Raw genomic sequence first — 288,358 nt, 5'->3', positions numbered from 1 at the left:
CTGCTGAAGCCAGAGTTTTGTAACGTTAAAGAGAAAGATGCAGTGCTAAAGTAAGTGGAAACTTCTACTTTTATTATATGAAATGTTTGGTATGTTATTATAAAGGCTGAATAAATAGGCTTTGTGATTTAGCTATAATAAATATTTAACGATCATTAACATGCTTTAGCATGCAGCCTTGCTCTCTCTCCTTGTCTCTTTAGTCTCCCTCCTCTACCTGGCTGCAGCTCACCTGAATTTAACCTGCAATCAGAGTGGAGGAGGGGTATTTAGAGGAGCAGGGAGAGTATGAGCCTGTTTTCGTCCTCCATTCCCTTCATGTCCTGTTTGCCTGGTCTCATTACTTTTGTCTGGGCTGCAGTTTGCTAGTAGTCCTGTTTTCTGTGTGGCTGACCCCTGCGGCCCATTTTTGTTTGAATTCATTTTCCATTGTTTGTATTTTTGGTTGGAGACTTTATTTAATCAAGGTTGGATTTTATTTCAACAGTAAGCTGGTTTAAGACATTTTCTGTCCTCTCTGTCTTTCAAAGAAGCTGAGGGAGTGTGCTAAGTTTGAATATTTATACATTTATTTCTGGTGTCCTGCCATCTTACCTAAAAATGTTCATTGACAGCTTTTTTTTCCATGAAAAAAACTAGACTAGGACTAACAAAAATAGCTCTGTGATGACTAAAACTGACAAAAACTAAGTTCAGTTTTCGTCAAGATGACTAAAACTAGACTAAAATGTAATGAAGTTTTCGACAGACATTCAAAATCTGTGATATTTCTCCACTGTGGGTAAATCTGTCAAAAACAATGCAGCTGTATCTATTCTGCCTCTCAGCTGTAGAAAGCAGGGACTCCAGGTCTGGCAGGGTGCAGAGAACACAGATTTAGGCAAGAAAATAAATGCTTGGACTAAAAGACTAAAATGTGAGGACTTTTTATGGACTAAAACTATGAAGGATGGAAATGACTAAAATGTGACTAAAACTAAAATGCATTTCATTTAGACTAAAACTAAGACTAAAATGAAGAATAACTGTCAAAATTAACACTGACTTGAAGTGAAATCACCTGAGCATGTCAGCATGTGCTACAACTCACTGTAGAGGTTACATACAGAGCTGGGGGGAAAAATCCCCTTCCTAATTTTATTATTCATAACACTAAAGTGTGTCGAATCATCCAACAAAGCAGCAAAGATAAGCAAAGTAAATTTGAAAGGCTGCTTTTGAATGTTGATTTTATTTGTTGAGGGAAAAAGCCATCTAAACCTAAAAAGTGATTTCCCCCACCTTGTTAAATCATGAATTATTTGTGATTAACCACATTTTTTTTGAAAAGCTGATTTCATCTTCACTAGCCACAGCTTGACCCAATTAGCCAAAACTCCCTTCAGTAGAACCCGTCTGACAGTGAAGCAGGCTAGAAGATCTCAAAAAGCAACACATCATGGCAGCATCGAAAGAAATTCAAGAATAGATGAGAAACAGAGACACTGACGTCTGCCTGGAAAGAGTTACAAAGATGTTTTTAGACTTTGGGACTCCAACCGCAGTGAGAGCCCTTACCCACAATTGGAGAGAACTGTGAACAGTGGTGAACCTTCCCATGAATGGCTGGCCTACCAAAATGACTCTGAGAGCATATCAACGACTCATCCAGGAGTTCAGAGAAGAACCCAGAACCACATCTGAAGACCTGCAGGCCTCACTGATTCAGTTAAGGTCAGAGTTCATGATTCAACCATAAGAAAGACACTGGGCAACAATGGCATCATGGGAGAGTTCCAAGACCAAAACCACTGCTGACCAAAAAGAACACAAAGGCTCGTCTCACATTTGTCTAAAATCATCCTGATTCCTAAGACTTCTGGGAAAATATTCTGTGATCAGATCAGACAGAAGTTAAACCTTCACAGAGAAGAATGGGCTCACATTCCTCCACAGTGAAGGACTCATTGGCAGGTATCATAAATGTTTCAGATGTTGCAGCTAAGGGGGTAACAACAAGGTATGAGGTTTACAGGAGATTGTTTTTCTCATAGGGCCAGGAAGGTTAAAGGTCAGCTCAAACTACAAGAGATTTTCGAATGTTTACGATGTCATCATGTCAGATTATGCAACAAAAATCTTGTCCTGTCGTGGTCGACCCTGGCCACGCTAGCAGAGTGATTTGAGCACTCGCCGTATGCTGACGTCACCAATGTCTCTGAGACTGAGGACGAGTTCAGAGGTCACCAGGGGGGCGGGTCAAAAGGTGTCAATCACTTCACAACAGAAGCGTTGTGTGATTATAGTAGTCTCTAACTTGAAAAAGGAGAAAACCAGAAACAGTTACGGATGACACTTATGGATGTATCAGGAGGAGGACAACGGCGACTGGCTCAGATAAAACTTCAGGTATGCATGTGATAGCATAAATAAAATAAAATAAAATGTACACATCAGTTCCCTGGAAGGAAAAAAAAAGGTCAGGACTCTTGTAAATGATGATGAGGAGCAGATGCTCTCCTGTTGGTGGATGTTAAGATTCATGTCACTGACGTGGGGTCAGGGTGTCAAACTAGATGACGATGTAAGAAAAACTCGGGCATGCTAGTCTTGTTGAATCTTGGCCGTGGGGCCCTTTGGATGTTGTTGATCATGTCACACTAGAAGAGCGTTTGTCCTTCCCAACACGTAAAATCGGACCTGAGATTTGACGATGAGCTGCGACGTTGCTGTCAGGCTAAAATCTGGCTGGACTCTTGTATCCTGAGCCGGCCTTTAGATGGCTTTTTCCTCTTAAAGGGACCCGCCATGATCAGACTAATTCACCTTATCGGATAGATTTGTATCATTCATATGTGTATTGACCAAAAAACTCACTGGATATCTGCATTTAGAGTAAATTTGAGCTTTTAAACCCACCAGGAGTCCGCCATGTTTTTGACGTCACTTGGCCACACCTTTAGCCCTGCGGCTTTGAACTAGGCTGCATGTTAGCCACATCTCCCACTGTCAAAACCCCGTCATTCTTCATAAGTTTGACCTCAATAACCCCCATCCAAGCAACTTGATTCAGTGTAGAGTGGAAGTGTGGCAGGAACAAACCAGTAGTACACTTTGGCACACTGGTGTGGAGACAGAAAGCTTCACTAGCAGTAGAAGTTTAGAGAACTATTTTATCAAACAAGCACATTTAAGCTTGTAGCCTTCATCTGGGTTATCAAGAAATACGTAAACATTTTCTACCAAAGTGGACATGCATATATGCTACAACAAGGGAAATATGGCTCTCTATTTATCATTTTCCTGTCTGTTATGGACCATAACTGCATGTGGCGTGCGGAAAAAGAGGCCGGACCTCATATCTCTAAATTCTCAGTGTCTGTATCAGACATGTGAGATGCAGCACAGAAGCAGGCAGTTTGAAAGCTCTGACTTTTTAACATGTAAAAAACTGAAACTCCAGGCATGTCACGGTCGAGACGCCCGTCATGCTTCCAGTCGGAAACAGGCTTCAGCTTACTCTGCCTTAACCGGCTGTTTCAGACTGGCAGCATGTGAGAGCTGCATCTCACACACTAAGTATTCTGGGATTTCAGGTCTTGTCTATTTTGCTCAGTGCAGTGTTAATTTTGTTGACTACTTATTTTTGTTATAGTTATTGTTAATAGCCTTTTTTCCCCTGACGAAAACTAGACAGTAACTAATAAAAACAAGTGCACATGGACAAAAACTAAAACTAAATTAACTGACATTTTAGTCAACAAATACAAACGAGATGAAAATGTTTGACAGAGACTTTATCCAATCAGACCTAATTTCATCATGTAGAAAGTAGGGGCAAGTTAGGCATATATCCAATCACAGCTACTTTGGCTGTGTGGAAAAATGGGATGAGATACGGGGGAGATCCAATCACAACTGCTTTTGCTGCGTGGTGGCAGGGTAAGTTGGGGAGAGATCCAATCAGTCGACTAAATTTACTGTCAATTTCATCGACTAAAATGTTGGGAAGTTTTGTCAACTAAAACTAGACTAAAACTAAAACAATTTAGATGACTAAATTATGACTAAAACTAAAAGATATTTTTGGCAAAAGACTATAACTAAAACTAAATTAAAAAGTGCCGTCAAAATTAACACTGGATCAGTGATTGGTCAAAACAGACCGGAAAATTCTAAAAAGAGCCATGTGGGCCTTTTAGAGCAAAACCGAACCTTACAAAGCAGATGGATACGGCCTCTTCTTTGTTTCTCGTGATGTAAACAACGCTAATCCACGCTAATGTCTTCCACCATAATTGCACCGGCCTCTTGTTGCTGCTTACATAGGTCTCGACTCTGCCGCACATGGAAGTACTGCCCCTCGACGCTGATTGGTCCTGTCAATTTCTAACTGGGCCCAAACGGTTCAGGCGGGAGCTTTGCAAGATGGATTTGCCAGTGAGAAACACGGAAACAGGTGTATCATCTGCTTTGCAAAGTTAGCACAGCTCCACTCTGCACTGAATCCAGTCACTTGTAGGGAGGTTTACTGAGGTAAAACTTAGGAGGAAGGACAGAGCTTTGACAGCAGGAAGACAAAACAAACATGCAGTAGATTCGTGCCTGGTATGAAAGCTGAGGCGGAGCGTGCTGGAACACATGCAGCAGCTGCAAGCAGCAAAACACGCCACATGGTCACTACCAGTGCCGACCAAAACATGGCGGCCTCCTGGTGAGTTTTAAAGCTCAAATTTACTCAAAAAGCAGATATCTAGTGAGTTTTTGTTGAATATACATAGGAAATTGTAAATATCTATCCAATTAGGTGAATCTGTCTGATCATGTCAGTTCCTTTTAATAAATGAAATAATTTAAAAACTGCATTTCATATTCATTCTGGATATCTTTGTCCTATATCAACATTTGTTTGGTTATTGAAAACATTTAAGTGTCACAGATAAGCAAAAAAAGAATGAAATCAGGAAGGAGGAAATACTTTTTATGAAGCACTGTATCGCTGCTGGCCTGGGAACACCTCAGAATCCTCAGGAGGATCTGGAAAGCACTCTGCTGAGTCTAGGGATGTCTGGTCAACTTGTTTAGTCAGCTGCCACCATGACCCGACCCCGGATGAAGACTGAGGGATGGACGGCCAGATCTGATGTTCTGAAGAGATTCAAAGGTTGGAGAAGTCTCTTTGGGCACAGAGATGTCAGATCTTACATCTGCAGACATATAACTGAAATGTTTTTACTTTTTCATTTAACAAAACTTCACTTGAGCTGATTTAGGCTGCATCGTGCTCAAAATACTTTGTCCCACTTTAGTAAATATATGGAATTCTGTGAATATTGGGTGTGAATATGCAGACGAAACCATCCCGCAGGAGACAAAGAGTATGTGGAAACAGCCATGGAGCATTTAAGACTTTTGTTTTCTTTGAGAAATGAGCAAAGCTGCAAAAAACAAAGTACACATTTCTTTTCATGCATCATATAAAATATTAGTTCTTCTTTTTTATGGTATTTACAGAATATATTACATATCATGTTTTGTACAGGGAAAGATCAATCCTTAGCACACATTCGCAAAAATATTTTCTGACCCATCATAGACCCTTTTTACATAAAACATCCAAAACAACAAACAAACAAACAAAGAAGCTTCTGGCTGCTTTGCCGAACATCCATGAAGCCTGAGAGCTCTTCATAAAATAACTCTGTGGATGGGGGGGGGGTTACACACGCACCTACACAAATATACTCACTAAACACACAGGCTTTTGGGGGGGCGGGGTTCCTATGTGACACCCTGTTTCCTCAGAGAAAAGGCTTAAACCTGGACCTGCAGCAGCCTGGTTCCGGCTCCTCTGCAGCTCACAAGTTTTTAGTGCAACCAGCAAAACATGGATGTGAGGGGATCAGGGGGCGGGGCTTCTGAGGTCTCTGTGCAGCTGTAAGTGAATGTATCCTCCCCTCAGACCCCTGTCACAAAGACACATGCTTTGTTTTGTCTTTAAATCATTTGTCTTTTACTGAGGCTGAGCAGCTGAGCGATCAGACAGACCATCCGTCCTGTGAGCAGCCAGCGTCTGCTTCTGCTGCTGATGTTGTTGTTGTTGTAGTTGTTGTTGCAGCTGTTGTTGCTGTAGTTGTTGTTGTTGTTGTTGTTGTTGTTGTTGTTGTTGTTGTTGCTGGCTCGTGGCTGTGAAGGTTCCCTGCTGCTGCAGAGAGACGGCCTGCAGGATCAGCTGAGTTGACTGATTCCCATGAAGAAGACGGGGAGCCTGAAGGGAAAAAACTACAAATTAGTTTGATTTCAGAAATAAAGGATCCGTGAAAGCAGCCCAGACTACACGATTTTTTTGGTCATTCACGACGGTACCATGTCAGACTATGCAACAAAAATCTTGTCCTGTCATGTCCTGTCTCGAGTGATCCCAAACACTCATCATATGCTGACGACACTACTGTCTCCACGACTGTGTGAGAGTTTACAGGTCGTTGGGGGGCGGGGTCAAAGAGAATCAATTACTCCAAACCAGAGGGCTCTGTGTGATTACTGTTTTCTTCATGTACAAGTAAAAGACGGCTACAAACAAACGATTATGGATTGGATTATGGATAACAGATATCCATAATCAACTCGCTGCTGTTCTTTGTTCTTCTTTTAACGAAGAATTGTTGTCAAGTTCTGATAAAACTGGCGCTGTAGCAGCATCCACGCTAATGTCTTCCGCCATAACTGCACCGGCCTCTTGTTGCTGCTTGTTTACGCCACGATTCCGCCGCACCCAAAAGTACTGCCCCTCAGCACTGATTGGTCCTGTCACTTTCTAATCAGGCCCAAACTGTTCAGACGGGAGCTTTGCATGATGAATTTGCCAGTGAGAAACATAGAAACAGGCGTATCCATCTGCTTTGCAGGGTTATGTGATAACATAAATAAAATTTTAAAAATGGGCACATTCGTTCCCTGGGAGGGAGAAAAGGTAGGGATTCTTGTAAATGATGACGCAAAGAGATAAGGAGCAAGTTCTGATAATGATTCATGTCATGATTCATGTTGATGTTAAATCAGGGTGTCAAACTAGATGTCGGCATAAGAAAAAATTCTGACATGCAAGTGTTGTTGTTTGGATTCCCCTCACATTATGTCATACTACAAGAGCTTTTGGCGTTCCCGATGCTCAGAATCAAGCCCGAGTTTTCACAATGAGCCACAACGCTGCAGTCGGGCCAAAATCTGGCTTAGGTGGTGTAGTCTGAGCTGGACTTAAGACATGTTCATCAGTAATGTGTATATCACAATGAGATGAAGGCCATAAAATGTAAACATAAACGCTTAACATTTTTGAACTGCATTTATCGTGTGCTCCACAGTAAAGCTTCAGTCACAGGGAAGCAGCTGAATACTACTGATTGTAGCAAGGCCACCCATAAAGGGGGAAAGAGGAGAGCTTTCTGGGACTCAGCTTTATGAGGGGACTGTAATGCCATGGCAGGACCTTTAAAAAGGTTGAGAAGCCAAAAGAAAAGGCAGACAAAAGAATTAGACAGGCCAATATTCACAGCAAACAGAGGCTGATATTTACTGGTGATAAGAGCAAAAAATTACAACCCATTTAGGCAGATATTTACAGTTGATTTAGGAACATATCTGCGGCTGATATGAACCAATATTTACAACTGATATATGCCAACATCTACAGCTAAAACATGCTGGTATTAGTATTATATGGGCCAATATTTAAAGGCAATATGGGCCTATATCAACTGCCACTATAAGCTAATATTTACAGTCATTATAGGCTGATATTTACTGCTTATATAATCAACATAATCAACATATAATTAAAGTAGATATTTACTTTAATATAGGCCAATATCTACAGCTAATCTAAGCTAATATTAACAGTTGATAAGCTGCTATCTAAAGGTGATATATAGCCAATATTTATAGCTACAATAAGCTGATATTTATCATCTATGCACTGCTAGCATAAGCCAGTATTTATAGCCGATAAAGGCTATTTATAGTTGAAATAGATAAATATCTTCAGCCTATATAAGCTAATTAATTACCAATGATACAGGCAGATATTTCCATTTCATTAGGTGTTCTATGGCATTGACCAATGGCTAACTGGGGAGTCTTTCAGTCATATAGGCATACATGCCCTGCTTTAGAGTTTATGTTAAACAACAAAGTCACTGTGCAGCTAGAGGACCTCAAATGTCCATCAATTTAAACCACCAAAACTCAAAGTAACTTCTAGTTGAGTAAATGTTCAATCAATCAATGTCTTATTTGTGGTTGCAGAGACTAAGACACTCTACAAAACAGAGGATTAGACCGTCCTCTTTCTAATATTACTCACAGAGATCCAACATTAATCCAACGTGACTAAACACTCGTCAGAACGACGAACCCACTCACTAGTACCTGGAGGAGCTGTTGTGTTTGCTGCGGCGTCAGAGGCGTCTGTCCTGTCTGCAGAGCTGTGACCTGTGACTGCATCTGCTCCTGCTGCTGCTGCTGCTGGGAAATCCTGATGGTCTGAGTCTGACCCTGCTGAGGAGCAAAGGCTGTCACCACCTGGCCCATAAACATGGTAGTGGGCACCATGACGGCCCCGCACGCCATCTGACCCGTCACCAGCTTCGTGAGCAGCTGAGGAGCAGTGGGAAACCTGCAGAGACACAAAGAACGCGGAGGAGAGATTTCATCTTTAGACGCATGTAATGATCTGAGCAAAGTGGCGTAACTATGACAACAAAATAAGTTTAATACAGACCTGATCTGAGCGCCCCGGTCCTGTGCAAACGTAGCCACAGCTGGAGTGTTGGGTGCAGGATTCTGAGGCAGACTGGTGGTGATCTGGACCACGTTAGTCGGGCTCTGCTGAGGAATCACCATGGTGTTGTAGAGAGATGCAGGAAGAGGATTCTGCTGAGGCTGCAGAGTGACGGATGACCGCTGAGACTGTAAACACAGAGGAAGAGATGAGATCCGGAGAACAGACTGAGGATTTTAAAAGAAAGTTGACCAAACTTTAGTCTCAAAATATCTCCAAAATGATTCACATCCCTAAAATCTGCACCACAAAGCTTTTCTAAACTATTCTAAACAAAACAAAGACTATCAAGACTATCAAGACTTTCAGACAACTCTTCAGTCATACTTTGAAACAAAAGCTGCAGCAGGCAGAGTAGCATCACATTTTAAACTAAACATTCTGGTCATGATAACATTATAAATACACATCCAACATGCTGAGAGCTAAGAATGGCACAAACATTTGAGCACGGCCGTCTTATTTTATAGGCTCTCTCATAGGAAAACCCTTAAAGCAGGGGTGTCAAACTCAAGGCCTGAGGGCCAAATCTGGCCCATGGAACAGTTAAATCGGGCCAGCAAGATGATCTCATATGTCTGTTCTAACTGGTCCATCAGTCTATGTATAAAAATGTGAACTTATCCTTGATGGTTTACGATATCCTTGTTAAGTCACAAAATCTGAAAAAGTAAGGAGTAAAATATTTAGATAAGAAGTCAGGAATGTGGGAAAAGAAATGTATTTGTGTTTTAATTTCACATTTTCAATTTAGCATCTCACAATTAGGACTCAAACTTAGGATTTTGAATCTTATTTCATACTTTGAGCATTTCAACTCATAATTTTGACTTCTCATATATTTTGAGCTTTAAGAGTCATAATTCTGATTTTTCCTATTCATATTTTGACCTTTTAAACCAATTATTTTTTATTTTATCTCCCATAGTGTGACCTTTTACTCTCACAATTTGAAATTTTGAATCATATTTTGACTTTTAATTTCATGATTACAAATTTTATTTCATATTTTGACCTTTTAAACTCATGATTTTGACTTTATTTATAATATATTTGTCTTTAAAAACAATGTTTTTCATTTTCATGTTTTGACCTTTTTGAACTAATAAATTTACTTTTCTCAGATTGTGACCCTTGAAACTTTTGTTTTTAACTTTTTAAATGTCAAAATCGTTTATCATCAGTGCTACGTTTTTATTAGCTCGCCAAGGAGGTCATGTGATCAGGTGGGTTTGTTCGTTTGTTTGTTAGCAACATAACTCAAAAAGTAATGGACGGATTTTCATGAAATTTTCAGGAAATGTCAGAAATGGCATAAGGAAGAGCTGATTAGATTTTGGGAGTGATCCGGATCACCGTCTGGATCCAGGAATTTTTTTAAAGGATTTTGTACTATTGGGAGATAGGGCTAATGGCAGAGGTCTGCGTTGTCACCACTTTACACCAGGAGCTGGAAGATATGAGTAACTTATCCAAAGTTTTGGACTTTATAGACTTTGAAAGACGCACGCCCAGTCGAGTCGACGAGTCGGAGCGTAACAGAAAGAAAGACAGCGAATTGTAGCGAGAATACTCACAATGCTGGAAGGAATAGAGGACTATCCACCCTCTGCCATGACTTTCAGTTGTCCGGTCAGACCATGGGTTTCTGCCATGACAGTCCACACGTAGCGAAGCCAATGCTTTGCCTCACCGTGTCTGAACCCCACCGGGAAGGGAGTAATCAGCGAATTCGATTTTAGGAGTCATCCGGATCACCGTCTAGATCCAGGAACATTTTTAAAGGATTCTTCACTATTGGGAGATAGGGCTGATGGTGAAGGTCTGCGCTCTCTGAGTGCTTTTCTAGTTTTATATTTTATTACTGGTGAAATGAGGTCGACACTTCCTGGTTAAAAAGGTGACCCTGTTAAGCCCTCAGGTTAGACCTGAATCCAGAATCCAGCCCCTGCTATGATTGAGTTTGACACCCCTGCCTTAAACTGTCTTCCTGTGTGATGATTTCCATTGTGTTCAGCAAAGCCCACAAACTTCAGTTTCTATGTAACCTCGTCTTTTTGTACCATCTGATTTCCCCATGTGGAGTTTTGTAATCCTGCTAGCTAACAGTCCACTAGTTTAGCTCTCAGCCTGTGGTAACAATGATAACCGTGAGGTACAGAGACAGCCCACTAGTTCATAAATATCTGGATGCTCACATTATTTGTAGATTACTGATGTGTGTCTAAAGGGCTGAAATTGATGTTAACCTGATGCATCTCTGCATCCCTAGTATTTAGTGTGTCCAACCTGGGAAAGTGCTGTGTTCTGATCCTGCATCAGTGTTTGCTGCTGGCTCTGGCTCTGGTTCTGGACTGTTTGTTGCTGCTGGATGCTGCTCTGCAGAGCTCCTGCAGAGACTACAGGGCCCTGCAGGTTGACCGTTGTCCCCTGCTGCACAGCGTTGACATTCAGACCTCCAGCTCCTTTCTGCAAGAACATCTGAAACACAAAGCACACACACTGACTCCCCATGGAGCTAAAACAGAGGAAGCTCCACTCACAAAGCACTGATATGGTTATGAGTCTGTATTTTCTCCTTATTCTGACCTGCAGACTCTGTCCCTGCACTCTGTGCAGCTCGTCCTGGATCTGTCGCAGCTCTTCCTGCTGTCTCTGGATGTTTGCTTCGATCTGTCTCGTCCTCTGCTCCAGTTGCTCCTTCAGATGCTGCATGGCTTCGATCTGACTGGAGAACTGCACCATGGACTGCAGAGCAAAGATACAGCAAGAGATTTAAGAACAGCTGATGAGCATTGGTACTGATTAGTACTGAATGATTGTTATAAAGTGGCAGCTGCAAGGATGTACATTAAAACCATATTTCCCTGTGGGCAGTTATTTACAGCTTTACCAATTATCAATTTTCCTTTACCTCTAAACCCCACATCTATGATAGGGTCTGTGTGGCTACTGTTTGCTCATGTAGGATAAAATAGTGACATTTAAACTGGGCTTTATAACCCGTAATTTCCAAATACACCAGCTGCGTCCCTGTCCACCAAACTTTGGTGTTAAAAGTGAGGTTTCAGTGGTGAGCAAGCGAGGTGGAAGCAGCGGGAACTGTTTTGAATCATCGGTCACCTTGGACACATATGAAATTTTGCATAAAATCGAACCTGTTATGAAAAAAACAGGAAATAAAACAACAGTTTCGGCATCAGTGTGCAGACACGATTTGAACACCATGAAACAGGCTCATTGTGCAAAGGCCTCTACATGACGACCTGTGTACTGAGACACCTGCAGGCTGCAGCAGCCTCTCTGTGCGCTGTCAGCATGGAGATCGACGCACTTTCATTAATCTACGATGTCAAGGTCAGTGAGACAGCCCACTTGCTACAAGATTTTTATTAGATTAAATAACCTCCTTGATAGTCCATGTGTGCAAAATGGAAAAGCTCTATGCATCTGTCTGCATGTGTGCGCTGAAATACAGGCTCATCCTCATCATTCCCGCCCGTAAAAATGACGGACAGCCTTCAAAATTCTCCGTCATCCTTCAAAAAAATCCGTCAATGACGGAGAATATTCGGTTAACACAACCTCTGCAAATGTAACCGATGATGTAGCATTGTGATATGTACGCTAATAACAGGAAGAAAGACCAGAAAGAGCAACTGCTGGAAATGATGTTTTGAGCGAACCCGTCACAGCCCTTGCGGTCCGTGTCGCCGTGTAGTTAGAATTTTTTGGAGGTGCGTGTCAGGCCATGCTGCGCTGACGCAGAGGGCTACACGTAGCTACGTCGTCGACGCGACACAGAAGCATAAATCAGGCTTGAGTTTCAAACTTCCAGAGCAGATAAAATAACGTCAGGAATTGTACTCCCGTCGTTTACAAAATAGACATGCTACCTGGTTGTGAGTCTGGACTTGCTGCTGCTGCTGCTGCTGTTGTTGCTGGAGTTGCTGTTGGTGTTGTTGTGTGACCATGGATGGAGTCGTGGTCTGTCCTGTGTTCTGGGAGCTCATCGACTGCTGAAAGAGGAAATAAAGACATCAAAAATCCAGCGTTTGGTACAGAGATTTCTCCTCCACCCCATCCCTGACCCTAACTTTGAAGAGCCCTTCACAAAGAAGAGTGAAGCCAGCAGTGATACTGGACACAGCTGATTCTTTAGTTAGTTCAACACAGCATTTTCACTATGGTGGCTTCCAAGGACTGGCATCAAAAGCCTCCTTTAGTAACCAAATGGCTGACATCACTCAGATTTTGTTCAAATGTTCTAAAGTCTCATCATTGCATCTACTCTAGTTGATGAGTTTAAGGATGTCTGAATTGTATGTGCTCATGGATCACTGCCAAACCCTGCTATTTTATTGCCCAATGTAACTTTATACAGATCTTACTTGTTAGAGATTTTATATCAGTAAAATGTCTAAAAACGCTGTTTCAGGGATGTCTGGAGGCTAAATGAAAACTTCCCTTTAATCCTAACAGAAACAGGACACTCAGTGGGAGAGCACAACAACAGAGGGGGTCATTCAGAAATGTGACACCAGACTCTGTCCTCTCTCTGACCTGGCTGCTGAGAGATGATCTACGCTGTGACGTCATGTCCATGGCAGAGACTGACTGGCGGCCTGGCGTGCTCCTATCACCCTGCAGCTTCACCTGAGATACTGAGAGAGAAAAAGACACCATGTTTTAGAATAAAAATGTCCTAATAGGAATAATAAACAGCCATCATTTAAAATTATGTTCTTACAGGCGGGGTCAGACACAGCGGTGTGCGAGGACTTGCGTGAGCTGCGAGATGAAGCAGACGGAGTTGGGCTGTTGTTAAAGCGCTCCAGCACTTCCTTCAGGCTGGTTGTGTTTTCCTGAGACTCAGATCCCGAATCCTGAGACTGCTGAGAGGAGAGGAGAGAAAGAGTGTTATCATAGTGGAGAACAGTGTTTACATTGATTACTGATCTATCGGCCAACCACTGGTCAAACAGAATGTTGGACAAAAGAAAGGCTGCCAACTATGGTTTTCTTTTTGAACCACATAATGCGTGAACTCTCTAGGCCTTTCCCAACACTGGCATTAGAACAACATAGAAGAACACACCAGCCTTCAAAACATCAGAAAACAGTTAACTGTTAGAAAGGCTGGGGGCAGAACACTCAAAATCATTTACATTTGTAAAGCATCTTGCAGCGACCCCTGGTGGGGTCCTGACCATAGACATAATATACGTAGACGCCGCACTGGCCACTGAGCCGTACAACAACACCGCTGTCATTTTGTCAGAGCAAGACACAGTCAATGAGGCGTCTACGTTTATTATGTCTATGGTCCTCACCCTCATTTTGGGAAACTCTGGATATGAAAACAGCAGTAGTAACATGCTATTGTGTTTCATTATGTGCTTCTAAAACACTTTAAAACCATCATCACTGATATTTTTCCTCATCCCCAGATGAAGAATGAGTGAAATTTGGGACCAGAGTTGGGGAGCGCAGATGGTCGAGTGGTTTAAGGCGCTACCCATGTAGGCGGGCAGCCCAGGTTCAAATCCGGCCTGTGGCCCTTTACCACATGTCTCCCCCCACTCTCTTCCCTGTTTCCGAGTCTATCCACTGTCCTTACTCAATCAAATAAAAGCATGAAAAAGGCTCAACAATAAATCTTAAAAAACTTTTTGGATGCAACTCATTTAACATGGTTAGAATACACACATACAGTGCCTATGAAAAGTATTTCCCCCTTACAGAAAACTTAATAAACATTTATTGAATATTAATGTGTGATGTAAACTAAATGACTGCATAAATATTCACCCTCTTCTAGTCAGTATTTAGTAGAGTCTCCTCTAGCTGCAGTCACAGCTCGGAGTCTGTGTGGATAGGTCTAGATAGGTTTCTCTGAATTGCTTGGAGTGTTCTTTTGTCATCGTGGAGTAATGGTAGCCAGGAATATGGATTAACCAGTGACTGGACCGTCCAGACACAAGTGTTTTTATACTACAGTCACTGAGACACATTCACAGCACTCAGGTGATTCCCATTTCACTGACTGTGAGACTAGTAGCACCGACTGACTGGACCTCTGTTGAGTTAGGTCACTTTAAAGGGGGTGAATATTTAAGCAGTCACTTATTTTACATTACATGTTTTTATTTAAATCTGTTTCACATTGACATTAAAGATGTTTCATTGTATTTTTTTGTCAGAAAAAGCCAAATCATATTGACCATGATTGATTTATAAAACAAAAAAGGTTAAACATCCAAGGGTGTGAACACCTTTCATAGACACTGCAAGACATGTAAGTTGACATCACTGGTCACACTGTGGGTTTGTTTGTCCAGTTAGACTGAGAGACTTTGAACAGACAGTCATAAACACCCATGTCTTTATTTATTTAGAACAGTGTAACACCAGTCCCTGTTTAGAAAATTCAGAACTTTTATGCTTAACTCACTGACCACTGGATTGGGCTCCATTTAAAAGATAAACTGGACACTTTTCAGCAATTTTCAGCTCTTAAATTGCCAGAGACCACCATTAATTTTGATGGATTTTCTTTCACCCAGAAAGTGGCAGGGCTGGCATCTTTGGGGGAAACTGCCCAGATGTCTGGATTTTAACGGCTTATTGCTGTGAGTGGTCTCAGAATGCCTTACAAGCAGCTGGCAGCGTTAACAAGGGAGGACACTTTTGACAGCTTTTCACCTTCATTATCCAAAATTCAAACATGCAACAAAAAGGTTGGTTTACTCTTGAGTAAATACACCTTATGGATTTCAGCTCTCATTGTACTTGAAGAACACTGACAACTTAATTTAAAACAAGAAGTAAGCAGCTAAGATGGTGGAGCCAGTTATCATGTCTCTATGCCATTCATTTCCAAATACAATGTCCATGCCACGACCCGCCAGCGAATCGTTCTGCGGAGCACATCACTCCCTCTCTAGTCTATCAGAGCAGTTACACAGCCCGCACTCCAGTCTGGCAGCAGCATGTCCCTGGAGCGCCACTCCATTCTGCTTTGTTCGTGATATGCTGCAGGTTTATTTTCAGTGCTGGCTGCTGCCAAAACGCATCAACTCCAGTCGATCAGAAAGCTCCAAACAGGAAGTCATAAGTGCAGAATATCCAGTTCTTTCAAAATGCAACACAATGCACGGACTCCCGATTGCAAATCATCACTGTATCAACATTACGTCTTATCCTGCAGCGAGAGTTCAGTGGGCCACAGAGCTACAACGGCGCCATTGACGAGTAAAGTTAACTTGTGAGGACATTTAGCCAAAGAATTTTACATAAAACCACAGATCCTTTAAACAAACATTAACCCTTTAACTTCCTAATGTACTCACCCAGTGGCAGGGCAATAATATCATGGACTTAAACTAATAAATTAACCCCAAAAGGTAAAATAATCCACTGTTGACACACTGTTCCTGTGTGAACTCGTGATCTCTGCCCGCTGATCAATGCTGCGCGCCATGGCGCAGCGCTCTAGACACACTTCCAGTGGGGGAAGTCACCTTAGGTCGGAGCAATCCTGCGGCGCTTCGGTGCGCAGCATAGTCATCCTATGTAGAAATTGCGGGTAAGATATGCCTACCAAACATGACTGATACGCTGCAGGTTTTTTTGCACTTCCACATGAGCTTCATTTTTGATCTATGGAGGCTGCCATCTGGTCAAAAGCATGACATCAGGCCATACAACCCCCACTCAGGTGAGGTAACTGGCCTAAAATCATCCAGTCTCACCTTGTCTGCTCTGATCTCAGGTGGTGAGTCCTCAATCCCGAGCTCTCTGCGTTGCTCTGCTCTAACTTCAGCATAACTGTGGAGCAAACACACTTACATATGTAAATAAAACACACTTTAAATGGTATGAAATACACATAAAAGTGTATGAAACACTGTGACAGAAGTAAAATGGTGTGTTTTTCCCTTCTGGTCCTGGTGCGTACCTGACCACTGTGTGGGTGCAGACGATGAACTCGGGTCTGGAGTTCCACTGATGATACGTGATGTAGTAATGAGTCTGGAGCCAAATCCACTGCTGCCCTTTGGTGAGGAATCGGTAGTAACAAGACTTTCCTTTTCCATACTGCATCACTGCGTCACACAGAGACCAGACAGATGATCACAAGCTCAGCTTAAAGACAAAAGTGTGGCTCAGCTTGGTATGACAGAGACGACTCACAGTGTTCGTGACATTTGGCCAGAGTCTCCAGGTCGTCTACGTGGTAATAATCGTACCCTGATGTACCAAGGACCTCGAATGGGAGGTAACCTATGATAGGGGGCGCTCTGGACAAACAGAGAAATATTTTATTATTTTAAACAATCAGTGAGAGATTGAGCACAGAACCGTGTAATAAAATCAAGGTTATCTTCTCCCTAAAGGGCTCAGAGAAACTCTAAGATCTCTGCTGAAGAAGAGGAGCTAAATAGAAGTCTTTTAAATATCACAAGGTCTGCTATCATTTGCTCCCATGTGATTTGTTTCCATCGATTCCAAAACCACAGCAGCACAAAGACTCGCCTGTAAAAGGTCACACATTAACCTCTGACTAGTCTCCATAGCCTCTGAGTGCTCTTATTTGTGTTCACACAACTAAAAGAAGATACAACAAGGTCAAACAGACACCAGCAGGATGTGTGTTGGTAAATCATAATCTCCGTTGTTTAAAATCAGCAGATATTTCTCCTGTTAACCAAGAAATCTTTAAACACATCTTCAGAGATGTAGTCCATGTAACATTAGAGTGGGGCAGACACCAGAGCTTTGTTTCATTTAAGGCAAATTAAACACGTGAGGTGTGAAAACGCCTTCACAATCCATCAAGAGGCAAAACAAGGAGAACACACACAGGCAAATCATATATATTAGATTATAGAGTCAGTTACAGAGTGAGACAGTACCTGTGGTCCAAGAAGAGAAACTTCCACTCCAAACTGTGTCTGGAGGTGAATTCCTCATTCGGCTCTTCAACTGTGCACATCTCCTGAGAGGGACAGAAGAAGAGTAAAACATTTAGAGCTGGGAACAGGTCTGTTAAAGGGTTAACTGATAATCATCCACATCGGCTTACTGTCAATTTCAAACACTGACATTAATCTGAAAGATCATTATGTAAGCTTTTAACTTCTGTTTTTAGTTTCTGTTAACGTCATTTTCAAAGCAAGAGTATACAGTCTCTAGCACCTTAGAACAGAGTTTCAGATTAGATAATACTGATCCTCAGAGGGAAAATCCTGGAGTTTCCCAACCATTTTTTCTTGGAGGCCCCCCCTGCCCAGGACCCAAGAGAGAAGAAAATGACACACCGCTGTCAAAAATCAACATAGATTTTAATTGTTTCACTGATAAACCCTTAAAAAAAGGCCTATGCACGCTGTTCTTATCAAAAGACATTTGTATAAACTGCTGAATAACTGCTTTATCGGGGTTTTAGTCAATATTTGCAAATCTATTTTTGGCAGCCTCAGGGCAGACAAAGCCTCGATCTTTTGGGGGGTGGCCCCGGATCACAGGTTGGGATCAATACTTGATACTAGAGGTACCATGTGTTTTAAACAATACAGCACAGCGGTTACGCTCTGAAGAATTTAGAAATACACAAACACCTCTGCCAAACATGAAGGAAGATTCAGTATTTTGTCTGACTGATGCTGAAGACGTGCCTCTATCTGACAGCTGCATGCCTCCTTCCACTCCACCCTCTCCCACAGCCGTTGTCCTCCCTAACTCTCTCACTCATGTTCAGCAAACTTCTGTTATTAAGTCAGATAACGTAAGAGTCTGTGAGAGACAGAGGGAGAGCAGAGGCAGCGATGTCTCCTGGTTCCAGGGCTTAATTTGTTCCCTCCGGAACAGGATCCGGCTACTCCCAGATCTGGACCGGCATTTATTTGATTGGATCCAGCACCTCATTTGTCCTTTAGTTGTTTTGATTGAATGTTGAAGTATTACATTTTAACACCTGTGTCTGTTATTGCTTTTAAATCACTTGGAAATCTCCTTGTATACAAAAAATGAATGTAAAACACGAGTAGAAAAAGGAAGAGAGTGAAAGATCGGATCAGGGCAGGCCATGCCCAGGTTATCCCTGAAGCGGGACTTTACACAGTTGCGAGCAAAATTTGATTTTCTTTTCTTTAGCTAGCAAGACGACAGAAAATTTCTCAAGGCAGTCAGATTTAAACCAATAAGTCAGACTCAGCCTGAACCAAAGAAGTCCAAAGTTTCTGTAACAGCGCTCTGGCGAAGATTTCTTTGCCTTGTTGGACCATCGCTTCAACATCAGTTCAACCCCATTCCAGACATGAGGACTTGCCAAAGAACAGCTCGCGACCCCAAGAGCAAAGACAGAAGAAGGAAAAAGTGTACACAGGGATCCATGGCTTTTTTTGGGGCTGTTTTGGCTGAATCAAAAGGAAGCACACGGTGTATTTTTACTTTCTGCTGTGCTGATTGTTTAGAGGAATTATGAGTGTAAAATTTCATAAATAATTATTTCAACTGTATAAGCTGTGTTGGGAAAGTTTAGTAATGTTTGTGCTGAGAAAGGCTAAATGAGCCATGTTGATTTTGCGCTGGAACAGGACAGATATGACTGACAGCTGCCACTCGGAGAGAGGGTGGGGGAGAGACGCGCCCCCCCCATCAATGCGAGATTGCACGCGCTTCTTTCCAACTGATTCTTTTACCATTTAGTAACTTAAATGGTGAAAGAATCAGCTGAAGAGGTTGTTTGCAGACATGTGATCTTATTAGTCTGTTTTTGCACAAGGCACTGTTTTTGTCTTGTATTACTTCAAACAGTGTCAAACTTTGGTATGTGTTTCCTGTTTAGAGAACCTTTCTAAAGTGTGGGCTGTAAATTAATAAAAGCTAACTGAACTAAGCAGTTTAGGGTGTCCAGAGGATCATTTCTGTTGCCGTGGTATCAAAAAGCAGTTTGATAAAATACACAGTTTGATTCAAAGTTAGAAGACAAACTATTTAAGCACTGATAGTCTCTTCAGGACAAGTCAAAATTTAAAAAATGCGTAAAATCTCGTCTCACAGTCCCAAATTTCGTCTCATCTTGTCCCATGAGATAATAGTCTTGACACACTCCTTCTATTTTCACTTTGATTGTATAGAGACCAAGCATAAGGTCTCATGACTTTTCTCTTTACTTTCAGTGCAATCATGTTCATGATATTAAGATTTGATGGGCAGCTTATGCATAGAAATAGTACAGACAGAGGACCGCTGAAGCCCTGTGACGTCGGTTCACCCAGGGCTATAAAACATGGCGGCCTCCTAATGATTTCATTATTTCAAAGTTTCTCAAAATGCAGATGTCATGTGAGTTTTTGTTCAATTTACAGTATATATCTGCATTAAGATGAACTTATCCTATCATGTAGGGTTCCTTTAAAGCATTTAAGGATTAACACAGAGCTTTCTCTGCATTTGTTCCTCTCTACTGTTAACGGATGAGCACATGAAAGCTTGCTGTCCTCATATACACATTCACTTCTCTGTCTTATACACCTGTTGGCTGGGCAGCATGCTACCTTTATTCAATAAACATTTCAGTAATATCCTTGTCTAAATGATGAAGCCTCAGCCTGTTACAAAGACTGAGCGTCTATCAGATGTATCAGTAGGAATTATAGATTAGTATTGATGATTAGCAGATACAAAACATGATCAAAACTCCCTTCACCCACAAACCCTGATTAATGAGGCAGAGAGGCAGTCAGGTAAACCGTGTGGTCGATTATTTCATGGATATTCTATATTCCTCCACAGACAGAAGCTGCAGATGTAGTAAACTTTGCTGATGTACTAGTGCATCTCAAAAAATTTGATTATCATGAAAAAGTTCAGTATTTTTTCTCTCTTTTCTGAAAGTGAAACCCATACATTATGTAGACTTGTTACACATAGAGTGAAATATTTCAAGCCTTTATTCCTTGAAATTTTGATCATTATGGCTTACAGATAAGAAAACCCAAAATTCTGTCTCTCAAAAAATTAGAATATTACATAAGATTAAAAAAATTGCATTGTTGGGTCTGGTGTCTCTCATCTTCCTCTTGACAACACCCCATAGATTCTCTATGGGGTTCAGGTCTGAATCAAGCACAGTAACACCATGGTCACTGAACCAGCTTTTGGTACCTTTGGCAGTGTGGGCAGGTGCCAAGTCCTGCTGGAAAATGAAATCAGCATCTCCTTAAAGCTTGTCAGCATAAGGAAGCATGAAGGTCTCTAAAATGTCCTGGTAGATGGCTGTGTTGACTGTGGACTTCAGAAAACACAGTGGACCAACACCAGCAGATGCCATGGCAGCCCAAATCATCACTGACTGTGGAAACTTCACACTGGACTTCAAGCAAAGTGGATTCTGTGCCTCTCCTCTCTTCCTCCAGACTCTGGGACCTTGATTTCCAAATGACATGCAAAATGTACTTTCATCTGAAAAGAGGACTTTGGACCACTGAGCAACAGTCCAGTTCTTTTTCTCCACAGCCCAGGTAAGCCGCTTCTGATGTTGTCTCTGGTTCAGGGGTGGCTTGGCATGAAGAATGCCACATTTGTAGCCCATGTCTATTTGTCTGTGCTTTAGTCTAGCCGCAGTCCACTCCTTTCAAATTCTTGAATGGATTTTGCTTGACAGTCCTCTCAAGGCTGTAGTTCTTCCTTACGCTGGTGTACCTTTTCCTACCACACTTTTTCCTTCCACTCAACTTTCTATGAATCTGCTTGGATACAGCACTCTGTGAACAACCAGCTTCTTTAGCAATGACCTTTTGTGGCTTACCCTCCTTGTGGAGGGTGTCAATGACTGTCTTCTGGACATCTGTCAAGTCTGCAGTCTTCTCCATGATTGAGAGACCATTTAAAGGCTCAGGAAATCTTTGCAGGTGTTTGGAGTTCTTTAGCTGGTTAACAGAATTAGGGTGTGACACCATGACTTCACAATATTGAACTTATTCACAATATTCTAATTTTCTGAGACACTGATATTTTGGGTTTCTTATGTGTAAGCCATAATCATCAACATTTCAAGAAATAAAGGCTTGAAATATTTCATTCTATGTGTAACAAGTCTACATAATAGATGGGTTTCACTTTCAGAAAAGAGAGACAAAAAATATTGAAATTTTTCATGACATTCTAATTTTTTGAGATGCACTAGTATAAAATCAGTTTTCCTTGGTAGCTTTGATGGCAATGTGATATTTGCATTGTGACGATGTTTAGGATGTCTTGGCTGACGAAGAATAATTGACAGGTCAGACAAATAGGCCAAAGTTCTTACGGTTGTTCTCCACACGTCCGTTTGTATTGACAAGGTTTGTTGGGAATCTGAGTTTGGGAGGCCACAAGAGGGAGCTATTGTTGAATATGATTACTTGGATGGTGGGGGTGGGGGGGTGGGGGGGGTGTTGGTGCTGGTGAGGGCGGTTGCTGAGAGGAGAAAGCCGTCTGTGAGTGATGTTAGTCATTGTTTGTTCATCTGTGGTCTGATGGTTGTGGTTGCTGCATTGGTTGGATCTTAAAAAGAATCCTGCATGATCAGACAAGTTCCACTTGTTGGATAGAGACTTGTATCTCTCATATGTATATTGAACTAAAAAACTCACTAGATATCTGCATTTTGAGTCAATTTAAGCCTCTAAACTCACAAGGAGGCCACCATGTTTTGGTTCGCACTGGCGCTGTGATGTCACATAGCCGTAGCTCTCCTCACTGTTCCTATGCAGTAACCTTTTTTCATAGTTTTGCTGCTTGCAGCTGTTGCTGCCATAACAGCTTTCATACCAGACATGAGTTGCTGCGTGTTGGTTTTGTCTCCCTGCTGTCAAAGCTCTGTCATTCCTCCAAGGTTTTTTTTTGTTTGTTTGTTTTTTTTTTGAAAGATTTATTCTTTTGGCCTTCTCGTGCCTTTTTTTAAGAGAGAGGAAGACAGTGGTTAAACTCAGAAACAGGGGAGAGAGTGGGGAGAGAGACATGCGGCAAAGGGCCACAGCCCGGGCCACCAGCCGGGCCACCCACGGTGTGCGTTTTAACCACTCAACCATCTGCGCGCCCATTCCTCCGAAGTTTTACCTCAACAAACCTCCCTACAAGTGACTGGATTCAGTGTTTACTGGAAGCGTACTGGTATCTTTTCAAAATAAAAGCATTATGTAAAAACAAAGGGAGTTTCTCCAAAGAAATGCTAAAGTGGGCTTTTACTTTGAAAAGCACAAACCACAAGTGTTTTCGTACTGTGTTTCTCTCTACGTGCAACATTTTGAACCATGTGGAAACAGAGAGCTTTATAAATAGTAGAAGTTTGGAGAACAACTTTATTAAACAGATGCTAGTGGCTTGTGGCTTTCACCTGGTTCACCAAGAAACAGATTTCAAACATATTCTACTCATGTGGACATAAATATTTGCTACAACAAGGTAAATATGGCTCTGTAGTCATCATTTTCCTGTCTAGATGAACGGATAACTGCTTGTGGTGCAAGGAAAAAATAGACAAGACTTCAAATCTTAAAATTCCCTGTGCTGGGATGTGCAGCGTCTCTGAGATGCAGCCCTCACGCTGGCTGCCAGTCTGAAACAGCGGTTACTGCAGAGGAACGGTGAGGAGGGCTGTGGCTAAGTGACGTCACAGTACCAGTGCGGACCAAAACATGGGGGTCTCCTGGTGAGTTTATAAACTCAGATTAACTCAAAATGCAGATATCTAGTGGGTTTTTTAGTTCAATATACATTTGAGAGATACAAATATCACCATAATAGTAGGGCCCTGGTATCAGAGCATGCCATGTTCACAGGCGGTTGCCCTTAAAACGACCAGCAGGTTCAAATCTTGCCTGTAGCCCTCGTTTCCACCGAGCTCCCTCCACTCTCTCTCACTGATCTTCAACACTTTTACTGACCTGCCCTCTCAAAATAAAGGCAAAAGGCATTGACAAAAGCATAAATAACTTCTATAATAAAAAAATAATAATTGTGATATTGAGGAAAAAAGTCTACGGTTACAAAATTAACAAAGAAAGTTTTGATTAACTGCGTCCTTTTCTGCTTGTACATTAGTAATTTTGACATGTTTTAAAAAAACAAAATAATCCATGAAAATGTTGAGCCAATCCTGAAAACCCCGCGTGTTTGTATGGGCAGATCTGAGTATTTTTTGAACTCATGGATTTGTACCATAGCTTTTGTTCACTGCCATTTGGGTCCAGCTTTTTTGGCCTCTCTTTGAAGCACTTTCAGTACAATTATCTTGTGAATTATTCCATGAAGCTGCTGAATCATTCTTTGAATTTGTTCTACTCCCACTTTCCAACAGAGTAAATAAAATCAACAGAAGCTTTTTAACTCAGCTGGGAGAGAGACTTCTGCTGGGAAGAGACAGCAGAGTGTTTTTAAATGAAGTAAAACGAGCCAACAGAGGCAGCAGGGAGCCGCTCATAATCAGCCAGAAAGCGTCTCTGAGTGAGGCGGCCGGGCAGCTCAGCTCCGTCCTATTTAAAACCTCCTTTAACAAACCCTGAAGCATCAGACTAAATGTGTGTCACCAGATAAAAGAAGAAGAGGAAGAGCAGATAATGACTGTCACCTTGATAAACTGAGGATTGGCGAGCCTCACAGTTGCTATGAGACACACTCTGTCCTCGAAGGCGGCGTGAAGGGACGACCGCTGGATCACCCCGTCAAATCCGTTATGGTTACAGTTAGGCACTGATGACAAATAAAAACAAGAACAGTTGGAGCTCACAGCAAGGGAAAGTCAACTCAAAGTTCAGATCATAAGGAGGATTAACTCACCATTATTCAGGGACTTAAAGTTTCCTATGAACTTCACATACTCATACACAGGAGGCTCTTTGGGGTCAATCGTCCCTCGCAGCATGTGGCAACAGAACTCAAGCTGGTTTTTAGCTAAAAAAAAAATCAAGAAGTAAAGAAGGAAGAAATGGCTCATAGGTCAATAAAATATTTAAGGAAATAAAAATAACAGCAACAGAAATACTTAAATAGGAATCATAAGAATCTCACTTTTCAGATACTCAGGCGTGAGCATCTCTCCCTCCAGGATATGAGACGACAGAGCTTTATAAACTTCTGAATGTTCTCCTTTGGGCAGGAAGTTTAACAGATTCTGATCCACCAGATCAGACTGAAAGACAGAAAAGATCTCAAATGAAGCTCTTCTTTCCCTGTAATACTGAACATACACATTTCTAATTATAAAGAGGCATTGACATGTTTAATCGGGAATATATTGTTTCAGTATTTTGGGGTTAAACCGCCTAGAGTCATCAGAAAGTTTTGGACAGTGTGGAGTAGTCAGACACCACGCACAAGTCCGCTTGAAGAGGTGGTCTCGGGCGTGGTTCATGTGGAGGATTTGAACCCAACAGGCCCAAGTACTCATCAGTTGTAAAGACAACTCTAAATGTCTTGTGTCTCTTCAAAAACTATCATATCCACACCATAAAAGTAGATATCAGGAAGAAAGAAGTTCCCTTTTAGCATCTTAAAAAATGAAAAACATCAGAAGTACACCGTGAGATGGACAGAGCATGGAGCATATTAAAGTTGAACCAAATGGTTGCCATGGTTGTCTCTTCTTCTTCCTTCTCCTTGGCAGATTTGCAAATCAACTACATGCATACTGCCACCTACTGTGTAGATCAATGCAATGCAACATCACTTCCCCCTTTCCAATGCCACTGCGCCCCCATCTGGGCCCTCAGATTGAACAGCAGTAAATTACAAAGTGTCGGTAACCACACTGTTTAAAGCCATTTTGTTGTGTCTTGTGCCTTAAACAGTTAAAAAGCAACATAACTCAAAAAGTCATGGACGGATTTTGATGACATTTTCAGAAAATGTCAGAAATGGCATGAGGAAGAACTGATTAAATTTTGGGAGTGATCTGGATCACCGTATTGATCCAGCAATTTTTTAAAGGATTCTGTACTATTGGGAGATAGGGCTAATAGCGGAGGTCTGTGCTCTCCGAGTGCTTTTCTAGTTTCATATTGTTATGATGCCTTTTTTTCATAAATGTCCTATATCATATGTTTATCTCACTGGCTATTCCATTTTGGCTCTCAATAACCAGACAGTTTACATATTTTAAGCTTTTAAATCCAAAAAGACCCGATCTTCCCATTGACTGCAATTCATTTTTAAGGAATTGTTTTCCCCCAGAAAGGGGCGGGGCCAGTATCGTTTAGGAAAGTACCTGTTTGGGTTGCTCTGGTCTATTGCAGGGTTCTCTACCTTTTAAGCCTGCAACCCCTAACATGAAGGTGCCAAAGACCAGGGACCCCCACTGTACCTGAAACTGGTTGAACACAGCCATACACAATCAAGAACAGTCGTGTGCAGACAAGGCTGTCCGTGAGTGGAAAAACTGAGCCCCCATGGAGGTCAGCAAGATCATGGTCCATTTTAAAGTTAATATGTGATATCCATATTTTATTTCATTTGTTTTAACCTGAATAATAACCACTCTTATTGAAGCAAGAAATGTATTTTTTATTCATTTGTGCAGTAGTATACAGCGTTTTGAAAAATGTAAATCCCTTTTCTAATAACAGAATTAAACTGGGTTGAAAATGCTAAAAATTGGTTAAAAATTGCAATAAATGGCAGAAAAGGTGGTGAAAGGGGATTAAAATGACAAAAAATTGTGTGACAAGGTAATGAAAACAGGTTTTTATGTGGCAAAATTAGTGTAAAGTGGTAAAATAGGTAAAAAGAGAGGCAAAAAATGGTGCAAATTGTGCAAAGTTGATCAAAGTGGCAAATATAATAGTGGCAAAACTGTGTGGAAAACGTGGTTTTAAAGTGGCACACATTAATACTTTTAGTACAAGAAGTGTGTAAAACAACAGTTTTAAAACAACAGTTTTACACACTTTTTAGCTTCAAAATGAGGAAACTGTGAGCCAGGACACAAGCAACAATGCTACTGTTCAAACACACATGGATTTACACTATCAGTTAGTCACAGCTAGGCTGGGCCCACTCTCTGGGTTTGTCTGGGGCCCAGCCAATTCTGTCTGCAGACCTACTTTTGACAGTTTTTCTAACAGCTCTTTGATTTCAGCCTAAATCTCTCTGAATGTCCATATTTTATTTTACATTAAACTAATTTTATGCATATATTTTCATAAAAATCCATAAAACATAAATTTTGAAGTCATTTCAGATATAATTTTAGGCATCTTGTGACCCTCCCTCAATGTCTCATGACTACCAACCCTAACATTGAAAACCACTGCTCCATTGGACCATGTACAGATTAGAACTGCTTGAGTATGGCAAAAATCATAATCACAATTATTTTTACTGATATTGAGTCATGATTTGTAATGACAAATTTGTAACAAACCTATCACTCAGACTATAGGGATTATGGCAATGGGCAAATTTGCCAAAATGTTAAAGTGTCCCTTTAAGAAACATACAGGTGTCAGAGAGAGAGGCAGAGAGCAGTGGATAAATAATCTCATGATTTAAATCACTGAAATAACATTTACAAATGGCCTTTCAATTTATGACTGAAATTTTGACTCGGACCTGAAGAAAGGCCCGTACAACTTTGCAAAGAGGCTTCCATAACGAAATAACTGCCCTGGAAACAACTTCAGAATAAAAGCACTGTTGTTTTTTCATAGAAAAGACTGATCACGCTTTTATTTTGAAATATATTCCAGAAGTTCACCATACGTGATTGTTAAAATGATTATTGAAAAATTAAAATTATCACTGAAAACCCTTATGGACCACCCAGCACTATAGCATACACTCTAGTGTACTGAGGGGAGGGGGGAGCAATCACACAAACAAGTGTGCCTAATGTGAAAATGCTCTATGATACTCACAGGTAAGTGTTCCAGCAGACACGTCACACTCTCTGAAGCATAGATTATATTTCCATCCGTCATAATAGCAAGAAAAAATCCATCCAGTGCCTAAGATTAAAAGAAAATATATTTGAACTTATTCATATTTTAGAGAATCAAAAACTAACTTTTTCTTCGTCAGTGTCTTTATCTCACCTCCAACATCAGCTGAGTGAACTCTTCATTACTAAGAAAAGGAGGTTTCCAGTCCTGTCGGATCTCCGTCGACTCAGACTGTGCAGCAATTTCTGAAAAACAAACATAAAACGTAATCACATGAAGAGTTTGACCTGCGGCTGAGCTGCCTGTCAGAAGTCCTCTCCACCTTTGTGTTTGTGCAGGAAGTCGATGCTCTTCTGTAAAATTGTTGACTTGTCCATCTTCCGGGTGTTTCCGGGCAGCATGGTGCCCAGCTCTTTGATGAGGCCATTGAACTGGTCTCTACGTTTCTTCTCCAACTTGTTCCGGGACACACTGTGGGGTCAGAAACAGTCACGTAAAATTATAAGAATGATGCTGCATCATCATGATTGGTTTGAAGCACAGCTGAACTTTTTGTATAGAGAGAAATTTCCTAAGAAATTAATGAGATTTGCAGGGTTTCTAATCATCATGATAAGTTTGTTTTATATATTTTGGGGTCTTCATGACATATATGGACAAAGAGCTTGGGAAATACTTCACTAAACAGCCCCTAAATTGAAGAACTCTGCTGCAATTCAAGAAATGTATTTACCCACTTGCCATGAGATATAACCTGACAGCAAAAACTAATCTACTATGTAGGAAGGAGATGATTCTAATAAAACTGGGCACAGAGCACAGGGATCTGACCGTTTTGCTTTGTCCTTGTCATCCTCCTCATTAAAGCCATCGTAGATACTGCTGTCATCCCTGCAGAGCAAACAGAAGAAGAGCCTGTCATTCTTCATGTCTGATCATCAAGGTGCACTTAAACCTTTCTGTTCTCTGCAAAAGTCCCATCAGTTAACCCTATTTTTTTCTCCTCTGATTCAGCTCTTCTTTCATTGTCCTGTGAAAAATAAACTCTTAATTTCTATAGCCATATAAGACAGACTATTTCAGTCTGATTTAAAGGATCTGTTGTCCCTCTAATGGCACATAACTAGATTTTTGTGTTTACCACATAAACTAATAAAAACAATGTTGACCTTAATGAAAGATTCTGAACAGAGCTCAACAGTGACCTCCCTTTTTTTAGCAGCTGTTTAACTCCTTCATTGACAATTCAGAGAATCTTCATATTTATAATCCTTAAAAAAAAGCCAACCAGCTACCTTATTACTCATGGCTGTAAAACTTTTGATAAAGCGCAAAATCAGCAAGGGCGAATAGAAAACAGCAAAGGTACAAGATAAGTAAATGATGTTTATTTCTAGTAGGAACTACACATCCCATAATCCATTGTGATCCCCTTCACTGCTGATAGCTTTTCTTCTTTTGTAACAGATTTATCGGGGCTTTTTGCCTTTATTTCGGTAGGAAGGGACCTGTGGTTCTCAAATGGTGTGGCGAGGTACACTGGTGTGCCTCGAGCGTAGCAATTTGTACAACCATACAGTGCCATGAAAAAGTATTCACCCCTTTGTGATTCCTGATGTTTTTGCATATTTATCACACTTAAATGTTTCTGACCATCAAACCAGTTGTAATATTTCACAAAGACAACCGAAGTAAATATAAAAAGCAGTGTCTGAATGGTTATTTCATTTTTTAAGGGGGGAGGTGGAATCCAAACCTATCTGTCCCTGTGTGAAAAAGTAATCACCCCCTGAACCTAATAACTGGTTGTTCCATCCTTGGCAGCAATAACTGAAATCAAGCGTTTGTGATAACTGCTGATGAGTTTTTCTCATCGCTGTGGAGAAATGTTGTCCCATTCTCCTTCACAGAATTGTTTTAACTAAGCCATATTGGAGGTTTTCCAGCATGAACTGCCCGTTTAAGGTCACACCACAGCATCTCAGTTAGATTTAAATCCAGACTTTGACTTGGCCACTCCAAAACCTTAGTTTTGTTTATTCTGAGCCATTCAGAGGTGGACTTGCTGGTATGTTTGGGGTCGTTGTCCTGCTGCATAACCCAAGAGAGCTTGATCTTGAGGTCATGAACTGATGGCCGGACGTTGGCCTTCAGGATTTTCTGATAGACAGCAGAATTCATGGTTCCATCAATCACAGCAAGTGGTCCAGGTCCTGAAGCAGCAAAGCAGCCCCAGACCATCACACTGACACCACCATGTTTGACTGTTGCCATGATATTCTTTTTATCAAATGCTGTTATTTTTACTCCAGATGTAACGGGCCGCACACCTTCCAGAAAGTTCAACTTTTGTCTCGTCAGTCCACAGAATATTTCTCCAAAAGATGTTTCTTGGCAAATGTGAGACGAGCCTTTGTGTTCGTTTTTGTCAGCAGTGGTTTTGGCCATGGAACTCTCCCATGATGCCATTGTTTCCCAGTGTCTTTCTGATGGTTGACTTATGACCTCTGACCTTAACTGAGGCCAGTGAGGCCTGCAGGTCTTTGGATGTGATTCTGGGTTCTTCTGTGACCTCCTGGATGAGACGCTGTTGCACTCTTGGAGTGATGTTGGTTGGCCGACCACTCCTGGGAAGGTTCACCACTGTTCCCAGTTTTCTCCATTTGTGGATAATGGCTCTGACCGTGGTTCGATGGAGTCCCAAAGCCTTGGAAATGGCTTTGTAACCTTTTCCAAACTGATAGATTTCAATCACTTTGTTTCTCATTTGTTCTTGAACTTCTTTGGATCGTGGCATGATGTGTTTCTTTCTGAGATCTTGTAGCCTACTTCACTTTGTCTGACAGCTTCTATTTAAGGGATTTCTTGACTCAAAAAATACTACAACTATGCATAACTTAGCAGTAAGTGAAGTCAGGACCACTTTGTCAAAACCTCATGATTTGCTGTCATAAATAGTTTTTCTTTGGTGGCAGTTGTAAATCTGCACCTATTGCTGTTATTTATATGTGGCTGTTCTGGGAAGGAGGAGCTGGGGTGGAGGAGGGTTGTAAAAAGTGTCTTGGAGAAAGAGCAGCAAAGCATAGCCAAGTTAGAGCAGTTTAAATATGGCAGCATGAGTGTGATTAGCCAATAGTGTGCTTAAAAGCAAATCAGCTGGCCGTCAGCTGACAAGGGCTTGCTTGAGATCAGCTGATCTCAATTATACAGTAGTGCTTATGTGGATTAACGCTATACGCTTGGTTTACTGGACTTGGTGTGCCTTGAAATTCCGCCTTGATCTTAGGTGTTTCTTGGGCAAAAAAAAGGTTGAAGAACACTGGACAAGACAACAGATAGTGTAGAACAGTGTTACACCCCACTCAACCAAAGAGCCAAACTGTTGAAAAGTACCTTCTAAAAAGCCACAATCTAAGTGGTAAAAAGTGGGTGAAAGTGGAGATACAAATAAGTTAAAGCTAGCAAAATAGGTTAAAAGCTGCAAATGGGTGAACAGGGGTAAAATAGGCAAAAAAAGTGGCAAAAAAACGGGTGAAAAGTGACAAAAAATGTGGAGAAAAAGTGGCAGAAATGGGTGAAATGTGACAAAAAAATGAATTACAGGTGGCATTAATAGTAAAAAAAATCAGCAAAAACATGGCAAAAAAATGAGTGACAAGTGACCAAAATTGGCAAAAAGCAGCAAAAAGGTGGGGGAGAATGAGGGAAAAATAACTAAAACTGGCAAAAAAAGCAGCAAAAAGGTGGAGGAAATGAGTGACAAATAACTAAAACAGGCAAAAGCGGCATAAAGGTGGGGGAGACTGAGCAAAAAATAACTAAAATTGGCAAAAAAAAGCAGCAAAAAGGTGGGGGAAATGAGTGAGAAATAACTAAAAGGGGCAAAAAGCAGCAAAAAGGTGGGGTAGAATGAGTGAAATATAACTAAAACTGGCAAAAAGCAGCAAAAAGGTGGGGGAGAATGAGTGAAAATGACTAAAATTGTCAAAAAGCAGCAAAGAAGTGAGGGAAAGGGAAAAAAGTGACATATAATGGCAAGAGGCACCTTAAAACAACTAAAATTGCAAAAGATGGAAAAAATGCAATTTGCGAAAAGCAGGATAAAAGAGGCAAAAAGGGTAAAAAAGGGCAAAAAAATTGCAAATAAGGGTAATGGAAATATACATCCAAAAAAAAAGGTTGACAAATAAGTTCGAGAATTAAAGCCTGGTGTGTAAGTGTGAGACACAAATTGCAATGGATAACTCTGAGCTCAAAGTTTCCCTCTTTTATGTTTTTATGTGAATAATGTTTCAAATTTAGACATAAAAGAGCCACAAATCATCACAAAAGAGCCATGCGTTGAGAATAACTGGTGTAAAAAATCAGGGAGAAGGAGAGGCAGGAAGCAGGAAAGGAGTCACAGGTTTGATTTGAATCTGCTGGCTTCCATACATGGGGTTCAACTTGACCTTTAGGTATTCTGTGCCTCTTGTTGATAGCTTTAAAACCCTTTCAAACAAACCTGGACCTTGATGAAGTCCACAGACGCTGTATGTATTTCCATTGTAATAGAAGGCTTATCCAATTAAAGACATCCCTGTGACACTCTAGGGTTGTGGGTAGTGTAGTTCTTTTTGCCAAAGATTATGAATAAAACATGTTTTTTCTTGAATCAAGGTTGATATCATGCAAACTTTTGTGTCTTACAAGAACAGATACCACCACTCCAGTGGATCTGTTAGTCTACCTAGGATGGCTCGGACATTATGGCTAATGATCAAATCTACCATGGAGAAAACAAACATAGTACTTGCTATTAGAAGCACACTGTAAAAAACTGTTTTTAGCCCTCAAAAATCTACTTGATGGCTATACTATTAAACAATCATTTGAAAGGAATGTTTAACTTCTCAAGTCATGAACAGGAAGTGTTTTTGATGCCCTAGAATGATAAAAACAAGGAAGCTCCTAGTGTTGGACTGACCGGTCGATGCTGGAGGTCATCTTGTTTCCTGTTCAGGATCGAAGTGTCGGAGACTCTGAGCGATCTTTTAACCGTGAGGTCGACATCTGTGAACCAACCTTTGAGGAAACATACATAATGAAGCGACAGCTTCCTCACAGTGATTCTGAACAGTCGGCACATTGATTAAACCTTACCTTACTGACAGTAGAGTCAGTGCTGTGAGAGGATGAGGAGGATGCTGCTGGATGAAGGTGGGTTCTGGGTGAACACGCTGCTGTGGCGGAGGTGTTGGAGCTGTGGGAGTCTGGGAGGAAAATCGTCCAGGTTCATGGATCAGAGGGCAGGAGGATGAGGAGGTGCTAGATAAGCCTGGTACTTCTTCTGCTTCAGGTGTGAGTGTGGCACACTGCAGCAACATCTGAGACTGCAGAGAAACAGAAGAACACACACGTTGTCATAAGGTTAAGTCCATCATCTCACTGTGCGTTTTTTTAAAGAGTGAGATTAGATCCATCCATTCTTCTTCCACTTATCCAGGGGTCGGGTCACAGTGGCGGCAGGCTAAAAGCTTATTTATTTTCTACATTTGAAACAGACGCAGACGGAACTTTCTTTCTGTCTGCACTCTGCCTTCATTTCATTCATATTTCTGCACATTCTCTCCAAACTTACAGATGAGGACCAAACATTGCAAAATCACTGGTAATCATAGGGGCAGTGCTGAGCAATGCAGCCAACAGAGCACTTTCCCTCTTGACACAAAAGAACAGCCAAACATCACCTGTCCATGTCAGTGTTGTTGAGGAGGTAAAATGTGTCCTCTCCTCTTCAAGTTTAATGCGTGAAGTAACAGCAACATGCAGCGAGCGTTCTCTGTCAGCCTGGCTGAGGCTTTAACACACACCATGATCTGCAATGGATCAGCTCGGTTTGACTTTGGCCCAGTGGTGCAGCGCCTTGTTGGCTGTGGGGTTAAGCAGCATTGCATCTGAAGCATCTGTGAAAAATGTAGCTCTGTACAACATCAGCACCACTGCTGGAGCTAAGAGAAATCAATAATAAACAGGTTATATCCAACAAGTTATTCACAATAAATTCACTGTAGTTATGTTGTTTGAGTGCTTTTATTGTGAAAGAACATATCAGGAAATAAGTGGTTGTCAGTAGCAGCTTGACAGTACTCAGTAGGAGAGAAATGAAACTTAAAACTACAGATGCAGTTACAAAGATGTGAACACAGAGAGACTTTTAAAGTTATGTTTCTGTGATCTTCTGCTCAGACATTAGTTCAGTACGTCATCAGAGGTTTGTTTTAGGAGGAGAATGTAGTAATACCTGCAATAAAATACCATTACCGTAAAGGGCAGGAAAAATACTGTGATGCGAATTTAAGGCTGTTTTGTCTAGCTTAACTAAAAACATTAAATTAAAAAACATAAAACATAAAAACTTTAAAGATCTGTACATTGTGTACACTCAACAGTCTTTACTTTTGGTACAAACACAATGCACACACTACCTCTTCAGGTAGTGGCTCCTAACCTTTTGTCCTTAGGCCCCTACTCATATCTAAAAAAAACCAACAGGTACTTTTTAAACCAACTGTCAGATTTAAAAAGTCATTCATTTGCAGGAAAAAATAACCTAGAAATTTTTTACTTTAAAAGTTGGAACCATGGCTTAGAACTTTTTTAATTAAAAAGTTGAAAATGCAACCATTGTTTTCAGTTTGGTTTCTTGTAATTTTTTGACATTACACTGTTCTAAATTTATGATATTAACCCTCTGAAATATTTTAGTTTCTTTTGTCAAAAGTCGTGACTTTTTAAACTTGAAAATTTTGAGTTTTCTTGACAATTTCCAACTTCTAAACTCTGACATTCTGAGTTTGCTTTCTTGTAAACGTACAACTTTATAATCTCAAAATATCATTTTTTTTTTCAAAAATTTTGATTTCTTTTGCATACAAATAAACAGATTATCTGTTTTTCCTCATATCTATGCCTTTTGATGTTGTCAACAAAATGTATGACGGTGTATTAGGGCCAACATAAACACCATCACATATTTTGTATGAGATCCCCCCTTGAGATCCTTGGTGCCCCTCTGGGGGAGCCCGGACCCCATGTTGGGAACCCCCGTCTTAACGTATCATATGAAGGCAGACAACCGTGCAATGTATGCCAACATGGCGGCCATTTTGGAGAGGGGTTGCTGCAGTTCAAAGTTAATGCAAGTCAATGATAACTCGCTGAACTGTGAAGCTAGCTGTTTTGTCAAAAATGTCAGGCATGTATTTGTGATCCATGATACTTGATCCACTTTTTAAAATGCAGGAACATGCCGAAGAAAACTAATCTCAAACTGCACTGTCAGACTAACAACAATTGGACCTTTTCTTACAGCATGCAAACATAGCCAGTAGAAGCCATTGCATTCCTCATATCACCTAAGAAACCTTATTCTTTTCATAGATTAACCTTTACAGTTAATCACATTAAAATAAAAGCCTGCTGGGTCCATATCTTAATATCTGACCCATTTATTTCATGAACAAATTTGGTCAGAAGCTGTGGGGGAGGTTTTTAACACTAACAGCCTGTTTGTCATGGTGAGAAAATCCCTTCATTATTACTCCTCAGTTAATGTCACAAATCCCGCTCTCTGTGTTGTTAATGAAGGATGATAATGCTGGATATCCTGTCATAAGGGATTCATTTCTCCAGATATCAAGAAAACAACTGAAATCTACTCATTTTCATGGAGAAATGCAGTCAATTAAAACACAGAGATGTATCGGACTAGTGCTGTGGTAAAGGACATGATGTGATTTCTCTTCATCACAATGAATATAAAGGAAAATCCCAGCCGGTATGTCAGGGAACTCTAATTCCAAAGTGATGCTGTTGTTAAAAGCTAAAAATAAACAAGGAGAGGAATTCATGCTGACCCACACAGAGAAAACAATGACAGAGAGAGGAGGAGGCTGCCTCATGACACACTGTTTATTCTCAGGTATTCAGTTTTCACTGACTGCTTGCTGCGTGACTCTTCTGACACCGATAAGCCTCAGAGAAAGGGCGTCTTATCTGAGATCTGTTTTGTCAACACAAGCAGTCAAACGCACTTCCAACAGAGCAGAGAGTCACAGCACAGAGATGAATCTACGCTGCATGGTCTGGAAACTGATACCTGATCTACAGACAAAGGTAGAGAGAGGTTCGAAGGATGCCGATGAGCTGAAGGGAAACTTAAAGCAGCGAGTCTGGTGTATCAGCAGTAACGGCGGCAGCAGGGAGCAGGCGTTGTGTAAGCGCTGAGAGCAGAGGTTGTATAACTGTGATGTCATTGCTGCTTCGCTGACCTGCTGCCCCATTGACCTACTTTCCTCCTCCTCCTCCGATCCGACTTAATCACAGCTCCACAGAAAACACCTCATGTTCTTACTAATAAAATATCTCTGCTTCTTCATATGAACAGGCTGACAAAATGAAACAAATGCAACATGAAAAATATCTTTTGTTCCCAAACCTTAACAGGAAGGAAAGCGGCAGTAGATGGGCAAAACTGCTTCATATTCAAGACCTACGTATCTGTATTTGGATATTCATGCAAACTCGCAGGTTTATTCAAATCTGCACACATCCAAGAGAGTACCTTTTAAATAGGGCTGGGCAGTATCTTAAGTTTTTAAGCTTTATCAGCAAAGCTTTGAAAACATAATGGATGGGACAAGATTATTGATTTTTACATGATGTTTCAGAACCAAACAGACACCATGCTAAATGCTGAGTAAACAGATTATTTACAGTAAGAAACACCACCATTAGCATGAATCTGTGAGACTGAACGATGACCTTCACTGCAGTCTTAACATGAATGATGCCATCCTGCTCGCTATCTTCAGACCATAACAACAAGTCACATGACTGACCTTAAGAGGCTGGCCTCACAGCATAAAGTGCATCTGGGGACGAGGCCTCTTTGTCTTTTCCTTTCTTGCCCGTAGTCCATCACATTGTTGTGCAGCTCCTCGTGTCCCTGAAGACTGTTAGCTGCTTTTTCATTAATTCTGTTAATGCTGGCTGAGTTTTTAAGTTTGGTGCCACTGTGGAGTCTACTCACGTTCTCCCGTTTGTTGCATGCAGGTACGATAACTGTGCCCACCTATTGACATCTCCCTCATAGCCTGTCGGCGTTTCAATGAGTACCCCAGAAGGGTTGACTTACTTTACAACTTGTAGTAGGACAAACTGCCCGAAATGCGTTGCCAGAGATGTTTCAGGGATTTTGAGTCATTTGCGCTGTAGATGGGTTAATTGGGTTAAAATTTTTAATCAGATTAATCATGATGATAGATAAATCCGCATTAACTCGTTAATTTTGACAGCCCTAATATCAATACACTGATATATTGCAATATTTTGCACCATACTGTATCGATATTTTAAAATACAGTATCAATATTATGTAAATTAATCATTTACTTTGCTGGTGCGTTAGTTTGTGGTTTAATTTCACCCCTTGACCACTAGTTGGAGGCAGGCAGCTGACTGTTTCCTCTTCTCCTCTGCGTAGACAACAAGATCAAGCTACACCTCCGGTCTGAGCGAGCTGGTTGCTCATGCCTGCCGCTGCAGTGCAGCTTCTGCTGCATTCATAGGGGATATGTGGACTTATTTTGGCTTCCAAAACATCAAAGACAGAACAAACTTAGACAGGAGTCAAGTTGTTTGTAAGATATGCCACGCCAGAATGTACTCAGACAACACGATGGACCTGAGCATCATAGCGATAGCTTAGCGGCTAACAGCGAACGCTGATGAAAGAAGCCTGCTGAAGCTACCGCTGGTTTTTACTCATGCAACCATAAATACCGTCAGTACTTAGTTTTATTTGTAAGGATCTGTACCGTGTAGTGAACGTTAGTAATGATGGCTTCCATAATACGATCAAAACACTGGCCCGTCACGTCATGTCCTCCTCACAACACAGTCCATCCGCCCTAAGCTGGACATGAGGCTCAGCTTGTGTCCCATAGTCTCCTGCCACAAGCACCTTGTCATTATGTAAAGACATACAAGCTGGCATACTGTGAAATATTAAATATTTGAGTACATTTACTCTATATTGATTTAGTTTTCCAGTTTTCTCATAAAAATCCTGAAAGCATTTTAATTCACTACAACACAGGGAAAAAACCCTAATCTTCAGATTGCATACAGGACCATATAATACACTACTTTTTTATATATATATATATATACTATACATATTATTTTAATACATTTTTGTTAATAGATTAATTCTGTTAAATTCCATACCAACTTAAAACTGCATAGTTGTTATATATATACACACACACAAATACATACAAATATATAAATATTGCAATATATCACCCTGCTCAGAGTATCCCAATATATCGATATCGTCACCCCTGTATCGGGATACGTATAAAATAACCAGATTCTTGCTAAGACACACCCCTAACTTGGTGGTTGGTGGACATTGTGTGGTGTTTTTCTGAGACACTGGTCCATCAAAAACCAGCACAGATTTGGGTGTAGAAAACATCTTACAACAAAGTCCATGATTGAAGTGTGATTTATGAAAGGTGGCCAATAACAGCGTACAACTAAGCAGGTGTTAATAAATGCTGCATCTGAAAACAATCTTCATACAAATTACACGGCCATGGATATTCTCAGTTCAGTCTGCCTCGGCTCTTAGGTTTACGACTTGGAGGCGTGTAAGGGCCGCACACCTTCCAGAAAATTCAACTTTTGTCTCGTCAGTCCACAGAATATTTCTCCAGAAGTCTTGGGGATCATCAGGATGTTTTTAGTCAAATGTGAGATGAGCCTTTGTGTTTGTTTTTGTCAGCAGTGGTTTTGGTCTTGGAACTCTCCCATGATGCCATTGTTGCCCAGTGTCTTTCTGATGGTTGAATCATGAACTCTGACCTTAACTGAGGCCAGTGAGGCCTGCAGGTCTTTGGATGTGGTTCTGGGTTCTTCTGTGACCTCCTGGATGAGTCGTCGTTGCACTCTTGGAGTCATTTTAGTTGGCCGACCACTCCTGGGAAGGTTCACCACTGTTAACTCACGATTCAACAAGGGGAGGGGGGGTTATTACTTTTTCACACAGGGCCAGACAGGTTTGGATTTTTTCTCCCTCAAAAAACAAAATCATCTTTTAGAAACTGGATTTTGTTTTTACTTGTGTTGTCTTTGTGAGATATCAAACCTGGTTTGATGATCCAAAACATTCAAGCGTGATAAATATGCAAAAAAAAAATTAGGAATCAGAAAGAAGGCAAATACTTTTTCATGGCGCTCCACCTATCAATATATCTCTATCTCTATCTCTATCTCTATCTATGAGTTATATTCTCAGCAGATCACTACTGTAAGAATAAAATGTGGGGGAAAAAAAGTCATGAACCGTGTGGAGGTTTTGGCTGGTACCATATCTCCAAACCATTTACGTCACATCTTTGATCGAAAGACTTCCCCAAAAGATCGACTGTAATAATGCTCATTCACCGTAAAAGTATTACTTCAGTCCCTCATTCCTTCTCTACAAATGCTCATTAAATAATGGGGACGTTATCCTTTTGAAAGACATGGTATAAAAGAGTATTGAACATTTTAACAACCTCAGTATCAGGAAATCTTACCAGTTCTTTTTCACCGTTTGACTGGGGTTTGTTGCTGTGATATAATGAAACAGGCTTCAATTTGGTTTGATTTTTACTAGAAACATATCAAAGTCTGCAATTCTGGCACTGTGGCAAAATCTTGTTCTGCATTTCCAGGAAAGCATTGACATACCACGTGTACTGCCCTTCAGCTAAAATAAACTGAATTATCCATCTCGTCCATGCATAATCCTAACTAATGACAATTCTCTCCACATTTTAAAATTGCTGAAAAAATTAACAAGAAGGTGTGAGCAAAGTTTCCCTCATACCTTAAATTTACAAGTTGTTAACCTGTTGCATTTCCATGCAGGCTGGAGCATGCCTACATGTCTGCATGCCTCTTCTATGCAGGAGAATTTAAAGTCATCAGATCAGTGGGTAAAAACTCCTGAAGCATCATATTGTTATTGCTCACACCGCATTGTTGAATGTCTGTAAAGTGCGTGTTAGTGTATGAGGGGGTGTGTGCTCAGATGTAGGGCAGCAGAGCTCTCAGGATATGAGTCACTCTGAAGTGAATCTATGGTGCTGCTTGTCACGCACACCGCCACACCCCAAACAGAGATGCCAGCACAGCAACAGTGCCAACGACAGGCAGCACCATGGCAACACGCCGCGGCGTGCAAAGAGAATACCATCTAACTGATTCTCCGTCCGTACTCAGAGAGTCTGGGCTGTGACAGATCGACTTGTGCTGCTCTGAAGGATCATCGTTCTCACATTACTGAGAGCATTTTTCTTCTTTGCTTCATGAGGAGGAAACAACCACAGGGACATGCCAGCTGTCCTTGTATATTTACACAGCACACCCTCCCTGTTTCAGACGACAAACAGAACCAAAACCTGATGCAAAAAGAGCGCTCCCTCATGATTCAGACCATCCAGACATTCAAATGAAGGCAAATTTAACCAAATCCAACATGGAAACGATGACCACCGATCCTCCAGGGACGCAGCTTGTGTTCTTTCTGCTCCAGCAGACCAAATAATATATCAGCATATCAGAGGGCTGATCTAATGAGACAAAAATCTACATGTTGATCTGACAGAGACTGAAGCTGCAGCCCTTCAGGAAGACCAGGTTGTTACAGCTTGATTTTCTCACGCACATTGAAATATCTGAATGCTTCCTCTTTTATGCTCAGTGGCTCCAAATCAAAATCTTCTGGACCTTTTTCTCTGATTAAGCACACAGATCATCCAGACAGTATTCACAGTGCTTCATTTTGTCCACATTTTTTATGTGACAGCCTCATTACAGAATGGATTCAATTCATGACCAAGGGAAAAAAGTTTGTTTGAAATTTTTGCAAATATATATTAAAAAATCACGTGCATAAGTATCCACAGCCTCTGCCATGTCGATCAAACTGAGCTCAGGTGTATCCTGTTTCCACTGATCATTCTTCAGATGTTTCTACACCTTGATCAGAGTCCACCTGCGGTAAATCAGTTGATTGGACATGATTTGCACACACCTGTCTATTGTCCTATAGTTGACAGAGCTAGTCAGAGAACAAGCCGAGCCATGAGGTAAAAGAAAAACAGTGTGTAGACCTCAGAGACAGGATAGTATGGAGGCACAGATCTGAGGGTCACAGAAACATTTCTGCAGCATTGAAGGTCCCAGTGAGCACAGCGGTCTCCATCATATCATAATAAAGACTTCCTCAGGAGATGACACATTCTGAAACAGTAGGTGGCGTGGCAGTATGCGGCCTAACAAGAAGCCCCAGAGAAGAAGACGCCTCTGCTGCACAGAGACCACAGCACAACTATCAACTGAATACAAAGTGGCAGTAGCTCCTGGCATTAGGACCAAGCTGGAAGCTAATGCTAACAGAGTGCCGACTTTGGAGACGTGAAACTGCAGAGAGTTTGTCAAAGACAGCCAGAAGCAATTTCAGGTAGAAAAACAGCAATAGTTTTAACATAACTAGTATGCCTGTGTCAGTTTGCACATCACATTGTCACTCCAACTGTCATTCACACACTACATTGACAAAAGTATTTGCTCACCTGCCTTGACTTACATATGAGCTTAAGTGGCATCCCATTCTTAATCCACAGGGTTTAATATGACGTCAGTCCACCCTTTGCAGCTATAACAGCTTCAACTCTTCTGGGAAGGCTTTCCACAAGGTTTAGGAGTGTGTTTATGGGAATTTTTGACCATTCTTCCACAAGCACATTTGTGAGGTCACACACTGATGTTGGACCAGAAGGCCTGGCTCTCAGTCTCCGCTCTAATTCATCCCAAAGGTGTTCTATGGGGTTGAGGTCAGGACTCTGTGCAGGCCAGTCAAGTTGATCCACTCCAAACTCTCTCCTCCATGTCTTTATGGACCTTGCTTTGTGCACTGGTGCACAGTCATGTTGGAACAGGAAGGGGCCATCCCCAAACTGTTCCCACAAAGTTGGGAGCATGGAATTGTCCAAAACCTCTTGGTATGCTGAAGCATTCAGAGTTCCTTTCACTGGAACTAAGGGGCCAAGCCCAGGTCCTGAAAAACAAGCCCACACCATAATGCCCCCTCCACCAAACTTTACACTTGGCACAATGCAGTCAGACAAGTACCGTTCTCCTGGCAACAGCCAAACCCAGACTCGACTATCAGATTGCCAGATGGAGAAGCACGATTGGTCACTCTAGAGAATTCATCTCCACTACTCTAGAGTCCAGTGGCGGCGTGCTTTACACCACTGCATCGCCCGCTTTGCATTGCATTTGGTGATGTATGGCTTGGATGCAGCTGCTCGGCCATGGAAACCCATTCCATGAAGCTCTCTACCACTGTTCTTGAGCTAATCTGAAGGCCACATGAAGTTTGGAGGTCTGTAGCGACTGACTCTGGCCTACCACTTTGTTATAATACCACTGACAGTTGACTGTGGAATATTTAGGAGCCAGGAAATTTCGCCACTGGACTTGTTGCACAGGTGGCATCCTATCACAGTACCACGCTGGAATTCACTGAGCTCCTAAGAGCGAGCCATTCTTTCACAAATGTTTGTAGAAACAGTCTGCATGCCTAGGTGATGATTTTATACACCTGTGGCCATGGAAGTGATTGGAACACCTGATTTCAATCATTTGGATGGGTGAGTAAATACTTTTGGCAATATAGTGTACCTCTCAGAAGACTTCTTGGGTGTACTGGTCTACATTTAATCTTGGATATTCCAAGCCACCAGTCAGAAACATCATCAGTGTGGCAAAGGCTCTTGTGTATCACTACTACTATTCCTAGTCCACTCCAATCCAAAATGCTGCAATGTCTCAGACTTTAACTGCAATAATGTTGTTGCATCTGAGGAAAATTCAATAAACTTTTCCTCTTGTACAGATCTGAAGTCATCAGCTGCTGCTGCTTAGCCTGGCCGCTAGGTAGATGGATGTGTTTCACCGGTCGTCGCCAAAACATCCTTCAGTTACAGTTCTGCGCGTCAGTAAACGATCATGTGGACTTTATATAAAGGAAGGATGACTTTCAAAATGTCTGCCTGTCTGTACACTTTGGAGAAAAGCGTTGAAGAACTACGGCAGCTCTTTAAATCTCACCTGTTGAGACGGCTGAGCTAAAGTTTAGCTAAGATGCTAATGCCAAACGTAGCACAACAGACCCGAACATAAACACTTTTCTAAGTTAAAACTCGGAGAAGTCTTCAGTTATCACAACAGCCCCTTTATTCACGGGGTTTACAACTGTAGCACGTTGTTAGGAGTGATTGATTTGGTGACATAATCAATACATCTGAGCCCACTGATATGATATTAAACAGAGAGGACTTCACTGAGCTGGAGATCAGCTGTTCTTCAGTGCATTGATTCAAGAATGAAAACAATCAGGAACAATCAGATACACAGAGAAAGGAAATAAAGTTTTTGTGAAATGTAGACTGAATACTCACATTAAGAGGAATTATGAAAGGAAAAAATGTATAGAAAGCTGTTTTAATTTGACTGTTTTCAATATTATTTTAACCCCTTGTTCTCCTGCACTAGCAGACACACAGAGCTGTCTATCCAAATCTCCTTGTGACTTTACGTTCATTTTAAATTGTGCTTCTTGGGAAAATTAGATATTTAGTTTGTACTGTTATTGGGATCAATAATGCTAAGGAAGTTGCAAGTACAGAAGGAAGAACATGTAGCAGTAAAAACTCATTTTTATATTTATCTCCCAATTTACTGTCAAAGTAAGACACCTGGGCACCTGGGTGTGCCTCTCTACTATATCCTGCTCTCAGCATTGCAGCTGCAATAGCCCTAACAACACCTGCACAGACAGCAGATGTTGAGAGGCTATTTTCTGCACTCAAGATTGTAAGATATGATTGAAACACTATCACAATTCATGTCTACACCAGAATATTGCAAAGTTTATAATGCATGAACTTTTTTTAAAAAAGATAAAAACACTCCTGCGCAACAGACATAAGGAGAGGCACCTGGATGTATGCTGTAAGGTGGCCATTGATGGTCCAAACCAGAAGTATTTGAATAAAAAGACTGCCTCAGGAGGTTCTACAAAATGAAACTAAGGAGAGCCAAATGTTCTGCCACTGGCTGTGCCTTGTGCAAGTAAATGGTGGTTAAGCTGCCATGTAACCAAACTAAAATGTTAAACAAAGTACATAAAAAATAAATGAATATGCTTTAAAATAATACTTGTCATTTTTTAAATTCATGTAATTACAACTCTGAAAAAAGACAGCTAGTAAAACACTTGTTTGAGCCAGTTGAAGGCATGGTACATGTGCACCTGTGAGCCCACGATCAGGTATCACCACCACTTCATTTTAAGCCAGGAAAAACCCTGGCATGGATAGGTATACCCTTATTGCCATGACAACCCTATCATCCACGTCACACTCTGACCCAGGAGAGTGTTGGATTTATGAACCCTTAAACGTCACAGGTGTCACAACACAGGCCCCAGCTTTTAGGAGATTAATAGAATGATTCTGCAAACATCTTAAAACTCTGAACAACACCAAATATTTGCACTGTTGACAGATTTTAGGAGCAAACAAGGAAGAGGAGGGTGTTGTTTCTTACTCAGTCCTCAGCTTCCTTAAAGAAGATTACAGGATTGGATGTTTCCTCATGTCTGGGATGGAATATGTGGCTGAGGATGTTTTTAATAACTGCTGTGATCTGAAAGAATTAAAAACAAAATAATCCTCCGTGCACCATCCTTCCTCCCAGACAGTCGTACCAACCAAACCGTTCTCTCCAAGCAGCCAGCTGGGTTTCCACTCAATGCTTTCACTTCCAGCAGCCCGTTCACACAAAAGCACTCATTGTTTGACATTTTTTCGACGCAGCTCTCAGACAGGAATGTTTGAGAGGCAAGCTGCAGCGGTTGGCTGGGGCTGCACGGCTGCTGCTGGTCTGCTGTCCAAGCAGAGCAGGAACGCAGCCAGGGGCCTCAGATTGAAGCCAAGTGGGTCAGCGGAGTTCAGAAGGACGGCTGGCAGGACCAGAGAAGCAATTAAGAGTGACTGTAGACCTCAGGCAGAGATCTAAATATGTGACTTACATGTGACAATCAAACTTAAGCTGGTATAGAAACCTAGCAGAGCAAAACCAAGGACTCAGAGTCAACATGCTGCAGGGTTTCCCGACAGTTACTTAGATCATGGCAATCCAGCATAGTCTAATTCTTACTTGCCCTATCAACGTTACATATCATAAAGCCGACATCCTGTCTGAACTGTACGTGCACGGGAGCCCTGCTGCACGCGGAGAGTGTGTACGGATGAATGCTCTGCACTGTGTGGTTGAACTTCAGACTCTGAGGCTCCAGAAGATGAAGCCTGCAGATGAAACACCTCTTCTGCACCATATGACCATGTAGGAACTGTCTATCTGTATGTATCTGCACAATCTAGCTGTGACTCTCTCATGCATTTGTGGGCTAGGGAGTGCGCTATCTTGATGTCTAAGTAAAAATTCTGGTAATATTCTCTTTTTTAGTGTCCAAACCACAGCTTTTAATGTTTGTCCAATGTGGAAAATAGACAAATCTGCTGCTGTGAGGGAAAATGTTCAAGTATGACAAAAGCTACAATAAACAGCAGTCTGACAAGTCCTTGGGTTTGCAGTTCAGCATCTCTGATGCGGTTGAAATTAGCCAAAAAACAGCTGACACTTTAAAGGCCCATTTATACTCCCTTTACATACGAAAATGTATACGTCCTTTTCAAATGATGTTACCGTCACTGCTCACATACTTCCACGTGTCCTTTACATTGGCATGGATGTTAACCCATACATCCACCAGGGGGGCAGCCCAGAGCCAAAAGTTTATGACAACAACAAACTCAAAAACAAACATGGCGACTGTGGAGGAGGTATTGATAATGTACCTCTTCCATACACGACAAAAACGGAGGCAGCGTTTCTAACCAACTTGCACAACTTTTCCTTAAAAAGTTCCACCGTTGTTATTTCTTCTTCGTGTCTCACTAGAGCTACGTATCGGGTAGTGACAGCAACACTGCCCCCACGGTTTCCGGTGGTACTGCTCCGTTTGGCCCGTATCCGTAAGCTTTATGGAAACCTGCAGAAATACGGATGAAATGAACGCGAAGCACACACAGAGGGCTCTGTCCGTATCCGTATCCGTATTTAACGTCGAGCATAAATGGGCCCAAAGCATTCTCCCCTTGTCTTCTCAAGCCAGTAGGCCCTGCAGATGCGCTTGAGAATGAGGCAGCTGATGTGATCCTCTCGGTAAGAGCCCTGAAACATCTTTTTACGCACTGAGGTAGACTCTGTGAAGATCTGCACAAAGAGAGTCTGATCAACTTTACTGCACTGCTAGCTTATTACATCCCAGTACGAGGACTGTTACTTTGATAAGGAGGTTAATCAAAGGGCATGAGGGCAGCTTTGCACGCAACTGATTGGCATAATCGGCCCTGTTGCTCCCACAATCCTGAGCTGGCTGAGCTAAAACGAGGCAGAGATGCTAATCACTGAAAGGAAAAATATGTATCCAACAAGAAGTAGACTCAGAGGTAGGGATGGGCAACAAATCTGCAATTTACTAAGAATCAGGCTATGAGGTTGGGCTGGGTAAAACATCATTTATTTATATCACTATATTTTTAAATGAGGCATAGAACTAAACAAGTTAATAACAATTTTATTATATGTTGAGGTCGATTTGAAAAAAGAAAGTAGTGATTTGTTTTAGGTTAAAGAGGCCATGATGCAGTTACTATTATTTCTAACTTAGCTTTAATGGTAAAATAAGTTTAAGTAAGACATTCTACTGTGGATTTCTATCCCCTCTAAACTGAAAAAAGGCTAGAATTAAACTGTTCAACAGAAAGTTAACTTTGGTCTCTGGCCTAAATAAGGAAGTTAACAATCACAAAAACTTAAGAAGTAACAACAGTTAATGAAGAAACATCGATATCAGCCAAATTTTAAAAAGCAGTATCGGCTCTGATTTTCACAATCGTGCAGCGCTAGTTTATTTGTAAAGCAACTAGATGCACAACACCATGGACTGTATGGGACAGAGTACATGGGCAGTGTTTCCCCTACCATTCTATTAGGGGGGCGCCCCCCGCCCCCCTTTAACGCTGTGTCACTTTGCAGTGTCTTTAAATGTATCACTGCAGTAATGTCTCATTTGAATGCCTGAAACCCTACAAAGACTTAAACTGAGGATATCTGTCCCTCATTTTATTTTATTTTAGGGAGTTTTGTGAGCACACAAAGTAGTTTCAGTTTGTTTTATTTTCTTCTGAAGCTTAGCTTTCATTTAGTGTCAGTTAACGAAAATTATTTTACTATTTAGTTTTAGCTATTTAGTTACTTCTAGTTAACTATTATAACCTTGGCAGGTGGTGATAGAACCTGGAGCAGAACCAGCTGAGAATAACTGATCTAGAGCACCAGTAAGAGCAACAGAGGACATAAAACCACATTTATAGAAGCGTGAGAAAATTCCTAAAATACGCCAGTGACCCTGGGAATAAAAAATTTCAGGAAAAACAGACTGCAGATCAAAAATAGAGCATCCCTGAAATACAAAAGCTGTAAAAATCCCAGACTGATTCATGTAGAAGTAAAGACCAGACTTAAGCTCCACTGCCTCAAAGAAGATCAGCCCCTGACGTCGTCCCCGTCTTACCTTCAGTCGGTGGTTAACGGTTAATGATGAAGCAGCTTCATGTGGTGACGCATCACTTTGCAGGAAACTCTGAAATCCTCACCTGGCAAACACAAAGAGGAAAACTGTGAGAGAAACCCACATCACTGAATCACAATTCAAACATCTGAGTCATCCAGAGCATCGGCAAACACTGCAGAGAATCGCTGTGAAAGCACACTTCCTCACACAGACTGTAGCAGCTCAGACCAAGTCTACATCCAGGAATCAGCTCCTGGAAGAGCTCTGATCTGGGGCTTCTGCTTTCTACTGCAATATTTCAACCTGGGTTATCCCTGAGGCACCTGATGCTTCTTATTGCTCTCAGTTTAAAGGTTTTTGATCAAACTGTCGATACAGGGAGTTGGTACTGTTCGGAAAAAAGATATTTTCAAAATCTGGCTGAAAACATTTTAAATTTATTCAGATTTTAACAGATATGTCAGCCAAAAGCACAGGGGAGACTAACATGACAACAGCAGAGTTAAATATTCAACAAACAATAAAAAGCATGCATACTGTTATAAATAAAATCAGTGCTTTTAAAGAGCCTGTGCATGTGTTTGTTGCTTCTCAAAAATCTCTATTTCTTGCAGACAGTCAGCCATCAGACTGGTAACCCATTTTCACAGGTTCAGGAGTTCAACATCAAACACGGTCCCTGTTCGCCTCCTCAGCTGCAGCGCTGCATCATCGCTGCATGAACAGAGAAAAACTCCACAGACATGACTCACTTTGCAAGTATCAGATCATTATTTTGTCTGTTTGGTGTTTTATAAAGTGTTTTAGGTCAGGAAAAGTGAAAACTGCTGACAGGAATCCTCTCAGAGAAAGGTCAGACCGACAGAACCACAGTGATTGTGGAGGAGGAGGAGGAGGAGGGATTTCTCTGCAGGATGCTCACTGAGGACATCTCTTCTGTTTTCAAGGTTTAACTTTTATCTCCCATGAATGTCTTTATGATGTTTTATGTCAGCATAAGCTTTTCAAAACTTTTAATTTTCATGTTTTCCTGGTAGTAAGCGTCATGGCTCATGAATTCACTTTTATGTTTTATCTGACTTCTAACCTGGGATGACTTCAGAGACTAAAGCTTCTCTTGTTAGATCCAACTATTGTCAACAAACACATAAAATACACAGAAAAGGGTCAAAGAGATGCAGAGGGTAAATGATCCCTTCATTACAGTGAACGTGCTGAGAGGAGGCGAGTTACACATCAACCTTTTTTGGGGTGAATATTAGACATTAAAGTTAAAATGTGCAGTGGCAGACAGAATTATACAGCAGATAAACAAAGCCATCTCAAAAACAGACCAAAAGAAAAGCAAGAGAATCATTTATATGACTTAAAAGGCCTTAAATATTACAGCCTAAACTACAGCTATGGGGTTAAAGGAGTGGTCCGAAGACTAGGGATGCACCGTAAATACGTTTAGGTTGTCACTGATACAGACTACAGATATGAGTAGGGCTGGGAAATTAATCCAAAAATAATCAAAACTGACTTTGGAGTCGAGACGTAAATGTGCCCTGTCAGCTATTTCCATGTTTCCTTGTAATTTTCTCCCTACTCCCTTAAAAACAAACTACTGGCTGTGCAGTCATGTGATAGGAGGCCATGTGTCACAAGGCATGTAGCCTGCCAGAAACCCAAAGAGGAAGTAGTAGTCACGACAAAGTCCAATCCAGTCTGCTAAAACTCAGACCTGGCTCAAAAGCCGACCAGCAGCAAAGTTACACAAAAAAATCATTTAGTTTGTTAGCAAGAAATATCACTTTTTTTTTCCATTTTTCTAGAAACGTGTGACTTAAAAAAACATTTCAGCTGATGTGTGTTTTGATTTCAATAAACAACCATAAAGTGTTAATCTGTGCATGTTCCTTTCAGTTATTTGTTTTATACAAACATTTACAGCACAAACAGAGTCAGGGTTGGGGGTTGGATAAACGTACATCAATAATAACTAGGGTTGAACGACTTGCAAAAATAATCTAATTGCGATTTTTTTCCCCCAAATATTGCCATTGTGTTTTAATATGCGATATTTCTTGGGTTAATCTTATTTATTTTTTGACAAATTCAAGCAATAGATAATTCCATAAATAAGACCATGTGTACTGAAAACAAAGAAATTATTTCTGAAGCAATTAATCCATAGTAGCATGAATCTGAATATGAAGGTGCTACAAGCTTTAAGCTATAAAGGAGGCAGCTGGGGTGGAGCAGGTGAGGCTGGCTACCAGCTGATCACAGCTGGGGTATGACTTTCGTGAAGTAACGCTAGGCTTCATCAGTTTTAGATAGAATGAGCTAACTATTTTTGCTCGTATTGCAAATGAGATGTCATCTGCTTTGTTTAAGGGCCGTATCATTTTTGCTTTCGCTTAACATCGATTATTTCTTGTAGTTCTGCTGTTCCTCTGCTGTTGCTAAACCATCCAGTCGAGCGCTGATTGATATCAGTTAGCTCTAACTTTGTTACAACGAACCTTGTGTTGTCGTCAGCCGAAGTACTCACCACCCCACAGCTGTTAGCGTCCTCCGGCTAACCTCTAGCCCCCTGTCTTAGCAAGTGTCCCACCGGATCTTCCATCAGGTTTTCCCAGCTAGACGCCTGTGAACCGTAATTCCTCTCGGATTAGCTGTTAGCTCGTAGCTGCCGATCAGCTGTTAGCGTCCTCCGGCTAACCTCTAGCCTCCTGGCTTAGCTAGTGACTCACCGGAGCTCTGACTGTGCTTTTCCCCTTCGAATCTTAAGCATTCTCTCTTGACCACCTGTGAATCTTCCATCAGGATTTCCCGGCTGGACCCCGGTTTAGCTGTTAGCTTGTAGCCGCCGATCAGCTGTTAGCCTCTGTGGGCTAGCAGCTAGCTAGCTAGCAGCAGCCTGCTCCCACTGCTTCCTCGCGCAGCCAACGTGGTGCTCCTCAAATACTCGCCCCAGCAGCTTCTCAACCTCATCTCTTTCTCCACTCCAACCTGTTTTACAGACATTAAATCCCTTGGCCTTCTGCGTCGTCCTCGTTATATCCACAGAGCACAGAAACATAAGTTTGTTTACTCCAGCCATGCCGTCCCCACAGTCCAGTCGGATCGGCGCCCTGTCCACTCTCGACGACATCATCACAACAAACCACACGTACAGCTCAGTAACCTGAGACCTCTCAGATGCACCAACGTCCCTCCCACTCCCCTCTGCTCATCATCTTCAAACATTTCCACAACATTTGTGCTGCAAAATGCCCGGTCCATAAACAAATAAAGCCCACCTCATCCATGACATCATCACAGACAGGAAAGTAGATTTCTTATGTCTGACTGAAACCTGGCAAAGCCCAAACGACTACTTCACACTAAATCAAGCAACCCCACCTGGCTATGTGTATATCCAAAAACCTCGCACCACTGGTCGCGGTGGGGGGCTGGCCGTGATATATAGAGAAGATTTCCAGGTTAAGGAGCTACCAGCACCCAGCACCTCAGCTCCCGAGTGTCTAATCATCTCTCTCACTGGATCAGCTCTGCTTCAGATCGTCCTCATCTACCGGCCTCCCAAAACAACGACCACCTTCCTGTCTGACCTGTCTGAGCTCCTCACCTCTGTCTGCTCCAGGTCTTCTTCCATACTTCTCCTTGGAGACTTCAATATCCACGTTGACTCCACCAGCTGCACACTCACCTCCGAATTTCTATCACTACTGGACTGCTTCAACATCACACAGCATGTCCAAGGACCCACCCACTCCAAGGGTCACACACTGGATCTTGTGTGCTCCACTGGTCTCACCCCATTCAGTCCACAATTGCCTGGACCTAGCCATCTCAGATCACCATGCTGTTTTCTTCTCTATCCCCAACCCCCTCCCCAGACAGCTTACGAAACGCAACATCACTTTCCGTAACCTCAAGTCAATAAGCATCCCAGCTCTCAAGAACATGTTAGCTACCAACCTGACCACTACACACCCTATAACCACAGTTGATGCCCTGGCGAATCACTACAATACAGCACTATCCCTCAGCCTGGATTCTCTCGCCCCTCTGAAGACTCGCTCAGTCTCCTTTACCCACCCAGCCCCCTGGTACACTGCTGAACTCCGCTCCATGAAGGCTTCTGGCCGACAGCTGGAGAGACTTTCTAAAAAATCTGGCCTCACCGTCCATCTGGAGGCCTATAAAGAGCATGTGCGCTCCTACAAAGAAGCTCTCTCCAGAGCAAAGTCCAGCTACTACTCATCCCTCATCAGTGACCAGCAAAACCATCCCCGGATGCTCTTCTCCACAATAAATCGCCTTCTCCGCCCCATTGACAACCTTCATTCCCCAGCCAACTTCGACCGCTGCACTAGGCACCTGCAGTTTTTCCAGGATAAAGTTGCCTCCATCCAGCAGCAACTTTCATCTGGACCTCCACCTCAGGATTTTACTTCACAGCAGGACACCGCTCCTCCGCCTCACTGCCATCTTTCCTGCTTCACACCCGTGGACACTCTCCAAGTGGCTGAATGGGTAAAGATGGCCAAGGCATCCACCTGCTCTCTCGACCCCATGCCCACACCACTGGTGAAAGCATCTCTGTCTGTTCTGTGCCCCATCATGGTAGACATCATCAACACCTCATTATCATCTGGAATTGTCCCCTCATCCTTCAAAACTGCCTCAGTAACCCCCATCATCAAGAAGCCTGGGTCAGACCCAGAGGACTTCTCCAACTATTGACCGATCTCCAACCTTCCCTTCATCAGCAAAATTCTCGAAAAAGCAGTTGCTGCCCAACTCCAGCAACACATGTCCAACCATGAGCTCCATGAACCTCTTCAATCAGGATTTCGCACTCACCACAGCACTGAGACCGCCCTTATCAAAATAACCAACGACCTCCTCACAGCTGCAGATTCTGGACACATCAGCCTCTTCATTCTCCTTGACCTAACCGCTGCCTTCAACACAATATCCCACACCATCCTCCTTGACCGCCTGTCTCACCATCTTGGCATCACTGGTACAGCTCTCTCCTGGTTTCACTCATATCTCTCACAAAGAAAACAGTTTGTTACTATCGGCACCTCTCACTCATCCCCCGCCCCAGTTAACCAGGGCGTGCCTCAATGCTCTGTTCTTGGACCTCTCCTTTTCACCATCGACATGCTTCCCCTTGGACAGATTATTTACAAACACGGTCTCAGCTTCCACTCTTATGCAGATGACACCCAACTCTATCTCAGCACCAAACCATCCACTCAGCTCCCTCCCCACTCCCTGGTAAACTGCCTCCACAACATCAAAGCCTGGATGACCTCTAACCAACTCAAACTCAACAGCAATCTGCACCAAATCTGCCTTCTATCATCTCAAGAACATCTCCAGACTCCGACCATCACTCCCTGATTCTGTTGCTGAAACACTCATCCATGCTTTCATAAGCTCCCGCCTGGACTACTGTAATGGAGTCCTGTCTGGAGTTCCCAGCAAAACCCTGGACAGGCTTCAGTACGTCCAAAACTCTGCAGCTAGAGTTCTCACCTGCACTAGACCCTGGCAACACATCACTCCGACCCTCATCTACCTCCACTGGCTCCCTATTAAGTCCCGTATCAACTACAAAGTCCTCCTCCTCACATACAAATCTCTCCATGCTCTGGCTCCCCAGTACCTTTCTGATCTCCTCCATCCATACACACCATCCCGCAACCTTCGATCTTAAGACACCGGCCTACTTTCCATGCCCAAAACCAAACTCTGAACCTATGGAGACAGAGCCTTCAGTGCTGCAGCTCCCACCCTCTGGAACACTCTTCCTGCAGACATTCGTAGTGCTCCATCTCTGGACATTTTCAAAAAATGTCTCAAGCACCACCTGTTTGCCACAGCCTAGTCTTCACTAAACCAGCCCTTACACTCATCTACCCATCACATAGTTTGTCCATGTCTATGTTTTCCTGTAAAGCATCCTTGGGTTTCTTGAAAGGGGCTATATAAATTCAAGATATTATTATTATTATTATTATTATTTTTATTATTAAGTCACTCATTTTGATTTAGAAAAACATACATAAAACACAAAAAGAACAATTTTTGTAAACCATTCTAAAAAAAAAAGTTTGTATAACATAATGCATAAAATCTTTGCCACTGCAAAAAAAGATTTATTCAACTGCTTTTTTTTTTTCTTTTTGGACAATTTTAAGTTAAAGAAATATTGCAACTTCTACGATTTGGAAATTGTAGCAGGCCATACTGCGATTTAATCTAATTTACAATTAATTGCCCAGCCCTAAACGACCAAGGTGAAAAGTGTAATTAATCATAATTTTAATTTTGCCATTGTCACCCAGCCCTGAATATGAGTACTTCATACCATGACTGTTCCTAAAATAATTGATTTATGTTTATATTTTAATTTCTTTAGCCCTACTCTTCACAGTTTGAGCGTTTTCCTTCTCCTCTACCTTTGTCCTACCTATTCAAGCTAAAATATAAAAAAAAAAACTGCAGACATGGCTCCGACTTTGACGACTTGTTCACAGAATGAGAACAATCATGTCAAAGTTTTTAAACAAGTCTTTATTTTGCTATTATACTAAATCAAACATTTGATTCAAACAATTCTTTATTAAACTAAATTAGACCAAATCAAATAATCAAATTCTTTACAAACCTGAATTAAACTGACTTAGACCAAATCACCTTCAATTATAAAAAACTACACCAAATTAAATCTGTACACTATGAAGTGTGTAAGTCAGTGAAGTCAGCAGTGATGTGCACATGTGGAGACAATAGCTGGGTTTCCATTACAGTTTTTCGCAAAATAAAAGCGATATTTCTTAAATTTCGATTAAGTTCAATTGCGCTTTGAATGCGTTTCCATTGAAGGGAGTTTTGGGCATAGGCCTCGCAATTCTCGTAAAATCTCATCTCGCGTAAATCCGCTGTAGGGAAGCTTGACGCTCAAAACCTGTTGCATGTTGGTATGGTTTTGGTTACATCTACAGCGGTTGCCTTGATAATTTTGAACAAAAGACGAAGAACACAGATGATAGTTCAGAGGTAAAGTCCGTATTTATGGTAAAAGCCATGAATAAGGGTAGAAGTATGATGTTCAGAAAAGTCTTGTCTCTTCTTCTCTACACGTGCAGCGCCATGTTGTCTCGGAGTGACTGGTCATGTGACACCCTACGTCACGTCCTGTGACTTGTAAATGCGGAAAAAGTGTTTCCATTACATTTTTGCGATGTATTTCTTTATCAAAACACCTGAAAAACCTCCTCATGAAAGCGTAAAAACTTTTTAGCGATACTTTAGGGTTTTTTCGAAATTCAGGTGTTTCCATTACCAGTTTTTTATTGCGCTATTTCGATTTTGCGCATTTCCAAGTGTAATGGAAACCCAGCTAATGTGTGTGTAAATGTAAGGGCAAACCTACCTACAGCTGAACCTAATCTAATATAACTAAACAACGGTGTGGTACACCTGTGTGGAGGCCAGGTCAGAGAGTGTGTGTGGCTGCAGGAGCTTCATTCACCTCTGAGCACAGGTGTGGGACATCATTAAGGAACTGCACCAACAGCCACAAGGTGAAAACACTCAGCCAACAACACCACACAGGAAGTCAGGGACATCACATGAGGCTAACATCATGCTTAAAACTGATACGGAGTAGAGCATCTGCCATGTCGAATAAGTACGAGTACAACTATTAGGCAACACTGGCCACTAGGGGTGTAACGGTCCACACTGATCACGGTTTGTTGGCAAGAATCAGGCAGTATGATACATATCGCAATATAGGGGTGGAGATACTGATATATTAGGGTATATTTGGATACTATGCTTGCTTGCTATCTATCTATCTATCTATCTATCTATCTATCTATCTATCCATTACTGCTCGTGGTCTTCCTCTACATCTATTTTAGAATTTACAATCTTATTGTTTGTTTTCAACTATTTCAACAAACCAGCTCAGTAATACAGTTCTGACCTCTTAAATGTCAACCCTGAGCTCTGATCAGCTTGTTGTCCCTAAAAGCAGATTAAAAACCTGAGGTGATGATGGGTGCGCAGATGGTCAAGTGGTTTAAGGTGGTACCCATATATGCGTGGCCCAGGTTCAAATCCGGCCTGTAGGCCTTTACTACCGCATTTCTCTCCCCACTCTCCTGCCTGTTTCCAAGTCCATCCACTGTCCTTCCTCTAACTAATAAAGGCATGAAGAGGCCCAAAAATAAATCTTAACAAAAAACCTGAGCATTTTCTGTGCAACACCTGATGGAAACTTCTCCCACCGTTCCTACTATTAAATCACATCTTAAAGTCTTGTTTTATCTCTGCCCTATAGTGTCTTTTATTTTCTTAATTCATGTGTTTTTAAGAGCATTCATTTGTTTTTAGGTTGTTTTTTTATGTTGTCAGTTCCTTTCATTAGTTTTATGGTTCTTTTTACTGTTTTTATTTCTGTTTTAGTCACTGTGCAGCACTTTGGTTAATGTTTTTCAAATGTGCTCCATAAATAAAGTAGATAGGATTGGATAAAACCTGTGTCCTCTTTATGCAAGCCTTTCCTTTAAAAATAAATAGCACATAGTCAGATCTATTCAGTTCTGTTCAGAGGCTTTACTGGTGTTGAAATGGTAACTTTCATTGCCAAAGCAATTCAAAATGAAAAGACAAATTTGCACATTAAAATTCACAAATTCCAATATTAGAATTTAGAATTTAGAGACTGATTGGTGACTGAATGGTTGACAGGTTCTGATGTATTTAGCAGCATCTCTACTGTCAGTTCTGAGCAGGGGTTCTCAACCTTTTCAGCCCGCAACCCCCAAAATACAGGTGCCAGAGACCAGGACCCCCACTGTACCTGAAGGTGGCTGAACAGCCAGGAACATTCTAGAGTAGTCCTGTGGAGACAAGGCCGTCTATAAGGGGGGAAATGGGAGAGCTTTCTGAGGCCCAGCCACACTGGGAGCCAGCAAAATCATGGTCCACTGTAAAGTTAAGCTGTGGTATATGCTTATCAAAGAAGCAAATATCTTTTAATTCATAAGTACAACTCTTAAAAATGTAAATCCTTTTGATAAAAAACAGAATTAAAATACATTAAAAATAGCTGAAATTGGTTAATAATAGAAAACAAAATAGTGGAAAAGGTGGTGAAATTGGATTTTAAGAATAGCAGAAATGGGTTAGAAATGCCAAAAAATAGATACAAGTGGCAAAAATAACCAAATAAATGGCAAAAATTGGTTAGAGTGGCAAAAACAGGCTTATTAAGTGGTAAAAGAGGATTAAAAAGAGGCTGAAATGGTGTTAAAGGGCCAAAAATAGGTGGAAATTTGGTTAAATGGGGTGAAAAATTGAAATAAAGTGGCAAAAAATGGTTAGCTGAGGCAGAAGTTGGAAGAAATGGGTTAAACTGGCAAAAATGGGCATATCAAATTGTGAAAAGTGGTAAAGAGGGGGTTAATAGTGGCAGGAATGGGACAACAGAGCCAACAATAGACGAAGAGAGTCAAGATTTGGTTTAGAAGTGGCAAAAACAGGCAGAAAAAAAGTGGTGGAAAGAGTTAAAACTGACAAAAATAGGTGTTAACTGGTTAAAATGTGGTTAATATATGTAAAATTGGTGTAAAGTGGCATCAGTGTAATTTAAAAAATAATCTTAGTTTTTAAAGGCATCTGGAGACCCCTCCTCAGTGTCTCGCGACCCCCATTGGGGTCCAGACTCCAATGTTGAGAGCTCCGGCTGTGGAGAATCAAAGTGAGGAGCTCTTTGTTTGATTACTGAATTGTTTCCTGATGTGTTCATGTTCACTGCAGTTCAGCAGGAGGTGTGTGTCTGTTTCTACCTGGTTCTGTGTACAGAGCTGGCAGTCTGTCCTCTCTAGGTATCCAGGTGTGTGTGTGTGTGTGTGTGTGTGTGTGTCTACCTGTCTCTATGTTCAGATCACTGAGTCTGTTCATGGTCAGTGTCTTCCTATGTCCAACAGTTGATGTAAAGGTCTTTTCCTCTCTCTGTAATCTGATTGGTCAGGATGTGTCAGGGCTGTCCTGAGGCCTGGTACTGTCAGGTGAGCTGAGCCTCAGGATCAGCCGGCTGAGGGGGCTCTTCTCCAGGGTCTCCTCTTAGTAAAGCAGTGCTTTTTGATGGATGGAGCCGGGCTCACTGATTTTTAGGTGTTTGTAAAATTTGATGGCTCTTTTCTGGATGGGGATTAAAAGTGAAAATTAGGCTAATTCTGCTCTGCAGCCATTGTTGGTGGTGTTTCTGTGAATACTCTTACAGATCTCTGTATGCAGGGTCTCTGTGGGGTGGCTGTCCCATCTGTCATCATTTACATTTGTAAGAGGAGCCCACACTTCACTACCATACAGGAATAATGGTTCCATTACTGGTTTAAAGATTAGGAGCCAGACTCTGACCATCCTGAGAGATACCTTACCAACCAAGGTGATAATAGTTGTGGATTTTTCATTAGTTTTTCATTTTTATTTCATTTTCTCTTTCCATGTTCAGTTTTAGTTTAGTTTGAATCAGTTTTGACTGCTGGTTTGTTAGTTTAGTTTAGTTTTATTTTGCAAAAATGCTTCGTTTTAGTGTAGTTTGAATCAGTTTTAGTGTTAGTTTTAGTTTTTTTCTGATAGATGTCGGGGCTGAGTAACCAGACACACCTGATGGATTAGTTTCACACGTCCATCTGGAAAACCTTCAATACGAAGCGTTTGGGAAAGGGCCGAGGATTTGAAAAAAACTCTGAGTGTGATTGGATGAATGATCTGTCTGTCCCATCCATAGACTGTAGGAAGAATTGGACATGACGTCAGTCATCTGCTTACAATAGGCGGACTCAAATGGCTCTTTAAGCCAATCCATTGAGGCTTCCATATTGAAATCGTGGTCTCAATCGAACTTTGGATCAATCTAACAGCCCGCCCACTAAGCGCGACTTCCTGTCAGCCTGCTAGCTAGCGGTTGTCAGAAACGTAGCCTCTGCCTGTCGAGCTATCTGTCAATCAAATGAGACGCGCCAATCAGCGTTCATCCTAATTATAATCTAAACGATTGTGGTACAAAACATTCACCCTCATACAGTAGGAGCACAATAAGACACTAGCTAATGAGACACGTTTGGTGCTTTGAACCAGGCTGTACACCAGTTTATTTCTACTGTCAAACCGTCTGTTTAACATGCGTCCAGACGGGACTTCCAGTGTTCCTGCAGGCAGCCTCAAGTGGACACTCGAGGTATTGCAATTTTTTGCACTTCTGCATTGGCTTCATTTTTCAGGACAAAGGTTGCCGCTTAGTCACATCTTAACGGGCCAATCAGGGCAACAAAACACGTGACGCAGCTGCGAGCGAGGTGTGCGTGCGCAGCTATCGAGGAATAACACGAAACATGGCGACTGTAGACATGTCAGCACATGACTTTTGTTGTTGTTGAAAAGAAAACAGCTCACTGCTGTCTTCTTTTCAAAAACAAATGCTGACAAGTTCTGATAAAACTGGCACTTTAGCAGCATCCACGCTGAGCTCTTCCTCCATAACTGCACCAGCTCCTGCTGCTGCTTGTTTACGTCACGACTCCGCCGCGCCTGAAAGTACTGCCCCTTGATGCTGATTGGTCCTGTCACTTTCTAACCGGGCCCAAACGGTTCAGACAGGAGCTTTGCAAGATGGACCCGCCAGTGAGAAACACAGAAACAGGCCTATCTGTCTGCTTTGCAAGGTTAGGGGCTGAGTGAACGTCGTACTTTTTAAAAAACATATTCAAACCGGCCACTCTTCACTTATAATTTTATTCACTTAAAGTTGATGTTTGAATAAAACTCCAGACATAAAACTACCACTGTGTGAAGTCTTATCCAATCAAATCAGGCCATTTTAACTTTCCCAGACTCTGGTGTCAGTGCCAGTCAGTCTGGTTGTGTCAAAGACTAAAACTAAGAATATTTTCTCTATTTTTATTTTATGTTAGTTTTTTAAGCTTACAATACAGCAGGGCTCATCAAGTACATCTGCACAAGGGCCAGATTTAGTCTCAACAGAAGCTCTGGGGGCCGGATTTTCAAATACACAAAAATTCAATGAACATTTTGGTCTGATTGAAATATTATTGCAGTAGTTTTTGTATTTTCCTTGAAACTACAGGACATTTTGAGTCATTACCAGTGAGATCTATCCCTATTATCTAGAATGCAGCAGGCCACAAGGAGACAGACCTGACAACAGGATTGGCTAGACCCCTGAAAATCACAGAGAATGGGCCCTCCATAATTGTCATTTAGCACCAATATTAACCCATTTTGACACTTTTAACCCTTTTTGATACTTTTGGCCTTTTTAACTCATTTGTGCCACATTTTAAACCCTTTTAAACCATGTTTCCTGCATGTTTTATCCCCTTTGTGCCACTCTTCTATCCATTTTTACCACTTGTTAACCCCTTTTATTACATTTTTTGCAACAATTTTTGCAACTTTAAAAGCATTTTTTCCACTTTTAACCCATTGTTGATACTTTTTGCCCCTTTTTGCTTCATTAACCCAATTTTTGAAAGACTTTAACCCCCTTTAAACCACTTGTTCTGCATGTTTTATGCCCTTTATGCCACTCTAGTATCAATTTTTGCCACTTTTCTTCTATTTTTGCCACTTTTTAACTTTTTTTAATGTTTTGTCATTTGTAACCAAATTTTGATACCTTTTGCCCCTTTTTCCTCCTTAACCATTTTTTGACATTTTAACCTCTTTTCAAAACTTTTTTTTCTGCCAATTTTTGCAACACTTCTGCCAACCTTAACCCTGTTTTAAAGATGGACTCATTTTGGCAGTAAATTTCTGTAAAAACAGATCAGATGTTCAGCCATTCTAAAACTATTTCAATGTTAATTGTTTGTGGGATGGATTTAACAGCTGCAGACATTTAAAACAAAAGGATATTTTTAAAATCTTCTTTTCCTCCTTTTCTGAATTTAGTGATCTTTTGGGGGCCGGACAGGAAGCTTTGGGGGGCCTGATGTGGGCCCCGGGCCGCCTGTTGATGATCAGTGCTGTACAGTTTTAGTTAGTTTTGGTGTTTTTGGTAAAGCTTCGTTTTGGTTTAGTTTCAGTTAAGTAAAATGATTTTTAAATTTCAGTTTTAGTTATTTAGTCTGTTTTAGTTGACTATAATATCCTTGTTGGCAACAACAAAAATAACCTTCTGAGCATCCAAAACAGGTCAGTCTGATTCTTTTTTTATTTCCAGCCTACAAATTAGAAAGATTAGACACACACAGCAAAATGACTAAGTTTATCCTAAAGAAAGTATGTCTGAAATCAAATATTTCCTCTGAATTTTCACTGTCTGGTAGACATGTCTGCAGTGATTCTCCGTTTAAGTGAATCACAAGCTTTTCAAAATCCAAATTCTGTCTGCTTCAGTGAGCTATGGAGAAAGTGACGTTTTAGCATTTAAGTCAAATAAATATCAAACATCTTAACAGCTATATTCAACTATATAGTAGCGGGGTGGACACTGCCTCACACCCTCCACATTTTAATGACAACTGAAGCGTTTAGTTGTTATCGATTAATCGCCGCAGTGCCGATGATGAACTGTTACCTGCTGCGTTAACAGGTGTGATCCATCAGATCAGACACTCCGCCTGAAACGGTGAACGCAGCTGGACTAGACTTCTGTTAACCGCGTTTAAACGCTGACAGATGCTGTACGACCGGGCTTTCGTGTATTCAGGGTAGAATAGGGGAGACACGCACGCTGCCAGATGACATCCGGCCTGATAACGCAGAGATAAACCCGGGAACAGCTCACATACATCCGCCTCTCTGCTGCTGTGAAGCCGGCCGGCACAGCGGGCACTGATTCCTACAAAGCTAACGTCACCTAGCTTAATGCTAACATCAGTTACAGACACAAAACAACACATTTACAGTTTGGCACACTTACTGCGACACATGACACATATTGTGGAGGGTCCTTTATCCGATACTAGTAAGACCACCGCGATTTTCTTCTGTATTAAGACTTTATCAGGTAAAATAACGGGAATTCAACTCGCCCGCAACAGCGTTCTGTATGTGTGTCAGCCCCCACTCTAGCTGTGGCTAGCTAGCAAACGACCGTCGCGATGGGAAATCCGGCTCTTTTCAGTGATTGGATCTTTTGGCTCCGCAGCATGAACCGACTCTTTTGCTTCTCAACCTTCATTCTCTGGTGGATTTTATACTTCAGGAATAACTATCATTATTTTTGACACAAGCTTGGTATTTGTGAATGAATCTGCTGCAAATGGCAGTAATGCTTCATTCTGTATTTTTAAATGACACCCAATGATTCCATTAAAATGATAAGCATGTCATGCATTTCTCAAGGCAGACAGAATATGTCAAATTAAAACTATAAAAAATAGGGATTTCTCTAACTTAGAAAGCTGTTAGAAGTATCTGAGGTAGTGACGTCCTCTGCTGAAATATTAAGTTATTTTAGATAGACATTTCAGTGGTGTGTATCTTTACTGACCTTACTTTCTTATTTGACACAATAAGTTAAAAACAACTACCATACATAGTTTGTATATTAATGTAAAGTTGGATGAAGTGTAATACACAAGAATTTTGCAAACTGTAAAAAAAAAACAAAACTTGAATTACTATGGAACAAAAAAAAAGAAATAAATAAAAAACTTTAAAAATTGGATGTTTTTTGCAGTCCTGCAAATTTCAAGCAACTTCTAATCCTCACTACAAATTCCTAAAACAAATATAAGTCCAAATGATCGGCTATTAAAATCAAAAAATATCCACAATCTGATCTTCTTTATAATTTTGGGGTGGGGGAGAAGAAAGCAAGTAATTGTTATTTCTACATTATAGTTCATTAAAATAATGTCATATTAAAGATGAACATCATTTATACGAATCCCTTTGAGTTGGTTTAAATCATCATAATCAGTCCCAATTTTATTATTGACAAGTCTTCTGTGCTCACTACAGTTAGCTATGGAGTTCCTCAAGGTTCTGTTCTTGGACCAATTCTTTACCCTTTGCATCCTCTGGGTAACAAATTGAGGAACCCTTCTGGAGATTTCCATTGCTATGCAGACGATACTCCACTGTACATATCAGTGAGGCCAGATGACAGCAGTCAGTGATGTAAACTAAAGCATGACCTCTGTTTTCAAAAGGTGCTATACAAATAAAGTTATTATTATTATCATGAGTTAAAGGACAGGTCAACAGGAGATATCCTAATTACCTTAATATAAAAACAGGATTAATAAAGTACCTATCTAGCTACAGTACTGTGCAGGAGTTTTAGGCATGTAGAGCGCTAACGGTAATACGCCCAGCAACCACCAACAGTTTTCAGGTGCTTAGAACATACACACGACAACCAGGAGGCTGTGGCAACCCTCCAACTGCCCTAACAGCACCCTAGGCCAGTGGTTCTTAAATGCTGTGGCAAGGTACACTAGTGTGCCTTGAGGCAGGTGCCTTGGAAATTTCTATTTTATGCCACTTGTAGCCTATTTTTGCCATCGTTTTGACACTTTCAACATGTTTTTGCAAATCTAAACCCATTTAAGCCACATTTTAAAACCTTTTTGCTATTGTTCTGACATTTTTTGCCAATTTTTCACCACTTTTAACCCCTAATTGCCACTTTTAACCCATTTGTGACAAATTTTTTGCCATTTTTTTCCACTTTTGCTATTGTTTTGTCTTTTCTTGCCAATTTTTCATCACTTTTAACCCCTTATTGACACTTTTTGTGCCACTTTTAGCCCATTTGTGCCACATTTTTGCCATTTTTTTCCACTTTATTGAGTTGACATTTTTGGCCAATTTTTCATCATTTTTAACTCCTTATTGCCAGTTTTTGTGCCACTTCAAACAAATTTGTGCCACATTTTTGCCAATTTTTCCACTCTTTCTATTGATCTGCCATTTTTGCTACTTTTTGTGCCACTTTTAACCATTTGTGACACATTTTTTGCCATTTTTTTCCACTTTTGCTATTGATTTGTCATTTGTTGCCTATTTTTTCATCACTTTGAACCCCTTATTGACACTTTTTGTACCACTTTTAACCCATTGTGCCACATTTTTGCCATTTTTTTCCACTTTTGCTATTGTTTTGTCTTTTGTTGCGCATTTGTTCATCACTTTGAACCTCTTTTTGCCATTTTTAACTCATTTGTGCCATATTTTTGCAAATTTTTCCACTTTTGCCATTGTTTTGTCTTTTCTTGCCAATTTTTCATCACTTTTAACCCCTTATAGACACTTATTGTGCCACTTTTAGCCCATTTGTGCCACATTTTTGCCATTTTTTTCCACTTTTGCTATTGTTTTGTCTTTTGTTGCCCATTTGTTCATCACTTTGAACCTCTTTTTGCCACTTTTAACCCATCTGTGCCACATTTTTACCATTTTTTTTTCCACTTTGTTATTGATTTGACATTTTTGACCAATTTTTCATTACTTTTAACCCCTAATTGCCAGTTTTGTGCCACTTTAAACAAATCTGTGCCACTTTTTGTGCCACTTTTAACCCATTTGTGCCACATTTTTGCCATTTTTTTCCACTTTCGCTATTGAGTTGACATTTTTGGCCAATTTTTCATCATTTTTAACTCCTTATTGCCAGTTTTTGTGCCACTTCAAACAAATTTGTGCCACATTTTTGCCAATTTTTCCACTTTTTCTATTGATTTGCCATTTTTGCCACTTTTTGTGCCACTTTTAACCCATTTGTGACACATTTTTTGCCATTTTTTTTCCACTTTTGCTATTGATTTGTCATTTGTTGCCTATTTTTTCATCACTTTGAACCCCTTATTGACACTTTTTGTACCACTTTTAACCCATTGTGCCACATTTTTGCCATTTTTTTCCACTTTTGCTATTGTTTTGTCTTTTGTTGCCCATTTGTTCATCACTTTGAACCCCTAATTGCCACTTTTAACCCATTTGTGACACATTTTTTGCCATTTTTTTCCACTTTTGCCATTGTTTTGTCTTTTCTTGCCAATTTTTCATCACTTTTAACCCCTTATTGACACTTTTTGTGCCACTTTTAGCCCATTTGTGCCACATTTTTGCCATTTTTTTCCACTTTCGCTATTGAGTTGACATTTTTGGCCAATTTTTCATCATTTTTAACTCCTTATTGCCAGTTTTTGTGTCACTTCAAACAAATTTGAGCCACATTTTTGCCAATTTTTCCACTTTTTCTATTGATATGCCATTTTTGCTACTTTTTGTGCCACTTTTAACCATTTGTGACACATTTTTTGCCATTTTTTTCCACTTTTGCTATTGATTTGTCATTTGTTGCCTATTTTTTCATCACTTTGAACCCCTTATTGACACTTTTTGTACCACTTTTAACCCATTGTGCCACATTTTTGCCATTTTTTTCCACTTTTGCTATTGTTTTGTCTTTTGTTGCGCATTTGTTCATCACTTTGAACCTCTTTTTGCCATTTTTAACTCATTTGTGCCATATTTTTGCAAATTTTTCCACTTTTGCCATTGTTTTGTCTTTTCTTGCCAATTTTTCATCACTTTTAACCCCTTATAGACACTTATTGTGCCACTTTTAACCCATTTGTGCCACATTTTTGCCATTTTTTTCCACTTTTGCTATTGTTTTGTCTTTTGTTGCCCATTTGTTCATCACTTTGAACCTCTTTTTGCCACTTTTAACCCATCTGTGCCACATTTTTACCATTTTTTTTCCACTTTGTTATTGATTTGACATTTTTGACCAATTTTTCATTACTTTTAACCCCTAATTGCCAGTTTTGTGCCACTTTAAACAAATCTGTGCCACTTTTTGTGCCACTTTTAACCCATTTGTGCCACATTTTTGCCATTTTTTTCCACTTTCGCTATTGAGTTGACATTTTTGGCCAATTTTTCATCATTTTTAACTCCTTATTGCCAGTTTTTGTGCCACTTCAAACAAATTTGTGCCACATTTTTGCCAATTTTTCCACTTTTTCTATTGATATGCCATTTTTGCTACTTTTTGTGCCACTTTTAACCATTTGTGACACATTTTTTGCCATTTTTTTCCACTTTTGCTATTGATTTGTCATTTGTTGCCTATTTTTTCATCACTTTGAACCCCTTATTGACACTTTTTGTACCACTTTTAACCCATTGTGCCACATTTTTGCCATTTTTTTCCACTTTTGCTATTGTTTTGTCTTTTGTTGCCCATTTGTTCATCACTTTGAACCTCTTTTTGCCATTTTTAACTCATTTGTGCCATATTTTTGCAAATTTTTCCACTTTTGCCATTGTTTTGTCTTTTCTTGCCAATTTTTCATCACTTTTAACCCCTTATAGACACTTATTGTGCCACTTTTAGCCCATTTGTGCCACATTTTTGCCATTTTTTTCCACTTTTGCTATTGTTTTGTCTTTTGTTGCCCATTTGTTCATCACTTTGAACCTCTTTTTGCCACTTTTAACCCATCTGTGCCACATTTTTACCATTTTTTTTCCACTTTGTTATTGATTTGACATTTTTGACCAATTTTACATTACTTTTAACCCCTAATTGCCAGTTTTGTGCCACTTTAAACAAATCTGTGCCACTTTTTGTGCCACTTTTAACCCATTTGTGCCACATTTTTGCCATTTTTTTCCACTTTTGCTATTGAGTTGACATTTTTGGCCAATTTTTCATCATTTTTAACTCCTTATTGCCAGTTTTTGTGCCACTTCAAACAAATTTGTGCCACATTTTTGCCAATTTTTCCACTTTTTCTATTGATTTGCCATTTTTGCCACTTTTTGTGCCACTTTTAACCCATTTGTGACACATTTTTTGCCATTTTTTTCCACTTTTGCTATTGATTTGTCATTTGTTGCCATTTTTTCATCACTTTTAACCCCTTTTTGCCACTTTTTTCCCCAATTTTTGCCCACTTTTGCAATTGTTTGGTCTTTGTTGTCCAAACTTGCCCCATTTAAAAAAACAATCATTTTAGCCTATTTTTTGTTTGCACTTTTTGCCCATGTCTGGCCACTTGTTGCCCACTTTTCCACATCAACATATTTGTTGTCTCTTTTTCACAATTATTCAGTTCTCCTCAACTAGAGTTGTCTCCGTATCTTCTACTTCATTTTCCATCATCCTGATGTCTCTGCACATTATGACCTAGCTATGAAGTTCACATTACTTTCCTAATCATTTAGTTGAGTGTCTCCTTCTACATTGTTAACGATAAAAAGATCATTCTGTTTTAATGGTAAAGCATTTTTAAGAGGGCTATATCGTACCAAAGCATAAATAAAAACAGATTTGTGTTGCTTTGATTAGAATGTTTATTATTTGGTTTAAATATATTAGTTATCACAGTTTGACATGACAATGGATCATGGTTTTGCTGACCTCCATGATCCCTCGGCTGGCTGGGCGCCAGGTCCCCATCATCCCCCCTAATGGGCAGTCTTGAATATCATTACTGGAAGAGTCTATTTTGTATCGGTATGAACATGGTGTGCCTTGGGCAAAAAAAGTTTGAAAACCACTGCCTTAGGCTATGTTTAAGTGCCACATCTACCCATAACTCCACCCTAAAGCTGTGGTTTTTTCTTTGGTTTTCATCAGATTATATTCCCGTGCCTTTGGTAATGTACAAAGACATCCAGAGCATGACCTGGGTTGTGTCAATCCTCCTTCCAGCCCAGTCGCCATTACATGCCTTACTTAAGCCTCAAATTTCAGCCCAAACATGCCCAAATCTTCTACACAGTACTGTATCTATCAATCTAAAAAACAATCAAACCAAACTGAGTGAAGTGTCTCAAAAAAGCACAGAATTAAAAGGGATGTGTGGGGAAAAAAATTATATAAAAACATAAAGGTCCATATGCATCACATGCAATGTGAAATCATCACCATTTTGAACTCAAGGTTTATGTCTGGTAAAAATATTATTCCTTTCCACTGTAAAATTGCTAAAAATTACTTTGCTCTGTGCTCACATTGCATTGTTGTTTTAGCTCTGTAAATAGTATAACAAAGTGAATAGCTTAGACACTCCCTCTTCTTAGAGTGTCTTAAGATGGAACTGGTTCTTAAACGGGAATCATACAAAAATGAAGTTTGAGGGATTAAATTGAGTCGGTTCCTTGTGCCGATTCGTTTACGAACAGCTCATCTCTCGCTAACATGCAGCAGCATTAGATAAGAATGTGGGTCAACGGGACTCCGGCCAGTCTGTCACCGAAGCAGCTCCAGAGGAGCCGTCTGTGTCTGTAGCTCTACATGAGACTGGAGCTGACAGACAGACAGCTGCAGGTAAAACAGACAAACAGGTAGGAAACCGAGACAGAGGAAACACTTACCGAGAGCAGACTCCTCTTACGGTCGCTGCTGCTCATAGAGGCAGACTGGAGTCCCCCACCCCCCCCCGAACTCCACATGACTTCAGTCTGATGGAGAAATGTCTGATTGATCACTGATTCAATTGAAATACCTGGATCGATCCGTCACACGCAGGTAAAGGTGATATGGAGTCTAGGGTCGAGTGGGGACGGTGGGAGAGAAACTTGATATTAAATACAGTTCATTCATGAAGTATCCAGACCACAGATGAGCACAAGTCATCTTTTTCAAGTCTAAGTCAAGTCTCAAGTCTCCGTTGTTATAATGAGCATTCTGTGATCTGTTTCTGATGTCCAGTCTGCTGAGATCTGTACATGGTTCTATCTTAGGAGTTTAGCCTGTGCTGTTACCATCATCATCGTCAGGGTGGGCTAGTAATGGCCTGTGGCTGGCTGTGGTGTGTTTATGCGTATGCTTACACATGATCAGGGCTTGACATTAACTTGTTTGCACACCATCCACTGCAGCTAATGGCTACGAGCCACTCTGTTTCCACTAGCCACAGTTCTGTTGTTAGGAAATTATGTGTTATATGTCATATGTACCTCAGGTATAAGATGAAGCACATGTTCTCTCTTATTCCCTCATCAACACGATCACTTTAAGCTCTCCCTTTAATAAAGCTCTCCTCTGTGTAAATATGAGACACTACAGAGATGTGCAGGGTCAAAGGGCACAGATATTTAGGGCACTTCTCTTCATAAAAAATGTTTTTTAAAAAGTGAACAATATTAGCCCACTGACTTAACCAATCACCAATTTATTTCAAAGCCCTCACATTCACAAAGTTGATGAATCATCAACATATTTGTAAAAAAATAAGTCAACACTGACAACACAAAGATAATGTCTTCTTGAGTTTTCACTGGGTTTATCACAAAAGTTACCAAGAACAAAAGAATCCATGACACCATGGTCATGATTTCTATGCTACAAGTCTCCAATAAATACTAAGGATCACTGACTGTAGCTGCTAGTCTCCCATAAATACTAAGAATCACTGACTGTAGCTGCTAGTCTCCCATAAATACTAAGAATCACTGACTGTAGCTGCTAGTCTCCCATAAATACTAAGAATCACTGACTGTAGCTGCTAGTCTCCAATAAATACTAAGGATCACTGACTGTGGCTGCTAGTCTCCCATAAATACTAAGAATCACTGACTGTAGCTGCTAGTCTCTGATAAATACTAAGAATCACTGACTGTAGCTACTAGTCTCCGATAAATATTTAGAATAACTGACTGTAGCTGCAAGTCTCCTATAAATACTAAGAATCACTGACTGTAGCTGCTAGTCTCCCATAAATACTAAGAATCACTGACTGTAGCTGCTAGTCTCCAATAAATACTAAGAATCACTGACTGTAGCTGCTAGTCTCCAATAAATACTAAGAATCACTGACTGTAGCTGCTAGTCTCCCATAAATACTAAGAATCACTGACTGTAGCTGCTAGTCTCCGATAAATATTTAGAATAACTGACTGTAGCTGCTAGTCTCCCATAAATACTAAGAATCACTGACTGTAGCTGCTAGTCTCCGATAAATAATAAGAATCACTGACTGTAGCTGCTAGTCTCCGATAAATATTTAGAATAACTGACTGTAGCTACTAGTCTCCTATAAATGTTTAATATAACTGACTGTAGCTACTAGTCTCAGATAAATATTAAGAATAACTGACTGTAGCTGTTAGTCTCCGATAAATGTTTAGAATAACTGACTGTAGCTACTAGTCTCCTATAAATATTAAGAATAACTGACTGTAGCTACTAGTCTCCTATAATTATTTAGAATAACTGACTGTAGCTACTAGTCTCCTATAATTATTTAGAATAACTGACTGTAGCTACTAGTCTCCTATAAATAGAATAACTGACTGTAGCTACTTGTCTCCTATAAATATTTAGAATAACTGACTGTAGCTACTAGTCTCCTATAAATATTTAGAATAACTGACTGTAGCTACTAGTCTCCTATAAGTATTTAGAATAACTGACTGTAGCTACTAGTGTCCGATAAATATTTAGAATAACTAGATAGATAGATAGATAGATAGATAGCTATATCTATATTTATATCTATATCTATCTATCTATCTATCTATCTATCTATCCATCTATATATATATATATATATATATATATATATATATATATATATATATATATATTATGGGCCAATGTTAAGAAAATGTGAGAGAAATATGATATATAAAGTGTTGATTATTTATTAGATAGACTGTTTTTTTCTGCCTATTGTGGCCATTTTTGTGATATATGAACCCACATTTACCCCACCAGTACCTCACTTAGCCTACTGATGATGTTGTGTCCACCTAAAAAACTAATAAGTTTGCAAATCTGCAAAGGAAGCAAAGAGAACAGCTTATTGTATTTACTTTTTACTCACAAATCCTAAGAATCGATGTTTGCATCTCTAAATGAGGAAAAAGCCCCATACAGCTTTATCCATGTTTGACCTTTTTCACCTTTTGAACTTTGTATTTTTCTGTTAAAGTTTTATTCCCGCTGATATCAGAGCCAACCAATCAGCTGAGGAATGTCAACAACAAGCCTGTACCTTTAGGACTGATCTTCTCTCACCTGTAAAGGTGAGGTACACTTTCAAAGGGTAATGAAAACATTTCTAACCATCTGATCAGGGATAAACCATGACCATGTTTGATTTCACTCATGACCAATCTATCACTGAAACCTCGGACGATGAGGACATCTGCTGTTCAGATGAGATTATGCATTGTGTCTCTCAGAGCAGAGACACACTCTCACTCACCAACACACACACACACACACACACACACACATTAACACACACACCCATGTGTGCGTCTGTCCAACACTCTTATCAGAAAAAAGACCAGAAAACAATGAAGTAATCTATTTCTCTAAATTACAGCAAACGTGTTTAAAATATGGTCGTCCTTAAAGAGGAAGAGAAATAGTCAGATTTTACTGATGCAGCTCTTTAGATTTCAGTCTGTTTCAAACAGCTTTTAAAGTACTTTCAAATAATCTAAATGCTTTTATTTATATCATTCTAACTGTAGCAATGAGTGCATAGTGTAGTAAAATAAAGATGTGGTAGAATATTCAGAAGAAAGGGTTGATGTGAAGAGCATTAAAATGTAGAGTTGGAGTCAGAGTTAGATAAATGTGTAAGCATTGATAGTCTATTCAGTCCAAGAGTAATTAGTTTAAACATTTCTGAACAGACCTGAGTGCCTCACAGTTGTGACTTTCAGCCATATAAAGGACAGATTTTAAACTCATGTATTTAAGTGAGGTCCACAACTACTGCACCTATTTCTTTAATTGTTATAATTGTGATTAATCGCATGCTTTATTATCTCTTTCAACAAACTTTGGTTAAGGCACACCAACGTCTCCTTAAACATATTTGTGGTAGTTTAAGCCGTCGCTTTTTATCCCCATCGTCACCTCCATCAGCGGCTGCTTTGGTTCATTCATTTCTCTCAGTTCACTTTATTCTGATCATTTCTTTTTTGTACGGTGTCCTTGGGTGTTCTGAAAGGCGCCTATAAATAAAATGCATTATTATTATTATTATTAATTTGTCAAAATACCGACATATCTATATGCAATTATAACTCATTTAAAATAGTTCATATGAAAGATTAAGTTAGAAAGTCATGAAAATCAGAGATAAGACACTTCAGATGAGTGAAAAAAATAAAGAAAAGAGAAAAAAAAATGCTTTTAAAAAAATATTACTGACGACCTATATATACATATATATATATATATATATATATATATATATATATATATATATATATACACATATACATATATACAAAATCTTAACAAATTTATTAGACCACCCTAACCCTAACCAAAGTAAGGTTTATGCCACAGCTGTCCTAAATTAACAGCATTAGTAAGTACCAAAATCATTTTTGATGTTTCTGCAATGGTTAATACACCAATATGTAGAAGCTCTTTAATCCAAATGATATTTTTAATGCTAAAATAGAATTATTATTGTTATCTATGAATTTTCGAATTTACTGATTTACAAAAAAAAGGAAAAAAAAATAGTAAAACACATTAATATGATTAATATGTCAAATGATAGTTATTTACTGTCATTCCTGAACAGAAAAATGAGTTTTAGTGGTTGAATGTTATGCTTAGTTAATATCTGACTTCTCAGAGAAGCCCAGTGAGCCGACTCAAATTTGGGTATAAAAAAGTGAATTCAGTTTGAAATTCCTCATTCCTGTTTAAAACAGTGAAACGTTTTAAACAAACGTAGAGAGATGACTGAAGATGAAAGAAACTGTATTTAAACCCTTCAAGATGGTGGATGATCTCTGAGACAAACAGGGAATGATATAAAGTGGTCTCAGTGTGGTCAGACTGGTACAGAAGGGAGCACTGCTGATCTTCAGGCAGAGATGGATGCTTCTAGATCAGAGTCTGAGGAAGTCTCCAGAACAGCCGTAAGCAGACGACCGACAGAGCAAGAAGAAGACTGATGCCTGCAAACATCCAGAAGCTCCTCAGATTTACCAGGGAGCACAAACACTGGACTGGAAGAAGGAACTCTGGACAGACCGGTCCCAGTTTGAACTCCTCAGTCGGCATCGTCATGATTGTGTCTGCAGAAAAGCTGGAAACGGCGTGGGCAAATGAGTGAAAAACCACAGTATCATGAACAAGAACGTCGACCACAACACCGTAGAGCAGGGGTCATCAGGTTACACAAGGGCCAAATTCAGTCTCAGCAGAAACTCTGGGGCCGGACTTTTAAAAAGACACAAATAAGATCAATATTTTGGTCTGATTAACATATTACTGTGCAGCAGGCCACAAGAAGACAGGCCTGCCCACATAGCACCAGTATTTACTCTTTTTTGCCACTTTTAACCCCTGTTTGCCACTTTATCCGTCCATTTTTGCAACATTTCTACCAACATCAACTCTATGTATTTTTAACTAATAATGGCTGGCAGATAAATTTCTATAAAGAACAATCAAGTGTTAAGTCATTCTGAAACTATTTCCATATTAATAATTTTTGTGATGGATTTAACAAGCCAAAAACATCTTCTTTTCCTCCTTTTATGAATGTCATGACCTTCTGGGGGCCGGACAGAAAGCTTTGGGGGGGCCTTATGTGGACCCCGGGCCGCCAGTTGATGATCATTGTCCTTGGAATCCCTCCTGGACTGAATTTGATTGGTTGGTAGTTTATATAAGACAATGGACCCAGGCAGGCCTCAAAGCTGACAGCAGGGCCTACATTCAGTTACAGGGACCTGAATCTGATTTTTGTGCTCATATGTGACTCCTGTCTGATTTTTCTCTGACAGCGTGAACAGCACTAGTCACACAGAACCGGACCTTTCTCAATCAGATTCAGGAATATTTCATAAGTGGTTCTAAATCAGACATGTACAGGATCTTTTGGATCAGACTGGACCAGTCAAAGTCTGGATTTGAGTCCTATTGAACAAATTTGAAATTTAGTAGATGCAAAGATTGTTTTTTCAAGTTTCAAACAAGTTTTTGACAGATTTCTGAAACATTTATGTTTCTCGTTTTTATGAAAGGTGGTCTAATAAACGTGTTGGGCCCTGTTCTTAGGGGAGCACATGTTTATGTCAGGTATTTCTTATATTTCTTAGAGGTTTACAAGCCTGTTAAATTGTTGTGTTTGTACAGATTGATGAGTATTCATGGGGGTCCAGCCTCGCTGTGGGCAGGAGGTCAGCTGGCACGGAGAGTTCTGGAGCATCTTCACACCTTCTGATTATTTTGAATGTTTATTAGGAGAAGACAAATTGTCTTACCGTGTCAAGCTAACCCTTAGCAGTGGCCCGGGTTTCCAGACATCTTCATTTAGTTCCTGGAGGAACCCAGCGTCTATACCACGGGTGTCAAACTCAAGGCCCGGGGGCCAAATGCGGCCCAAGGTGCAGTTTTACCCGGCCTGCAAGATCATTTCATGTTTTAACAAGAAGTGGCTCACCCGAATAAGGTCTGCAGATTTCCTCCAGCATAGAAATGTAAATTTAACCTTGAAGATAAAAAAACCCTGGTTAACTCATAAATATCTGAAAAAGTAGAGAGTAGAAATAGTCTGGAATAAGGGGAAGAAATTACTTTGTGTTTTCATTTTATATTTTCATTTTGCATCTCAAGATTATAACCTAAACTTGAACTTTTATTTCATATTTTGACCTTTTCAATTCATAATTTTGACCTTTTCTCTCATACTGTGACCTTTTAAACTCCTAAATTTGACTTTTAATCCCATATTTTCACTTTTTAAACTCCTGATCGAGAATTTTATCTCCTATTTTGACCTTTTAGAGTCACAATTTTGAATTTTACCTTCTTTTTTGACCTTTAAACTCATGATTTTAAGTCTCTATCTCATAAAGTTGCCTTTTAAAAACTTATTTTGGATTTTTAATTTTGTATTTTGACCATAAGGACTTATAAAGTTGACTTTTTATTTCAGATTTTGAGCCTTTAACTCCTTTATTTTATTTATTTAGCATTTATTTGACGTGGACACAGAAACATTGATGTTGTGATATTTAACCATTTTGACTTTTTTAAAATCCTTTATCATCACTGTTTAATTTCCCCTATAATTCATTACCTGTGAAAACATGGTTGACAGTTTTGGGTTAAATCTTGACCCTGTTAGGCCCTCAGGGTAGACCTAAATTCAGATCTCGGCCCCTGCTGTGATTGAGTTCGACACCCCTGGTCTAAACTGAAGACAAAACCTGAGGTAGATGTGGGTGATCTTAAACAGGTCAGGTATACTGCAGAGAACTGACCCTTTATTGCTGGATCTGTATTAACTTTGTGCTCCGTTTTACTGATTGCTTAATTCCTGTTAATAAGGATCATAACTAGAAGTACTGCTGCTGCTCATATGTTTGTATTTATAACTGTGAATGTTGACTTTTTGCTTAACAGAGCGTCTTTAAAGAAAAAAAAGACTTCCTAGTTGGCTGTATGTTGCAGTGAGTGTCACGGTGTCACATCTTTCTATCCTGTAGACGCCCCTGATCGTGTGCAACAAATCAAACATACAGGAAAACGTTACAGCTGGTTTAATGCAAATGACACACAAAATAAATCATGGACAAATGAACCAAGTTAGAACCATGTTTCATACATTCAGCTTTCACTGTACAGCAGAGGCAGACGTCTGTGAGGCGGATCAGTTGGTCGAGGAGATGCGGATCAGGTCTCGGGGTCTCAGTGTGTGCTTTCTGTACACTCAGACTGGACTCTGCACAAAAGACACAAAATTAGAGGATTAATGCAAGAACACACCAGCGTGATCCCGTATGAGCGTGCTGTCAGCGGCGTATTATTCTCCAGTCCTCACTGTCATCCATGTCATCAGGATAACGACTGACTTCAGCAGCTAGTAGGGATTGTGGGAAAATGACTGACGTGGAGAGAGTGAGATGGGGCGATATGATGCAGTCCTCTTTCACAGAAGTTTCTTTTAACTCTCTACTAAAGTGCAACAGCTCCTCTTCTAGGTTTTTCAGACTATTATAACACTAAAAAGTTAAAGTGGTGCAACAGAACCCCTTTTGATCATTTTAAATAATAATAATAATCTTTATTTATAGATTTTTAAAGGGGACATTTTAAGACAGCTTTGGTCTCAGAGGTCCCCAAAACATGCCTGTGAAGTTTGTTTCTGAAAAAAACACTCCATTAACTCAGTGGTTCTCAACCTTTTCAGCTCACAACCCCCCAAATAAAGGTGCCAGAGACCATGGACCCCCACTGTACCTGAAGATGGCCGTCCATTAGGGGGGATAAAGGGGGGAGCTTTCTGAGGCCCAGTCAAACTGGGGTCAGCAAAATCATGGTCCACTGTAAAGTTAAGCTGTGGTGTTTAATATTTAACCTGAATAAAAACCACTCTTATCAAAGAAACACTTCTTAACGCATTTGTGTAGTAAGTATCCTTCTTAAAAATGTAAATCCTTCTGTTAAAAACAGAATTAAAACATGTTAAAAATAGCTAAAATGGGTTGATGACAGGAAAAAATGGTGAGAAAGGTGGTGAAATTGGATTTAAAAAAGTAGCAGAATAGTTTAGAATGCCAGAATTTTGATAAAAGTGTCAAAAAATTAAAAAAATGGCAAAAATTGGTTAAAGTGGCATATTAAGGGGATTAAAAATGGTTTAAATTTGGTTAAATGGCAAAAATAGGTGGAAATGTGGTGAAATGGGATGGAAATTGATATAAACTGGCAAAAAGGAGTTAGCTGAGGCAGAAATAGGCAGAAATGGGCATATCAAATCATAAAATGTGGCATAAAACATGGTAAAGAGGAGATAATAGTGGCATTAATGGGTTAACAGAGCAACAATAGGCAGAGAGTGGTAAGATTTGGTTTAGAAGTGGCACAAATAGGCAGAAAAAAGTAGTAGAAAGGGTTTAAAACTGACAAAAAATGGGTGTGTAGTGGGAAAAATGTGTTAATGTTGCTGAAATTGGTGTAAATTGGCAATAGTGTAATTAAAAAATATATTCTTAGTCTTTTTACGGCATGTGGACACCCTATCTCAGTGTCTCACGACCCCAACGTTGAGAACTACTGCATTAACAAATGTTTGCATGTCTAAAAACCTCTGTTACAGTTGTTCCTGTCTGTAGCTGTCTGACTCCGCCCCTGACTCCGCCCCTCTCAGGAAATGGATGTGGCTCTCCAACCTGGAGGCGAGGCGAACTCCCCACATGACATCATGAGGGGAAAATCCGAGGACTGCTTGTTTCAGAGCACATTTTCTGAAAGCTGCAGAAAGGGCGGGGGGAGAATTGCCTGAAAAGTGATTTTTCATAATATGCCCCCTTTAACATCTCTAATCTCCAGTTTCTCTTTCTTTTCCTCCAGGGGCTCACAGTCCAAACTATATGCTATATGCAGAGCACCTCCTCATGCCCTTCATTAAAGTCTTTAACAAAATTCTTTGAGTCTAAAATAAAACGTTTATTTACAGGAGCACTGGGAGGGATTTATAGTTGCAGCATCGTTTTCATACCTCTCCTCAGGTAAACCATCAGGACAGCTGATCAAATGTAGTTTCTCTTTTGCTCTACCTCAGGTAAAATGAGAAATAATACTCCAGAACTATTATCATGTGGGATCTGGGACTATGAAGCAGTGTTCCATGTGATTTTAAACAGATAGGGCTGGGATGTTACAGAGGTACGCTTCATCCAGCCACAGACTACTTCAGCGCCTAAAATAACCAACAAGCACAGATCTGTCATTACTGAAAAAGTCCATTTTGTATCCATATAAATATGGTGTGCCTTGAGATTTTGGCTTAACTTTAGGTGTGCCTTGGGCAAAAAAAGTTTGAAAGCTGCTCTTGACCATGGAGTCTCTCACATGCCTTTAGGTGAACTCTAGTCCAGACTGAATCTGAGTTTTCTTCAACAGCGTCTTTGTCACTCTCCCATAAAGCTCTGACTGGTGAAGAACCTGGCCAACAGTTGTTGTCTGCAGAGTCTCTCCATCTCAGCTGCTGAAGCTTGGAACTCCTTCAGAGTAGTCATAGGTGTCATGGTGTCCTCTCTCACTAGTCTCCTTCTTGCACGCTCACTCAGTTTGTGAGGACGTCCTGATCTAGGCAGATTTACACATGTGACATATTCCTTCATTTCTTCATGATGGATTTAACTGAACTCTGGGGGATGTTCAGAGACATGGAAATTCCTATGAGTTGCCTGGAGTGTACTTTTGTCTTTATGGTGTAATGGTAGCCAGGAATACTAATTAACAAGTGACTGGACCTTCCAGACACAGGAGTCTTCATACTAGAATCATAGAGACACATTCACTGAACTCAGGGATCTCCATTTCCCTAATCGAGAGATTACTAGCACCAACTGTCTGACCTCTGTTGGATTAGGGGTTTAGGGCATTCAGTGACTTCCCTTTAGTCCCTGCATCCATACTCCACATTAACATGGCTTCTCCCTCCTCTTACTCAAACAACAGCTCATACATCACTGCTGTGGCTCTCTCATGGCTTGGTGTCCCTACAGCAGGGGTTCTCAACCTCTTTAGCCCGCAACCCCCAAAATAAAGGTGCCAGAGACCGGGGACCTCCGCTGTACCTGAAGGTGGTTGAACGACCATGAACATTCAAGAATAGTCATGTGGAGACAAGGCTGCCATAAGGAGGGACAAAGGGGAAGGTTTCTGCTCATGGAGGTCAGCAAAATCATGATCCACTGTGAAGCTAAGCTGTGAAAGCCATATTTATATGTGACCTGAATAATAAGCACTCTTATCAAAGAAACCAATATCTTTATTTATTCATTTGTGTAGTGAATCATCTTCCTTAAATGTAAATAACTTTGTTAAAAACATGATAAAATAGTGTTAAAATGGCTAAAATTGGTTAATAATGGCAAATGGTGAAAAAGGTGGTGAAAAATAGATTTTTAAAGAACATAAATGGGTTAAAAGTTGAAAAAAATGAAAATAAGTTAAAGTGGCAAAAACAGGCACAAAAAAGTAGTAAAAGGGATTAAAAAGTGCCTGAAATGGCTTTAAGGCGCAAAAATTGGTGGAAATTAGGTGGAATGGGATGAAAAACTGATATAAACTGCAAACATGGGTTAACTGTGGTTAAAATGGGCAAAAAGGGGTGTAAAAAGTGGTTGATAACGGCAATAGTGAGTCAACAGAGGCAAGGATAGGCAGAAAGTGGCAAGAAATGGTTCAGAGGAGGCAAAAAAGGCAGAAAAAAGTAATAGAAAGGCAAAAATGTGCAAAATTGGTTGTAAAAAGTGATGAAAAAGGGTTAACATTTGGTAAAATTGGTGTCAAGTGGTAACAGCATAATTTTAAAAATATTGGTAGTTTTTTAAAGGCATCTGGCGACCCCCTCGCAGTGTCTCATGACCCTCAAGGGGGTCCCAACCCCAAGGTTGGGAACCACTGCCCTACATGACATGCTCGGTGAACTGACGCCATAAATGGAGGTATATTTTCATCAAACGCTGCCTTTAAAAGAAGAGCAAAGAAGAGCGTTACCTTTGAGTTACTTATCTTCTAAGGATCGTCTTCCGTTTCGTGGCTGTGAATGAAGCAGAATTTCACTAAACATTAGTCCTGTAAGGTTGTATTGTTTCTATTCTGTCTTGATTTAAAGCTGCCATACCCGATAGAGGAAGTAACCTCTGCTCTGGATTCCTCCTGGGCCCTGAAGCTCGGCCTGCAGAGACACAAAAACAAAAAGACTTTGGTTTGATGGGAGAAACATTTACGTCTTATTTGACATTTCCTCCGTGTCTCTCCATCTCTCCTCTGACAGCCCTCGCTCAAACATCTACGTCTGAATTTTTCCAAAACAAACAGCCACAATTCCTCTGTGTCCACTCGCTGAATGTCAGCCGCTTGATAGAAACGAGGGATACGCTCACCTGTCAGCTGCACTAATTTTAGACCGTAATTACTCGCAGCCCGAGAAAGAACAACTAATGTGGACTGAGCTCATCCACGGAGCGAGGAGAGCTGACCGAGCTGAATTACTCACATCAAAGAGGAAAACAGACAATCAGATGGAAAACGCACCTTTTAGTTTCAACATTTGATACAAACATACACAAAAACGTTTCTTCTGTGCATTCTGCAGATGCACAATTTCTGTCCATCCTGTGGTAGTTGTGGCTTTAAGTTCCCCTCATTTTCCCTCAGAAAGTGTAAAAACATCTAAAATCACATTCACAGCTGCACAGCTGCAGCAGTCATCTGCATTTTTAGCTACACAAAGCATCTTATTTTGATAGGGCCAGAGCACCAGAGGGTGCGAGGACCCTGATGAAATTGCTTTGGTTCTTCTTCTTATTTTTCCGACCCTTCAAGACTCATTTTGAGGGCCTTGACATGCCCAGAACTCCCCAAATTTCACAGCTTAATGCATCCTGGTGAAAAATGTTGTATTCTGGTAGTTTGTGACCCCATGGAGGCCACTAGAACTGGTAATCAGGAGCCCCGCCCATAGGTTTGAGCAGCATGCATGAAAATTGGTATACATTTGTATCATTACAAGGTGGACAAAAAATCCTCTTGGTACCATCCTCTAAAATGAACAGGAAGTGAGATCAGAGCAGGTTTATGTCCAAATTTGGCTTTTTTGGGGTCAATTTACAGGTAGTTCATCTGGACCAGAAACCCTGAAACTACTAATCTTATTGACTAAATTTTGATTTTTCCTCAGATTAGACAAGTTGGACATCCCAGGCTGTGCTCTGCAGGAGTTTTCATCAAAGGTCATACAAGTTATTGGACACATAATTTAGACCACCATTCTTGGCACTGTGCTCATGTTAATCTTTATGGAACTATCACTGCCCCCCTGCACACATTGATATACAATAGTTATCATTTTGTCACAGCACCCCCTGGTGGCAACAGGAAATGACTTGTTTTAGATTGTCTGCATGGTTGGTCAGATCTTCCTCAAAGTTGTTGTGGAACAGTCCTAACAGTTTGGGCATTGTGCCAGTCCAGGGCTCATGGGCCTCTTACCTTGAACACCATGAAACAGGAAGTAGTTTTTCAGGGGCTTAATGGCATCATACAATCACCAAATCTCACACATGATGCTTGTGAGTTACTCTGACTGACCATATGATTTTGACTTGGGGGCGTGGCCTAATGGCTCATACCGAGCATGGGTTTGCATTTTCCACACCTACACTGACAGGTGACTGTGGATCTCTCCTGCTCAAAACTTCCAAATGTTTCTCTGCTCTCTCTTTCAGCCTGCTGACTCTCCGTATACGTTCATCTTCGGTGTACTCCGGTTCACACAAATATCCTCTTGTATCCACAGTAAGCGGCACATCATCGCTATTCAAGTCGAAATCGCTCATATTACCTTTGTTTTAGCTTGGTGTGGTGTTATTATCCTGTAGAGGCTGCAGACCCACACAGCTGATCAGAGGATATCAAAGCGTGGCAGAAGGAAGCTGCATCGTAAACTAGTGACTGCCACAGAGGAGATTTTTAGAGGAATTAATCACTTTGTATGTTTTCGACACAGCCTACAGGTGAGCCAACAAATTTTTTGGCCCATTTTCACATAAAACTCCTTAAACTACGTGGATAAAATGTTCCCATCTACAGCCACTATGCCGCGGATCTCTCTGAGCTTGTAATAACCACAGGATCAACTTACATAGAAATCACTGGAGGTTAATGCCACTACTATAGCCAAGCACCTCAAACCACCCAACTCCAAAAACCCCTGAAATATCCCTTTAATGTCAGCGCAGTATGAACGTCTATCAACATTTTACCCCTGACAGTGGAGCTTCATCATCGCAATGCTGCAAAAATTCACCGTGACAACGCCTAGTAATTCTTTTAAAGGATACGGAGATAAACTGTTAAGTAGGAATGTGAATTCCTCTTTTCAAGACGATTCAATCAGAAACACAATTCACAGGCTAAAATTAAATTACCGTAAATCCTCAAATAAAGACCGGGGCCTTTATTTACAAAACTGATGAATTCACCAGGCCTTTATAAGAAGGAGGTTCTTTATTTAGAGCCAGGCCTTTATTTTTAAAACTCTCTGGGCTCTATTTTCGTAGACCAGGCACAGGCGCTGCGCACCTGCCCTGCGCCGCACCTACGCCGCGCCGACGGGGTGTGTCCAGGGCATTTTGCAATTTTCGTGCACGGCGCAGTCCGGCACAGCGCGTCGCACCCATGCCTCCGTCCCTCCCACCGGCGCAAGTGGCAAGGAGGGAGGAGAGAAGGCGTGAGTGGGTTTAACACAGCCGAGTGTAACCTTCACCAATCAAATGAACGCCTCTCCTTGCCTTTAAATGCGCTGCGGGCAAGGCGCAGTGCCAATTTCACCTCACCACCACCATGGACGAAGACAGCAGCAGCAGCTCCAGGCGGCCAAACTTCTCCCAGGAGGAAACTGATGTGCTGGTCCGGGAGGTCCAAGCTCGCAGTACCAGAATATATGGTAATGCTAACAGACCTCCACGGGATGATGATGCAAAAACTGCCTGGGAGGAAGTTACTAATATTGTCAATCAAGTTTGCCCAGATATTCTGAGAACCGCTGCCCAATGTAAAAAACGGTTCAATGATGTAAGGAGAAAGCCAAAAAAAAAGCTGTCAGAGCAAAGAAGGCACACAGTGGCCACCAGGCTGTGCATCAGAGGCCACGATGCGCATCACCGTGTGGACCACCTCGCGAGACAGATGTAATCTGTTCCTGTGTCATGAATAGGAGTACAAAATTAAGTGACAATTACATTAAACACAACAGCAGGCTAATCCAGGCATCATGCTTGTGATTCACCTGCATTCCTGCTCTGTCATCGCCAAATAGGAGAACCTTTGGTGATATATTCTCTCCCGGTATCTCCTCCTCATCCTCCTTGCAATAATGTACTCCATCTTTTTAGATCACGTTAAGAATAAAGATTAGAACAGAGAAATATGGGCAATCACAGGTAAATCCTTAAGACACCGACTGACTTATATTTATTCAGCGAGCGTCTCTCTCTTTTTTCTTTTCTTTTGAATTTCATGAGATGAGAGAAGCTGAAAATATACTCCGTATCGGATGTCGTGGCTGTTTGTGGTTGGCTGAGAGATGTGAACTTGCTAGTTTTTATCACTCCCAACTGCCATCAGGTTGAGTTTCAATTACGCGTGACAAACATCTTTGATCTGACATCAGATGTGACGGGACGATTTATATAGATACAAATGTATATGCTGGTTTAGACGGTTACATTAAATAGTGGTTGCTGTGATTGTTTATTGCATTGAAATGTGCCTGACACTCTGGAAACCTGCCTGTGAGGTTTTGGTGACGTGTGCGCACTGCGCGCCTGTCAGCCAAATTACCACTACACCGGGCGCGCTTCGCCTGCACCGCCAATAGACCAGGTTGGAGCTGGCAGGCTTTCAGCGCACCTTCCGCACAGTGTTTTGGCACGAAATTGTCACTGCGCCATGCTGAATCTGTCGACACCTCCCCCTGGTGCACCGCCACACCCATCTCGGCGCAGCCCGGTCTATCAAATTGCCAAATTGGCTGCGCACAGTGGTAAGCCGGACAAAATTACCACTGCGCGGGGTGCGCCACGCTCCGCCACCCTGCACTGCGCCACGAAATTAGAGCCCTCTGTCTGAGCCATGTTAACAGCTCATATTTTCATCTATAGCAAACAACACTGATAATGAAACTTCAGCAGTTGGACATATGAATATATTTTAACCTCTCTCTCTCCCTCTCTCTTTACTTTTTTAGGGCTCTATGAAATCCATTTTATTTTTTGCCAAATTCAGTTTTTTCCATTTTATTTTTTTGGAATTCTGTTTTTTTAACCTTCCCACTAATTTACCATAAAAAGAGTGTCCTTTATGTAAATAAATAAAATCTTCTCTTGTTAAATAGAAATAACCTTAAATTTACTGAAAAAGGACCACAACTGGCCCAGAAGCCTTTGTTTGGATAACCCTGATATAAACTAATCATAACCAGTGTCAGATATTTCCAACATTTTAAGACACATCCACGTGTATAATCACATCCTAAATGATGTTTATAATGTAGAAAAATCCTTCTGTTCTCTCAAACACAGAGTGATAGTAACTTAATAAGAAAGTAACATTAAAGTTAAATGGTTAAAAATAAACCTGTTACCTAAACTTTCTTTACTCTCTCAGTCTGTAACAGTGCATGCATTGTGTTTTACTCCTGACTGTAACGGTTCTCTCCTCATCTCTCTCCTCCTCGCTGACTGCTACGTTAATACAGACACGTGTTGGCTCGTTAAGCAACCAAAGGGAACTACAGAATCTACGGGAGGAATTATTAAGATAACTGTTACTCGAATTTAACATCATTTAGACTACAGGACTTCATAAAATCTCAAGTCAGTCCGAATCAAGTTTGAAGCCTCCGAGGGGTGAGCAGGTCCTCAAGTTGTAAATTCATCTGTGTGTCTCGCGCTCAGACACACCCTCTCTCTCCGTGACTCTGGTGTGGTGAGGTAAAACAACTCGAAGCACGGATGAGTTTGCTGAGGGTGTAACATTATGTTGCCAGTACTGTCCCGCGTTGAGTTACGTGATGTTTGCCAGTGTTTCGTGCAACTGCTTTGACACGCTGTTATTGTTAAGGAGGAGGCGGGGTGAGTAACATCGGTCATTAAAAGGGGCCCGGCCGCAGATTTGAATCCTAGTCTATATTTGAGGATTTACGGTAGCTGAAGTTTCAAGAAGACAAATTGGTCTAGTCTAGTCCAGTTCAATTCAATGCCAAATGATTATGAAATCACTTTAACTTTTTTTGCTTTATTAAACTGATTTTTAAGAATAGGAGGAAAAAGATTAAGTCCACATGACTTTATTCCTGATGAAGAGAACTGTAAGAAGTCTGTTGCACCACGTTAAACACCTCGGTACTGAGCCAGCAGCTACCGCTGACGTGTTACCCTCTGAGCTAGAGGGCGCTAACAAACTGTGATAGCACGCAGCAGCTAACAGCTAACACGTCTATCAGAGTCGGGCAATCCACCAATTCATGTCCCATTTTTACAGATCCAGCTAGTGTTGTACTCAACCACACCATCCGAGACAGAGTGCACAGAGACCAAGACACGACCAAGACTTTTTGGGATCGAGACCAAGTCAAGACCGAAACAGTAAAAATCCTGAGAATCACATGCCTATCACTGAGGAGTTCACGCTTCCTGGAATGACATACAGGAACACAAACACCGGCACACAGTTAATGCGCACACACACAATCTGTACTGTGCCTGGGTACGTTTGAGCCTAAGGGCCAGATCTACTAAGATCCCAATTTGCGTGTACTGATTTACGTGTGCAATCTAGAATTTTGCATTTTGGGTTGGACCGCGGTTTGCGGGTGATTTACTAAGAGTGAATGCACAAAAGACAAGAGGTGCAAACGTGTTGGAGACACTCCTATTTAAATGAGGATTTTGCGTGTTTCATGGTTTGCAGCATGAGAGCCGAACACGCAAAATGAAATTCAACCTTACAGAATTAGAGGAGTTGATGGATGAAGCCAAACACTTTAATGAGCTACAGCAAAGAAGCCCTCGGGGAGTCGGAGAGAAGAAAAAGAGTTTTCCCTGTTAGATTATGCTTCCTGGATTTGGGTGTTTTGGGTGTTTTTGCTCTGTGGATTTATTGTGGGGGGGTTTTCTGAGGAGACTGGTGGATAATAAACTTTTGCCTTTATGTTTACATGAGTCATAGCGTTTTAAAAAGACTTAAAAGACACTTAAAAGTGCTTGAAATAGGACGAGGTTGCTGTTTTCATTAGATTTGGACTTTAAGTTTATTATGAAATTATAAAGACTGAGATAAAATCTTTGATTTTGTTGTGACTCACTTTTCATTTAAATTTACGCACGACGTGTGCTTATGTTTTGGGGAGGTGATAATTAAATGGGAAGCGCTTTAAACTCTTTATGTTCTCTTGAGAGATTTATTGATTATATTTGTTCAGAATTGTTGTTTATTGCATTTTGATATATTCTTTACTTTAAAAGCTTTTTTATTTTCCTTTAAAGCTCCCCTTGTGTGTGTTTGATGCCAGCTTGAGAAAAGTTAAATGTTAGAACTTCACACAGAACATCAGAAAAACGGGATTGGGAGATCCCAGCTGTAATAGCTACCGTACACTGAATGACCCAGATCCAAAAAAAAGTAAACTTGCAAGGAGTTTTGCCATTGCAGGTATTGCGTGACTCCTTCTCGTGGTTGGCTCCAAATCTGCTCTGAGTTCCTCCTTCAGCTCCAAAATGGCAAGGCTGGATAGGCGATATGTTTTAATGACTGTTTCCTCATTCATTCCAAAAATGTTAACACGAGGGTGAAAAATGTGTTCTCTGCATCTTCTTTCATCGTTTCATGTCTCCTTCTTGCCACAATAACTGCAGCCATATATGCGCAATTGACCTATGGCTAAATCCCGCCCTCAAACGCGATGAGCCAATCACAGTGCGAATAGCCACTCCATATACTTGGACATCGGCTGCCTGGACTTCCATTGAAATGAATAGGAGAAAGTCAGTTTTCATCCAGTTTTATGAGGTTTTTTTTAGATTTTAAGTTTAAAAATGGTTAAACGGTGTTCATGGGGTACATGCGACTCCAACACAAGGTATCCTGAGAGGCTGGGTGACAGACTGTATTTTTACCCTTTCCTGAGCCGCATCTAAGCCGAGAAACGTGTCTTCTTTGGATAAAAGTTTTGCAGTAGACCACAACATCAACTCAACGTGGATAAAATTAACAACATCTGTTCTAAGGTAAGCCAACATCGTATCTGAGGCTACATATCGTCACTTTGCTGGTAAATATAAAGTTATCTTTAACATCTCTAACGCTAGCTAAAGTTAGCCTAATGTTAGCTCCTAGCTGCGTTGTTCGTTGTGTCACGTTGTTTGTTGGGAGTTCATTGGCCTATTTTATTCTAGTTTTTATTCTTTGGTGATCGTACATCATTGTTAGCTGTTGTCCAAAGGGCTCTAGTTAAACTAATGTTAACTTTTGGAGCTTAGCTTTGTTAACTTTTCTGTAATAGCCGAGATAACAAAGGCTGGCAACATTATGCTGAATGAGTCAGTGTAAATACTGTAGCACCAAACTAACGGAGAGACACTCTGGGTAAAGATGGTAAAAAGGCTGTTACATTTTTCTCATATTTTGACCAAAAACCTTATTTTCAGTGGCTCTTTGATGCTGATCCTCTATCTTGTGTTCTGAGGTTGTGATGGCAATGAGATGCAGTTTATCACGTATGCACTTGGACCTGTAAATTTGGGCTTGTAACTGAAGCTTTTTATCGACCTTCTCGACAATAAAATGATTAATATATCCCTCCAGTGCGTAGTTCAGACCCTTTTGGTGACTTCTAGATGATATGTGATCTTTCTGTCTCCAGAAATCATCAGTGGCCTCCTGTGAAATGCCTCCTACTGTGACAACTGCAGTAGCGTCTGTCAGGGAATGTTCATTGATTGTCCGAGTGAGTGGAGGGGGCGTGGCTTAGCCATAGGTCAGTTACGCATACGACAGTTGCACAAACAGTTTGCTCCTCCCTTCAAGACATGTTAAATATAGACGCAGTTTCTACGAGCAAAATTGCTGTCAGGTTTGATAAATCGCTTTGCGTGGGCTAAAATAATATATTTACATTTTCTCCTCCCAGGACATGCACAATTGCGTGTAAACGCCCCATATTGCATATTCATTGCGGTGGATGTACTAACTGGATGCAGCCGCGCTATTTTGTACCTTTGAAAGACGCAACCCTTTGCACGCACTGTTAGTAAATGTTTGTACATTTCTTTGCATGTGCAATGAGTTTGCACATGTTTTTATATACGCAAACCTTTTGTAGATCTGGCCCTAAAAGTCCAGTACATTTGACCAGCATGGGTACACACTACACGGATTAAAGAGCATTCTCTCTTTAATTCTATTTTTATTATTTTAACAGATAAAAACAAGGTGTTTGCAGCTCTTTCAAAGCACAACATGCAAAAATCTGAAATTTTACCAAATTTGTTCAACTAACTTCTTTTTAAAAATAAATCCTTGTATGTATTTAAAAGCCACTGACAAGTCTGGAATTATTTTAAATATCTGAAAATGAGATGTTTATCTACACCCCAGCCTCCGCCTTTATAGCTTAAAGCTTCTCCTCCCCCACCCCAGCCTCCTTTATAGCTTAAAGCTTTACCTCCTCCACCCCAGCCTCCTCCTTTATAGCTTAAAGCTTCACCTCCTCCCCCAGCCTCCTCCTTTATAGCTTAAAGCTTCACCTCCTCCACCCCAGCCTCCTCTTTTATAGCTTGAAGTTTATTGCACCCTCATATTCAGATTCATGCTACTATGAATGAATTGCTTCTGAATAATTTCATTGTTTGTGATGCAAATTGCAATAATTGCATCTACTCACATGGCGGCATCTAGCTAATCACTCCCTGGAAAGGCAAAGCAGCTGCTTGACTAACCTAGGGAGCGTCTCTGGAGCGGAGCTTTCGCCGCCAAGTAAAACTGTAGTAGATCAGATTAAGACGTTCCTGACTAAATTTAGGATGTAATATGTAATGATTTATTGCTTGAATTTGTTGAAAAGTACATGAGATGAGGAACATAATAATACGGTCATGGACGAAAATATTGGCACCCCTGGAATTTTTCCAGAAAATACACCATTTCTCCCAGAAATTGTTGCAATTACAAATGTTTTTGGTATACATGTGTTTATTACCTTTATGTGCATTGGAACAACACAAAAAGTCTGAAGAAAAAAGACAAAATTGACATAATTTTACAAAAAAATCAAAAAATGGGCTGGACAAAATGATTGACACCCTTTTTAAACTGTGGGTAAATCATTTTATTTCAAGCATGTGATGCTCATTTAAACTCACCTGTGGCAGTAACAGGTGCTGGCAATCTAGAAATCACACCTGAAGCCAGTAAGAATGTCTAAAAGTTGACTCAACCTTTGTGTTGTGTGTCTGTGTGTGTCACACCAAGCATGGAGAAGAGAAAGAAGAGCCCAGAATTGTCTGAGGACTTAAAAATATGAGCAATCTCAAGGTTTCATGACCATTTCCAGAGATCTTGAAATTCCTTCGTCCACTGTGTGTAATATAATCAAGAAGTTTATAACCCATGGCACCGTGGCTAATCTCCCTGGACATGGATGGAAGAGAAAAATTGACAAAAGAATGCAATGCAGGATAGTTGGAATGGTGGATAAACATCCTCAGTCAACTTCCACACATATTCAGGCTGTCCTGCAGACTCAGGGTGTAAAAGTGTCAGCTGGGACCATACATGGTCATCTGAATGAGATGAAGTGCTATGGCAGGAGACCGAGGAGAACCCCACTGCTGACAAAGAGACATAAAAAAAACCAGACTGGAGTTTGCAAAAATGTACCTGAGTAAGCCTCAGTCCTTCTGGGAGAACATTTTGTGGACAGATGAGACTAAGGCAGAGCTTTTTGGAAAAGCACGTCATTCTACAGTTTACAGAAAACAGAATGAGGTCTACAAAGAAAAGAACACAGTACCTACAGTCAAACATGGTGGAGGTTCAAGAATGTTTTGGGGTTGTTTTGCTGCCTCTGGCACTGGGTGCCTTGACTGTGTGCAAGGAATCATGAAATCTGGAGACTATCAAAAAATTTTGGGCCACAATGTAGGGCCTAGTGTCAGAAAGCTGGGTCTGTGTCAGAGGTCATGGGTGTTCCAGCAGGACAGTGACCCCAAACATACCTCAGAAAGCACCAAGAAATGGTTGGAGACAAAGCTGGAAGCTTTGGAAGCTGTTCTGAAGTGGCCAGCACTGAGTCTGGATTTAAATCCCATTAAACACCTATCTGTTTTGTATGGTGTATAAATAACCTATAAATAAAATGTATTATTATTATTATTATCAAGAAATCTCAAAACTGCTGTTGCAAGAAGCACCCTTCAAATCTGAGAGACCTGGAGCAGTTTGGAAAAGAAGAGTGGTCCAAAATTCCAGTTGAGAGGTGTAAGAAGCTTGTTGACGGTTATAGGAAGTGATTGTTTCAGTTATTTTTTTCCGAGGTTGTGCAACCAAATATTAAATTGAGAGTGCCACTAATTTTGTCCAGCCCATTTTTTGAGTTTTGTGTAAAATTATGTCAATTTTGTCTTTTTTCTTCAGATTTTTTGTGTTGTTCCAATGCACATAAAGGCAACAAGCACATGTATACCAAAAACATTTGTTGATTGCAACAATTTCTGGGAGAAATGATGTATTTTCTGGAAGATTTCAGGGGTGCCAATATTTTCGTCAAGGACTGTAATTGCATATCAAATTGCAATTGCAATATTTGGGGGTGGGGGGTTGCAATTAGATTAATTTTGCAAATCATTCAGCTCTAGTCCACACAAAGCTTTGAGGAGCTTTACAGCTTTGTACCTGAATGTCCAAAATAGATGTTAAAGCAAGGTATGCATGAATAAATAACAGGAACATTCAGTCATAAAGACCTCTACTCCTCCCAGACATGGATACAGGACTATATATGCAAGACAGAGAAATGCTCTTTCTGCAGCTTCAGCACTGACATTAAAGGAAAACATTCTACTTCATTCATGCTGCAATGACAGAGAGGAAATCAACGTTATATTTCACATGAAACATGATCACTTTTGACAGTCCACGCACCTCTGAGGATAACTGGTGCTGAGAATAAAGGAAAACATGCAGAATAATAATACTGCACCATAATTCTGGTTTATAGCACACACTGAGGGCAGACATAAAGATTTCTGACATCTGCAAAGTTCTCTGTGTCATATTTATGTGGATTTAAATGTTGAATATGTGTGGCTTCTCTTCTTTTCTGTAAATGCATCAGTGATTGTTGCTGTCCCAGTGATCAGATCCATTTTAATACAGAAGCAGAAAATAAACATCGGGTGTTAAAAGAATGAGATTAACCAGGCAGCAGTAAAACGGGAGAGTTATAAATATGAATAAGAAAAGATCATACAAACACTAAGGATAAAAATATGCATAGAAAATAATTTAACAGAAAAGAAAACTGTTTTTAAGGCAACTTCAATGAAACTGAGTTATTAGACTGCTGAAATCTTGAATATTAAAGTAAATTTCATGTGCTGGTCATAAAATTATACATAACACATAACCATGGCATGATGATGTTCAGTCCTGCTTATAAATCAGAAATATATAAACTCCTCAGTAGGATGCTCTGGTGTTTTTATAACAGCTAAAGGCAGGATTATAAGAGATTTTTACCCTACTTCTTTTGTTTCTTCAAACATTTTTTGTTGTTTTGTATTTAAAAATATCAGTACAGTTGCTAACCTTTTTTTATGAGAGCATAAGACTTAAAATAAAAGTCTGTCCCAGTCTAAGGCCCAGTCCTTTTCATTAACCTGCTATTTGCTCATGTTTCCATGAGCAAATGCACTGCAAGGACAGCTGATGAGACACAGGAAATACGGGAGACGAGCACAAAACAGGTCCAGGACTGAGCTAAAACCTCCCCCAGTCTTCACATGCTTGACCCTTAGGGTGGCTAGATTTATTTGAAATCTTAGCTGGGAAAATTCAGAATAAAAGCGCTCTGTACAAATGAGGTGCAGATGTTAAATAGGGCTTTAAAGCAGCTGGAAGTGCATTTATACTTCATCCTCTCTGTGGCATACTCCACTACTGTGGTACAGTGTTCATTTTGGCAGCTATTTTTAATTTTAGTCTTAGTTTTAGTCTTTAAATGAAATGCATTTTAGTTTTAGTCACATTTTAGTCATTTCTATCTGTTAAGTTTTAGTCTAGTTTTAGTCTAGTTTTAGTTCAGAAACAGTCCTCACATTTTAGTCTTTACCTTTAGTCCAAGCATTTATTTTCTTACCTAAATCTGGTACCAAATCATGGTAGTGTGTTCTCTGCACCCTGCTAAACCTGGAGTCCCTACTTTCTACAGCTGAGAGACAAAATAGATACAGCTGCATTGTTTTTTGACAGATTTACCCACAGTGGAGAAATATCACAGATTTTGGATGTCCGACGAAAACTACATTACATTTTAGTCTAGTTTTAGTCATCTTGAGGAAAACAACTTAGTTTTTGTCAGTTTTAGTCATCACAGATCTATTTTTTATTAGTTTTAGTCTATTTTTTGTCATGGAAAAAAAGGCTGTCGGTGAATAGTTTTAGTCGACAAAATTAACACTGGTGTGGTATTGTACATATCTGCTAAGACAAGGTAAATTTGGCTCTTTAATGATCGTTTTTTAATCTACAAGACACACAGACACCTAGATTTTGGTGCATGAGACAGCCAGGTAGTCTGACAGCCATGACATGTCACCGAACTGAGCTTTCTTTCTCTACTCTGTTTTCATTTGATCCCTTTTTTGAACGTTTTTTAAAGGCCACAATTTTTTTAAGGTTTTTTTGTGCCTTTATTAGATAGAGGAGGATAGTGGATAGAGTCGAAAACAGGGACGAGAGCAGGGGAGAGACATGCCTCAGGCTGGGTTCGAACCCAGGCTGTCCGCTTGTGGGGCACGCCTTAACCACTCGGCCACCTGCGCCCAAGGCCACATATTTTAAAGACATGTTTATATTGGTCTCAGAGGTCCCTAAAACATGCCTGTGAAGTTTGTTGCTGAAAAAAACACTCCAGTATTGGATTTTTGCATGTCTAAAACCCTCTCTATATCAGCCCTGCTCAGAACAAGCTGTTTCTGTGTCTGTGACTTTAAATGTTACTGAACCGTCTGACTCCGCCCCTGACTCCACCCCTCTTAGAAAATGGATATGGCTCTCCTGATCTTCCCCTCAGTTGGCAGCTGAGAATAAGATCAGAGGAGGAGGGCGGGACTTTCTTCCAAGTGGGGAGGGTCAACCGAACCTGGGGGCGGGGCTAACTCCCTACATGACATCACGAGGGGGAAATCTTAGAATGCCTTTTTTCAGCACACATTTTCTGAAAGGTGGTGAAAGAGAGGGGGGTGTTTCTGGTACTTGAGAGGATTGTGGACAGGCCAGGGGCACATGTTTTTGTTGGAAAAGTCTGAACAAATGATTTTTGCATATGTCCGCTTTAAACTGTCTTAGAGCAGAGAGAGCCCACATACATGTATTCATATGAGGACATCTCCCTGTAGTACTTTTATTTTGAAGGGTACAGTGGACACACAATTGATGAAGCACACTCACCAATTAGAAGCAAAGGAGCCACTGAAGCCCCACCCACAACTGAAACGGGCTATTGGCTGGTCAAATTAGCTGAAATCTTGTTTCTGGTCTTCCCTCCAAAGACCATTAAAAAACAAAAATGTTATGTTTGTGTTTCACTTTAAACGTACCTCAGTGGGTGGAGGATGGATGGAGCAAAAATTAAGAGTTGTGGTCAATGAGAGACAGCGACCTCTAGTGGAATCATATTTTAACCTAACAGACGCGTTTCTGTTGTGGGCAGTGACACACTGATCTCTTTCCGTAGAGATAAAAACGTGTCCTCATGTCTGCAGACTTTTAAGAAGATGAAGACTTGAAACACAACAACGCCAACGGCCACACATCAACAAACACAGAGGAAACAGCCATGACAAGCCTCCACAGCTCTCGATGAACTATTAAATATGAAATAAGCCGTACTCACCCTTTTACTACTTTCTCTCACTTTGAGCTCCTGAGAGGGAAACAAAACAGAACTGTGACTCAAACTTTTCACTGATCAGTGTCAAATCCAACAATGACCCCTAGTTAACATCTAAATCTCAAACCCACCTTTGACTTCTGGATGAGCATCAGCACGCAGAGCTCTCCCAGCACATCAGACGGCTGCAGAGAGGAGCCGCCGTTAGAATAAACGATAAATAAAGAAGCTTCAGACGAACAGAGGCGACATCACTCACCCACATCTTCAGGTCTGCAGAGAGGTAGGACGAGCACACGGCGTCTATCTGTGGGGGAACACGCTGAGGATGAGACGACTCACTCAGACAAAAGGAAGAGGAAGAAGAAGAGGAGCATACCTGGCTGAGGAACTGCCTCTGAGTTCTTGTGGTTTGATAAAGTTCTGCTGGAGCACCTTCAGGTTCAGACAACACAGAAACACAAAAATGACCATTTTAACACTTTCTGATGTTATATTCCTGTTGCTCTGCTTCCTCATGACTGCAGCTGATGTTCATCAGCAGAGTAAAAGCTCTGCTGCCGCTATCGCCCTGCATCTGGATGCTACATAACTGCCCGAGAGACTTCTGCTGATTGAAATGGTTCCAGTATAAAAACACTTGATCCATTCTTGTAAGTACCATCCAGAACGGATGAACATCATCAGCACCACTTTGAATTTTAAAACTCATGAACTTATTTTGTCCCAACAGCAGGAAGCAGGGCTGCCACAGCACCAGAATTTGAAACTTTAATATGGTAGATAAAATTAGTGCTGCACGATTAATCTAATCACAACTGCAATCTGGAAGTCAGGCTGTGTAGCTGCATAATCTCATAAAAAGCTGCAATCATTTGTTTACTAAGTAGTTCTGAAAAGGTTTACAAAAATGGCTCCAGAAAGGCCTTAAACTCAGAATAGTGCTACTCTTGCACTTTGTAGAAGTGCTTTGATTTATAAAAGAGGAAAAAAAGAGTTTTTTTCAAAGCAGTGCTGTAGAAACGTCAGGTTTTGATGGTCATGGAGGCCTAAAGGGGGTGAAAGTGACCCCATCCCTCATCCCAGACAAAAAGGCGGAGCTAAGGTTTCAAACCTCCTAAAAAACAGCAACAACACGCTGACTAGTAATATCATCCACACCCCTAATTATACAAATCCTTCTTTAAACCAAAACTATTAAAGAAAATCAGCCCCATCAGTCGAGAGTGCTGTGAAAAAGTATTTGGCCCCTTTCTGATTCCTGATTTTTCTGCATATTTACAATCATCAGACCAATTTCAATATCTCACAAAGACAACCCCAGTAAATACAAAATGTAGTTTCTAACTGATGATTTTATTTTTTTAAGGGGCTAAAAAAAATCCAAACCTATCTGTCCCTGTGTGAAAAAGTAATTGCCCCCCCTGAACCTAATAACTGGTTGTTCCATCCTCGGCAGCAATAAGTGAAATCAAGCGTTTGTGAGAACTGCTGATGAGTCTTTCTCATCGCTGTGGAGGAATGTTGTCCCACTCTTCTTCACAGAATTGTTTTAACTCAGCCACATTGGAGCTTTTCCAGCATGAACTGCCTGTTTAAGGTCACACCACAGCATCTCAACTGGATTTAAGTCTGGACCCTGACTTGGCCACTCCAAAACCTTAGTTTTGTTTATTCTGAGCCATTCAGAGGTGGACTTGCTGGTATGTTTGGGGTCGTTGTCCTGCTGCATAACCCAAGAGAGCTTGATCTTGAGGTCATGAACTGATGGCCGGACGTTGGCCTTCAGGATTTTCTGATAGACAGCAGAATTCATGGTTCCATCAATCACAGCAAGTGGTCCAGGTCCTGAAGCAGCAAAGCAGCCCCAGACCATCACACTGACACCACCATGTTTGACTGTTGGCATGATGTTCTTTTTATCAAATGCTGTTATTTTTACTCCAGATGTAACGGGACGCACACCTTCCAGAAAGTTCCACTTTTGTCTCGTCAGTCCACAGAATATTTCTCCAAAAGTCTTGGGGATCATCAGGATGTTTGGCAAATGTGAGACGAGCCTTTGTGTTCTTTTTGGTCAGCAGTGGTTTTGGCCTTGGAACTCTCTCATGATGCCATTGTTGCCCAGTGTCTTTCTGATGGTTTAGTCATGAACTCTGACCTTAACTGAGGCCAGTGAGGCCTGCAGGTCTTTGGATGTAGTTCTGGGTTCTTCTTGGACCTCCTGAATGAGTCGATGTTGCACTCTTGGAGTCATTTTGGTTGGCCGACCACTCCTGGGAAGGTTCACCACTGTTCCCAGTTTTCTCCATTTGTGGATAATGGCTCTGACCGTGGTTTGCTGGAGTCCCAAAGCCTTGGAAATGTCTTTATAACCTTTTCCAGACTGATAGATTTCAGTCACTTCGTTTCTCATTTGTTCTTGAATTTCTTTGGATCGTGGCATGATGTGTTTCTTTCTGAGATCTTGTAGCCTACTTCACTTTGTCTGACAGCTTCTATTTAAGGGATTTCTTCATTCAACAAATCTGGCGGTAATCAGGCCTGGGTGTGGCCAGTGAAACTGAACTCAGCTTTTCAAGAACTGTGGTTAATCACTGTTAATTCATGATTTAACAAGGGGGGCAATTACTTTTTCACACAGGGCCAGATAGGTTTGGATTTTTTTTTTACCTTAAATAAATAAAATCATCATTTAGAAACTGCATTTTCTATTTACTTGGGTTGTCTTTGTGAAATATCAAAATTAGTTTGATGATCTGAAACATTTCAGTGTGATAAATGTGCACAAAAAACAAGGAATCAGAAAGGGAACAAATCATTTTTCAGGGCACTGTACATCCACAAAGCTATGAACTATTCTGACCCAAATGGTTGTGAATCAGGCTGTCAGCACTCTTATTTCTGCTGCCCCTTCAGTCCCAGCTGTTCCTGCAGCATTGAATTTGCACATCTACTAGTTATTTTACGGTAATGGAGCTCAGAGCCTGTGGAGATTGTTGTCAGACAGACTCAGAGTTCAGTTTTCAGTTGAACCAGCTCTCCAAAAGCTTTGACTACTTAACGGTATACTCCCCATTGTCTCTGCATGCTGGATTATGACTAAAGGGAGAAAAGCTGTTAAAAAGTGGCACCAACCCCATCAGTCTAATAAGTGTTATGCTTTCCTGCAGGATGGACCAGTGACGCTGCTGCACAACAAATGGGGTAATCTTTGATCCCATTAAGGCTCATGCAGTGTGGCTGCATGCACGGCTCAGCATTTTACACTGGTAAATGTTTGCATTGGTATACAGCATGCAGCCATGCTGATGAATAAAAGGTGATAAAAGTGTGTCTTACAAACCGCTTTAAGAGTGAGCATTGCAGTACTAAAAATTCTGACAGTCTTAAGGAAAAGTGATGGACGGTCTACACCAGCGTTACTCGACCCTGCTCAGCCAAAGAGCCCAATTGTTGAAAAATACCTTTGCAAGAGCCACAATCTGGGTGGTGAAAAGTGGCAAAACAGCATCAAGTAGCAATTAAAAATGTTAAAGGGGAAAAAATGGTCAAAAAGTGGAAAAAAAGTGGCAAAAAATTGGAGAAAAGAGACTAAAATGGGCAAAAAGCAGTCAAGACTGGCAAAATAGGACAAAAAATAAGTAAACAGGTGGTATTCAATGGCAAAAGGTAGCTTAAATGGGCAAGAAATAGTGAAAAGGGCCAAAAATGACAAAAAAGTGGCTAAAAAAGGAGGCAAAAATTTGGGGAAAAAAGAAAAAAGTGGTATTTAATGGCAAACGGTAGTTTATTTGGACGAAAAATCACAACAAAAGGTAAAAAATTGCTACAATTGGATAAAAGTGGAAAAAATGGGGGAAAAGTGGTAAAAAGAAGTTGCCAAATGCCCAAAAAGGAGTATTTAATGGCAAAAGGTAGCCTAAATTGACAAAAAGTGGCGAAAAAATGGTGAAGAGGGGCACAATAGGGGGAAAAGTAGCAAAAAGAAGAGGGGAAAATTTGGGGAAAAAAGAGAAAAGTGGTATTTAATGACAAATGGTAGTTTATTTGGACGAAAAGTCACAACAAAAGGTAAAAAGTTGCTAAAATTGGATAAAAGTTGAAAAAATGGGGAAAAGTGGCAAAAAGAAGAGGGGAAAATCTGGGAAAAAGAAAAAAGTGGTATTTAATGGCAAACGGTAGTTTATTTGGATGAAAAGTGGCAACAAATGGTAAAAAATGGCAAAAATTGGATAAAAGTTGAAAAAATGGGGAAAAGTGGCAAAAAGAAGTTGCAAAATGCCCAAAAAGGAGCATTTAATAGCAAAAGGAAGTTTAAATGGGTAAAAAAGTGACAAAATTTGTGAAAATGGCAAAAAAAAAAAACTGTTTCCCCTTTTTAAGGTTTTCTTGGGGAATAATATTTAAAAGTGTCAAAAAGAACTGGCAAAAATGGGCAAAAATGGGAAAAAGGGTATTTAATGGCAAAAGGTAGCCTAAATTGGGAGCGCAGATGGTCGAGTGGTTTAAGGCGCTACCCATGTATGCGGGCGGCCCCGGTTCGAATCCTGCCTGTGGCCCTTTACCGCATGTCTCTCCCCACTCCCCCTGTTTCCGAGTCTATCTACTGTCCTTCCTCTATCAAATAAAGGCATGAACAGGCCCAAAAATAAATCTTAAAAAAAAAAAAGGTAGCCTAAATTGACAAAAAAGTGGCAAAAAAAGGTGAGAAAAGGGCACAATAGGGTGGCAAAAAGAAGAGGGAAAAATTTGGGAAAAAAGGAAAAAGTGGTATTTCATGGCAAATGGTAGTTTATAGGATGAAAAGTGGCAACAAATGGTCACAAAGATGGGCAAAAAAGTAGGGAAAAAGGTTTTTTTTTATGGCAAAGGTAGCTCAATTGGGTGAAACGTGACACAAAATGGTGAAAAAGAGCAAAAATGAGATAAATGTGGCAAAAACGGGACAATTATGTCTGGCAATTAAAGCCTTGTGTGTAAGTCTGGGAAACAAACAGATAAATGTGATTAACTTCTGAGGTCAAAGTTTCTTTTTTAAGGTTTTCTGGGGGAATAATGTTTCAAATGAAGACATAAAAGAGCCACAAATCATCACAAGAGCCACACGTTGAGTATCACTGGTCTACACACTAAACCTGCACAGTATGAGAAATAAAAAATGCACTGACTGAAAAGCATTGCATTTGTTTTTGCAGAGTGTGCAGTTTAAAATGTTATATATTAGCTTCAACTCACAGATTTTAAATGTATGTTAAATGTTTTTTAATGTTTAAAGCAAAGCCACATGTGCAACACATTCCTCCTGAATCTAAAATCAGTCTTTAATAAATCATTAGATTTGCACATATTAATATGACACACAGAGAGGGAGACTGACCCTGATCATTCTGCATGAAAAGGGTTAAAATTTGATCCATCTAAAAGGTAAAATGTACACACACTGAGCAAGACAGTGTCTAGTTTACACATAAAAATATTTATTTATGGTGATAACGTCAGATTTTTTATTTTTATTTTGTATCTGGATGGTTAATCATTTAAAATGATAGTTTTAGTTTCCACTGATGATGAAGATTAATAATCAGGATGAAACCATCATTGATAAACATAATTTATTTATTTTTACATATTTGTCCACTTCTTTTTTCATATATTTATTCTCTTCTTTTAATGTTTTTATATTGATTTTTTCAAAGTCTTCAAAACATGAAGGTGTTCCAGTTGAACTAAACAGATCAATAACTACAAATGATTCAGAAATTCTGAAATCTGTGAATAATCCTGTTTAATAATCAAAGTTCAAAGTTCAAAATATGCTTCAATGGCATGAATGGTTGACATCTTTGTTGCAGAGTTAATCAAAACAAATAATGATGGCAATCACAATAATAATACTGATAATAGTAGAATACTAAAAAACACAGAGTTACTGACTATTATAAAACGTATTAGTATCTTTAATGTGGTGACATTCAGAAACGAAACCTGCAGCTGGGTGTAGGCTACATGTAGAGATTCTCCTGCTAGGGTCTCATTAGTTCTTCATGTGATCCTGCTGCTGTGGCTCAGAAAGTTCTTTCTTACATCTTCAGTTTTTCCTGATTCACAGTCTTTATTGTTCATTGTTCATTGTTAAAACTCTCCTTTGTTTGGGGTTTGATCATCATCATCATCATCATCATCTAAATATCTATCCCAGCAATCACGATGACACCATGGCTGAGCAGCCCTAGTTTAAGCTCATAGATGAAATCAGTGGTAATTGCTCTGCACATGCAGCTGATGTCAGCGTGGACGTTTGCAGCACGGCGGCTGATTCTGTCACTTTGACTTCCTGTCAGTCAGAGAGACTGTGATCGATGTGACTCCAGGTCAGTCTTAGAACATCCATCAGAGTCAGCAGTGAACTGATGTTCACAGGAAATCTCAGGCTTTTACAAACAATGACAACAATGACGTCTAGGACTGAGCACATTTCAGCAGGGTTATAAAGTTTCTGGAACATGACGGTGACTGTCAGAGTAAACTTTTCTGTTTGGACACAAACTGTGCACATGCTCATCAAAACTCCTGTTAATCTCGCTGCATCCTATAGAACATTTATCTATCATGTATATATCTATAGATGTAACTATAATAATGATCTAGCTACACTCATGTTGTAGATGCTTTTCTTATGTTTCATCAGTGTTTGTATTCTGTTGTGTCCTTAACTCACAAACAGTCAAACAGTCTGTGAAGTTCTTGAACATTTCATTTGTTTTCTTTTAAACCATCGGAGGTCGAAACTGCTCTTCTTTCAATAAACCTGATTGGTGACAAAAAACAAACACATTTATTTTTATCATTATTAAGTTTCTGGGGGGCCATCTCATAATTTCACTTATTGATCTTGTAAATTACACTTTACTGATGATTCACAGTTTGATATTTTAGTTAGACATCAATGTATCAAACGAGCAGGTATCAATGCATTATCAAAGACACTATCAATAAACTGATAATATTTAAAACACAGGTATATCAACACTATTGTTTATTTTTACTTCATATTTAAAAATTATTATCTCATAATTTTGACTTGTTTAATTCCATTAAATTCTATTAAGTCTATAATGTTTATTATTCCATATTTTCACTGCTGCAGAGTATTTCTGTTATATTTACTACTCCATATCTTCACTGCTGCAGAGTATTTCTGTTATATTTACTACTCCATATCTTCACTGCTGCAGAGTATTTCTGTTATATTTACTACTCCATATCTTCACTGCTGCAGAGTATTTCTGTTATATTTATTATTCTATATCTTCACTGCTGCAGAGTATTTCTGTTATATTTACTACTCCATATCTTCACTGCTGCAGAGTATTTCTGTTATATTTATTATTCTATATCTTCACTGCTGCAGAGTATTTCTGTTATATTTACTACTCCATATCTTCACTGCTGCAGAGTATTTCTGTTTTATTTACTACTCCATATCTTCACTGCTGCAGAGTATTTCTGTTATATTTACTACTCCATATCTTCACTGCTGCAGAGTATTTCTGTTTTATTTACTACTCCATATCTTCACTGCTGCAGAGTATTTCTGTTATATTTACTACTCCATATCTTCACTGCTGCAGAGTATTTCTGTTATATTTACTACTCCATATCTTCAGTGCTGCAGAGTATTTCTGTTATATTTACTACTCCATATCTTCACTGCTGCAGAGTATTTCTGTTATATTTATTATTCTATATCTTCACTGCTGCAGAGTATTTCTGTTATATTTACTACTCCATATCTTCACTGCTGCAGAGTATTTCTGTTTTATTTACTACTCCATATCTTCACTGCTGCAGAGTATTTCTGTTATATTTACTACTCCATATCTTCACTGCTGCCGAGTATTTCTGTTTTATTTATTATTCAATATCTTCACTGCTGCAGAGTATTTCTGTTATATTTACTACTCCATATCTTCACTGCTGCAGAGTATTTCTGCTATATTTACTACTCCATATCTTCACTGCTGCAGAGTATTTCTGTTTTATTTATTATTCAATATCTTCACTGCTGCAGAGTATTTCTGTTATATTTACTACTCCATATCTTCACTGCTGCAGAGTATTTCTGCTATATTTACTACTCCATATCTTCACTGCTGCAGAGTATTTCTGTTTTATTTATTATTCAATATCTTCACTGCTGCAGAGTATTTCTGTTATATTTATTATTCTATATCTTCACTGCTGCAGAGTATTTCTGTTATATTTACTACTCCATATCTTCACTGCTGCAGAGTATTTCTGTTATATTTATTATTCTATATCTTCACTGCTGCAGAGTATTTCTGTTATATTTACCACTCCATATCTTCACTGCTGTTTTAATGTCTGAATCCCTCCATCTTCAACTCATTAAAACCTGAAAACACAAATTAAAGCCAGAAAACTCTCATTTTTTGGAACTGAAATGTTTATTTCATTTTCTACTGAAATCCGAAAAATCCACATTTCCTTGAAATTTAACACATACAGTGCTTAATGAATTATAAGACCATCCTAACCCTGACCAAAGTAAGGTTTATGCCACAGCTGCCCTAAATTAACAGTATTGATAATTACCAAAATTATTTTTGATGTTTCTGCAATGGTTAATACACCAATATGTAGAAGCTCTTTAACCCAAATGATATTTTTAATGCTAAAATAGAATTATTATTTTTATCCATTAATTCTCAGATTTACTGATTTACAAAAAAACTGAAAAAATAGTAAAGCACATTAATATTTCTTGATTAATATGTCAAATTATAATTATTTACTTGCATTCCTGAACAGAAAAATGAGTTTTAGTGTTTGAATGTTATGCTTGATTCATTTCTGACTTCTCAGAGAAGCCCAGTGAGCCGGCTCAAATTTGGGTGAATTCAGTTTGAAATTCCTCATTCCTGTTCAAAATGGTAAAACATGGAGAGCTCACTGAAAATGAAAGAGTCCGCATTAAAGCACTTCATGATGCTGGATGGTCTCTGAGACAGATATGACAGGTGGTCTAATAAATTTGTTAAGCGCTGAACATATTTTTTGTATCTCATTTGGTACATTAGGAGTTTTTGTTAACTGATAATCCACCTGAGGACATTTTTATCATTTATCAGATTGTATTCATAAGTTTTTTTAGAAATTTATTGATCATATTGATCAGACAGCGGTATCATAGAATTATGTATCAAATATGATACAGCAGGCTTTAAGGGGTTAAATCGAGCATCAGCGTGAGAGAATGCTGATTTAAGTGACTCTGAAAGCCCGTTGCTGGTCTGAGGTTTTATATAAATCAATCAGAATTTCAATATTTCAATAATGAAAAATAAAACAGTTTTTATATTTAATGCAGAGATCAGACTTCTATGAAAATGAAACTCACATCTATTGGTGTCAATTTTGTTTTCTTTTTTCAGTACCAATCATTTTTGTTTCTATTCTCTGATCGCTCTAAAGCACTCTAGGTTTCCTTTTTTTCTTTAACAGCACTGATAAAATCTTCATTTTTTTCTGTGTTCAGAACAATAAAACTGATTCAAACATGATCAAACTAAATAAACTGAATTTCCTGGAATTCTATTATTATAAGTGTCATATTAAGTCAGATAATTGTGAGTAATACCAGCTGATAAAGAGCAAAAATGTCACATTTATTATGCATGAGCTTTAAATTCTACCACCCAACAAAAATTCATATTCAGACTGTTAAATAAAAGTAGAGTGCAAAGTCAGAATTCATTTTTAATCATTAGAATGATTTTAATTTGTTTATGTTTTACTTATTGATAGTTGCTAAAAGCCCTCTTAGTTGAGTTTTCTCAGATTAAAGTCTAAATGAAGTGATATTTTAAAATTATTTACTCTGTTTAGATTGATCAGATATTATTTACAGTAAAAAAATAAAATAAAATAAAAATAATCTAATTTACTAAACAAAATTAAATAAAAATCCAACTTTTTTTTACTTTTTAACTTTTTTTTTTTCTTTACATTTTTTTAAACACATAATGTGCGTACTTATTTATATTAAATATTACATACATGAAGACAGACATCTGTTTTAGGAGCAAGTTTAAAGTTTCGTTTCGGATTTTTTCAGTGACAAGCTAACTTTTATGTCTACATGCCACTATAACGCAGCTGTCCTGCACTTCTGATTTAATATTTCCGTCATTTTCTTGTTCTTTTATTCGCATACACTCGCCCTGGAGCTGTAAAGCAGCAGTGTGAACGGTAAAGCCAGCATGCAGGGGTCTGACCTGTGCAGACGGGGATGCAGAGGATGAGCAGGGCTGTGAGGGTGACGCTGGCCGGGCTCAGGGCGCTCATGGCTCCGCTTCTTCTGCTGCTGCTGCCGCTGCTCTGAGTCTGCGCACTGCTGGAGGCTGCGCGAGGCAAAACGTGGATCTGAGCGTGTACCTGAAAAGTCCTCATCCTTCCTCTTCTGTTTCTACAACTTCTTTTTCTTCTGTTTGTTGACTTCCTGCTCTCTGACACTCTCGCTCCCGGTCACACTCATATGAAGTAGCCTGGATGAACACGCTCCCTCCCTCGCGAGCGGACTGCGTCACTGGGGGTCTGCCGTGCGCGTGAGAAGTTAATGGAAGTGATGCACAGGTTGGGTGGAGCACCGAGGTGGGATGGAATGACTTTATATCGAAGTAAAAGTCAGGGTAGTGAGGATAAATCAACGCACCAGTGACGTGATGGATTTAAGGCACGTGACTTTGAAAGAATCCTGTTAGATTTCAGTGAATTTTAGAAGCTCAGCAGCATTTTAAGTCTGATTTATACTGCAGCTGTACAGCTCCTCAGAATACTGAAACATACACACGCATCAAAATACATTAGAATATCATCAAGAAGGTGATTTATTTCAGTAATTCCATTCAAAAAGTGAAACTCATGGACCATGGAGCAGTGTTACTCAACCCTAACCTTGGAAAGCAGATGGATACGCCCATTTCCTTGTTTCTCACTGGCGAATCCATCTTGTAAAGCTCCCATCTGAACCGCTTGGACCCGGTTAGAAAGTGACGGGACATATCAGCGACGAGGGGCAGTACTGTCAGGCCAAGTGGCAACCTCCATCCTGAAACATGAAGCCAATGCAGAAGTGCAAAAAATTGCAATACCGCGAGTGTCCACTCGAGGCTGCCTGCAGGAACACTGGAAGTCCCATCTGGACGCATGTTAAACAGACGGTTTTGACAGTAGAAATAAACTGGTGTACAGCCTGGTTCAAAACACCAAACGTGTCTCATTAGCTAGTGTCTTATTGTGCTCCCACTGTACGGGGGTGAATCTTTTTGTACCACAATCGTTTGGATTATATTTAGGATGTACACTGATTGGCGGGTCTCATTTGATTGACAGATAGCTCGACAGGCAGAGACTCCGTTTCTGTCAACCAGAATGCTAGCTAGCAGGCTGACAGGAAGTCGCGCTTAGTGGGCGGGCTGTTAGGTTGATCCAAAGTTCAGTTGAGACCGTGATTTCAATATGGAAGCCTCCACGGATTGGCTTCAAGAGCCGTTTGAGTCCGCCTATTGTAAGCAGATGACTGACGTCACATTGGGTTTGTCCAATTCTTTCTACAGTCTATGTTTCAGGTGCAGCAGAGTCGTGACGTAAACAAGCAGCAGCAAGAGCTGGTGCAGTTATGGAGGAAGAGATTAGCGTGGATGCTGCTAAAGCGCCAGTTTTATCAGAACTTGACGACATTTCTTCGTTAAAAGAAGAACAAAGAAAAGCAGTGAGTTGTTTTCTTTTCAAAAAATGACAAAAGTCAAGTACTTACATGTCTGTAGTCACCATGTTGTGCGTTATTCCTCACTAGCTGCGCACGCGCAGCTCAATAGCTGCTACGTCACGTGTTTTGTTGCTCTGATTGGCCCGTGGAGATGTGACAGACAGAACATTCATCCAATCACACTCTGAGATTTTTCAAAGCCTCTGCCTTTTCTCAAACATTTCCTGTTGAAGCTTTCCCACAAACACATCCATCTGGCGTGTCAGGTTAACTCAACCCTGCTCAACCAAAGAGCCAAATTGTTGAAAAAGACCTCTGCAAGAGCCTCAATCTAAGTGGTGAAAATCACAAAAAATGGCTTGAAGTAGCAATTAAAATAATTCTAAGGTGGCAAAAATAGTCATAAGCAGCAAAAATGCGTGAAAGAGGCAAAAATGGGGGGAAAATTGGAAAAATGGTCAGAAAGTAGTAAAAATGGGTGAGAAGTGACAAAAAAATGGATTAAAGGTGGCATGAAATGGTCAAAAAGTGGCAAAAAATGAGCAAAAAGTGACTAAAATGGGAAAAGAGCAGTCAAGAGAGGCAAAAAGTGTCAAAAATAGGAAACAAGTGGTATTAAACGGCAGTAGCCGACTCGCCTCTGGCAGCATGGCAGCGACATCGGCGTCCAGCCAACCAGCCAGTCTCCTGTCACATATTCTGTCTGCGCTCAGTGATACGGGAATTTGGATCGTAAATCGATTAATCAAAAATAAAATAATGTTACGTGATCGCTGTGCTTGTTAGTCTGAAAACTCACGTTTTTCATCTACTTGTATTTCCTTATGTGGCTGGCTTGCCTCTATTAAAATGGCGGCGACACACACAAAGAAAACAACGAAGACTTTCAGTATCAGAAGACGAGATATGGCGGCGCTCATCCGACTTCCCGTATAGGGTGGAGGCCCTCGGCTGCATCCAGGTCCCTCTCAAAAATTCAGCCCCCCTTACAGTGAGAGCATATGAAGACATTAGCTAAGGAGACACGTTTGGCTTTTTGAATCAGTTTATTTTGGTGTATAAAACGGCTTTTAATCATGAGTTGTGAACGTGACTTCTGGTGTCCCTGCAGCCAGCACACTCGTCGTATTGCCAGACACAAACACATACTAATGAAAAACCTGGGATAGAACTCCTCTGTCCCTGGCTATTGCTGGTGTGGAGCGTAAAAGTCGTCTGAAACTGTCCTTATGTCTGGAGACTGATTTTTTAAAAATCTGTTTAGACTTGAAATTGTCTGCTGTGACGCCTTAAACAGGTTTAGTGTAGAAACAGTGGAAAGCTAGCGAGGATAACACGTAAAGAAGTTTCAGTGGAGTTTGGAAATACTTCCACACGGCCCTCTCTCCTCCATGGCGCTCTGTTGTTTTGGTTAAATACGCCGTATTTCAGAGTAAGGTTATAATTTAGTGTAATTTTCTGTCTTCAGCAGGTCAATTTTTCTACAACTTGGTATGAGAGAAGCAGCCACTCTTTTTTATGCTGTTGTTATCTTGAAAGGCCATTTGAGCACACACTCTCACCTCCTATATGGTGTTTACCTTGTCTTTTAGTGCTACCTGTAATCATCCTCAGGTAATATGGCTCTGCTCATGTTGTTACTGTAAGTCAGCATGAGGGCAGCAGCCTTAAAGGAACACGCCTCTATTATAAACACACTGAATTTCTTTACATGCAGATAAAACCATGTCCTGATGTGATTCTGAACTCTGAATAGTAAAATACACTTAAACCAGCTCTGAGAGAGCAGATCCACCCAAACAATAGACAAAAAGAGGGCAAAGCATTCATCCCTCTATCTGCATGGCTCTTCCTGTTTGGAGTCATCGGGGGGGACACCTATCCCAGCAGGCACTGGGCAAGAGGCAGAGTTCACCCTGAACTCATGCGGAGGATTTATTTACCTTCTACTGCCTTTTTAAACCTTTTGTTGTCTCGACAAACTCACTTTTGTCCTGCTGGTTTAAAAATACATTTCTATATATTTAATCTTGTTTTTAAACTAAAAGGACATGCTAGAAGATTCACGGTACTATCAGCTTTGTATTTGTTACCTTTACAGGTGAGAAATTCTCTGTTTGCCCCACTGTAGCCATCACTGGCACTGAACTAAGACCCCGTCCACATGGAGACGATAATATATATATTGAAATTAACATAAAACCAAAAGTAAGGAAATGTGTGTTCGGTACATTATTTCTTTGTTGTAACAGTGCTTCTTGGTAATAAATCTTATACTGTTAGAAAGCCTGTTTATTTCCCTTTTAAGTGATGCCACATTTGTAAGGAACATGCATTTGTGGGATGAGCAGCAGTGCTGAGTATGTGGGTTGTGCCCATGAAAAATGTGCCAAATCTTCTCTGCCAATGCCAAACAGCTGATTCTGCCATTGACTCTTGTTTGGTGTTTGGTGGATTGGATGATTGAAGTTTGAAGAAACAAGACATATTGACAATTTAACTATTTATTCATTGAACAAACAGGAGCCTCAGTAGCGTGTGGAAGAACCAAACACAGCCACAACAGCCTGGCTCCTCCTCCTCAAGCTGGTCACCAGCCTGGCTCCTCCTCCTCATGCTGGTCACCAGCCTGGTCACACACTGCTGTGGGATGGCATCCCATTCTTCAACCAGCATTTGTCGCAAGTCAGCCAACGTGGTTGTGTTGGTCACTCTGGCACCAACAGCACGCCCAAGCTGATCCCACAAGAGTTCACTGGGGTTAAGGTCAGGACTGCTGCAGGACATCCCATCTTCTCCACTCCCAGATCCTGGAGGTAGTCTCTGATAAAGTGCGAGTGTTGTCATCTTGGAGGATAGAGTTCTTGCTGACAGGGTGAGAAAACAGTATTCTTGGGGTGTCGTCTTCTTGGGACGCCTACTTGGCGGCCTGTCTAAGACATTGCCCGTTATATGGAACTTGGGGCCAATCCCATTACTAGCCTTAGCCCTACCCCTTCGTCTACCCCTTCCTCTTGCCCCTTGAAACAGAGTGGTAAGGGGTAGGGGTGAAAACATTCCCCTAAGAAACCAGACGCCACTTGATTGCAGTGTAGCCACTAGGTGGCGCCAAGGTAATGTTTAGACCTGTGAGCTACATATATTGTCAATTCTAGATAATGCAAGTGAGTAGGAGAAGAAGACAAAACTGGCTGTATGTGTTTCCTTTCCTGCTATACGGAGACATTAAAAAGTAAAGGTTAACAGACCCACGTATCTTTCATGTTTAAAGAAAAACATAACATGTAGTTCATCATCACACATTGCTGATAAACAGCTGCTTCATCGGAGGTGACTATAAAGCTTCGACCATCTCGTTCATGCTGCGTTGATCTTATCCACTTATTTATACAAATAACAGCCCTCGTTACATGTGTGGACACCAAAAATACAATAAACTTCAATCCTCGGTGGCTAAAGATTGAATATATAAGAGCATAAAATTGTTCTTTTCTATAATCATTTTGCTGAAAATATTTTTTCATTTATGTGCCTCGTAGTCTGTTGGGCCATTTCGCAATTGAATGCAGTGCATGGAGGGGAAATTCATCATACCCCTTGGTTCAAGTGTGGTCCTGAAAAATCTTCGTTTCAAGGGCTATATAGCCCTTGGCCCTTAGCCCTACCCCTCGATTCAAAAGAGAATTGGGACACCACTTCACCTGACGTGAACGCGCAAAACCAAGGGGTAGGGCTAAGATAAGGGCTAAGGGGTAGAAATGGGATTCACCCTTGGCCTTCAGTTTGGAGATGGTACTAGGGGTCACTCCAAACAATGCAGCAACTTGGTTTTGCTGAATACCAGCTTGAAGTTGCCCATTCGATGGGCCCTATCCAGATCAGTCAAACGTGGCATGCCGATTCTTGGAGCAGACATCTACTGACCACTGTAGCAGGGCCCACGCTCACAGGTGCTGCCAATCAGGCACCTGATTGGCAGCACCTGTGGGTGCCAGAAGCTCAAAACAAGAGTCAGTAGCAACAGCAAAATAAGCTGATTGGCACTGGCAGAGAGGATTTGGCACATTTTTCATGGGCGCAATCCACATACTCAGCTCTGCTGCTCATCCCACAAATGCATGATCCTGACAAATGTGACATCATTTAAAAGGGTAATAAACAGGCTTTCCAACGGTATAAGATTTATTACCAAGAAGCACTGTTACAACAAAGAAACGATCTACCAATTCCTTACTCTTAATGCTAAGTTTATATACATTCATATATACATACATACCCATGCACTGGGACAAGAACAACTTTGTGAACCCTTCAAAATATCTAGTTTCTTCTTAAACTGGTCAGAAAATGTGATTTGACTTGCATATAAGTCACAAGTTTAGACAAACACAATGTGCTTAACCTGATACCACACCAACAATTATAATGTTTAAAGTCTTTATAGCCATGAAACATTCACAGTGCTACTGGAAAAAGTAAGTTACCCTTGGATTTATTTGAACCTCCTTTGGCAGCAGTAACTGCACCCAAGTGTCTCTGGTAGCTGCTGATCAGACCTGCACAACATTCAGGAGGAATTCTGGACCATTCCTCCTTACAGAGCTGCTTCACCTCTCTGTTGGATTCGAGTCTGGATTCTGACTGGGCCACTCCAAAAGGTGGATTTCTTTTTTCAATCCACGCTTAGAAGATTTACTTAGATGTTTAGATCATTGGCCTGCTGCATCACCCAACTTCTCCTGAGCTTCAGCTAGCAGATAGCAACCCTGACGTTATCCTGCAGGTTACCCTGAATTTCCCTCTGTGTTAATAAAGTATCCATCCATCTATCTTAATAATCTTTGCAATTCGTTTTCCCTTCCATGATGGTGAGCAGCCCAGATCCTAAGATAGCAAAGCAGCCCCAGATCATAATGCTCCCTCCACCGTACTTCACAGTGGGGATGATCTTCTCATGCTGGTATGTGTTACCAGCCTTTGAAAAAAAAACTCGTGGATGATTGGATGACCATTCTGTCTGTCACATCTTTACGGGCCAATCAGAGCAACAAAACACGTGACGAAGCTGCTATAGAGGAGTAAACTCCACATAGAACTGCATAACATGAACCATGGCGACTGCAGACATGTCAGTGAAAACAACTCACTGCTGTTCTTTGCTCTTCTTTTAACGAAGAACTGTCGTCAAGTTCTGACAAAACTGATGGTTTAGCAGCATCCACGCTAATGCCTTCAAACAAAGTTACATCGGCCTCTTGTTGCTGCTTGTTCACATCACGACTCTGCCACTGCTCCAGAAAGTACTGCCCCCTGTCGCTGATTGGTCCTGTCACTTTCTAACCAGGCCCAAACTGTTCAGACAGGAGCTTTGCGAGATGGATTCACCAGTGAGAAACAAGGAAAGGGCGTATCCATCTGTTTTGCAAGGTTAGAGTTTCAAGGTGCTCCCTGACAAACTTCAGGTGTTCAGGGATGTTTCTTTGGAGAGCAGCTTCCTCTCTGGTGTCTGTCCTGTTCAGCGTTTAGTGTGTGGTAGACTCATGAACAGGGATGTTGATTGTTCTGGTGATTCCTTTAAGCCTTGTTACTCTAGGGTTCTCTCTGAGCATGTGTTGCCCTGAGAGTCCACCTGGCTGGGCGTCCTCTGCTAGGGAGAGTAGCTACGGTACTGTAATGTCTCTATATGTGGACTGTTGGTCTACCTGTGGACAGGTGAATAGCTAAAGTCTTTGAGATGGCTTTGGAACACCTTACAGTCTTATGCAGTTCAACAACCCTTTTCTAAGGTCTTCTGAGTTCACCTCAGCAGATGCTTCTAGTAATAACAAACTAAAAAAGTTTTAATGTTTTTCTAAGTCACAGTAGCTCTACACCTGGCTCAAGTCTCGTTTAAAAGATTGGACAGGTGTGTGAAGTCCTGACTCTAAATGGCTCTATTGGAGTCATTAGCCTAAAGCCTGTTCCAGACTGGAACAGGCACCACGACTGTGACACTGCTTGATTTTCAGTTTTATCTTGATGGTGTCTGCTACGCTCGGCTCAGGCCCAAGGAATCGAGGTCTCGCCTGTGTTTTCCATGCATAGTTAGGGACCATAATCGACAGGAAATATTTACTTGTTGTAGCACACATTAACGCCCACTTTGGTAGATTATGTTTGAGATGTGTTTCTTGACGACCCTGGAGACCCTGTTTAATGATGCTGTCAGTGAAGCTTTCTGTTTTCAGTAGAATATGTCACACAAAAGATAAACACATTCAGGTTTGTGCTTTTCAAATAAAAGCCTGGTTTAGCATTCTTTAGAGCAGGGGTTCTCAATGTTGGGGTCAGGACCCCATTGGGGGTCGCGAGACACTGAGAGTGGGTCTCCAGATGCCTAAAAAAAAAAAAAGAATATTTTTAATTTACACTATTGCCAATTCATACCAATTTTGTTACATTTTAATCCGTTTTCATAAATTTTTCCTATCAATTTTGTCAATTTCAAAACAGTTTTGCTGCTTAGAAACCCATTTTTGTGCATTTTAAACTCTTTCCACCATCTTTTTCTGCCTGTTTTTGCCACTTCTTACAATACAATAACTTTATTTATTCCCGAAGGGAAATTCATTTGTCTGGAGTCTCATCTGTTTATGGTAGAATTATAGTCTTATTGCTGATGGTATGAAAGATTGTCTATATCTCTCCGTCCTGCAGCGAAGAGAGGAGCCGTCCACCACCGTTGTTTCTGTGGTCATTTAGGGAGATATGAAGTGGATGATCCATGTTCCCAGAGTGGCCTCCACCTTCTTCATTGTGCGTCTCTCCACCTCATCCTCCAATGAGTTCAGCTTGATTCCAACCACAGAGCCAGCTTTTTTCACCAGCTTGTTCAGACGCCTTGCATCCTCGCATCTTTTTTTTTTTTTTTTAAAGATTTATTTTTGGGCCTTTTCATGCCTTTATTTGATAGAGGAAGGACAGTGGATAGATTCAGAAACAGGGAAGAGAGTGGGGAGAGACATGCGGTAAAGGGCCACAGGCAGGATTCAAACCCGGGCTGGGGTAGTGCCTTAAACCACTCGACCATCTGCGCTCCTGAAAACTTTTATTCTGAATAGTTCCCATCATACTTCCAATATTTACAGAATCAGTGGGGTTTACTGGGGTAGATCATCTCGTCATTTTTCTTAAAGAAGAAATCTCTGCTCTCACCTGTTTGGACTCAGAGATAGTCATCGTAAAGGGTCATCACAGCTGATCAGATCCCATTCATAACAGAAATAATGGGATTATTTCACACAGATCTGGTTACCAGACTGCTGTGATTCACAGTGTTTGTTCTTAAGGTTGAATTGACTTGTATTTTCTCTGATTTTAATGATTTTTTTAGGACCCTTATCTGTTCAATGCCGGTGTCTTGTTGCTCACTGTGGGATGGAAAATGTTATTTCACGCTTGAGCCTCACTGAAATCATCAGAGGTGAATAGAAACAAAATGATGAGGAGTTTTATCTGCAGAGAGTTTGTGTGTTTTCAGGAAATCTACAGGACTGCATGTAGTGGTTGAAAAATTAAGTGTTTGAAGATCTGAGTCCCCTATTGCCCATGTCTCCTCTGAAGTCATTCTTGTTTTCTTTCTTCATTTGAGAAAATAAGTGCAGCAGATTGTAAAGAAAAGTTTCTAGTTGATGAGAACGCAGCCCTCCCCTCTGGAAGCCTGCTGATATCTGATGTGGTTGTTTAAGTGGTGATGGAGCGTTTGTTGGTCATTTAGATTCCACTAGCAAGTCATCACACTCATCCCCGCCCTGTTCATCCTCCCACACTCTTCTTTCTGCTCTCTTTTATCTCCTGAGTGTAACAGGAGGACTTTGTGTTTCACTGTTGCATCTTTGTTGTAGTATTTGTTCAAACAGTGGCCTTACTCAGTATGAATGCATGAATAGATCCATATGTATGCACAGTAAATCTTTTTATTTTTGTAAAAAGCTTTACTGGCACTAATTTATGCTCTCTGAACACTCAGCCAGCAGTTGATGTGATCAGTGAAAATTTGAAACGTGTACCTCAGAGTTTTCAAACCCTTTTTCCCCCCACTCGCCCCCACCCCACCCACCCACATGTACCCAGGAAAAGCGGAGCCACCCTAGGTTAAGAGAGAGAAAAAGTGACACATTGCTGTCAAAAATCAAGATAAAAAAAAAAAATCAAGACATAGATTTGAATTGTTTCACTGATAAAACCCTAAAAAGGCCTATCCATAGGTGTAGCACGGGGGGGAGGGGGGGGCTGATTACCCAGAACCACAGTAGGTGGGGCCCTTGGAAGCCTGAAATGAAAAGAGTATTTTGATTTATTTTTTACTAGAAGCCATTCTTTGATGCTTTTTGCACATTTATGTCACTTTAACTCATTTTTTGCCTCTTCGGGACCATTTTTGCCACCGTTAACTCATTTTTTGTTCATTTCCCACCCATTGTTGCCACTTCCTGCCTTTTTTGCCATTTTTCTCCAAGTGTTTGCCACGTTTAGCCCATTTTTGCCACTTTTATCCTGTCTTCTGCAATTAAATGCCACTTTTTTCCTGTTTTTCTGACCTTTTTTCTTATTTTTGCCCAGTTAAGTCACTTTTCACTCATTTTTTGCCACTTTTTTGTTCCTTGGGATCCATTTTTGCCACTGTTAACTCATTTTTTTTGGTCACTTCCCACCCATTGTTGCCACTTCCTGCCCTTTTTTGCCATTTTTTTCCAAGTGTTTGCCGCTTTAACCCATTTTTGCCACTTCTTTTTTTCACTTCTTGCACATTTTTTACACTTTCATCCTGCCTTCTGCAATTAAATGCTGCTTTTTGCCCTTTTTTCCCACCTTTTTTTGGATTTTTGCCCAGTTTAGTCACTTTTCACTTATTTTTTGCCACGTTTTTATTACTTAGGGACCATTTTTACCACCATTAACACTTTTTTTGGTCACTTCCCACCCATTTTGGCCACTTTTTCTTCCAGTGTTTGCTGCTATTTGACAATTTTTGCTACCTTTTAATTTATTTTAATTGCCACTTCTCACCACTTAGATTGTGGCTCTTGTAAAGACTGAAATCTGCATAAAATAGAATAAAATATAATACTGCTCCTCTTTTAAAAATGTCCAAATGGTTTAGAACAACGCTGTGAAATATTGCAAGTAAATATAATTTAACCATAGTAGAAATGTTGCTCACAAATGGGGAAATTATGTTTAAAAAAAATACCAAAAATGCATAGACATTTGTAAAAAAGACTCAACATTTGTTGCTTGTATCACCGGTTAAGCAGGACCCTGTGTAAATTTTTTCTGGGGGCCAAAAATCCCACGCTACGCCCCTAGGCCTAGCCATGCTTTTCTGATCAAATTACCTTTGTATAAAATACTTAATAACTGCTTTATCATGGTTTTAGTCGATATTAGTAAATCTATTTGGCAGCCTCAGAGCAGACAAAGCCCCCACCCAAGATCTTTGGTGCCCTCTGGGGGTCCTGGACCCCGGGTTGGAAATGAATGGTCTGCCTGGACTTTACCTCACAGCTGGTTTAATTAAACATTCAGTGTTTGAGTCTGAAATGTCAGTTCACCAAAAGGCACGTGGGAGACTCCATGGTCAAGAGGGAGAAAGGTTTTTGCTCTGATGAGACCAAGATGGAGCTTTATGGCTATCAGACAAGACGCCAAACGCTGACGTCACCACAAACACACCATCCCCACTGTGGAGCACAGTGGTGGCAGCATCATGCTGTGGGGATGCCTCTCAGCTGTTGGCCCCAGAAGGCCTGCAAAGGTTCGAGGGTAAATTAGGCTTATGGACTTTGAAAGGGCTTTCCACGCCTGATCCCCATGCAACCTGACAGAGCATATCACAATTGTGTTAAGAAGAATGGAGAAAAATTGCAGAGTCCAGAAGTTTGAGCCTGACTAAAGGTTTTACGCACTGGGTCCGTTATTTTCTGATGCGTTTTTTTTTTTTTCTGATCCATTATCCAAAAAAATGTCACACGCTCTGACCTTTTACACTGAACCCAATGCATTTTTGAAAAAAATGTAGAATGTGGCAAACTGTTTCGTACTGCGGGCCTGTGGCTCTGTCACTTCTTTAAAATCATGCTGGATCCATCCTGACAGAGAGCTTCATGCTGATGCATTACAGCGCTGAGCCAAGTTGGAGAGATGGAGAGCAACTTTTGTTATGACCTGTGAGTAGGCCACAAACTTCTGCCTGTATCTGTTAGATTTCATGGCTGATCTCCAAATAATACACCCCAAACTACAGTGTTTAAAGGGAGGTTTCTGTGCGAGAGAGGGAAAGAGAGAGGGAGGGGTTTGGCAGGGGTGAGCGAGTGAGAAAGAATAAAGCAACAGGCACAGATCTGAAGCATTCACCCATCTCTCTGTTATATTTCCATGGTTGATATCCACGTAATGAATGAGCAAACTTTGGTGTTTACAGGGAGGTTTTGGTGCGAGAAAGAGAGGTGAGAGAGAGGAGGGGTTTGGCCGGGGGTGAGCAAGCGAGGAGGAAGCAGCGGGTACTGTTTTGAATCATCAATCTCCCATTTAAATGACTTGGACTGATGCGAAATTTCCTATAAAATAAAGCCTATTCTGAAAAAAAAAAGACAGAAGTCAGTGTGCAAACGTGATTAGAACAACATGAGCCCGACTTTCTTTATTAACGTGCGAAAAATTCGGACAAAAAATGGTGTGCCAAGGCCTTTAGACCTATCCAGACAGACTCAGTGCTGTGATTACAGCAAAGGTGCATCTACTAAATTCTGACGTGAATATTTATGCAGTCATTCATTTTACTCTACATGTTTTTCTAATTGACAGTACTTTGTAGAAATCTGTTTTTACTTTGTCATTTAAGATGTTTTTTTGTGTGTGTGTGTCAAAAAAAAACACATTATTGACAGTGATCAATTTCTAAACTCAGTAAAAGAGTCAAATTTCCATGGGGTGAATACTTCAATAGCTATGACCATGGTAGCTCTGAGTATGGATGCCGTTGCAGCATAGTGGCAGTTTGATCAAAACTGGAAAACGTATTTTATAACCTTGCATAGCAGATGGACTCACCCATTTCCATGCTTCTCACTGGCAAATCCATCTTTCAAAGCACCCATCTGAACAGTTTGGGCCCTGTAAGAAAGAGACAGGACCAATCAGAAGTAAGAGGAAGTACTTTTGGGTGCGGCGGAGATGTGACATAAGCAAGCAGCAGCGAAGAGGCCGGTGCAATTATGGCAGAAGAGATTAGCGTGGATGCTGCTAAAGCACCAGTTTTATCAGAACTTGACATTTCTTCGTTAAAAGAAGAACAAAGAACAGCAGTGAGTTGTTTTCTTTGCGGAAATGATGTTTTTGCCCTCTGATTGGCCTGTATCGAATGTCACAGGGAGAATATTCGAGTCACCTTCTGAGAAATGTTTTTAAAGTTCTGCCCTTCCCACACACTTTGTATGAGACTTTCTCAGATAAATGGGAAATGTACTCATGCCAGGGATAGATGAAACAGTCTACCTGGCATGCCAGGTAAGTTTTCACCCTGTCTTCATTTCTTTTTTTTTTTTCTTTTTTTTTTTTTTTTTTTTTTTTTGCATTTCTGATGTTGTGGGAATACTTCAGTGAAATCTAACTTAAAATCTTCCACAGTCATATTTCATACATTTCCCTGTGTGTGTTCTGTGTTTGACATGAAAGGAGAGAAGTTTAAAGAGTCAGCTGGAGTTCAGCCTATAAAAGAATATGAAACTAAGGACAGCCAGTGCACACTCGCAGATCTTCAAGGGAATGAAAGCTGATTGGTTTGATTCATGCCTCTCCCTAATCACGCCCACAATAATCTAGCCACTTAATCCAACCTCTGTGCTCCGTGCTTTTCGTTTGGATTTTGCTGTGCACATCCAGAGTCTCTGTGCATTATGCACCATAGATAATGTGCTTTACGGCATCATCACTCATGGCCAGACGGGGTCTCATGTCTAGGTTTTGAGGACATGCACAGCTGGAACACAGGAGACATGTGTCAGCCATCATACGTCCATGTAAGTGAATTAAACTACAAGAATCTCCGGCCGATCATGACTCCTCAATTCACGACAAGTGACCAGTGAGGCTGTGAGTGCATAAGTGAGCTATGGTATCCCTGAGAGTCAGAGCTCAGGGAAATAAAAACCCTTATTTTATATCTGCAAACTGTTGGATCGCCTCAGTTGTAACTGATTATTTTTATTTTTCAGCTGACTTAGAGCATACAGTAGCAATTAACATTTTCAACCCCCATTGCAGATCTTTTTATTTTTGTGTGTGAAATGTGGGATGATAAAGTTCAACCTTTATATTTTATTAAAATACTACAGCAATGTGAGGTGTCTTAGGGAGGACTGAGACAGACAGAGAGCTAGAATATGCCCTGAGTTTAAAGTATTAATATAGGACAGCCATGGCTGCAGACAGGAAGAGACCAACTCACTTCAACAATCCAGTTTTTTACGTGCAGCCCCCCCCCGTGGTAGCGAAACTCTGTTCGTTGTCATCTCCGTAACTACCTGATGTGTTTCTGTCCTCCTGAGGAGTCCTGAAAGGCTGTGACCTTTGCAGAGTTTTCTCTGATGCGATGAAGTAGACTGCAGTAATCTGCTGCTTTAATTGGTTTGTTTGAGAAAACCCACAGGTATTAATGGAAGGTTACTGTCTGCAATTCTCAAAACCAGACCTCGACTCCATGCACAAGGTCACATATTTTACCATTAAAGGCAACTTTATATCGGTCTCAGAGGTCTCCAAAACATGCCTGTGAAGTTTGTCCAGTATTGATTTTCACATGTCTCAAACTCTCTGTTTCAGCCCTGCTCAGAATGAGCTGTTTCTGTGTCTGTGGCTTTAAATGTTACTGAGCTGTCTGACTCCGCCCCTCCCAGGAAATGGATGTGGGAGGGAGGGCCAACCAAACCTGGGGGCGGGGCATACTCCCCACATGACATCATGAGGGGAAAATCTGAGAACAGCTTGTTTCAGCACACAATTTCTGAAAGGTTGAGAAAGAGACGACGCTTTCACTGGACGCCTAAAGACTCCCTTTATCAAAACAGATGGAAACACATTCTCTATCAGTCATTTATTCCAAATATAGAGGTGCCGTTACAATGAGAAAAAAATGCAATGGCTAAAACACTTGAGCAGATTTTCCCAGCATGCCCTTGGCCATCATACTTTTGGTCTGAAAGTTTAAAGAAATGGTTAAAATGTGTTCTGATGTCTGTTCTGCAGTAATCACTACATGTTTAGCTCATGCTCCTGATGTCAGGGTCGCTTTAGTGGTCCACACTTTGGCACCATGAGTGAAGTTACCCACTCAGTGAACTTCTGCCTGTGGACATGGCTCTGACTTCCACATGACAGGTATACTAAACTTAGTTTAGAGTTCTGTCTGTTTTACAGCGAGCTGCTCAGGTTTACCACAACACCACAGCTATGAAGTTATAAGGAGATATTTACCCAAGTCATTTAAGTATACAGTAGTTAATATTAGGAACCATGTACACCAAATATTGGTTAGAATGTACTCAATTACATTGTTAAATTGTTACCCCATTTTTGAGTAGATTCAATAGTTTGTTTTTTATAGTGCAATTGTAAAGTGGATCTCTCTGTACCTGGACTGTGCTCTATCTGGACAGAAAAATGTAGACAGACATTCCCCAAATCCCTTTAGACAGCAGACTAAATGTCATCAGAAAAAAACAATCAACTCTTCCCTTCCTACAGAGTGATATAACTCAGCATGGTGTGTTAACATTAATACTGAGGAACATGAGGAATCAAGAACCTGCTTAATAAGTGGAACCATACTGTGTGACTTATAAAAACCACATCAAATATCAGAAATCTTCTCTTATCAGGGTTCATCTACATTACTCGAGCTGAAAGGGCAGATGATGTTTCATTATCATTATATTCCATCATTACATTGAGTTTCATTTCCATCCCAGCCCATTCACAGCTTCCTAGGAAGGCGTATCCTTGATAAATAGATTAATGTAAGCATACTGGAAACTTCCTCTGCCCTCTCTGTGATGGACATGAAGACTTCAGAGCTTCACAACGATGGATTTAACCTCACTTTTCTCTAACCTGATGTCAGGAACCTTCAATATGAAGCATTTGTGAAAGTGCAGAGGCTTTGAAAAAAACTCGGAGTGTGACTGGATGAATGTTCTGTCTGTCACATCTTTACGGGCTAATCAGAAGTGCGCAGGCGACTGAGGTGTGCGTGCTCAGCTACCGAGGAATAACGCGAACCATGCGACTGTAGACATGCCATTACAAGACTGTTGTGGTTTTTGAAAAGAAAACTACTCAGTGCTGTTCTTTGTTCTTCTTTTAACCAAGAAATGTCGTCAAGTTCTGATAAAACTGGCGCTTTAGCAGCATCCACGCTGATGTTGTCCGCCATAATTACCCTGGCCTCTTGTTGCTGCTTGCTTACATCACGACTCCGCCGCACCCCAAAGTACTGCCCCTCATCGCTGATTGGTCCTGTCACTTTCTAACTGGGCCCACAAGGTTCAGATGGGAGCTTTGCAAGATGGATTCGCCAGTGAAAAACAAGGGAACGGGTGTATCCATCTGCTCTGCAAGGTTAGCCTTTGTCCGCATGGAGACAATATATTTCTGTTTCGTTTTGAAAAGGTTTCATGTGAACATGAGATCCTTACGCTGTAGTATATATGGCATACCTGTAAGTGGCGCTGTAACGCTTTCATGGAAATGCACCAAAAAGAGAGAAGATTGAGAAACACGGAAACAGGCGTATCGGTCTGCTTTGCAAGGTTAACTTTCCTCATGTTTGCTGTAAAATCAGTTTATAATGCTTCCTCTAAGGCAGTGTTACTCAACCCTGCTCACCAAAGAGCCTAACTGTTGAAAAATACCTTTGCAAGAGCCACAATCAAAGTGGTGAAAAAATGAGTTAAAGTGGCAATAAAAAAAGTTAAAGCTGGTTTAAAAAAAGGTAAAAAGTAAAAAACAGGGCTGGGCAGTTATCAAAAATTAGATTAATTCGCAATACGACCTGCTGCAATTTTAAAAAGGTGCAGTATTTCTTTAACCTCATATTTGTGTAAAATAGCAGTTTTAGACTTTTTTTGCAGCAGCGATGTTATGCATGCTATATCATGCAATCATTCAGGTGCCTTTCTTTTTTTTTTTTTTTTAGAGTAGTCTACAAAAATCCTATCTTCTTCATTTTTTTACTTTTTTCTGATTTAAATATAAGAATGACAAAAATCTGTTCAATGCAACAATTCATACAGTCATGGATGAAAATATTGGCACCCCTGGAATTTTTCCAGAAAATACATCATTTCTCCCAGAAATTGTTGCAATCAACAAATGTTTTTGGTATACATGTGTTTATTGCCTTTATGTGCATTGGAACAATACAAAAAATCATAAGAAAAAGGACAAAATTGATATAATTTTACACAAAACTCAAAAAATGGGCCGGACAAAATTATTGGCACCCTCAACTTAATATTTGGTTGCACAACCTCGGAAAAAAATAACTGAAACCAATCACTTCCTATAACCATCAAAAAGCTTCTTACACCTCTCAACTGGAATTTTGGACCACTCTTCTTTTGCAAACTGCTCCAGGTCTCTCAGATTTGAAGGGTGCTTCTTGCAACAGCAGTTTTGAGATCTCTTCATAGGTGTTTAATGGGATTTAGATCCGGACTCATTGCTTGCCACTTCAGAACTCTCCAGAACTTTGTCTCCAACCATTTCTTGGTGCTTTCTGAGGTATGTTTGGGGTCACTGTCCTGCTGGAACACCCATGACCTCTGACACAAACCCAGCTTTCTGACACTAGGCCCTACATTGCGGCCCAAAATTTTTTGATAGTCTCCAGATTTCATGATTCCTTGCAGACAGTCGAGGCACCCAGTGCCAGAGGCAGCAAAACAACCCCAAAACATCCTTGAAGCTCCACCATGTTTGACTGTAGGTACTGTGTTCTTTTCTTTGTAGACCTCATTCTGTTTTCTGTAAACTGTAGAATGACGTGCTTCTCCAAAAAGCTCTACCTTAGTCTCATTTGTCCACAAAATGTTCTCCCAGAAGGATTGAGGCTTACTCAGGTACATTTTTGCAAACTCCAGTATGGCTTTTTTTATGTCTCTTTGTCAGCAGTGGGGTTCTCCTCGGTCTCCTGCCATAGCACTTCATCTCATTCAGATGACCACGTATGGTCCCAGCTGACATTTTTACACCCTGAGTCTGCAGGACAGCCTGAATTTGTGTGGAAGTTGACTGAGGATGTTTATCCACCATTCCAACTATCCTGCGTTGCATTAATTTGTCAATTTTTCTCTTCCATCCACGTCCAGGGAGATTAGCCACAGCTCCATGGTTATAAACTTCTTGATTATATTACGCACAGTGGACAAAGGAATTTCAAGATCTCTGGAGATGGTTTTGTAACCTTGAGATTGTTCCTATTTTTCCACAGTTTTGCTTCTTCAGTCCTCAGACAATTCTGGGCTCTTCTTTCTCTTCTCCATGCTTGGTGTGACACACACAGGAACACAACACAAAGGTTGAGTCACTTTTAGACATTCTTACTGGCTTCAGGTGTGATTTCTAGATTGCCAGCACCTGTTACTGCCACAAGTGAGTTTAAATGAGCATCACATGCTGGAAATAAAATGATTTACCCACAGTTTAAATAGGGTGCCAATCATTTTGTCCAGCCCATTTTCTGAGTTTTGCATAAAATTATGTCAATTTTATCCTTTTTCTTAATTTTTTTTTGTTATTCCAATGCACATGAAGGAAATAAACATATGTATACCAAAAACATTTGTAATTGCAACCATTTCTGGAAGAATGGTGTATTTTCTGGAAAAATTCTAGGGGTGCCAATATTTTCGTCCATGACTGTATCCACATAGCAATACGAGTCAAAATCATCAGAATTAGACAAGAGTACCTTGCTGCAGACAAGATGGCCGACATACATCCAATCCATACTGGAAATCTCAACCAGAAGTCCGTACGTCTAAGGTTAGGCTTAGGCATTGAAACCCGAGTGGTTAGGTTCAGGGTAAGGCAGTGGGGAAGGAGATATATTTGAGATCCAGCACCAAGGCTTAGGCTTGGGTGCAGAAAGACTGACAAACACTGGCAGCTGAGTCCAACACAAAGAAGAAACTTCCGCTCGGGACTTCTGGCATGGATTGGATGTATAGCGATGCCCATGTCGGCCATCTTGACTGCAGCTGGGTCCCTCTTGAATTAGACGCTTTTAAAGAATTGATCAATTGTAGTTTTGGGATAAAAGAAAGTTAAGGAATAATCACATACCAAATCGCAGTTGCAATATTGGGGAAAAACCGCAATTTGATTATTTCCCAAAATCGTTCAGCCCCTGGGAAACGTCACAAAAACTGAGAGAAAAAAAGGCAGAAATGGGTGAGAAGTGACAAGAATTGTGTTACAGGTGGCAAAATGGTCATGAAATGGCAAATAAGATGGCAAAAAAATGAGTAAAGTGTTTAAAATGGGCAAAAAGCAGCAAAAAGGTAGGAAAAATGGGCAAAAATGACATTTATGGGAAATAATCAAAAGCAAATTGCAAAAAGCAGGATAAAAGAGGCAAAAAGAAGGGGCAAAAGTGATTGAAAGTGACAAAAATTGCAAATAAGGGAAATGGAGACAGTAGCTGCATTTCCATTACCATTAGAAATGCGCAAAATCTAAATAACGCAATAAAAGGTGGTCATGGAAACACCTGAGTTTCGACAAACCTCTTAAGTGTTGCTCAGGTTTTTACACTCTCATGAGGAGGTTTTACAGACATTACAATTTAGAAATATATATCACAAAAGCATAATGGAAACTCTTTTTCCACATTTAGAAGTCACAGGATATAACGTACGGTGTCACATTATCAGTCACTCTGAGACAACATGGCGCGGCACGTGTAGACTGAAGCGGAGATGAAACTTTTCTTAACATCATACTTAACAACTAACTTTGGAAAGCAGATGGATACGCCCGTTCCCTTGTTTCTCACTGGCGAATCCATCATGCAAAGCTCCGGTCTGAACAGTTTGGGCCTGGTTAGAAAGTGACAGGACCAATCAGCGATGAGGGCCTGTACTTTCAGGGGCTGCAGAGTCGTGACGTAAACAAGCAGCAGCAAGAGCTGGTGCAGATATGGAGGAAGAGATTGGCGTGGATGCTGCTAAAGCGCCAGTTTTATCAGAACTTGAAGACATTTCTTGGTTAAAAGAAAGCAAAGAACAGCAGTGAGTTGTTTTCTTTACAAAAGCGAGAAAAGTCGAGTACTGACATGACTGTAGTCGCCATGTTTCACGTTATTCCTCACTAGCTTCACACGCGCAGCTCGATAGCTGCTACGTCACGTCTTTTTCTCAAACGTTTCTTATTGAAGCTTTCCCAGATGGACGTGTGAAACAAATCCATCTGGTGTGTCAGGTTAACTTACAACCTTATTCATGGCTTTTGCCCTACAAACGTACTTTTCCTCAGAACAATCATCCGTTGCCTTCGTCTTTTCTTCAAAATTATCAGGACAACCGCTGTAGATGTGATCATAACCGTACAGGCCACAGGTTTTGAGCGTCCAGCTTCCTACGAGAGACGAGATTTTTCGTGAATTACGAGGCTCATGCCCGCAACGCTCATCAATGGAAACACTTTCAAAGCGACAATGTACTTTGACAAAATTTTAGAAATATCGCTTTTTTATGCAAAAAACTGTAAGGAAACCCAGCTAGAGAGGTTTTTTAATGATGACAGTCACATATAAACATCCAGGGCATTAAAACTGTCCTTTAAAAGCAAAACCAACATAATATCACCACAGATACTCAGAGGAGGATCAGCAGACATTTGAGTTTGTGGATGTTTAATTTTCATTTATATATTTTATTCAACAAGCAGCCCAAAACATCCAGAACCACGCTAGAAATGAAATGGGTTAGAAACTGAAGATGCGTCAGGGTCATGTTATGTATAAAGAGGGCTTTGAAAAGGAACTATAGAAAGTATTTAATGTCAGATTTTCTGTGCATACCCTGATGAATATTTCCCTTCACATTCGTTCATACTGGTCCTCTGTAGTTATTTCATCCCTCTCTCTCTTCTCTAACCTGACTCTGACCCTCTCAAACACCAGCAGAGCACTATCAGCTGGCACAAACACACTCTATAAATTACATGATTACTTTAAAACAAAATGGCACCTGTGATCAACCCTCCTAACAAGCAGAGAGCTTCACATGCTCTGTAATAGCAGCTCTCATGCTTGCTTCAGTTTGGAGGAGCAGTGTGTTCTTCTGTGGTCATCTGGCAGAGATTAACGAAGGACTCACCTGGAGATGAGGTTACCTGAGAGCGGCCAAAGTTTTCAAACACCTACTCACCCCCCTCTCTCTCTCCCAGCAGCGTTTAGTGGTCAGGAGCTCTTATTATGTTCTCCTTCCTACAAACAACATGACAGGGAATACCAGAAGGACTCTCGAGTCAAAATATGCATGAAAATGGTTCTCTAAACTTTAAACTACACTCTGGTTGGCTGAAGAGTGTCCAATCATAGCTCTGGAGTATTCCTGGCCAAACTTCTCCATCTGCTGCATAAAACATGGACAACAACACAGCTCTGTGACGCTGAAATAAGTGGAGCTCCCCCTGCTGACTGGCTGCAGTATAGCCATAAGCTCCGCCTCCTGCTTCAGGCAGGGACCAGACTAAAAATTACCATAGCATAGCTAAATAAATGTTTCTGAAAGAAAATCTGTTCCTAGCATGCCAGTAATGTGAGTTCATTTTGGGGAAGATCAGTATCTCTGTTGATAAATGATTCCTTGATTCCATTGTTTCCTGTTGATGTATCCTAACACGCAATTTCCATGAACACCATCTGCCCTGCACTGGGTGGCGCCGCAGTTTTGCTCCGACCAAAGGGGAGAGACCTCGCCCACTGGGAGCATGTCTAGAGCTCTGCACCGTTGCGTACAGTCCTGATCAGCGGGCAGAGATCACAGAACTGTGGGTTCATGCAGGAATAGTACATCAACAGCAGATTATTTTACCTTTTTTGGGGTTAATTTATCATCCTTTCTGGTAGAAGTCCATAATATTATTGATAACGCCATGGATGAGTGCATTAGGAAGTTAAAAGTTTGCTTGAAGGATCTGGGGTTTTATGTCAATTCAAATGCCCTCAAAAGTTAACTTTTCCTCATCAATGGCACCGTCATAGCTCTGTGACCTCCTGACCTTTGCTCTCGCTGCAGGATGACGTAGTGTTGATAAAGTCATGATTTACAATCGGTGCTTTGTGTTGTATTTTGAAAGTACCTGATACTCTACACCAGTGCTGCATTTTGTTTCCCACAGTTTTACATTAGGCTTTAATTGTCAAACTTAATCAACCATCTTGTTAACCGTTAATTTTTTTTGTCTGTATATTTCCATTGCCCTTGTTTGCAATTTTTTGCACTTTTATAACCCTTTTTGCCCCTTTATCCTGCTTTTCGCAAACTGCATATTTTCCCTTGTTTGCTGCTTTTTGCCAATTTAAGGTGCCTCTTGCGATTACATAACATTTTTTTCCCATTCCCCCACCATCTTTTTGCTGTTTTTCACCAATTTTAGTCACTTTTCACTCATTCTCCCCCACCTTTTTGCTACTTTTTGCCAATTTTAGTCACTTTTCACTCATTTTCCTCGAACTTTTGCTACTTTTTGCCAATTTTAGTCACTTTTCACTCATTTTTTGCTGATTTTTTCTTACCATTATTGCCACTTTTTCTCCACATTTTTTGGCACCTTTTCACCCAGTTTTTGCCATATCTGCCTATTTTACCCCTGTTCACCCACTTTGGCCCACTTTTGCAGCTTTTTCATCTATTTTGCCAGCTTTCATTTTTTTATTGCCACTCTCACCCACTTCTCACCACTTAGACTGTGGCTCTTGCAAAGGCATTTTTCAACAGTTTGGCTCTTTGGTTGAGCAGGGTTGAGTAACACTGCTCTACACTTTTGACTTCCTGTTTGGAGCTTTCTAAACGACTGAAAGTGACGTGGTTTGGCAGCAGTCGATGCTGAAATAGACCTGCAGTGTATGCTTCAGCATGGGTTTGCATCATTATGGGTGGAGTCTGCAGGTATATCCAGTGGCTGTCAGCTGGGTTGCAACAGTAGCAAAGAGGCCGTTTAGTTGGACCACATTTTCTATTAAAACAAGAACTAAGAATCACAGCAAAAGTCTTGACAGAGATGTTTTTCTGGCTTTGACATGAATTTCATTCTCTGAGGAGCTCTGGCATTAACAACTACAGCAGCGGTAGCCTGTCAGCTCAGGAGAAGCGTATGCATTTAACCTCATTTTGTCTCATCGCTCTGATGCTCCATCATGATTGTGACAGACAGAATTTTCCTCCAATCACCGTCAGAGAGTTTTTCAAAAAAAGTCCTGCTCATCCCAAACGCTTTCCATGGGAGCTTCCCCTGATTAATGTGAAATATATCCATGCAGTAGATAAATAAAAGTCTGGTGTGTAAGGTTAGCAAGAGCCCACAGACTGCTTGACCAAACACCAGGTCACATGGACAAAGGAGTCCTGCAGAGGTTTTTCGCTTTGCAAAGAGAAGAGGAAGGCCTTCATCCCACTCGTTGTTAGACTCAACAGTATTTGAGCAACATGGATCTAAGTGTCGAATGGAGTGGTCCCCAACTACAACTACAGGCCTAGTGTCACCTCCTGTATGAGTGTGTGCCCATGCAAGTGTGAGCAATGCATCTTACTATTGTGAAAGCAGACCTGGGGGGAGGTGTAAGAAATCACACACACTGTATGAAACCTTAGATGTGACAGAAACATGTCCTGATGCTCAGCCATAGCTCTGACTCAGTCAGTTCCTGGAGAAGTGACTTTTTTCTTTCTTTGTGGGGGACTTCAGGTATTCATCAGACCCTCAGGTGTTACAAACAAACAAAGCTACAACCTGGTAAATCTGAAATTCTGGTTACAAAGCACAAAAACACCCTATAATGGTCATGATGTTTTCTTTTAGCCCGTTATTGTGGAATAAACTGAAAAATCTCCCTCAGGTGTCCATTATTGAGCTTAGATGGACTTCACCAAAGCAACCATCTGGACTGCAAGTTCTCCATAAAAGCCTTCCAGCCAGGTTACGTAATGAAGCACCTGTAGAAAGAAATCCTGGTCATGTGTTTTTGCATCCAGGTTTGTTTTCTGTGTTTACGATATAACAAATATGGATCTCCAACCATCCTTCTTCAAGCGTTTTAAAGGGCTGCTCTAAATGTCATCCAGATAGCAACTCAAATGTTTGTGATTCCAAACAGAGAGAGAAAATGCTATGAGCCTTTAATCACCACCCTGAATGTCAAATGTAGATCACACAGATGTAATCGCTCCCCCCCGACGCTGCACTGCTGACGTGAAAAGCCCTTTGTTTGTAAGTCACATCTGCATGTCATCGGCACGGCGTGTCAGCGGGGATCCCTGCTGACAGGTCGCTCGCCACGAACACTTCCCACCTGCAGGGGGCAGCGCAATAAATTTAAGTTCATGTCCTTGTCAAACAAAACAATACTTGAACCAACTGTGGCCTGAGAGATTAGGACACAGCAGACAGATGGATACTGGAAAACCTCCCATAAACAGTGTTTGGAAAAGGGCGGAGCCTTTGAAAAACCTCAGAGGATGATTGGATGAACGTTCTGTCTGTCACATCTTTAGCAACAAAACACGTGACGATCAAACTCATGCCGAATCCGGTCAGTAGAAGGGCAAAAACATCGTTTAAGCAAAGAAAACAACTCACTGCTGATCTTTGCTCTTCTTTTAACAAAGAAATGTTGTCAAGCTTTAGCAGCGTCCGCGCTGATGTCTTCTGCCATAATTGCACCGGCCTCCTCTCGCTTACGTCACAACTCCACCACACCGAGTACTGCCTCTTACTCCTGATTGGTGCTGTCCTTTCTTAAAGGGCCCAGTCTGTTCAGATGGGAGCTTTGCAGCATGGATTTGCCAGTGAGAACTACAGAAATGGGCGACTCCATCTGCTTTGCTAGGTTAATGTGGTTAAAGCAATCAAGGCAAAATAAAGGTGTAACAATAGCAAACTTTTTTCTTTAGGTTTTAGGTTGTTAACAAAGTTAGTCAGGTAATTTAAAAAGGTAAAAAGTAATTAACTACTATTACTATAATAATATATATATAATATATATATATATAATATATATATTTATATATATAAATATATATTATATATATAAATGTATATATATAATATAATATAATTTATTATATAATAATAATATATATAATATATATTATCATTATTATTATTACTTAATTATTTATTAATTAATATTACTAATTAATTAATAAAGTAATTAACAGTGTTAATAGGAAATAAGTGGGAAAAAATGCAAAACTAGGGCTAAAAACTCAACATGAGGTCAACAAAAGCTTCAACCTAAGAACTCAAAACTAAACAGAGCTGACCATCACTGACACCAGAGGGGTTTAATACACAATGAACTAGTCCAACACAAGCATAAGTCACATGTGACTTATTTAACCAGAAACCAACAATGATCAACCATCAATAAACTAGTTACAATAAATGATGACTCTTAAATGAGAGAAAGTCCAGAAGCAAAAGAAAGGAATATAGAAAATCATGAGTCAAGGACTGAATCTCAGCCTCCTCCCTAAACCCTGAGCTCTTCTGGACTTCACTGACTAATCCTGGAAGGTGATTGAGGCTGCAAGGGTGTGAACTGGTATAAAAGGGAATGGGACAACCCTTTGCTTTTTATTGACAGTCAGCATCTTGCAGTGATAAAAACAAAGATAAAAACAAGTGAGCCTCACCTATACACCTGCTCCTTCAGTGGATAAAGGTTGTTTTATATAATATACTTGCAGAAAAAAAAATCGGTGCAAGGCTGATTGCACCTTCCATGTTTTTTGTTCACCATTTCACTTTTTTCACTGCGCTTCTACACCACATTCCAAATTATTATGCAAATTGGATTTTACTTTCATAAACATTCAATTTTTTGATTTTCAGTTAAACTCATGGATGGTACTGTGTCTCAGAGCTCTTTGGAGCTCTTTGATTTGAAATCAATCTCAGACACCTGTGATCATTAGTTTGCCAGATGAGCCTGATTAAAGTAAAACTACGTAAGAAGGACGTTCCACATTATTAAGCAGGCCACAGGTTTCAGCAATATGGGAAAGAAAAAGGATCTCTGCTGCTGAAAAGCCTCAGGTAGTGCAATGCCTTGGACATGGAATGAAATCATTAGATATTCAGGAAAACTTAAGCGTGATCATCGTACTGTGAAGACATTTGCGTCTGATTTAGAGCACAGACGGGTTCGTGCAGATAAAGACATAATGAGGAAGGTTTCTGATGGACAAATACATCAGATTAAGAGAGCAGCTGCTAAAATGCCATTACAAAGCAGCAAACAGGTATTTGAAGCTGCTGGTGCCTCTGGAGTCCCACCAACCTCAAGGTGTAGGATCCTCCAGAGGCTTGCAGTCGTGTATAAACCTACTATTCAGCCCCCCTAACCAATGCTCACAAGCAGAAATGGTTGCAGTGGGCCCAGAAATACATGAAGACTCATTTTCAAACAGTCTTTGTTACTGATGAGTGCCATGCAACCCTGGATGGTACAGATGAAGGAGTAGTGGATGGTTGGTGGATGGTCACCATGTCCCAACAAGGCTGTGACGTCAGCAAGGAGGGGGCGGAGTCATGTTCTGGGCTGGATTCATGAGGAAAGAGCTGGTAGGCCCCTTTAGGGTCCCTGAAGGTGTGAAAATGACCTCGGCAAAGTATCTAGAGTTTCTGACTGACCACCTTCTTCCATGGTACAAAAAGAAGAACTGTGCTTTCTGTAGCAAAATTATCTTCATGCATGACAATGCACCATCTCATGCTGCAAAGAATCCCTCTGTGTCATTGGCTGCTATGGGCATAAAAGGAGAGAAACTCATGGTGTGGCCTCCATCCTCCCCTGACCTCAACCCTACTGAGAACCTTTGGAGCATCCTCAAGCTAAAGATCTATGAGGGTGGGAGGCAGTTCACATCAAAACAGCAGCTCTGGGAGGATATTCTGACATCCTGCAAAGAAATTCAAGCAGAAACTCTCCAAAAACTCACAAGTTCAATGGATGCAAGAATAGTGAAGGTGATATCAAAGAAGGGCTCCTATGTTAACATGGAACTTGGTCTGTTCAGATGTTTTTGATTGAAATAGCTTTGATTTCAGTAAATGTGACCTCTTAATGCTGCAGATTCACCAAACGACCATTTTCAGTTCTTTACAGCCTCTAAAATGTTTTAAAACTCTGTTGTGCGTAATAATGTGGAACAGCGCATTTCGAGATTTTTTTTTTTTTTTAATAATGGTTATCATTATGAAGTTTGTTCAAAAACATTTGAATCATGCTCTAATGGCTGATGACTTGTAAAATACTCTGACTGTCATTTGCATTAATATTTAGGAAGATAAGAGAAAAATGTCAAGTGCATAATAATGTGGAAAGCGGTGTAGATGAAATGTGACAAAAAAAAGCATTTGTGTATACCCCTGAATTCTTCGCCATGTGGACGGGACCTGAGACTGAGCCGGAGCCCCCCCACCCCCACCCCGTCTCCACTGCTGGCAGCTTCCACTTCCTGTGGGCGGGGCTTCAACAGCCATCTTGAGGAGCCAGCATGCCCTCTATCCAGTGATCTCAAAAGTTAACAAAGAAAAGTTTTACTGAAAATTAGACAAAGTAGAATCAATGCATGTGACAGGACGTTCACTAAATTATGTGCAGCCAAATTAGAAAACAACAGTCAACACTGCAGTAAAGTGAGATTTACTCCGACTACAGTAAATGTTTAATCAAAGGGGAAACAACAATGACTATGATCAGTTCCTACATATTTCGGCCTTCAGAGTCAGATGAATATGTTTTGGTGTTGAGTTCAGGTTCGTGTTTTTTATTTCAGTCTGTTTCTCCGTCATGGCCGCTGTTTTACCGTCACATTTCAGTCATTCTCTCCTGAAAGTAAACCACTGCAGTTAAACAAACCTCACCGTTGTGCTTTGAGTTTTCATGTTAACGTCAGCGCCGTCTACACACCTTTGACATTCACAAAATATACAGTCAGAGAGAGCGAGGAGAGCGGGCAGAGAGCGGGTGAATCATGACTACAGGAGAGCAACAACATGAGATAAAAACACCAGAAACATAATGGAGCCGTGTGGGAGTGGGTTAATTTTATAACGTGTGTTTCATGTATAGTCTATCTTACACATGCTGGGATTAAAGAAAAAAAAACAAAACAAAACAACGTTCCTCTTTTTAGGTAGAGGAGATGACGCACACAGAAGTACTCATTTAAGATGATATAACATGTTATAGTAACTGTGAAAACACAAGCATAGAGATGTCTTTATTAACAGACTAACATTTATTTCACACAAGTTTATTTAGTTCTTCATGCCGTACATCCTCCCAGCTCAAAACTATACCTTGTTGGAGGAGGTTGTCTACAAAAACACCAAAAATTCCCATCCTATGAAAAAATGAGACAAGAACTGATGAAACAGCCATAATTCAGAATTGACAGTCAATTTCAGACAGCATTTAAAAACGTGTTAAAACTCTTAAGTCAAATACAGATTTACAGAATGCTGAAGTTTTGCCCTGAAATGTCTACATGATCTAAAATACTTCTGTGTTCTGTCTTTTAGATAAGTTCCTACATTGCCTCAGAGATTAATGCTGCTCTGTTGCTGTGGTTTATGTTTTGTGTGATGGACCAGCATTACTCTGACAGTAGTTTAGAGTTTAACTGCCCACGCTCACTCTTGAGGCAGCTCTGGATCAGGAGGTAGTTGGTTAACAAACAGACGGACTGTCCAGATTCTGTCATTACACAGTAAATTCTGAGTGTTAAAGAAGCACTCAAAGGTTCTGTGTCTGAACGTCTGTGATCCCACCCCAGATTGGTGTTAAACTCAGGGCCTTAACCCTTCCCCTTTATCTACCCCCTCCTCTTGCTCCTTGAAACAGAGTAGTAAGGGGTAGGGGTGAAAAACTTTCCTTAAGAAATGAGATGACTGCTGTTTATCATCACATGTACATACATATACATACATACATATATATATACATATATACATATATATAGAGAGAGAGAGAGTGTCACTGTTTATTTGACTGAGATGGTAACAACTGCTTTCTATGCCTTTTTTAAGGTTTATTTTGGGCATTTTTTTCCCTTTATTCGATAGAGGAGGACAGTGGATAGAGTCAGAGGCAGGGATGAGAGCGGGGGAGAGATGTGCGGTGGGGGGCCTCAGGCTGGATTCGAACCCGGGCCGTCCGCATACATGGGGCGGGCCTTAACCACTTGGCCACCTGCGCCCCTTTTTTAAGCCATTTTGATGGGAGTTCCATTTATGGGACATCACGAATCTTAAGAACCACCATGAATCATGAGCTCAGTCAGTCTGTGAGCCGCCCTCAGTCTGAGAGGAGAAGCAGCGTTAGTGAGGTGTGGCTTCAGGTGGCACAAGGCCTGAGAGACAGAAACATGGTGATATCAGCTGGAAGAAACAGCATTTTTCATGACAGTCTTCAGAGAGAAAAATATTTTACCTCAGAATTTTGGCCCAGATTAAAACATGTAAGTCACGATGTCTGTCTGTTTTTCATAATAATGTAAAGTTTTAAATATTCAAAGGACCAAGTACTTACTATATATTATATCCCATATATTTTAAATCTAAAACATAATTATTATTTATCTTAGAACATAAAATGGACACATGACAAATATTTTAGTCCAAACTGGGCTCACATTTTTGTTTTTAATCAGGATTTAAAGGGGAGAAAAGGCTGAAAGAACAATGTGCTCAAGTAAAGTACAATTTCTTTGAATAAAATGTACCTAAGTGATATTACTGGTCTAAATCTAAATCTCCTCAAGTAAACTTAAAAATGTATTCATTTAAAGCGTATGTGAGTTTAAAGCATTGATGAGTTATAAATAGTTTGACCTCCGCCAAGGAGGTTATGTGATCGGGAGGGTTAGTTAGTTTGTTAGTTTGTTAGAAATGTAACTCAAAAAGTTTTGGATGGATTTTGATGAAACTTTTAGGAAATGTCAGAAATGGCATAAGGAAGAACTAATTAGATTTTGGCACTGATCCGGATCACCGTCTGGATGCAGGAATTTTTTAAAGGATTCTGTACTATTGGGAGATAGGGCTAATGGCGGAGGTCTGCGCTCTCTGAGTGCTTTTCTATTTATTATTTGATTTTGTATTTGTAGATATGGAATGCCATTGCATTGGACAGATGTAATGATATCAGTGCTCACACTGATCTCCATACATTGAGGACTAATTATTTGGGTATTTGGTTTCTTGTGACTTGCTTCACACCATTTAAATTGGATGGGGATTTTTCTATCGAACAATTCTGTCTTGTTTTGCTTTTTTAAAGCCACCGTAGTTTTGTCCTTTACACTAGAAGTATTCCTTGAGTCGCATGCTGACGGAGAAGATGAAGACATAATCTCATATACTGTTTGTATTCTGAGATATTTCCACTGTGCTCGTACAGCATGCGTCACAAACGGCAGTAAGGCCTGACTTTAACAGCTGATGACAGCTCATAACACATCACAGCAGCTGGGAAATGTGCGTCTGTCTCTGCACACCGACTCCAGACAGAGTTGTGTTTTTTCCTCGGGGCGTTGTGTGCAGATCAGCCGTTAATCTCCTGCTTTTTCCTCTGTTGCACACTGACTCACTGAGCTGACATTCACATTAATCTCCTCTATGGGCTGCTGCCTCTTTTCACTGTTACTACAAAGAAGAAAACACCCAAAAGGAAAGTATGGGAAATATCATATCTATTAAATGGGTTAACAATGCCACCTGCTGTCCTGACAACTGTAAAGGCTCTAAACATGGTGGTTTAGTTCAATCTCAGCGGCACACAATGAAGAAAAAAACACTAATTTAAAACTCTGAACAACATCTCGTAAAATAAAGGGAGATTTTATTTTGTGTATTTATGTCTTTAGTAGTTAAATACAATGATCCGCCTTCATAAAAATATGTTTCTCTGATTTTTAATCATTGCTCATCTTTTAATAGTCTTTCTCTAAAGATCCCAGGTCTGATGCATTTGGTAGCCTGTGAAGCAAACACAAAAAGCTGATGTAATTTGATTTAATAGGACATTTTAGATGTTTCTGATAAGAATTACATTTGAGTGTATTACATAAACTGGTAACCTTGCAAAGCAGATGGATACGCCCGTTTCCTTGTTTTTCACTGCCGAATCCATCCGGCACGTCAGCTTAATAAACTGGTAAATAATGTTAAAAATTGGTAGGAGTGAATTTAAAATGAGCACAGAGTCATTTCTAATCAACATTTACTGTGAAGATTAACACTCATGAGGAGCAGATTAATAACCCAGATTAACGCTGTCACATCTAAGTAACACTAGAAGTGTTGTTTTCTTCATAGAATTAAACCTGATTAACAATCGGAGGAGGATTAGGGCAACTGCAAAAAAGAAAATTTGAGATGCAAATTCTTTTGTACTTGTAAGAAAAAATTCAAAATTCTGAGATTAAAGTCAGAATTCGGGGATTAAGGTCAGGATTTTCAGATTAAAGTCAGAATTCGGAGATTAAAGTTAGAATTCTGAGATTAAAGTCAGAATTCGGAGATTAAAGTTAGAATTCTGAGATTAAAGTCAGAATTCTGAGATTAAAGTCAGAATTTGGAGATTAAAGTTAGAATTCTGAGATTAAAGTCAGAATTCGGAGATTAAAGTCAGGATTTTCAGATTAAAGTAAGAATTCGGAGATTAAAGTTAGAATTCTGAGATTAAAGTCAGAATTCTGAGATTAAAGTCAGAATTCGGAGATTAAAGTCAGAGTTCTGAGATTAAAGTTAGAATTCTGAGATTAAAGTCAGAATTTGGAGATTAAAGTCAGGATTTTCAGATTAAAGTAAGAATTCGGAGATTAAAGAACTAAAGTTAAATTCTGAGACTGCTGTAGCTCGTTAGCCAATCAAGAGCTCCTCTCCTGGAGATGAACTCTCAGACACCCGTCTGAACCGTTTGGGCCCGGTTAGAAAGTGACAGGACCAATCAGCAACAAGGGACAGTACTTTCAGGCGTGGCGGAGTCATGATGTAAACAAGCAGCAATAAGAGACCGGTGCAATTATGGGGGAAGAGATTAGCGTGGATGCTGCTAAAGTGCCAGTTTTAACAGAACTTGAGGACATTTCTTGGTTAAAAGAAGAACAAAGAACAGCACTGAGTTATTTTCTTTTCAAAAATGACAAAAGTGGTGTACTGACATGTCTACAGTCGCCATGTTTCACATTATTCTTCCTTTCCCAAATGCTTAGTATTGAAGGTTTTCCAGGTGGATTTGTTGCACACATCCATCTGGTGTGTCAGGTTAAATTCTTGCCACTTCAGCTTAATGTTGCCTCTGCTGACCCATTATTGCTACTATCAACCCCTTTTAACCTCTTTTACACCCAATTTTTCCCATTTTAATCCCATTTAACTATTTGATATGCCAATTTTTGCAAGTTTAACCGATTTCTGCCAGTATCTGCCTATTTTTTCTTTCTCAATTAATCCATTTTAGAGCAGTTTCGGACACATTTTAACTGATTTTTACCACTATTTATGCCCATTTTTGCCACTTAAACACATTTTTGACTTTTTTCTACATTTTTATCTAATTTTTGCCATTTCTAAACTAATGTACTATTTTTTGCCATTATTAATCCATTGTAGCAATTTTCAAACCATTTCAAATATGAAATACGGATATCACAGCTTAACTTTACAATGGACCATGGTTTTGCTGACCTCCATGGGCGCCCAGTTTGGCTGTGCGCCAGATAGTTTCCCATTTCTCCCCCTTTATGGACGGCCTTGTCTGCACATGGCTACTCCAAATTGTTCACTGCTGAAAAGGCTGAGAACTTCTGGCCGACAGGACTTTGTACTTTCTACAGGACTCCTCCTGCAAGACACTCCAGAGAGGCAGCAATGTGCCGCGAGGCATCTACTCTACCGGAAAAGTAGAAGAAGAAAAGGAAGCGGATGTAGAAGGTGCTGAGGGCTGGTGGATTCAATAAACAAGGTAGGAGCCTTTATTTAAAAAAACATTAGTCTGTCAAATTTCCCGCATCAAGAAACTTAACGAAGTTAATTTACACTTGATTGCTTCATTTCTTTGGCTGATGTCATCGACATCTTTGTTAAACCCGTGCAGCTAGCGTCGCTGATGCTAACAGTCTCGTCTGTCAAACAGAGAATCTTTAGCCTGGAAGCTAACAGACAGAGAGGACGTCGGAGCTGTGGTTTGGGATGGGCGCAGTTCTCCTTTATCGCTTTGAAACGCTTGTTATAAAGTCTAGTAATATGATTTTAACACTTAACTGCTCTAACGTGTTGTGACAAGCGCTACATGCCACTCTGTGGTCATTTTGTCGTTCAGTTCCGGTCAACATCCTCTGTTAGCCTGCTGGCTAACGTTACTGACCGTTAGTGCAGTCTGGAGGGATGTTGGTCTGTATGTTAGTGACACTGCACGTTTATTGATACGACTCAAAAAAATAATATATTTAACTTCCATTTACTCTGGGTTCATAACTACGAGGGAATATTAGGGCCACACAAAGAGATTTCTTGTTTTTAATATATTACGAGAATAAAGTCATAATATTACGAGAAATAACTCGTAATATTATGACTTTACCCTCGTAATATTATGACCTTATTCTCGTAATGCCTAAAAAATAAATAATTCTTTTAATTTTTTTCTCTTCGTGTGGCCCTAATACTCGGTCGTACATAACACACAAGGTGAATTATTCAAGACTGTTTTTATCTTTTCTTACTGCGTACAGCTCATGAACATGAAGAGATTACTATGTAAGATTAGAATAATATTTTAAAATACCACTTGAAGGATTTATAATACAGAAAGTCCTCCAGACTCTGGGACCTTGATTTCCCACATAAAATCAACATTAGCTTTTCATCTGAAAACAGGACTTTGGACCACTGGGCTTCGGTCCAGTGAGAAGCTTATAACGTTATGTGGTTCAGCATTGGCTCCACACTAGGACCACGACACTTGCAGTCCATTCCTTAAACATGTCTTTGTGGCTCTTAATCCACTGACTCCAGCCTCAGTCTTCTCCTTGTGAAGCTCCCCTTAGTTCTTGAATCTGCTTTGTTTGACAATCCTCAGTGTCAGTGATTGTCTCCTGGACAGCCATCATGTCAACAGTCTTCCCCATGACTGTGGTTGTGTGTAGTGAAACGTCGGCCCAGACAGGACAAGTTTTAGTCACATAGTCTGACATGGTGCCGTCGTGGATGCTCAAACAAATGTGTAGACTGAGCTGACCTTTAAAGAGTGACCCCGACTGCTCATTGTATATTGAAGTCGTCAATGTCTCTGCAACTGTGTGTGAGTTGTCTCTGAGAACTTGGGAAGGGTCAGACACTCTACCGCAGAAGCGCTCTGTGGGATTATGGGCAATAGTTATGGATGTATGAAGAGAGGGATGCTATGGACAGGCTCTCCTTCAGTTTAATCTATCGATTATTTGGGTGTGAATAACCTATTTTTTAAGGAAATGAATGGGATGAATTTTGCCAGTACATTTACAAGGTTTAACATTTATATTTTTTTTATTTTTCTCTTTAACACAAATATGCATGACATGTATGCAAAACACTGAATGTGTCGACAGCTTAGCAGACATCTAAGGCGTGTAAGGATTTGGGCTCCCACAAAAAAAAAAAAATGTCCTCCAAGTTGTCTCGTTCTGAAAAAATAGACACAAAGAGCATACTGGATTAAAGTTAAATGCTCCCCTGTTGGCAGATGTCAGGATTCATGTCGCTGACATCAGGTCAGGGTGTCAAACTAGACAACGATGTCAGAAAGTTCCTGGCATGCTAGTGTTGTTGAGTCGTGGTCGTGGGATGTCTTGGTTCTTTAATAATGTCACACTACAAGACCATTTTTGTGCACAATGAGCTGCAAAACTGGCTGAATTCATGCAGTTTGAGCTGGGTGACTGACGCTCTGACGCCACACAACCTGTGAATTCACACAATCCCAGAGACAGTGGTGAGGTCAGAGGTTACTGCATTTTTACACAGCATTTTATTCCCCATAGTTCAGTCGATATCTCTGTAACTCATGTTTGAACTATTTATTTATTAATCAGAGCAATTTTAGGTAGAAATTGTTTAACTTTCCCCTAATGACTGCATTGACCTCCAAAATCCCTGTCGGTTTGACCCTATAAGAAACTACCAGAGATTAGGACTTTAGTTTTTTTGCACTAGTGGCAAAACAGATAACAGTGTTGTTTGTTTTTTGGTGGGTTCACATCAGACTTTATAATTCTGGCATCATGGCAACCTTATAAGGTGAAACTCTACACTCAGTTTGTAGATTATCTAGGCCACAGGTGTCAAACTCGAGGCCTGGGGCCCAAATGCGGCCTGCAGTGCAGTTTTACCCGGCCTGCAAGATCATATCTTAATTAGAATTGGCCTGCTGCTATGAGGTCTGTAGATTTCCTCCAGTATAAAAATGTAAATTTAGCCTTGGAGATTTAAAAAAAGATCCTTGTTAAGTTAAAAAATCTGAACAGGTAGAGAGTAGAAATTATTAAATAAGACTTCAGGAATGAGGGAAAGAAATCAATTTGTGTTTTCATTTCGTATTTTAATTTTGCATCCCAAGATTATGTGTGGAAATTAGGATTTTAAATTTTTTTTCATATTTTGACCTTTTATATTCATAATTTTGACCTTTTTTCTCATATTGTGACCATTTTAGATTCACAAATTCTCATTTTAAATCAAATCTTGACCTTTTAAACTCCTAACTTTAACTCTTATCCCAATATTTTCACTCTTTAATCTCCTGATCAAAGATTTTATCTCAAATTTGGACCTTTTAAAGTCACAATTTTGAATTTTATCTTCTATTTTCACTTTTTAAACTCTTGATTTTGTAATTTATCTCATAAATTTACTTTTTAAAAACCTTGTTTTGACGTTTAATTTTGTATTTTGACCTTTAGGACTTATAAAGTTACTTTTTATCTAAGATTTTGAGCCTTTAAACTCATTGATCTGTCTTTTTGTTTAGCATTTATTTGACATGGACACACAGCAGCATTGATGCTGTGATATTTAATCATTTTGACTTTTTTTTTTTTTTTTAGAAATCTTAATCATTTATCATCACTGTTTAATTTCCCCAAAAATTCACTATCTGTGAAAACACGGCTGACAGTTTTCAGTTAAATCTTGACCCTGTTGGGCCCTCAGGTTAGACCTAAATTCACATTTCAGCCCCTGCTGTGACTGAGTTTGGCGCCCCTGATCTTGGCCTACTTCAGTGGCCCTTGTCCAGTGCCTGACTCATGAGGATTTAATGCTGGCTTATGGCTGTTAAATTGAACATGTAAAAATGTATGCACATGTCTCATGATCTTTATAATAAATCCTGTTTTGTTCTATATGACAGCATCCATCATGACAGCCATCAAGCACGCCCTCCAGAGGGACATCTTCACTCCCAATGACGAGCGTCTCCTCGGCATCGTTAACGTCTGTAAGGCAGGAAAGAAGAAAAAGAACTGCTTTCTGTGTGCGACAGGTAAGCATGATTCAAGTCTGCAACCAGCTGCAGAGGAAAGGGAATAATAAAAGATAAATGTTAGTAAAATTCTTTCTTTTGTCTTCTAGTCACTACGGAGAGGCCTGTCCAGGTAAAAGTGGTGAAAGTGAAGAAATCAGACAAAGGCGACTTTTATAAAAGACAGTTGACGTGGGAGCTCCGAGATTTGACTGAAGTTGACGCCAAAGATGCAAGCAAGGTCAGAGAAAAACCCCGCTGCAATCTGACTGACTCGGTGTGAATGTTCTCTTTAATTCAGAGCTGATGTTTTCTGCTCGGCTTTAGGAGAATCCTGAGTTTGACCTTCACTTTGAGAAGGTGTACCGCTGGGTAGCCAGCAGCACTGCAGAGAAAAATTCCTTCATCTCGTGTATCTGGAAGCTAAACCAGCGCTACCTGAGGAAGAAGGTGGAGTTTGTGAATGTCAGTGCTCAGCTGCTGGAAGGTTAGAGAGATATTTTTGACTTTGTGAACCTCTCTATGAGTGCACGCCCCTGTCCATGATTTTTATTATGTTTGTTCAAAGGTCTGTCTCTCTCTCTCTGTCTTTATGTCTCTGTCTTGCTTTATCTGATGTGTATGTCGGTTAAGTTTGAGGTAGGGCTGGGCGATATAGAAATGATAATTTAATTTTTTTTTCAATGCATTGTGGTCTTTGGACTTTGGACAAGGGACCGTAGCTCAGTTGGTGGAGTCATTGTGGGTCTGATCTGCTGCTCTGACAGTAAAATGTTGATGTGTTTTTGGATAAGGCACTTCACCCCAGATTTGTCCCACTGCTGTGTTGGCATTGCATGGTTATGTCTGGATTTGATGAATGAAATCTTCTCTACATAGGAGTTAATGGGTGTGAATGGGTCAGTGTGACCAGCAGTGTGAAGCCATTTTGAGTAGTCAGATGGCTAGGAGAGTGCTAAACAAGCTCAAGTCAATTTACCATTTAAAAATTTGTTGTAGTAGAAATGCCCAGTATTGTTGTCACGTCTGTTTAAGCAAATACCGTGGACGAATTCTGATCCTGTGTCGGAGCTTGGTCCGCATTGCCAGAAATAGTCTGACTCGTTTCCAGTGCATGTTGGACTCCACCAGGGCTGCCCTTTATCACTGATTCTGTTCATAACTTTTATGAACAGAATTTCTAGGCGCAACCAGGGTGTTGGGGGGGTCCTGTTTGGTGGCCTCAGGATTGGGTTTCTGCTTTTTGTGGATGATGTGGTTCTGTTGGCTTCATCGGGCTGCGACCTTCAGCTCTCACTGGAACGGTTTGCAACTGAGTGTGAAGCGGCTGGGATGAGAATCAGCACCTCCAAACCTGAGGCCATGGTCCTCAGTCAGAAAAGGGTGGAATGCCATCTTCAGGTTGGGAATGAGATCCTGCCCCAAGTGGAGGAGTTCAAGTATCTCTGGTTCTTGTTCACGAGTGAGGGAAGAATGGAGCGAGAGATCTACAGGCAGATTGGTGCGGCGTTGGCAGTGATGCGGTCTCTGAGGTCGTGGTGAAGAAAGAGCTGAGTTGAAAGGCGAAACTCTCGATTTACCGGTCGACCTACGTTCCTACCATCACCTATGGTCATGAGCTGTGGGTAGCGACCGAAAGAACAAGATCGTGGATACAGGTGGCCAAAATGAGTTTCCTCTGCAGGGTGTCTGGGCTCTCCCTTAGAGATAAGGTGAGAAGCTCGGCCATCCATGAGGAACTTGAAGTAGAGCCGTTGCCCCTCTGCGTCCGGAGGAGCCAGATGAGGTGACTTGGGCATCTGGTCTGGATGCCTCCTGGATGCCTCCCTGGTGAGGTGTTCCAGGGAGGTCCCACCGAGAGGAGGCCCTGGGGAAGACCCAGGACATGCTGGAGAGACTATGTCTCTCGGCTGGCCGACTTCCGGAAGAAGATGGACGGATGGACGGACGGACGGATGGACGGATGGACGGATGGATGGACAGATGGACTTCTTATGATGTATCAGGAACTTGAAGGGTTGCCTGATTACGTAGGGCAGGATTTCACCACTACCCCTTCTACTGTAACTCTGTTAAAAGGAACAAGGGAGCTATCAACACCAAGGGGTATGGATAAACATTAGAAATAGGACTAGGGCTTTACCCTAGCCGTGGCTTTTTCCTGCAGTTTATAACTTTATAAACACATTTAACTAAGTTTTATGCTAAATATAAAGTTTTTGATGGAAACTGTATGTGTTGTGAGAGAGCTGCTTCTATTGCCCAGTCCTGTTTTGAATCCCTGCTGGATTTTGTTTATTTAATTTATCAAAAAGCATGTTTTAAAGAGAGTCTTTAGCCTCTTCTTTGTACCTTGGCTTGTGGCTTTCTGTGTTAAATTCTTCTTTATTCTCACTTTTCTCTCTTAAACTTTCTCTGGCCAGAACTTCCTAAAGCGGAAGGTTGGTAGGACTTAACTTCCCTCTCCTCATCCTTCGCTCCATTTTTGTCTCAAACCATCCTCCTTATAAGACACTCTCACCTCCTCTTAGCACCTTCTGTTTGAAATATTTCACACTAAATATGTGCTGGCATGATTTATTTATCTCAACAATCATAACACACATTTAGCTCATGTTTTTGTTTCACTTTTAGCTTTCATAATTGTTCATTTCACCTCTTTTATAGGATTCATTGATTGCACCTGCTAATTCATTAATCTAATTTGACAGAGACTGTATCCCAGATTGTTATAATTTTCAAGAAAAAAGTGCAACTGTTAGAGAAGTTCTTAAAGAACATCAGGGTGATCAGAGATATTCAGATTGCAGGGATATTCCTTTCATCAGTGACAATGAGTAACTATCTGTAGACTTTGGTTTATTTTTTTTAATGCTTAAGTCTTGCAGTAATTTATTTCTTTAACCTACATCTCATCGTGACGTTTGTATTTTGTCAGTAGTTGTTTGTATTTAGCCCAATGTGTTGTTAGACATCAGTACGTCTCACATTTCATCTCTCGTATTCGACAAACGTTTCTGTCTCTGTTTGTGGGATCAGAGTCGGTGCCGAGCGGTGAGAGTCAGAATGTTGCCGGGGGCGACGAGGACGCTCTGGACGACTACCAGGAGCTGAGCACCAGGGAGGAGCAGGACATCGAGAGCATGATGGAGATGTGCGAGTACGCCATCTCCAATGCCGAGGCCTTTGCCGAACAGCTTTCCAGGGAGCTGCAGGTCCTGGATGGGGTGAGTGAGGCATCTTGAAGTGATCAAGGTCATCTGATATTGTTTTTCAGGGCCAATAATACCAGTTATCAGTGAGACTGAAGACCAGTATGTAGAACCAGAAAAATCTCCACACAAAATGTTTTCTTTTTGTTTAAACCATCGACCAATTCTTCCAATTTATCTTGAAATATTTCTCCATTTAATGATGGTGTTCTGTTAACATACAGTGCTTAACAAATGTATTAGACCACCTGTCATATTTGTCTCAGAGACCATCCAGCATCATGAAGTGCTTTAATGCGGACTCTTTCATCCTCAGTCAGCTCTCCACATTTTACCATTTTGAACAGGAATGAGGGATTTCGAACTGAATTCACCTTTTTATTCCCAAATTTGAGCAAACTCACTGGGCTTCTCTGAGAAGTCAGAAATGAATCAAGCATAACATTCAACCACTAAAACTCATTTTTCTGTTCAGGAATGAAACTAAATAACTATAATTTGACATATTAATCAAGTAATATTAATGTGCTTTACTATTTTTTCAGTTTTTTTGTAAATCAGCAAATTTGAAAATTCATGGATAACAATAATAATTCTATTTTAGCATTAAAAATATCATTTGGGTTAAAGAGCTTCTACATATTGGTGTATTAACCATTGCAGAAAGATAAAAAGTGATTTTGGTAATTACCAGTGCTGTTAATTCAGGGCAGCTGTGGCATAAACCTTACTTTGGGTGGTGGTCTAATAAATGTGTTAAACACTGTAAGTAACAACAATATTCTTTCCTCAGTGTTAAATCTCAGCAGCAGCACTGGCAGCCATCTTGAAACTCAGAAAGTTTTCCTAGAAAGTTGAAAAGTAGAAAAATAAAGAATTTCCTGGTAAATTAAAGAGAATCTGAATGTCTTGGAATGAGTGTAGGCCCCCAACCCCAAAAACATCATAGAAAGTATGCACACCATTCTCGCTCCAAGTGGGGAATGAGTTTGGATGCCCTCCTATCTGAAGTGCACTGTCAGGAATATTGGTGAACAAAAAAACTAGTTTGATGTCAGTATTTTCATGCTGCCAAACAGAGATAGGCTCAGTGATGAGGCTGCCAAACTTAGGTTTTTCTGGTTTAACCCACAAAGCTCACAGCTATTTTTTCACCATCATGTCTCATCTGGACTTTCTGTCTTTAAAAGCTTGTAAAACATCAACCTTGTGGTGCACAGTCAAGCCCTAAACATCGTCTTATTTTTTTCAGGACGATCTTGGCTCTAAGAGTATATCTAATACGGTAATGTCACTTGAATTAAAAAAAAAAAAAACTATAGGACTTTAAAGACAAAAGAAAAAAAAAATCAGAATTCAAACCTCAAAGATTTTTATTGATAACACACAGTTAACTCACTGAGTGCCAGCCCTTTTATAAAATAGAAGGGGCTTGTGCCAGCGTTTTTGGCTATTTTGAGTCATTTTTCAAGACCCACAGAATATTTTGTACTATGACTCTGAAGACACCGAATAGCTCAAATGAAAGAAGAATCTCTCTATTTAATCATGGAAAAAAACTGTTTGTTTGTAGTTTGTTCTGTTGTTGATTTATCTGAAGTTGAATAGAGGCTAGTTTCACCAAAAAGAACACTTTTTTTCTAGATAGCTGAGAAAAATGCATTTTTGTGAAAGAGAGTCTGCCAAGCAAAACAGTGATTTGGATGTTATAATTTTGCCTTCAATAACATAAAAGACATCTGAAAATTGCATTACAAATGTTATTTTATTGTAAAATAAATAGCAGTGCTTCCAGTCACTGTCATGCCATTCACACTCTGGAACTGGACAGCCTCCACGGGATCCCCCTATACACCCACGTCCTCTCCTGCTTGTTGCTGTATGCATCCAGCTGGCGAGAGGCTGCCTTATTTCTCTGACGCATGGGGGAGAACCTTGCGGCATTCTTCAGCCTCTTGGCTGGCATAGACAGATGAATTAAAGCGCTGATCCCTGGATTCGCTGTTGTTAAGTTCAGTGTCGGTTTCAGTGAGTAAGCGATTTCTCAGGCAAAAGTTTCAAGTTTCTTCTAGCGTCTAAGTTAGAACTTTTAGCTTAGATTACCTCCGTAACAATCACTGTGCACTTTGACCTCAGGGTCTCCACCTCTGACATTTGATCCACCGTCACTTCCGACTGTACTTTTTTAAATGACGTAAATATATGTCAATGGCACTCAATGAGTTAACATTGGTGAGTAAGCATTTTCTTTGCACAGACTTGTTTTTCCATCTCTATGGGACAGAACTTTGAAAAAATGAACATTCTGTGACTAACGGTTTTAAAATATCTACATAAATACGAAAAAAAAAGTCCATGCTTTTTTTTTTTTTTTTTTTTTGCGGTTAGATTCATTTGTGCCATTCCTGAAAGCAGTAGAGACGCAACAGCTTGTCACTGGTCGAGTGTTAACAAACACTCAAACATAGTGTTACCCACTGAAGAAAGCCTAAGTAAATGATCGAAAATGGATTGAAAATGGATAAAAAACACTTATTATTGGATCTAACGCTGGGATTTGATCATTAAAAACCCTGAAAAGTCACCAAAGTTCTGGGCTCGCTACAGCAGCTTCCTTTAAGGGCTACAGAGACATTGATGGTAGCAAAAAACAGCAAAACGGTGAGCTTTCAGAGGAAAAAAGAGTGTCAATGACTTATGGTTCAAAAGTTACCAAGCAATTTACAAAGAGGTGAGCCTACGGCACAGATCCGTGCCACTTGAGCTCTTAAATGAGGGTTAAGAGAAATACTGGAATATGTTAAGTCTAAGATGGACAGTGTTTTGCACAATTGACTATAGGGCTGGACAGTTAATTGCAAATTAGATTAAATCGCAATATGGCCTGCTGCAATTTTCAAATCGTAGAAGGCGCAATTTTTTTTAGCATGAAATTTGTTTCAAAATACCAGTTTAAAACTTTTTTTGCAGCAGGGACATTATGCATTATATTTCATGCAGTCATTCTAGTGGCAAATTTTGAGAATACTGTACAAAAAATATATTTTCTTCATTTTGTATGTTTTTCTCATTAAATACTAGGATTTTATAAAAATTATCATTCCCTTGAATACAACAGTTCATATCCAATTTGGAAAATAAGTAAAAATCATCACAATTAAATATTTTTTCAAAATTGTTCAGCGCCAGTTTTATCTTAAATCGTGTTGGCTATAGTATAGAATGAATTATTTATTCTTTTTTTTTGGAAAATACATGAAAGGAGGAACTTAAGAAATAATTGCATATCAAATCGCAATCGCAATATCGGGTAAAAAAAATCGCAATTAGATTATTTTCCCCAATCGTTCAGCCCTAATCGACTACCAACAAACTAAAGTAGATGGATCGAGCCATTTAGAGAGATCGCACAAAACAAAAGGCCAATAGTACTGCTGAAGGTTCAGGACATCTAGTCTGCCTTCCCTTTTTGAGAATTTAATTCTTGCTTTCTTTTCCCCTACATAAATTCAGAGACTGCAGTGTATAGTTTTTCCAGTTGCCACTGAGTGAAGGCAGGGGAGCGTTTAGCAGAAATAATGTATTTGTGGGAAAACATTTGTTTTAATTACAGAGAAAATGGAAAGAAAGAGGGCAACTATTCCACCTTTGTTGGTTGTTCTTAATCTCTCCAAACATTTAAGTTCTGAATGATTGGAGTGTTTGATGGGGTACTGGGCAGTCTGTCAGGGGAATTAAAAGGCAGCAATGCTGATTTTTCTCAGTTGATTTTATATCCAGAGATCTGACTTTGATTATGAGAAATGTGCAATAGGTGGAGAAGAGACAGAAAAGTATTTTTAATAAAGCACAAAATGTCATCAGCATATAGAGAAATGTGATGCCCAGTGTCACTAAACGCCGAACCAGAGTCAGATTCCTTATTGCGTGAGCATGCTTGGCCAATAAAGCCGATTCTGACGTACCGTTGTGCATTTACTAGTTTTCATCGCTGTTTCCTTCACAGGCCAACATCCAGTCCATCATGGCATCTGAGAAGCAGGTTAATATCCTGATGCAGCTACTGGATGAGGCTCTGTCAGAGGTCGACACCATCGAGGGGAAGCTGAGCAGCTACGAGGAGATGCTGCAGAGCGTCAAGGAGCAGATGGACCAGATCTCTCAGAGCAACCGCCTGATCCAGATCAGCAACACCAACAACGGCAAACTGCTCGACGAAATCCAGTTTTTAGTGGTGAGGATGGTATTTCTGTTCTGTGTAGCTTTGGTTAGACCGTCAGCTTCACTTCAGCGCATTAAGCCAGTGATTCTTCCCTGGTGGCTCGGGACCTGAAAATGTGGGCCTTTTAAAAAGAAACATTTTTGGCATGTTTGATATTTTGGCCACTTCACAGTGAGAGTAGAAACGTGAGCAAAATAAACAACTTTGGGGGATTTTTTTCCTTCGTAAATGTTAGAAAACATTCTTAATTACCATGATGAAGGCTAGAATGACTTTCTGATGCCCCCACAGCCATGCTGTGATAAAAGAAATAAACGAGCAGGAAAATATTCCTACTCGCAGACCTGTGGCTGACACGGATGGTGATGCTGTTTGTGTGTGTGGGATAGAGCGAGAGAGAGAAAGAGAGGATATGACTGGCAACACTTCACCCTCAGTGTATGAGACTTTTTAAAAAGGAAACTTGGCGGATTTCTGTCACATTCTGCCACGACTGTCTTTGGGTCGGCTTGAAATCACACAGTGTATGCCCGGCTTTACCCTAGAAAAGTCAAGTCAGATCCATCTGTTTTTCCTCCATCATGGCTGTTGGCAAAGCTGACATCAGAAGTCCCTTTCTAGATTTTGATTGGCTGATTTTGATGGAGAAGTAACAATGACAAGTACTGCGCTTTTCCAAAGTTTGAACCATTTTCAGCTGTGAGAGACTGCAACAAAATCCTGCTAACAGTAAGCGCTGAAAACGCTGGACGTTGGTTTATGAGTGCTGCCAACTGTGGGCACAAGCACTGAAGCTCTAACTGATGTTTGCTTTGACGGCTGTTTCCCTCATTCAGAACTACATGGATCTGTCAAAGGGACACATCAGAGCCCTGCAGGAGGGAGACCTGATGTCTCCTAAAGGAATCGAAGCATGCATCAACGCCTCTGAAGCGCTTCTGCAGTGCATGAACGTGGCTCTCAGACCGGGTCAGTTCACACATTTAACCACTGTTATATGTTTCTCACCGTGCTTACATTCAAGTTTTCTGCTGTGTGTAAATATGATTAATATTTATTTCTTCTTTAAGAGGACATTATGAATGATAAGTGTTTTATTCCTGCAGGCCATGAAAAGCTGATGGCTGTGACGCAGCAGCAGCTCCTGTTCGCAGAGCTTCGAGACACCTTCGCCCGCCGCCTTACAAACCACCTCAACAATGTGTTTGTCCACCAGGTAACATGCTCTCTGTTATTAGCTCAGAGCTGTAATCATTAAGAGTTAGACAAAGCTGTAATGAATCTTGGATATAAGAAAGTTTAACTCCTTGAATTAAATTACAGAAGCTGTGTTTGACCTCCATACTGCGCATCATTTTAACAGATGGGGATGTCTAAATGCTGTCATCACGTTTTAAAATCATTTCAGTTTTCCTTTTTAGTGATAGAAATCATGACCAAATTAATGATGGATGTTCATTAAACAGTCCATGCTAAAAGTTGATCTTTGTGTTTGTTGTTGGCAAATTAGAGGCTGTATATGTTTTTAACATTCATATTCAAATGGAGCTTCTCTCAGCTTTGACTCAGGAACACAAAACAAAGAGGAGGGAGCTCAGATTTATTTGCATATTTTAGAGTACAGCCTTCTGCTGTCCTCTTACTTTGCTTTCATGCCTCTTCTGTGTTAGGCAGCTGCAGTCTGTCCTGGTTTTTCCCCCTCACTCTCCCACCGTCACAGACTTCCTGTTTATATATGTCTCTCTTCCTGCTGTCTTTGTGTCGTTTCCTCCTCGTTGTGTCCCTCCTTTTCTTGACTCTGTCTGTGTTGCTGACTTTGAATCATCCCACTCTGCTCTCTGTCTCTGTGTCAGTTCAACCACTTCAGTCACTTCAAAATGACCATCCCTCAGTTCTATAGGTCCTCCTGTCTGTCACTTCCAGTGAGTACCCTCACAGCACCCCACGACCCCCCCCCCGCTAATGTTTGACCTCTCATACCAACTTGCATCTCAACTCCTCCAGAGTGCATGAGTAACTAACATCGTAACTTCTGATCTCCAAGCTGCAGAAGCACCACTCATCTTCCTCCATCAACCTTCTGCACTCAGCTCAGCTCAGGGCTGTTTGTGGGGGGAAACTTGGCTTTAATCTCACACCATTAAATCCAGTGCTTGTCTGCTCTGCGTGCATGTATCACAGCACCAACGTTAGATACTGAATAAGACAGAGAAAAGAGAAAAGACATTTATTCTCTTCTGTGTGTAGAATTTAGTTGAAACGTGTGGTTACGGTGAAAATATTCTTCTGATAATTTAATGAGGTCATGTATTCTGTCTGCAGATGTGTCTGAAGGTGAGGTAAATATTGTGTTTGTTTGTGTCATTTTACAAAGATAAAACTTTATGTTAGAAATGGTGATACTGAAGGCCTTTGCACACCAAATGTGTTATTTTTGGGGTGGTTTATCTGAATGGTATTAGTTTTTCTGAAAGCAATGTCAATTCTGTCAGTGATACTGTGGCATTTCTTTGTTTTGATCATAGTCAATTTTCCTAAAGTTAAAGATTGTTTCAAGCATGTAGTATTTTTTATTAACATAGCAAGTTAGCATTGGTTTTACTTAGTGGATTAATTCAATGAATTAATCTTCATCTGAAATTTCCTCCTGCATGCACAGATCACTGTTATTAGTCATGATAACTGAAGCTTTTAATTTAATTTACAATCATAAATGAAGATCTGCACAACAATCCACTGCAGGGTTCTGTGAGTTTATGTTATTCTGAAATGAAATATAATCAATAATCAAAGTGCTGCTTTGTGTGAAGCCACAGTACATAGGTCAGCAACTACATCTGTTTTTTCCTAAACAGGCACATTAGGGGCCGAACTTTCAAAATAACTAAAGACATTTTTAAATGGTCTAATTAACATGTTTATGTATATACATTTTTATTTTATTGCAAATGTATGCAATTTTTAGGCTCCAACAATATCAGTCGCTACATCGCAGCCAGCCGCGAGGGGGTGACTGACTACACTATATTGCCAAAAGTATTCACTCCCCCATCCAAATAATGTAAACCAGGTGTTCCAATCACTTCCATGTCCACAGGTGTATAAAATCAAGCACCTAGGCATGCAGACTGTTTCTACAAACATTTGTGAAAGAATGGCACGCTCTCAGGAGCTCAGTGAATTCCAGCGTGGTACTGTGATAGGATGCCACCTGTGCAACAAGTCCAGTGGTGAAATTTTCTCGCTCCTAAATATTCCACAGTCAACTGTCAGTGGTATTATAACAAAGTGGAAGCCATTGGGAACGACAGCAACTCAGCCACCAAGTGGTAGGTCATGTAAAATAACAGAGCGGGGTCAGCGGATGTTGAGGCCTATAGAGCGCAGAGGTGGCCAACTTTCTGCAGAATCAGTGGCTACAGACCTCCAAACTTCATGTGGCCTTCAGATTAGCTCAAGCACAGTGGTAGAGAGCTTCATGAAATGGGTTTTCATGGCCGAGCAGCTGCATCCAAGCCATACATCACCAAGTGCAATGCAAAGCGTCAGATGCAGTGGTGTAAAGCACGCCACCACTGGACTCTAGAGCAGTGGAGACACATTCTCTGGAGTGACGAATCGTGCTTCTCCATCTGGCAATCTGATGGTCGAGTCTGGGTTTGGCTGTTGCCAGGAGAACAGTACTTGTCTGACTGCATTGTGCCAAGTGTTAAGTTTGGTGGAGGGGGGATTATGGTGTGGGCTTGTTTTTCAGGAGCTGGGCTTGGCCCTCTAGTTCCAGTCAAAGGAACTCTGGATGCTTAAGCATACCAAGAGATTTTGGACAATTCCATGCTCCCAACTTTGTGGGAACAGTTTGGGGATGGCCCCTTCCTGTTCCAACATGACTGTGCACCAGTGCACAAAGCAAGGTCCATAAAGACATGGAGGAGAGAGTTTGGTGTGGATAAACTTGACTGGCCTGCACAGAGTCCCGACCTCAACCCCATAGAACACCCTTGGGATGAATTAGAGCGGAGACTGAGAGCCAGGCCTTCTGGTCCAACATCAGTGTGTGACCTCACAAATGTGCTTGTGGAAGAATGGTCAAACATTCCCATAAACACACTCCTGAACCTTGTGGAAAGCCTTCCCAGAAGAGTTGAAGCTGTTATAGCTGTAAAGGGTGGACTGCCGTCATATTAAACTCATAGATTAAGAATGGGATGTCACTTAAGTTCATATGCGAGTTAAGGCAGGTGAGAGAATACTTTTGGCAATATAGTGTATCTTCAGTTTATGTGAGAATAGTGTAAATTGCATGAAGACTTCTGTGGTATGATTCTTTAAACAATGTACACACTGGTAGGACATTTGTAAAATCACACTGCCCATGATTTGAATACACAGGTGTGTTAAAATTAGCTTCTGAATCATCCTTTATGCTGTGCCATTTATTTGCATCACCCTTGGTGTGTAAAGGCCTGAACTCTTATTGAATCTAATCCTAAATTTCTCATCTTGTTCTGTCTCCCAGGGCCACGATCAGAGCTCCACACTGTCCCAGCACACGGCTGAGCTGACCCTGCCCAAACACAATCCTCTTCACAGAGATCTGCTGCGCTACGCCAAGCTCATGGAGTGGTTGAAGAACACTCACAGGGAGAAGTACGAGGGCCTGTCCAGGGTCAGTCACCTTTAAGTGAAACAGGAAAATAACCTGCAGCCATTTCCACACAGTAATCCGAAACAGTCTGCACTAATGCTGGCTGATTAATAGTGTAAAAAATTCTTTAGGTTGTTTTGCATTGTTCCATGACAGCCTTCTCAAAACCAGAGTGGCTCTATATGACTGAGGTGTTTTTAAAATCTGTGTTTGCCTGTCTAGCATCTTTCGCTCACTCACTTTTCAAAGTAACCAGAATATGTGCTGTTGCTCCTGGTGCTACTTGCTCACATTAAAGTGAGAGCTATATTGGTGCAGGAGGTTAAGCACAGGCTGTGCTGTTATAGAACGGAGGGTGAACTTCATTTTCCACATGACAAAAATCTACAGCACAGTTCCTCAACAGTTACTTCATAAGGACCAAATTGTGTCAGGAAAGCCAAAAAATGTGCAAGTTTTATGCTTCCTCCACTACACAAATAAGTTGTAGTATATGTTGTTGCTTTTGTTACAATTATTTTGTTAACTGTGGTAAGTAGAAAGAGGTAGCATAGTAATTCTTCAATCAATCAATCAATCTTTGTTTGATTAGCGCCAGGTCAGAATCAGAATCCAAATCAGCTTTATTGGTCAAGTATGCGTACACAACAAGGAATTTGACTCGGTTAGCATTGCTTTCAGCACTGAATAAAAAACCAAATAAATCTAAAAATGTATTAGACATTTAAGTTTTAAGACATTTAAGTTTTAAAATATGCAAGCTCTTGTTGGGTATTTTTCTAGTATATACAGCATTGTTACTCAACCCTGCTCAACCAAAGAGCCAAATTGTTGAAAAATACATTTGCAAGAGCCACAATCTAAGTGGTGAAAAGTGTCAATTTAAATGAAATGTGAAATGTGGCAAAAATGGTCAAAAAGCGGCCAACACTGGGAGAAAGTGTCAAAAATGGGTGGGAAATGACCAAATAATGAGTTAAAAGTAGCAAAAATGTTGCAAATAAAAAGTAAAAAGTGACCAAAATGGGCAAAAATCAGAAAAAAAGGGTGGGAAAATGGGTGTAAAGTGGCATTTAATTGCAAAAGACGGCTTAAATGGGCCAGACGTGGCAAAAAAAATGCAAAAAGGAGGATAAAAGTGTCATAAAGGGGAGATAAGTGACAAAAAGAAAGGGCAAAAATGGGCCTAAAGCAGCAAACATTGGGAAGAAAGTGGCAAAAAGGGCGGAAAGTGGTAAAAAATGGGTGAAAAGTGGCAAAAAAAATGAGTTACAGGTGATAAAAATGGTCCAAAAGTGGCAAAAACTTAGAGAAAAATGAATGAAAAGTGACTTAAATGGCCAAAAAAATTCAATAAAGGTGCGAAAAAGTGGGCAAAAAGCATAGCAGAATAGGAAATTAGAGGCATTTAATTGCAAAAGCCAGCTTAAATGGGTGAAAAGTGGCCTAAAAGGTGAAGAAAAGGTGCAAAAGATTGCAAACAGCAGGATAAAAGTGTCAAAAATGGGCCAAAAGCAGTACAAATGAAAATTAAGTAGCATGAATTACAAATAAGGGCAGTGGAAATATGCAGAGGTTGACAATGAAAGCCTACTGTGTAAGTGTGGGAAACAAACTGATTCATGTTATTTGCAATGGATTTTTTTAAGGAAAATCTTTCCTTTTTAAGGTTTCATGGGGAAAAATATTTTAAATTAAGACATAAAAGAGCCACAAATCATCACAAATGAGCCACTCGTTGAGTATCACCGGTCTACAGGTAGTTGGTAAATGGACTTGACCTAGTATAGTCCTTTTCTAGTCGTCTGACTACTCACAGTGCTTTCACACTGAGCTCACACCTATCCATTCACCCCACATTCACACACTGATGGCAGTCACAAGTCTGTGCGACTGCAAGATCCTTGGTCAAGACATTTAAACCTAATTTACTGGTGGCATGTAAATGGATATGGATGCGTATGAATGGGATTAGCTAGTACTGATGGCCAATTCTCCATAGCACCCCTGCCATCAGTGTGTGAATGTGGAGTGAAAGGGTGTGAATGGGTAGGTGTGGCCTGTGGTGTAAAAGCGCTTCGAGTACTCAGATGACTTGAAAACTGCTATACCAGCTCAAGTGCATGCATCATTTACCGTTAATGCAGTATTTTTTGCAAGAATTTATAATCTAGCCAGGCCATACTTTCTTATAGGACTCGACAATTAATCACAAATTAGATTAAATCGCAATTTGGCATGCTGAAATTTTCAAATCGCAGACAGTGCAATATTTCTTTAACCTGAAAAGTGTCAAAAAAACAGTTCGATACAATCTTTTTTCTTTTTTAAGCTTTACACATAATTCAAACATTCAATTGTCTTTTTTCTTTTTTTTTTTGACAAAAATCCTACTTTTCTTGCTCATGTATAAATTTTCTTAATCAAAATGAGAAAAATATGAGAACCTCCTTTAATATCAATTTATATCAAATTGGCTATACGAGCCAAAATTGCAATAAGATATGTTTCTAAATTATTTTCACAGATCATTCAGCCCTACTTTCTTAGTCTCCATTTGAGTTTTACCTGTTGGTTGAAGGCTTGAAGGCACACTGAGGAAGCTGAAGCTAGCCTATTAGCTTCAGAGATAAATTAGTGCCACTTTTGTGAAGGAAAACCCTTTTTCTTTTGCTTTTATTTTGGATTCAGGAGGGACATGTCGCAAATAGGTACTGTGTTAAACAAAGGGATCAGCAGACTGACTGAGAGACCACAGGTTATAGAAAATAGACGTCTTTATTAAAAGGATTTACTTGATTAATCGTCCTGCACTACCCACTTACTGCTGACTTTGACTCTTAGGTAGAAATGGGATTAGTGCTATCTTGTCGTTTAGGTCAAATCAGGTAAAATGTAAAAATACTGCATGCTGCCTTTAATATTCCATTCTCACCCTTGGCATCTTACCAAATATCGTGATCTTTTTCAGACCTATGTCGACTACATGAGCAGATTGTATGAGCGAGAAATCAAAGACTTCTTTGAGGTCGCTAAGATAAAGATGGCGGGAACAACAAAGGAGGCCAAGGGAAAGTTTGGTAAGAGTGGTTATTAACAGAGCTGTTAGAGGCAGGATGCATGCCTGTCTTCTGTTCTTAGTGTCAGTATGGTGATAGGGGATTTTCACACTTATTTTAAGCCAGTGTTAATGTTTGTAAAAGTTTCTCACTCTGATCCTCAACTATGTTTGCTCATCCTGCCTGTTGTTTTACCTTTTGATGATGACTTTTCCTCTTTTGCACATGAACTTTATTGTTTTGTATTTAACTCTTTAGAATATTTAAACTTTAAACATGACTCTTGGTTTAGAAACCTCTGCTTTCTGCACTGTTAGCTTTTCCTGCTGAAAACAAACCAAATTTGTTTTCTGAAGGTTTGTCTGAGCATACCTCCAACACTGCAGTGCACGCTAGCATAACTGTGGCTCTGAAATGGGGCTGGGCAATATGCACTGTAATTTATATCTTGGTTTATATTTGCTGAATGGTGATACGTTACACATATCATCATAGGATTATAAACTTTGGAATGATTCTGTCAAAATTCAAATCATACTGAAACCTTTTTGATACCGCAGCAACAAAAACCAAAGCCGTAGACGCCCAAAAGTGAGCAATCTTTAATTTTCTTATCAACTAGACTGACTGACTGATGGTTAATGACCTTGCCAATGGGTGTAGCTGCATGTATCACCATTCAGCGGTATGATTTTTGGCCCATGAAGCCCAGCCCTAACTAGGAGCACACCCCAGACACTGCAGTGCACGTCAGCATAAATGTAGCTCTGTATGTCTAACATCTAGCCTCACCCCTGTCCTCATGCTGCATGTTTTAAGCCTAACTGTCTCTGTCTTTGATGCCTGCCTTTCTAACTGGCTGCAGCCACGCTTCCTCGGAAAGAGAGTGCACTCAAACAGGAAACAGAAAGTAAGTATGACAATTTGACAGAGCTCTTCCTCCGTCAATTACCCTCTCTGCTTTTTACCACTGTGCCTCACACAGCTGCACTAAAAGGAATCCCTGCAATCTCAATACATAACTCTTTACGTTTGACAACCATTACCTCGTCATGAAGCGTGCTGGTTGGTGCTGAATCTTCCCACAGCAGCTGAAGGCATCATCACATAATCTGTTAAAAAAGCTAACTGTTTAAATGGACATTATTTTGATGATTCTGTACCTAATTTTTTGTAATGATGTTGCACAACCCTGCACGTAGTCTCTGTCTTTCTGTAAACCTGTGAGTCTGAATCCTGCTGTATTTGTCGTCAGGCCTTCACGGCAGTTCTGGGAAGCTCACAGGCTCCACCTCGAGTCTGAATAAGCTGACTGTGCAGGGCTCAAACAGCCGGCGCTCCCAGTCCTCCTCTCTGCTCGACATGGGCAACATGTCCGCCTCCGACCTGGACGTGGCCGACAGAACGAAGTTTGACAAGGTGACACAGGCAGAAATTTAATCCAGATATAAGATGTGGATGTTAAGGTACAAGATTGTCTTTATTATCCCTGTGAAGAGTATGACCCAATAGAAATTGAAATACAACAAATAAAAAATTGTAAGAATTAACAGACACACAATTGGTCATTTAAAAAGCCAGGGACGACAAGATCTTTAGTGTCTTTATCCTGCATGCCGACAGCTGAATTTGCAGCTGAGACTTAACCTAAGAAAACAAAGGATGACTGCAGTAAACCAGATCTGACTGGATGTTCTTTAAGGTCCTAAAGCCTGGCACACACTCAAAGTTTTCTAAAATATTAACCATTTTTTTAATGCAAGAGACGCCACACATGGCTACAAATAATGAAAGATTTACCAGGTTTGTTCTTGCAGTGTGTGGTGTGCAATGAGATGACAAACACCACACACCAGCAGATTCATTCACCAACAATCAGAGTCTCTACTCTTAAAACCTGAAACCTTGTATGGTCAAACCTGATATAAGAACAAATAGGTAAATGTGGCTAGCTGTTGGTACCTACTACATCCATTGTGGTAGCAATTTGGGGTAAGCCTTCTCTCTTGTCAGTTTAACTGTGGATTGATCGACCAGATGCTGTAGAAACAAATCAACAAGATAATCTTCATCTGTGACGTCCATCTGGTTTTATGCTTCACTTTTGCTATCATCACCATGGCTGTGTTTGATGTGCTTCCTCCTCCCATGAGCCTGATTGGATTAGGGTTTCTACTTTTTTGGGCTTTTGCCTTTAATGGATAGGACAGACAAAGAGAGACAGGAAGTGTGGGGAAAGAGAATGTGGCAAACATGTGCCGAGACTGTGAACTGAACCTGCGACCAGCGTGTTGAGGATTATAGCCTCAGCATTTAGCACCTGCTGTACCAACTTAGCTAATCCGGCGTCAGACAGCAAGATTTCTGATAGTAAATATCAAACATGTTAGATATTTACAATGTTGTTTCAGAGAAGCTCAAATCGTCTTCTGAGCAGATCTGGGAGGGACACATCACACCTAAGAAAATCTGTTGAGATAATCCTTGGACCCAGTTCAAACCAAAGATTGGCGATGAGGTGAGCTGAAACTCTCAGCTGCTTGTGAGGAGCTGCTCTGCAACATTCTTAAAGCCGATCAGTTCACACCGCTGAATTTTTATTTATTTGGTGATATATTTACCTCCGCCAAGGAGGTTATGTGATCGGCAGGGTTTGTTTGTTAGTTTGTTTGTCAGCAACATAACTCAAAAAGTTATGAACAGATTTTGATGGAATTTTCAGGAAATGTCAGCAATCGCATAAGGAAGAACTGATTAGATTTTGGAAGTGGTCTGGGTCCAGGAATTTTTGAAAGGGTTCTTTACTATTGGGAGATGGGGCTAATGGCGGAGGTCTGCGCTCTCCGAGTGCTTTTCTAGTTCTGCAAAATAAATCTGCTCTTTGAGAGGGAAAGTACTGCCCATTCATTGTTTTTGATGTGTTTTAATCCTCATGATAATGTGTAACATTTATAGTATATACAGGTGCATGACAGTGAATCATCACTAAATCCCAGCGTCAGCGTCGTAGGGTGACAGATTCATGGCCTGTTTAAAACAAAATTGCTTGCTAGTCTTGTTATAACAAGGATATCTTCTGAGAACAATTATTTAAATTTGTTTATCCGGGAAAGTAGTGTTGTGCTCAAGACCACAGTATCCAAGACCAAGACAAGACCAGGACTTTAGGTCATCAAGACCAAGTTTAGCCCGAGACAAGACCAAGACCATAAAAATCCATTTTAAAAAACCCTGACATGGTTTAACAGTAAAACAGCACTTTCTGTTTACTTTTAGTTTTCTTTTAAATAAATTTTGACAAATAAAAACAAGGTGTTTGCAACTCTTCCAAAGACAACATGCAAAAATCTCAAATTTTACAAATTTGTTCAACTAACTTGTAAAAAATAAATCATTGTATGGATTTAAAAGCCACTGACAAGTCCGGAATTGTTTTTAATATTTAAAAATGAGATGTTTATCTAGATGTGTCAGGTGAATGAGGCCTAAACTAAGTGTGCAGAGGTATTTCTGACTAGAGTTTTTGCAGGTTTAGCTATTTGTTGTTTTAGCGAGTGCTTCTCCTTATTATCACATTAATGAAGTCGAAGAATAGCAGATCAGTGCTGGTCTCGACCAGTCATGATGGAAAATCCCGAGTCCGGCCAGTCCGAGTAAAAATGCTCTTGAGTCTGAGACAAGACCAAGACATTCAAAATGTGGTCTGGAGACCAAGACCACTCTCGAGTACTACAACACTACAGGAAACCTTCACTGACATCAAGAATCTCATTGACAAGAGGGTTCTGGCCATGATGGCCAGTAGCACAGAAGTAATTTCCCACGGGAAAATTTTGCTCTTACGGCCCCGAATTTCTCATGGATAAGCTCATGTAGCACTGCAGGTCCTGCTTACATGCACAGCTGGAAGAGACAAAGAGGGTTTATGGTCTGAAGAAAAAGACCCATGTAGTCATTTCCGAAATTTACCACATAAATATAAATATTCTACTTTGAGCCAGTAATCATTGGCATTTCAAGCCTTTCAAAACAAGATTTCCATTCCACATTTATCTGTTTAAAACATCCTGCAACCTGCTGACTGTGACAGGAAACGTCATCATCGAGCTGCAACCGTTATCAGCCATGTTCCAAAACAAACTTGTCATGTTGAACATCTTTGGTCTTGTTTTAGAGTGACCCAGTAATCTGGCCTTTGCAGACTTTGGTTGGAAAGGGTGGAATCAGGCTGAATATACGCTTGTACACTGCCTGGCCAAAAAAAAATTTCCCCACCAAAAAAAGGTCACACGCTAATATTTCGTTGGACTGCCTTTAGCTTTGATTACAGCACGCATTTGGTGTGGCATTGTTTCAGTAAGCTTCTGCAATGTCACAAGAATTATTTCCATCCAGTGTTGCATTAATTTTAATATTGATGATGGGAGAGTCTGACCACTGCGCAAAGCTTTCTCCAGCACATCCCAAAGATTCTCAATGGGGTTAAGGTCTGGACTCTGTGGTGGCCAATCCATGTGTGGAAATGATGTCTCATGCTCCCTGAACCACTCTTTCACAATTTGAGCCTGATGAATCCTGGCGTTGTCATCTTGGAATATGCCCATGTCTGACCAACTGCAGCAACCCCTGATCATAGCACTGCCCCCACAGGCTTGTACAGTAGGCACTAGGCATGATGGGTGCATTACTTCACCTGCCCCTCTTCTTACCCTGATGCGCCCATCACTCTGGAACAGGGTCAGTCTGGACTCATCAGACCACATGACCTTCTTCCATTCCTCCAGAGTCCAATCTTTATGCTCCCTAGCAAACTGAAGCCTTTTTTTTCTGGTTAGCCTTACTGATTAGTGGTTTTCTTAAGGCTACACATTTGTTCAGTCCCAGTCCCTTGAGTTCCCTTCGCATTGTGCGTGTGGAAATGCTCTTTCTTTCACTATTAAACATTCCCCTGAGTTCTACTGTTGTTTTTCTTTGATTCGATTTGGCCAAATGTTTAAGTGATTGCCGATCACGATCATTCAGGATTGTTTTCCGACCACATTTCTTCCTGGAAGACGATGGTTCCCCACTGTCCTTCCAGTTCTTAATAATGCGTTGGACATTTCTTAACCCAATTTTAGTAGTTTCTGCAATCTCCTTAGATGTTTTCTCTGCTTGCCAGTGATTTGACCGTTCTTAAACAGACTAACATCTTTTTCACGTCCACAGGATGTGTCTTTCGACATGGTTGTTTCAGAAATGAGAAGTTACTCATTGCATCAGCTGGGGTTAAATAACTTGTTGCCAGCTGAAAGATAATCGCCCATGCAGTAATTATCCAATAGGAGGCTGGTACTGCAACTTTTTTTTTGGCCAGGCAGTGTATAATGTACCAGGCTTAACTTTGGACTTTTGTGTCCAGTCATTTAGAGTCAAACCTATTTTTCCACACACTATAACTATATCCTGCAGTCAATAGCAGTTTGGTATAGTTTATAAAAATCATACAAAAAAATGAAGCCATTAAAAAAGGTAGGCAGACTCCTCACTGTCTAAAGGTCACACACACATCAACAATGTCTTGCTCTCATTGGTGAAAGCTTTGGGCTGGAAATACGACTGACTGCTAGTGTTCTTGAAATATTTGGTGTTTTTTGTTAACAGTGATTATTAAGATAAAAGAGAATGTATTATTTTAAGATTATAGATTAAGAAAATGTTAATAACCATCCCTATTGAGTGGAGTAAAGTGTATAATTGTTTTTAATAGGAACTTGCTGTAAGCCTTGGCCAAGATAATGTCATTTTCTGGCTGAATTTATGTATTTTTCTTTGCATCAACTGATCAAACATTATTTTCTTTGCAGATATTTGAGCAGGTCCTCAGTGAGTTGGAGCCGCTGTGTCTTGCAGAACAAGACTTCATCAGCAAGTTCTTCAAACTACAGCAGCACCCGATGGTTATGCCACCTCTCGCTCAGGTAAACCTGCGATCAGGTACAGGAAACAGCATCAGAAGAGTAGTTTAGGCCATCTCATTCTCCCTTATGCTAGCGTGTTTACTTGTGTAGTGATGTCTAAAATAAGAAAATGTAGCTTGATTTAAAGTGTGATTTACTGAAGCAATAACAGACACTCTGACGTTTTTAGTGGCTGCATCATTCAGACGTACGTCAACAGACGTTTGTTTTTGTCATGTTTTATGTCTCCTCTCTTGTCAGCCTGAAACTGAAGAATTAGATGGAGGCACGCCGTCAAGAGTTGCCCCGCAGGCGGAGCACAGACACTCTATGTCATCAGAGTGAGTGTCACATCATCAGCTGCCACTTCTGCTGCTGATATAACCCGTCTTCACTGCCCAAAATCATTCTTCATATCATGTCATCACTGTTATTTTCTGTCTCTTTTGCTCCCGTGTGACTTTAGAAAAGACCTGGTGCGTTTGATGATGAATAAGATCTTTCAGAGCATCGAGACTGAACTCAACAGCCTTATCGCTCTGGGGGACAAGATCGACAGCTTCAACTCTCTGTACATGCTGGTGAAGATGAGTCACCACGTGTGGACAGAGTGATGGACGGTCTACACCAGCGTTACTCGACCCTGCTCAGCCATGGGAAATGTGCTGGTCACCGTCAAGAGAAACTTTGACAAATGCATTGTGAGTACAGAGAAGTCCTGTAAGCAGAAAATTATCCCTGTTTGAACTCATGGAGCAGTATCAGAGCAGATCAGGGCCTTTATTTATTGGCTGTATTTGGCTAGAATGAGCTCCATCATATCCTTTTTTACCTTGGCTGTCACACAGTTTCATTAAATCATAAAGTTTTAATACCTACTAGCTAAAGCTGTTGTCAGCAGCTTACATGTATAAACTCTTGGAAATTGAGAGAGATTTTAGGCGGCCTGTACTAGAAACTGGCATTTTTTTCTGTAGTCCTACGGGTCACCAGATTTCTGCGAGATTCCACCCTGACAGAAATAGATTTCTCTAATAACCATGTGATTTGGACTCAAGAACGTTAACAGGAGCTAGAATCAGGACAATGATAGACCAGATTTACATGCATAAACTTAGTTTAGGTTACTTTAGGAAAGGTTAGATCAGGTTACGGTTGGGTTGGGTTTGTGTGGTTTGGGGTCCGGGTCAGGCTGATTTGGTTTACTATGGTTTGATTTGGGGTTTTCTGTGTTGGGCTGGTTTGGTTTGGTTTAGTAAAGTTTAGAGTAGTTTTTAGTATTGTGTTGGTTTGGTTTAGTTTGTGTTGGGTTGGGTTTGTGTGGTTTGGGGTTGGGTTGGTTTGGTTTACTATGGTTTGTGTTGGCTTTGTTGAGTTGGTCCGTGTTTAGCTGGTTTGTTGTACTTTGGTTTGATTAGTTTGTTTGGGTTGGCTTGTGTCGAGCGGTTGTTGTTTTTTTTTGTTTAGCCTAGTTAACATCAGTCTAATTTGTTTGCTTATGTATTAGAGAGAAATTAAACAAAGGTGAATAAAAATAAATTACATGAACAGGTGAGATTCAAACCCACTCTGGGCTTGTCTCAAACATCACCTAAATAGATCAACAAAAATAGACTTTAACAAACAAATATCTTTATCAGTTTAAATCTTCACCTGGTTAAAAATGAAAGCAAAGATTGAAAAAAAGAAAAACCAGCATATACTTTACGACATAGCAATCAGAAGAAAGTCTGAACTATATGAACATTTCTGACTAAAGAGTTTCACTTTATATCCAGACAAAGACTAAAAGTTTGTGAGTTAGTCCTGATTTCACTATCAAACTCCACATTATTGTCCTGAGTCTTGGCCTCCAGGTGTGTGATACATTGGTATGTGAAGGTTATTTTTCTCTTTTCTGTAGTTACAAAATCACTTCCCCTCGCTACTGCACAACTGCTGTAATGCACGTGTGCGTTTATGTGTGTGAGAAGAGTGAGGAAATGTGAGCTACAGCACAAATGATCCAACATTTCTCATTTTGAGGAGACATGTCCCACCAGTTTGTCTGCAGTCAACCGGGCAGAGCCCCTGGGGAGCAGCAGAGGAAGTTAAAGAGAAGGGCTAGATTTAAATTTTTCTCAGTTTTCCACAAATATGACTGACCCATAAAATCGGTTTTCTCTCCAGACCTAAAGTCATGTCACCTGTGTTGTACATGAATGTTAAGCAGTAAATTTTATGCCGTTTGTTTCTGTCTAACAGTCAGGTCAGATCCGACAGATGGAGGAAGTGAAGATTTCTAAGAAAAGCAAAGTTGGTATCCTGCCTTTTGTCACCAACTTTGAAGAGTTTGCTGAACTCGCTGAAACTCGAGTGGTTTAAGGCGCTACCCATGTATGCGGGCGGCCCCGGTTCGAAAAAGCTTATGTCAAACTCATCAGAGCTGTCTTTATGAACGGTGAGACTGCTGGTGGACCAAATGTTTGTGTCTTATTTCATGTGCTGCCGGGGGACAAAACTCTGAATGTTGTCTGTGGTTACAGTGGAGAAAGTTGCCAGCGAGAGTCAGAAGACACCGAGGGATGTTGTGATGATGGAGAACTTCCACCACATCTATTCCACTCTGTTCCGTCTGAAGATCTCCTGCCTGGATGCAGAAAGACGAGAGGCCAAACACAAATACACGGAGCACCTGCAGTCCTACGTCATCAACTCTCTGGGACAGCCTCTAGAAAAACTCAATGTAAGTCAGGCCTATGTATGCCAAGTCCACATGAAGGTGGGTATCTATGAAAAGGGAGGTTTTCTCACTCTGTGAGAGCATTTTCAGTGAAATGCCATTTTGCATTTGTATGCTTGGCTTAAATTTATTTTATGTTACCTACATTCATATTGATGTTCTCTGCTGACTCGAGAAACTAAAGGTAGCTGTAACCTTCGTTCTCATGAATACATTTTACATGAAATTCCTCAAACTCTTCTGTCTTTGGTAAAAGAGATTTTAATGTTTATACTCTGTCATCATTGTCTGAGCATTCAGGCTACCTCATCCTAAAGCGTTGTATTACTATAGGAGATTCTAAAACCAGAATTAAGGGTATTTTGACCAGAGTATGTACTTGTTTTACTGCTGAACGCTGCTGATTCACTGACTGATCTAACCTTTATTTGTTATGGTCTGCGGTTTGTCAGATGTTTGACACTTTGTCCTTTTGTTATGGCCAGGACTCTACTGTAAAAGAGATTTTTGTGTCTCAGTGGGAATACTCTTGATTCAACAAAGGTTAAATAAATAAAATAGATAAACCCTTCTTCAGCACCTGACCGCTTTAACCTGTTTCCTCTCCTCTGCAGCATTTCTTTGAGGGAGTGGAGGCTCGTGTAGCTCAGGGTGTTCGTGAGGAGGAGGTGAGCTACCAGCTGGCCTTTAACAAACAGGAGCTGCGAAAGGTCATCAAAGAATATCCTGGGAAAGAGGTGAAGAAGGGACTGGACAACCTGTACAAGAAGGTGGATAAACACCTGTGTGAAGAGGAAAGTCTCCTACAGGTAAGAGAGAATTACAGAGCAGCAGTGACGTTGCATAACCTTTGTACTGTCTAAGGCCAGAGATGACTGGCTGTTTAACCTTGGGTTTGTGGTTGCCCATAGATGTGTCACACATGAGTGTATTTGTAAATGTGTTTGACTGCAGGTGGCGTGCCATACCTAAAGATACCTTAAATTTAAATCTCCTATACTGAAGATGCAGTAGTTAAACATTCAATAGTACAAATGTGCCCTCATTTTAAACATGAGAGACTATTTGCTGAAGATGTTTTAATGTCTTCATCAGAGTCAAAACATTTGTCTCTGATAAAGACTCTGCACTTTTAAACTTTAATTCTCTGCACCTGATTAAACTCAGAACTCAGGCCGTAGGCGGCCATCTGATGTGTGGGATGTGAACTACAAAGATGGGAACACTCAAGGAAGTTACTATGATTTCAAGACTGAGATAACAACTCAATTAATACTTTCATTTATAATCAATAGTGTCATCAGATCAGCTCAGACAGATGACTGGAGAACAGAAAGCACTGTCAGCGTTTTGCTTCTACAACATTTTCCTCTGTGCACAAACTTAAAGGTCACATATTATGCAAAATACACCTTTCAGGCTTTTCTCACAAAAATATGTGTCCCTGGACTGTCCCCCAAGAATCAGACCCCCCACCCCCCTTAGATTTCCCCCTCATGATGTCATTTGGCTTAAAAAAAAAAAGGTAGCCTAAATTGACAAAAAGTGGCAAAAAAGGTGAGAACCCCACATGGAAGAAAGTTCTGCCCTCTTCTCCTGATCTTCCTCTCAGCTGGGGATCAGGAGAGCCACATCCATTAAGCTACATCCATTTTCTGAGAGGGGTGTGGTCAGGGGCGGAGTCAGACTGCTCATTAACATTTAAAGCCACAGACACAAAAACAGCTCGTTCTGAGCAGGGCTGAAATAGAGGGGTTTAAGACATGCAAATATCCAATACTGGAGTGTTTTTTCAGCAACAAACTTCACAGGCATGTTTTGGGGACCTCTGAGACCATATAAACATGTCTTAAAGGGGTCAAATATGTGACTTTTAACAGTCCTGAGGTTACAGTTTAGCTAGTGACGACCATGGTATGTTGTGACCTACAGTCGTCCCAACAGCTGCTGAAGCTCAAAAGATGTCTCTGTGTTTAATTCTTCATTAGTATGTCAATATATAGTTGTCAGATATGTATGAAAAAATGTAATTAACTGAATGAGCACTCATCTAAAGTCACAGTTTCTATTTAGTTAGGTTTCTATGCGACCTGTGTTACGGGCTAGTCAGAAACTAAAGCCCTAACATCTGATGTATTAAAGGAAAAAGGAAAGAAAACAGGACTGGTTTTCAGTATGGAAACACAAGCTGGGTAAAGTGGTAATTGCTCTGCACATGCAGCTGATGTCAGCGTGGACGCTTTGCAGCACGGCGGCTGATTCTGTCACTTTGACTTCCTGTCCTTTCTTTAAGTTCAGTTTTAGTTCGTTTGGGTAACAACTCAAAAACAATGACTAGTTTCATTCAAGTCCGTGGGAATTGGTTTGCTGTAGAGTCCGAGTTGGCGTCTTCTTCTCTCAGTAGCAGCGTTCCCCACCACCTGAGTCCTGTGATGTCATTTAAAGGTGACAAATTCACAGCTTCGCACACACTGCTGTCATGGTGCACTGAAGACTGTTGGACATCCAACACAGCTTAACCCAATGTTTATTTCCCACATGAAAACCAGTACGAAACAATTTACAAAGAGAAAGGAAAGGAAAGGAAGAAGGACTCCATCTATCACGCTTTTTCCTGACAACTGTAAAATCAGAATTAATCAGTCTTGTTTGACAGAAATGTGCGATGAAATTAACACGATGAAAATATTTATTAAAATAATACTTCAAATATTTTAAAAATACTAAATACTATCTTATTCTGCTGTGTTTATTAAAACAAACCAGGAATAAAACATAAAATAGAGTTAGTTTAAGACTCTTTCACCATTGCTTTCAATATAAAAGCCAGATTAAAGGTTAATCCCATTTCTACCCCTTACTCCTTATCTTAGCTCTTCTTCTTGGTTTTGCACATTCACGTCAGATGAAGGGGTGTCCCAGTTCTCTTTCAAATCCAGGGCTAGGGCTACATAGCTCTTCAAATGAAGATTTTTCAGGACCATACAGGAAACCAAGGGGTATGATGAATTTCCCACCATGCACTGCATTCACTTGTGAAATGGCACAACAGACAATAAAGGAGGTGCATAAATGTGAATATTTTCAGCATTTATGATTGATTATAGGAAACATACCAGTTGTGTTTTCTCACAACTACTGCAATGGGAGTTTTAGTATTTTCAGTATGTACACGTGTAAATCAGGGCTATTAACTGTATAAATATATGGAGATCAACAGGGAGCTCCATAGTATGAAAGATATGATCGAAGCTTTATTGTCCCCTCTGATGATGCAGCTGTTTATCAGCAGTGTGTGATGATGAGCAGCAATCAGGTGGCATCTCATTTCTGAAGGTTTTCATATTAAAGCTAGAAATTTCCACTTCAGAAGGACGAGCCACAAGGAAAAGAGGGATTTATTGTATTTTAACCTGTAGATGTTCAGCGATGTAATGGTCCTCACCTCCTTTTTAAACAGTCCTGCTGCCTGCTTGTCTCTACCAGGTGGTGTGGCACTCCATGCAGGACGAGTTCATCCGCCAGTACAAGCACTTTGAAGACCTGATCGGCAGATGCTACCCCGGATCAGGAATCACCATGGAGTTCACCATCCAGGACATGTTGGAGTATTTCTCCAGCATCGCTCAGTCTCATTAGTCTCACTGCTCTGCACTTTGAATCTCTGCTGCCTCACACTGGCAGAAAATACACTAACTACGCTCTCATGCACTCCCCTGGAAAATCTGGACAGTTAACATTTCCTCTTTGTGTGTTTTTAAGAAAGTGATGCAGATTTACCTGCATCATGTTTGTGCCTGCCCCCTAAGATTCAACTCTCTGCTCTGAATTTTGATTTATTATATTTTTATTTCTTCATGCTATTTGTACATAATAAATCCACAGTTGCTGACCCACTCAAAGCTCAGTCAAATCTTTTCTTTTTCTTTTTTACACATTTGAATTTTAATCTTTATTCTGGGCCTGGAGGTGTAAGAGTTATCTTGTGGGATGACGTTTATCAGATTGTACTTAATCTAGAAATCAGGTTGTTTAAAAGACAGGAAGGATTATGTAATCAGCCAAGGTAAGGTAACTGAATCATGGTTGTTGTAAAATCAAACTTTGGAGTAGGCCTACTCACATTTCTGTAAATGAGGAGCTTTTTATGTATTTCTACTTAGAGTATGTTTTAAAATCGTCAATTTTACTTTTACTTAAGTATATTTTGGAATTTGCCAATATGTCTTGTTTCTTCAAACTTTAATCATCCAATCCACCAAACACCAAACAAGAGTCAATGGCAGAATAAGATGTTTGGCATTGGCAGAGAGGTTTGGCAAAATTTTCATGGGTGCAACCCACATACTCAGCTCTGCTGCTCATCCCACAAATGCATGTTCCTTACAAATGTGGCATCATTTAAAAGGGAAATAAACCAGCTTAAGATTTATTTCCAAGAAGCATTGTTACAATAAAGTAAATAATCTACTGAACACACATTTCCTTACTTTTGTGCTAAGTTTAGAAACCCCGCACAGAAAGGACCAGGAAGCAAACCAGGGACCTTCTGGCTGTGAGGCAACAGCACTAACCCCTGTGCCTCTGGCAGCTCCAGTCTAAATCCACCTTAAAACCAGTCCATATTTTTAGACCATACATCTTAATGTTTCTACTGAAATCACAACCAGGATGGCAAGTATGATAACTGTCACCATTTATTAAACCATCAGCACAATCAACAGTGAGTCAGGCTCGCTGCACATTCTCAAAATCTGTGACAACATTCAAGACCTTTTTATGGCTCAAAGACATTTTAACAGAACTTTAGCACCGCAGAGCAAATGGCACTCATCATACAAAAAATATGTTCTTAATGCCAAAGGAAGACAAGACAATGGGTCTGAAGTGGCAGAAAATGATTAGAATAATATCCTTAGTGCACTGGGCAAGAAGTGCATGCTTTACTTACCAACTTAAATCAACATATGACTCATTAGTTGTCTGCACACAAACAAAAGGCTGTCTCTGTGGTGGGGAGACTGTTTCAAACATCTCTAGAGTTTTCTTTAAACAGGCACAGAATATATTTGTCCAAAAGAAGGGGACAGTTTAAACTTTAGATATTAAAATGTCCAGGCAACTGGGCATATATCATGTTGAGGAAGTCACTTTGAGTAGACGCCGTTATGTCAATGAGAAACTTTTACAGTCCAGTAGGCGGCGGTAATGCAACACTCTGAATCCCAACCGCCATCGCACTGAAAAGAAGAAGAAGAAGAAGAACCTTCCTCAGTGTCCATGGTGACGAATACGCACTGGAGATCATCGGCGCTCTTTTCAAACCTCTTTACCGCGGAAACGACTTAACCTCGGCTTTTTATTAACCCATATTAACAGAGAACCAACGATGAGGCCAAAATGAATCTCTAGTGACAGATATCGGCTTTAAGAGAATATTTATGCCGGTGAGGATGCGCAAAGTTAACGTTTGTGATGCTAACATTAGCTAGCTGTCAGACTAGCAGGATCCTATAAAGCAAGGTAAGTGAAAGCTAACTGGGATTTAATGCTACCAGCTTACTCCACTATTTTGTCAAACGGGGTCCAGTATCCTGCTAATGCTAAGTGATACATGTAGGAAGCTTATCATGACATGTAGTCCTAACATGTTTATTCGCTCTTTGGCTAGCAGGAAGTTAGCCATATGCAATATAAGCCAGATTAGCAACATTTACGTGCATTTTGCCCACATGCTACCCTAATATCTGAAGTTTCAAACATATATTACTCCAAAGGGTTCTCACAATACCATACTTTGAAATATTAAAACAATACGAGTGAAAAATCTAATCTCATCATCAGTTGTCACAAAATGTAAGTCTTAGACGGACAGTTATGGACAGTTTCTTGTTTTTAATCCCCAAAAGTAAAGTAAACTCCTGGAAACTGTTTAGCTTCACGTTGCAAAGCTTTTTCTGCAATATTGACAATGTGGTGGAGTTTGTAATTAATCTCTGACCTTTTCTGTCCTCAGAAACTGATGTTTTTAAAGTAGATTTCATTTATTTTATACAGTAGCCCTTAGATTCTGAGTAAATACAGGATACTTGTGTCCTACAAAGAGAACCAGCGCTCAGTGAAGAAATCCCTAATCCATGTCTGACTGCCTCCACAAGTCAAGCGTGCAGACTGATGGGTGTTAAACCAGCACTTCTCCAAGGTTGTCAAGTGGAGCCCTCCTTTGACAGTTTCGTCCACTCCACACCTCCAGAGGGCTGAACAGTGATCTGCAGCGTCTCAGCAGGGTTATAAAGTTTCTGGAACATGACGGTGACTGTCAGAGTAAACTTTTCTGTTTGGACACAAACTGTGCACATGCTCATCAAAACTCCTGTTAATCTCGCTGCATCCTATAGAACATTTATCTATCATGTACGCCAACACAGAGGCATCTCTTTCTTACCTACCCTCACACAGAGCCAACTAGCATTGCCACCTTCAGCAGTCCCAGGCTTAGCGAGACAGTGAGGGACACTGACTGGGGCTAACACTCACCCCAGCCAGAGTAGGCTGATGCTCTGCATCCCTATCATTCCTGAAACAACATATCAAATATTAATTATATTTTTGGGATTTTAACTCTTTAAAGGCCTGTACTTTTACATAACTCCACTGTTTTTTACCAAAACAAAAAAAACCTTCCATAAAATATATTTCAAGGAGCATAAGCTTATTATTATTATTATTATTATTATTATTATTAGGCCCTGTGATGGGTAAATGATTGGCAACAACATTGATTTTGATGCATTGTGTTTTTTGTTTGCAGTGTCAGTTTAAAAAAAAAAAACACACTTGTGATCCTAACGGCAAAAATGGCCAGCTCTCTAAAATCAGCTGTAAATATATTATATATACAGTGCTTAACAAATTTATTAGCCCATCCTAACCCTAACCAAAGTAAGGTTTATGCCACAGCTGCCCTAAATTAACAGCATTGGTAATTACCAAAATCATTTTTTATGTTTCTGCAATGGTTAATACACCAATATGTAGAATCTCTTTACCTCAAATGATATTTTTAATGCTGAAATATAATTAATATTGGTATCCATGAATTTTCAAATTTACTGATTTACGTAAAAATTAAATCAATAGTAAATCACATTAATATTTCTTGATTAATATGTCAAATTATAGTTATTTACGGTCATTCCTGAACAGAAAAATGAGTTTTAGTGGTTGAATGTTATGCCTGATTCATTTCTGACTTCTCAGAGAAGCCCAGTGAGCCGGCTCAAACTTGGGTGAATTCAGTTTGAAATTCCTCATTCCTGTTCAAAATGGTAAAACGTGGAGAGCTGACTGAAAATGAAAGAGTCCGCACTGAAGCACTTCATGATGCTGGATGGTCTCTGAGACAGGTATGACAGGTAGTCTAATACATTTGTTAAGCACTGTATATATTTTTTCCCCACTTTAAATGTGTCAGTCTTTTAAAACTACTTCATCCTGAAATGAACACATTAAATATTTATAATATTTTGGGGAATTTAACCCTTTTGAAGCCAGTATGTTTACACAACTCAACTGTTTTTAATAGAGCACATCACAAAAACCCATCTAAAACACACATACACACTTTTTTTGTTTTACACACAACATTATTCAACAGCGACATGCATATGTCAGGAGAACGGCACCCTTGCAGATAACCGCAGAAAGTGTGAAATATTGTGGCATTCTTTAAATCTGAAATAGTAGCATCTGGTGGAAAAATATAAAAATTCAAAACTGAAATGTTAACATAAAGGAAAGCATTAGTCTATGTTAAGATAAAATGGCGTTCTCAGTGGGAAATGTTTTGTTGTTAGGAACCAATGTGTCGGTTTTTGTGCAGCTTAGGCTAATTCAAGGAAACGATTATTCTCCGGCAAATTTGAGCTTTATTCATTCCACACAGCCAAAGTGACTTAAATGTAAAATACTGAATGGCAAAAGTGTCCCCAGTACCTCTCAAAGGTTAAAAATGTTAAACATGATGTATCTAAAATATGAAAGTGTCAAAAATGTACAACCCTGGTGTCTTATGTCTGTGTTGGTAACATTTTAGTGTTACAGCAGAGCCATGACCAGCAGTGCAGAGAGGAAGTTTGTCAACCTGAGGAAGCGTCTGGACCAGCTGGGCTACAAACAGACGCTGGGGATCGAGTCTCTGCCACTGGTGGAGAAACTCTTCAGGTGAGACCTTCCTACCTCAGCATACACCTGCCTAAAACAGCAGATGAGCTATTGGTTCATAGGAGATTATTTCAAGGTCATTCCAGGGCACATCCACAGTCAGTATTCATCAAATGTCAAAATGTGGCTAGAATTGGCTGATTTAATAAAGATCTCTCTTTAAAAAGCCCAAATTCCCATCATTAATAAGTGTTTTTTAATGTTTTACAGTGACCTGGTTCACACCACTGAAAGCCTGCGTAATGCTAAACTATCAGCAGGGAAAACAGAGAAAGAGAGCAGAAACTTTGATGCTCTCCTGGAGCCGTACAGAGCGGAGAATGCTCGAGTTATCAGAGAGAACAACGAACTGCACCTCACACTCATGAACCTGAAGGAAGACAAGGACCAAGTCATCAGAGGTAAAATTTGACTCAAACAAACCTCTACCCTCTACTTTAGAGGGCTCAAACTGCCCCAACATCCCCACCCCAGAGATGAAACTACAGCAGTTTTGATTAAATACATTTGAGCAGCTGAATGATTGTTTTAATTTGGACATCTTCTGTTAATCAGATAGTAAAATAGATCTGTCATTAGGTGATGAATAAAGCCTGCAGCTGGTATAAAAATAACAACAGAGACACTGAAGAAATCTTTAAAAATACCAGATACTTTATTGTAGGGCAGTTAACAGAAAAGTCATACATTTCTGAGGGATGTAATCTATCACGGAGAACTTACTGTTCTACCCAAACACCAAGTAAAACACTCTTCTCTACTCTACTAACCTCTTAAACCATGATCATGACAGCCACATTTATCATTACACTGCTAGGTGCTTTGTACGAGATTTAAGGTGTTGCCTAACTGTACAAATTCACTCAATCCTGTCTTGTTTTAGAGCTCAAGACCCACATCAGAAAACTGGACCATGAGACGTCAGATTTGAAGTTTTTAAATAATCAGTATGTGCACAAAGTCCGCTGCTTGGAGAAGGACAGCAAAGCTAAATCTGAGCGCATCCAACAGTTGCAGGAGAAGAACATGCAGGCAGTGGTGCAGACACCAGGTAACATGGAAGTCTGAGCTACGATCTGACTTTTCTTTTAGCTGTAACGTAGCTTTGTGTTTGTTTCATAATCAAGACGGATCAGATCTTTAACTGAAACAAAAACAGTAACTATCATTTAATTCTGCTGTATTTTCCTACTTTCTTTCCCAGGTGGAAAGAAGCGCAGCATCCCGTTCAGACGTCAGAGGATGCAGATCGATGAACTCATACCTTCACCCTCCACTTCAGCGTATCCCGTCTCTCAGCCAGATGATCCGTATATCGCCGACCTGCTGCTGGTGGCAGATGGAAGGTCTGCTGACTGCTGAGATGTAGTTTTATTGCATGTGGTGATTGTATATGCCTTCCTCCTTCCATTATTGATTTGTCTGTGTTTGCAGAATTAATGAACTACAGGAAGACGCCATCAAGCTCAGACTAGACCTGGAAAATGCCCAAGAACAGATCAAACACTCAAATACTCAGGTAAGAGATGCATTAGCAGCAGAAGGTTTTCATTGTGACATGGCTGATGCTTATATAGAGCTAATAGGTTTTTGTTATCAGCCTCATCATTCAGTCCATTACGCTTCACAGAGCGGATTACTGGCCATGATGTCATATCAAGGTAGACTGACCACAAGCTAACTAACCATGAAACAATGATTTCTGGTAGGTTCATATGTTATCCACTTCATTTTAAGGAAAACATGGTTTGTAATCTCAGGCAGCAGCACTACATTACCCATAATCCTGATGTGTCACAGCAACATCGCTGATTGGTTAGGCCTGCCTTTACCCGTTACTAGTGAATTTAACAATCTTTTTTGATATATATAAACGATCGATGATCATACAGTAGACACGCACGTATATCATTAATCTTAATTACCTTACGTACCTTTTTACCTTAACTTAAGTCAGTGGTTCCCAAACTTTTTTTGTTGGGCCCCTTTTCTCAGATGAAAATATTTTCGGCCCCCACTACCCCTCACCACACATGTCAACATGTAAAACATGTAAATGTATGACAAACTCACCGGCATTCACAACTTTACCACAACATAAAAAAGAAAAAGTTTGAGTTTTAATATTCTGACTCTATGAAGATGAACAGGTCACTGAAAATACAAACTAAACAAACATCTTTAAGATTTATAATTCCTGCAGTCATTTCAGTGACTACTGTGGGCTTTTTTGGTGCTACAGATCTCTTGAGTCTTTGATGCAGCTGTGGACAGCCAATCTCTGGCCGTTTTCAATGTCCAGCTTTGATTGTTTTTTGTCTTAGTTACCGCAACAGCAAAAAAAAAAAATGACTGTCCTACTCAGGTAGGCTGTGCAAGATGAAAGAGTGTGGCCAAGTCTCTCAATCACATTGTTGAATCTGAGGTGACATCAATGAACGGCTCTGATTCTGCAGTGCTGAAGTCATCAGCTTTTGTTGCTTAGCCCTGCCTTGCTGCGCCCCGCCATCATGGAGGGGGGCATTTGGGAACCACTGACTTAAGTGAAGGAGATGAATCAGTACTTCTTTTCCAGAGTATTTTCTCACACAAGTATCCATACTTCTACAGAGGTACAGAATGTGAGGGCTTTCCCCCCTCTGGTGGCGGTATGGTTCTCTTCTTCTGAGCAGGTTTGAGGTTTTAAGCAGTTTTCGATGAATCAAAGAGACTGACAGGGTCGAAGGAGATTGACAAGACAACTTTTACATACAGCACAAGAAGCAATCAATAGGAAGATACATAATCAACACCCAACATTTGCATGTCTATGCTGTTCCCTGGGTGATCTGGCAGGAAGACTAGACTAGCGAGGGGTAGTGAAGAATGATCAGAGGAAGCTCATCTGCCTAGAACATTTGTTTTCTTGTAAAATCATGAGATGATACCAGGGTTTATTGAATGAGACAAAGTTCCACTACCATGCGGTCAGAGGTCTGTAGGACTGAATCATTTGAGATATTTATCACCTCTACGCCAGATTAACCTGTGGTAAAATCACTATTTTTGTGATGTGTAGGGATCATAGCCAATGGATGCAGACATTTTCTGATGATGACTGCATCATGCAGGTCCATCTAGAGCTGTAACAGACTTACTTTCCCCCATTTAAATTTATTTCTAACTGCTGCTCTTCACTTCCTGCCTTCCATTTGACTTCCATGCATAGTTTGGATCCTGCCACTGCAAACATCCTCTAAGATGTTACTTTTCTGTGTTTAAGGTGGAGGAGAGGGACAAAGAGATCGATATGTATCAAACGAGCAGGTATCAATGCATTATCAAAGACACTATCAATAATGATGTCATTTCAATCGAAGCGCAAAATATCAGCAATGAGAAACTGATTGACCATCTCAACCTCCAGGTAAGCAAGCATTCCTACAGGATATTAACCCTGACTTATATAAACCATGGTCTTTGTGAATACTCGATTCTGATTGGCTACGGAAATTCCATTGGTGTCCATTAACTTCTGATATATGGATACCTTTCAAACTTAACAAGTAGGTAGTTCCAGTCAAAAAACTTTCCAAATTAAGGTGAAGGCTCTGCTGCGTGTCGGACGATTCAGGCCTCCATGTCGTCCATTAATCCCTCATAATTGGACACCTCGTCAGACGTTAAACCTTACATCTAATCTATCTATTTTCTGTTTTTACATTTCTGGAACAGGAGTTGCTCAAAGATTTCTGTTACTTTTTAAACCTCTGTTGTCTTTTTAATGTTTTTGCACCCAACTAGATCAGAAGTTTGTGTTGAGTTCTGTTTCTCTTGCAGAAAAGTAATCTGCATGCCTGCTGTCCTCCTGTTATTTCACTGGCTGTCTGCTGTGTTTCTCAGATTGAATATCTGCAGGAGGCCAACAGAAGTCTGGAGCAGAAGGTGGATGGGCTGCAGCAGAAGAAGAAGGACACCTCAGATGAGATGGCCAATCTGTCTCTGAAGAACCTGGAGCTGTGTGAGGAGCTGACGCAGATCGATGACCTCGCGAAGCGGCTGGAGATGGACAAGGAGCGAGTGCTGGAGACAGCTGACATGGAGCTGCAGGAAGCTAAAGTAAGAACACAGTGAAGAAGAAGAAGCAAAAAAGAATATCGCTTACCAATGTAGATCACACCTGATCATCATGTTTCAGTCATAATACATTTGTAAAAGTCTGTCATGATTAGAGATGTGATGATATACTCATCAAGGGTCGATCAATTTTGAATAAATATCTAACTGTGATTATTTGGAATCATGGTAAATTCAAGTAGAATTGTTGTATTAAGGAGAATGATCATATTTATGACATTCTTAAAACATACAAAATCAAAAAAGGTCATTTTTGTGTCAATTATGAATATAAAATATAGACAGAGATTAACATTAATGAATGCTTTTTATCATGAATAAAATTGATATACTTATGGGATTAACCAGCAGATCCTTAGACATGTCTTAAAATTGACCATCCGGTGTGAATATTTTTCCTTCTGGTGGTGTATTAATCTGTCTGAATATGCTGTAGAATCTCTAATTTATCAGCAGTTTATTAGGGAATAAGATGAGAATGAATGAGAGTTGCTATAACCCAGATTCTCTGAATGAATATCAACAGAAGGAAATCGTACGACAGCAGAAAATCATTGAAGAGCTGGAGGACATTATCACAAAAACAAGAAGGGTATGTAACAGTAATGTCCTTTATTGTTTTAAATATTGTTGTTGACATTTATCAGAAACCACCATACCTGCTTTATGTTGAGTGAAAGAGCACATACTATGCAAAAATCACTTTTTCAGACTTTTCTAACAAAAGAATGTGCCCCTAGCCTGTCTACAATCCCCTCAAGTACCAGAAAAATCCATTCCCTCCCCCCCTCTTTCTCCACCTTCCAGAAAATACGTGCTAAACATGCCATTCTCAGATATTCCCCTCATGATGTCATGTGGGGTTTATTTTACTTCATATTTAAAAATTATTATCTACTTGTTTAATTCCATTAAATTCTATTAAGTCTATTCTCAGCTGCCACCTGAGAGGAGGATCAGAAGAGTCACATCCATCAAGCCACATCTGTTTCCTGAGAGGGGCGGGGTCATGGGCGGAGTCAGACAGCTCAGTAACATTTAAAGCCACAGACACAGAAACGGCTTGTTCTGAGCAGGGCTGAAACAGAGGTTTTTAGACATGCAAGAGTCCAATGCTTGAGTGTTTTTTCAGCAACAAACTTCACAGGCTTGTTTTAGGAACCTCTGAGACCAGTATAAACTCTTCTTTAAAGGGTTAAATATGTGACCTTTAAATAATGTTATTGAAATGATTAAATTCAGAAGCAATCTGAGGGCGACTTTGAAAAGGACCGTCTCAGAGATGAGCTGTCGGAGCTCAAGGTGCAGAATGAGAAGATGGAGGGACTTGTGAATTTCCTGGAGGAGGAGAAAATCAGACTGCGGGACAAAATGGAGAAAATGATGGCAGCTGGTAGGAAGCAGTCTGGTTCTGTTTAAGGCTAGTCTTATCACAGACTTTCTAGTGCTGACACTGATGATTTACCAACTTGTGTCCTAGACAAAGACCTGGTTCTGGAGTTAGAAGCCATGAGGACCAAATATGGTGTCTGTGGGAGGGAGCGCTCTCCGTCTCGTCTGGATGGGTTTGTTAAAAGTCTAGAGGAGGAGAGGGATTATTATCGCCTGGAGGCTGAACACTACAAGAGGGTTAGAGGAGCTGCTGGTCTGGATCTAAGCCCCAGTCGTAGTCCAGGCAGGGGCAGGAGTCCATTGTCCAGAAGGACGAGGGTAAGAAAAGACAGAAAGAGCATGATTTCAGATTGATGTTCAGGTCATTATTCATAAGAAGGTGCTGGCCTTGAATTTTCAGGGTGGTGCCGCAGAGTCCGATCTCGTGTGTGTGCTGAAGGAGAGAGACGAGCTGAAAGCTGCTCTACTCAACTTTGAGAAACACATGGAGGAGATCCAGAACAGTGTGAAGGTCCTCAGCACGGAGAGAGACCACTTTAAAAAACTTTTTAAGCAGGTTAGTCAGAGAAATACTCATCTACCTGTAAGGATGTTAAATGTGTGATTCTTTCACATTTTATGTGTTTTAAAACAGCACTATCTCTGATACTTGAATGATTGATAGTTGAACTTTAAAATCCAGGTATTGTGCCTGATCTGCAGCTGAAAAATATTTGTTATACCTAGTTGTGGACATGATACTTTGTTCTTTCAGACCCAAGACGAGCTGAAGATGGCCCGTAGCTCCGATCTGTCAGCCAACTTGTTGAACCTGAAGGAGGAAATCAAACTGTCAGAAATTAAAATCCAGCAGGTGATGGTGGAGAGAGACGAACTGATGGAGAGACTGAAGGTTAGTCCACCTCAGAATCAGAGTCATTTCATTTTCACATACCAGGACCTTGACTTGGTGTTTGGTGCAAAGACAGATAACACAGAGGAGAATAAAGCATTAAGAGGCTTATAAAATAAGATAGAATATAAAATATACAGGTGGTTGACTTAAATCAATGCTTCCCAACCTTTTTGGTCATTCCCCACTTTGAACAAGGGGGAATTTTCAAGTCCCACCTGACTCGATCAATCATCGTCAATCATTAGTTGGGCACTTTACTTCCAGGTTAGATTTTTCTCCCGGTTGCCTATCTAATGCTGTTTAATAGTTTATTGTTCTTTTAATTTCAGCTACAGGTAGGCTATTGTGTGTGGGCGTTTTGTTTCGAGTGAATGATCTTTATTGTCAAGAAAGAAAGGCGCCCCACCTGTCATGTCTCCATTCCCCTCCAGTGGGGGCACGCCCCTCACTTTGAGAAGCACTGACTTAAATAGAAGATAATAGAAGATACATATATACATGGTAGCAAAATAAAGATATATACATTAACAATATAAACATCACAAATGTATGTAAAAAGGTGCAAGAAAGCAGAAAGTGTACAGGTGTGCAGATTTACTGATGAATAGCTTATAGTGCAGTGTTTCTTTAAAAGATTATAACACACACTGTGCAGTTATATATAGTGGAGATGAAGTTGTGTGAGCATTAAAGTAACACATAAGTCTGCATAAACATTCATTATTCTCTCTGCTGGTTCTGGGGTTCGGCAGGGGTCTGTAGGGGGAGGGAGAGGGCCGGTGTACTGTTCATTACACTGACAGCAGAGGGGAAGAAACTGTTCTTGCCATTGGAGGTTTTGTTCTTCCCTACCAGAGGGAAAATCTTCTGAAAGTCCATGTCCAGGGTGAGTGAGAGGGGTCACCTCGGGGCTCTGGTTGTGTACAAGTCACAGAGAGATGGTAGATTGCAGCCAGTCACCCTCTCTGCAGTAGATGATTCGCTGCAGCCTGTTCCTGTCCCTCGCTGTGGCTGCGGTGTACCGGACTGTGACGGATGAAATGAGGCTAGACTCAATGATGGTGGTGTAGAAGTGCACCATCGTCTGTGGCAGGTTGAATTTCTTCAGCTTCTTCAGGAAGTACATCCTCTGTTAGGCTTTTTTTTTTTTCAGCTCCCACTTGAGGTCCTGGGTGATGAGGGTCCCCAGGAAGTGGAAAGAGTCCACAGTGGAAACTGGGCAGTCCCAGAGGGTTATATGGGGACATACTGTCAAGACTGTTGTGGTCTTATCAGTGGATCAAAATCAGAAGTAGAGAATATAATTAGTATCCCTAATGGGTAATTATACCTTGTATTTTTTCTTAAAACCTTAATACACACTGTTCTTCTGTTAGGTTTTATCTGCAGAGCAAAAATACCCTGTTCTCTGTTGATAAAGCCATCCTTACGAAAACTATACAAAAACACAAATTTCTTTGGATTTTATTCATTCATTTCTTTTCTTTTGCAACTCTTTTTTTTCTTGTATTCTCCTTTTGAATGTAAATGAGAAGAAAAATGACATTCGAATTCATGAATTATCTTGGCTGGTCACTTTTTTTAAAATCAGCAGATCTAATGATAGGCTGATGATTATTAAAGACCTCTTAAACTATTTTGCCGTGCTGTTTTAATTGCAGCTCAAAAGTCACATTTGTAAAATAACTTCATGTATTTTTCCAGGATGCTCAGACTTCAGCTCTCAGAGAGAGACAGGCCGAAGAAAGAAGGATCCTGGACCTGGAGAATGCCGTTAAGAGTGTAAGCCAGATTAAACATTTTAATCAGCATTTTCCCTTTAAAGCATGTCTGAAATTTCTTCACCTAGGAGATGTTTATTTCCACACTGGCATCCTCCATGTGCCTGTTTGGCCCTTAATGGTTGCTGTATTTTACTAATCATCATCAGCCTTTGTTTAAATCTCAAGGATCATTGAGGTTTCAAAGAGTTTAAAAGAGTAGAATTACAATTATTAGCACAGATAATAAAGGTTTTACTCAGAGAAACAGACACAAACTGAAGTGAAATAATTTGAAATAATTGAATCAGATTGTCTCAGGGAAACGAGAGTTTCAGTTTGTGTTGTAAAAGATTCCACATATTTGGACTTTCACAAATCAGAGTAAAGCGGTGGGACATGAAGCATTAGACAGTCAGTAGAGCGAGTTCAGGAAGGTCCACTTGATCAGTTTAACATAGATGTTGTTTAAGATGGTGTGTGTCCAATAACTGATTTATAAATAAAGAGATACAGGTGTATATCACACCTTTGTGCCAGAGAAGAACAACCACCTTTGTTTCACAAAATACAGTGATGAACGTTAAAAAAAAATCTCCTGTTAAAAATCCAAGAGCAGAGTGGCAAACTGAGTCCAAAGATTTAAGAGTGGAAGACAACATCATCTTATGACACAGAGACTGCCTTTGTAATACTTTTTCTACAGAAAAAGTATCTATAGAAAATGCAGTTTCTAAATGCTGATTTTATTTATTAAGGGGAAAAATCCAAACCTATCTGGCCCTGTGTGAAAAAGTAATTGCCCCCCTTGTTAAATCATGAGTTAACAGTGATTAACCACAGTTCTTGAAAAGCTGAGTTCAGTTTCACTGGCCACACCCAGGCCTGATTACCGCCAGATTTGTTGAATGAAGAAATCCCTTAAATAGAAGCTGTCAGACAAAGTGAAGTAGGCTACAAGATCTCAGAAAGACACGCATCATGCCACCATCCAAAGAAATTCAAGAACAAATGAGAAACAAAGTGACTGAAATCTATCAGTCTGGAAAAGTTAACAAAGACATTTCCAAGGCTTTGGGATTCCAGCGAGCCACGGTCAGAGCCATTATCCACAAATGGAGAAAACTGGGAACAGTGATGAACCTTCCCAGGAGTGGTCGGCCAGCCAAAATGACTCTAAGAGTGAAACATCGACTCATCCAGGAGGTCCCAAAAGAACCCAGAACCACATCCAAAGACCTGCAGGCCTCACTGGCCTCAGTTAAGGTCAGAGTTCATGACTCAACCATCAGAAAGACACTGGGCAACAACGGCATCATGGGAGAATTCCAAGGCCAAAACCACTGCTGACTAAAAAAGAACACAAAGGCTCATCTCACATTTGCCAAGAAACATCCTGATGATCCCCAAGACTTTTGGAGAAATATTCTGTGGACTGACGAGACAAAAGTTGAACTTTCTGGAAGGTGTGCGGCCCGTTACATCTGGAGTAAAAATAACAGCATTTGATAAAAACAACATCATGGCAACAGTCAAACATGGTGGTGGCAGTGTGATGGTCTGGGGCTGCTTCGCTGCTTCAGGACCTGGACCACTTGCTGTGATTGATGGAACCATGAATTCTGCTGTCTATCAGAAAATCCTGAAGGCCAACGTCCGGCCATCAGTTCATGACCTCAAGATCAAGCTCTCTTGGGTTATACAGCAGGACAACGACCCCAAACATACCAGCAAGTCTTAAAGTCTTTAAAGACTTCAATCCAATTGAGATGCTGTGGTGTGACCTTAAACAGGCAGTTCATGCTGGAAAACCCTCCAATATGGCTGAATTAAAACAATTCTGTGAAGAAGAGTGGGACAACATTCCTCCACAGCGATGAGAAAGACTCATCAGCAGTTCTCACAAATGCTTGATTTCAGTTATTGCTGCCAAGAGTGGAACAACCAGTTATTAGGTTCAGGGGGGCAATTACTTTTTCACACAGGGACAGATAGGTTTGGATTTTTTACCCCTTAATAAATAAAATCATCATTTAAAAACTGCATTTTGTATTTACCTGAGTTGTATTTGTGGAATATTAAAATTGGTTTGATGATCAGAAACATTCAAATGTGATAAATATGCAAAAAATTAAGGAATCAGAAAGGGGGCAAATGTTTTTTCACAGCAACTACTAACTAGGTAATCAATATGGCATTTAAATGTTTCATATAGATATTAATTGATATACTGTTGCTCTTTCAGATTTAGTCATCACTTCTCTTGTGTTCTGTTGCACAGTTGGAGCAGGAGAGGCTGGAGCTTTGCTCTCAGGTGTGTCTGCTGAAGGAAAACAGGGAGGCAGCAGAGGAGGAGCTGAGGGTCCAGTCTGCTGCTCTCATCCAGAGCGCTGAGGGGATAACACAGCAGAGGGTCGAGTCCAACGCTCTGAGGTGTGTGCTGAAAAATCTCATTTAGTTTGCTACACACAAGATGGTTTTTAAATGTTAGTGGATTTTGAAAATGTAAGGCCACAGACAAAGGGGCAGTTTCAGTTGATTTTTATTTATTAAACAAAAGTTATGTAGTTATAGCCTCTCTTGCACGGCTGAGTCTGTCTGTAAAAATCACCTCCATACTCTTCCACTGAGGTGTGTTAAACTTTCAGTGAAACAGTGCAGTAAATAAAATCATAATCTTAAAGATAAATGTTTATAAAGTAAAGCTGTTTCCATGATAGATTCCATCTCCTCTCTGTAGTTCTTGTTTTCAGACACCTCTTTTTCCTGCTAACAGAGTGAGGTGTCTCTGATCCGCTGGGATTGTATTTGCTGTTAGTGGAAAAAGGAGAAGCCACCAGGGCAATCTTCAGGCACACTCGCTAGAGTCAAGGATATGGTTAAAAAGCCTTTAATGTTTCAGGGCATATCTAATAAAACAATAAAATCACAAGGAAAGCCAACCAGTTTCGACCACACAGGGTCTTCATCAGGGCGTGAACAAGACATTGACACAGGTGAGATTCATTTGAAAGAATCATGTGATCTGAAGGCTGAATCCACACCAGCTTGAAGGTACACTGCTAAAGAAATAAATCTCATGTCATTTTTCAAGAGCACCTGGCTTTAATCTGGAGTTTACCACACAACGAGAGCACATCTCTCTTTTTTGTTGTGTTTGCTGTTGTTGTGTTAAAGAGCTGTTGCATGAATCTCTGTGTGTCTTCAGGCTGCTTCAGGAGCAGATGGAGAAGGCACTGTCTGACTCACAGCACCGTCTGTCTGTGAAGATGAACGAACTCCACGCTGCTCATGAGCAGATCGACCAACTGGAGAAGACGATAGGTGAATATTCCTGGGACTGCTTCCTTGGATGTTGGGTCGTTTGCTTTTCCTTTTTGTTCCTTTTTTGTTTGATGTTTGTTGTGTCTGACAGACAAGCTGAGTCAGCACGGCTCGAAGCACAAAGAGGAGGTGTCAGCTCTGCAGAAATCCATCGCTGCCCTGGACAGAGAGAAAGATGCTCTGCAGGATGAGGTGGATCAAAAGACTGAAAAACTGGTTGTTCTCCAGGAGGAGTTATTGAAGAAGGTAACACAAATCCTTCTAGATATTACAAGCTCATAAAAGTAAAGACCTATTTACACTGCCTGGCCAAAAAAAAAGTCGCCACCTGGATTTAACTAAGCAAATAGGTATGAGCCTCCTATTGGATAATTTCTGCATGGGCGATTATCTTTCAGCTGGCAACAAGTTATTTAACCCCAGCTGATGCAATGAGTAACTTCTCATTTCTTAAACAATGGATTTTTTCTTCCCTGATGGCACGGGCATTTTCCAGGATGACAATGCAAGGATTCATCAGGCTCAAATTGTGAAAGAGTGGTTCAGGGAGCCTGAGACATCATTTTCACACATGGATTGGCCACCACAGAGTCCAGACCTTAACCCCATTGAGAAGCTTTGGGATGTGCTGGAGAAGGCTTTGCACAGTGGTCAGACTCTCCCATCATCAATATTAAAATTAATGATATGAAATTAAATAACACTGGATGGATATAAATCTTGTGACATTGCAGAAGCTTATTGAAACAATGCCACAGCAAATGCGTGCTGTAATCAAAGCAAAAGGCAGTCCAACTAAATATTAGAGTGTGTGACCTTTTTTTTGGTGGTGACTTTTTTTTTGGCCAGGCAGTGTACGTTCAATCATTACGTGCTATCCCTTATCCTCCTGAGACCTGAGCCTTTGTTTGGAGAGCATTTTTAGTTTCAGCGACTTATTTTTTATTAGTAGAATTGGAAAAGGTCACGGAGCAGGTTGCCTAGTCATTTGGGGCGCTCCTCATGTGCGTGGGCAGCATGGGTTCGAGTCCGGCCTAGGGCCTTTTGCCACATGTCTCACCCCGACTCATGACCCTGTTTACGACTCTGCCCACTGTTCTCCTCTATCTAATAAAAGCACAAAAAATGCCCAAAATATAAATCTTAAAAAAAAAAAAAAGAAAGAAAAATAATCTGAAAAGGTCAAAAAAAGAGCCTTGTTACTGAAGAGGAATTTCTTGGAAGCTTCCTTTCCAAAACCCAAACAAATTCCATTAAAAAAACTTAAATTTCTTTGAACATTCTTGAACATATTTTTGAAGTAGCAAATAAAACGTACCCAAAAATGTCTTTAGATAGTCCTTAAATCTTTCATTAAAACTTCAGCATAAAGCCTTAACATTAAAAAAAACAACCCCAAAAATTCCATGCAAATTCCTGAAAAATTTAATGCAAATTCCCCAAATATAAAAGCAAATTCTCCCTTAAAACTTCTTGGCAAATTCCAGAAATTAACAAAAGCATTTTCCAAATTTCATGAAAATGGTGGAAACACCAAAACACCCTGAATTTGTCCTGAGAATTTCAAAGGACAATCCCTACCCCCAAATTTCCGGTCCAATTCCCTAATATTTGGTAATACATTTTCCATATTCACATGGAAAATGTAGAAGAAAATAAAGGGGAAAAAAACTGATATGAATTGAAAGCAATGATACTCTCCAGCAAATACAAAAATATCCTCTAAATTTCCATAAAAATACCTGATAACTTCCAAGCAGATCCCCTAAGATTTCCAAACAGCAAATTGTCCCAAAATTTAAAACAAATATCTTAAACCTGAATGGACATTCTGGACAGTTATCTCATTGATTCTGGTGCCAGAAATGGTTACAGTAATGTAGGGAGGCCAAATGTAATGTCCTTATATGTGGACACAGAGTCTTAGGAGGATATACACTGATTAAAATGGATTTTATTGGTCCATATTTAAAACAGTATCAAAGAACATAAAAATCTGAAAACTGGAACGACCTCCTGTGTTTACAGTATTTTCCTCTGAAAGGAATGTACCTACTTGCGTATAAGGACCCTTGGTATTAGCTTTTTAATGTCACTGAGCTCACAGCACTCCAAGTGAAAAATAGTTGAACTTTAAGATCAGTGCCTCACTTGTCAGTGCCACGTCTCCCTCAGTGGCCAATCAAAATTGAATAGGGGCGGGGCTTCTGATATCAGCTTTTCAACAGTAGTGTTAGAGGAGAAATATATCTGTCCTGTCTTTGAGGTCAAAGTTTCCAGGTCTTCAGTAGCTGCTGATGTTGGGACAAGATCTCTTTGTATTGTTTTCATTTTTTCTTGCTGACATTTCTATGAATAAAAGAAAACATTCTGCACACAAAGTTATTTAAGAAGACCTTACAGGAACTGCTGAGGAGAGCAGAAGTTCACTTTTGCAACCAAGCAACTAGGACTGAAAAAAATCTCATTTTGTGCTATTTTTTATTTCTGTAGTGAAAATAGCTTTTTTATATAAAATAGGAACTCACCAAACAAATGCACAGCAGGTAAAATGTCCTTTTTTTAGTGCTGTTACTCAGATAAAAAAATAATCAAGTTAATCACATCACTACCCTGTAATTAATCATGATTAATCACGGCATTGTTTTAAAATAATTTAAGTATATTTGTATATGTTAAGATTTTAAAAGGTTAGTTAGTCAGGTGTTTTTATTCTTTTAATTCTATGTACAGCTCATTGAAAGTGCTGATCAGAGTCCTTATTGATACCACTATCCATACCTTCTATTGTTTGGTGGAAAGACAAAATAAGGGCAAATAAATTTAAACTCCAAGTGTTCTTAGCTGAGTAGTGCTTGAGTTAAAAAGTTATGATTCAGTCTGTCACATCTATTGTCTATCCCTCAAATATAAACACATATTCACACTGTATTTATTGAAGTTTCTCATCAAAAATGAAATCTTCCCATTTTTATGTGACAGTTGAACACATCATAGCATACAGAATACAGTCATCTAATTTACTGAGGTTACCTGAACGCATCATATTTTACGTCTTTAGCTCATAAAGTTCGCTAACTAACTTTAATTTTGCCAATTCAAGCGTGGATTTCTACACTGGTTTAATATTGTTAACAAACAGGACTGTCTCAAAGTTTTGGAGACCTTTTCAGTGTTTATCTGAGCAGCTGAAGAAGAAAACTGTCCTGAAGCAGCTGAACAGAGTGGTATGACCATGGCTTGATCCCATGTTGTTGTTAGCGTCTTTGCTAACATTAGCAAAGATGTGCTTTGAACTCGATGTAAAGACAGTTCATTACTGCAGCATGTTCCCACAGTTTTGGTTTTATCTTAACTAACATCTTCAGCTTTTTAAAAAGAAAATGCCTTTAAGCAGACCTGGGTCTGTCTCCTCTCTCATCACTGCTGGCTGTGTCTGACCCTCTTACCTCTTCAGCCCCAGGCACGTAAACATCCACGCTGGAGGACTACGGGAGCAAGCTGTGGTCAAACTTAGTCATATGATTAAATTGCATTCTTATTCATTTTTAATGCGTTATGGTTTCAAGTTTTATCACAAGCATTAAAGGTAACAGCCCAAGTTTTTTGTTGCTCACAAAGGACTCATGAAGCTTCATTACAGGAGAAGACCGTTGAGGATGTGAGAATCACAGTCACAAACATGGACAATGCACTGGCGTGAGTATCATGCTGAAACTTCGTTAATGGTTTTGTTATGACAAAATATGAAGATGAAAAAATTTTGACTGATCTTATCAGTGTGTGATCTCCACAGCCAGCTACAGGGGGCACTAAACAGCCGAGAGAGGGAGATCAGCAGCCTGAGAAGGCAGCTGGAAGCCAGTGACGAGGAGCTGAATGGACTCAGGAGGGACAAAGATGTTACCATCAGAGAGAACAGGAGGCTGCAGGACGACCTGGCTACGATGACCAGAGAGAACCAAGTATGTCACAAAACAAAGAGGCGACTTCCTCAGTGTCTTCAGCAGCTCATGATGTTTTTTTTTTTGTGTTCAGGCCATTCGCGTGGAGATGGAGGAGGTTCTGCATGAGAAGGACGAGCTGAAGTTGAGGGTCCACTCATACATCTCAGAGGTATCCCGAATAGAAAACTTGATGGCCACAAAGGTAGGAGAAAAGACTTCACCTCACTGAGATCTGATGTTAGTATCTGTTTTTGGACCTTGTTTGATTCGTCTTGTTGACCCCAGGAGCAGGAGAACAGCGACCTGCTGGAGCGCTTCAGGATAGCTCACTCCGAGGTGGAGCAGCGGGAGCAGAAGCTGCAGCAGGCTGAGGGTCAGAATAACTCCATCCGCCTGGAGCTGCTTTCTTCAGACACAGAGCGTCGACGCCTCCGTGAAACCGTCGGACAGCAGGAGAAAGAAATCCAGCAGGTGATACGAGGGACAGAACACGCAGCTGATGCACCAATTTACTGAAATATACTATAAATTTACCCGGCCCCTTTTACTTACCCTTTTACAGCACGTTTTGACATATAAAGGCAACCATGGGATTTTATTTTAAACTACACATCCTTTCTTGAAAGCACAAACCTTTGATATTTAAATTCATCCACCCATGGTAGAAGCAAAAATAAAAATTCACATGATAAAATCAAAATGAACAGCAAAACAAACTGTTACACTCAGTTCTTATATAGCACTCATTTATTTTATTTACACTTTACACAGCATCCCAACTGTTTTAAAGTTGCAGCTATGATCTTCTTTCTGATGGCTGTATTTTTTAAACCCTAGCATACTCAGGCTCTGCAGGCATATGAGATTCAGGTGTCGTCGCTGGTTCGTGGGATGTCTCGACTGGAGGATGAGCTGCACAAAGCTCAGAAGGAGAAGACGTCTCTAGTCTCAGATCTGGCTTCTGTCAGAGAGCTCTGTGTCAAACTGGACTCTGGGAAAGAGCTTGCCTCACGTCAGCTCACCTCCAAGAGCATGGATCTGGAGAGGGTGAGGACTAAACACAGCTTTAACTTTCCTTTAAGTGAATTTTCCTGGCCTTGTGCCCTCCTGTCATATCGTCAGGGCCCTCTAGGGATCATAGCTGCAGTATGCAGATGACTGGTAGTTGTGATCCGTCTGTGGATGCGTGTTTCTCCTGTAAATAAATCTGAATCCTCTGCAGGTGACAGGAGAGCTGGAGGACGTCCGTTCAGAGGCTGAGCTGCTGAAGAAACAGCTGGCCAGCGAGCGTCTGACTGTCAATAACCTGGAGATGCTCCTCTCCACCAATCGCCATAAAGAGTTTCAAAACCATCTGACCGCCAGTGAGAGGGAGTCAGAGCTGAAGGTCCTTCGTGATAGGCTGACCCTGGCTGACAGCAAAACGTACGCAAATCCATCCAGCTTCATTTCAGTAAAATGCCTTTTCTTTTACAGAATTAGAATTTGTTTTCATGTGTACACTCAGTGCAGAACACAGCAAGGAGGTGTCTCAGCTCCGAGGTAAAGTCTCTCAGCTGCAGACGGAGATGGACGTCCTGAAGAGACAGCTGACTTCTGAACGCTTCGAACGGTGAGAGAGATATGTTTGGTTTAACAGTGACAGTGACTTTTCACTTTTCACCTCAGAACAGAGAAACCAAACCTCTTTATTCAAAGAGGACCTGAAAAATAACTCATCTGTTAGGCAGACACTTCACTTCCTGACCTTACCTGATACTTGCATGTCATTCGGATCACATGGCTGCAAACAACCTGAAGAACTGCTTTTGCTCTTGAATACACCGCGTTCCATATTAATAGTGGGGATGATGGGTAAGCATCCACACTATTGATGATGCAAATGGTGTTTTTCTCAGATTTTCCTAAATAGTTGATGCAGCTGACAGTCAGTATAATTATCAAGTCATCGACTGTTACATAATTCACTTTTGGTGAGCAAAACTCCCAATGATAACTTTTATGTTCAAAAGTAAAAATACTCAAAATGCACTGTTCCACATTATTAAGCACAACAGAGTTTTAAAACATTTTATAGGTTGTAAAGAACTGAAAATGGTCATTTGTTGAATTTGCAGCTTTAGGAGGTCATATTTACTGAAATCAAAGCTATTTCAATCACAAACATCTTAACAGGCCAAGTTCCATGTTAACATAGGAGCCCTTCTTTGATATCACCTTCACTATTCTTGCATCCATTGAACTTGTGAGTTTTTGGAGAGTTTCTGCTTGAATTTCTTTGCAGGATGTCAGAATATCCTCCCAGAGCTGCTGTTTTGATGTGAACTGCCTCCCACCCTCATAGATCCTTAGCTTGAGGATGCTCCAAAGGTTCTCAGTAGGGTTGAGGTCAGGGGAGGATGGGGGCCACACCATGAGTTTCTCTCCTTTTATGCCCATAGCAGCCAATGACACAGAGGGATTCTTTGCAGCATGAGATGGAGCATTGTTATGCATATAGATAATTTTGCTACAGAGGACAGTTTTTCTTCTTGTACCATGGAAGAAAGTGGTCAGTCAGAAACTCTCTATACTTTGCTGAGGTCATTTTTCACACCTTCAGGGACTCTAAAGGGGCCTATCAGCTCTCTCCCCATGTTTCTGGCCCAGAACATGACTCCGCCCCTCCTTTAACATCACAGCCTTGTTGGGACATGGTGGCCATCCACCAACCATCCACTACTCCATCCATCTGGACCATCCAGGGTTGCACGGCACTCATCAGTAAACAAGACTGTTTGAAAATGAGTCTTCATGTATTTCTGTATCCACTGCAACCGTTTCTGCTTGTGAGCATTGGTTAGGGGGGGCTGAATAGTAGGTTTATACACGACTGCAAGCCTCTGGAGGATCCTACACCTTGAAGTTGGTGGGACTCCAGAGGCACCAGCAGCTTCAAATACCTGTTTGCTGCTTTGTTATGACATTTAGCAGCTGCTCTCTTAATCTGATGAATTTGTCTGGCAGAAACCTTCCTCAGTATGTCTTTATTTACCCGAACCCGTCTGTGCTCTGAATCAGCCACAAGTGTCTTCACAGTACGATGATCACGCTTAAGTTTTCCTGAATATCTAATGTTTTCATTCCTTGTCCAAGGCATTGCTCTATTTGAGGCTTTCCAGCAGCAGAGATCCTTTTTCTTTCCCGTATTGTTGAAACCTGCGGCCTGCTGAATAATGTGGAACGTCCTTCTTAAGTAGTTTTACTTTAAACACGATACCATCCATGAGTTTAACTGAAAAACAAGAAATTAGATTTTTAAAATCCATTCTCCGTAGTAATCTTGTATGTGGTGTAAGCCTTCACAGGCTTTAACCTAATGCCTTTTTTATGACCTTATTCCCTGCTGGAGGCAGAAACTGATCTAATTGTCTTTATGTCCTCAGTGAGCGGGCCATCCAGGAGATGCGCAGACAGGGTCTGTCCTTCTCGTCCCTGCAGAGCTCGCTGCCTCTCAACAGCTCAGGCTCCAGTAGTCCTCATCATCAGACGTCTCCTGAACGCTCCATCCTCCGAACTCTCAACAGATCGTCTGACAAATCTGCAGACAGGTTGCAACCGTAATTTTTGTTTTTGCATTAAGCCTTTGGATTATAAAATAACAAATCTTTATTGTTTATCAGAGTGGTAAAAGCGTTCTCTTTCTCTCTACAGGAGCGTGAGCTTCAAAGATTAACAACCAGAGAGACAAAGTGAGGGTGCTGATGAGTGAGTCAGAAACCAGTAGCAGCCTTTTCTTCCTGTCTGGACATGAACTGTGACAACTCTCCTGAACTTCAGTGTTAACAATCCTGAACTTTCCTCTGTGCCACTTCATCTACCAGCATGAATCACGTCTGGACTTTAACTAACGCTAATAAGAGCATTAACAGCCAAACAAACAGTCTTCTTCTAGTTTGTTATTTATAAAATATCCTCTCCTTCACTATGTTAACAGTGATTAATGACATTAGAATGAACTCTCATCAGGAGGAGTTTCTGAAGTGAACTTTGACCTCAAACATGTAGAAAATGAAGTATGTGTTCATTCCTGTGGACATAATGTTTTATATTCATGTTTTTAATGTTTAAATTATTAAATTATTCACAGAATAAAGCCTCAACAGAAACAAGAGTCAAATCCATCTCAGAATGAAACTTGTTTTATTACAAAGTCAAAGAAAGACTGGAAGGAGCAATGTGGAATAAAACAAGCAGCCTGTTCAGACCTTTAAAAACAATGCGTGTGTTTTAGCCTGCTAAAAACTGACATGAACCTTTTACCTTCCACAACATGCAGACAACAAAACAAACAATATAAAAGTCTTCCAACCTCATTCAGACCTCGTTTTTGAGACAGAATTCTGTTTTTACTTGAACAGTGCACGACAGGAACTCTTTGAAATGAGAGACTCTAGCAACTGTTTAAGTCTTAATATACCAACATTTAATCTGAGTGTAAGCTAGTAAGGATTGTGGGAGGTAATTCTCCATTAAATCAGTGATTCTCAACCTTGTGGTGCTGACCTCTGTGGGGAGAACGGGATCATTTATGAAGTCAGTAATGACTGTGAGAAAAGATAAGACATTTGAGGTTATTTTTACATTACAGCACCTGCACCAGTGATGCCGTTAGTCTTTTATGAAGCAGTTTTTGTGCTGGCTCTATCCTGGATGCATAATGGTTTGTACACATGCCCTCATGGCACTGGGACGGCCTGTTCCTGCACAGAGGCTGTACATGTGCTTCCAGCTCAGTCTTTTTAAGTTCTACCCAAAATAAAGTCAAAGATTGATGGGTACAAGCCTCTCGTTATTTGCAGAAGGGTTGTCGAGATACCAGATTTTCAAAATTCCATGATTCAGGCAACAAATCAAACGCTGATACTTTTTCTATATAACAGCAACAAAAACAGAAGTCGTTCAAAAAACACAAAAAGGACAATTTTTGTAAACCATTATAAAAAATTGACACTTCAATGTTTGCATAATGTGCATAAAATCTCTGCCGCTGCAAAAATATGATTTATTAAACTGCTATTTTGACACATTTCAAGTGAAAGAAATATTGCAGCAGGTCATATTGTGATTTAATGTAATTTGCGATTAATTGCCCAGCGCTAATTCTTTCCAAAAACTTTTCAACAACGTATGTTTAGTTAATTGAATATGTTGCAGTTTGGAGCATGATTGGATCAAAACACCTGATATAAAGAAGAAAAGGGACAAAACTGAAACATTTTAAACCATCTTTGCCCATCGTTGCATGTCAATTTTGGCCAATTTTCTAGAGAACTTGTGAAATTACTTCATTATCATAGGAAAAGTAGCAAGACAAGGAGATAAAGCAGGGTAAAATAAAAGGTTTCGATGCATGTCCAATAAGGACTTCAGGACCTCTTGCCGCCATTTTTTTTTTTTTTTTAGCCACCTAGTCGTGACCCACTGAAAACTGCTCCATGACCCACTTTTGGGTCCCGAACCACCCCAACTTCATGAAGCATGATGTAGCGTTCTTACTTTTGCCACTACTGATCCTCAGAGCAGTTAATCACAAATAAGATTAAATCCCAATATGGCCCTCTGCAATTTTCAAATTGCAGAAAATGCAATATTTCTTTAACCTGAAAATACTTGTTTTAATTTTTTTCTCTTCTTTGCAGCAAAGATGTTATGTGTTACATATGCAATCACTTAAGTGCCATTTTTTATAGTCTGTAAAATATCAAATTTTCTTAATTTTTGTACATTTTCTTATTGAATATGAGTATGAGTTATTTTTTCTAAATTGTTCAGCCCTTCTTTAATCTAATATTGTGTTGGTTTTCATATAGAATGATTTAATGCTTGTGTTTGTTGAAAAACACATAAGACAGAAGTGTCAAACTCAATCACAGCAGGGGCCGGATTCTGAATCTAGGTCTAACCTGAGGGCCGAACAGGGTCAAGATTTAACCAGAAACTGTCATCATCATATCATCAGCAGTGAATTATGGAAAAAAAAACCTAAGCACTGATGAGATTAAGAAAGTCTAAATGATAAGTTTAAAGGCTCAAAATCTGTGATAAAAAGTCAAACTTAAAAGATCAAAAGGTCAGAACATAAAATTAGAAGTCAAAAAAGTTTTTGTAGGCAGTCACATGAGACAAATTCAAAATCATGAGTTTTAACTGTCCAAATATGAGATAAAATTCAAAATAATACATTTAAACTTCAAAATATGAGATTAAAAAAGTCAAAATCATGAGTAGATAAAATTTAAAATAATACGTTTTAAAGGTCAAATTATGAGATAAAATTGAAAATCAGATCTTAAGGATATTTTAAATTATTGAGGTTAAGTTTACATTTTTACACTGAACAAATCTGCAGACCTCATACTTGTGGGCCAGTTATAATAAAAATATTAATGGTCCTTTGGGCCAGGTATAACTGTACCACAGGACGGATTTGCCCCTAAGGCCTTGAGTTTGACACCCCTGACATAAGATGAGAAACTTATGAAATAATCACCTATCAAATCACAATTGCAATATATAGGGAAAAAAATTGCAATTAGATTGTTTTTCCTAAATCATTCAGCCCTACAGATCATTAAAAGAATGAATCATTTAAAACATGGTATCAAACAGGTTGACAACCTTCATCTGCAAAGTAAATGTTTGCTTGCAGTGAGCGACTTTACAGCTGCTTCTGGGTAAAAAAAAATCCTCTTCCTTTTTTGACAGAAATGGTCCCTCTCTGTAAGTCACAGGGATCCTTATATAATGTCAGACGGGCGTATCAGTGACAGAAAAAAAACTTCAGACGTACTTTGACAGGCCTCACTCACCCCCAGATTATCTATTTACCCATAAAACACATAAACTTTTCACCAATAAGTCATCTAGGCTCCAAATCAAGTGCAAAGTAAGGCCTAGCTTTAAAAATACTGGACTTTGCCTTGATGTAACATTTCTGCAGATACTGCAATAAGACTTGTTCATGTGGCTGAAATGAAATACTTCGAAGTATTGTAACACTTACATCCCCTCTGAAATGTTGAAATCTTCCTTATTCCTAAAAATAAGCGCCCAGTGTGCTGCTGCATGGTGTGGAGCTCAAACTTAAGTATAAGAAAACTTTGATGGATCATTTATACGACAGTAACCAACGTTCCTTTGACTTTCAGTACATCTCTGTGAATGACATGATTATCTTTCTTTGTCTGCAGCTCATTTCTACAGAAGCATCCTGCATTCACATGAAAAATCTGCTTCATTTCACTGAATTAACAAACCTATTCTAGGGTTGTTCTGATTCCCATACCAGTATTGGAAATACATAACCTGGCACACCAGATGGATTCTTTTTATCCATTTTAATTGAGTTATAATCATTTATTACCACTAGCTTAAATGCTAACCGCCATATTGTTTACTTTTTGTGAGGGTCTGTAAGCCAATGGCAGACTGTTCTGTAATCACATGATGCTGCCTGAATAGAGCATAAAGGAGAGAGAGCCTGTGATGCAGCCCCCTGTATTATTATTATTATTTTAATATTTAGCAGTAAAACTCAATTATCAGCAGAAAAACAACTTTAGGCTCACAGAGATGCTGTACATTATGATTCTATTTGTTGAGTCATGTTCTGAGTCAAATATAGGTCTAAAATAATTTACTAGTCTGCACAGTCTGTCCAGAAAGTTCACACTGGTATCAGAATCCGTATCAGGACATCCCTCGCCTCTGGAATTTAGAGGTACAATAAAGAGATTTTATGCACTGAAACGTCTACATCAATGAAAAGTTGAGTAAAACTATGTTAGTGATGCATGGTCTAACTTTTTTAAAGAAAAACAGAGCAGATTTTTATTATCATGTGAATGCAGCAGGCTTCTGTGCTTTTCATGCTTTAGTGGTTTATAGTATTCCTCTCGTTCAATAATCAGCCATTTCAGAGAATTATCAAACATCTTAAGTGAAAAAATATGTAACTGCTATAAAAGCACAGCTTGTCCCCTACAATAAAAATAGTAGAAATGATTCTCTCTATAAAAAATAATCTCCAAATTCTAAAAGACTGCACGCTCAGTGCCGACAGTGTTGAGTGGTCGTGTTGGGGAGGGGATAGGTGAAGAGGGAAAAGTCTAGAATGTACTTCGGCAGCAGTTCCCTCAGCAGCTTCTGAGGTAAGCTGCACAGGTAGTAGTGTAACGTCTCCGTGGTGACCGGTTTGTACCACGTTTGTCTCTCTGGGAAGTGAACAGAAGGGGGCGCTCCAATTCTCTGTAACACAAACTCTGCATCAGTTTCGAGGCGTTCGTAGGAGCCGATAAAGTCGTAGGAAACGGCGCAGGGTTGGCAGAGGTTGTACACGGGCATCCAGTGCTCGTTCATTCGCTCCACGTCCTCGTCCAGAAGGTAGCGGACGAACTCTGCAAATGTCACGTCATCTCCGGTTACAGAGCTATCTTTTAAGTGTCCTTTTCTGTACCGCTTTATGATCTCCACGCCGTACTTCCTCTGGTACGACTCGATCTCTCCAAACTTGTTCCTGTACGCGGAGAGCAGCCGCTCCATTGGCTCACGCACAAACATAAACTTGAAGTAGTGTTTGAGGCGGTAGCGGATCTCCTCGGGTTTCAGAGCAGACAGGAACAAAAGGTCGCTGCGGTGGTCCATCTTGATGTTGACGTTAACGTTCTCCAGAGCGCCGCTCAGGACCTTCAGCACCCTCTTCCAGTTGGAGCACGCCACTTTGGGGACGTAGCAGTACAGGAAGCGGTACTCATCATTAACGAGGATGTGCTGCAGCAACGTCTTCCTCTGCAGCGGGCTCAGCGTCCAGATACTGTGAGGCATGTTCTTCTGGCTGCACACGGTCCTGATGGTCCGGTTCCTGATCTCCTGGATTATCTACGTGGGAACAAAAAACATCAACTTTAAAGGTGTGTGTTTGCAGCCCGATATTAGTAATTATAATTCCTAGGGTTATCACACTCTTTTTTTGCAGTCATGTGATCTGATCCATGCTCTTTAAAAGGGTGAAACATCCTTAGAACATCCCTGTTAAAACAGTCTTTGTCTGGACAGAAAGGCCAAATCATGTGAACGGTTCTATCTCAAAGTATCAGATCAGGATTGGTGAGAAGAAAACATCCTGACTGATAAATGCAGACCAGCTTTCTGGAAAGGAAAAAAATATATATTTTTGTTTGCTAAAAAGAGAAGACAGTTTGCTTCCAGAGTTTGCACTTTAGCCAGGGATGAATTATATTATCAGTATGATACCTATATCGGCCGATATTAGCTTAAAAAGTTTATTATCAGTATTAGCAGATATTAACATTTGTGCCGATATTTACAACCCATATTCTGGCTATAAAAGTCAGCAAATATTGGCAGTATGAAAAAACAAGTCCACAAGCCTGAAGATTTAACTAGACCTGAGTGGTTTCACATTAGAGACCTGAACCTGGACCTACACCTAGCCCTAGAGTCTGGTTTGTTTGACCAGTGTGAACACAAGTCTGGTCAAGGAGGTGGTCAAGACCAGTGGTTCTCAACTGGTCAGGCATCAGGACCCACCACGTCCTCCTTAAGAAAAATCACGACCCCCCCAGATATTAGTCAGTTTTTCTCCTGCAGCTGTGTCGCGTGCTGACGTGACGTCAGTACAACCCCCTATTGTTGTGTGTTGCTCCACATTTTTGGTACTGATAGGTAAGATTGGTACCCCTATGGAAGGGTGCCCAAAATTGGGACAGTATGGGTCGTTTTTTTGGGACCCTTCCCAACTTTTGCTTTATGGAAATGCAAAAAAAATGAGTGTCGTTCCACACCAAACTGAGCCGGAGTTCTTGGTGGAAACGGCCTAAATGTTCGAACCACTGGTCTAGGGCATCTCTTCTTGTTAGCCAATAGTCTTAAATGTCTCCTGGCTCTTCAAAAACCTTCACACCTGAGCAACTCCGCTCATTTCATCCTGTTAGCTGCACAGTGGATGCAAGAGAAATCAAACTCTTACAGTTTGAACCAACCTCTCCTAAAGTAAAGGTTATGAAGGTGACCAGAGCAGCTCTCTCATTCAAAAGTCTTAAAGAAATCCACCTTTCCCTCTGATTAATCTAACGTTTTCATAAATCTACTGTCACACTTCTTAACTAAGAAAACGAGAGCACACCAGCCTGTTTTCCCCTGCTCTCTCTCTCTCCTTCTCTCTTTCTCTCAGGATTGATTTTTAGGTTCTTTTCTTGTTTACAAGCTTCTTCACGCTCTGGGACCAGCCTTCATCACTTATTCTTGTTGTCTTGTTATGTAATCCTTCACAGCCTCTGAGATTCTCTGCAGTGAGGTTTCTAAATAAAACACCTCGTACATAAAAAAAAAACACAGGACCTTTTTTAAATCAGTGCATCAAAACAACATGGTTCCCGAATAAAGATATAGAGAAGAAAACTCTATCTCAGCAGAAAAGGACAAGCGTCCGTACATTTTTTTTTTACTGTTTTCTGAACTTTTTTGCATGTGCTAGTCCCTGTTACAGGTAACAATGTTTACACCTCTGCAGCCTTGTAACTGTATTCATTTTGACCTATTTAAGCAAAACACTGATATTCATTATGTTTCATATTACACCAGCCTTACTTATGCTACATTATTTACACTTATTGAAATGAAATTCTATCTCGCTGATTCAACTCTCCTCATAAATGAAGATAGTCTCTTCACATAATGTAGGTATTACATTGATTTCTAAATGCTAAGAGTACATGTGCCTTATGAGCTTCTATTTTGGTGTATTTTTCTAGCAAATGTAGAGAAGACCCACCCATGCAGCCAAACCTGAACATTTTTCTGAGGACATGATGGGAGTTCAGAGGAGAAGCTTCGAGGTGGCATGGTAGCGTATCCTCCCTGAATATTCTAAACTAACAGACTCTGTGTATTGTAAGGCATGCAGACATTTCAGCCTTCCAACTAGTACATACACTGTCTTTGACTCTCCATCTGCTTACAGACACTGGAAAAAAGCAACTACCAAAGAGGGATGCTTTGCAATCCATGCAAGGTCTGACCAACATGCGCAGGCGATGGTTGCACGGAGGGACTACCAGAAAGCTGTGGCAGCTAATGCAACACTTGATAATGTCATAAACAGAAACATAACAGGAAGGTTTCAGAAAATCGAGAATATTCAAACAAAGGGGAGGTGCTGCTGCGATGACTCTGCAGCCTCAGATAAGAAAGGGAACTTCCTGGGTATGTCTGAGACAACCGCGAACCATTGAACAGTCAAAAAGAGGCTGCCTTGTTTTCATGATGTAAAGTACACAAGTGAAATCGTTCAGAATGAGCTTTTGGAGCGTCCTGCAGACAGGGTTAGAGCAGAGATTACTCAAGAAGTCAAAAGCCTTTAGCATCATGGCAGATGGAATGAAAGATAAAAAAGACAACACATTTCCCTGGTCTGTTTGCACTATTTCATTGAGCCATCTAGGAAAACTTTCTTCATTTTGAGTCTGCAGAGAGACTCGCTGAAGAAACAATCCACATACTACAGAAACAGCCTCATTGGACAAGCATACAGCGGTGCTGCTGTTAGGAGCGGTATGCATTCAGGTGTGCAGGCAAGAATCAAAGACGAAGGAATATAAGCTTTTTGCATCTGTTGTAATGCTCACTTTTTATATCTGGTCTGGATACAGTCGAAGCTGTCCCAGAGACAGAGGTTTTCCTGCTCTCTAGAAAAACTTTGTGTTCACTTCAGGATCACTTTTCATCCAAAATGGCTGGTAGTGCAGGAGGATGTATGGAGGGGCTCCAAAGAGCTCCAGCATGCATGCAGATTTATTCCTCTGCACAACATCACCGATCGATTACCTGCCCTCAATCGTGTACTGACAGAAATAGCCCAACAAGGAAAAGTGAGAGAAGTCTGCAGACACAAGTAGACGTCAGATTCATGGTGCACCTTGACACAGTCTGTAAAGTGTTTGGAGAAACAGGGCTTCTCCCTGATATGCCACAGTCCTCATCACTGGACTATCAAAAGCATTAGTGCAGACACTGACTGACTTCACTCTGAGTCATTTTGATCACTTGTAGGATGAGGTATAAAATATTTCTGAGCAGTGTGACGTTGATCTTGAGCCAGCAGCAAAACGGCAAAAAAGCTAACCTCTTCACCCGGTGAGCACTCGTACCGACATCTGTTGGTCAGAGAGAGGTGGAGCCAGACAAAGACAGGTGTGGAACAGCCTTTTCATTGATCACACACTCAGAGAGCTTGGCAGACGCCACATCATGAATAGTATCCAGGCTCTAAACCCCAACAGTGATACATTTCTTCTTCATTTGCTCGATTGTATGATTCAGACTTTGATGACTTTGGACATGAACTTCATCAGTTCAGCCGAATTTTAGAAAGGAAGGTACAGGGAGGAACGCAGAGACCGTCAAATACAGGACAGCTGATGCAGTTCAGCCTTACAGCTCTTCAGATGATGTAAAAGCAGCTGCTATCCCTGGGAGCACTGCTTCTTGTGAGTTTTTCTACACTAAAACAGGTAAAACCTTTCCTCAGGTCCACTATTACCCATGAAGCATTGAGAAGTCTGGCTGTAAGTATGGAGTCCAGGAGGGCAACGGCTTTAAATCTCAATTTTTTGTTGATGAATTTGCCAGATATCACAGAAGAACGCAGGATTGAGTTGAGTAAATTAAAAACAAAACCCAAAATGAAAAGTAGTCGAAAGAAAAATCCCACAGTATAGCTTTGATTTCATAACTGCACAACTGGCCTGAGCCTGGCCCCCCAACATATTTATACAATTTAGACCAAGGGTGTCAAACTCAAGGCCCAGGGGCCAAATCCGGCCTGTGGATCAGTTAAATCCAGCCCACAAAATGATCTCATATTTCTGTTCTAACTGTCCCATCAGTCTGAGGTCTGCAGATGCAGAAAATTTAAAATTTTGAATCATGTTTTGACTTTTAATTTCATGATTACAATTTTTTTCATATTTTGACATTTTAAACTCATGATTTTGACTTTCTTTCTAATATATTTGCCATTAAAAACACTATTTTTCAATTTCATGTTTGACCTTTTTGAACCAATAAATTTACTTTTCTCAGATTGTGAGCCTTTACACTTATCTTTTTAACTTTTTAAACGTCAAAATCATTCATTATCAGTGCTGAGTTTTTATTTAATAACTGGTGAGATGAGGTTGACAGTTTGTGGTGAAAAAAGTGACCCTGTTAGGCCCTCAGGTTAGACCTGGATCCAGAACCCGGCCCCTGCTGTGATTGAGTTTGACACCCCTGATTTAGACTGTAGTTGGAGCTTGTAGTTGAAATAGATTCATTTATTTCCTGAGTGTCTTTATTATGAGTAGAAGTAGTTTTTATTGAACCTTTGTCACTCAAGCATAACAGTGTTTAAGGATTAAAGATGAGATTAAAGATGTAATGTGGATATTAGCACGTTATTGTAGATCAGTATAGTAGTAACGACACTGTGGACATCCCCAGTGAAGGTGAATAAATTAGATTCAGAAGCCTTAGATCGTATTAAGCTCCGTGCTGGAGCGTTGAACTGCAGTATAATGTCGCTGGATAGCCTTCAGGCCTTTTAAAGATGAATAAACAAACTCCGACCCTCTGAGGGAAACAGACGCAGCTGAAGTTTTCAGGAAGTCTGTTTAGGTTGGTGGTCTTAGTCTGAAAAACATTCATAACCTCCACACAAAGCTGATAATCTCACGGTTTTTAACACAGATTTATAATATTGTGAAATAAACATAGTCACGGGTTATATCCTGACCTAATTCTGCCCACTTCGTTAAAGCCACCGAGCAGAACCTGTGGTACTACTTTACCTGGGAGTCCACGTCCGCAGCGGCCGGGCTGAGCCTCCCGTCCGGCCGATTGAGCTCCAGCCTCCGGCCGTTGCTACCCTTCGGTGGGGGGGTCTCCACGCCGTTCAGCAGTCCTTTCTCGATCATCAACAGCAGGCCTCCGGACGCCACGATTACCAGGAACGTCAGCAGAGACGGTAACACGGCGGAGCTGCGGCGGACCGAGCCCGAGTTTACGGTGGTTCTGAAGTTTATAACCGAGCTGCTGCGTCCTCCTCCCGGCCTCTTGAAGCCGAAGTCCTGCCTGCGAGGAAGCATCCTGGATGTCCCTCTGGTCTCTGTTTATAATCTTTAAAAACTTTAAAACTCATTAACGGGGGGAAACCAGCCACACGGTACCTACCACGTACCCATAGTTAACTTCTAGAGTGCAAAAATGTTCAAACGAAGAAGCGGAAACTACTATTTGGACCACCAAAATAAAAGCTTTTGGAGGAGGATGTTGGACGGTGAGTTATGACACGCTACATTTTAATATATAAAAACAGTATACTTTAAATGTTTATTTACATAAACAATGTGTTTTAGAAAGCGAGCAAAGGATGCATTCATTATTTTTAAGATCTTCAGTATAAAACATACCAGAGTAATATAAAATCTTATTTTTTGGAAGATAGTTGTGAAGGAGATAAATCTATCAAAGATTGCAGGAAAACTTCTGCAAAGTGTTTAAATTGCAGACACATTTGTGTCTGCAAGAGCTTGCCTGCAATTTTTGGTAGTTGACAAAAAGAAATTCCTTAATGTTGTAATTAAATTTCTGTTGCTGTGCATTTGAACAGATTTGAGTATCATCTGATTGTAACTTAATTTCCTAGCTGCTCTCTAGTCTTCTATTACGGGTTTTTGAGATTTGCAAATCATTGCATTCTGTTCAGTGTTTATTTTGTCGACTAAACTGACTAAAAATATTCGTCGACAGACTTTTTTAAATGACAAAATCTAGACTAAGACTAACAAAATAGATCTGTGATGACTAAAACTAAAACTGACTAAAAGTACGTCTAGTTTTCGTCAAGATGACGAAAACTAGACTGAAATGTAGAGTAGTTGTTGAACATTTAAAATCTGTGATATTTCTCCACTGTGGGTAAATCTGTCCAAAAACAATGCCTCTGTATCTATTCTTCCTCTCAGCAGTAGAAAGCAGGGACCCCAGGTTAGGTAGGGTGCAGAGAACACGCTACCATGATTTGGTACCAGATTTAGGCAAGAAAATAAATGCTTGGACTAAAAGTAAAGACTAAAATGAGAGGACTAAAACTAAAAAGGATAGAAATGACTCAAATGAGACATTTTAGACATTTTGACTGAAGACTAAGACTCAAATTAAAAATAGCTGCTAAAATTAAAGGGGCATATTATGCAAAAATCACTTTTTAGGCTTTTCTAACTTAAATGTGTGCCCCTGGCCTGTCCACAATCCCCTCAAGTACCAGAACATTTTTTTTTAGTGTTGGGGTTGTAAATCTACAGCTATTGTGCTTTGACTTTCATCCACTTTGTCAGCTCTTGGTTTCAAACATTTATGAAGCTTTTACACACAGAGGCAACTTTTAAGAGCATTTATACTCAGGCTACACCTTCTTAACCATGGAAAGCAGATGGATACCCCATTTCTGTGTTTCTCGCTGGTGAATCCATCTGGGAAAGCTCCCATCTGAACCGTTTGGGCCCGGTTAGAAAGTGACAGGACCAATCAGTGGTGAAGGGCAGTGCTATTGGGTGAGTCGTGATGTAAGCAAGCGCCAACAAGAGGCCGGTGCCGTTATGGAGGAAGAAATTAGCGTGGATGCTGCTAAAGCGTCAGTTTTATCAGAACGTGACATCTCCTCGTTGAAAGAACAGCAGTGAGATGTTTTCTTTTCAAAAACGACAAAAGTCGAGTACTGACATGTCTACAGTCGCCATGGTTCGTGTTATGCAATTCCCTTTGGAGTTCATTCCTCGATAGCGGCTACGTCACGTGTTTTGTTACTCTGATTGGCCCGTAAAGATGTGACAGACAGAACGTTCATCCAATCACCCAAGTTTTGTTTTTTCAAAGGCTCTGCCCATCCCAAACACTGTCTATGGAAGCTTGGCATGTCAGGTTAGCATCTTCTCACACGAAAAAAAAAATGTCAAAAATCTCTTTTTTTCAAACTCCCTATCTCCATCCTCATTGGTCAGCTGTATTCCCAAATCAGAGGAAGTGTTGAAAGGTGACTTTCTGTCCTCAAACGTTGACAACATTCAGGTTAAACTTTTCTAGATGAATTTCCAACCAGCGTAGGAGAATGTCTGATAAGATAAACACTGAATTTAAGCAACCGTCAAGCACAGTTTAGTGGTAATGTTGAGCTCATCTGATTCCTTCCAGTGTGAGGAAAGATAATTTAGTTTCAACCTAATCTACCCATTCATCCTGCTCACATCACCTTTTAGTCCTATAAAGCTATTAACAATGCAATAACTGCATGCTATCACGCCTTAATCATATTTCTTTTTCCTCTCAGGAGGCTGTTATCTGATCTCTCTGTTTGCAGGATGCTCATCACTTTAAACCAGAGCATGAGCTCCAAACCACATCAGCCTTTACTGAGCTTATTTTCACACATGCACTCCTAAGAAAACAAAGAACATCTCAGTTGTTCTTAAATGTGTCCTCTGAGAAGGCTGACCTTTTAGAAGAAGAACCACACTGATGCTGTGAAGAAAGCAGCCAACACTAGCATGGCAGTGCTTGCCATTATGATGCTACAATGCTACAGTAGCATTGTAGCATCATAATCTTATTGTTGCCGGATTTTAAAAAAGTTTTGACCTGAGTGACAGCAGGCTCCAGCATTCTCTCTGCTGGTGTAGAGATTAAGACTTTTTGGACCCATCTTTATTTATCATAGCTTGTGGAGACAAAGGCAGACACCAGCACGGCGACTGATACGCTTAGAACCTACACTGTTCAACTTCCAGGTCAAAGCCCGGCATGGAGGCCATGGAGCATGCTCAAAACACCTCATCCAGTTAGGGTCTGATGGAGGTTTATCAGAAAATCCATCTTAGCGAGGAAATTTGATCTAGTATGATTTCAGAGTAACAGAGGCACAGATGGGTCTTCTGGTCTACAAAGGGAAAAAGGTCCTCCCATGGGATGATTTCTTTTCATCCAACAACACACAGTTTTTGTGCAGCAGTGTTGCTCTTTTAGTACAGTTTTTGCTGAATCAAGTTTGCACATCTACTAGCTATAGTATGGTAGTGGAGCTCTCAGCCCTCCTCCACCTGTTACTTACTGTCATTAATGTTGCGTTCGATTGTACTCGGAATTTGGAAAAATCCGGGGCGGAAATTCCGACTTCCGAGATAAATGCGTTTCATTGCATAAGCTCAGAAAACATGACTGGCCACAGTAAGCTGATGTTTGTTTGGATGTTTCTAGAGGATCAAAAATTACTGTTGGGAAAATATATTAGCTACTTGAGGGAGAAAGAGAATAAGAAACGTCATATGCTGTGAGTATGACTTGAACGCACCAGCGAGGGGAATCCTGCATGCATCATTGAACTTATACGGGCATCAAAGCGAGCTGTGCAGAGGCCCAGTAGTAACACAAATGCTAAATTAGACGACACATAAAAGTAAAAGTTGAGGAGAAAGTGACTCTGTTTACCTCTCACAGTGTGCGACGCCATTTTGCTATGTCATTCTGACCGACTCGGGCTGCTTGGATCCTACCCGAATTCCCGAGTAGGGGTCCTGAGCTCAAGGGCCAGTCTATTGCACTTTTCCGATTAAGAGGTCAGATTTATCTGACAACAATCGAACGCAGCAAAACTGAGGAGTGTCTCCAGTCAAACCAGCAATCTACACGCTTTATTTATGACAGCATTCTTCCTGTTCTTTTTAATGACTTAACAAGGGGGAAAAAAGGTTAAAAAGTGACGCCCTGCCCCGCCAGTCTGGTCTGTGTCATAATGGATTCCAGCATGTTCTGAGCAGTGAGGTGACTGCTTGCAGTACTCGGTGAATGCGGTGAATTTTCTGTTGATCTGGGTCTTCAGCAGTGTTTGGCAGAGACTGCTGCACTGATGGCATAGCTAGCTCAGCATGTTATAATGGTAAATAAGCTGAAGCCAACTTTTAAGATTGTGTTTGTACAGCAGATTTTACTGTCTATACGTTTTTAATGTCCAGTTTTTAAGTTGGGCAAACACAAACATTTCCCAGCTTGTGTCAGTGGTTTTCAAACTTTTTTTGCACAAGGCACAGTGAAAACCAAGCCAAGCCTCAGAGTCTCAAATTCCTTTCATGGTATCCTGACAGCTGTGAGTGATGGAGTGTAATGCAGCTCAACCACAAAAGGTTTTCCCCCGTCACCCTGTTCTTATTTTCCTCTGTCGCTCACATTGAGATGGACAAGTAACAGAGGAAGAGGTCACACAGAGGATGACAAGGCACCAGGAGTGTCCTACCAGAGGATAATCTGAATTTTCTTTGACTATTCTCACTTACTAAACTTGCTAGCTTGTTTTAAAAGTGGAGAATGTGATGCATGAATACTCTCCATATCCATTTATGAAATGTTCTGGTCTGACTTGTGCTAACATGGAGACAGAACTCTGTGGCTCACAGCCGTTGGAGTCTAGTCAGTACAAGATACCACACCTCCATGTTTTTACATGGGACAAAATGGTCCATATACAAGGCAGAGAATCACATATTTAACAGATGGGCAGCGAGCATGCAATGTAGCATGATGCAATGCAATGTCTGACGCCTGCATGCAGTTACATTATGAGTTACAGTATCTCCAGTTGCTTTATAGTTTTAGTAATAATGTCTAGTTATACAAATCCCGAAGATTTACCCAGACTTGCCTTAAAGCACAGCAGTGACACCATGAGAGAACCACTGCTGTGTGTGACTCAAGTGTTTGGTCAGTTTCTCCTTGGATGTTAAGTTCATTCCTAAAAACATTTAAAAATGATCCTGATTGGGGTTCAAGCCTTCAGTTTGGTTCACATTAAGTCTGTTTGTAATGCTCTTACCTCCTAAAAACATGTTAACCTGCAGACCAGCAGTCTCTAATCTTAGCAGCAGCCGCTGCAGAGCTACATGGTTTCATGCTAACAGCATATTCAGAGTTTGTAAAGCCTATTAACCTGGAGCTGAAGAAATGGCACCCTGAAATATAATTCCAGCTCTTACTGGAACAGTAATCTCTCAATCTTGGCATGTGTTAAAGGAACTACTTCATGTTTTCATGCTCATGGTACTGGATATTAAGGGGTTAAAAGCATTAATGTTAGTGCAGGCAATGACTCAGTAGCTTAAAATGTCACCTCAGTATGATCTGAATTAAAACACAGCTAAATTTAAAATAATTTTATTGGAATGATTCCAACATGTTCTGCATTAATGAGCTTACTATTTACTCTGTGATTTCTGAGGGAACTGATGCACTTTTAATCCACTCTGCTTCCTTCTTATATGTGACCAATGAAGTTACCGAACAGCTGTTAGATCTTGTGAACACTTAATTTATTTCTTAATCTGAATGCATTAAACTCTGACTAAAGCCGTTTATAGTTTTAAATGTGATTCTGGTCAGCTGACTCACTCCCTTAGTAAACATTTTCCTCATGACTTCATGGTAACAGTCTCTAGTTTAAAGTCTTCATTACAGCCTGATGTTCATTTAGTCAGTTATGGTCCCGTTAGAGTCTGAGAGCCCAGACTGGTGGGATGATGTAGGGCGGGGGCTGCCTCTGAAGCCAGCCAGGAGGAGAGTGGAAACGCCTTCTCCACCAGGAAAAACTTTCAGTGTAGTTCGTTGGTTCTTTCATAAATAAAGAGATGTTCTCCAGCTCTGATCAAACTGCTGCTGTAGCTGCATCCATGCTAATCTCACCGGCCACCATTGTTTACAGCATTGCAGGAGTTTAAACCTCGCCTGTAGCTACCGCCTCTTTCTCCTCACACAACGCTGGTCATTCTCTGACAGGAAAAAATACGTCAGTTTGAAGCTTTGTGGGATAGATCCAGCTGACGCAGAGGTGAACTTGTACTTTGAGTACATTTTGATATCAGTGCTTTACCTAAAGTTAGTTTTAACCAGAGTAACTGCACTTTTACTTGAATCATTTTGTACTTTTCCACCTCTGTCGACTACACACTACATAGCCGAACGGTCCCACATCAGCCGTTGTGTTTCCCTTTGTTAAAGAGCTCTTTAGTGTCGGTAAAGAGCTCTTCAGTGTCGGTAAGGAGCCCTTCAGTGTCGGTAAAGAGTGCTTTAGTGTCGGTAAAGAGCTCTTCATTGTCAGTAAAGAGCTCTTCAGTGTCAGTAAAGAGCGCTTAAGTGTCGGTAAAGAGCTCTTCACTGTCAGTAAAGAGCGCTTTAGTGTCGGTAAAGAGCTCTTCAGTGTCAGTATAGAGCGCTTCAGTGTCAGTAAAGAGCGCTTCAATGTCAGTATAGAGCACTTCAGTGTCAGTATAGAGCACTTCAGTGTCAGTAAAGAGCGCTTCAATGTCAGTATAGAGCACTTCAGTGTCAGTATAGAGCGCTTCAGTGTCAGTATAGAGCACTTCAGTGTCAGTATAGAGCACTTCAGTGTCAGTATAGAGCACTTCAGTGTCAGTATAGAGCACTTCAGTGTCAGTAAAGAGCGCTTCAATGTCAGTATAGAGCACTTCAGTGTCAGTAAAGAGCACTTCAGTGTCAGTATAAAGCACTTCAGTGTCAGTAAAGAGCATTTCAGTGTCAGTAAAGAGCGCTTCAATGTCAGTATAGAGCACTTCAGTGTCAGTATAGAGCACTTCAGTGTCAGTATAGAGCACTTCAGTGTCAGTAAAGAGCGCTTCAGTGTCAGTATAGAGCACTTCAGTGTCAGTAAAGAGCATTTCAGTGTCAGTATAGAGCACTTCAGTGTCAGTATAGAGCGCTTCAGTGTCAGTAAAGAGCACTTCAGTGTCAGTATAGAGCACTTCAGTGTCAGTAAAGAGCACTTTAGTGTCAGTATAGAGCTCTTCAGTGTCAGTAAAGTGCTCTTCAGTGTCAGTAAAGAGCTCTTCACTGTCAGTAAAGAGCGCTTTAGTGTCGGTAAAGAGCTCTTCACTGTCAGTAAAGAGCGCTTTAGTGTCGGTAAAGAGCTCTTCACTGTCAGTAAAGAGCGCTTTAGTGTCGGTAAAGAGCTCTTCAGTGTCAGTATAGAGCGCTTCAGTGTCAGTAAAGAGCGCTTTAGTGTCGGTAAAGAGCTCTTCAGTGTCAGTATAGAGCGCTTCAGTGTCAGTAAAGAGCGCTTCAATGTCAGTATAGAGCACTTCAGTGTCAGTAAAGAGCGCTTCAATGTCAGTAAAGAGCGCTTCAGTGTCAGTATAGAGCACTTCAGTGTCAGTAAAGAGCGCTTCAATGTCAGTAAAGAGCGCTTCAATGTCAGTATAGAGCACTTCAGTGTCAGTATAGAGCACTTCAGTGTCAGTATAGAGCACTTCAGTGTCAGTAAAGAGCGCTTCAATGTCAGTATAGAGCACTTCAGTGTCAGTAAAGAGCACTTCAGTGTCAGTATAAAGCACTTCAGTGTCAGTAAAGAGCATTTCAGTGTCAGTAAAGAGCGCTTCAATGTCAGTATAGAGCACTTCAATGTCAGTATAGAGCACTTCAGTGTCAGTATAGAGCGCTTCAGTGTCAGTAAAGAGCACTTCAGTGTCAGTATAGAGCACTTCAGTGTCAGTAAAGAGCACTTTAGTGTCAGTATAGAGCTCTTCAGTGTCAGTAAAGTGCTCTTCAGTGTCAGTAAAGAGCTCTTCACTGTCAGTAAAGAGCGCTTTAGTGTCGGTAAAGAGCTCTTCACTGTCAGTAAAGAGCGCTTTAGTGTCGGTAAAGAGCTCTTCACTGTCAGTAAAGAGCGCTTTAGTGTCGGTAAAGAGCTCTTCAGTGTCAGTATAGAGCTCTTCAGTGTCAGTAAAGAGCGCTTGAGTGTCGGGAAAGAGCTCTTCAGTGTCAGTATAGAGCGCTTCAGTGTCAGTAAAGAGCGCTTCAATGTCAGTATAGAGCACTTCAGTGTCAGTAAAGAGCGCTTCAATGTCAGTAAAGAGCGCTTCAGTGTCAGTATAGAGCACTTCAGTGTCAGTAAAGAGCGCTTCAATGTCAGTATAGAGCACTTCAGTGTCAGTATAGAGCACTTCAGTGTCAGTATAGAGCGCGTCAGTGTCAGTAGGTAGCGCTTCAGTGTCAGTAGAGAGCTGTTCAGTGTCAGTATAGAGCACTTCAGTGTCAGTAAAGAGCACTTCAGTGTCAGTATAAAGCACTTCAGTGTCAGTAAAGAGCATTTCAGTGTCAGTAAAGAGCGCTTCAATGTCAGTATAGAGCACTTCAATGTCAGTATAGAGCACTTCAGTGTCAGTAAAGAGCACTTCAGTGTCAGTATAGAGCACTTCAGTGTCAGTATAGAGCACTTCAGTGTCAGTAAAGAGCGCTTCAATGTCAGTATAGAGCGCTTCAGTGTCAGTAAAGAGCGCTTCAGTGTCAGTATAGAGCGCTTCAGTGTCAGTATAGAGCACTTCAGTGTCAGTATAGAGCGCTTCAGTGTCAGTAAAGAGCGCTTCAGTGTCAGTATAGAGCACTTCAGTGTCAGTAAAGAGCACTTTAGTGTCAGTATAGAGCTCTTCAGTGTCAGTAAAGTGCTTTTCAGTGTCAGTAAAGAGCGCTTTAGTGTCAGTATAGAGCTCTTCAGTGTCAGTAAAGTGCTCTTCAGTTTCAGTAAAGAGCTCTTCAGTGTCAGTAAAGAGCTCTTCAGTGTCAGTATAGAGCTCTTCAGTGTCAGTATAGAGCTCTTCAGTGTCAGTAAAGAGCACTTCAGTGTCAGTATAGAGCTCTTCAGTGTCAGTAAAGAGCTCTTCAGTGTCAGTAAAGAGCTCTTCAATGTCAGTAAAGAGCTCTTCAGTGTCAGTAAAGAGCACTTCAGTGTCCGTATAGAGCGCCTCAGTGTCAGTATAGAGCTCTTCAGTGTCAGTAAAGAGCACTTCAGTGTCAGTATAGAGCGCTTCAGTGTCAGTAAAGAGCTCTTCAGTGTCAGTAAAGAGCTCTTCAGTGTCAGTAAAGAGCGCTTAAGTGTCGGTAAAGAGCTCTTCACTGTCAGTAAAGAGCGCTTTAGTGTCGGTAAAGAGCTCTTCAGTGTCAGTATAGAGCGCTTCAGTGTCAGTAAAGAGCGCTTCAATGTCAGTATAGAGCACTTCAGTGTCAGTATAGAGCACTTCAGTGTCAGTAAAGAGCGCTTCAATGTCAGTATAGAGCACTTCAGTGTCAGTATAGAGCGCTTCAGTGTCAGTATAGAGCACTTCAGTGTCAGTATAGAGCACTTCAGTGTCAGTATAGAGCACTTCAGTGTCAGTATAGAGCACTTCAGTGTCAGTAAAGAGCGCTTCAATGTCAGTATAGAGCACTTCAGTGTCAGTAAAGAGCACTTCAGTGTCAGTATAAAGCACTTCAGTGTCAGTAAAGAGCATTTCAGTGTCAGTAAAGAGCGCTTCAATGTCAGTATAGAGCACTTCAGTGTCAGTATAGAGCACTTCAGTGTCAGTATAGAGCACTTCAGTGTCAGTAAAGAGCGCTTCAGTGTCAGTATAGAGCACTTCAGTGTCAGTAAAGAGCATTTCAGTGTCAGTATAGAGCACTTCAGTGTCAGTATAGAGCGCTTCAGTGTCAGTAAAGAGCACTTCAGTGTCAGTATAGAGCACTTCAGTGTCAGTAAAGAGCACTTTAGTGTCAGTATAGAGCTCTTCAGTGTCAGTAAAGTGCTCTTCACTGTCAGTAAAGAGCGCTTTAGTGTCGGTAAAGAGCTCTTCACTGTCAGTAAAGAGCGCTTTAGTGTCGGTAAAGAGCTCTTCACTGTCAGTAAAGAGCGCTTTAGTGTCGGTAAAGAGCTCTTCAGTGTCAGTATAGAGCGCTTCAGTGTCAGTAAAGAGCGCTTTAGTGTCGGTAAAGAGCTCTTCAGTGTCAGTATAGAGCGCTTCAGTGTCAGTAAAGAGCGCTTCAATGTCAGTATAGAGCACTTCAGTGTCAGTAAAGAGCGCTTCAATGTCAGTAAAGAGCGCTTCAGTGTCAGTATAGAGCACTTCAGTGTCAGTAAAGAGCGCTTCAATGTCAGTAAAGAGCGCTTCAATGTCAGTATAGAGCACTTCAGTGTCAGTATAGAGCACTTCAGTGTCAGTAAAGAGCGCTTCAATGTCAGTATAGAGCACTTCAGTGTCAGTATAGAGCACTTCAGTGTCAGTATAGAGCACTTCAGTGTCAGTAAAGAGCGCTTCAATGTCAGTATAGAGCACTTCAGTGTCAGTAAAGAGCACTTCAGTGTCAGTATAAAGCACTTCAGTGTCAGTAAAGAGCATTTCAGTGTCAGTAAAGAGCGCTTCAATGTCAGTATAGAGCACTTCAATGTCAGTATAGAGCACTTCAGTGTCAGTAAAGAGCACTTCAGTGTCAGTATAGAGCACTTCAGTGTCAGTATAGAGCACTTCAGTGTCAGTAAAGAGCGCTTCAATGTCAGTATAGAGCGCTTCAGTGTCAGTAAAGAGCGCTTCAGTGTCAGTATAGAGCGCTTCAGTGTCAGTATAGAGCACTTCAGTGTCAGTATAGAGCGCTTCAGTGTCAGTAAAGAGCGCTTCAGTGTCAGTATAGAGCACTTCAGTGTCAGTAAAGAGCACTTTAGTGTCAGTATAGAGCTCTTCAGTGTCAGTAAAGTGCTTTTCAGTGTCAGTAAAGAGCGCTTTAGTGTCAGTATAGAGCTCTTCAGTGTCAGTAAAGTGCTCTTCAGTGTCAGTAAAGAGCTCTTCAGTGTCAGTAAAGAGCGCTTCAGTGTCAGTATAGAGCTCTTCAGTGTCAGTATAGAGCTCTTCAGTGTCAGTAAAGAGCACTTCAGTGTCAGTATAGAGCTCTTCAGTGTCAGTAAAGAGCTCTTCAGTGTCAGTAAAGAGCTCTTCAATGTCAGTAAAGAGCTCTTCAGTGTCAGTAAAGAGCACTTCAGTGTCCGTATAGAGCGCCTCAGTGTCAGTATAGAGCTCTTCAGTGTCAGTAAAGAGCACTTCAGTGTCAGTATAGAGCGCTTCAGTGTCAGTAAAGAGCTCTTCAGTGTCAGTAAAGAGCTCTTCAGTGTCAGTAAAGAGCTCTTCAGTGTCGGTAAAGAGCGCTTCAGTGTCGGTAAAGAGCGCTTCAGTGTCAGTAAAGAGCGCTTCAGTGTTGGTAAAGAGCTTCAGTGTCGGTAAAGAGCTCTTCAGTGTCGGTAAAGAGCGCTTCAGTGTCGGTAAAGAGCTCTTCAGTGTCGGTAAAGAGCGCTTCAGTGTCGGTAAAGAGCTTCAGTGTCGGTAAAGAGCTCTTCAGTGTCGGTAAAGAGCGCTTCAGTGACGGTAAAGAGCTCTTCAGTGTCAGTAAAGAGCGCTTCAGTGTCGGTAAAGAGCTCTTCAGTGTCGGTAAAGAGCGCTTCAGTGTCGGTAAAGAGCGCTTCAGTGTCAGTATAGAGCACTTCAGTGTCAGTAAAGAGCGCTTCAATGTCAGTAAAGAGCGCTTCAATGTCAGTATAGAGCACTTCAGTGTCAGTATAGAGCGCTTCAGTGTCAGTAAAGAGCGCTTCAATGTCAGTATAGAGCACTTCAGTGTCAGTATAGAGCACTTCAGTGTCAGTATAGAGCACTTCAGTGTCAGTAAAGAGCGCTTCAATGTCAGTATAGAGCACTTCAGTGTCAGTAAAGAGCACTTCAGTGTCAGTATAAAGCATTTCAGTGTCAGTAAAGAGCATTTCAGTGTCAGTAAAGAGCGCTTCAATGTCAGTATAGAGCACTTCAGTGTCAGTATAGAGCACTTCAGTGTCAGTATAGAGCACTTCAGTGTCAGTAAAGAGCGCTTCAATGTCAGTATAGAGCGCTTCAGTGTCAGTAAAGAGCGCTTCAGTGTCAGTATAGAGCGCTTCAGTGTCAGTATAGAGCACTTCAGTGTCAGTATAGAGCGCTTCAGTGTCAGTAAAGAGCGCTTCAGTGTCAGTATAGAGCACTTCAGTGTCAGTAAAGAGCACTTTAGTGTCAGTATAGAGCTCTTCAGTGTCAGTAAAGTGCTTTTCAGTGTCAGTAAAGAGCGCTTTAGTGTCAGTATAGAGCTCTTCAGTGTCAGTAAAGTGCTCTTCAGTGTCAGTAAAGAGCTCTTCAGTGTCAGTAAAGAGCGCTTCAGTGTCAGTATAGAGCTCTTCAGTGTCAGTAAAGAGCACTTCAGTGTCAGTATAGAGCTCTTCAGTGTCAGTAAAGAGCGCTTCAGTGTCAGTAAAGAGCTCTTCAATGTCAGTAAAGAGCTCTTCAGTGTCAGTAAAGAGCACTTCAGTGTCCGTATAGAGCGCCTCAGTGTCAGTATAGAGCTCTTCAGTGTCAGTAAAGAGCACTTCAGTGTCAGTATAGAGCGCTTCAGTGTCAGTAAAGAGCTCTTCAGTGTTGGTAAAGAGCTCTTCAGTGTCAGTAAAGAGCTCTTCAGTGTCAGTAAAGAGCTCTTCAGTGTCGGTAAAGAGCGCTTCAGTGTCGGTAAAGAGCGCTTCAGTGTCAGTAAAGAGCGCTTCAGTGTTGGTAAAGAGCTTCAGTGTCGGTAAAGAGCTCTTCAGTGTCGGTAAAGAGCGCTTCAGTGTCGGTAAAGAGCTCTTCAGTGTCGGTAAAGAGCGCTTCAGTGTCGGTAAAGAGCTTCAGTGTCGGTAAAGAGCTCTTCAGTGTCGGTAAAGAGCGCTTCAGTGTCGGTAAAGAGCTCTTCAGTGTCGGTAAAGAGCGCTTCAGTGTCGGTAAAGAGCTCTTCAGTGTCGGTAAAGAGCTCTTCAGTGTCGGTAAAGAGCGCTTCAGTGTCGGTAAAGAGCTTCAGTGTCGGTAAAGAGCTCTTCAGTGTCGGTAAAGAGCTCTTCAGTGTCGGTAAAGAGCTCTTCAGTGTCGGTAAAGAGCTCTTCAGTGTCAGTAAAGAGCTCTTCAGTGTCAGTAAAGAGCGAGTAAGAGAGCGTAAAAACTATGGTGAGAACAGTCTTAATGAACACCAAATCAAAGCTCTACATCAGTGGTTCTCAAACTGGAGTCTGGGGACCTCTGGTGGTCAAGAAGCCACAGCTTGGGGGTCTGCAATATAATTTGAAATAAATGATTAAAGTACTGTCATGTCATTAAAAAGCAAGTAAATACAACTAGGGACCACAGTGCCATAAAACAACTTTACTAAACCAGCGACTCCCACATCAGTCAGCTTTGGGCCAATAAAAACTCAGATTTGATTGTGACATCATGTTAATCACTCGTCACACATCAGTCACTTTGCTCAGGGCGTATTGAGCAACAATGGACAAATATTTAAGAACATCCATTTCATCAGGTGATGCTCAGGAAAACCAGGTAAACTGAGAAAATATGATGACAGCTATGTAGCACAAGTTTACTTTTTTAAACTTAGTTTAGCATGAACTTGGGCTGCATGGCGGCGTGGGGGTTAGCACTGTTGCCTAACAGCAAGAAGGTTCCTAGTTCGCTTCCTGGTCAGAGCCTTTCTGTGTGGAGTTTGTGGGTTCTCTCTGGGTACTCCGGCTTCCTCCCACCACCAAAAACATGCTTGTTAGGTAAATTGGTGACTTTAAATTGCCCGTAGGTGTGAGTATGAGCGTGCCTGGTTTTCTGTCTCTATATGTCAGCCCTGCGATTGGCTGGCGACCAGTGCAGAGTGTACGCCACCTCTCACCCAATGACAGCTGGGATAGGCTCCAGCCCCCCCGAGACCCTGAACGGGATAAACTGTATAGAAAATGGATGATAGCACAAACTTATAAACAACATAAGAAATAATAAGGCTAAATGAAGTCAGCGAGCTCTAGACTCGAAAAGAGGAAGAAACAAACTGATGTCAATATTCAAACCCAGGAGACTCGGACAAGGTGTTCAAAATTATTTATTAAAATTTTAAACAAAATAAATAAACACAAATTAAATTCTAACAGTAAAAATAAATTCAAATCCTTTTTTCAGCAATGAGTCTTTTTCTCAAGCTCTTTGGTTCAATAAGATCAATTATTTTTTTCCCAAAACACATTAAATTTCAGTTCATTTAAAAAAAACGGAAAAACAATAAAGTTGATTAAACCGAGCCCATTGTTATATATATATATATATATATATATATATATATATGAATCAGTATCAGTATCGACACATATTTATCGGATTGGAACTTAATAAAAGTGGATCGGTGCACCCCTATTTACAACAGAGGAAGGGGAAAACTGCAAAAATGGGGAAAAAGTGGCAAAAATAAACACAAAAACATATAAAATGTGAAAATACAGCAAAAATGTGCAAAAAGATCCTGCCAAATAAGCAAAAGTAGCAAGAATAGTCAAATAAATAAGCCAACAAATTACAAATATGAGCTAAAGTGGCAAAAAGGGCTTTAAAAATGATCAATTGTGGGTCAATTTTGATAAAAGTGGCAAAATGTGTGAAAATGAATGAATGGGAAAAAGCTTTTAAACGGTTCAACATGAGCTTGAATAAATAATTCCAACTTCAGAGCCCAGTAAAATGAGGGTAGGCTACTGTTAGCAACAATGCTAATAATCAAACACACATACACTGATGTGGGGGCCTTTATCTGGGTCTGTCAGGGGCCCAGCCAGTCCTGTTAGTGGGTCTGGGTACCAGGTATGAACAGGTATTATAAAAACATTTATTAACCAGGGTTTCCAACTAAATAAAACATTTATAACAACTTTCTATGCTGGTGCCTCACAGCACACAGCAGGTGCTGTTTTAGCAGCCTACTGGGGCCTCAGACATCATCAGTCGACCACAGATACAGCTGTTTATCTCATGTTTGATGCACACCTGTGCTGACTGTAAACTGGGGCCACTGGGAGAGGACCAGGAGGCCCCTGGCAGAGTCCACCTCCGATAAACTGGTCATAGCAGAAACAGACTGATGGAGGTCCAACGTCAGATCACGTGACGACAGAAACCCCAGCTGATTTCCCCCTTCAGGGACCAGCACTTTGTTTACTCCCTCCACCTTCTCCTTCCGTTCATTATTTCCGAAAAGCACGAGCTGACGTTACCGTAACGTGCCCTCCTCGAGCTCGTCTGTTGGCGCTGCGCCGCCGCCTCGCGCCGCTCTCTCTCTCTCTCTCTCCCTCTCTCTCCCGCTCTCTCTCGCTCTCTCTCTCTCAGCCACACCCTCCCATCTCCATCCCTCCGCGTGCAGCTGTGCGGGACTGACGGTGCGTGCGTCTCCGTGTCTGAGTGTCGGGAACCCGCAGCATCAACCGCAACACAAAGAGTCCGTGGATGACCGTGGAGGAGGCGCGTGGAGGAAAAAGGTGGGGGTATTTTCTGATTTTCTCTCCCTCTTTGTTTGTTTTTCTCATCATCTGTTTCCATTCTCACCACGATCATGACCTTGTCTCTGATTCCCACCTCTCATTCCTCATCACATCATGAGCTCGCGCGTGCGCGTGTGTGATGGAAATTGGCTGGAACGTGGAATTTGATCCACAAACGCCGATGTCAACAGGCAAAAACGCGATTAATCGACACAATTGATCGATGCCTATTGGATGCCAGTGATTGCAGCGCTGTTCTGTTTTTATGTGAGGCCACATTCTTTGTTCTCGTGCGCCTTTTCACTCCACAATTAAATGAGTGTAATCCCAGTGCGGCATCGTCCGCTAATCTACCATTAACGGCGCCGTATTGATCCGCTCCCTGTGTGTGTGTGTGTGTGTGTGTGTGTGCAGCCTTTCAGTACAGATCTGCACACAGCGATGTCACGATGCTTTCTGAGCGTCTGTGTCAGCTGGAAATCCACGCACAGGCCATATGCTGCGGGGCCTGCTGCGTGTGCGTGGAGAGAAACGTGAAATGATGGCTTCATTTTTTCCTCCCGTCATTTAAAGGCTTTTAAATCAGTGCTGCATTACTGTCATCAGCAGAGGAGAGAGTATGAGGAGGAAGAGCAGAGGGCACACAGCCAGGCATGGATGCATCCACTGGTGGTGTTCATACTGGTGCTAATGGTGGCAGGGCCGGCCCAGGCTTACTTGGGGACCTAAGCAAACTTTGACTGGGGCCCCTCAACCGCTGATCACTGTTATGCAGTCAGTGCTAGATCATCTGTACACATACAACTAATCTAAATGAGATAACAGAACTTTAGATTTGATTTGATTTTTAACCACATTTTAGATATTGAGAGAAATTTAACGTATAACGTTGCATTAAACCTGAAGTGATCTGTCTCAGTTGATTCTTTAAATGAGTTAAACTAGACTCGTGTGTTTGACCAGTGTGTGTGAACCGTCTGTTTAGTCCACTGATGATCATCCCTGTACAGAATAGTAGTGACCATTAGATCCAGACTCTGGACCCACTGGCATGCATGCAGTAAACTGAGCTGTCAGCTGGACTGTTGTGGACCTGGAGAGGACTGTGATCAGGAAGTCCTCTCTCCTCTGTCTCTGCTGGGATGTTCTGGGTTTTACGTTTCTGCACACAGATGAAGAGAGTTTCCTGTCTCCCCTCTCTTTTCTGTTAGGAGATGTCTGTGTTGGTCCTGAAGTCTGTAGGAGAGGACACTAGTGAAGGAGATGGACTTCTTCCTCTTTTTTTATTTTATCATCTCTTTGGAGACCCTCCTCATCAGCACGCATCCAAACTAAAAAATTAAAATCAATCTTTTTAATGTGTTAATGGCGATAACTTACATTTATGTACCAAACACAGAAATCAGCGGTGGAAAGTAACTAATTACATTTACTCTAGTTATTGTAATTGAGTCGCATTTTTGTGTACTTGTACTTTTTTGAGTGCTTTTCAAAATCACTACTTTTACTTTAACTTAAATCCATTTTGAGGGAAGTATTGTACCTCACTACATTTAAAAAGTATTAAGTACTGAGTTTAAAAAAAAAACCGCTAAAAGCCAAAATGAGGTGATTTTAGCTCTCAGCCAACAAGAAAATGTCCAGAAGTTTGACTTTCAGAGCACATGACGGTCAGCAGAGAGAGAATGATTTCACATTTCATCCTAAAACAGCTGCTGCATTTGATTTTAGGTTAAGTCTCACCTTATAACAACAACCTGGTTAGAGATTCTTATTCTCTTGTAGTTTTTTCACATTAAGAAAAGATCAGATTTTACTGTAAAACCTCCTCAGGTATCAAAAATAGCTACTCAGTACTTTGAGTAAATTTGAAATGACTTTTTACTTTTTCCTGAGTAGATTTACAGATTACTACTTTGACTTCTACTTAAGTATGTTTTATCCAAAGTAAATTTACTTTTACTTCAGTGCAATAATCTAGTACTTTCCCCACCAGTCAGAAATAAACCTGCTGATGTCCCACACCCTCGCTTTTAAAACATGTCCTCCTCTTTCTGAAGCAATGTCACATTTTAGAAGGATTTAGAGCCATAAAACACAACACAGAAGGCTAGTTCATTTATTTGACATGCTTTTAACCTCAACCATAAATGCCATTACAGTAACAGTCAGCTAGTTTTATATAATAAACATTTACAGCTCTTTAATGATCAGTATTAACATGAAATCCCCTCCTATAGTCAGGTATTATGACTTCGTTTTCTTCATTAAATGCAAAAATAACAGGCTACAGATCTGTAAAGACGCATCATTCCTCTATAATCATGTTAATCTGGATAAATTCATTAAACCGTGTCTTACCTGATCGTATGTTTCCCTGTGGTCTGCAGATGCTGTCTGTGTGCAGGAGGGCATGATGACGAGTCTGCTAACGTTGATCCTCTTTATGTCCTTTCTCCCGGTCCGTACTAAAACAGTTAGACCCTATACAGCTCAGCTTCCCGCTAAGAAGACACTAAACTGTGTGTGGAGTCATTTGGTAACAGAAACATAAGAAAACCACGAGTTTAACGGGACTCTAGTTCGTGTTTGGCATGTCTGTAACACTTCTCCAGTGCAGCACTTCTCTCAGCACCTCATTCCTCTTCACATCCTGAAAGATCTCACTAATATTCGCTTCTGAGCTGCTTGTGAATATTCACTTCCTCCCTCTTGGAGCCCCCTGGTTGCAAAGGGGTGCAAAGCATCCGCTGATGTCACTTATGCCTCGGGCCGGCTCTGAATGGTGGGGTTCAGCTCATACTGGTGGTAGTGGTGGGGTTCAGCTCATACTGGTGGTAGTGGTGGGTTTCAGCTCATACTGGTGGTAGTGGTGGGGTTCAGCTCATACTGGTGGTAGTGGTGGGGTTCAGCTCATACTGGTGGTAGTGGTGGGTTTCAGCTCATACTGGTGGTAGTGGTGGGTTTCAGCTCATACTGGTGGTAGTGGTGGGGTTCAGCTCATACTGGTGGTAGTGGTGGGGTTCAGCTCATACTGGTGGTAGTGGTTGGGTAATGCTTATACTGGTGGTAGTGGTGGGGTTCAGCTCATACTGGTGGTAGTGGTGGGGTTCAGCTCATACTGGTGGTAGTGGTGGGGTTCAGCTCATACTGGTGGTAGTGGTGGGGTTCAGCTCATACTGGTGGTAGTGGTGGGGTTCAGCTCATACTGGTGGTAGTGGTGGGGTTCAGCTCATACTGGTGGTAGTGGTGGGGTTCAGCTCATACTGGTGGTAGTGGTGGGTTTCAGCTCATACTGGTGGTAGTGGTGGGGTTCAGCTCATACTGGTGGTAGTGGTGGGTTTCAGCTCATACTGGTGGTAGTGGTTGGGTAATGCTTATACTGGTGGTAGTGGTGGGGTTCAGCTCATACTGGTGGTAGTGGTGGGTAATGCTTATACTGGTGGTAGTGGTTGGGTAATGCTCAACTGGTGGTAGTGGTGGGGTTCAGCTCATACTGGTGGTAGTGGTGGGGTTCAGCTCATACTGGTGGTAGTGGTGGGTTTCAGCTCATACTGGTGGTAGTGGTGGGGTTCAGCTCGTAGTGGTGGTAGTGGTTGGGTAATGCTTATACTGGTGGTAGTGGTGGGGTTCAGCTCATACTGGTGGTAGTGGTGGGTTTCAGCTCATACTGGTGGTAGTGGTGGGTTTCAGCTCATACTGGTGGTAGTGGTGGGGTTCAGCTCATACTGGTGGTAGTGGTTGGGTAATGCTTATACTGGTGGTAGTGGTGGGGTTCAGCTCATACTGGTGGTAGTGGTGGGGTTCAGCTCATACTGGTGGTAGTGGTGGGGTTCAGCTCATACTGGTGGTAGTGGTGGGGTTCAGCTCATACTGGTGGTAGTGGTGGGGTTCAGCTCATACTGGTGGTAGTGGTGGGGTTCAGCTCATACTGGTGGTAGTGGTGGGGTTCAGCTCATACTGGTGGTAGTGGTGGGTTTCAGCTCATACTGGTGGTAGTGGTGGGGTTCAGCTCATACTGGTGGTAGTGGTGGGTTTCAGCTCATACTGGTGGTAGTGGTTGGGTAATGCTTATACTGGTGGTAGTGGTGGGGTTCAGCTCATACTGGTGGTAGTGGTGGGTAATGCTTATACTGGTGGTAGTGGTTGGGTAATGCTCAACTGGTGGTAGTGGTGGGGTTCAGCTCATACTGGTGGTAGTGGTGGGTAATGCTTATACTGGTGTTAGTGGTGGGGTTCAGCTCATACTGGTGGTAGTGGTGGGGTTCAGCTCATACTGGTGGTAGTGGTGGGTTTCAGCTCATACTGGTGGTAGTGGTGGGTTTCAGCTCATAGTGGTGGTAGTGGTTGGGTAATGCTTATACTGGTGGTAGTGGTTGGGTAATGCTTATACTGGTGGTAGTGGTGGGGTTCAGCTCATACTGGTGGTAGTGGTGGGGTTCAGCTCATACTGGCGGTAGTGGTGGGGTTCAGCTCATACTGGGGGTAGTGGTTGGGGTCAGCTCATACTGGTGGTAGTGGTGGGTAATGCTGTTACGTCCCAGTCTAGGGGAACCTGGACATAACACAATGTGTGGCCCCACTCATCCCACTCCCAAGGAAGCCAGGTACAAATTAAGCAAAGTTAAACAGAAGTTTAATTGAATTAATAAGAGTAACAAACAAATTAGCGAAAGTGGTTACTCCCTGCTGCCAAGAGCTTAAAGTTTAACACAAATATTCACAAATTTACAACAGTCACAATCTAAGTGAAGTCACCAAAGCCAAGAGAGCTATTTCTAAGTCTAAATACTCAAATCTACAATTCACAAAAAGCTAAGCTACAAATCACAGAGCTGCTGGCTTCTTTGGAAGTGGCTGGTGAAGGGGAGAGCAGACTGCAGCAGCTGACATTTAAAGGCTGGGGGGAGTGGTCAGATCCAATCAGCAGCAGCACCTTCCTCTTCAATGATCCAATCGGCTACAGCCACCTGCATCACCACCTAATTACTTAGACACACCCACACAGAGACACACTCACACACTCAACACTGCAGGGGAGGACTCACAGAGCTGCACATGTGCAGTAAAACAGAAACAATATGACCCAGGGTCATAACAATTCTTATACTGGTAGTAGTGGTAGGTAATGCTTATACTGGTGGTAGTGGTGGGGTTCAGCTCATACTGGTGGTAGTGGTGGGGTTCAGCTCATACTGGTGGTAGTGGTGGGGTTCAGCTCATACTGGTGGTAGTGGTGGGGTTCAGCTCATACTGGTGGTAGTGGTGGGGTTCAGCTCATACTGGTGGTAGTGGTGGGTAATGCTCATACTGGTGGTAGTGGTGGGTAATGCTTATACTGGTGGTAGTGGTGGGGTTCAGCTCATACTGGTGGTAGTGGTGGGTTTCAGCTCATACTGGTGGTAGTGGTGGGGTTCAGCTCATACTGGTGGTAGTGGTGGGGTTCAGCTCATACTGGGGGTAGTGGTTGGGCTCAGCTCATACTGGTGGTAGTGGTGGGTTTCAGCTCATACTGGTGGTAGTGGTTGGGTTCAGCTCATACTGGTGGTAGTGGTGGGTTTCAGCTCATACTGGTGGTAGTGGTGGGGTTCAGCTCATACTGGTGGTAGTGGTGGGTAATGCTCATACTGGTGGTAGTGGTGGGGTTCAGCTCATACTGGTGGTAGTGGTGGGATTCAGCTCATACTGGTGGTAGTGGTGGGGTTCAGCTCATACTGGTGGTAGTGGTTGGGCTCAGCTCATACTGGTGGTAGTGGTGGGGTTCAGCTCATACTGGTGGCAGTGGTTGGGCTCAGCTCATACTGGTGGTAGTGGTGGGGTTCAGCTCATACTGGTGGTAGTGGTGGGGTTCAGCTCATACTGGTGGTAGTGGTTGGGTAATGCTTATACTGGTGGTAGTGGTGGGGTTCAGCTCATACTGGTGGTAGTGGTGGGGTTCAGCTCATACTGGTGGTAGTGGTGGGGTTCAGCTCATACTGGTGGTAGTGGTGGGGTTCAGCTCATACTGGTGGTAGTGGTGGGGTTCAGCTCATACTGGTGGTAGTGGTGGGTTTCAGCTCATACTGGTGGTAGTGGTGGGTTTCAGCTCATACTGGTGGTAGTGGTTGGGTAATGCTTATACTGGTGGTAGTGGTGGGGTTCAGCTCATACTGGTGGTAGTGGTGGGGTTCAGCTCATACTGGTGGTAGTGGTGGGGTTCAGCTCATACTGGTGGTAGTGGTGGGGTTCAGCTCATACTGGTGGTAGTGGTTGGGTAATGCTTATACTGGTGGTAGTGGTGGGGTTCAGCTCATACTGGTGGTAGTGGTTGGGTAATGCTTATACTGGTGGTAGTGGTGGGGTTCAGCTCATACTGGTGGTAGTGGTGGGGTTCAGCTCATACTGGTTTGTTAGTGCCTGTCTTTGCCACTTTTAAACCAATTTTTGCTACTTAAGTTTAATGTTGCCTCTGTTGACCCATTATTGCCACTATTAAACCCTTTTTACCACTGTTGATGCCCAATTTTTCATATTTTTAAAACATTTTATCATTTGATATGCCCATTTTTGCTAGTTTAACCAGTTTCTGCCAATATCTGCCTATTTTTCCTTTCTCCATTAACCCATTTTTGCCAATTCAAAGCAATTTCAGCCACATTTTTACTCCTTTTTTCAACTTTTTATGCCCATTTTTGCCACTTTATCTCATTTTTTGAATTTTTTGACATTTTTATCTAATTTTTGCCATGTCAAACTCATTTCTGCTACTTTTAAAGTCCAATTTCACTACCTTTTCCCCTTTTCTTTTTTGCCATTATTAACCCATTTTAGTATTTTTTACACCAGTTTAGTTCTTTTTTTCTTAACAGAAGAGATTTACATTTTTAAGAGGGCTATTTACTACACGAATGATTGAAAAAAAGATTGTTTCTTTTATAAGAGTGGTTATTTTTTCAGGTTAAATATAAAATATGGATATCACAGCTTAACTTATAGTGGACTGGGGTTCTGCTGACCTCCATGGTCCCCCAGTTTGGCTGGGTGCCAGAAATCTCTCCCATTTATCCTCCTTGTCTGCACATGACTACTCCAAATTGTGCATGGCTGTGTTCAACCACCTTCAGGTACAGTGGGGGTCCCCGGTCTCTGGCACCTTTATTTGGGGGGTCACGGGCTGAAAAGGTTGAGAACTCCTGCTGTAATCAACCAACCATCATCAGTGTGGGAACATCAGCAGCAAGAATCAGCAGAAAAGCTTAGGGATGCACAAAATCACTGGTGTGATATCTGTATTAACAGTTATTAACATATCTGCTGATCTATCTGCGTACACATTTGTAGAACAAATCACATATACTGGCATAATGTACAACTTTTCTGTAATAGAGGAGATGCAGATTTTGGCTGGTTGTTATGGATACCATCAGAGGCACACCTGTTTTTTGTAATTGTAAAACACACCGAGTGTGTCCTGTTCAAAGAGAGGCTGAGTCAAGCAGAGCTGAGAGAGGAGCAAGGAAGTAGACGCTCTGGTAATTGTTAAATGTTTGGATCTTCATTCAAAATGTCCTGGCTTCATGGTGGACGTCGCTGAGTGTGTGGCACCCAAGGCAGCCACCTAAACCTGATGGAACAGTTGTAAATATGACTGATATTAAAGGCTGATAGAATTTATACTGAAGTAATGTAAGGCCGATTTATCAGTGGTAAATATTTGCAGAGGGCTGCGCGGCGGTGCAGGGGGATTAGCACTGTTGCCTCACAGCAAGGGGGTCCCTGTATGTCAGCCCTGGGAGTGACCAGCGACCAGTCCAGGGTGTACCCCGCCTCTCGCCCAATCACAGCTGGGACAGGCTCCAGCACCAGAAATCTTATATCTGATATTTATACTGATATCATGCTGACAATCTCATGTACCCTTAAACATAGAGATCCAGTAATGTGCATCTCTAGAAAAGCTTCAGTTTTAACCTGAGACATCACATCTTGATCGGTGCATTTACAGGAGGTACATGATTGTCTCTCCAGTCTGCAGATGCAGATTATATACGAATGTAATTTCAAAAAAGCTCTGCCACTGTGCTGCACGATTAATCTAATCATAAGGGCAATTTTGCAATTTCAGGCTGTGGGACAACATACTTCTATGAAAGGCTGTAGCTAATTTTGTGTTCAGTAGCACTACAGAAATGCCTGCAGTGAGGTCTTTTCCTATACTGTGCACAGGCATGACCCCACCTCCCCTCTCTTCTCTTTTCCAGTCTGATAGTAGGTGGTGGTAGGTCTGTAGCTCGTTCGCAAATCTGCCAAGAAGAGGAACGAAGAAGCAGCTACCATGGTAGCCAGTCAAAGACATTTGTTTATGCTAGCTCTGCACAATTCATCTAATTGCAACTGCATTTGCAATGTCAGGCTGTGCAATTACATAATGGTATAAGAGGCTGCAGGTATTTTGGTATTCAGTAGTGCCTGAAAGGTTTACAGAAATGCCTGCAGAAAGGCCGTAAAGTTTACAGCAGTGCCACTATTGTACTTTATAGAAGTACCTTTATTTTATTTCAACTAGGAAACCTTTTTTTTTTTTTTTTTGGAGAACATTAAGTAATTTTGAAAGCAGTACTAAATAATAAGGTTCTGTATTTATTTATGCTAATTAATATTTGTATGATTTGAGCTGAGAAATATAAACTTCAGAACTATCATTATTCTCTGACAGTTATTCTCTTTTTCTTGATAATAAGACTTGATCAGACTTGTGGTATAATTTATCTATAACATCATGATCAGAATTACAGCAACAAGACATCTCTTACAGCCAGTAAGATGTGAGTCTGTCATTTAAAAGCTGTTAAACCATGGAGGCTCTGTTAAAGTCAGACACAGAGAAACAGTCACTAAAATACATTTTTAAGACAAACTGTAAAGGAGGAAAAGGCCAGACTGATCTGTTCAGGAAGATTCTTTATTGTTCACACAGACAAATTCTACCCTCTCGTACACAACCTAACCTACGTTCTCTGTGCTTTATTTCTAGAATAAATGTGATGAACACTATCTCTAAAGTTTACAGTGATATCCAGAGGCAGACAGCGTGACTACTGCTTTACTACACCTCATTCTCATCGTCCTCTGTGCCAAAGCCTGGCGAGGAGTCTGCAGAGCTTGTGCTGAGTGTCTAGTCCACTTTGAGTCTGATTCAAGTGAATGCTCTGAAGGGAGAATGATTTCCAACCACATAGAGGACTTTTGCATACATGGTTAAGTACAGTCATGGTCTCTCTTAGTCCAGGGGTCACTAACTGGCGGACCACGGTCCGGGTCTGGACCCAGACGCCATCCGAGAAGGACCTGGACCCGGACCGACAATCATTAGATTAAAGGGGAACTTTAAATTGGACGGGGCGCTTCTTTTTTTAACTAGCGCTGCAATTCTAGGATTTATGGTACTGGTTTTGCAGATCAGGAAATAAACGGACCAATTGCCTGCGAGGTAAGCCATCTCACCAGACACTACTCCACTGAACCGCTGCATTCATAGGAGGGACAGGCGAGAGGAAGACAGAAAGAGCAAAGAAAAGAAAGAAAGACAAAGAGAGTAGACGAAAAGACGAGTGAGCTGAGACAAGAACAGATTCACAGACGGAGAAACAGTTGAGCTGTAGATAAAGAAAATAGCAAAGATTTGTTGATTTAGTCAATTAGGCAGTTAACAAGACTTCTGTCCTTCTCTCAGCAACAAGCAGGGAGTTGAATCAGTTTATTGATAGAAGCATGTCTGCTGGGATATTTCCCTTTATGCTAGTTAACATGGCTCTTCCTGTTGACTTTGCTAACACTTTAAACAGCTGTAAACTGGTGAACATGTGGACAAATGTCACAGCTACTAAACTTCATACAGAAATATATTTAGAAAGTATTCAGACCCCCTTCACTTTTCAGATTTTGCTTTGCTGCAGCCTGATGCTACACTGTTTGAATTTATTTATTTTCTCTCATTCATCTACCCTCAGTGAACCACAATGACAAAGAAAAACAGAATTTTTAGATTTTTTCAAAAACAAAAAAACAGAAAAACTGAAAATATTCAGACCATTTACTCAGTTCTCAGTTGAAGCACCTTAAGCAGAAATTACAGCCTAAAGACTTTTTTAAAAAATCGACCCAACAAGCTTTGCAAACCTGGATCAGGGGATTTTCCGCCATTCGTCTTTGGAAATCTCAGGCTCAGTAAGGGTGGATGGGGACTGTCTGGGTGGATGGGGACTGTCTGGATGGATGGGGACTGTCAGGGTGGATGGGGACTGTCAGGGTGGATGGGGACTGTCTGGGTGGATGGGGACTGTCAGGGTGGGTGGGGACTGTCAGGGTGGATGGGGACTGTCTGGATGGATGGGGACTGTCAGGGTGGATGGGGACTGTCAGGGTGGGTGAGGACTGTCAGGGTGGATGGGGACTGTCAGGGTGGATGGGGACTGTCTGGGTGGATGGGGACTGTCAGGGTGGGTGGGGACTGTCAGGGTGGATGGGGACTGTCTGGTTGGATGGGGACTGTCTGGGTGGGTGGGGACTGTCAGGGTGGATGGGGACTGTCAGGGTGGATGGGGACTGTCTGGGTGGGTGGGGACTGTCAGGGTGGATGGGGACTGTCAGGGGACTGTCAGGGTGGATGGGGACTGTCAGGGTGGACTGGGACTGTCAGGGTGGATGGGGACTGTCAGGGTGGATGGGGACTGTCAGGGTGGGTGGGGACTGTCAGGGTGGGTGGGGACTGTCAGGGTGGATGGGGACTGTCTGGATGGATGGGGACTGTCTGGATGGATGGGGACTGTCTGGGTGGGTGGGTACTGTCTGGGTGGATGGGGACTGTCAGGGTGGGTGGGGACTGTCAGGGTGGATGGGGACTGTCAGGGTGGGTGGGGACTGTCAGGGTGGGTGGGGACTGTCAGGGTGGATGGGGACTGTCTGGATGGATGGGGACTGTCTGGGTGGGTGGGGACTTTCATGGTGGGTGGGGACTGTCAGGGTGGATGGGGACTGTCAGTGGACAGACATTTCCACGTCTCCAGAGATGTTGGATAGGATAGTTGGATAGGTTGGACTTTGCTCCATTCAGCTTTCCCCCAATGACCAGTCTCCCAGTACCTGCTGGTGAAAAGCACCCCCACAGCATGATGCTGCCACCAGCATGCCTCACTGTTGGGATGGAATTTGGCAGGTGATGAGCAGTGCCTGGTTTCCCCCTGGACATAATGTTTGGAATTGAGGCCAAACAGTTCAATCTTGGTTTCATCAGATCAGAGAATCTTGTCTCTCAAAGTCAGTTTTTCAGACCGCCTTGCTCCCACACGCCTCTTCAGTTCTACCCACAAATTTTCTCTAGGATTGAGGTCAGGATGGCCACTCCATAACACTCACTGGGTTGTCCTTAGGCCACTCTGTGACTGATTTGGCAGTATGCTGAGGGTTATTGTCCATTTGGACGACCCGTTTGTCTCTCAAAGCTTTAACTTCCTGGCTGATGTCTGAAGATGTTGCTTTAATATTTCCACATCATGTTCTTTCCTCATGATGCCATCTTTTTTGTTAAGTGCATCAGTCCTTCCTGCAGCAAAACGCCCCCACAAAATGATGCTGCCAACCACGTACTTCACAGTGGGATGGTGCTCTCAGGCTCAAGCTTCCCCCTTTTCCTCCAAATGTAATGATGATGACAGTTTTTAGTCTCATCAGACCACAGGACATGTGTCCAAAATTCAGCTCTTTGTCCCTGTGTGCATCTGCAAACTGTAATGTGGCTTTTTATGTTGCTTTTGGAGTAATGGGGCCAAGTCTTTCAGCCCATGTGGCTCCAGGACTGGTTTACTGTGGATAATGACATTCTCTTACCAGCTTCAGCATCTTCACAGCTCTTAATCTTTGGTTCTGGAGTTGATACGCACACTTGGCACCAAAGCCTGTTCATCTCTGGGACACAGAACCGTCTCCTTCCGGAGCGGTGTGATTCCTGGACATTCTCATGCTGTTTTTACTTGGATGTAATCGTGGCACCTTCAGGCATCTGGAAACTGTACCCATGGATGATCCAGACTTGTGGAGGTCCACAATTCTCTTCCTACTATTTTGACTGATTTATTTGGATATTCCTATGATGCCACACAAGGAAGCAGCGTGTTTGAGGTGTGCCTCCAATTAACTGATCATGTCAATTAACCAATCAGAAGCTTCCAAAGCCATGACATCATCATCTTGCCTGTCTCAAGTTGTTAAAAGGCATAGTAATCTTAGTACATGTAAACTTTAGACTTTGAATAAAGTAAAAAAAATGTCTCTGTCATAATTCTGGCATTTAACAAATAAAAATACTGTTGGTAATCCTAACTGACCTAGAATAGCAAACATTTAGACTATTTTTAGACGGTGCATGCAAACTTGTGGTTTCATCTGTTTCTATGGTTGACTGTGTTTGATTGGTAAAAATACCGGTGATATTAGGGCTGAACAATTTAAGAAAATAATCTAATTGCCATTATTTTTTCCAATATTGCAATTGCGATTTAATGTGCAATTATTTTTAAGTTCTTCACCCAATGATTTTCCTCCAACACAAGCGATAAATCATTCTATATTTTAACCAGAACAATATTAAATAGATTAAAATGGGGCAGAACAATTTTGAAAGAAATAGCCAATTTGCAATTATTTTGAAAACTCTATATTAAATATTGCGTTAAAGGGAATGATCATTTTTATGTCACTCTTATTTTGAATATGAAAAAACTTTTTTTTTAAAAAGTAGGATTTTTGCAAACTATTAAAAATGACACTTGAATGTTTGCATGATGGGTGGAACATATCTCTATTTCACAAAAACTGAATTAAACTGGTGTTTTAACACATATTTTAGGTCAAAGTAATATTGCACCTTTTGCGATTTGAAAATTGCAGCAGGACATATTGTGATTTTAATCTAAAACTCGATTTATGGCCCAGCCCTAAGTGATATTGACACTATCAGATGTGACAGTCGAAATGTTTAGTATCAACGATGAGTCACAACCCAAAAATAGAATAAGAGTAGAATGGGTAAAAACATAGACGCTTTGCCTCATAGAATAAAAAATAAAGTACAAACTAATGTTAAAAACATGGAGAGACTGCGGTTACACTATCAACATTTAGGCTGTGGTAATACATGAGATAGTACCAGCACAGTGAGCACAGCTCTGACTGAATATTTAACAGTGAAATGGTGACTAATGGACATGTTTCAAGACATCTGTGGATTCCCAGACAGCGGCCATCTTTTCTGAGTCATTCACTACCCCCTGACCTCGGACACAACCACGTCCACGGCTGTGATTTTAATTGGACTGTCTGACTCACTGGTGTTTTTCTGGACCATTAAATGTTGATTGATTTCCAGTCACTGGGCTGCGTGATTAAAAAACAGAACAGGAGACAGTCAGAGGGATAAAAACAAAGACTGGCATTCAGTTTGGACCTAGAAACACTGGACTGATACTGAAATGTTTGTTTACAGTCAGTGATGCTCTGATGTAATCAGAATGCTTTGGATTGGTAAAAGGACTTGAGCTTGTACGGATCGGTTCTAGTCATCCGACTACTCAAAGCACTTTTACACCACAGGTCACACCTACCCATTCTTCCCTCTAACACTGTTCACTCCTCATTAACACACTGATGCCAGAGTGATGGAGGGTTAGCCATCAGCAGTAGCTAATCCCATTCAGTCGCATCCATACACACAGCACTGGGAGCAGACTGGGGTTAAGTCCAAGGACACATCAACATGTGACTGCAGGAGCTGGGGATCGAACCCACGCCTGCGGGACAACCGACTCTACCTACTGAGCCACAGTCGCCTTCTACTGATGGTAGAAGTTATGAAAACACCACGATTAGTGAATGCATGTAAGGGTAAAACGAAAAAATGGAGCCAATGCAGAAGAGCAAAGAATTGCTATACCGCAATGTCCACTTGAGGCTGGCTGCAGGAACACCAGAAGTCCCATCTGGACACATGTTAAACAGCCGGTTTTGACACTAGAAATAAACTGGTTTACAGCCTGGTTCAAAAAACCAAATGTGTCTCATTAGCTAGTGTCTTATTGTGCTCTCACTGTACGGGGGTGAATTTTTTTGTAGCATCGTTTGGATTATATTTAGGATAAACCTCACTTCACGCTGATTGGCACATCTTACTTGATTGACAGATAGCTCGTAAGGCAGAGGCTACGTTTCTGTCAACCAGAATGCTAGCTAGTTGACAGGAAGTTGAGTTTAGTGGGTGGGCCATTAGGTTGATCCAAAGTTCGGTTTACACCAGGATTTCAAAATGGAAGCCTCCACAGATTGGCTTCAAAAGCCGTTTGAGTCCACCTATTGTAAGCAGACGGCTGACGTCACACATGGTTGGTCCAATTGACCTATGGCTAAGCCACGCCCCCTCCACTCACTCTGACAAACATTGAACATTCACTGACAGACGCTATGGCAGTTGTCACAGTAGGAGACATTTTACTGGAGGCCATTGATGACGTTTGGAGACAGAAAGATCACATATCATCTAGAAGTCACCAAAAGGGTCTAAACTACGCACTGGAGGGATATAGTCATTTTATTTTCGAGAAGGTCGATAAAAAGCTTCAGTTACAAGCCCAAATTTACAGGTCCCAGTGCAAACGTGATAAACCGCATCTCATTGCCATCACAATCTCAGACCACAAGATAGAGGATCAGCATCAAAGAGCCACTGAAGTTAAGGTTTTTGGCTCATAATATGACAAAAATGTAACGGCCTTTTTACCATCTTTACCCAGAGTGTCTCTCCGGTAGTTTGGTGCTACAGTATTTACATTGAATCATTCAGCATAACGTTTGCCAACCTTTGTTATCTCGGCTATTACAGATAAGTTCATGAAGCTAAGCTCCAGAAGTTAACGTTAGTTTAACTAGAGCCCTTTGGACAACAGCTAACAGTGATGTACGATCACCAAAGTACAAAAACTAGAACCAGAACAATGAACTCCCAACAAACAACGTGACACAACGAACAACGCAGCTAGGAGCTAACGTTAGGCTAACTTTAGCTAACCTTAGAGATGTTAAAGATAACTTTATATTTCTTTCCAGCAAAGTCACAATATGCTGCCTCAGATACGATGTTGGCTTACCTTAGAACAGATGTTGTTAATTTTATCCATGTTGAGTTGATGTTGTGGTCTACCGCAAAACTTTTATACAAAGAAGACACTTTTCTCGGTTTAGATGTGGCTTAGGAACGGGTAAAAAATACACTCTGTCGCCCAGACTCTCAGGATACCTTGTGTTGGAGTCGCATGTACCCCATGACCACCGTTTAACCTTTTTAATCTTAAAATCTCAAAAAAACCTCATAAAACCACACGAAAACAGACTTTCTCCCATTCATTTCAATGGATGTCCAGGCAGCCGATGTCTGAGTGTATCGGAGTGGTATATGCACTGTGATTGGCTCATCGCGTTTGAGGGCGGGACTTAGCCATAGGTCAATTCTTTCTACAGTCTATGGGTAAAACTAGAAATGCAGCTGATGAACAACCACGGGTATACAAGATTTCCCAAAGTCCAAAAGGTCCAATTTGTTCAACTACTCCAAGATATTCAGGCCTTGTCCACACAGAGACGAAAACGATATTTTTCTGTTTAGGTTTGAAAAAGTTTTCCATAAACATGGGATCATTTAATAGCTTTGCAAAGCAGATGGATTCACCCGTTTCCGTGTTTCTATCTGGTGAATCCATCTTCCAAAGCTCCCGTCTGAACCGTTTGGGCCCAGTTAGAAAGTGACAGGACCAATCAGCGTCGAGGGGCAGTACTTTCGGGCGCAGCAGAGTTGTGATGCATGCAAGCAGCAACAAAATGCCTCTGTGAGGCGACAGAGCTAACCCCTGCGCCGCTGTACATCTTGTGAACTTTACAGAGATGAATTATTGTACTGCTGAGTAGATCTAAATCACTAAATAAGAGGTGATGGAAGGACAGAGCGTTTCAGTGTCTGGATGCAGCGTTATGCTGGTGATCCTAGTCTATAATTACTTGATGAAATCCATGGCAGCGTAACGGTTAAACTTCACTTTGTACATTTTACCACAACGGGATAGGCGATTGTAGTTTTACAGGCACCTACAGACATCTGAGACACTCGGCCCAGTGGAGATTTGGGGGGGGGGGGTCTCCTTACACTTTAGACACACTGATCATTGAGCATGTAATATTATTTACTATCGACACACAGCTGGTTAAAAATCTGTAAATTTGTCCTTTAAATGCCTTTACATGCATAAGGCCAGGGCAACATGGCCTAAATATATCACAGTATTTTTCTTTTCCTTTATAGTGACAGTTTTATACCTCAGTGTTAAAGAGATACTGCATTTAAATGCATATTCAGGTGTTCCAGCCCTTCTTCTCCCCCTAAAACAAACCTGTGATGGCATACTGAACTCTGAGGTCAGATTTGATCCTGAGTTTCTGTGAGATCTGTGAAATAACTACAGACAGGTTTCACAGTCTGGCTGCATCATTGAAGATGTGCATACGGAGGGTTATGATGGTTAAAATCAGTTGAAAGCTTCCTTGTGTCAGTAGTTTTTGATTTAAAAATCTCCTAGTGTAGCAGCCTTAGCTGTACGAGTGAAAGGATGAGTGAGATCCTCATATTCTGCTCCTGGTGTTGATCCATGATGTGTGTGAGCCTCAGCGGTGTGAGTGTTATTAAGGCCTGCGCTCCCCTCTACACGGAGGGTCTCGAGTTTGGCAGCTTCACACTGCAGCCTCTCGGGGATGTGGTGATGATGGGGCTTTACCGTCCTGATGCTGCCTATAATACAGCAGCAGAGCACTTCAAAGACAGCCTGCTCTGTTTGGGACGGACTGTGAGCAGAAATAGAAATCCCCGGTGGAGACGCTGCAGTGGCACACTCACACGCTGAAAAACCTCCACATGTTCACAGATGGGGGGCTTGGGAGTAAAAACACCCCCAGAATGAAGTACAGCATCATTCAGACCTTAACCCTTTGGGCGCCAGAGTTTTTTCAAGAAAATATTCACTTTTGATATCAAGATTTCTAAAGGCTGTAGCTTGAAAGTGGTTAGAGGTAAAGGCATACTGTAGATGAGAAAAAACTTCAGTATGGCCCAAAGTTTGTTATGAGAGTAAATTCACTCACCTAATTTGCATATCCTGACATCACCAGGCGGCCTCCACCGTCATTTGCTGTGCGTTTCCTCCCATGGCTTCTACCATGTCTGCCCCTACCTTTGATACTAAATTAATAGAAATAAAATATTTTACTTCTCCACGCTCAGTGGAGCCAGTTTAAACTCTTTCTGAAGCCATCAGGAGAAAAGCTAAACATCTTTTCCACCAAGAAAAACTTAGAGCTCTGCCATATCTGCATCCATGCTAATCTCTTCACTGGCAGCCACACCCAGATCGTCTATTAGCAGAGCTGATGTTCGTGAAGCTGGCGGCCCTGCAGCTCCTTCCCCTGCATGTCACTCCTCGCTCTCTCTGTCTCCAGTTTCTCTGGATCCTTCCTGATGTGTTTCAGGTGGTGACAGCATCTGTCCACTGATTGGTTTTATGCACTGCATCAAGCAGATTTGTGGCTTTAGTTGTACAGAAAACCGTCGGTATTGGCTGCCACCACTGCAGGGATTACCTCAGATGTAGCTTTAGCACTGCGTTCGTTTTACTGGAACTGGACCATGTTTATGTATAAAATAAAGAATAAAAACGACCCTAAAAGCTTTTCATATTGTGAAAGGAGTTTTCACTCTTCTGCCGACCTGCTTCAGCATGAGTATGTGATGGGGAAAGGGTTAGTTGTTGTGAGTGCTTGTATACAATACCTGCAAGTGATCAGCTCGGACTTAGCCACAGCAGTTTGGTCAGAACTGGACGTCTCTTTCTTAACTCACTGAGTGCCAGCCCTTTTATAAAATGGAAAGTGGCTTGTGCCAGCGTTTTTGGCCATTTTGAGTCATCTTTCAAGACCCACAGAATATTTTGTACTGTGACTCTGAAAACACCGAATAGCTCAAATGAGAGAAGAAACTCATTTTTTTGCAGCTTGTTCCATTCTTTATTTATCTGAAGTTGAATAGAGGCTAGTCTCACCAAAAAGACAACTTTTTTGTTTTTCTAGAAAGCTGAGAAAAATGCATTTTTGTGAAAGAAAGTCTGTCAAGCAGAACAGTGATGTGAATGTTTTAATTTTGTCTTCAATAACATAAAAGACATCTGAAAATTGTATTACAAATGTTATTTTATTGTAAAATAAATACAAAGTACAACACAACAGCCTACAACTGGACGGTCTCCATGGACCCCCGATACGCCCGCGTCCTCTCCTGCTTGCGTGTCCCCTGGCACTGCCTGTAAATTATAGAAGTAATATAATATGAAATATGTAAATAGATTGTATATTTATATACAACGTTAACTTACCTCCATCGCTCTGGGACGGAGAACATCGGCAGCCATTCCTCAGAGTCTGGGTCGGAAAAGTCCGTCTCTGAAGTGTTGTCGCTGTATGTGACGAGCTGGCAGGCGGATGCCTTCTCTCTCCGACATATGGGGGAGACCTGGCGGCATTCTTTAGCCTCTTGGCCGGCCGAGGCGGATAAATGGCTGCACTGATCACTGGATTTGCTGTCGGTTTCAGTGAGTGACTCTTCCATGCTCCGACTACATATCCCAGAAGCCCCAAAATTACTCACAGGGAGTGTGAGAGCGCCCCCTTGTGCCAGCCGCCGAAAAAACATTTTGACGTATATACGTCTATGGCACTCAGTGAGTTAAGAACAAGGGCAGAGAGCAACATTAAAAGCTTTCCTTGACATAAAAGGTGTTTTTGCTCTTCTCCCGCTCTTCAGCGTTGGTTTGCGATTGTTACAGTGGGGTTTTCTGCGATATCCAGGGGCTGCTGTCGGGGTAGCCATTAGCATGGATGTAGCTGTAGGAAAGCAGCAGTTTAATCAGAACTGGACCACATTTCTTGTTTAAATGAGAGCAAAGAGTCACATCGACAGCTAGTCTTAGCACAAAAGTTGTCTTTGCATGTTTCACCAGTGGCCTTGGTATCAGTCCTACATGAAGCTCCGCCATTAACAATCTAAGGCAACATTAGCCTGCACAAGAGTAGCACATACCCACTACGTAATCTGTCGCTCTAATTGGCCTGTCATGAATGTGACGGGCAGAACGTTCCTCCAATCACCTTCTGAAGATCATCTGAAAAGTCCTGCCCTTCCTGCTTTCTATGGGAGCTTTCCCAGATCAATGTCCAATATATATTCAGTCGCTCTGGTGTGTCTGGTTAGCATTTAGCTGCTGACAGAGCTTTATGTTTTAAAGTTTAAGGATCCTTTAATTCTCATCCCACAGACATTAGGGACAGCACAACTACACCCCAAACACTCATCACTCTGCAGAACACACACTTCAGTCAGGCATTTCAGCAGACATCCCACACAGTTGTAGTCAGCTGTATACTAGGTTTTAACCTGGCTGTTAGATGAATTTAGATACAGACATCAGTATATAGAGACAAATAAAGCATAAATTATATCATCCATGGAGCTGGTTTGTCAGCATGGAAAAAGTTCTGCCTGTTTATTGTTGTCAACATGGAAAATGTATCCGTATAACCCAATCCTGCTGACACATGATTGGTCCACAGCTAGGACTACAAATTTACCAAAAATGGAACCCAGAAGACCGGACATGCTGATGATTATGCATGCATTATTTTGAATTTTCTTCCAAACTGAGAACTTATTTCCCTTTAAGCTGGGTGAAGTCATGACCCCATACAGGACTCAGAAACTTTAGCATAAAAAACAAGAATCTTCAGCTGAATAAATGTAGGAACTCGTCAGTCTGCAGTTATGTGCTTGCTGCTGCCATTAAAACATTTACCATGGATGACATTTTTGCCATGAAGTCACATTTTTAGATTTTTATTGGACATATGATCGTAGTCACAGGACTTCTGGAAGTTTAGAGAGAAAAAAAGACATTCTTATTTAAGCAGCAGCTCGGCATGCAGACCCCATCACCCAGCAGAAGAGCACCATGAAAAACGCAGTCCTTTTTAAAAAGATTTAAAAAGGGGGCTTTTATTCCTTTATTTTAGAGAAAGGACAGAGGATGGAATCACTGATGGAGGCGAGAGAGCAGGGAGTGACATGCAGGAAAGGAGACAGAGTTGAAGTCTACATCAGTCTACCTCCATGGAGGACAGCCTCTGAACACGGGGCCCCTGAATCATGGGGATAGATTTGAAAGGTGGGAGAACTCCACCTTCCCACGGTCTGCTGTTTTCTATGAGGAGAGGAGGAAGGAAGTTTCTGCCACCCACGTTGAGTTATCTTTTGTTATTGATGAATTCACCACTTGATAGTTTTGAAGTTTTGAAGTTTTGAATTTATTATTGTGTCATACATACAATCATATGCCCAGCCCACATGGGCTTACATGACCCCAAGAATTCAAACAATATCAGTTTAGTTATTTTAAACTGGCTCCAGGTTTAGGCTGTAGGTTTAGTAGGAGCCTGAAAACGCTACCAGGCCCCAGAGTGAACAAATCTGTACGCCACCGATTCGCCTCCGTGTGTACAACCAAACACGTCTTTCCTGAAACAATGACATCATAGCCCTAACCTGCATGCACGAGCCCAGCCAACAACAACACTGGCATCATGTGATCGCATTAGGCATGCACGATAATTATCGGACAATACTGCATATATTTTAATTATTTTTATTATCCCAATAATAAATTATTAAATGATAAATTCCACCGTTAAAAAAGGCATTTGTTTTCTTTCTCATGAGACTACACATTCCAAAACAGTAGGTGGCACTGCAGTACGAGACACGCTGTTAAGCACCAGAGAAAAAGAAGGAAGCAGCCTCAGTGCTAAGAGGCTAATAGAGGTTAACAACACGGCGGTACCGGTGGAGTTGTTCAGTATTTACGGAGAGGATAACACAACAGTGTTCCTCTCCTGAAGAGAGGAAAAAGTCCTCAAATTTGAACACAACAGATCTTATAAGTCAATTATAGTCATCATCCTAACGACGTTAAAACGAAGCGGCAGTAGTCGCTGGCGTTATCAGCGGGCATTAGGACTGAGCCAAAGGCTAATACCAGGCAGAATGCTGATTCAGCAGGTATCGGAAACTGCAGAAAGTTTGTCAAAGCTAAACGGCAACGCTATTAACGACAAAATCAGTCTGACAGTCTCCTGATCCACCGCTGCTTTCATAGACATATCTACGGTGGCCGAGAGGGGTCTGAGTTCGCAGGTGTTTTTTTGGCATTTGCAGCGCACGTGTTGTAAAATTGATGCAGATGATTTCTGAATATGCAAGTGTTGTGGCGTTTGTATGTGTTGTGACCCTTCTCGGCCACCGTACATATCCCTGCCTGCTCTGTTTGATGTGATTTCATTCAGTCTGATCAACATCAGGAACAGAAGTTTAGCCACAGACCGTGGCGTGCTTCACATTTTTAACCTATCTCTGGTATGATTCTGTCAGTGCATATTTTTAATCTTCATGTAAAACTTCAGCTCTCGTTATTTCTGACTTATGCAGCAAAAAAACAAACAAAAAACAGACCCCCAAACATCTCCATTTGTTAATCATGACAGCCTGTTATTTGGTTTCATGTCTGATTTGACACGAGTCAGCTAAATTCTTGCATAGTTTTTATTGAAATGTCAGATTTAACCACTTGTCAAGATACTTTCATTCATTTCAAGAGAAAACTGGAGAAACATGTCAGTTGTTTGTGTATGTTGTACTTTGTTTGATACACAAATGTTTAAAGAAAATAAGAAAATAATGATATGTCAGAATTGTTCTTTTTTGATGTAAACACAGATGATGTCCAATAGAATTAGTTATAAGAATATTTGCTCACTACATATTAACCCCTTCTGACCCCCAGATGTGCATAAACACATCGAATAAACTTTGAGGTGGAGTGATGTTAGCACCAGGCTTTTATGCCTGGGTAGATGAGCTGGTTGAAGACAGGTGTGCCTCGCTGCTGCAGCAGGAAAAGTTAGCCACGCCCCCTGCCACACACCTGTTCTGCAGGACAGAGAGGAAACAGAAACCACACACACTTTGGTGGAGGGAGGAGGCCAGAGTACAGAACCTGCAAATGCACAGAGAGACCCTGACCAGGACGGAACCTTCTTCCTGTGAGGCAGCAGCGCTAACCCCTGCACCTTTGTGCATCCCTCAAAATCACAACCATCACAGTTTATAAATTAATTTAATTTACCTTCCTTAGAGGTAATAATGATATACTTGAAGTTTAGTTCACTCATGTTTTTAAGGCACTAACTCAACTTCAGTTTTTAAGTTGTCCCCCCAGCAGCTCAGATGCAGCCCCTCTAGACCTCCTGTGTCTGCCAAGACCATGGGAGAAAGTCTGTATGACAATAAGGAAAACTCTGTCATTAAGGGCTTTAAATTCTACTGTTTATGTTTGTTAAGAAGATATTTAGAAAAATGGATTTTACCGACCGCTCCAGACTGTCGTCATCAGACATCATTCTGATAAATGTTGACATAAATATTGGTGTTGATCAGCACAGACCTACTCTATATTTGTCTTTAGTCCAGCTGCAGTCCCCTCCTCGTTGTGACTCCTCAGACCCGTCCTGAATAGATATTTCTGTGACCATGGTACTGTAAAGCAGCTGTGTGTGACCACGATACTGACCATTCTAACCACACACATGTACGCTGGCTTACTGTAACCACAATGAGAATCTTTGTGCCCGTTAACGGTTCAAGCGCTGAATGCCACTCTGTTCTCTGCACCGGCTCTCAGACAGCGAGACAAAGTGTCACTTTGTGCCTTCTCAGCACTAACAGACACAGGAGAACGGCCATCTCTCCTCACGCTGCGCTCCTCACCGACACACCTCCTCCCCTCTAACGCCGCTTTTGCTCCCCTCCAACACCAGCTGCACCGAGGAAATACACTGACACAAGCTTCATTACCTAGGACATCAGCGCAACGCTGAATGGCATTTAAATTTTCATCAATGTGAGAAGACAGAGACGGTTACTCCTTCGCTCTCCAGACTGCTAGGGCTGGGTGACAGAGAGACGTTTCGCTGAATGCTGGTACACATGATGCATGCCATATATTTTTCCTCAAAGACATAACTAATGTCTGTCACAGTACCAGAATTATACACTGTGATGTGATTCTAGTGAAACCCCTGCTCTTGTACTGGACCTGTGCATGGATACATCATGAAGTCATAATAGGATACACAAGGAGAAAGACACACACAGCATACCTGTGATTTAACTCCTTTCAGTTCAGACCGGCCCTCAAGGATCCTGGTTGCATCACTTTCATGTCACGTCCACATTTCACACCTGTGCTTGTGCAGGTGTATGAGCAACCACACCACTCTTAAGCCCACCTCTCTCATCCATGCCAGGGCCGAGGAAGTGTAACTCTACGCTGCAGCACCATACTGGTGATCATACTGGTCAAACAAACTGGCCTTTTGGGGATCAAGCATGCTTGGACATGGTATAGATTTCCCAGATATGAGTGTGTCCTTAGAGAAAGGGTGAAGAGCTCTGACATCCACGGGGAGATTGGAATAGAGCTGCTCCTTCACAGTGAAAAATGTCCGGTGAGGTGGTCAGACAGCTGATCAGGATGCCTCCGTGACCTGGTCGCCTCCCTGTGGAGGTCTTTCAGGCGCTGGGAGGAGGCCTTGAGGCAGACCCAGAACGACTGCAGGGATTACACAGAATATTCCTTCCTGGCCAGGAAATTTATCAGGATCCCACAAGAAGAGCTGGAAAAATGCACATATGCACATGCGTGCGAGAACATGTTTCTGCTGAGGGGTGCTGCAAGGTAAAAGTGCATGCATTACTGTTTATGTGCAGGTGCTGATACACCTTCAATTAAGGTGACAACTTCAGATACTGCCAAAACAAAACACAATCATTAGCCGCGTTAATATCTTTGAAATGCCGTTTACATTACAAGACCATAAATGTTCTTAAATTTACACACGTGAATCAGACGAAATCATTGTTCCTTAATTTTTCTGCAAAAGCACAAATACTGTGCAACAAAAGACTACACAAAAAACAAAGCTCAGTTTCCTGACATTTTCCATCAACACTGCATACACACCAGTCCATTCCCTCACACATAACTCATACCGTAAAACACATTTTTAACAACTAAAACCGCCAAAGACACCAACAGTGCAAATGTTACTGTGTGCTTATTCTGTGTAAAAGAAAAAGCCACTAGATATAAACTTCACATGCATGTTTGAATGGCGTTATTTGGCTCTGACCCACAAGTAAACTGTGCAGAAATCCAATAAAGCCAAAATTATAACAAATATATATCTACAGCAAAATATGACCTTGAGCTAACTTACTTCAATTGATGACTCTGTAGGTGGCCGTGCGCTCCGCTGTGCGCTGCACAAAGATTTTCTAAGGCACAGTGTCCAACTCATTCAAAACGTCCTGATGGACGTGCTGCAGAGCCATGTGTGTCAATCTTTATTGAGTCACAGTGCTCCTTAACCCTGTTTTCAACCACCTAAGTGTGGAGAATGACCTCTCAGAAGAGGCTACAGACACGCGCAGGCAGAGACAAAGTTCTGCTAACTTTCCCTCCTCTCTCAGCATCTCCTTAGTTTGTGGCTGCAGGCCCCCCAGAAAACCTGCAACACCAGTGGCTGTTTTTAATCCCTTTTCTTTCATAAGATCCCACAGAAGAGTGAGTTGCATGCAGGCAAGACTTCGATACACTTTGACCTGACGTGATGACGTCTGTTGTCAAGTTGGAGAAAACAACATTATTATAAATATAAAAATAAATACTTCAATCGAATAAAATAATATTTAGAATATGTTTCATTCACTTCTGACAGGAAATGTATGACACGCTGTTGTAAAAAAGAGGCCAAATATTTTTAAGTTATAATTGTTTACACATTGTGTACTAATACCTGCCAACAGGGGGTGCTGCAGCACCCTCAGCACTCACCTTCTCGCACCTATGCATATGCACGGCGAGAACATGCAAACTCTGCACAGAAGGGGAAGCGAACCAGGGTCCTTCTTCCTGTGAGGCAACAGTGCTAACTCCTGCACCGCCGTGCAGCCCTGATCTCAAGCATGATTCATATGAACTTGTGCATGTTACACAACATGAATGCAGCTGTGGTGCACTGTGAAAATCATCAGCACTTGGTATGAAAGGGTCAGTGACCTACATCACAGATGAACACGAGCTTTAGTGAACAAACAGAACAGCAGAGGTAACTCTAAACGTCTCCTGACTCCTCCATAACCATCGTAGCTGTGCAGCTCAGGCCCGTTTCAGCATCTGAGCTGCACAGTTCATGTGTAAGTACACAGTTAATTTACCTGAGTAAAATTTACTCAAAATTATACTCTGAAACATCTAACATTTGGTCCCAGGCTATATAAAGTTAGTTCAGTAATGTTTTTTAGTTGTTTTTACTCTAAAAAGTTTTTATTTAACTCTAAATGATGGGTATGATCTGTATGATGAACAAAATAAAAACAACTCTACAGCAACTGTAATCACCTCAGAGTCATACAGAACACAGTTTTCTCATTATAGAGCTGATTTTTCTCAATGCAGTACTGATCATCAACTGGCGGCCCGGGAGCCAAATCAGGGCCCCCCAAAGCTTCCTGTCTGGCCCCCAGAAGATCATCAAATTCAAAAAAGCAGGAAAAGAAAATGCTGGGGTATCTTTTAGCTTTAAATGTCTGCATCTGTTAAATCAACCCCAAAAGCAATTAATAGTCAAATAGTTTTAGAATGACTTCCCATTTGATTGCTTTACAGAAATTCACTTGTAAATATTAAAACAATGTGTTAAAACTGGCAAAAATGGCTGGATAAAGTAGTGAAAAAGAGTTAAAGAGTGGCAAAAATGGGCAATAAGTGGCCAAATGGGTTCTTTAGTGGCAGAAAGGGACAAAAACTTTCAGGAAAAGTGGTGAAAAGAGGTTAAAATGTGGCAAACCATCAGTGTAAAAGGAAAAAAGTGTCAAAAAGTATACCAAATATGGGTTTAAAGTGGCAAAAATGGTGAAAAAAGTAATGAAAAGTGGCAAAAATAGACTTTAAATGGCAAAACTGGATTATGGCATGACAAAAATGGTAAGACAGGCAAGAAAAGTGGTTTAAAGATGTTTAAGAATGGCAAAAATTGGGTTAAAGAGGCAAAAAAAAAGGGCAAACAGTATCAAAAATGGGTGAAAAGTGGCAAAATATTTCAAAAATAGCCAATAGCTAAGTAGTGTAAAGGCATGCCCGTCTCTGTGTGGTCTATGGCATTATAGATCGGGATAGATCTCACTGGTAAAGCCTAAAAATGTCCTACATTTTGAAAGAAAATACAAATACTAATAAAATAATATGTCAATCAGAACAAAATATGGATTTAATTTTTCTTTATTTGAAAGTCCGGCCCCCGAGTTTCTGTTGAGACTAAATGCAGCCCTTGCGCAGATGTACTTGATGAGCCCTGAAGTACAGTGTTTTATTTAGTCTTTTCAGAGCTGTTTTTCTTTCCTCATAAAAAGGTTTCCTTCTCACAGAAAGATTTCTTCTCCATATAGAAGTGGGTAATGCTCATGTGGAGCTTTATCTTAGTCTAAATACTGATCTTCCTCTTCACATAGAGCTACATTTTCCTCTTAATAGAAAATTCTGCCTTTCCACCTGTACTTGGTTTAACAAAAAAGAGGGTTTTTGCCTATACATATTAGACGTGTTTTAATATTATAGGAACAATAGTGATGAACATATGAGAAGAACTCAGGAGCAGATCAGGAGACAAGGTAGTAAGGGTAAAGAAGTTTATTTGACAACAGTAGTAATGATGGTGAGCTGGCTGCTGGTTGGCAGAATCACTGGCAGAGAGACAGAAGCTGGCCGTTTTCGAATTGGCCTTCTGCATACTCCTGCCAAATGCAGTATGACTGCCAGTTGGACGTTGCTGTGTAGCATGCTTGGCCCAGTTTAGCTGGTTTCCAGTATACAGACGTACGTCGTACCCTGGTCAGTATTAAACAACGCTACGGTGTTTTTCATCCATTTACATATAGAAAAATCTGGGAGTGTTTTTATTTGATTTTTGGGGATTTTTATAGCCGTTGTTTTTAGTTTAGCGTGTATGGTGCACTTGACAGCACCTTTCCGGCCGTTACGAGCTGTAACAGCAAAACAAAAACAGCAGTGACCTTATTACCTCCGCCACGGAGGTTATGTGATCGGCAGGGTTAGTTAGTTAGTTAGCAACATAACTCAAAAAGTCAGGGACGGATTTTGATGGAATTTTCAAGAAATGTCAGAAATGGCATAAGGAAGAACTGATTACTGGCCTAAGAGCCACATCAGGCCCCCCACATCTTCCCATCCGGCCCCCAGAACATGATCAAATTCAGAAATATTCAGAGGAAGAAATGTTGAATTAAAGAGCCTGTTATGTGAAATCCAAAGTTTTTGTCTTAACACTCTAGAAATGTTGGAATCTGGTGGCTGTAAACGTGAAAACACTGAGATCTACATGTGACTGAATTCTGGATTTAGACTGTTTTTCACCTCTTTCCTGGCTGGGTTTAATGTGGGCGGGGCTAATATGAGGACTCATGCCCACAGTAGGGCATGGCCCCGCCCCTCTAACACTCCAATCTAAAATCACAGAGCAGTTCATCTCAGCCCAGTCTGTTGTTAGCTGATGTCACTGCCTTTACTGAAGGCCAGTTAAATGCTGTTTTTCTGTTCATTGTGAGGTAAATTTACCAAATCTATCAGCCACAGTGGTCTATGGATCATTGAAAGCATCAGAACAGAGATTTGAGCCAGAAAACAGACTTTGTCTCTTCTTCTGAGGTCAACAAAAGGTCAAGAGGTGGGATAATGGTGTGAGAGCTTTCCTCAATTCAGCTTGTAGCATCTTTTAAATTTGAGTATTGTATTTCTCCTGAGTGGGTGTGGCTTCATCCCAGCCTACACCATCCTGGAGCAGAATTTACTGCCTCTGTAATGATTTTGAAGTTTAATTTTATAAACTTAGAGATGTTTATAACACAGTGAGCTGTCATACAACAAACCAAAGTACAGATTTATTTTCACTGAACAGGGTCTTTAAGATTGAAAAGGCTGTCCAGAATGGTTACCCCCTATTGGCCAATAAGATGCATGATAAACACAAACTTATCACATCATTCTTGATTAAAACTGAGGATTTCAGGTGTTTCCCTGCTAGAGAATGAAAACTAAAACCCTGTTATAACCATGTTTGTTCTCCTATCAGGACACAGCATGTTAGCGTTGAAATCAGTGACGGAGAACACAACAGCCAGAAATATGCAGCTAGAATATCTCAGACGCTATGGTATATGGACTAATCTCACTTTATTTATTTTTTACCAGTAGCATTCATTTATAAAAAAAAATATGATCATTAGACCAAAATGTCTCTTTATTTAGGTTATTTGAAATTCCACCGCAAACGCGCTGTCACCCCGGGTTTTAGCCTACACCTGGGAACACCTGGGAACATCTGAGAACACCTGGGAACACCTGAGAACACCTGGGAACACCTGGGAACACCTGGGAACACCTGAGAGCGTCTGATGTTGACCGCAGCGCTCTGACTGGAGCGGGATGGTGCAACAAATCAGACAAGTACTGTGGGGCAGTGTTTTAAAAACCAGTACAAGGATCTTAAACTGCATCCTGAACTTGACAGGAAGCCAGTGGAGGGACGCTAAAGATGGTGTGATGCTGTCAGACAACATACGGCTGCTTTTTAGACCAGCTGCAGACGACGAAGCAAGAACTGATGAGTCCAGGCCAGATGTGCCAAACTCAAATCTTTTTTAATAAGGCTGAACTTTCTCTAAGGTTGCAGCTGAAAGAAACTCACTTTACCACTGACGCTATCTGTTTATCAAAATTAAAGGAGCTATAAAAAGAAAACACCAGGACTTTTTTTACACCGATTAAAGACAGTAAATTCAGTTTTCTCTTCATGCAGCTCCATCCAGGGTTTAATGTCCTCAGTCACCCAAACATCATTCAAACACAGGGTTTTGGAGCCGTCTTCACATTAAAACATTTCCCAGTATCTCCTCTCCTGCACTCACACTCGTCCACACTCTGGCCTCTCTCCCTGTGACACCTGACTCCAGGTAATGCCCTAGATCCTCAGCGACAGCAGGCAGGTGGAACGGCCGCACACTCACAGATCGTCTCGCACACAGAGGCAGCACCACGGTAGGAGAACACTCTCACATATCCTCTATCATGTTTGGAGCTGAATTTGTGCATGTATTCCTCCTTTGTTCACTCTCTCTGTGTGCAGCAGCTCCCGTCATTCCTGCGTTTAAAGAAGTGTGGAAATATTTATCCTCTTTATCTGCGTTTTACATCAGCTGTGAAATCATTACTCAGTGTTTGTGAGACACTCGGGCAGAAATAGAAGGCCTCCCGCTCTTGTTTGTACACTTGAGTGCTGTGAGCTAACCGTTAGCTAATGTGGAAAATGTAACCATGGTCATGTGATACATGTAGCGTGTCACTGGCAGATCCATTGTTTCTGCTCATGCAGAGGAAACAACATCTTTGAGCATCACGTCTGAACAGAGAGGATTCTGTATGATTCACTGAGGCTGTAATCGCTGCAGCCCTTCTCAACCTGCAGGAATGCTGGGATAGATGCTGCTGTTTGTTTTGTGCAGTTCACCTTGTTGTTAGCTCCGCTCGCAGCATGGCTCCAGGGAAGGGAATGTTGGCCAGTATGGCTGTCGGTCTAAACGGAAGAGAAACAACAGCCTGACAGACGGTCAGAGCACAGATCTCTGACACGGCTAACGGTCCAGTCCTCTATAAGAATGCATGAGTGCGGCGGTCTGTATTTCATGCAGACACCAGAAACATGACTGCAGTGGTCAAACTATTCAATTCTTTACAAGCCATTTCCAAGTCGATGGCACATGCCAGATGTGAAGAAACTGTGCCTGAGTCCATGGAAGGCTGCTCCTTAGCAAATAGAGTAATAAAGGTTGTTCATAGGGTCAACCATCCCTTCCTGTCCCACGGCATCCACACGGCATGGACCTGCTTTATCTCCAGACCTGTACGGTAGATCTGTAAGTAGAAAGACCGTCCCATCACTCCGAGCGAGGCTGGATGTCGTGTCGTTTGTTACACAGTCTGTGACTGTGGTTCTCAACTGCTCTAGCCTCACGTTCCATATTACAAATGGAGACCCAAATTTATGATGAATTTTTCAATCATTGAATGTGTTTGATAAAAGATGGTATTGTTTAATCCTATATAGAAGAAAGAAAGAAATATAAAGAATCCTTGAAAGTATTATAGAAGATTCCAGAAGGTTTCTGGGAAAAATCCCAGATAAAATCCACAAAACTAAACCTGAAAATTCCTTAAATCTCACTTTGAAAATTCCTGAAACACTACTGGAGAAGATTGCTGAAAGTTTCTGAGAAAAGTCTTGATAGTCTCTTAGGCCGGCCACACACTACAGGATTTTAAGTCCGATTCGGGGAAAGATTTTTCTCCCCCAAACGATCGTGGGGGCGTATCCCGAGAGGAGCCTCGTCGCAAACCACTATTTCCCTGAATCACCCTCGTGTGTCGTGTCAACACGATTGTTTTACTGCTCCAAATTGCATCATAGCCTCCAAAATCCCAAATCGTAAATATCAAACACATTGATATTTACGATTATATGTTGTAGTGCGGAGTACCCACAACAACCAATGAGAGCAAGCAGACGGGGTAGCGTCACAACTGGAGCATACGTACTTTCACCGCTCACAACCATGAAAACAACTGTACCTTAATTTCAGCCATGATTTCATCCCGAGTCTTTCCCATGTTTTATCATTTTTGCTGCACCTGTAGCGCATGCCAGGACAGCCTGTTGTGTCAATTAAATGAGACGCACCAATCAGCATTCATCCTAAATATAATCGTGGTACAAAACAAAATATTCACCCCCTGTTCAGTGGGAGCACAATAAGACACTAGCTAATGAGACACCTGTGGTGTTTTGAACCAGGCTGTAAACCAGTTTATTTCTAGTGTAAAAACCAGCAGTTAACCAGGCGTCCAGACGAAACTTCCGGTGTTCCTGCAGCCAGCCTCAAGTGGAAACTCGCGGTATAGCAATTTTTTGCACTTCCGCATTGGCTTCATTTTTCAGGGCCAGAGGTTGCCGCTTGGTTTAGAGGAATAAAGATGAAAAATCTTTGGAAATTGTCGTCTGTGGTCTCTCACGATTTTAAAATCGTTTCAGATTAAAAAATCATCTATTTCTTGTGAAATTTTTCTTAAAATTAGGAGGACAAGTCCCAGAGAAGAGCAGGAAAGGTTATGCAGAAATGCCCAAAGAGAACTCTCTTTAAAAGTTTTAGGAAAACTCAGTAAGCTTTTTGAGAGAATTACCTCAATTTTCCTTTAAAATCAGGGGGAGTGCTTACAAGACAAACTCATGACCCCTGCAAACAGCTAGGTGACCCTTTCAGGTCCAGACCCCCTAGTTGAGAACCACTGGTGGTCGCCGGGTATAAACGCTGCAGCCCTGCAGTGAAGTTTCCCTCTCCAAATTGGATGTGTTCCACCGTAGTCAATGTCCCACACTCCCTCATATTAAATATGAGTTTAAGCGCCAGGTTTGAGCCTTTTTAACACATGCTCTCCTGAACGTGTCACCCCTGAAATCCTCGTGATTCTGTCCCAGGCGGTCGGGGCTTTCAGGAGGCAGGATATGATGTAAAAGAGGACTGTGGAAATAATAGATGCCTGACACTGTGATGTAGGCGGCCGGGAAATCTCAACCTACAAAATGCTTTGAGAAAAGATTGGAAATAGCTTCAACTGTTAATGCTAAGTGTTTGAATATGCATTAAGGCCCTTCACACACACTTTTCAATGAAAATTATTCCCATGTAATTATATTTGTTGAGCATGTATCAGGTCAGTACAAGCTCTCACACCAAAGCCCTGCACCAGAAACATGAAAAAATACACTAACAAGCCACTTTATCAGGTACACCTGTCCAACTGCTTGTCGACACAACTAGATGATCAGCCAATCACATTGCAGCAACACCAGTCATTTAGGCATGTAGAAGTGGTCAAGACGACTAGCTGTAGTCAAACCGAGCATCAGAGCGGGGAAGAAAGTGACTGAACATGGCGTAGTTGTTGGTCTGAGTATTTCAGAAACTGCTGATCTCCTGGGATTGTCACGCTCGACCATCTCTACACAGAATGGTCTGAAGTGGGATAATATCCAGTGAGCTGCAGTTGTGTGGATGAAAACGCCTTGTTGATGTCAGAGGTAGGGATGGGTATCAAAGTCTGGTACCGACATGGCACCGCTACCAACATATCAAACACCATCACAGATATCGATGCTTTATTTCAAAACCCCACCACCCCAATGTGACTCCCTGCCACCCCAAATGAAAGGCACGCTCTCCACTTTTCTTACCCAGTGGTCGACTGGCATCTTTTAGAGATATTTCTACAAATCATTTACGATATCCTGACAGCTTTTATTCTCCTTCTGACTCTCAAAATGCTTTTTCTCTCAAAAGCATAAATTCAGATGTTGTTAAGGCACTGTTTAGTAGCAATTCAGCACCAGCATCAGAAAAAATCCCAAAAAATTTCCAGACCTAGTCCCCCAGGCAGACTGGTTGGAGATCACAGAAAGGCAACAGTACCTCAAATAACCACTTGTTACAACCAAGGTCTGCAGAATACCATCTCTGAATGTCGAACCTTGAAGCAGAGGACCACACCAGTACCACTCCTGTCAGCTGAGAACAGGAAACTGAGGCTTTAGTTCACATCGGCCCACCAAACCTTGAGAGTAGAAGATTGGAAATTTGTCTGATGAGTCTGGGTTTCAGCTGCAACATTCAGATGGTAGGGTCAGAATATGGTGAAAACAACATGGTGGTGTGATGGTGTGGGGGATCTTTCCTTGACCCACTTTTGGCCCCGTAATATAAACTGAGCATCTTTAAACGCCACAGCCTACCTGAGTATTGTTGCTGACCATCTCCATCCCTTTATGACCACAGTCGACCATCTTCTGATGACACAAAGCTCGAATCATCTCAGACTGGCTCTTGATTTCACTGTCCTCTAACGGCCTCCACAGTCACCAGATCTCAGTCCAGTAAAGCACCTTTGGGATGTGGAATGTTTCCAAGACCTTGTTGAAACTGTGTCACCAAGAATGAAGGCAAAAGGGGGCCAACCTGGCACAAGATGTACCTAATAAAGTGGCTGGTGAGTGTACAAAGTGCACCTAAATCAGGGATAAATAAAAATGTGGAGTAAGTGAAGCTGTCCTGAAACTCTGATGACAATTTAAACACAATCTCTCTCAGCTAAAGCAGACTGCAGAGATCCTCACTAAGACGTTCTGTTTTATCACGTCTGGTTTTTGGTGAACCGTGCAGTCTGTCTGTTTAAAGGTGGGCGGAGCCGACCGCTAAAACATGGAGAAATGTGGATATTTTCATAAAATGTTCCTAAAATAGGAGACCAGTTTGCCGTCGTCTTAACGTCACTGTATGTCAGATTTAATGAGCCACCTAGAAGTTCAAGGAAAATGCACTCTACATTACATAACAGTATTTAACAGCATGAATAAACACTAAAGTTAATGACAGTGACCTCAGTTCATGTTTTAGCTAGACATCAAACTTCATTTGGATTCAGGAGAGATGGTGGTGGGAAGAGTCTAAACTGTAGATCAGACATTTTTTATGCCGAACATCATGCTTAAAACACAGCTATGGAAGGCATATACACTATTGCCAAAAGTATTCGCTCACCTGCCTCGACCTGCATATGAACTTAGGTGACATCCCATTCTTAATCCATAGGGTTTAATATGACGGCGGTCCACCTTTTGCAGCTATAACAGCTTCAACTCTTCTGGAGAGACTTTCCACAGGGTTTAGGAGTCTGATTATGGGAATTTTTCACCATTCTTCCACAATGATGTTGGACGAGAAGGCCTGGCTCTCAGTCTCTGCTCTAATTCATCCCAAAGGTGTTCTATCAGGATGAGGTCAGGAGTCTGTGCAGGCCAGTCAAGTTCATCCACTCCAAACTCTCTCATCCATGTCTTTATGGACCTTGCTTTGTGCACTGGTGCACAGTCATGTTGGAACAGGAAGGGGCCATCCCCAAACTGTTCCCACAAAGTTGGGAGCATGGAATTGTCCAGAATCTCTTGGTATGCTGAAGCATTCAGAGTTCCTTTCACTGGAACTAAGGGGCCAAGCCCAGGTCCTGAAAAACAAGCCCACACCATAATCCCCCCTCCACCAAACTTTACACTTGGCACAGTGCAGTCAGACTAGTACCGTTCTCCTGGCAACCGCCAAACCCAGACTGGTCCATCAGATTGCCAGATGGAGAAGCGCGATTCGTCACTCCAAAAAACGCGTCTCCACTGCTCTAGAGTCCAGTGGCGGCGTGCTTCACACCACTGCACCCCACACTTTGCATTGCACTTGGCTTGGATGCAGCTGCTCGGCCATGGAAACCCATTCCATGAAGCTCTCTACCACTGTTCTTGAGCTAATCTGAAGGCCACATGAAGTTTGGAGGTCTGTAGCCACTGACTCTGCAGAAAGTTGGCCACCTCTGCACACTGTGCACCTCAGCATCCGCTGACCCTGCGCTGTCATTTCATGTGGCCTACCGCTTGGTGGCTGAGTTGCTGTCGTTCCCAATCGCTTCCACTTTGTTGTAATACCACTGACAGTTGACTGTGGAATATTAAGGAGCGAGAAAATTTCACCACTGGACTTGTTGCACAGGTGGCATCCTATCACAGTACCACGCTGGAATTCACTGAGCTCCTGAGAGCGAGCCATTCTTTCACAAATGTTTGTAGAAACAGTCTGCATGCCTAGGTGATGAGTTTATACACCTGTGGCCATGGAAGTGATTGGAACACCTGATTTCCATTATTTGGATGGGTGAGTGAATACTTTTGGTTATATAATGTATTTCACTTTGTCAGGTTAGTACCACGACTGGAGCAACAGGTACTGAGCGTCACAGGAAATATGATTTATAACTTTCAGTTTGTGATAACTTTAACAAGATGTTTGATTTAACAAAAATGAAGCAGCACCACAGCGAATATTTCTGTCTTTCAGAACAACTGCTGTTGATGCAAAATGTCTTCAGTAAGTTCTTGGAAGAATCGCGTTTTTGCCATTCATGAGGTTTTTGACCAAATAATCTGTTTGGACAAGCCTTGATCTGGGCGTGCTCTATAACTGGGGGGGGGGGGGGGGGTCTTGGGCGCAGAATCACCTACTTGTGTAGCTGTGAAATCATGCTTTCTGTGTATTTTCACCTCCTCATACATCCTTAAAGATCTCATCCTTCTGCTTCCTCATCCACCCCTCCATGCCATGCTCCTGTTCTTAACTCTGATGCTAACAGCCCTAACAAACCCAATCCTGCCTGTTTTTTTCTTTATTTATTCCATTTTCTCCTAAAGCCACAGAAGAGGCAGCAGCGACTCTCCTCTGAGTAAAACAAGCTCAGTGCTAAAGAGCAGATCGATGTTCCCTCAGGTTTTACTGCAGTGGCGTGCAGCCATCTTGAGCTGTGCAGCTGAAATAGGTAAACACAGCTACTCTGTCTGTCTGTCTGCTTAGTCAGCGAGCTCCATGTGCTGTATGGCTATGGCTCTGAAGCCATGCTGCTGACTATGGGGGCTGTGTGGGCCAGAGCTGTGTTGCCATCAGACGGTGCTGAGACGCAGCATTGTGTCTCTCTGCTTATGTAGAACACATGGCTGCTCCTCGTGCTTCTCTCATCCCATCTCAGGCTGCTCCGAAGTCGGTCCTCTGCAGCAAAAAACACCCAAACAGACACTGGCTCATCATCTGGACCAGCAGCCAGCCCGACAAACAAACAGACGAGAATGACAGTACGGCTCTTTGCACCGGCAGACAGTTACACTCGCTCTTTGTTCTTACATCGCTTGTTCGCTGCGGCCACACGGCACAAAGAGCCTTTTTAAGGGGCAGAGGCATTTCTGAGGGAGTCTGTCCGGCTCAGGAAGGAAGCTGATCCAGCAGGGCACTCAGAACTGTCTCCCTTTAAAATAATAGTGTAGTGTTTTTAGGATGAGGTCCTTACTATTAGGCGTTGTTATGTGCTTTTACAGAAAGTTCATGGCTACCATTGCTCCACAGACAAGAAAAGAAATCAGCTGGATGGTAAACAAGGCAGCTTTGCTCATGTGGCTCTTACTTGTCATTGAGCTTAGGGCTCAATGATTTCCCCTCTTAGTAAATTAGAGTGTGTGATCATCAGCTCCCCATCTGCCAGCTTTTGTTTCTCAGGTTCAGGTTTGTTGTGTACAGAGAGAGGGTGATGGTTGTTGCAGTTGTTGATCACAGCTCTGGTGATGAAGGCAACCCTGCACGGTACTAAACCTGCACAGCTTATTAGCCAACGCCAGTTTAAGGCGTTTAAAGAACACATGCACTCTTACTGGCACCATTACAGCGTTTCTACAGCCGTGTTTCCATCAGGGGGTCCGGTTTGATTTGGTTTGGTACGCTAAACCCCCAAATAGTTTGCGTTTCCACAGACACCTGTAGCCTCACTTGGTGGGCGGGCTGTAAAGGTGATGAATGTGACGTCATATGCAGCGTCTGCTGGTCCAGCAGCAGAGTTGTAGAAAGGTTGAGTGACAGAAATCACGAGGGAATAAGCCTTAAACAGCTTTATTTAAAAAAATAACTACATCTCAATGATGTTAACATCTGTCAGTACAGATCCACAGCTGATGGAATACGTGTACAGAGACGGTTTGAGTCGTAGCGCTACGTTAATATGTGAATATATCTAGTCTAGAACAGTTTATACGACAAATCATAAAAGTTCAGAGCTGTACTGTGAGAATTTGCCGCATTAAAACTAAAGTAAAAGTTCAGCTGGGGTTAAAATCAAACTAGATTAAGTCAGAAATCCGGGGTGTGCTGATCTCATTCTAAAATAGTCTGCAGCCTGAAGTTTTATGAGCCTGTTCAACAACCACAGAGCGATGTTTTCACAGGTTACCCAACATAAGAAGTAGATTAATAACTAGTTACAGATGAGAGTGAACTGTTTAAGGCTTCGTATTCACAAAATTTCTGCATTAATTTAGTTTCACATCCATCACGGATGGATCAGGCTGATGTGAGCCTTCAGGCTCTGCTTTGTGTTTTTAAAATCAGGTCCAGATAAACGTCAGGAACCTTGATTTGTGGCCAGATACCAGTATCCACAGACTAGGAAACAGTTTGGATCTCCGTCGAGTCAAAATATTTCCCATTTAGGCAGACATTAGTCTGTTTTTCTCCCGTTTTCGCTGCTCCTCACAGCGCAGACTTCCGTGTTTTGAAGCCCGGAGATGACGTCGGTACAACCCCCTATTGTTGTGTGTAGCTCCACCTTTTTGGTAAGGATAGGTAAGACTGGTACCCCTGCTGAAGGGTGCTGAAAAGTGGGACGGTACGGGTCGGTTTTTGGGACCCTTTCCAATTTTTGCTCTATGGAAATGCAAAAAAAAGCGTGCCGCTCAACACCAAACTGAGCCGGACCGCTTGGTGGAAACGACCCATATCTGGTGCGTGTGTGCTGTGTGTTTGCTACGTCTCCCTGCTGTCCCAACCACGTCTTTCTGCAGAAGTTTACCTCAATAAATCTCCCGATAGGTGACTAAAATCATAATATAGATGAAAACGAGCTCATTCTGCACAAATGAGGGGATTTTCTTCAAGAAAATGCTAAATCAGGCTTTTTGAAACTTTGAAAATCTCCATCTAATAGGTCCTTTTGTCCTTTTGTCTCTATAAGAGGGACAGTATGGGACCTTCACTGAGTTTTCCTTCCTCTTTATCATCCTGATAATGTTTAACATGTCAACATTTTAACATGTTTGATTCCTGCTCATCACTAATCGTCATGATAACCGTGTAGCAGTGAGAATTCACAGCACAAAAATGCTTTCCTGGCTCAGTCTTTAACTAAGGGGCGACTGTGGCTCAGTTGGTTGTCCTGCAATCAGGAGGGTTCGATTCTCAGATCCTGCAGTCACATGCTGATGTGTCTTAGACAAGACACTTTGCCCCGTTTGCTCCCACTGCTTCACTGGTGGCGTGCAAATGTGTATGGATGCGTTTGAATGGAATCAGCTAATGCCAGTGGCCAGTTCTCCATCATTCTGCCATCAGTGTGTGAATGTGGAGGGAACGGTGAATGGTGGTGTTGCTTTGAGAAATTCTGAGAAACAAAGATTCTGAGATCATGAATTTGGAGTTTTCATCAGCTGTAAGCCAGAATCAGCAAAATAAAAACACTTCAAGAAAACTTCAAAAATACAGATTATCCCTTTAAACTGACTTTGCACTTTTATGCAAAGTCAGCTCAGCTGACAGGAAGCAGTTTGTGTTTTTTTGTTGGTTTATGAGGATTAAATAAGAGCTGGTTTCTTGTGATGTAGTATGATTCCTCCGTCTCTGGAGTCGAGGGTAACTTTGGGACAAATCTGCATCCTCCATCCCTTCAGCTGTTTTAATTCTTTCAGACGTACAGCTGACCTTTTATTAAACCTGATTCTACACCAGAAAGCCTTCATCTTGCTTTTTGAACTGCAGCGACTATATCCAGCCAATCAACATGAGCGATTCCTCTGGCGCTCTCAGAGCTTGGCGTTTTGATGATGATGATGCTGGAGGCGACATAGTGAAATGACAAAAAAAGAAGTGGGAGTCTGCAGCTCTTCTTTCATGTGTGTGCTCTCTTTCCTCCCTTTAAAATCACATTCTTGCCCTTTTAACAGCATTCCCGCTTACTTCTCCCTCTCTCACTCTCACTACAGCCAGGGTGTGCAGTAACCATGGCAACAGATGCCATGGACAGTGAGCATGATGTGCTTTTAGAGGTAACCGAACCCAAAGGCCCAGGTAAAGGAAAAAAGGAGTGCATTTAAGAGACTCTTAAAGAGACAGTACGTCTATGCTGGTCGACATGATGAGGATAAAATGACCTCTGATTATTGTGTTACTGTCTCTTTAAGAAGCATGTGGTGTGGTGGCGGTTTGCATAGATTAGTGGTGTGCTGTGTGCACTTTCTGACATCTTCTTCTTTGACCTTTTAGAATATTGTGTGTCATAGCTGATGGATATGGAAAAAAACTCAGCAACAAAGATCAGATCAGCAGGATCGATAAACAGAAAATATCACATTAGGACTTTAGTAACGCATCTAATAAAGGTGCCATGAGATCGCTGCCAGAGTAGAAAACTAGTAGGAGTAAAGTCATTTTCAAGACCTGAATTTTTACACTTTAAACATGAAAATTTCAAGTTTATGAAGTAATTAATTTACAATATTACAGTCATACATATTTGAGAAGTGCTTGTGATCAGAGTTGTCTGGATGCTGTCAGGGTTTTTTTCTTGTTCTGAATAGCCCCAGCTTACTAGTCAAAGGCTGAATCTCACTTCTCTCCTTAACCCTCAATCTTACCCCTCAGTCTGAAAATGCGCGTTCCCGTGAGTTTGAGGGCTTTATCTTGAGGATTATCACTCAAAGAAAGACGGCAGCGTGGGGAAGAACTCGAGCTACAAATGTAGATTTCTTTGTTAATAGAGATCTAAAAATTACGAAAACCACTCCAATATCTTAGTTTAATGATATTTTATGGGTTTTAGTTTATTTTAAGCCGGCCCTTGTGCAAATGTAGTTGATGACCCCTGCTGTAGAGAGTCAACTGATCTAAACACACACTGCCATTGCAAATCTGTGGGGTGGAGTTTTCCCATCATGCCTTGTGTGTTTAGATGTGTTTAGACATGTCTGCTGTACAGTGATCACTGCTCATGTTCCTGTTGGATTATTGTTGTTTTTGATTTTAGATTGCACCATGAGTGATGCTATCCACTGAGTTAGTCACTTCTCACCTGGAGGCTTACCTGCAGGAAAGAGAAGAAAGCTTCTGTGTTAATCTTTCTTCTCCATCCTAACCAGAATACGCTCGACTTTTTCAGATGTGTACATTATAAAATGGCTCTCTGGTAACGATGAAAATACACCGAAATATGAAAGTAATTACAATCCAATAATCCACGATGTAAAAGGAATGTTACACAGAGAGTCCTGGAAATCAACGGTCTGCAGCCAAGGTCTCTTAAATTATTACAACCTTTCGAGGCTTAGGTGGTCTAGAGCAGTGGTTTTCAAAGTGTGAGGTGGAGTAAGAAAGGGCAAACATGAGATAAAGGTGGAAAAAATGGAAAAAAATGAAAAAGGGGTATTTTTAATGGCATTATAACTGAATAAGAGGGAAAGGCAGATGTTTAGGACATTTGCAAACCAAAATATCCAAAATATATTAATGTTAAAAATGTTTAAAGATTAGACATAAATCTTTGAAATGTTGTTGTTTTATTTTTTTTTATTTGAATCCTTTTTGTGGGTGGGGGTCCACCGAATGAGTCAGTTCTTCTTAGGGGAGGCTCACTCTCACAGACTTTGAAAACCCCTGGTCTAGAGCCGTGGTTCTCAACCTTCCAGCCCACGACCCCCAAAATCAAGGTACCAGAGACCAGGGACCCCCACTGTACCTGCAGGTGGTTGAACACAGCCATGCACAATTCAGAATGGTCATGTGCAGATAAGGCCGTCCTTAAAGGGGGATAAACGGGAGAGATTTTTGGTGCCCAGCCAAACTGGGGGCCCATAGAGGTCATCAAAACCACGGTCCATTGTAAAGTTAAGCCATGAAATCCATATTTCATATTTAACCTGAAAAAATAACCACTCGTATCAAAGGGAAAAATGTTTTTTAATAATTTGTGTAATAAATAGCCTTCTTAAAAATGTAAATCCCCTTTGTTGAAAAAATAAAATAAAATAAAATGGTTTAAAAATTGCTACATTGGGTCAATAATGGCAAAAAATGGTGGAAACGGTGGTGAAATTAGATTGTAAAAGTAGCAGAAATGGGTTAAAGTGGCAAAAATATGCATAATAGTGGTAAAGAAAGAGTTAAAAGTGGCTGAAGTGACTTGAAATTGGCAAAAATGGGTGGACATTTGGTGAAATGAGATAAAAGATTGATATCAACTGGCAGTAAAGGGTTAACTAAGAAAAGAAAAATAGGCAGATATTGGTTAAACTAGCAAAAATGGGCATATCAAATAATGAAATGTGATTAAAATGGGAAAAAATGGGCGTTAAAAAGTGGGTAATAGTAGCAACTGAGGCAACATTAAGCTTAAGTGGAAAGAACTGGTTTAGAAGTGGCAAAAACAGGTAGAAAAAAGTGGTGGAAAGAGTTTAAAACTGACAAAAATAAGTGTAAAATGGCAAAAATGTGTTAAAATTGGTGGGGAATAATGATGAAAAAGGTTAAAAATTGGTCTAAAGTGGCAACAATGTTATTTAAACAATATTCTTAGTTTTTTTAGGGCATCTGGAGACCCCCTCTCAGTGTCTCGCGACCCCCAAAGGGGTCTAGACCTAGAGGTTGAGAACCACTGGTCTAGATTGATGTAGGTGGGCCGCCCAGGTTCAACTCTGGCCTGTGGCTCCTTTCCTGCATGGCATTGCACACGGCCTTCTCCAACTCTTTTGCTGCCCTCCTCTCTGAAAAACGGCCAAGAAAAAGCCCCAAAGTTTCCCCCTTTAACTCTTCAGTATGGACGTGCAGGATGTTACTTTTTTTTTTAAGTGCTCTTCTTGCTCTCGGGACCAATCAGTGATCTGTTTTTTCCTGGTGGAGCCGATAGTTCAGGATTTTTTTCACAGTTTTTCCTGAAGCTTCTGTCTGTGGGGTTTCCTTTTTGTTGCATGTTGTTTATCTTCCCCACTTCCTGTAAAAAAGGCCCAACCAAAGAGTCGAGGGTTTCTCCTCCTTACAGCTGCTTTTCTTCAATTTCCTTTGGATTTTAATCACTGTCATTTCATCATTCATTCACAAAAACACGCCCATCAGCGCCGTTCGTAGCCCAGCCTGAGGGGGGGGTGAGGATTGATGATGTGATTGCCTGTCCCCGTGGTTGTCATCTGTTTTCTTCTGGCCGGCAGAGAGACGGCGACAGGGCAAATTTCAGCCCTTCAGACGACTCTTCGGAAAGAAGAAGAAGAAGAGGGAGGCCAAGGGGGGCTTTGATGGAGCAGACCTGAAGGAGAGCTTTTCTACCGGGGAAGTATGCAATGGAGTCGTATCTGATGATGAGGAGTCCAGTCAGGATCTGAGGTAAATAAATGTGCCATGTTTCTTCTTTACAGCCTTTTTGTTTGAGTTGCACAGAATGAAACCAGATTTTTCCACCTTATCTTTTAGCTTCTGGCTGCAAAGAAAAAGGCTTATTGGTAATAAGGCTTGAACAAAGGCACAACAGGTTACCAGAGCTCTTTCTTATCAGAGATTTTCACTTCTATGAAATGAAAGTGTTAAAGTAGGCTCATAAAAGCAGTAGTTCTGCTGTATGTTAAGGGGCAGCTGTAAATACAGCTTGTAAAAGACTCAGTACGCCTTTAATTACAGTGTGTAAAGAGGTCATTCATATCTGTGTGTAAAATGATTTACAGAGCGAGACTGCAGCACGCTCATGATAGATGAACGACTGACCGTAATGAAAAACGCTCGACCTTCCCGTAATCACCATTATAGTCTTCCTTATCTCCGTCTTTGTCCTCAGGAAGTTGAATCCCATCGGGTCTCGAGCCCTCTCCCACGACAGCATCTTCATCCCCGAGGAGCCGGTGGCCGAGGTCTGTCCTTCTCACAGCATGTCGCAGGAAAACGTCTCGGATAAAGTCAGGAACCTGCAGGTGGGACTGACGGCAGAGCCGGCTTTCTGGTCAGTTTTTCTGCTGTCTGTAAACATAACATGGATCTGTTTAATGTTTCTCACACAGAGGCAGATAGCACAAGGTATAAAGTTTGGACAGAGGCCGCCGTCCCTGAGGAAGAGTGAGGGAGATGAGGGGAGTTCAGACGAGGAGGAGGTACCCCGGAGTCCTCTGAGGGTTTTGGCTCAAATGGAAACTGAGCCTGTACATGTGGAGACAAAGGTAAAAGAAAAACACATTCACATTTCTAAAGAACAATCTAATCCAGAACATCTACGTGTTTAAGAGTGATCTGCACCTTACTTTTTTGGTTTGAGTTAAAAATAAGCTCAAGTCCATTTGAAGTTAGTCCTGGTCGTTTGTTCTCATTTGTGGGTTTTTGTCTGCTTTTCTTTGGATCATTTGTAGTGAGAACCTGAACCGACCTCGAGCCAGTCTAACTTGCAAGAAACTTTGACTGTGTTTACATGGACTGTGGTGTCCCGGTTATGAGTCATGTCCCGGTTTTGATCATATTCAGGATACTGTGTTTAAAAACCTGGTTATTCAATTCCCTGTAGACATGAGAAAGAGTATCCGCCATCGTTGATCTGATTTTACAACACAAATCGATAACCTTGCAAAGCAGATGGATTCGCTCGTTTCCTTGTTTCTCACTGGCAGATCCATCTTATAAAGCTCCCGTCTGAACCGTTTGGGCCCAGTTAGAAAGTGACAGGACCAATCAGCGACGTGGACTAGTACTATCAGGCGCGGTGGAGTCATGACGTAAGCAAGCAGCAACAAGAGGCTGGTGCAATTATGGCAAAAGAGCTTAGCGTGGATGCTGCTAAAGCGCCAGTTTTATCAGAACTTGACGACATTTCTTCGTTAAAAGAAGAACAAAGAACAGCAGTGAGTTGTTTTCTCGTGTCTACAGTCACCATAGTTCACGTTATTGCTCGGTAGCTGTGCATGCGCACCTCTGTCGTGGCTACGTCAGGCCTGGGGCGTCTTGACAGACTTAGCAGGACACCAGCGCCGACTCATAGAGCCCTGAATTCTCAGTAAAGGCAGCCTTACACCTCACGACTTTTCCTCCGATTTCAAAGTCGCAGACAAAAATCCAAAGTCAGAGTAAAATCATTGGAGTCTTACTAAAGTCGCAGCTCGCTCCTGTTGTCTTAGTCGTTAGGTGTAAGGTGGTCATAAGACTCGATTTTAGCCTATTTAAAGCCGTCTTTCTTCAGTCTTGACGTTACGATAATATCAAACACCAAACAGATTTAAAGAGATATAGGTTTCAGCAACCAGCAGTAGTAGTTCCTTATAAATAAGGATGGCTGCCAGGTTGTGTAACATGGTTTTTACTTTTAAAAAAGTAAAATGTAGTCATTCTTGGAGCTTTGTGGTTTATTTTTTGTCCCCATGCCCCATTTAGTGCCTGATTTATTTGGGAATTTGCTTTAAAGGAGTGTTATTTATTCTATTATTATTTTATATTTCAATGGAAATCACAGAAACAACTTGCAATGTGCTTTATGTTTAACGTAAAACAAAACTAGGTGTAAACCTACTTTACAGCTGACCACAGCTATCTGGGATGGCTGTTGAAATGCCAGACTGAAGTGTGTGTCCTGCAGAGTGATGAGTGTTTGGGGTGTAGCTGTGCTGTCCCTAATGTCTGTGGGTTGAGAACTGAAGGATCCTTAAAGTTTAAAACATAAAGCTCTGACACACCAGATCAACTGAATATATTTGCTAATCATCTGGGAAAGCTCCCATAGAAAGCATTTGGGAAGGGCGGGACTTTTCAGAAAATCTTCAGGAGGTGATTGGAGGAACGTTCTGTCCGACACATTCATGACAGGCTATCAGAGCGACAGATGACGTAGTGTGCATGCGCTACTCTTCTGCAGGCCACTGCTGCCTTAGATTGTTAATGGCGGAGCTTCATGTAGAACTGATGCCAAGGGCACTCAGGAGACGTGCAAAAACAACTTCTGTGTGAAGACAAGCTTTCAGTGTGACTCTTAGCGCTTGTTTGAAAACAGAAATGTGGTCCAGCTCTGATTAAACTGCTGCTCTCCTACAGCTACAATCAAGCTAACTGCTGCCGTGGCAGCAGCCTCTAGATACATCGAAAAACCGTAACGATCGCAAACCTGTGCTGAAACAGAGTGGGGTACAGGCACCTCTGTATGTATGGCTCTGAAAGTAGCGTCTTCTGTCAGTCAGTCACATACAGCAGGGGTGTAGCTGGGGATTCTGGGCCTCCAGAAAGAGTATTACACAGGGCACCCCTTAACCAGCTAGCCGAGCAACAAATGTCTTTGCATTTTAATGTATTTTTGACCATACTTTCCCCATTTATGAGCAAAATTTTTACTTTCATTATTTTACAGCACTGGACTGCACCATCTGGATATTTTCAAGGGAGGAGCAGGCCCCAAGTGTTTTATTTGATACAAATTTCATTTTGTGGACCGAGTCACTCAGTCGCTTTTGATTCAATAATGAAACTAATAACTAAGAAAAAAAGAAAACACTCTTTTTATTGCAGCCTTCTAAAGGGCACCTTCCTACTGTGGGCCCAGGTGATCAGTACCCCTTTCCCCCCTGTGCTACATACAGACCCATATATATGGTTGAACTCAGCAGTCAGCCGAAAAACAAAGAAACAAAAAGGAAGAGTTATTATAAGCATAAAAACCAAGACAGATATGGATCCCAAAAAGTAAAAATGTATATTTAAAGGTCTGGGTAAACTATTGGGTTCTTAAAGTCTGGGACAGAAGCAGTAGTACTGAGTATCCTTGAAATTTAGGGGCATTCACACAAGGCAATCTGTACCGTGCCGTAGACTGGTATGAGTGCTCCCTAAGACTCCTTGGCCCTGGAACGACTGGAAAAGGTGGGCTTTGGCGTGGTTGGTTTCTCTTGCATGGGCATAAGCAATATGGATGGATGTGCAGCCAGAGTATAGGTCATATCTGAACAAAAAGACTCAAAATAAGACAAAGTGAGTAAAGGTGCAGTGCTGTTGTGGCTCCGCACTCACTGAAAACAAAGCATGTGCATTATGGCGTGATGACTGGTGTTTGTAGAGGTAGCTGTCCTCAGGTCCAGTTGGAGCTGGAGGAATGTAGGTGCAGGCTAGCAGAGGCAGTTGTGCCTCAGCATAGCCTTGGATCTACTGGGTCTAAATGTAATGATTGTCATGTTTTGTCTTTGTCGTTGTGTCTAAAGCTGGCCCAGGGGAGCCAACATGCTGAGCCACACAGCACCCCGGTGAAGTCTCCAAGGTCCAAAAGAGTTCTTCCACCCACAGGGACCATCGAGTCCATCAACCTGGATGCTGTTCCACAGTCTGTTCCTCGCTTAGACAACACCGCCGCCAAACACAAACTGTCTGTCAAACCCAAAAACCAGAGAGTGTCCCGCAAACATCGCAGGTTTACTCAGGTATGTCAGAGCTGAACTCCAGCTACAATTTGATTTTGATTTAGCTAAAAATAAAAACACTGATCATATGTTGTCCATCTGCAGGACCTCACAGAGGTCTCGATTCCTGGCGTACTCCAGGAGGACCAGGAGGCTGCGGGCATCTCCTCAGAGAGGCAGCTCAGAGCTTCTATTGAGTCTGTGGACAGCTTCAAGAAAAAGAGACTTCATGAGGAGGAAACAAGGAGGGAGAGGGAGGCGGAGGAGCAGAGGCTTAGAGAACTGGAGGAGCAAAGGTGTAGACAGCGGGAAGAGGAGGAACGAAGGCTGAAAGAGGAGGAGGAGAAGAGGATCAGAGAGGAAGAAGAAAAGAGGAGACGAGAGGAGGAGGAGAGAAGGGTAAGAGAGGAGCAGGAGCGCCGGCAGCGTGAGGAGGAGGAAAGGAAACGACTGGAGGAAGAGGAAAGAAATAGGCGAGAGGAGGAAGAAGTAAGGAGGCAGATGGAGAAGAAGAGGAAGCAGAGAGAGGAAGAGGAGGAGAGGAAAAGGAAGGAAGAGGTGGAGAGACTGAGGCTGCAGGAAATTGAAGAGAAAAACAAAAAGGAGGCAGAGGAGAGGGTGAAGAAGGAAGAGGAGGAGCAGAGACGGCTTTCAGTGGAGGAGGCTGACGACAGCTCCGATCCCCAAGAGAGGAAGAGGAAGGCAGAGGAGCTGCGATGGAGAGAGATGGAGGAGAGACAGCGACCATTCTCTTTCAAGGTTTCTTCTGGAGAGAAGCAAATCTTATTCCAGAAGGTGAATCTCACACCTGTAACGCTGGCCTCCAGCCAGCAGAGCGGTGCTGCAGCCGAGCAGAAAGAGAGCTCCAGGTCTTCATCTCCCTACGACACCACAGACTCTCCAAACCTGCCAACATCTCCGTACGTCCCCCACACCGCCATCCTTGTCACAGGCGCCCAGCTTTGTGGGACGGCTGTGAACTTGGACCAGATCAAAGACACCGCCTGCAAGTCTCTGCTGGGTCTGGGAGAGGACAGGAAGGCGCAGGGAGCCCCGCCCTACAAGAGCAAGACATTACCAGAGCAAAAGTCTGCTAAAACCAAATCTCTTAACGAGTCTGCGCTGTCTACGGATCAATCTGGAGCAGCTGTCCTTGCAGAGTGGGCGAGCATCCGGTCTAAAATATTCAAAGGAGCAGAGGAAGGGAAATACGACGAGTGCAAGCAGAACAAGCAGCCCAGCGCTGAAGAACCACCAGAGTTCGTCCACGCAAACCTCAGAAAAACGATGTCCGCCAGCGCCAAGTTCTCCATCACGCCTGCAAAGAAGAAGTTTGGAGATTCTAACAGGAACTCGGAGGTGTTTGGTGCAGAAGAAACAGAGGAGGAAGCCGCCCCATCTGCTTCTCCTCCCCCTACTGCCAGTCGCCCTCAGAGCAGGGCTGGTAAAACAGTCCGCATCGTGGAGAAAAGCTCAGAGGAGTGCGTGTTCGCCAAAGACCTGCCGTCCTTCCTGGTTCCTAGTCGTGGAGCCAAACCGGAGCTATTAGACCTGAAGAGCCGAGCGAAGAGTGAGACAGAGGCTTGTGAAGGTGAGGACGGGGGACTGGATGGAGAGGACAAGCCATCTCCGTTTGGCATCAAGCTGCGGAGGACTAACTACTCGCTCCGCTTCCACAGCGAGCAGTCCACTGAGAAACGAAAGAAACGATACAGTGCTGGGGACAGCTTCGACGGCGTCCCCTCTCCTCTCACCCCCATTGAACCGGACTCAGATACTTCCTCCGTCTTCTTGGAAAAATCCAGCCCTACATCGCTTCAGAAAGAAGGCACAGTCGGAAAGTACTCGCATGCATCTGCCTCACCTGCAAACCTTCGGGGTGAACAATGTAAATCGACCAGCCCCACCACTCACGCTGACGCTGAGAAGGTGGTGTCCAAACCTCCAGTTTACCGCAGACCAACCACATCACCCAAACCGGTCCCGACGCCTCCACAATCCCCACTGCCGACAGCTTCCCCTGGGTCGCCCAGTGATGTCCTGACCCAGAGAACGGGGGCCACGGAATCATCCAGTAAGCTGACGAGGAGCGAGGAGGCCACAGCCATGACCCAGAGCAGCCCAGTCCAAGGAGAGGAGGAGCCAAAGGAGAAGCGGTCCTTCTTCCCCTCCATCAACATCCCGTGGAGAGAGAAGACAGACAAGAAGACAGAGCTCATCAGGAGAGGTCAGTCTCAGATCCAGCAGGCAGAAATTATGTTAAAGTTTGGAATTTTTTGTGTTGGTCTGAATTAAACTGGACTTTAAAAATACATCCATACAAAAATACAACAAATATGTTTGTACTCAAATAAAAGTAATTCAGGTGTAGTAATGTAAACTGAACATTCTCAGAAATAAAGTTACTACTTTATTACTACTTAATTTAAGTTACTACTTTATAACTTGCCAAAGGTAAAAGAAATAAAAAAATGTAACTTAACACTCAAAGCAGCAGTCCAGTTATGTTTGTTAATCACAATTATGGGATAGAAAATTCAATATAATGAGAAAAAACAGACTCTTTCTTTCATTACAGTTATACTATTTCTACATGATGATTTTAAGATCAAATACATGAATTTATACCTTGCAGTTCTTACTTTTTAATCACATTATATTTATTTTATCATGTGTTAATGATTTTTGGCTCATATTTATGAAATTAATCTTATGAATTGTCCTCATTTCTGACTTTTGGCCCTTTTTTATTTATTTTTTTCTTTTTAGCTCCAATTTATGAATTTTTATCCTGATTATCAGTCAACAATGTTAGCCCACTAGCCATGACCTATGACCATGTTAGGTATAATCACTGATATCAGAGATATGCCACACACACACACACACGATAATAGTATCACCTACGACGTAACGTTAAGTAATGCTGTGTAAAATCACATTTGTGGCAGAGTTCAGAGGTGGTCGGACACATCATTTATCACTGACACATCTGTGTCTCTACAGTCTGCAGGTTAAAACAGAGATTTGAACTCAGACGTTTAGCTATATAGCAGTGCAGTCATTTAGCTTGTTTAGCTTTCTTACCATAACATGCTTTCTTAGATTTGACGTGCTATTTTTGAAGCTTGAGATTTCCACCATTTTAGGTAGACACGGTAGGCAGGTATTATGTGTCTGTTGTTCCTCGTCGTTTGAAAGGCAAAGAGTCTTGTTGTTGGACCAGGGATGAACACGCTCCTCTGAAGGAGACGCAGGTATTACATCTTCAGCCATTATCTCCAGCTGTTGATAGTTAGGGGGCGGGGTCACTCCTCCATTTACTCTGTGGTACTGAGGATTTTACCTCACGCTGCTGTGAGAGCTCAGCTGAGAGTAAAAATACTTCATGAAAATAAATTACAGACAAGGAAAAGTAGCGACCAATGCATGCCCAATGTAACAGAGTAGAAGTAAAAAGTAGGATTTTTCAAAAAAAAAAAACTTCTCAAGTACATGTAATGGAGTAAATGTAATGTGTTACTACCCACCTCTGCTCACAGGAGGAAGGTTCCTGGTTCGCTTCCCGGTCAGGACCTTTCTGTGTGGAGTTTGCATGTTCTCCCCGTGCATGCGTTGGTTCTCTGCACTCTGGCTTCCTAACCTTGCAAAGCAGTCAGATACGCCCGTTTCCTTGTTTCTCACTGGTCAATCCATCTTGCAAAGCTCCTGTCTGAACCGTTTGGGCCTGGTTAGAAAGTGACAGGACCAGTCAGCGACGAGGGCTAGTACTATCAGGCGTGGTGGAGTCATGACGTAAGCAAGCAGCAACAAGAGGCCGGTGTAATTATGGCAGAAGACATTAGCTGCTGCTAAAGCGCCAGTTTTACCAGAACTTGACAAAATTTCTTGTAACTGAAGAACAAAGAACAGCAGTGAGTTGTTTTCTTTTCAAAAATGACAAAAGTTGTGTACTGACATGTCTACAGTCGCCATGGTTGACGTTATGCAGTTCTGTATGGGGTTTACTCCTTTGGTGGGGCGCTGCTTAGTAGCGGCTATGTCATGTATTTAATTGATGTGACAGACGTTCATCCATTCACCCTCCGAGTTTTTTTTTCAAAGGCTCTACCCTTTCCCAATCGCTGTCTATGGAAGGTTTTCCAGCATGCCGGTTTGCTGGCTTCCTCCTGCCACCATTAGGTCAGCCGGTGATTCTAAATTCCCGTGAGTGTGCCTGCTCGTCTGTCTCTTTATGTCCATCCTGTGGTTGAACTGGACCAGTCCAGGGTGTACCCCGTCTCTTGCCAAACAACAGCTAGGATAGGCTCCAGATATTTTAAGGAAAAATTGCATAGTGTGGACTTGAAACAACAAAAAGTGATATCCCAAATAAATACACATAAACTGAAATCATCACAGTCTGCACCACAGCCAGTGTCCCACTCTGGTATTATCACTCGCCCTCTGCTGTCACACTTGTTTAGGTGACTGTATTTCACAGTAGCTGAAGCTGTGACTCATTTAATGCCCATGACTTTTTCATATTTCTAGCATCGTCTCTTAAAAAGTCATGATCTTTAGCAAACTGACAACTGATTTCCTTGATGAAACTGAGTCACTGGTGTGTTAACAGTGGAACCAGTTTAGTCCTTGGTGTTCGTGGTAAAAAATATTCTGACTATGGGAAGAAATACAATACAAGAACTTTATTTATCCCCGAAGGGAAATTCAATATAAAGGCGTTGTTGTTACCGCTGTGGTCTGTTTGATGGATGCTAAATGGATTTTCTTTAATGGGGGGATTTTCAGTCAATGATTTGTTAAGGGATTTGTCAATGATTAGCAACAACACTGAATTTGATAGATTGTAACTTTATACAACTTGTTACAAAAAATACAAAACTGATTTCCTCTGGTTTCAAACATGTTAATATTTTTTAGTTTGCAGACAGAGATGTACACCTCTGTCCCTGACTAAACGTCTATCAGCAGGCTCACCTGCATAAACCAACATGAGGTGCCTGGCTGCGTTGTTTACATTCCCTCTCTGCAGGGATTGGCTGTTTCTTGGTTTCCAAATGTTTTTATGATGCAGACGTGGTTGCAAAGGTCAAGGAATACAAAGACACTACTTCCAAATGAATAAATGTTGCTTATAACCATTTAAATCCCTGTAACCCTGAAAGTAGCATGTAATGTCTCTGCACATCAAACCCATAAGAAATGAGTGAATCAGATATAAAACACTAAAAACAACAACTTTGAAGGCCTGAGTCCAGGATGCTTCCCCTAAATCACTGATCATCAACTGGTGGCCCGGGGGCCACATCAGGCCCCCCAAAGCTTCCTGCCTGGCCCCCAAAAGATCATTAAATTCAGAAAAGGAGGAGAAGAAGATTTTAAGATTATCCTTTTGGCTTTAAATGTCTGCAGCGGTTAAATCCATCCCACAAACAATTAACACTGAAATATTTTTAGAATGATGATCTATTTGATCTGTTTTTACAGAAAGTTACTGTCAAAATTAGTCAATATTTTTTAAAAAATGGTTAAGGTTGTCAGAAGTGTTGCAAAAATTGGCAGAAAAAAGTTGTGAAAAGAGGTTAAAATGTGTCAAAAAATGGTAAAGGAGGAAAAAGGGGCAAAAGGTATCAAAAATTGCTAACAAATGACAAAAAATAGTGCAAGACAGTAAAGAAAAGGGGTTAAAAAATGGCAAAAATAAAAGAAAGTGGGAAAAAAATGATAATAGAGTGGCAAAAAGGGGATAAAACATGCAGGAAACGTGATATGAAAGGGGTTAAAATCATGCAAAAATTAGGTTAAAGAGGCCAAAAGTATCAAAAAGGGGTTGAAAGTGTCAAAATGGGTTAATATTGCTGCTAAATGACAATCAGGGAGGGCCCATTCTCCTGGATTTTCAGGGGTCCAGCCAATCCTGTTGTCAGGTCTGTCTCCTTGTGGCCTGCTGCATTCTAGATAATAGGGATAGATCTCACTGGTAATGACTCAAAATGTCCTGTAGTTTCAAGGAAAATACAAATACTACTGCAATAATATTTCAATCAGACCAAAATGTTCATTGAATTTTTGTGTATTTGAAAATCCGGCCCCCAGAGCTTCTGTTGAGACTAAATCTGACCCTTGTGCAGATGTACTTGATGACCCCTGCCCTAAATAATCAAAATCATGTTTTTTATACCATGGCTATGAGATACAAAAATACAGTTTTTCCTGGTTTTCATTAATATATATATTTTTTTTAACACAGAATTCAGTGTGTGTTTTGGCTACACCTACACACTCACACACACACACACACACACACCTACACACACACACACAAATTTCTCAAAAGACAGACACACACACCCAACTCTGACATCCATAGAAAACACCCAAAATAGTTTTATCTGAAATAATTTATTCCACTGGCCTACAGTCGCTGTTAAATCTGTGATATCCACTCAGTTTCAACAAGCTCTCTGCAAACATGGAAAAATGGCGACATCTGGTGGTAATTTTTTGTACATGCATTTCTTTTTTTGAATGACAGTTACAGAGAAATAAACAGGATTTCATATTCCTGTGTTGCAATGGCAGTAGGACAAAACAAGTGGTGTTAATGAAAGTCACTGCAGCCACAAAAGGCTCCAGGGGGAAGACTGTCTGTTTGTTTTTACAATGTGGAAATTTTTGTCATGACAATGTGGATACTGAAATTTTTAAAATTCATTAAAAAATGAACATCTTTGTCAGATATCCTAATCTCAGCATCATAACTGCCAAAATGAGAGCATAAAACACAAATGAAAGGCCATGAAAGATTATAAGAGGGCCTGAGGGTTAAATGCTCATTTTGGAATTAGTAATGCAAACAAGGATTATCAAACAGCTACTTTTCAGAGGAAAGGCTGGTTGAAGGTGTGCACTGAAATGCTTCAAGAGTTTGAGAAAATACAACAAATGTGTATAACAGATTTTAAAAGCTCCCTACCCAATTTGGAGAGATGCAGTAAACCAGAATGTTCAGAGAGGGTTTTTGCAGATTTCATGCATTCAGGAATCTCAGACACTACATACTGTCTTAATCTGCAGCAATAATACTTCAAATTAAATCCCTCCATAATGATTATCTTGAATGCATGTTTTTCCTGCAGAGAAGCCGTCCCTGCAGAGCAGACACTCTCTGGACAGTGCGAGGGTCCAGGAGAAAGAGGCAGGGCCTCTGTGGATCACCCTGGCTCTGCAGAAACAGAAAGGCTTCAGGGAGCAGCAACAGAGTCGAGAGGAGCGCCGCAGCCAAAGAGAGGCCAAACTGGCTGAGAAACAAGCTCGAGACAGAGACAGCGTACGTAACCCAGATATTTCCTCCACGCAGTCTCATTCATAAAACCTTCTAGGTTCTCCTCCTCCTCATTCATCACGTCTCGTCTGCAGGCCGCTCTGCTGAGCCCCACGGAGAGCCGAGGCAGCGGTAGCACCAGCCCGTCCTCTAAACCTCAGACACCAGAGGAACCCAAGAGACCTGACAGCCTGCTGGGACGATTCGACCGCCGAGAGCAGCTGAAGAAAGCCAACACTTTACCCAGCTCTGTCACTGGTAAGACGATTTTAGACAGACACTTCTGGTTCTGGCTCCACTCTGGAGTCTCAGGACCTTTCTTAGGTGCTTTCCTGCGAACCAGCCCACGTTCACACCAGTAAAAGCAGAACCAAAGTGGAAGGATGTCCTGCACGTCCAGCTCCACTTTAGCCCAAGTCTTTCTTGCTGTCCCAGTACTCCTTCAGTTTTTTGAGTTTACTAATTATTTGGCCTTGTCTTCGGGTGAGCCAAGCCTTCGCCATCTCTTCTAGAAGTTCACCGTATCACTTGCTCTTCCCTGTTCTACTCTCCAGCTTCGCCTGGAATTCTGTCGATACCCAGATGCAACCAAACATTTTGCCGCCTCAGCAGCCCACTTTTTTCTCCATTTTCTGCTCTTCTTCACAACCTAGAATTTGGCACGCCCGCTGATGATGTCACGGTTCACGAGGAAGAACCAACTACTTTTTGGTTCCAGCTGAGCAGCAATTTTTCAGGTTCTGCTTTTTTAAAATTAGGTTCAGGGACTGGAACTGGAAGGAACCGGAGCCCTGCCGGTCTATAAGGTCTAACAGAAGTCATTCCAGAAAAAGGTGGTGCTGAGGAAAAACATGCTTTATAAAGCAGAAACGAGTCATTTAAGCAAACATGGTGTACATAAATTTATGATGCAAATACCCCAGTAGACTGTTAGCAGATCATGATCAGATAATATCTATTAATGGTAGTACTGGGAATATTGCTGGGAGTCACTGATCTGATCACAGTGTTTGTGGTGTTTTTGTTTCTGCTTTTTCTGCACCTCAGTCCTTCACTTAAAACGAGAGAGACCTGGATACGTTGAAGGACCTCCACTTCACACCGGAAGTCGGATTGGCGCCACCATAATCTTGTCTTCTAAAACTGGAAGCCACTTTAACTGAATGTCTTCTTGGTTGTTTTCTCCGCCATATTAATATAAGCAAGTTCGTCACATAAGGAAATATAAGTAGATGAAAAATGTGTGACTTTTCGGACTAACAAGCACAGTGATTACAAAACATTAATTTTACTAAATCGATTTATGATCCAAATTCAAGAATCACTTTGCACAGATGTAATATGCAACAGGAGACTGGCTGGCGTTGCTGCCATGTTGCCAGAGGTAAGTCCACTACGTCATTCAATACAGTAGACAAGGACTTGCACGTTTTCGGAATAAAAAGCTCAAACGACGAGATTAGATGGATTTTAATGAATCATTTAATAAATGATCCATATTAAAATAATAACTGGTGGTGAAATATAAGTTTATATAAATAAGTTGTAAATCGTTTTTTGTGCAGACGGTCTATTTTGGCGGAAGTGGTTCAGTACAATAAACACTGAACCAGAAGTACTTCATACACATGTGAAAGAGGCCTTGTTGTGCAAGTTATCACAATAAAAAGGTCAAACGATCAGATTAATATATAAATATGTATCTATAGATATAAAATAAAAAATATCTATACATATATGTAACTGTATTTTATATAAAATTGTTTTATTTTAAATCATGGAGTACATCTTTTCATTTGACTGAGAAAATACAAGAAAGTGGATGCCAGTTATTATTTTAACATGGATCATTTATTATTATTGATTCATTAAAATCCATTCAATCTCGTCTTTTGAGCTTTTTGTTCCGTCTCCCGTCATATATTATGTCTGTGCTCAGTGATACGTGAATTTTGATCATAAATCGATTCGTTAAAATGAATGTAACGTTATCGCTGTGCTTGTTAACCTGAAAACTCACAAATTTTTCATCTACTTGTATTTCTTTACTTGGCTGACTTTCCTCTATTAACATGGCAGCGACACACAAAGAAAACAACAAAGAAGACGTTCAGTTCAAGTGACTTCCAGTATTAGAAGACGAGATATAGCGGCGATTTTCCAACTTCCGGTGTGAAGTGGAGGTCTGCGGATGCATCCAGGTACTCTTGCCTAAACCAGCTGTGTTAAAAATCCTTGAGTTTTTTTAGTTAAAAATAATCCAGCATTTAAATTTGTGTTGAATTCCTTGTTAAAACCAGCAGATTAAAGCCTGTTAGCTAACATACTGAAATTAAGATGCATTTAATGTTCAGTTGGGTTTTGTGTTGTTGTTAAACTGAGACAGCAGGTATGATAAAAATGGCAGACACCAGATCACTACATGCAAAAATCCCCCAAACCCAGGAAAACAAACCCAAAACTGTTTAGTGTTTGGCTAAGAGGAAGACTGGATGTCGAATTTGGTTTGGTTGAAATCGATTTGTGTCCAATTCATGCCCTTGTTTGTTGTTTCAGTGGAAATTTCAAACTCTACACCGTCGCCCCCTGCTGTCAAGGAGGTGTCAAAGCGCTTCCCATCGACCGACCCCCCACAGGTGTCTACAGAGCCAGCCTGGCTTGCCCTTGCCAAGCGGAAGGCCAAAGCGTGGAGCGACTGTCCTCAGATCATCAAATAACCACGACTCCCCCCGTCCCACCACCCACACCGGCTCCGGCCTGCACTGAGACTGCACACTGCCCCCTCCCCTCTAAAAAATACTAAAGAAACAGCAGACTGTGAAGTAACGCCCCCTCCATACCCCCTCACACACACACTGGCTGGTACTATTATCATGTTAAAGTGCGCTTTACATCCAGATACAGCTGTACACATGTATGTAATCTAGAGCCAAGCATGCACACACGTGTAGACACAGATAGAAGGAACACGCAGCAGTCCTCAGCAGCCAATCAGAGCGGGGCTGGCCGACCCTGACCCTTTTTTATGTTGTAGCCAGCGGTGTCATTGTAAATAAATCCTCCGCTCATCACAAATGAAACAAACGTGTGTTGGAGAGGTTCAGTGTTTAAGAAGCCGAGGGTTAACTGTGTGTGTTTAAAGGGCTAACAGTTAACTATAGCGCCTCCTGCTGACCGCTGGTGTTACATCCTCTGTGCCCTCTTTGGTATTATTTCTGTATGTTTAAAGCTACTCTGTCTCTTCTCTGAGCCTTTGTTTCTCATTGTTTTTTTACTCTTAACTTAAAAAACTCACTGTGTCCGTAACGACTGTGAAACCTGTCAGAGGAGATTTGTACTTTTTTTTTCTTTTTGCCATTTTCAAGTTAAAGAATTAAAACAGGAGGAGTATCTAAAAACACAAATGTTACTGGAAATCTGTCTTATGCATCCTCATCACCTCTCAGTCTCCGTCCTCCTGTCAAAAACAACCAGACTCCGGTGTGCACGTCAGCGTTTTATCATCATGGTGAAAGTAGACACAGTAGAAATGTTTCTAAAATTTTGACAGTGTTCAAATAATTCAAGTGAAGAAGAATTAAATGGCTGTACTGTATTAACAGTGTACAAATTAAATCCCAATTGCACTTTTACAATCTGTCTGCATGGTCCCACCTCTTGCTTCATCTGTGTTTTTATTATTTCTCTGGAGACAGCGGACTCTACAGGTAAAGGTCAAATATTTTACCCTTTTTATTTTCTTCTGAAGATTTACTTTTGGCCTTTATTTGATAGGACAGTGGATAGAGTTGGAAACAGGGAAGAGACATGCAGGAAATAGTGCCAGGGGCTGGATTTGAACCTGGGTCGCCTGCATATACTTCACACACCTTAACCACTCGACTACCGGCTCCCTCAAATATTTTACCCTTTCGAGACAACTTTATATCAGTCTCAGAGTTCCTCAAAACATGCCTGTGAAATTGTTGCTGAAAAAACTCTCCAGTATTGGATTTTATATGTCTACAAACCCCTCTGTTTCAGCCCTGCTCAGAAGGAGCCATCTCTGTGTCTTTAAAAGTTACTGAGCTGTCTGACTCCACCCCTGACCACGTCCCTCTCAGGAAATGGAAGTGGCACTCCTGATCCTCCTCTGAGGCTGGCAGCCTCTTTTTAAATCTAAATGTGCCGTGAAGCAGACCTGGGTCTGTCTCCTCACTCATCACTGCTGGCTGCGTTTGACCCTCCTTAGACCTTTTCACCCGAGGGAAGTAAACATCCATGGACTACGGGAGGAAGTTGTGGTCAGACTTAGTCATGTGATTAAATTGCGTTATTATTTTTTAACGCATTTAAGGTTTCCAGATTAATCACGAGGGTTAATGTTAACAGGCCTTATTTTAATGCAATTTAAAAGGTAAACAAGAGTTGATAGAAGCCACGCCCCCTGAATATCTGCCCCGCCTGTCACCAGTTGATTTGACCCCAGTTTATATGGCACACCAGCCCTATGGACAAGACCAGTATCCAGGGAAGAGGTGACCAGCCAAAACCTGCAGCTGAAGCTGAAGCTACAGAGCTAACTAATGCTAACGTGACTGTGAATCAATGCAAGATTTAAGGTGCAGATTTAAAACAGATGTGGCAATTTCTTAAATTAATTTGGGAGAACCATGGATTTAGTCGATAACGTCTACGGGGAAACATTTCTGACATTGTTAGCTTTGGTAAAACCTTTACTCTAGCCATGGCGCCAAAAACTACAAAAAGACATCAGAGGGTATTTCTAACTCAAACGTCACCAGGTCATAATAATTCTATTCCAGGGTGTACTGTTGAAATATTCAGGAATAATTAATGAGTAAATAAACTTACTGAATCCCCTAACAGTCATGAATTTCCTCCAAGATTTCCTCTTCCCGTCAGCAGATCTCCGCCTTGGCCCTACCAGTCACAAACAACTGTATACGCCACCCTAGCTTGGTCCCAGCCAATCAAAATACAAACCAACTATACAAATCTAATATTAACCAATCCAGTCTCAGTAGGCGGGGCTAAATAGTTGCCCGCTGATGCCGGGTGCATCACTCTCTCCCTTTGTTTCCTGTCTTTCTACTGCTGTCCGTTCATCAAAAAAAGAACCACTCCCCCAAAAACATCCAAAACTGCTTAAAGTGGTATTACGTATTTCAAGGCTCTACAGCATCTCTCTGATACCACGTAGTAGCTTCACATGGTTTACAGCTCAAAAAACTCCTCATGTTTCTCACACTGGCGTCCTGAAAAACCTTTATTTTAACCTCTGTCTGAAACGCTTTGTTTTCGCTGCTGTCTCTTTAACACGCCCCCTCCATGGACCTGCTTTCCTCCAACTGGCCGGCGGTAGGACTCAATGTTTTGTGCCTGCCCCCTCCAATGTGGCTAATTTGCTATGTTAGTACTTGTAAACTTTGAATGAACCGGTCCAACTGAGTAAAATATGGCGTATTTTGATATACGTCCGTACGTGTTAGACCCAGACTCTGATCCTGATAGTTTGGTGAGAGAGGGGGAAGAGAACCAGCACCAGCAGCGAAGGATAGAGCAGGACGTATCTGTTTGGTAAGTGTTACTGTGTTACTAAATGGCTAAATGGCTAAAAGGCCTTGTGGGGGCGGTCTGTTCCGCTTTGAGGACCACGAACCAGTCAGGAGATCCTATTGCGATGACCTCATCAGTTCGCTCCATGGAAATCTCGTCTTGGAAGGATCTCGGAGAGATCTCAGAGACATTCCCAACGAACCATTTTCATCAGTCTGTCCTCTAATTCCACGATTACTGCCACATGTTTATCTTGCGATTTGAAAATGTGCAGACGTGAAGTATGGACACCCAACATTGTGACTTTATATTTATGTTTTAAAAATTGGAAAAGTATAATACCCCCTCTTTAAAGACTACATTTTTATTTTATTTGATAAGAATATCTGTGATGATTCCCACCGTTTCTGTCAGGTCTGAGGAACAAGGACATGAGGATGCACAGACAGACATAACAAGTCTCTTAACCTTGCAATAATTTGGATTTTTTTACACCTGCTTGCTGTAACATAAGTTTTCTGTCCTCCAGTATCACTCCTGTGTTTGTCGGCCATCACTTCCTCTCTTTGATGTGATATGATCCAAAACATTTCCTGTGAGGAACCTGTCCTCTCACTGAAGGCTCTGTATGTAAATAAGTATGAAGAGTACGGAGGTCAAAAGGTCACATAGAGTCATTTTGTTGTTCTGTTTCTAACGTCGGTTGTGCACAATAGTGTAGTGTGCGCAGTGTTACATGTAACATGGAAAATGTTTGGTATTATTTGCACTTTTTTGTCCCATGTAGAGATATTCATGAGAAGATTCTTAAAGAAAAACAAAATGTTATGAATAATGTAAATTAAATACTGATGTCTGAACGGAGCAGCTGCAGACTCGTTATTTTCTGTTTGTCCATTTTTATGGAATTATTTTAACATCCTAAGACCCTGTGTGCACATATGTGGACATGACATTCTGGCTTTCCCACAGCATTCCACAGTAATCCTTTCTTCTATTAGGAGGTGTTGAGAAAATTGTCTGGACTGTCCATTGAATATTAATAATTCAAATTACAGGGATTTCCATGAATTATTTTGGGATTATTTCATGGAATATTTTTTATACTATTTTTAACAGTTTCAATGTAGATTTTGCAGTGAAATTTTTGAGTATTTGCATGAAAACTTTGGATGTTTATTATGTTTGTTGTTGTGTTAATCTGGAAATGTGTTTGATTAAGTTGATTTGATTAAATTTTATTTGAATTTTTTTGGGATCAATTTGCATCTAAAATTTAAGGAACCTGGGAATTTTATTCTTTAATTTTGGGAATTTGACTGGGAATTGGGAGGCAGGGTATCCTTTGATATTGCTAGAATGTAATGGAATTTACAGAAGAATTTGTTGGCATGTTTGGGGGAATTTTACATTCATGGAACCTTTGCAATATCTTTGTTTTGGGGAATTTGCTTCAATTAAGTTGAAATATTGGACTTGAGTATGACATCTGGTGGAGAGGACGCTGGCGCGCGTTGGCGGCCGCTTCTCCATCCGAAAAGACTAAAATCTGCTTGTTTGAACAGTTTTACTTACCAATTTTACGGTGTTTTTTGCTCTGATCCTGCCTCCCACCTGGATTGTACCTGGTCGCCGCTTGTCGCTGCCGTGGTTTTTGTTGTTGTGACTTCCATCAAGCCTGCCGATAAGTCCTGTTCCAACTGTGATCCGCCCAAGAAGCGGCCCACAGCTTGGTTACCATGGCTCTCCGGTACACATCCTCGCAGATCCTCAGTCTCAACCACCGTGCACCCCCCGCGCCGGACATTCTGACAACAATAAAGCATCTCTGCCTTCTTCGTCGTCGCCCTTACACCCACCGTGGCTCCCGTCGCAACTTCATCATCCATTCCACCACTGAAAACAGTATTCCATCACTCTGGTCCGACAGCAGCATGCACCATCCTGGACTCCGCTCCAACAACAACATCCACATATGTCATCTGCGCACAGGCCACATGACCCACTACAACCTCCTCCCCGTCTCAACTTCCGCCACAAGGATTTCACAACAAAAGCCCCTAAAGACAGCGCTACTCAACGCACGGTCAATCAATAACAAAAGTCTACTTCTGCACAAATTTATATTGGACAACAAACTGGATTTACTCTGTCTTACTGAAACCTGGCATAAACCATCGGACTATATCACACTCAATCAGACCACACCACCTGGATACTCTTACCTTGAAAACCCCTGCCCGGATCGTCGGGGAGGAGGCATCGCCGTCATATACCACAACAAACTTAACCTCTGCTCCATCGCCATCCCGGCTACATCATCATTTGAACATTTAGTTTTCAGACTCCCTGGCTCTAGGTCTCTGCTTGTCGCCATCATCTACCGACCCCCCAAAACCTGCCCATCATTACTCTCAGACTTTACTGACTTTTACACTCAGCTCTCCTCCATCTCCCCATCCATTCTGCTCCTAGGTGATTTCAACATCCACATTGACTGCCAAAATTCCAAGTTTACAACAGATTTCCTGGACATTTTAAACTGCCTCAATCTCACCCAACATGTTAGCTCCCCACCTCACACCCATGGTCATATCCTCGATCTTGTCTGTTCCTCAGCTCCACTCTCCGTCCGCAATCTATCCCTTACTGACCTCACAATCTCTGACCACCTGGCCATCACTATGGACATTGTCACTCCCACTCCAACTCCCAAACAAACTCGTACAATAACCTTCCGCAATCTCAAATCACTCCATCCTACCTCTCTCTCCTCCTCCATATCCAACTCATTAACCATCTCCTCCCTCCCTGCACATCCAACTACCTCAGAACTCGTTGACCACTACAACCAGACCCTCTCCTCCTGCCTTGACCTGCTCGCCCCCCTTAAAACAAAAACAGTCTCCTTCTCCACCTCCGCCCCTTGGTTCACCCCAGAACTCCACAATCTCAAAAGGAAACACAGACAACTTGAAAGACTCCACAACAAAACTGGTCTCACTGTCCACGCCGAAGCCTACAAACACTTCACCTCCACCTACAACACAGCTCTCAACACTACCCGTACCAATTACTACTCCCAAGTCATACACTCCAATTCCACAAATCCCCGTAACCTGTTCTCCACATTTGCTCATCTCACCAAACCCATGGACAATATCTCCTCCACATTCTCTGCAGAGAAATGCAACAATTACTTGTCATTTTTCCACTCCAAAATCCAAACCATACACACCACACTTAACTCCTCTCTCTCCACTCGCTCTCCCCCAGAATCCAGCCTCAACTCAACCTCAAACCACAGTTTTTCCTCCTTTGCACCCCTATCCCTCTCTGATACCACCAAACTGCTCTCCACCATGAAACCAACAACCTGCCACCTTGATCCTATGCCTTCTCCACTCCTGAAAGCCAGCATCCCCACTCTCACCCCACTCATCAACAACATCATAAACACCTCCCTCAGCTCTGGAACCGTCCCTCCCACTCTCAAACTAGCTACAATTACACCCCTTCTGAAAACAACCTGGACCCCGACAACCTGGACAACTTCAGACCCATCTCCAATCTCTCCCTACTCTCCAAAATATTAGAACGTGCCATCATCTCCCAACTCCAACATCTCTTCAACTTCCAGCTCTTTGAAACATTCCAATCCGGTTTTCGCCCCCACCACAGCACTGAAACAGCCCTTCTGAAAGTCACCAATGATCTCCTCCTCGCCGCCGACTCTGGTTCCCTTTCCATCCTCCTCCTCCTTGACCTCAGCACAGCATTTGACACCATCTATCACACCATCCTCCTCCACCGTTTACAATCCATTGGCATCTCTGGCACAGCACTCTCCTGGTTCTCCTCCTACCTCTCTGACTGCCACCACTGCATCTCCATAAACAACGTCAAATCTCACACCTTCCCTGTCACCACCGGTGTTCCCCAAGATTCGGTGCTCGGGCCCCTCCTCTTCATCATTTACGTGTTACCCCTCGGCCACATCATCCATCACCATGGACTTCATTTCCACTGCTACGCCGACGATACCCAGGTTTACATCTCCTCCAAATCCATGTCCCCTGTTATTGTCTCCACCATCACTCACTGCCTGTCTGATATCAAAACCTGGATGGACCATAACTTCCTCAAACTCAACAGCAATAAAACAGAACTTCTCATCACCGGTCCCAAAGCTCTCCTCCCCTCAGCTCAGAACATCTCCCTCCTCATCGATGGTCACACTGTTGCCCCCTCCCCCTCTGTGTGCAACCTCAGCTTCATCGTGGACTCCACTCTCCCATTCAGAACGCACATAACTCACATCACCAAAACATCCTTTTTCCATCTCCGCAATATCGCCCGTCTCCGCCCCTCCCTCTCACAACCTGCAGCTGAAATCCTCATCCATGCATTCATCACCTCCAGACTCGATTACTGCAAAAGCCTTCTGTATGGTCTCCCCTCCACCCATCTCCAAAAACTGCAATATATCCAGAATTCTGCCGCCCGCCTCCTCACTCGCACCCACTCCAGAGACCACATCACCCCCATTCTCAAACAACTCCACTGGCTCCCCATACCATACCGCATCCAATACAAGATCCTCCTCATCACCTACAAGTCCCTCCATAACCTGGCCCCTCCCTATCTCACCGATCTCCTTCAGCAGCACTGCCCCACCCGCCACCTCAGATCAGCCAACACCAACCTCCTCACTCCCACCACCAGGACAAAGCATCGGACCTTGGGGGACCGAGCCTTCGCTGCAGCCGCCCCCACCCTATGGAACTCACTCCCACAAAACATCAGGAACTCGGACTCAATACAAAACTTCAAATCACTACTCAAAACTCACCTGTTCAAACTTGCATTTTCTTGAGCTCCTTTGTTCGTTTGGTTTTGCTTTGTTTGTGAAGCATCTTTGAGTGTCCAAAAAAGCGCTATATAAGTGTGATGTATTATTATTATTATTATTATTATTATTATTTGGACAATTTTCAGTAAATTAGATGGAATTTTTAGTTAAAATTTAGGCTTTATAATAAAGTTTAGTTGAAACACTTGAAAACTTGAAAAAATTGGAGCCAAACTTAAAAATAAGATGAAGAATTTTGCACCGAAATTTTGGTAGATTCTTTGTAATTTCAGGAAATTTGTGCTGATATTAGACATCCATTTTTGTCAAAATTATTTCCTGTTAAAATATAAGACAGAGCTTTTCAAACTTAAGTTCTAATTACCACAAGTAAGTGGGAGAAACTAAAACTGAATTCCAAACACAAGCTCGGGTCTCAGGAGGTTAATACACATGAAACATATGTAATTATAAATATCTACCTCTACATCTGCACAGAACCTGGAAACAGGTTAAAACATCATGCATTCTTTTCTTTAGCAAGTGTATCATCTAAAAACATCACTTTAAAGGAAAAGACTGTAAGACACTGTGAAACCAAACAAGTTTAAACTGCTCAGAATTTTTTATGAAACCAGTTCCATCAAAGATTGTAAGATTTTTTGGAGTTATCATTCCTCATACAGGGCCGCACGGCGCTGCAGGGGTTTGGTTCGTTTGGTTCCTGGTTCGCTTCCCAGTCAGGGCCTTCCTGTGTGGAGTTTGCCTGTTCTCACTGTGCATGCGTGGGTTTGCCTCTGTATGTCAGTCCTGTGATTGGCTGGCAACCAGTCCAGGATGTACCCCGCCACTCGCCCAATGACAGATGGGATAGGCTCCAGTCCCCCGTGACCCCCAATGGAGGGTAAAAGCGGTATAGAAAATTAACTTATCATTTTATAAGTCGACTTCTCTAACTGAGTCAGTAACTTCCCTCATGGTGCAAAAGTGTCTGATGCCCAAAGGCATTCTGGGAACGATGAAAAAATGATTGAGTACAGTTTATTTAAAACTAAAAATGTGTTCAACAAACTGAAATAGCTATTTTGGATCTTCGACTTATTTTGTTTATGATAACCTTCAACTGTCCAGTCTTACAGTGAAGGAACAAACTGACTGAACCCCCAGTCCCCTCTTTGAAGTGTTGTCTAATGAGGATAAGGATCTAATAAGATTGATGTCTCTGTGGACGGTAAAATATGAGGGGTGCTAAAACATGTCAAAATATTTGGTAACACTTTATTTGAAGTTTTATTCATAAGACTGACATTATGCTGTCATAATCATGACATGACACCTGTCATTAACATGAATAGGGCTTCATGAATGTTGCCATTACGTGTCAGTAAGTTTCATTTGCTAAATTATGACACCTTTACTGCAAAACTGACATTTTTTCAGAAGGCATAATCACGATAACCTGACATTTGCGGTAACGGTGTCATAATTTAGCAAATGACACTTAATGACACGTAATGGCAACATTCATGAAGCCCTATTCATGTTAATGACAGGTGTCATGTCATGATTATGACAGCATAGTCAGTCTTATGAATAAAACTTCAAATAAAGTGTTACCGGATATTTTTCTAGTGCATAGGAAGCAGTTTTCTGTCAATGATCAGGCTGTGGGAGAGGAAGCAGTATTGCAGATTGCTTAGTTTTGTTGTTCACCATATATACCTAAGATTACCGCAATGTTAATTTCATCAACTAAAACTATGACTAAAACTATTCATCAACAGCCTTTTTTCAATGACAGAAACTAGACTAAAACAAACAAAAATAGATCTGTGATGACTAAAACTGACACAAACTAAGTTTAGTTTTCATCAAGATGACTAAAACTAGACTAAAATGTAATTTAGTTTTCATCAGACATTCAAAATCGGTGATATTTCTCCACTGTGGGTAAATCTGTCAGAAAAAAATGCATCTATATCTCTCCTTCCTCTCAGCAGTAGAAAGCAGGGACCCCAGGTTTGGTAGGGTGCAGAGAACACACTACCATAATGTGGGACCAGATTTAGGCAAGACAAAATATGCTTGGACTAAAACTAGACTAAAATGTCTAGTTTTAGTTGATGAGTTTTTGTCAACAGTAGACTAAAACTAAAAAGGGTAGAAATTAATAAAATGTGACTAAAACTAAGACTCAAAATAAAAATAGCTGCCAAAATTAACTCTGGAATAGTGTGAGTGGTTTTGGGTCTAATTACACACTAAGTATTTGGGATATGGAGTTAAAGGTACAAAGGCAGTAGTCCTGATCTTTAGGACAGAGCTAATCTGTGGAGCGAGGCGTCATGTGACAAAGAACACGTGCTAATAGTGGAGATTTCAGGGTATAATCTAAGCAACCTCTCCTTAGAGTAACTCCACAGATTTAAGCTGAATCAAACAATGCTTCTGTTATTGGAGCACTGATGGCTGACTGACATCTTTTCACTGTTTATCACATAATCAAACATTAAATGAACCACGGGTACACAGATTCTTCTCTCACTGATCAAATAAATCATAAAACTGGAAACATGTTTGAAACTTTTATTTTTAAACATTTAAACAGATACAGGCCTTCTGACTCCTTAACTCCAAAGATTAACCATGGAACAAAGCTGCTGTTTAAAGTGAGCATGCTGGTTAGATTTGGACCCTAAGGGCCTCAACCAGACCCCCTCCTCACTCAGGGCAGCCCATATGTTTAAATATCAATAAATAGAAAGCATGAAGAAACCAAAATCTGCATGAAAACATCAGAAATAGAAATATTTACAGAATGATGTTTGATTACTGTATGAGTGAGCTGTTTTAAATGTGATTGGTTTTAATATATAACATGATCTACTGAGAAATATTCACTGGATTCTTATGTTAAACTATTTTTATTCTCTAGTGTTCAGGGGACCTGGGTCAGGGTCTGAGAGCACTCCATGCCTGAGTACTGGGCAATAGTCGACAAGTAGAGCAGTAAAGTCCACCCTAAACATCTCTGTGTCTTTAAAAACCATCCCATCCATGCAGCATGGGTCCTTTTCATCCTCTGAGCTACATGTTAGATGTGGATGTAGGCATGGGCCCATGGGCGTAGCACAGGGGGGGAAAGGGGAACCGATTACCCAGGCCCACAGTAGGAAGGGGCCTTGGGAGCCTGCAATAAAAAGTGTGTTTTTATTCATATATTCTTATTAATTAGTGAATCAAAAGAAACCAAATGAATTGTGAGACAGAAATTTGTATCAAATAGGGTGAAACAAAGTGCTGGGGGCCCCTGCTCCTCCCTCAAAAATGTCCAAATGGTATAGACCAGTGCTGCAAAATAATGCAAATAAATTTAATTTGACCATAAATCCAGAAATCATGGTTCAAAAATACATCTAAATTCAATAATATTTGTAAAAAATGAAATTTGACAAAAATGGACCACTTGTTGCTTGGCTAGCTGGTTAAGGGGGGCTCTGTGTTATATTCTTTCTGGGGGCCCAAAATCCCTAGCTACATCCCTGGGCATATGACCCGGGTCATTGATGGTGTCTTTAAAATAATGAACACATCCCCAGTAGCAGAGTGGACTCCATCGTCTACATGGATCATGAACAGATGTTGACCTAAGTGGTTGCCATAAAGCCGTGTTTCCATCAGGAGGTCCGGTTTGATTCAGTTCGGTTTGGTATGGTTTGGTACGCTAAGCCCCAAAATAGTTTGCGTTTCCACAGACACCCGTGCTCTCACTTGGGTGGGCGGGGCTGTAAAAGCATGCATGTCACAGACAGCGCGAGTCAGCTGCTCCAGCCGCAGAGTTATAGAAAGGATGAGTGACAGAAATCAGTCAGGAATAAGCAGTAAACAGCTTAATTCAGCTGAGAGTGCTTTTTAAAAAAATAACTACATCTTAATGATGTTAACATCTGTCAGTACAGATCCTCAGCTGATGGAATACGTGTACAGAGACGGTTTGAGTCGTAACACTACGTTTATATGTGAATATATCTAGTCTAGAACAGTTTATATATGACAAAATATGAAAGTTTAGAGCTGTACTGTGAGAATTCACCGCATTAAAACTAAAGTAAAAGTTCAGCTGGTGTTAAAATCAAACTAGATTAAGTCAGAAATCCGGGGTGCGCTGATCACATTTTTAAATAGTCTGCAGCCTGAAGTTTTATGAGCCTGTTCAACAATCACAGAGCGATGTTTTCACAGGTCATCTAATGTAAGACGTAGACTAATAACTAGTTACAGATGAGAATGAATGGTTCAAACACTTCGTTTTCACAAAACTTCTGCATTAATTCAGTTTCACATCCATCGTGGATGGATCAGGCTGATGTGAGCCTTCAGGCTCTGCTTTGTGTTCTTAAAATCAACCAGATAAATGTCAGGAAACTTGATTTGTGGCCAGATACCAATATCTATAGAATAGGAAACAGTTTGGATCTCTGTTGAGTCCAAATATTTTCCATTTAGGCAGATATATGTCCATTTTTGTCCCGTTTCCGTCTGCTTCTCACAGCGCAGACTTCCTTGTTTTGAAGCCCAGAGGCGAGCAGCTGAGTCACGCGCTGACGTGATGTCAGTGCAGCCCCTGTTGTTGTGTGTGTAGCTCCACCTTTTTGGTATGGTTAGGTAAGATTGGCACCCCTATGGAAGGGTGCCGAAAAGTGGGACGGTACGGGTCAGTTTTTTGGGACCCTTTCTCTATGGAAACACCAAAAAAGCCTGCCATACTGCACCGAACTGAGCCGGACTGCTCGGTGGAACAGCCTATAATTGTCTCTTCTTTCTTCTTCTTGGCAGATTTACAAACTAACTATGCATGGACCTACTGTCCAGACTGTGTACATACATGCATGTATACTGCCCCCTACTGTCTAGACTGAGTACATACATGCATGTATACCGCCCCCTACTGTCCAGACTGTGTACGTACATGCATGTATACTGCCCCCTACTGTACAGACTGTGTACATACATGCATGTATACCGCCCCCTACTGTACAGACTGTGTATATATAACATATAATTTCAACTTTCTACTCATATATTTGCTTTTTTAAACATTATTTCTCTATTTCCAATGTTGTGTCCTGATCTTTAGAATTAATAGTTGGACTTTTTATCTCAGATTTGAGCCTTTAAACTTAGCTTTTTGACTTTTTTGAATTTCCAAATGATTTAGCATCACTGCTGGTTTTTTTTTTCATATTTCATTACTGGTGAAGGTGAGCTTGACAGCTTCAGGTTGTGTTGGCCCTAGTAGGCTCTCAGGAGAGTCCAGAATCCAGCCCCTGCTGTGATTGAGTTTGACACCCCTGCTTTAGTGGATCAGCACCAAAAATGAAGACAGGATCTACATCATGATTGAATCTTAGTAGAGCGTGGAAACATTAAGATTTAGAAGATAATGTGAGTGGGAATGATGAGAGAGTGAAGCCGTGCTTGTTGATGAAGAAGCAGCACAGCAGGACCCCACCCAACAAACCCACCATGAAGCTCTGACCCCGGGAAGGTCTTGGTTTTGGTTCTGGTACCACTCTGGTCCTGAAGGGCTGAAGAACCCGCTCCCATTGAGTGAGGATGGCGTGACGGGCTCCGGCCCACTGACCTGGTCCTCTCAGACGGTACTGATAAGGAGTGCAGGGACCCAGCAGAACCTGCAGCGCCAGTCTGGGGTCCGTAAGGAATAGCCAGGGGATGTTTGGTCGGGCCCCCACCTGCTCCGCCAGAGAGTCCAGGTAAGGGATGTAGTCTACCTGGATGGGGGTGCGTTCAGAGCAGGCATACCTGAGAGTCAGAGGAGAAGCAAAAGTTTTTGAAGTTCAAGATTTACAATGAAACCATGAAGTAGCTTCAGTCTTAAATACAGTTCTACGTCACTACTTCAGCTTTAAAGAGATGGTGAAGCAGGGTCAGGGTCATTAAAGGTCAGAGTGCATGTTTTAGCTGGACCATAGCAGATCCAGCAGTCGTAACGTTTCAGGAAGTGTCTGCCATAAAAATCCTGAGGAGGTTTCACAGAGAACACCAATCAAGACCACGTCTAGGATGCCTTATGGCCTCCCAGTGGGGTGTCGAGCATGTTTGATTTTTCTTTGTCAGTTCAGCAACCTCATGAGTCTGTGCTGTTAGTTTTATTATCAGGCTGCTTCATGCTTCATAATACCAGACAGTCAAACTGAGAACTGTAAATGCATTGTTGTTTAAGGCAGTTCTCAACCTGGGGGTCGGGACCCCACTGGGGGTCACAAGACACTGAGAGGGGGTCTCCAGATGCCTTAAAAAAACTTGAATATTGTTTAAATTTCCCATTTGCCACTTTATACCAATTTTGCCAAATTTGCAGCTGTTTTCATCACTTTTTCCCACCAATTTTAACACATTTTTGCCGATTAAAGCCCATGATTTGTTCATTTTAAACCCTTTCCACCAATTTGTTTGTGCCACTTTTAAACCAAATCTTAATGCCCATTTTTGGCAGTTTAACCCATTGCTGCATATTTTTCTGCCTGTTAACCCATTTTTGCCATTTTTAATCTCCTTTAATGAATTTTAATGCCTGTTTTTGCCACTTTAAACCATTTTTGCCATTTTTGCTTATTTTTTTGCACTTTTATTTATTTTTTTTGCCACTTCTAACTCATTTTTGCTAGTTTCAAAATCCCATTTCATCACATTTCCCACCAACTTTTGCTATTTTAAACCCATTTTAATTCATTTAATTCTGTTCTGTGAGCAGAGCTCTTTCATGAATGACCCATCACTACTAAAATACTCTCCTACATGACGACTACAGCCGAAGTGCAATCATTTCTATCAGTCGTCAGAAGATTTATTTTGACTCTATTAAATAATTAATTCACATCATCATGTCTTACTTTTGAGTCATGTTGGCCGTGTCCCTCTCAATGTCCTGCAGCATGGACGCCTCAGAGGGTAAATTTACTAAACCTGGAAAAAAATGAAGTTTCATTAAGTTAGAAGTTGTTTCATGCCCTCAGCAGCTTCCCATCTGGCCCTCGGGCAATTATAAATTCAGAAAATTTGAGAGGGTTAAAATATAACATGCACTATTTTTAAAGATAAAGGAGCTGCTGACTTGAACCTGAGCCAACCGCATCCATGGGACACAACCCAAACACTAGGCCATTTGCACCCCAGTATGCAATTGTTTGACTTTTTTCCTTACAGTTTGATAAAACCTTCAACTCAACAACTTCTCAAACCAGAAGCACCCAAGTATCAAGTTGGCATTTACCTAACAGTCTTATTTTAATTAAAGCTGTCCAGAAATACGTAGCTAAAATACTTCAATCGCCCCCTTGTGGCTGGCTGCAGTATAGGTGATAAGGTGATCTCAAAAGACACACAGTCCAGTTAAAAAACATATTTTTGCAAGGATATGTTAATCAGATGAAAATATAGATTTTTATTGAGGTTAATTTTAATGCCTGGCCCCCACAGCGTCAGTCAAGA

General features: G+C 41.2%; 7 protein-coding genes, 1 long non-coding RNA gene and 1 pseudogene across 13 annotated transcripts in view; 4 read left to right on the top strand and 5 right to left on the bottom strand.

The window, feature by feature from the left end:
- Nucleotides 1–5,457: 5,457 nt before the first annotated feature.
- On the bottom strand, nt 5,458–67,996 carry clocka (clock circadian regulator a). 5 transcript variants are annotated; one of them, XM_041791941.1, is made up of 23 exons: nt 61,530–61,686; nt 47,555–47,636; nt 32,887–33,116; nt 32,711–32,808; nt 28,576–28,635; nt 28,067–28,215; nt 27,898–27,989; nt 27,721–27,810; nt 24,878–24,998; nt 24,647–24,760; nt 24,438–24,559; nt 17,737–17,819; nt 17,015–17,121; nt 16,779–16,926; nt 16,573–16,648; nt 13,569–13,713; nt 13,382–13,482; nt 12,715–12,837; nt 11,408–11,566; nt 11,108–11,299; nt 8,759–8,946; nt 8,407–8,653; nt 5,458–6,247 (listed from the first exon to the last, which is right to left on the bottom strand). In XM_041791941.1, exons 4-23 carry the CDS (start codon nt 32,728–32,730, stop codon nt 5,993–5,995), a joined length of 2,592 nt encoding a protein of 863 aa, XP_041647875.1. In that variant the 5' UTR covers nt 32,731–32,808; nt 32,887–33,116; nt 47,555–47,636; nt 61,530–61,686; the 3' UTR covers nt 5,458–5,992. The 5 variants fall into 5 exon arrangements, with proteins under 5 accessions (XP_041647875.1, XP_041647876.1, XP_041647874.1 ...); XM_041791942.1 differs by having other exon boundaries at nt 13,569–13,710; XM_041791940.1 differs by lacking the exon at nt 61,530–61,686 and adding an exon at nt 67,952–67,996 and having other exon boundaries at nt 11,108–11,566.
- LOC121511734 lies at nt 51,299–52,804 on the top strand (annotated as a pseudogene).
- Nucleotides 67,997–75,216: 7,220 nt separating the features above from the next.
- On the bottom strand, nt 75,217–103,904 carry nmu (neuromedin U). The gene is made up of 8 exons (XM_041792118.1): nt 103,563–103,904; nt 93,641–93,696; nt 93,521–93,568; nt 93,393–93,446; nt 93,265–93,294; nt 79,210–79,263; nt 79,083–79,125; nt 75,217–75,294 (listed from the first exon to the last, which is right to left on the bottom strand). Exons 1-7 carry the CDS (start codon nt 103,735–103,737, stop codon nt 79,090–79,092), a joined length of 453 nt encoding a protein of 150 aa, XP_041648052.1. The 5' UTR covers nt 103,738–103,904; the 3' UTR covers nt 75,217–75,294; nt 79,083–79,089.
- A 30,345-nt stretch (nt 103,905–134,249) lies between these two features.
- Nucleotides 134,250–136,175, bottom strand: LOC121512689. The gene is made up of 3 exons (XR_005992129.1): nt 136,082–136,175; nt 134,470–134,543; nt 134,250–134,368 (listed from the first exon to the last, which is right to left on the bottom strand). It is a non-coding gene; the product is annotated as an uncharacterized LOC121512689 (long non-coding RNA).
- Nucleotides 136,176–136,223: 48 nt separating this feature from the next.
- Nucleotides 136,224–167,587, top strand: exoc1 (exocyst complex component 1). The gene is given in 19 exon segments (XM_041792080.1): nt 136,224–136,358; nt 139,782–139,913; nt 140,003–140,133; nt 140,220–140,379; nt 142,932–143,119; nt 147,111–147,338; nt 148,163–148,295; nt 148,433–148,542; nt 151,843–151,992; nt 154,943–155,051; nt 155,896–155,940; nt 156,286–156,449; nt 160,877–160,990; nt 161,231–161,310; nt 161,436–161,670; nt 163,214–163,409; nt 163,495–163,694; nt 164,306–164,500; nt 167,178–167,587. Coding segments are annotated over 18 exon segments (2,715 nt in total). The 5' UTR covers nt 136,224–136,358; nt 139,782–139,789; the 3' UTR covers nt 167,331–167,587.
- A 1,393-nt stretch (nt 167,588–168,980) lies between these two features.
- On the top strand, nt 168,981–191,507 carry cep135 (centrosomal protein 135). Of its 2 annotated transcripts, none has more exons than XM_041791867.1 (26): nt 168,981–169,214; nt 171,798–171,914; nt 172,125–172,315; nt 172,798–172,965; nt 173,119–173,260; nt 173,349–173,433; nt 175,177–175,320; nt 175,797–176,012; nt 176,557–176,622; nt 177,273–177,423; nt 177,511–177,740; nt 177,823–177,978; nt 178,177–178,314; nt 180,022–180,099; nt 182,359–182,510; nt 183,286–183,401; nt 183,493–183,647; nt 187,045–187,100; nt 187,198–187,366; nt 187,440–187,550; nt 187,634–187,819; nt 188,186–188,395; nt 188,571–188,773; nt 188,856–188,960; nt 190,774–190,938; nt 191,042–191,507. In XM_041791867.1, the coding sequence occupies exons 2-26, from the start codon at nt 171,802–171,804 to the stop codon at nt 191,061–191,063; spliced, it is 3,528 nt and encodes a 1,175-aa protein (XP_041647801.1). In that variant the 5' UTR covers nt 168,981–169,214; nt 171,798–171,801; the 3' UTR covers nt 191,064–191,507. The 2 variants fall into 2 exon arrangements, with proteins under 2 accessions (XP_041647801.1, XP_041647800.1); XM_041791866.1 differs by having other exon boundaries at nt 171,787–171,914.
- Nucleotides 191,508–194,950: 3,443 nt separating this feature from the next.
- On the bottom strand, nt 194,951–201,648 carry chst14 (carbohydrate (N-acetylgalactosamine 4-0) sulfotransferase 14). Its single transcript, XM_041790701.1, has 2 exons — nt 201,238–201,648; nt 194,951–196,267 (listed from the first exon to the last, which is right to left on the bottom strand). Exons 1-2 carry the CDS (start codon nt 201,532–201,534, stop codon nt 195,440–195,442), a joined length of 1,125 nt encoding a protein of 374 aa, XP_041646635.1. The 5' UTR covers nt 201,535–201,648; the 3' UTR covers nt 194,951–195,439.
- A 14,884-nt stretch (nt 201,649–216,532) lies between these two features.
- Nucleotides 216,533–274,408, top strand: cracd (capping protein inhibiting regulator of actin dynamics). The gene is made up of 9 exons (XM_041790829.1): nt 216,533–216,623; nt 258,915–259,086; nt 259,532–259,664; nt 259,752–259,907; nt 262,914–263,129; nt 263,214–265,335; nt 270,251–270,441; nt 270,531–270,693; nt 272,992–274,408. Exons 3-9 carry the CDS (start codon nt 259,623–259,625, stop codon nt 273,150–273,152), a joined length of 3,051 nt encoding a protein of 1,016 aa, XP_041646763.1. The 5' UTR covers nt 216,533–216,623; nt 258,915–259,086; nt 259,532–259,622; the 3' UTR covers nt 273,153–274,408.
- Nucleotides 274,409–286,272: 11,864 nt separating this feature from the next.
- LOC121511733 (flavin-containing monooxygenase 5-like) overlaps nt 286,273–288,358 on the bottom strand; it is a 9,820-nt gene continuing 7,734 nt past the window's right edge. Inside the window, exons 8-9 of the mRNA XM_041790495.1 lie at nt 287,761–287,833; nt 286,273–286,669 (exon numbers count right to left, since the gene is read on the bottom strand). Coding sequence (XP_041646429.1) covers nt 286,273–286,669; nt 287,761–287,833 — 470 coding nt within the window. The remainder of the gene's footprint in view (nt 286,670–287,760; nt 287,834–288,358) is intronic.

Source organism: Cheilinus undulatus, linkage group 7 (assembly GCF_018320785.1).
Source record: "Cheilinus undulatus linkage group 7, ASM1832078v1, whole genome shotgun sequence".
Taxonomy (NCBI): Eukaryota; Metazoa; Chordata; class Actinopteri; order Labriformes; family Labridae; genus Cheilinus; species Cheilinus undulatus.
The sequence above is the reverse complement of the archived record's forward strand: the minus strand, read 5'-3'. Positions and strand labels throughout refer to the sequence as shown.

Coding starts and splice junctions, on each gene's coding strand:
- clocka (XM_041791940.1), bottom strand. CDS start 32,730: ATGACCTCCAGCATCGACCG. Junction 17,820..24,437: donor CCAATCCTCAGTTTATCAAG/GTGACAGTCATT, acceptor TGTCCCTCTCAG/GAGATGTGCACAGTTGAAGA. Junction 16,649..16,778: donor TGCACCCACACAGTGGTCAG/GTACGCACCAGG, acceptor TTTGCTCCACAG/TTATGCTGAAGTTAGAGCAG.
- nmu (XM_041792118.1), bottom strand. CDS start 103,737: ATGAGGACTTTTCAGGTACACGCTCAGATCCACGTTTTGCCTCGCGCA. Junction 93,569..93,640: donor AGAGGCAGTTCCTCAGCCAG/GTATGCTCCTCT, acceptor GTTCCCCCACAG/ATAGACGCCGTGTGCTCGTC. Junction 79,126..79,209: donor GAGGTTACTTCCTCTATCGG/GTATGGCAGCTT, acceptor CTTCATTCACAG/CCACGAAACGGAAGACGATC.
- cep135 (XM_041791867.1), top strand. CDS start 171,802: ATGACCAGCAGTGCAGAGAGGAAGTTTGTCAACCTGAGGAAGCGTCTG. Junction 188,961..190,773: donor ACTTCTGAACGCTTCGAACG/GTGAGAGAGATA, acceptor TTATGTCCTCAG/TGAGCGGGCCATCCAGGAGA. Junction 190,939..191,041: donor TCTGACAAATCTGCAGACAG/GTTGCAACCGTA, acceptor TTCTCTCTACAG/GAGCGTGAGCTTCAAAGATT.
- chst14 (XM_041790701.1), bottom strand. CDS start 201,534: ATGCTTCCTCGCAGGCAGGACTTCGGCTTCAAGAGGCCGGGAGGAGGA. Junction 196,268..201,237: donor CTGCGGACGTGGACTCCCAG/GTAAAGTAGTAC, acceptor GTTCCCACGTAG/ATAATCCAGGAGATCAGGAA.
- cracd (XM_041790829.1), top strand. CDS start 259,623: ATGTCGCAGGAAAACGTCTCGGATAAAGTCAGGAACCTGCAG. Junction 263,130..263,213: donor AACATCGCAGGTTTACTCAG/GTATGTCAGAGC, acceptor GTCCATCTGCAG/GACCTCACAGAGGTCTCGAT. Junction 270,442..270,530: donor AAGCTCGAGACAGAGACAGC/GTACGTAACCCA, acceptor TCTCGTCTGCAG/GCCGCTCTGCTGAGCCCCAC.